The sequence below is a fragment of the Trachurus japonicus genome, chromosome 5 (genome assembly GCF_045865225.1).
Source record: "Trachurus japonicus isolate A0001 chromosome 5, Traja_1.0".
NCBI classification, from domain to species: domain Eukaryota; kingdom Metazoa; phylum Chordata; class Actinopteri; order Carangiformes; family Carangidae; genus Trachurus; species Trachurus japonicus.
In genome coordinates, this window is record NC_140911.1 from 2,562,252 (window position 1) to 2,806,044 (window position 243,793).

The 243,793-nt window shown below is 42.3% G+C and overlaps 6 protein-coding genes, 2 long non-coding RNA genes and 1 pseudogene across 23 annotated transcripts in view; 2 read left to right on the forward strand and 7 right to left on the reverse strand.

The window, feature by feature from the left end:
• LOC146986769 (fidgetin-like protein 2) overlaps positions 1-998 on the reverse strand; it is a 19,460-nt pseudogene extending 18,462 nt beyond the window's left edge. The window contains exon 1 of the transcript XR_015035809.1: positions 876-998. The product of XR_015035809.1 is annotated as a fidgetin-like protein 2 (transcript). The remainder of the gene's footprint in view (positions 1-875) is intronic.
• An 8,851-nt stretch (positions 999-9,849) lies between these two features.
• Positions 9,850-11,195, reverse strand: LOC146986770 (uncharacterized). Its single transcript, XR_015035810.1, has 2 exons — positions 10,764-11,195; positions 9,850-10,715 (listed from the first exon to the last, which is right to left on the reverse strand). It is a non-coding gene; the product is annotated as an uncharacterized LOC146986770 (long non-coding RNA).
• A 2,442-nt stretch (positions 11,196-13,637) lies between these two features.
• Positions 13,638-64,773, reverse strand: slc4a8 (solute carrier family 4 member 8). Of its 5 annotated transcripts, XM_085775573.1 has the most exons (27): positions 64,640-64,773; positions 64,443-64,534; positions 58,992-59,225; positions 44,370-44,451; positions 38,619-38,774; positions 36,299-36,434; positions 35,243-35,403; positions 31,551-31,727; positions 29,489-29,571; positions 27,852-28,009; positions 27,672-27,759; positions 26,920-27,066; positions 26,703-26,803; positions 24,704-24,878; positions 24,493-24,626; positions 23,614-23,859; positions 23,314-23,419; positions 21,181-21,342; positions 19,367-19,480; positions 18,469-18,630; positions 17,786-18,037; positions 17,408-17,476; positions 16,259-16,432; positions 16,018-16,149; positions 15,301-15,404; positions 14,875-14,980; positions 13,638-13,994 (listed from the first exon to the last, which is right to left on the reverse strand). In XM_085775573.1, the coding sequence occupies exons 3-27, from the start codon at positions 59,028-59,030 to the stop codon at positions 13,989-13,991; spliced, it is 3,270 nt and encodes a 1,089-aa protein (XP_085631699.1). In that variant the 5' UTR covers positions 59,031-59,225; positions 64,443-64,534; positions 64,640-64,773; the 3' UTR covers positions 13,638-13,988. The 5 variants fall into 5 exon arrangements, with proteins under 5 accessions (XP_085631699.1, XP_085631701.1, XP_085631702.1 ...); XM_085775575.1 differs by lacking the exon at positions 58,992-59,225; XM_085775576.1 differs by lacking the exon at positions 14,875-14,980.
• ttll3 (tubulin tyrosine ligase-like family, member 3) lies at positions 63,209-73,656 on the forward strand. Of its 2 annotated transcripts, XM_085775579.1 has the most exons (13): positions 63,209-63,459; positions 63,930-63,998; positions 64,437-64,555; positions 64,668-64,836; positions 65,663-65,718; positions 65,837-65,965; positions 66,077-66,191; positions 66,392-66,508; positions 66,609-66,789; positions 69,661-69,809; positions 70,005-70,248; positions 71,204-71,639; positions 72,913-73,656. In XM_085775579.1, exons 2-13 carry the CDS (start codon positions 63,983-63,985, stop codon positions 73,651-73,653), a joined length of 2,472 nt encoding a protein of 823 aa, XP_085631705.1. In that variant the 5' UTR covers positions 63,209-63,459; positions 63,930-63,982; the 3' UTR covers positions 73,654-73,656. The 2 variants fall into 2 exon arrangements, with proteins under 2 accessions (XP_085631705.1, XP_085631704.1); XM_085775578.1 differs by lacking the exons at positions 63,209-63,459; positions 63,930-63,998 and having other exon boundaries at positions 64,085-64,555.
• A 3,581-nt stretch (positions 73,657-77,237) lies between these two features.
• On the reverse strand, positions 77,238-80,110 carry LOC146986773 (class E basic helix-loop-helix protein 40-like). The gene is made up of 5 exons (XM_085775581.1): positions 79,847-80,110; positions 79,654-79,717; positions 79,241-79,348; positions 78,628-78,751; positions 77,238-78,432 (listed from the first exon to the last, which is right to left on the reverse strand). Exons 1-5 carry the CDS (start codon positions 79,918-79,920, stop codon positions 77,351-77,353), a joined length of 1,452 nt encoding a protein of 483 aa, XP_085631707.1. The 5' UTR covers positions 79,921-80,110; the 3' UTR covers positions 77,238-77,350.
• Positions 80,111-84,090: 3,980 nt separating this feature from the next.
• Positions 84,091-202,054, reverse strand: LOC146986774 (inositol 1,4,5-trisphosphate-gated calcium channel ITPR1). Of its 10 annotated transcripts, none has more exons than XM_085775583.1 (61): positions 201,700-202,018; positions 200,608-200,727; positions 194,799-194,869; positions 176,694-176,803; positions 175,306-175,392; positions 174,318-174,476; positions 169,830-169,928; positions 168,926-169,009; positions 168,539-168,685; positions 168,333-168,428; positions 168,137-168,181; positions 165,945-166,099; positions 164,159-164,258; positions 163,774-163,934; positions 162,925-163,066; positions 162,671-162,829; positions 161,478-161,650; positions 161,062-161,181; positions 160,784-160,978; positions 160,432-160,683; positions 159,787-159,928; positions 159,537-159,690; positions 159,248-159,438; positions 158,989-159,121; positions 158,842-158,896; positions 158,176-158,341; positions 156,654-156,827; positions 155,632-155,706; positions 155,387-155,524; positions 155,175-155,300; positions 153,854-154,054; positions 153,508-153,759; positions 152,416-152,541; positions 152,172-152,300; positions 150,609-150,635; positions 149,617-149,737; positions 148,535-148,719; positions 145,524-145,672; positions 145,334-145,445; positions 144,110-144,145; positions 135,337-135,381; positions 132,387-132,519; positions 127,310-127,497; positions 118,076-118,259; positions 117,708-117,961; positions 113,235-113,435; positions 113,033-113,143; positions 112,108-112,203; positions 111,859-112,002; positions 111,605-111,712; positions 111,312-111,504; positions 108,323-108,445; positions 103,788-103,963; positions 100,188-100,352; positions 98,840-99,029; positions 98,642-98,734; positions 95,121-95,260; positions 93,468-93,633; positions 89,910-90,070; positions 87,367-87,528; positions 84,091-85,602 (listed from the first exon to the last, which is right to left on the reverse strand). In XM_085775583.1, the coding sequence occupies exons 2-61, from the start codon at positions 200,697-200,699 to the stop codon at positions 85,516-85,518; spliced, it is 8,259 nt and encodes a 2,752-aa protein (XP_085631709.1). In that variant the 5' UTR covers positions 200,700-200,727; positions 201,700-202,018; the 3' UTR covers positions 84,091-85,515. The 10 variants fall into 10 exon arrangements, with proteins under 10 accessions (XP_085631709.1, XP_085631708.1, XP_085631711.1 ...); XM_085775582.1 differs by having other exon boundaries at positions 135,337-135,384; XM_085775585.1 differs by lacking the exon at positions 150,609-150,635.
• A 1,879-nt stretch (positions 202,055-203,933) lies between these two features.
• On the forward strand, positions 203,934-211,369 carry sumf1 (sulfatase modifying factor 1). Its single transcript, XM_085777961.1, has 8 exons — positions 203,934-204,107; positions 204,411-204,485; positions 205,859-205,941; positions 207,173-207,295; positions 207,386-207,500; positions 208,535-208,648; positions 208,742-208,801; positions 211,091-211,369. The coding sequence occupies exons 1-8, from the start codon at positions 203,934-203,936 to the stop codon at positions 211,193-211,195; spliced, it is 849 nt and encodes a 282-aa protein (XP_085634087.1). The 3' UTR covers positions 211,196-211,369.
• Positions 211,370-216,099: 4,730 nt separating this feature from the next.
• On the reverse strand, positions 216,100-219,630 carry LOC146986776 (leucine-rich repeat neuronal protein 1-like). The gene is made up of 2 exons (XM_085775596.1): positions 217,839-219,630; positions 216,100-216,766 (listed from the first exon to the last, which is right to left on the reverse strand). Exons 1-2 carry the CDS (start codon positions 219,408-219,410, stop codon positions 216,164-216,166), a joined length of 2,175 nt encoding a protein of 724 aa, XP_085631722.1. The 5' UTR covers positions 219,411-219,630; the 3' UTR covers positions 216,100-216,163.
• An 11,151-nt stretch (positions 219,631-230,781) lies between these two features.
• On the reverse strand, positions 230,782-233,356 carry LOC146986777 (uncharacterized). The gene is made up of 3 exons (XR_015035811.1): positions 233,157-233,356; positions 232,332-232,489; positions 230,782-230,964 (listed from the first exon to the last, which is right to left on the reverse strand). It is a non-coding gene; the product is annotated as an uncharacterized LOC146986777 (long non-coding RNA).
• Positions 233,357-243,793: the final 10,437 nt, after the last annotated feature.

Consider the following 243,793-nt stretch of genomic DNA (forward strand, 5'->3'; position numbering starts at 1 on the left):
ACCGTTGCTATTTCTACTCAATCAATTGCTATTTCTTGGCTATATTTCTCCACATTACTATGAAATCGACCGTTATTTCTGGGCTATTTCTAGACATTATGACATAATTAATTGTTATTTCTTGACATTGTCACCTAATTAGCGGCCTGTACATTAAAGGGTGAACAAATAAACTTGCAGAAAGCAGCTGATGGTGAGTTTCCTCCTGTACTTTGAATGATTTTATGAGTGTTTTTATGTGTGTTATGTGTGTGCACAATGCACATGCACAATGCTTGTGTGATCCACAGAGTTTGAATGTTGAATGCCCTGACAGAACGAGGGGGGGTTGTGGTGTGGGTTTTTCACCCTCTAGTCTAAAACCACGAAACCACACGGCCGGTCGGTCGGCCACCAGAGAGAGACCAAGTTTGTAACCAACTCTCTGCAGCCTCCCACGTTTCCACACACACACCGACACCACGGATCAACCAACCACAACAGCGAACTTTGTACTTTTCTGCAGAGCAAAAAAAAAAAGAAGAAGCTGCTGCTCCTCTGTCTAACAACATGAGGGTGGAGGGGGAGAAACATGAGGGGTGGAGGGGGGGATGAAGGAGTGGAGGTATAGGAATGATTGTAAAGGGAAAAAATAATAATAATGAACTAATGAACTAATGTGCTGCACATGTGTAAGAGAACGGAAAGTGGAGCATGTACAGAGGTCACATCATATCCCAGAATAATAAAAGCACAGGGAGCAGAGGAGAGGACAGGAATGTGCAGGAAGCAGCAGAATCACTGAGAGCAACAAAACATAAAATAAAATAAAATAAAAAAATAAATAAACCATGTGTTTCTCATCATGAACCAATGAGTGAATGAGTGTTACTGACCTGATCAGCCTGGACCTCCGACTCACACAGGAATAAATCCACTAGTCCACAAAGTCACAGAGCGAGCCCACGGAAAAAATGTGTGTGACTGGGTGAGTGAGCGTGTGTGTGTGTGTGTGTGTGTGTCTGTTTGCACTCTCTTCTGGGACTCTATCCTTCTCTCCTACACTCCCTCGCTCACTCCAGCTCCCTTCTCTCTCTCTCTCCCTCCCCCCTCCATCTCTCTCTCTCTCTCTCTCTCTCTCTAGTGACAACAGAGCAGCACACACACACACACACACATCCCCTCCCCCACCCACCACCACGCCACCGCCCCTCCCCCCTCCTCTCCTCCCCCCTCTCCCTCTCCTCTCCTCTCCCTCTCTTTTGTTAAAACTAATTCAGCAGGAAAAGAGAGAGAGAGAGAGAGAGAGAGAGAGAGAGAGAGAGAGAGAGAGAGGAGGGAAAAAGTGAGCGATCATGCCGGTGTGTGTCAGAGAAGAAGAGTCTGTTTCTACGGTGGCCCTGAGGTGCCAAACATGACGACAAATCAGAAAACACAACGACAAAAAGAGAAAACACAACGGCAAAAGAAAAAACACAACAAATTTGTCGTTGTGTTTTCTTTTTTTGTGTTGTGTTTTCTCTTTTTGTTGTTGTGTTGTTTCTTTTGCCGTTGTGATTTGCACCTCTGGGCCACCGTATATTTCCCCCTGCTGTGTGTGTGTGTGTGTGTGTGCATGATCTTACATGCAGGTGTGTGTGTTGCATGTGCACATACACACACACACACACACACACACACACACACACACACACACACACACACTTGTATAAAACAGTGAATTTTCTCCTCCACTGATCACATGAGAAGATCAGTTATTGTCAATGACTTCTATTGATCTAGTAAAATTGATCTGAGTAGGTTTTTTTTTGGGAGGGTGGGGTAGGAACAACCATGGTCAATATAACCTAACCCCCCCCTCACACACACACACACACACATGCAGCATGCAGCGTGCAGTACTGAATGACCTCCACATTGGCCTCAAACCTCTGATTCATTCCTCCACCTGTATCATTTGTATCAATATCCTGATCAGTTTTCATTTCATTTTTATTCTTGAGGTTTATTATTATTATTGAACTGAACTTCCTCCTGTTTTTTCTCTCTGAGTGCAGCAGCAGCTCCTCACACACAGAAACACAGCTGTGCTTCTGCATTTAGAGTTATGGTGTAGGCGGGGAAAGCTGCTCCGCTCCTCATGTTACTCTGCTGTAAACACTCACACACACATACACACACACACACACACACACACACACAGACCTACACACACACACATAGCCATGGCACATGTCTGACATGTGTGAGCAAAGTGGGTTGTTTTTTTTCACAGTTCAAATCTAACTTCTCTCTGTAATTTAACATTATTAGAGCATCAATAATTCCCTATGATTACACAAAGAGGAGCTTCAACAAAGAGTGATCACCTCCCTCCTCCTCCTCTTTCTCCTCCTCCTCCTCCTCCTCCTCCTGCTCCTCTCGGCCGTCGGACTGGGCGATTATCTGAGAGGACGAGGAGCTAAATTGCAGCCAATAATAGCAGCGGAGGTGAAGGTTTGGTACAAGAGCTTTCATCAGGTGACTCAGAGGAGTAATGGCTAGTGCAGCGCTCAGCTCTTTCTCCTTTACCTGCTGCTGCTTTGCTGACGGACACTGAAAAAAAAAGAAAAAAAGGAAAGAAAGTGGTGGATAGAAAGAAAGAAAGAAAGACAGAAAGACAGAAAGGCCGTGCTGTTATTTCCCAGGCTGAGAGAAACAATGCATTACAACACAAACAGCCAAATGTGCTGCGGTGGGCGCTTCTTTTCTTTTCAGCCTAGAGAAAGTAGAGGTATAGAGGCTGTTTGATAATATATATACAACGTCATGGAGTGGAAGCACCCAGATGTGGTCGGACTGCGTGTTTGTGCGTGTGCATGTGCTTATGTCAGAAACACCTCTGCATGCGGCGGTCGTGTGGCCTAAAGCAGGTCAGTGGGACAAGCAGAGGGACAAAGGGCAGAGAGAGAGTGTGTTGTGTGTTCATGACGATCGGACAGAAAGGTGCAGCCACGAGCAGGTCGGACAGCGAGGAAGAGGAGGAGATGTGGCGCTGGAGACATCTTACACATATAGATATACATATCTAATGGCCATGCTGGAAATTGGACATGGTAACTCAACCCTGCGTCCCTGTGGCCCTGTGGGTGGGATAGGTCACATGATAGCACCCCAGAGAAGCTCAGCTGTTTGTCACTCTAATTCTGTCTCAAGCAGCTGAGCACGGGTTCGCTGCTCCACTGAACTGCCCCAGTAAATGATAGTGTGTGTGTGTGTGTGTGTGTGTGTGTGTGTGTGTGTGTGTGTGTGTGTGTGTGTGTGAATGTGTGTGATGGAACAGGGAAACGGGGTTAATGACAAAAATAAGTCCAGATCTTTAAAAAAAAAGAAATGAACCGACCTGCTGCGTTAAAGCCACAGAGGCTGAAATACCAAAATTTCATTCCCACAAGACCGAGCGTGTTCACGATGAGCGAGCGAGGGAGAGATGAATTATGAGACAGAGAGAGAGAGAGAGAGAGTGCAAAACAGGAACAGGAAATCTTTTGAGAGAAGGGTCAGGAAACGTGTGCATTGTGGGTATATTGTCTCCCATGGGTGATGTCACTCAAAAAAACAAAACAAAACACCAGAAATGAACAATTACATTTGTCCCTTTACACACATTTACAGTGAACATGGTTGATAATGGTGATTTGCTGTGGTTAAGAAACCACTGACACTTTATAAAAGACACTGTATATGTGTGTGAAGTGTTTTTACCTCTTCAGTCGGGAGTCAGAGAAACACACTGGAGTTTTTCCACATCAGCTGTTAAAACTGTACAAGAACAGAGGAGATTCAACTCATTAAATCATTAATATCACAGATTGTTAAAGGGATAGTTCAACATTTTGGCAAATTGGCCCATTGCCATAATCCCTATAGTCATAGCAGTAGGTTTGTTACCTTTAATTGTCGGTGCAAGCTATTTTTAGAACGGCAGAGCAGAGCCGTGAGCTGCTCAGAGCTACGCTACGGAGGCTCATGGGATTTCTTGGTTTCCCTCATCAAACTCATCAAATACACGATCCAACAACTCCACAACGCTTGGTTGGACAAGTTGTGACCTGCACATTCACCACGCTATGAGATAATAACACAACGTTACCAGACAGAGTTGTTTTAGAGGTAAATTCAGAGACTGCTTGATGAAAAACTGTCCCTGAAGGCAACACACATCAGCGGTTTTGCATGAATTTCCCTCTAAAACAACTCTGTCTGGTAACGTTCTGTTATTTTTCTGTTATTGTTATTATTAGCGTTTTGGAGTTGTTGGATTGTGTATTTGATGAGTTTGATGAGGGAAACCAAGAAATCCCATGAGCCTCCGTAGCGTAGCTCTGAGCAGCTCACGGCTCTGCTCCGCCATTCTAAAAATAGCTTGCACCAACAATTAAAGGTAACGAACCTACTGCTATGACTATAGGGATTATGGCAATGGGCCAATTTACCAAGATGTTGAACTATCCCTTTAATGTTTCAGTTTGAACATGATATGAACTCTAACACACAAGGCAATCAATCATTAGAAAGGCACACACATACACACAAATGCACGGTGAACTCCTGGCGTGTCCTTTCATCTCATCAAGTGCAGAACGTCAATTATCTCGTGCGTCTTCAAGGTTAAACGGCAGCAGCAGCACGACGGTGATCCAGACTGTGAACGTTCACAAGAGGCTGGAAGAGAGATTTCATATGGAAACACCACACAAGGAAGCTCACTGCACACACACACACACACACACACACACACAGATGCCCCAACTCCCCCTTGTAGCAAACACATGATTGCACACCACACACACACACACACACACGTAGCGGACGGTGCTCCATGTTATAGTGGCTCATTGTTCTCTGGTATATAGAGGACACAATATCCAAGTCTGGTAATAGAGGTTAGATTAATTGCTGACAAATCTGTATTCAGCAGTTCCCTTTCTCTCTGCTTGACAGATTTATGACAGAGATTGATGGAGGGGAGGGGACGAGTGGAGGGCCGTCTCTGTTTCCCCCAATAACGAGGACAACGGCTCAGGCAGTCAAAGAGAAACACAAAACAAAACAAAACAAAACCAAAAAAAAGAGAAAGAAAAAGACAAACAGGATTGTTTTGCTCGTATGGAACACATGAAGACACACACACACACACACACACACACACACACACACACACACACTATAATAACATTTGCTACATGAAAATAGAAAGTATGGTTTTAGCTTTAGATCTGTTTAAGATTAAATCTAGATCTGTTTAAGATTAAATTAAAGGGATAGTTTGACATTTTGGCAAATTCGCCTATTGCCATAATCCCTAGGGCTTTAGGGGTAGGTTAATTACCTTTAATTGTCAGTGCAAGCTGTTTTTAGATCGGCGGGGCAGAGACGCAAGCTCTACTTTCGCCTTTCCCTCATCAAAATTATCAAATACACAATCCAACAACTCCAAAGCGCTCCTGTGGACAAGTTGTAACCTGCACATTCACCACGCTATGAGATAATAATGCTACATTACAAGACGGAGTTGTTTCCTTGGCAAATGCAGCCGGAACTACATAACGGACACGGCTGCTGGGCGGAGGGATTTCGCAAGTAGTCCCCAGTGTTTGCTTCATGTGTCATAATGTTATATAATATGTTATTATCTCATAGCGTGGTGAATGTGCAGATCACAACTTGTTCACGAGAGCGTTTTGGATTTGTTGGATTGTGTATTTGATAAGTTCGATGAGAGAAACCCAAAAGTACCGTGCGCCTCCGTTGCGTTAGCTGAGCAGCTTGCATCTCTGCTCTGCCGATCTAAAAACAGCTTGCATCGGCAATTAAAGGTAATGAACCTACTGCTAAGACTAGATAGGGATTATGACAATAGGCACATTTGCCAAACTGTTGAACTATCCCTTTAACTCTTTGAAACCACCTGCACTGATGTGCTGCTTTTAGGGGTTAGGGTTTCCTTCTTTGACAAACACAGCTTGTGTTCAATAGTATTTTAGAAAAAAAAAAGAAAGAAAAAAAGGGCAGACCTGAAAGTAACGAGTACTTTTCAGCCTTCCTAGAAATTAACTCGAGTAAAAGTAAAAATATTTGTCTTGGAAATGTATTCAAGTAAGAGTAATAAGTACCAAAGAAATCTAATACTCAAGTAAAGTACACATCCTCTGGATATGTACTTAAAGCAGAAGTAAGTGGTCCGGTCGTTTTCGCTAATGCTGCGTTCCAGTCAGGCTTTTGAAATCGTAAATTACAGCTTCAAGTCACAACTTACGACTTTGTAGCGTTTCAGGCAACCCACTCGTGTTTTTCCGACCTGTTTTACCGGTGAAAGTCACTATAACGGCCACTCGTAACTTCCGACCGGTGAACTCGTACCAGATCGAACTGGTACCACTTCACGGTCGGAAAAATACGAGTTTCCTTGAACGCACCATAACAGTCCTCGTCCCTACGTCACCACATTCACGGCGTCCCTTGGCTGCACACACAGCCCTGCATGCCGTTCTCTCTCCTCATTGGATAAAAACTGTAGGATACGATAAATGTTTTCTCCTCGGCTCAGAGCAGAGCAGAGTGACTGACAGACCCGTGTTTCGGTCCAAACACTCTATGTAAGTGATTGCTGTCGGAAGATATAACTATTTAAGACTTATATTAACACAAATATATCACTTACTTCTGCTTTAAGTATAGTAGGCTACTCTAGTAAATTTACTCCGTTACTGTCCACCACTGCTGATCATCAATAATGGCTGCATTCCATTCAGCTCTGTCACCTCCAGGTGTTGTGCACATGACGCTCCTGCAAGTTGCAAAACCATGAAAAAACAAGAGAATAATGTTAATGTTATTAGTCACACACTCTCATGTCATGTGATCCTGGCCTGAGCTCAGATGGAACGAGAATGCCAACTATTGAACACAGCACATCATCAATATCCCCAATGAATGAACACTGATCAGTTTTATGGAGGACCTTTATTACTTCTACATAATCACAGGAGCTTCACATGAGCACAAAGGATTTCTTTTAACCGGTCCAGACCTGAGTTCCTGCTCAGCTGATTGGTCTTAATGACACTGACTGGACCCACATGATAATAATCAATAATCCAGTATTGGAAACACTGAGCGCTATGAAATCCAACACACAGCTGCTTTAACGCATCGGCCGGATTACTGATGCTCATCTACGATTCAACTTCTTCTTCTACAGCGTCCCGTCCATCCATCCAAGGCCGTAATTACCATATACATTGGGGGGGACAAATCCCCCCCAATATTCAGATATGCTCAAAATGCCCCCCCCCCACCCCCCCAATATATAGCTAGCTGATTAAAAAATAAAAAAGTATCCCATGTGTCAGCGAATTTACCGTACTTTCCGATTATACAACACACCTGAGTATAAGTCGCACCAGCTAAATTTTAAAAGAAAATACATATACGTATAGGCCACACTTGAATATAAGCCGCAGGTTTTCATGTTGTAACATGAGATATTATATATTATGAGATGTTTTGGTTACGCTCCTCTTGCCCATGTGCATTTGTTTACAACGAAGCCGGCGGAAAATCAATAAAAGGAGCAACCGGATAACGTTACATATGACATATACGATATTACAGCGTTTGTGTTTGTGTAGTCTTAAAGCAGAAGTAAGCGATCCGGTGGTTTTGGCTAACTTCCTGTCAGCAGATGGAGTTAGCAGTCTCCGCCCTCGTCCCTACGTCACCACATTCACGCACATCCCTTGGCTGCACACACAGAGAGGACCGCCCCTTTATGCCGTTCTCTCTCCTCATTGGATAAAGGTTGTAGGATACAAGGAAAGTTTTCTCCTCGGCTCAGAGCAGAGCAGAGTGACTGACAGACCCGTGTTTCAGACCAAACACTCTATATAAGTGATTGCTGTCAGAAAGATATAAAAAATAAAGACTTATATTAACACAAACATTCCGCTTACTTCTGCTTTAACCGTCATGAACGAAAGATTACGGGTTACGGAGCGCGTTTGTGTTGCGGTGTGCAGAGACGAGAGCTGGGACACCGGGGCGGGGGAAAAAGTAGCGGCTTATAGTCCGGAAAGTACGGTATATATATATATATATATATATATGAGAGAGATTTGGTCCCCCTCAGTGTTGACTTGACATGGTTACGGCCTTGCATCCATCCATCCATCCATCCACCTCCCACCTGATGTCATGACCACCACCGGCTCATCTGATTGGTCGACTCCCCCCCCCGGCCCCTGCCAGCTGTTTGTAATCAGCAGCATTTTTTTTTTTTGGAGTGAGGATCACATGACACCCTGAAGGCACACACACACATGCACACATGGATGTATACATGCAGCAGAGTGCAGTGCATCTTTAACCTCGTGCCCCTTCCCACAGGCTACTCCTTTGCAGGCAGGATCACCTCCAGATGTGCACACTGTGTTCTCACCTCAGGATAAAAAAAACGGGGGAGGGGTGCGGCACAGGCAGGGAGGGAGGGAGGGAGGGGTTGGACAGTCTAATAAAAATGGAAACATATACAAAAGATTAGGAGGACAGTAAAAAAAAGAAAAGAAAAAGAAAAAAGAGAGCACAGTTTATTTAAGACGTCATGTGTGTGTGTGAAGTGACTGTTAATCTGAAACTCTGGAGTTTAAATAAACAGTCAGAGGAGGAACAAGTTGAGATGATTGTGACTCTGCTGCCTCCTGCTGACACAACACACACACACACACACACACACACACACACACACACACACACACACACACACACACACACTGTACAACCCCCCCCCCCCCCTACAAGTAAAGGAACAGTGAGGGCACTTTGTTTTATTTCTGCTGTTCACTGAAAACATCTGGATTTGGCATCACAACATGAAGATGAGACAATTATTTTACAGGTATTTACATCCAGATGTGTTCAACAACTTAGAAGAACCTTGTCAGTAACGGGACACCAAATATTTAGTGTTGAAACAGATGGACTTGAACTAGATTTCACATTTGGTGAGAAAATTAGTGTTGAGCTAATTTGCATATTTAAAATAAATTTTCTAAGAAACTTGAAATACAAAAATATTACTTTTCATGTATACTTTCATTGTGTGAAGTTTGATTGTGATAGGAGTAAAGGGGAAAAAAAGCCCATTGGGCTGTATTTTGGGCATATTCAATTATTTGCGTATTCAAATTCATTTTCAAAGAAACTTGTAATACAAAAAATGTTGCTTTTCATGGAAACTTTCATTGTGTAAAGTTTCATTGTGATAAGAAAAATAGCCCCATTGGGGTGTATTATTGTCTGGCCTTATTGGCACCATAGACTGTATAGAAATCAATCTTCTATTGAGAATTAAACAAATTTCCCCAACTAGGATTTTTTAGGACTTTTAGTATGTTGTTCTGGACACCTCACAGAAATGATGTATGATGAAAAAAATTCTATTACAATTACTTCTATTTTTGGGTCCAAAATGAGCTTGCCTGAACTAAGAGGAAAACTGAGGAGAAGAGGAAAATGAAGGGAAAAACAAACAAACAACTGAAAGAGACTGCAAAAGCATCTTAAAAGTTAAAATGTAAAGGTTTGGTGATGTCACAGACTTAATGCAGATATTGTAAACAAACAATATGCAACTATAATTAACTTTAATCCAATTCAAAGCCATCATATTTGGTGTCCAGGTTCTTCTAAGTTGTTTAACACAAATGGATGTAAGAACTTGTAAAAAATAAAAGCTATAAATATTGATCTCAATGTCTCATGTCAAACAGTGGAAATAAAATAGACTGTACGTACATGAACTCTGTCCAATCAAACAGTAAAACACAACTATTCATTTCATCTGTAATTATTTATTCTTCATTTTTTTTCCAATAATCAAAATTAAATTACACATTACATATAAAACATGTAGGATTCTTGTTGCTCAGGACTTAAATCATTCAGCAGTTGAAGAGACAAGGCATCGCTCCGTCTATGGCTCTGACACAGTTTAGATTAAAGTTTCTGCTCTTCCCCCTGAAAGCTTCACGTTTATCCAACATCATCATCTCTCTTTCTCTCTCGTTTTTCCTTTTATTCCCTCAAGACACAGACACAGGTTTCATATCTTATATTCCTAAGAAGGACGTGGCCTCACAGTGGACGTTTCACTTTTAATCTACATGTTAAAATGAAGAAGGGGCATTGAAGGGAAGGAACGTGTCCTAACCAGAGATTTTCTTTATCAGCTCTGCTTTTGGTCAGATAATGAGGTCATAATAAATTATTATAATAATATAATGATAGCACGACAGGAAATGGTTATGTAACCTGTGACAGGCACACACACGTACATGTACATGTACAGCACATATTTATACACACATACGACCTGTCTGGGTCACATGTATATGCAGTGGAACCTACAGTATACAAGAAGGCATCTTACTTTATGTTAAATCACACATTCACGTTTTTTACATTAATGAGTATTTTAAAAAAGAATCAACTTTAAGACACATGATGTTCATTAAAATCACTGACAATTATGAAATTGAATTGTTTTCTTTTTGTTACAGCACATCTATGCTCATTGACACTGCATTGTTTTTTTGTTTGTTTTTGTTTTTTGTACCATTTGGTCGAGTCCGTTATGGAAGCATTTCTCTTTTCTCCTATTACATTATTTAGTCTAATCTTTGCACTCACTCTTGTGTCTTTGAATCTATATATATATATACATATACATATACATATATATGTACACAATGAATAATATTTAGTCATGCCATTCATCAGGTAAGTCATTGGTCCTCAGACACATGAAGACATGTTCACATTCATAAGAGTCAAAGCAGACGAACATGGCAGCAAACGCACGGTAGAAAACTTTCATTCGCGTCTCGTCGGAGAAGGAGGAGGAAGAGGAGGAGGAAGAGGAGGTATCATCACTGCATATGTGAAGTCACAGTAATAACAGATTACTGCACTTGTGCACATTGCTTTAAAGTCACTTGAATAGAAATGATGGGGACTGTCGGGTGGGGGGAAAAGCCTCGAGTATGCAATATATAAAACGTATATTCACTAGTTGATATCTAATTGGACGGTAAAACAAGGAGATTATACGTATATACTATAGATTTTAAAAAATGATCAGTGATATTTGAGTCGTTCGGGTGAATTCTGACAGAAGAAGAGTTAAATTAAAAATTGAATCTGTTTTAAAATCAGTAATAAAATGCACCTTTAGTATTTTCAGTACTTTTTTTGCAGCTCTTGGTGGCGAGTGTTCAGAAATTTTATCAACATCACAGAGTTTATTGACCTGGTATCACTTCACTTCTTCAGCCATTAATACTCTGTTTTTATTTTTTCCAATTAAACATCAGTAATCGTTTCTGTTCCTTTGGTTCCATCACTGATACGAGTTTATAAGACAAAGTCTGATGTCTTTTCTCCCTATGTATTAATAATAATAATAACCTGTGGTGGTTTTTATTGAGCTCATTCATCATGTGCTGTTTCCTTCGTCCTCTCTCGTTTTCATTATTTATTACACTATATACAGAAAGTAAAGAGAACGTGTTGTCATTTTTTAATATATATAAATCTAAAAATAAATAACTGTGAATAATAAATTATTGTAAAATCATTTCATTGCTTGATAGATCTCTTGAAAATAAAATATATCACAAAGTCTTTATCTACAGAAAGTGCAACTACAAATGAAGTTATTGGTAATTATTGAAGATCGATCTTTTTATACCATCGTCATCATCATCATCAATCATCATCGTTATCTCTGCTCCCTTCAGCTCACTGAATGTTAAAGTGTTAAAGAGTCCTGTCCTGATTTAATTAATGTGAAATAATTAACGCGAGGGAATAAAAACCTTGTTTGTCTGAACTGAACTGTCAGAAATCAGCGTAAATAATGAAAAAACTTGTCAAAATAAAAGTCTTGTACTAATGTTTCAGGACTGTGTAACCGTTAACATTTTTTTGGCACATGCAATTAAAGTATTTTCAAGCTTCAAATGTCGTATTTTCCTGAAATTTGTCAAACAACAAGGTAGAAAAGGACTCAGAGAGTTGTAGCAGGACTCATTTGGGTTCGATTTTAGGGGAAATTATTGCTTAAAAGAAAAAAACAAACAATATAGCTATTATTTTCCTGATACTCAAAGGCACACACACACACACACACACACACACACACACACACACACACACACACACATACACACCAGTTACCTGCAGTTTTCCCTTTGCCCTGACGTCATCACCACCACACCAAAGTGCCTTCGTCAGCATTCACACCTTTAGTCTGAGGTAAAGAAATAAGACACTGAACTAACACGAGACGAAACAACCTCCAGCCGACACACGATCAACGATTTACACCTCAGGAACCAGATTAGTGATGACGATGCTGCTGCTTCATCATCTGAAGTCTTCTGACATTTACACTGTTCAGTTTTACATCATCACACAAAACCCACACAGAGTTTTTTTTTGAAATCTCCTCCCGAAAGAGGATTCGTCTAAGTTTCACTAAACCTTCAGTGTATTTTAACATCTACTAAATAATTTGACCTTATCACTATTTAAAAAAACAAAAACAAAACAAAAACAATTTAAAAACAGTTAAAGTAATTTAAAAAAAAGAGTGATGACTTTGCAAACTTACTTAGATTATTGAAAACAACCTGGTCTGTTGTTAAAACGCTCTGAATTTACAGTGGAGAGGTGGAACCTGTCGGATCTGATGAGAAACTGGAGAGGTTGTTGTTGTTTATTGTTGGTTGTTGGATTGTTTGTGTGTCCGTGTGTTTGTGTGTGTGTGCATGTTCTTCTATCTTTGTGAGGAAAACAACAAGCAGCTCAACAGCACCATGAGCTACAGGGACGTGAGAAACTTCATGAAGTGGCAAGGTTGTTGTCTTACTGACTGACAGACTGGGATACAGCGCTGCTTGAAAGTTTGTGAACCCCTGGAGTAGTTTTGATTTTCTCTGCATTTCCCTCTAAAACAACTCTGTCTGGTAATGTTCTGTTATTATCTCATAGCGTGGTGAATGTGCAGGTCACAACTTGTCCACCAGAGCGTTGTGGAGTTGTTGGATTGTGTATTTGATGAGTTTGATGAGGGACAGGGGACCTGTACCGTTCACCTCCATTGTGTTCACTGAGCAGCTCACGTCTCTGCCCCGCCGATCTCAAAACAACATGCCATGAGCCTCCGTAGCGTAGCTCTGAGCAGCTCGCAGCTCTGCTCCGCTGTTCTAAAAATAGCTTGCACCGACAATTAAAGGTCACGAACCTACTGCTATGACTATAGGGGTTATGGCAATGGGCCAATTTGACAAAATGTTGAACTATCCCTTTATACTTGGACAAACCAGAGGAAACCTAGTGGACGTCCACTCTCTGGACAGATGAGTCCAAAACTGAATTATTTGGCCATGTTTGGAGGGTTCACAAACTTTCAAGCAGCTCTGTATAAGTTTTATATGTTGTTATGTCCAGCTGTCAGGTTTCCACTAATTATTTAAAAGTGAGCGGTTTCCATCATCCTTCAACCTCACAGCCATGATGTAAAGTCAAAGGCAGGCGACTGGTCAGCTGGTCAACCAATGATTGGTCATGTCTGAGGTCAGGGGAAAGGTTCTGGTCATGTAGTTTACACTGGTTTTAATTTCAATTCTTTAAACTGATCCAGTTCCTCACAAAGATAAAAGAAGGTGTGTGTACTTGTGTGTGTACAGTATAATGCACCTTTGTCTCTGTCTAAGTGTGTGTGTGTGTGTGTGTGGACTCTGTGTGGTGGGCAGCTGGTAGAAATCATGGAGACTTGTTTCTTTAAGCACTGAAGTGGCCGATCGGTCGAGGCAGCGTCCTGTGGTCCAGAGCTACACAACATGGTCACATGACGACACAGTCGACCTGAAGCGTCCGTCCGTCACTCGTCTATGAACGTGATCCCTTCAATCCTGAGGAGGAAAAAACAAACAAACAGAAACACACAGGCAGAGTTGAGACGACTCAGTACGTTTACATGATGACACTTGAGAAAACCAAATTATTGCCTTAATCCGACTATAACTGGACATCAGAGTGCATGTAAACGCGTCAGTCCGACTAATATCGGAGTTCTCCAGCTCCGATTAAGACACCCAGATAATGTGATTGGAATTGGACTTTCTCCGGCATGTATACGCCTTAATCAGAGTTTAACTAGACAACACATGTGCGCATGCTCCACACCCCCCGCGCTGGCGTAAGACCCCCGAACAAAAACATCCAAGAAAGCCGGTCGCAGAAGCTGTTGTTGTAGCGTTACGGCGTTCTTGTTTTGTCTGCCTCTCGAAATCACCATGACCACGAGGGATGGCGTGCACCTTATCAGCACAATAAGTAACGCACACATTACATACGAGATGAACGAAGCTGTACGATTAACCATGTCGCTGATGTTCGAAAATGCCGGTCTGCCGTCTGGCTAATAGGTCAACCAGAAAAAGGGCCGTATTACGTAATCCACTGAAACGATGCATCATCGCCACCTGGTGTTGAGGAGGAGGACACGTTCCCGTCAGTTATTTGATTTTCTCAGTTGCATGTAAACTGGGACAAGGACAGAAGTCCGATTAGACGCCAAAATCAAATTTTGAGCATAGCTCAATAAGTTCTGCATGTAAACGTCCTGACTGATGATGCAGTGATCGGCTGCAACATGAGGAGCTGGAGCTCAACAGAAAAGTGTGACACACAGTGTAGCAGGAATATTTACACATTGCACAAGCGTGAGGAGAAAGAGACACAGAGAGACATAGAGAGACTCATAGAGAGAGAGAGAGGGTGTGGCCTTGCCTTCTTAGCAGCCACAGGACGAGAGTCTTTCTGATTGGAGTTGAGGGATTTCCACATGGTGGTTTTAGACATTTCATCAGATATATTAATGTCAGAGGGGTCACACCTGAGGAGCGGGGAGAGGAGAAGGAAGGAGAGATCAGAGAGCAGAACAGGAGGAGGAGGAGGAGGAGGAGGAAGAGGAGGAGCTAGGGTCAGGATGTTAGTACTCACAGGGTGAACTCAGAAACAGACCACCACACACCCAACAAGGAGAGCACACACACACACACATAAAGACACATCACTCATCTTACCACTCTTTCTCATCATCCAGTATCTGCTCTGTCCATCTCACTGTGTGTAGGTGTGTTACACTGCATGTGTGTGTGTGTGTGTGTGTGTGTGTGTGTGTGTGTGTGTGTGTGTGTGTGTGTGTGAACTCACTTGGGGTCGTGTGCTTTCAGGGTCTGAGCAGGTTTGCTGCTCTCCATGGGAATCTCAACAGCCGTCGTGTCGTCCTGCTTTGAACTAAGCATAACCTGCGATTCCTAAAACACACACACACACACACACACACACACACACACACACACACACACACACACACACACACAGAGAATAAAACATGTGTCGTCAATAGGTGTTTGGTGTTTATCCTGTTTTCACATGGACATTTTAAGGGTTAGTGTTTTTTATTTTATTCCATTTTAAATTGAAAATTGAAATATTCAACCTACCAATATCATTCTTTTTCATTTTTATTTAATTTATTTATTATATTTTTTACTCAATTCTTCTATATTATATACTTTTCTTTTCTTGGATAGTTAGTTTATTATAGACTAACCTACTACTAGAGTCCTGCACAATAATTCATATGTGCCTGGACTGTTTGGTTTATGCAAATTGCAAACAAAATCTCTTGACTTGACTTATTTATGTATTATGTTGTATTGTATGATATGATATGATATGATATCTATCTGTATTATATTATTGTTATTGTTATTTATAACACTGCAGAGTCTGTTGTTAGTTGGGACTTCTTTCATGTTGTTAAATCTATAATTTGTGAAGTCTATCAAAAAGTTTTTTTTAATATAAATTCTGTTTATTTTCTTGTTATATTTGAAAATCAATAAAAACCCAAAATCAAACTACCTCTTCTGTCTTTTTGGAGGCATCATCAAGATTTTTTTTCTTCCACTCTGGCATCAAGTCGTCCAGGTAACTCAACTCTCGTTTGGAGAAACAAAAGTCCAGCAGTTTGCGCACAAACACCAGAGCCAGAACCTGCAGGAATAAAAAAACAAACAAATAAACAAACAAACCTGTAATTTACAGTAAATGGACAACAACAGACAACAGACATTGAATCAAGATGGCGGTTGGACTGACTGACCATCATGGGGAAGACGATGGCGGCCGGTGAAGTCTTGATGACCCAGAGCAGCACCAGACAGGTGAGCTGCGTCAGCGTGAACAGGTGAACCTTCCTCAGCGGGACGTGACGCAGGTAGATGAAGTCGGGCTGGTGTTTGGCCGGCATGCCGAACAACTTCAGACGGTCGAAGAACTGAGAGACAGAGACAGAGAGACAGAGAGAGAGAGAGAGAGAGAGAATAATGATGATGAACAGGGCAATCAGAGAGGAAGTGAATAAATGAGAAATTTAGTTGGATGGAACAATTGTTCAAGTTCAACAGAGTTAATGAGATCAGGACACAGAGAAATGAGACGGAGAAGGACACGAGGACAATGAGGGACATCAATTTCTATTTGAATCATTCCTAACTGAAGTAATAAAAACTACCAATATAATCTGTTGTCACATGCCAACGACATCATAGATCGTCTACAATATACAGGTGCATCTCAATCAAGTAGACTATAATGGAGGATATGATGATAATTAGATTATTTGATTAGAGTGTGACATCACCAGGTTACAATCGTGAACCTTTTCATTTTATTCAAATTTTTGGAGATACTGAATGTTTAGGTTTTCATTAAATGTAAGCCATAATCATCATTACAATTAAAAGAAATAAAGACATGAAGCATTTCAGTCTTTGTCTAATGAATCTGTTTTTTTCTTTTCAATTTTTTTTTTCTTTTTTTCTTTTTCCTTGGATGCATTCCAACAACGAATGTCAGGGCACAAAGGATTCAATCCAACACTTCAAAATAAAAAAATAAAAAAATACATCTGTAAATATCAAAGTAAAAACAATGCCAAGATCGTACAGAATCAAATCCTAAGTTTCTCAATTTGAATTGAACGACTTTATATTTCTAATTTATTACTGAGACGCGCCTGTAACTGATGGTCAAAATAGCTTCAGCTGACATCTTGCATGATACTGTTCCTATGTCAAATTTATATTTAAATAGATATTTTACACTTAATCGCACTTTACACTACTTTGATTATTTGCTGTTTGCAATTTTTTTCTTTTTAATTTTTAAACAAATCTTGTTCCTTCATGTTTTTTAACATTTTGAATGACAATAAACTAAAGACTGATGCATGTGGCTGACTGCATGTTACCTGGATGCCTTTCAGTGAGGAGACTCCCATGTAAAGGAAAACGCCGTACAACACCGGCATAGGGATGAACTGGAAAGAAAGAAAGAAAGAAAGAAAGAAAGAAAGAAAGAAAGAAAGAAAGAAAGAAAGAAAGAAAGAAAGAAAGAAAGAAAGAAAGAAAGAAAGAAAGAAAGAAAGAAACACACAACAGTGAACTTTATTGAAGTCACTGAACACTATTTCCTGCTGTTGCTCCTCTGATTAGCGCCTGCAGGGGGCGGCATTGTGCAGCATCGTGCAGCATTGTGCAGCATCGTGCAGCATTGTGCAGCATCGTGCAGCATCGTGCAGCAGCATTGTGCAGCAGCATTGTGCCGCTCCTCTGCTCCTCTGACTGACCTGCAGCGCTCCGGTCATGAACACGGAGCAGCCCATGAGCAGGAAGATGAGCAGGCCGGTGAGTCTCTGCTCTCTGATGCCCAGGAAGCGAGGCTGCTCTCCTGGAGCCGAGCTCTCCGACTCCAGCTTCAGGCTGTTGACGTGCGAGATGGACAGGACGGTGGCCGCCACGAACCACGGCAAGCCCATGATGGAGCACACGGCCAGCATCACGCCCACCATGAGCAGGTCCAGGTGGTAGCCACAGCCCTTCTGTAAAAAAACAACAACAAAAAAAACACAGTCAGAGCTTCTCAGAGGGACTTTGCGCAAACCTGGAAATAATAATAATCTGTACTGTAGGAGCCATAATTTATAGAGGTAAAAAAGAGATTGAGATTTAGATTGAATTTCATTATTTTATCATTTGTATTTTTGATCTATGTGTTTTATATCTGTAGTGCAGAGTTTGAGAGAGATTACGGCACCGACTGCCTCAGTTTGGATGTGAGAGCGGTGATAGGGAGCACATAGTTTTTCTACGGAGTGATGGATGTAAATTGTTTTTTCTTTAAGTAAACCTTTGCTTTGAAACAGATACCTCGTCATTCATTCTTGTAAGAAACCCTGCCTTTCATCCTCTCACGTGGCTTTGACACCACGACAGGAAAGCCACAACATGTACGATCTAAAATCTTGCTCACCAGAAGTTTGTGCTCCTTGCGGTTGATGATGACGGCCGTGATCTGCTGGTCCATGAAGATGAGGATGGTGCAGAGGAGAGCAGGGATGGAGGCAGCCAGGACCGTCCACCACGGGTTGCGTCCTATGGGATTTATGAGCCAACCTCGATCGTCTCTGGTCGGCTGCAGGGAACGAGTTTCAGAGGAATCAGACCGTGATCCAACCGTTTATTGTTAAGTTTGTTTGTCCAGACAACAATATGTTTTTGTATTAAGCTGCAGACATTTACAGTAACATGAAAATAAACGGAATATAAACCTCTGGACTTTCTGACCTGAAATCATTCCTTGGTTATATTTATATAAACATTTCTGCTATAATGACAATAGCATTTGTGTAAAATACATTTTATTTTTATTTATTTATTTATTTGATTAGGACATTGCACATTAATCAACATGTCAGCCAGAGCATCAATGTAAATATGCCGGAGTTAGCACAGTTGCTAATTCACATCCGTTGTCCTAAGGCAAGTCACAACACACAAGAAACATACCAGTATACAAATAGATTGTATTCTTTTTTATTATTATTATTATTTAGCTCCCATTGTATTTGACCCAATACTGTTTAATGTACCTGTCACGTTTACTTGGAACTGATCTTTCTGTTTGTGTTTTTGGTTTTTGTGTTGTTATTCCCAGCTTGTTTTTGTTTTGTCCTGTCTTATGTATGTTTGCTTACTGATTTAAAAGAAAAAAGAATGAATAATGTATGGTGCAGTAAAGAAGTGAGGTCATAAATAAATATGAAGCTACAGTCCTGAAAATAAATAAAGGCAGAGAAGACACAGAAGTGCTGCTTACATACACACAAGGTACCAAAAATACTAAAAAACACTGTATTTTGTCTGGTTACCTGGAACTTGCTCGGCACCTTCAGCTTCTGGGAGGGAACTCCGATGGCGTAGTCGAGCAGTACCATGATGACGATGGTGAGGAAAACTGCAAAGTCGCTGATCATGGACCGAACCTGGGAATTATGGGAAATAAGAACAACACTCAGAGATCAGCGCTCACTTCGTCAGCTTTCATTCATTTCATTTTTTCATCCAAAAAATAACAACAACATGAACATATCATAATTAAAAACAGTTGCATTGGATATTTTTGATTATCTTTTTAAACTGATACAAGTTTAAGAGTCTGTTGTGAATTGTTCCAGGTGTGTGCGGTGGAGAAACTAAAAGCAGATTTAACAAATGTGGAATTTGTGCAGGGAACATGGAGTAGTTAGATAATCAATTGAATGAAGCTGGGTAGTTTCACAGTGGCCAGTTTAATAAATCACTGAGGTATGGTCGCAATGTTTCCTGTTCAAACTTTATAGATATAAAAAAAACTTTATAGATAAAAAAGGTCACAGTCTCTTCGCTGCAGGTCGGAGAGATGCAGTAGACGCTTTGTACCGACGGCCATCAGGCTTTTTAAATCTTCTGCAAAAGGGAGATGAGCTGCCTGACAAATGAATTTCCCTTTGGGGATGAATAAAGTCTTATCTTCTTATCTTAATGGATCAAAGGTGCCCATCCCACCTTTTTTCACACAGTGTGCAGTGATGGGTTAGGTCAGAGGTGTCCAAACTTTTTGCAAAGAGGGCCAGATTTGGTGAGCTGAAAATGTGTGGGGGCCGACCATTCAGCGTGACATCATTTGTGAACCATTAAAGCAGAAGTAAGCGATCCGGTCGTTTTGGCTAATGCTGCGTTCCAGGCAGGCTTTTGAAACCGTAAGTTACAGCTTCAAGTCACAACTTACGACTTTGTAGCGTTCCAGGCAACCCACTGTGTTTTTCCGACCTGTTTTACCTGTGAAAGTCACTATAACGGCCACTCGTAACTTCCGACCTGTGAAGTCGTACCAGATCAAACTGGTACGACTTCACAGGTCGGAAATACACAAGTTACGGGCTACCTTGAACGCACCATAACAGTCCTCGTCCCTACATCACCACATTCAGACGCATCCCTTGGCTGCACACACAGCCCTGCATACCGTTCTCTCTCCTCATTGGATAAAACTTGTAAGATACGAGAAAAGTTTTCTCCTCGGCTCAGAGCAGAGCAGAGTGACTGACAGACCCGTGTTTCGGTCCAAACACTCTATGTAAGTGATTGCTGTCGGAAGATATAACTATTTAAGACTTATATTAACAGGAAAATATCGCTTACTTCTGCTTTAACATTAAATGCAAATGAACTATTTAATACTTTTTTTTTAAAAATTGCAAATGGCATTCTTTTCATTTATTCACAAATCTAAACAAGTTTTTACCAAAATCACTCTGCTTTTCATATTTGAAGACCGCATAAAATGAAGAAAAACTCTGTCTGGAAAAAAAAAAAACTTTCAGGAAGCTTAAACATATCTAGGTTAATTTGAAACATTGCATATTATATGTTATATTATATGATATTATATTTTAAAAATGGGCTGGAAAGGGTCAAGAGTCATGTAGCTAGAGTGCAGCCACAGGTCTGCTGCCATCTTCTGGTGAAATATAAAATAGCTTTTTTTGTACGCATTTTTTTTTTTTTGTACGTGCTGGCGGCCGCATATTATTGATTTTATGACAGAGGCTGCAGGGCTGGTGGGAATTTGAATACAGGCCGCAACTGGCCAGACTTTGGACATGCCCGGGTTAGGTGGAGTAACTGTCCCCTGTTCGATTACCTTGGTGGGGAAATAACGACTTGTCTTGAACTGTTTGAGGAAAGCAGACAAGAGGAAGGTGGAGAAGAAGAGGATGGTGGACCAGAAGAGAACGTCTGGGGTGTAGGGGCCGTGGTGACCGCACGCCGTCCCCACGAAGTGTCCCTGCAGACCGATGCACTCCTGCACAGAGTCACACAGGAAGTCACGTCAGCACAGAAGGAGGGAGAGACAGAAGGAAACATCAAGTGTGTGTGTGTTTTTTTTTAATAAAAGGTTTATAAGTCCCGTGCACAGCAAGCGCTTCTTCTCCTATAGGTGCCAGCTGCTGCAGGAAGAATAGAAGTAAAAAAATCAAAAAACTCCCAGCACACACTAGAGTGGATAGAAAAATATATTATTTATTAACAAAGGTTAAAAACAGCGAACAACGCGTTTTGCCCGTTGCTTCGTCACGTTCACTGTTGATTGTCATCACGTGCTTAATTAGACCAGGTGAGTAACATCCTAATCTTAACAGCCTGACAATCATTCCATGAGATACACATACAAATTTATTCAAGGGCATTTAAGTAAAAAATAGTAGTGTAAACAGGAATCCATCTGATAAATGTCAATATACATAAAAAAAATGGAAGAAAAGCGAATATATAATAAAAATCAAAAGGAAGTATATCAAGTGTATATCAAAAATAGTATATATATCACAAAACGAGTAAGCTAATATATATCCAGGAGGAGACTCGTTTTGTGATGTACACTATTTTTGATATACACTTATAATTCTTTGTGTATTTCTATTTTTGTTATTACTTTTTCTATTACTCATACTGTATACATACTCTCTTCTTTTATACATAATGAGTTGGTACAGTTGAATTATATTGTGTATTTATATCTCATTGTTGTAATGGGTCCTAATTAGACTTCCTATATACTGTATATATTTGCTTTTCTTAAATTTTTTCTGTATATTGACATTTATCAGATGGATTCCTGTTTACACTATTATTTTTTACTTTTATGCCCTTGAATAAATGTGTATGTGTATCTCATGGAATGATTATCAGGCTGTTAGGATTAGGATGTTACTCACTTAAGCACATGATGACAAACAACAGTGAACCTGACGAAGCAACAGGTGAAACGCGTTGTTTGCTGTTTTTAACCTTTGTTAATAAATGATATATTTGTCTATCCATTCTAGTGTGCGCTGAGTGTTTGGGTTTTTTTTAAATCTAAATGGTCTCAGGTCACAGGAACTAGAAAAACACACAGGAGAAAGTTAATCTCTGGTGTCCTCAGTTCAACAAACAGCAGTAAAGGTTAATTGATTGAACGTCCTCGTTGGTGTTTGTAGAAGTCCTTGAGCGCGGTCGGCGGTCGGCAGCGGCTGGAGGGAAGGTCGTTGGGTCGGGTTGATTGTTAACAAGAGGAAACACAGGAGGAAACGCAGCGTGTGATGTCATGTGAAAGTTACATGGACACGAGGCGTCAAAAGGAGTTAGTGTGTGTGTGTGTGTGTGTTGGAGGAGGAGGAGAGAGAGGGAGAGAGGAGGAGGAGGAGAGAGAAGAGTGGAGGAGAGAGAGGGAGAGAGGAGAAAGAGAGAAGGAGAGAGGAGAGAAGGAGGAGGAGGTGAGAAGGAGGAGGAGAGATAAGGAGAGAAAGAGGTGGAGGAGGAGGAGGTATGAAGGAGGAGAGGGGGAGAAGGAGGAGAGAGAAGGAGAGAGGAGAAGGAATGAGATGAGAAGGAGGAGGTGAGAAGGGAGAGGAGAGAGGAAGAGGAGGAGGAGAGAAGGAGAAGGAGAGAGGAGGAGAGAAGGAGGAGAAGAGAGAGGAGAAGGAGAGAGAATGAGAGAGGAGAAGGAGGAGGAGAGAAGAGAAGGAAGGAGGTGGGAAGGAGGAGGAGAGAGGAGGAAGAGAAGAGAGGAGACCAGGAGGAGAGAGGAGGAGGAGAGAGAAGGAGGAGGAGAGGAGGAGAGAGGAGGAGGGAAGGAGAAGGAGAAGGAGGAGGATGAGAGAAGGAGAGAGGAGGAGAGAAGGAGGAGAAGAGAGAGGAGGAGAGAAGGAGAGAGGAGGAGAGAAGGAGGAGAGGAGGAGAAGGAGGAGAGAGAAGGGAGAGGAGAGAAGAGGAGGAGACATAATTGAGTTACCTTGACAGTGAGGTTGCTCCACGCTACGTCAGAAGCTGTGATGTTTCTCTGGCTCCACAGCTCCATGGTTTTATTACTGGGATTATCAGGCTGAGCACATTTACAGCTGCAGAGACGGAGACACGGAGACAGAGCAGGAAGAGAGAGTCAACAGAGACAATGGACAACGGAAAAACATGAGGCAGGTGCAGGTGTGTGTGTGTGTCTGTGTGTGTGTGTGCGTGTGTGTGCATGTGTGTGCATGTGTGTGTGTGTGTGTGTGTGTGTGTGTGTGTGTGTGTGTGTGTGCGTGAGACTCACTAGGCCAGAGTGAGTTTGTCCAGTTCGCTGTGTGTGTTAAAGGGGTAGATCTCCCCCAGGTGGCAAAGCTTCTCCAGAGCCTCGTAGATGAAGATGAGGCAGATGAGCGCGGCGAAGGCTTCCTCCGTGAAGCGAGTGATGTAGCACACCAGAGAGCTCGCATCCGTGGCAACCAACACCAAACACAGAAAGGCCGTCCACAGGCCGATGCACGTCCTCAGAGACAGGTAGGACAGGCCGTAGTCCCTGAGGAAGAGGAGGAAGAGGAGGAAGAGGAGGAAGAGGAGAGAGTTTAGCACAACAGATACTACTACTAATAATAATAATAAACTTTATTTATAAAGCACTTATCAAACAAGTACAAAGTGCTTAACAGACGAAATGAGGTTAACAGTTAAAACAAGAAAATTAAATCTAAGTAAGTAGTAGGAAATTGAGGCAAGTCCAGTCACCTTTCAAATTCAATATAGGACTATTTAGGCTGTAAAAATGTCCTAAATGACGTTGTTTCCAGTAAACTCTGGACTATCTCCCTTCAGGACACTTGGATTGCAGTGGACGAGCAGTGTGGAGGAATATTAAATGGTTTTTGTGTAGTTTTATGGACGTTTTTGTGTCAGGCCCTATTACTCTCATATAAAGTTTTCGTTGGACTACGAACCGGCCTCCCGGGTCTCCAGATGCACTTTGAGGAATAAAAAACTACTCCGGAGTATTCATCAGCATGAGAGTGAGTCACTAATGAATTAATGAATTTCATATTTTGGTGAACTATTCCTTTAAAATCAATCCAAAATAGGAAAAATAGGAACAAACTAGATCTCAGGGTGGTGTTTTATTAAAGTGTCACAGTCGGGTCGGTTTCAGTGATGAACTCACTTGCAGAACTTGAAGAGGATTTTCTCAAACACCAGCACGGGGCCGGTGCTGCCCAGGATGGTGAGCGGCTGACCAGCGAACAGCGAGTAGGCCACTCCCGTCATAGACGCACCGAATAACGACTCTATGGCACTCTGAGGAAAAAAAACAGGGGATGTTTTAGTAACGTTATACGATGTAAATGCTGCATCAGAGTGAGCGTGACACTTACTATGCGTCCCTCCGTGGCCTCCCCCAGCAGACCTCCGAAGGTGATGACAGGAGACATGCAGGCACAGTAGAGGAAGAGGAAGGAGGCCACGCACTGGAGGCTCAGACCGTCCTTAAAGTCGCCCAGGTAGAAAGGAGCTTTCCTCTTGATGTCCAGAATCAGACCTCCAAACAACCTGAGCACAACACAGAAGACATTATTTCACATTTTGGTTTCTTAAAAGTATTAATTAGTGAGTTTTTAAACTGATGGTGGACAGATGTTTCTTTTTTTTTTTACTTTGGCTGCTTGTTTGACTCCAGACTTTATGCTAAGATCAGATAACTGCATAAAGACTTCACTATACTGTACAGAGTAGAAGAAAGTCACTGTCTCATGGAGCTCTCAGCAAAGTTTAAAGGAGAACTATACAAGTCGGGTCGCTTTTACGCTGTGTCTCTAACCCTCCTCTCCTCCATGTGCATTTGTTTACAACAAAGCCGGCGAGAAATCAATCCATAGAGCGGTGGATAACGTTATTTAAACAATGTTACGATGTGTATATTTGTGTAGTTTAATATGTCATAAATAATCTGTGTAATCTTGCATGGTTGGTTTTTAGCCAAGAGACGCTAGGTGGAAGGTAGAGAGCCTCTATTCTCCCTCGTAAAAAGTTAAGCCATTTATTAAACCATTACTCCAAAGCTGTTTAATTAGGGTAAAAAATGAAGCATAGTTAAGCTACAAATCCTGCATAGTTCCTCTTTAAAAGACAACATGACCTCTTTCGTAACCGTGTGTACTTCCTGTCACAGTTCAACCTGAGCTTGGCTGAGATCAGCCAGAATCACATGAAGCTCATGTGGAGGGTGAGCAGAGTGAGACTTTCAGCAGATTTCCAGTGTTTTGGTGCAGGATCGCCTTCAGGCTGTTACAGTTGCTGTCACATGTTTGTCTCACACTCAGCTCCTGATAAATATAATTTTAGATTTTGAGACCTCTGCACCAGCAAATACAGTGAAGACTAAACTCCCAAAAAAGTCCAAAGCTGTGACACAGTAGTTACTAAGGAACTAATGACAAACTATTGAGTAGTTAGTGAGGAATTAAAGGGATAGTTCACCCAAAATTCAAATTTCACTCATTATCTACTCACCCTCATGTCAACTAAGGGCTGGGAGAATTTTCAGAGTCCTCCGTTCCTTCTCTGAGTTACAGCGGGGCTCGGCGTAGCATGTCCATATGACGGTTGTGAAAGGTGCTCACTTTTCTTCGTCCAAAAAGACACACCAAAAAACATCCAAATACCTCCATACTGCTCGTCTGTAATGTCCCTCTTGTGTTGAAGCCCCAACATGAGAAATTGTTCCGAAAAAAATTAAATAAGTCTATATTTTAAGCTTGTTTGTAGCAGAAGCTCCCAGTGTCTCAGTTCACTGCTCTTCCTGGCGGAACAATTTCTCATGTTAGGGCTTCAATACAAGAGGGACATTACAGACGAGCACTATGGAGGTATTTGGATGTTTTTTGGTGTGTCTTTTTGGAGGAAGAAAAGTGAGCACCATTTACAACCATTATATGGACAAATACTGCTGCGCGGACCCCCCCGTAACTCAGAGAAGATACGGAGGACTCTGAAAATTCTCCCAGCCCTTAGTCGACATGAGGGTGAGTAGATAATGAGTGCAATTTGAATTTTGGGTGAACTATCCCTTTAAGGTAACCAAAATTAGGGTAAATAATTAATGAGGAACTGATGATGAACTAACTATTAGTTAATGTTCAGTTCTTCAGTAACTCCTAATCAAATTACAGAGGAACTAATGAGGAACTAACTATTACTAGTCATTAGTTACTCTTTTTGTGTACCCTAAAGTAGAGTGAGACATCAACTTCTCTAACTTTGTGTGCCTTAGTTCCTCCGTATCTACTCATTAGTTCCTCATTAGTTCTTCATTTATTCCTCAGTAACTACTCTAGTTTTGTGTACCTTATTGTGAAGTGTTAGCCCACAGCTCACCTTCCAGTTCTCTGCAGCTCCGGCCCGTGGTGCTCAGCGTGCAGCTCTTCCTCCACCTGGCATGCTGCACCATTAGGGACTCCAGGCTGCTTCCTCTTCTCCTGCACACACACACACACACACACACACACAGTCAGACAGTAGTAAGTAGCTATACACTTTACCTGCACTGCACCAAACCACATCTGTGAAGAGCAACAGGGTCGGCTCTATCAACCTGAGACGGGACGTTCTTGGGCGGCTCGATGCGGATGGACGGGTCCCACTCCCCCGGCGGCAGCACGGTCACCTGGTCCAGGAACTCGTCTATTCCCGCCAGGAGGTCGCCTCTGTCTTTAGCCTTGTACGCTACGTCATGGAAGATCTGGAGCAGAGAGAAGAAGAAGAAGAAGTGAAGCTCAGAGGTGAGATTTCATCAGTGGTGGACAGTAACGGAGTAAATTTACTTGAGTACTGTACTTAACCACAGTACAGAGGATTTGTACTTTACTTGAGTATTAGATTTCTTTGGTACTTATTACTCTTACTTGAATACATTTCCAAGACAAATATTTTTACTTTTACTCGAGTTAATTTCTAGGAAGGCTGAAAAGTACTCGTTACTTTCAGGTCTGTTCTTTTTTTTTTTGTAAAATCCTATTGGACACAAGCTGTGTTTGTCAAAGAAGGAAACCCTGACCCCTAAAAGCAGCACATCAGTGCAGCTGCTTTCAAAGAGTTAATTCTCAGAAACAAGAGTTAAAAGGTCTTTAAATTCATTTAGAAAAAATTATAGTAATTCATTGATGTGAAAAATAAGAAATGTACTCTTACTCTTATTTTTACTTGAGCTACTTTTACTTGTAACGGAGTAAATTTTGACCAGTAGTATTTGTACTCTTACTCAAGTACTGGGGTTGAGTACTCTGTCCATCTCTGGATTTCATTTGCATGTGGAAAACCTGTGAAACTAGAGCCTCCTCCTCGTACCTCATCTGTCATGATGGTTGCCATGGAGCGTCCAATCTCATGGTACTGCTGAGCCTTTCCATCTGGGCCCAGCAGGATGAACAGGAACCTGAGATTTATCAGCAGAGAGTTTTGATTATGTAAATGCTTCCTGGGTTATTGTAAAATGTGATTTCCTGACTGCGGATGGCATTCGTCTACCTGGTGGGGATGGGCACCTCGGTGAGGCCGCTGAGCAGCACGGCCGGGGAGAGGCGCACGAAGGCCACGATCGGCTGCTCCAGGAAATCCAGCTCTCCCACCAATACGTTGGAGGCCTCGGCTCCTTCTGGGATCTTCTTCATGAAGTGCATGTCCACCTGGGGAGACAGGACAGAAGACTCCTTATTCCATACGCACCAGCTAGAAACCTGAGGTCTCGAAACAACTGAACACCTATTCTTCTCTTGTTCGGTCACAATGCTTTTTGGAAAGATGTTTATCAATGGTTAAATATTGGGATCTCAAGTGATGATTTATTTTACTTTTATTTTGTAATAAAATGAGTTTTTGTAAATTGAATATGTACAATTGTAATGGGAAATAAAGTTTGACAAAAAAGAAAAGAAAAGAGAAACCTGAGGTCTGCAGACAAGGACCTCTTGGATGGTCCAGGGTCTCGGCTGGTAACTGGGGGAGAAGGGCTTTAGCCATCAATGCCCCCAATCAATCAATTTAATATTTTATCTTTTCTTTTTTATACTGTAGTTTTTGGTTTTAAGCACCACGAGCCAAAGGATTTTACTTTTGATTGGTTGTGTCGTTTGGTTGTCACTATTTTTGTTTTTGTTTTAAAGGGGAACTATGTAGTGTTGCTAACCCTCCTCTCCTCCATGTGCATTCATTTGTTTCCAACGAAGCCAGTGAGAAATCAATCCACGAAGCGGTGGATAACGTTATTTATATACGTTTTATGATGTGTAAATCTGTGTCGTTTTATCTGTCATAAACAAGAGATCGAGGATTACAGGGGCGTGTTTGTGTTTGCAGAGACGAGAGCTGGGACACCGGGTCGGAGGCTCTGATCTTACAAGGTTGGTTTTCAGCCAAGAGACGCTAGGTGGAAGGCAGAGAGCCTCCATTCTCCCTGGAACTAGTTACAAGTCATTGGTTTAACCAGAACTAGGACTCTGGAGCCGGGAGGTAAAGTAAAACTGCATCATTGTTAAGGTAAAAATCTTGCATAGTTCTCCTTTAATGTATCTTATATCATTTATATCTGTAAAAGCACCTTGTAAAGATTTATCTAAAGCAGCAAATGTGCAGTATTTGCATATTATTGACACATACATACATGAAAATTGAAATACAGTACATACATAATTTATCATTTCAGTGCCAGTGCAGGTAACTCTTGATCGATGTGACAAAAACTATTGATTCTTGAATTCCTACAGTAGAAATGTCTTCAGTCTAATCTCAGTGTAGCTGCAGCCTCATGCCACAGAAACCAGTTAACGCGTCGGAGCAGAGACATTAAAGTGTGCACACATGCAGGAATTCAAAGTGGTGGTCGTTAATGGTTAAATCTATTGGTATTGATCAGCTGCTGTGTGATGCAGCTCCCCTGTTGTTTCCTAGGGGGCGCTGTGTGACTGGAGTTGATTTAGTCGAGGGGCAAAGCAAACATTCATCACAGATCTTAGCAGAGTGCGACAGCTGCAGGCACAGAGGTGACGGAGCTGTGCAACCACAACACATCTAATAAGACTACAGTTGTCAGATGTGTTACTCTTATTATGTATTCTTGTTTCCTGTTTGCATGTGCACAGAGGAACTGCTGCTGACGTCTGCTCTACCTTGCTGAGGTCCACCTGAGCACCGTCATGTCCGCCACCGTTCTTCGACGGCTCTGCTGCAGGAGGAGGCTGAGGAGACGTGGCTGTGGCAACAAGAGAGAGAGGGGGGGAGGAGGAGGAGGAGGAGGAGGAGAGATGGAGAGTTAGTGCATATATTTATTGGCCTGCCAACTGCAAAGTGAATTAGGAAGGCAGAAATGCTTAGCTGCTCATACATCGCCCCAATTGCTCAGGGACAGTCGAACGGTTTCTGGCACTCGGCCTCTGAACGAGCGTCACAATCCAGACACTTTGTTTTGTTGCTTTTAGTTTCCTCCTGTCTTCGTTTTTTTTTCTCCCTCCATGAGATTTTTATTATAAGAAAAAAAAACTGTCTGACTAAAGAAAGCCAGACGTGATATTTATGAGATTATACACCGATGAGCCACAACAGTAAAAAACCACCTGTCTGATGTTGTGCAGGTGCTGAACAGCTGTGACCTGTGGAGGCAGCGACTCCACCAGAGCTCAGACAGAGTCAGAGTCAGACCCATCAGATGCTCGACTGTACAGAACACCAGGGAAATCTGTCTCCATGAAGCAGGTGTGCTTGGTCCAGGTGGGTCGTATGTATCCTAATAAGATCCACATGAAAACCAGGACCCAGAGTTTCCCAACAGAACATAAACCAGAGCCTCACAGCAGCTCAACAGCTTGGCTTCTTCACATCGTGCATCCTGCTGTCAGTCCATCCACGTGATGTATTTTGGTTTGGTTTGGTTTGGTTTAGTCTTAAGTTTATTTCAAACTCTTTTATGTATTTTAATGTTTTTTAATGTAAGTTTAAAGCAGAAGTAAGCAGAATGTTTGTGTTAATATAAGTCTTAAATAGTTCTATCTTCCAACAGCAATCACTTGTATAGAGTGTTTGGTCTGAAACACGGGTCTGTCAGTCACTCTGCTCTGCTGTAAGCCGAGGAGAAAACTTTCCTTGTATCCTACAACCTTTATCCAATGAGGAGAGAGAACGGCATAAAGGGGCGGTCCTCTCTGTGTGTGCAGCCAAGGGATGCATGTGAATGTGGTGACGTAGGGACGAGGGCGGGGACTGCTAACTCCATCTGCTGACAGGAAGTTAGCCAAAACGACCAGATCGCTTACTTCTGTTTTAACTGTAACATTTTGAATTTTTTCCACTGGGTCTTCTTGGCACCAGCACAAATTAACAAATCAAATCAAGAAAAAAAAAAGTTTATAGAAAGAGGAAGATGTGGTTTAGACCTTACTGTATTTTAAATTCCTTCATGTTTGGCCAGTGTTTCAGCTCCACATCAATCGATCGATTGATGTGAAAGAAGAAACAGGATTCATCAGACCAGGACACGTTCACCTCCTCCTGGTCCAGATCTGACAGTTTCCTGCTACACACAGTTTCCAATGTGTGCAACAAAACTGCAACTGCACTGTGAGTTCAATCAGCTTTGTGATCACAGCCAGTGCTGCTTTTCTGTGAAAACATCCCATAAAAAAAAAACTAACATTTTTGGACATGCTCTGCTAAATTTTCCTGCTTCAAGATCAGATACCGTCGTTCCGACCATAAACGGCGATCCGGCGGCGTTATTCCCATAACTTTTTGCATAATTCAGTTATGTAGATCAAGAAAGATTAGTCTTTATTCAAACTGCTCATTTGTTTTTGTACATATAAAAATCTGAGTAATATGAACCTAATTTTGTTGTTTAGATTCAACAAAGTTGGTCTTCATAGGAATTACTTGATTTTTTCTGTTATAAATAAATGAGAAATGATAATTCACTGCCAATAACTGCTGATGGGTACTGTTGTTGTTGAATGGAAAAGAGTAAAGATAACATTTTTTCTGTAGTTGAGATCTTGAAGATAAGATTTTTTTTATGAAATGGCCCTTTGTTTACTTTTCTTCTTTCATAAATGAATTAAAAACTAGACTTATATGTGTAAACAAACTTGAAAATTCATTATTAATATCACAAATTCAAATTACGTTAAATTTACTTCACTTCAGATTCTTCTTTTTTTTTTACAGTGTACCCGTCCTGACCTGTCAGATGGGGCTCGGACTGCTTGCGTGTTCCCTCGGTGATGGAGCGTACGATGGGCATCAGGTTCTTCTTCTTCTCGTTCTGGTGGTGGTGTCTCTTCAGCAGAGCCTCGCGCACCTTCACCCGCACGCTGTCGTCCAGCTCGTGGGACGCCTCCTGGTGGTCCAACACCATGTCTGCAACACAAAACCCCAAACAAATACAATCAACTCATTCATATTAAACTGGCATAAACAACCTTGTTAGTAAAAAAAAAGGAATCCTAATGGCTCAACATCAAGAACTATTTGTTTTTCCTTTAATTGCTGCGTTGGGGATGAATATGCAGTAATCTGCTCAGACTGGGGTCGATGTAATGTAAACGCTCAGCGCAGAGCCAGAGCTGCGTGTTGGACGGGTTGGGTCAATATGCGTCTAACACATCTGGTCATGTGGGACTGTGGTGAATAATCAGCATCTCTACATCTCTCTCTCTCTCTCTCTCCACTGCTGCACTCTCCTTTTTTTGCTGAGTCAGCACTGGATCTTTCCTTCCTTCATTCCTTCCTTTCCTTCTGCAAAGTCAATCAGCCTCACACACACACACACACACACACACACACACACACACACACACATACACTGCGGTGCCTTCATTTATTCAGAGCACACTTCAAGGCCAGTGCTAATGTGTTGGCTCATAATCAGCCATGTTAATAAGGACAGTGACACAAAGGAGCCTCGGCTTCAATGAAAGAAAAAAAAAAAAACTCAGCCTGTCGATCTAATGGAGTCTCCATTTCCTCTTCACAGACTGAGAGATGGATCCAGTTATTTTTAATGTGAGACGATAACAAGTGATCAACCTCCTCCAGTCTGTCAGGATTCATGCTCTAATATCACAGTGTGCTCAGAGAGCTGGTGCACACACACTTCTGTTGTTGCTTTTAATCAAGTAAGTTACTTTATATTCTGATTACAATGTTATTTGTCAAATGTCAGATTTTGGTGGGACAATGAGGACATTCTGATAAGGTATCAATAGACAGATTGATTGATTGGAGGAGCAGGGAGGAGGAACTGCAGCTGCACCAACTGTGAAATTTATTTTCTAGTTAATCTCCTTATGTTTTTTTTATTTAAGAGTAAGTAGCTCTGAGAATATGAAGTGTGATGCCTCCAGGCTGCAGAGGCTCGTTCCTTTGACTCAGTGTTGGCTGCTGGGCAGAGAGCTGCAGGAGCTCTAATGAAGGTGTGTACTGTATATGTGGCTGGGTTTAAAAAACAATTTTCCTATTTATATTGAATGAATGAATGAATGAATGAATGAATGAATGAATTAATTAATTTTGAATGTGTGTAAAATGAAAAAGAAATATATAAAAAAATATGAATATAAGCATCATCAAATCATAATATAAACAAGTTCAAAAAAAGGAGTGCGAGTATGCACTTAAAAAAAAAATTCCCACCCCTTTCTACTCATCATGGTTTATAAACTGTATCTATCTACTACTTGTGATTTTCATTAGAAAGATCCAATATTGATTCATATAATCCTGAGATTGATCTTTTAATGTATGCAGTTTCCTGTTTGTTAGTCTCGCGTGAGACTATCAGGACGAGATCACAGAGCAGCGCTGTTTAGTTGTTGTGTCCATTCACAACTATCACCCATGACTATACTGATGGAGTTGCACTGTTAAACTTCTGGAGTGCGTCATGTTAAATAAACATGCAATAATGTAACTGCTTTTGGGTCCATTTTCAATGTAAACTAATAAAATATTTTCAATAATGCACCAAGTTAGAAGAGTTTCATCTTTGTACAGTTTGCAGCACTGGTTCTGTGAAAATCTCCTTTGTAACGAAGCAACACTGGTATTAAAACCAAAATATCTCTGAATGAATCAATATCGAATCAAATCATATCAGAAATCAAAACAAATCGGGACCTTGTGAATCGGAATTGAATCTATTCGGTAAATCAGTAGCGATACCCAGCTCTAAATATACGGTATATACTTCTTCTTTTTTTTAATTCTTCAGTTAGTTATTGGTAATTAATTTTACAGCTCCCTATTTAATAGTTAAATCTGAATGTTTTATTCTATTCAGAACAATCAGGTGTGAAGGAGCCGCAAATACGTTTCTTTGGTCTATTACCATTTACATAGGGTGTTGATTAAGATGACGTTTTGATTGATTGATGGATTTTTGTGTGTGTCCGTAACAGTGACAGTGGTTGGCAGGTAAGCGGCAGCAACACTGTCATTGAACGCAGCATCTCTGGATTGAACGGACTCACCATAAAGCATCATGTTGCTTTTTTATTTGTTCTATTTCATGCTTGACAATCAACAATAATCATCAGCTGAGGGTCAGAGGAGCATTTTGTTGCTCCACTCTCTTGGTCTCAGTTTGGTTTTCCTCCAATAATACACAATTAAATAAATGACAAAACTTCCTCTTCTTCTTCTAACCGTGCTGGCTCAGACTCAGAGAGTCCAGGTGCTGCTGGCAGGAGTCACATGGAGAAGAGAGGGAGGAGAGAAGAAGAGGTGGAAGAGAGATGGAGGAGAAGAGGAGGAAGAAACGACCGACGGCAACAACAACAACAAGGCTGTTTCTATTATAAACCTGTCACAGTGTGACCATGAGGAAGACGGAGAGATGGAGCGTGACCAGGCTGGTGTTATCCCTGTGTGTCTATGTCTGTGTGTGTAAATGATGTCATGTACATAAATAAATTAATGCATTTGCACATCAGAGACTAACCTGTGTCGGTGTCAGTGTGTGTGTGGAGTCAGTGTTTTGGTCATATTTACACTCATGGACTTACCCAGTCACTTGTGTATAGTTAATTGCACACTTGCATGCAAATGAGTGTGTTCTGTGTGTAGAATTTATGTAAATCAGGTTCAACAGAAGTTCAGAGAGCTTCTTGGATCAGCTGCGTTACTCCGGTTAAACACTGTGTAGAGATAAAGACACTCACACACGGCGCAGTGTAGTGTAGTGTAGTGTGACCCTGCACAATCAAACGTTTGTGCTACAGTACAGAGTTGTTTTAGAGGTAAATACAGAGACTACTTGATGAAAAACTGTCCCTGAAGGCAACGTGCATCAGAAGTTTTGCATGAATTTCCCTCTAAAACAACTCTGTCTGGTAACGTTCTGCTAGTATCTCATAGCGTGGTGAATGTGCAAGTCACAACTTGTCCACCAGAGCGTTTTGGAGTTGTTGGATTGTGTATTTGATTAGTTTGATGAGGGAAACCAAGAAATCCCATTAGCCTCCGTAGCGTAGCTCTGAGCAGCTCACGGCTCTGCTCCGCCGTTCTAAAAATAGCTTGCACCGACAATTAAAGGTAACAAACCTACTGCTAAAACTATAGGGATTATGGCAATGGGCCAATTTGCCAAAATGTTGAACTATCCCTTTAACCTGAATATTGACTGCATGTAAACGTCGTCTGTGTTTCTGCATCCTCCAGTACATTGACGGTTCTCCCCTCAGGCGTGTACGGTACATGTGTCTCCTCTCTGAGGAGGATAAATGGATTCATAATCCACATCAAAGGGACGTTTTAGTTTGAGATATGGAGCCTGTTTTACATCAGAGACCGAGTCAGACAGACAGACGGACAGATGGACAGACAGAGGGTCCTATGAGCTCGTTTGTGATTGGACATAAAGCTCCGGTTCTCACCGGCGATCTCTTCGATGCAGTCGGCGTGCATGTCGAGCAGCACGCTGCCGTTGATGATGCAGCTGCGGAGCTCGAACAGGCTGTGCAGGGACAGCGTGGCCACGTAAGGCTTGCTCCACCGCTCACCGCCGTCCTCCACGTCCTCCTCAAACTTCAGCCACCTGGAAGAGACACAAGTAGTTAGTCTGAAGTATTAGTACACTTATATCCACTTTTAGTCACTCAGAGCATAAAAATTATTGGTCGAATTACAATTTAAAACTTTGAAACTGGTGGGCAAGCTGCAGAGGAGGGTTGGGAGGTTAGAGGGTTGGCAGCAAACAGCCCTCTGCATAAATGTACAAAGAATCATTGCAAATGATGAATAATAAATGATATTAAGCGTCATCTTTAATTCAGAAGAAGCCAGGAATTTACATTTCATTTGAACATTTAATAAGACGTTCTTTTTTTTTTTATTGCATTGTTAGCGGCGCTTCTAACAAGAATAAAGCCGGTATTAAATCTGTTTGCAGTTTTCTCTTTTTCTATCTTCTATTAATCACATGATGGCTCTGTCTGTCGTTGCCTGAGGTTCACTGTCTCTGTAAAGAGCTGTTGTACTTTCTACGTCCGCTCTTTTAAGATTCACTGCAGGCAGATCCGACCTGAGGACTTTGCAGAAGAACTGTTTCCTCCCTGCACAAACATAAATCAGCTTCACATTATTTACATTGATTTTAAAACTGTTTCCTCTGGAAAAAATCCCTTCGACATAAATGTCAACCACAGAAGACGGACGGACGAGGGAGACGTCTGACATCAGGCTGTGATTCTGAGATTTGACATTTGATCAGCAATGAACGAACAAAACAAATGAACATTGTCACATTGTCACCTCGTGTTCATTTCTCCCCTTGGAGCGCTGCGCCTGCAGTAAACCGACCGGGAAACGATCCTCTAAGCTTTTACATGTAACTACTCGCAACTACTCGCACACTTTTTCCCAGAAGCGGTGCCGACGTGGAGCTGACAGAGACTTTATTGTTGCCAACGGCTCCCGGAGGAGATCCTGACCTGGCTGTTTCCTTCCACTCAGCATCCTTGCCTTCCTTCACACAGATCTCGTCCAGCTCGGTGAACAGCTCGTGGGCCACATGTTCAGCATCCTCCTCTGTGCCCAGGATGAACTGGACCCTCTGGGACGGTGTGTCTGACGAGGTGAGAGGATGAGAGGATGAGAGCTGAACTGAAATACGCTTCAACAAACACACACAATCCTGTTTACTTTGTCTTTACATCCCATTTAAATGACTCTTCTCTACAGGAGAATATCTCTTCTTCCAAAGCACAATCACAAACAGTGAACACATGTCTAAAGTTTTGCAGTACAACTGGTTAATGCGTTCTTATACGAACATAATGAATTCAACAGTGCCATACCAGATGTTAGCATAATATGTGACAAGGAAAAGGGCACGATTTCCCACTGTTTGTGTCAGTGTGCTCAAATAAAGACTTTCTTGGGAAGAAGTTTAACAGCGTATTGAGGAAATGTTAGAGATAAAATCACATTTAGAACCAAAATGAGATATCAGATTATGTTTAGATATGGGCCTGTTGTTGGCCAAAAGAGTTATTGCAACTGCCTGGAAGGAGGTGGATAGAAAAGATCATGTATGCGATCAGGGGTAAGCAACCAATTTTTGATAAACTTTAAAGAGAAACTATGCAGAATTTGTAGCTTAAAGGAATAGTTCGCCAAAAAATGAAATTCAGTCATTAGTGACTCATCCTCATGCTGATGAATACTCCGGAGTAGTTTTTTATTCCTCAAAGTGCATCTGGAGACCCGGGAGGCCGGTTCCTAGTCCAACCAAAACTTTATATGAGAGTCAATAGCGCCCGACACAAAAACGTCCATAAAACTACACAAAAACCATTTAATATTCCTCCACACTGCTCGTCCACTGCAATCCAAGTGTCCTGAAGGGAGATAGTCCAGAGTTTACTGGAAACAAAGTCATTTAGGCAAGTCCGGTCACGTCCGTGTGCATGGCGTGAACGCGAGAGCGCGCCCGAGGCAAATTCAATACAGGACTGTTTAGGCTGCAAAAATGTCCTAAATTACATAGTTTCCAGTAAACTCTGGACTATATCCCTTCAGGACACTTGGATTGCAGTGGACGAGCAGTGTGGAGGAATATTAAATGGTTTTTGTGTAGTTTTATGGACGTTTTTGTGTCGGTCGCTATTACTCATATAAAGTTTTCATTTTTTGGTGAACTATTCATTTAACTATGTAAAATCTTTACCTTAATAAACAGTTTCGGAGTAATTGTGATGGTTTAATAAACTTAACACAAGGGAGAATGGAGGCTCTGCCTTCCACGTGCGTGTCGTAACATCATATACTGTATATCTACCTACCGCTCTAGTGATTGTTTTCTCGCTAGCTTCGTTGTAAACAAATGCACCGAGAGGAGGGTTAGCATCACAGAGGAAAAGAGACCGGACTTACGTAGTTCCTCTTTAAATGAAATTTTCTTACACATAAAGATTTATCCCACATAATAGAAGCACCTGCGGATGACCTACAGTATAAGTAGCCCTCTGCAGTTAAGATGCTTACTGTTTGGTGTTGAATGCCCACTAACTAACATGTAGTGTATAACTTGTGAGTATGTGCAGGGTACAATTAGTTATGTGTATTCTTATACCCCTTTTTATTTTATTGTGTTTGTTGTTGTTTTTTTCTTTCTCTATTATTTACTTATGTGGCTGTTTTGTTGTTAGGTGGGTGGAGGTTTGTTCTAAATGGTTTGTGGCAGGAGCATTTATGTCCCAGTGGTTATATACAGAATGTGTGTTAATATGTTTGGAAATAAATAAAGATATTGTTGGAATAATAATACAAAAACAGACTCTTCTGCTTTTAGATAATAAACACAGACAAACATATATGCAGCACACTCTCATGTACACAAATGCCTCTGACAACACACTAGTTCCTGTACTTTGGTGGTTAATTAGTGGCCATGTCAATTTCACCCTGGAGTGCTTTGTGTGTGTGTGTGTGTGTGTGTGTGTGTGTGTGTGTGTGTGTGTGTGTGTGTGTGTGTGTGTGTGTGTGTGTGTGTGTGTGTGTGCGTGCCTGCCTTAATGCCTACAGTATTGACAGGCTTTGTGTAGCATCCACTAACTATCCTGTAGGTTTCACACGGAGCTGCTCTCAACTCACAAACAGAAGACGTGTGAGATTTAAAGCAAGCTGCAATGTGAGGAAAAGGTTATCCTAACAAGAGTGTGTGTGTGTGTGTGTGTGTGTGTGTGTGTGTGTGTGTGTGTGTGTGTGTCTGTGTCTGTGTCTGTATCAGTGTCTGTGTGCGTGTGTTACCATGAGAGGAGGTGGTTGTGTCCGTTCCCTCGCTCTGTTGTGTTGCGCTGCTGCTTCCTGCTCGTTTCTCTCTCTTGCGGTGCCGGGAGCCGTGGGGCTTGTGGTGACGGTGGCTCTGCCTCGGCATCCGGACGCCCACGAACAGCGTCCTGTGGCCTGGACACGAGACAGAGAGGTTGTGTTAATGTTTCTACACACTCTCACTCTTATTCTTCCTTTACTGTTGTTTCTTGTCACTTTTTTACGATAATATAATTGTTATCATCTCCTTTGCCCCTCAGATTTACATTTACATTGTTCTTTATTGTTAAAGGGATAGTTCAACATTTTGGCAAATTGGCCTATCGCCATAATCCCTATAGTCATAGCAGTAGGTTCATTACCTTTAATTGTTGGTGCAAGCTATTTTCAGAACGGTGGAGCAGAGCCGTGAGCTGCTCAGTTTGATGTTTGATGTTTTGAGTTTGATGAGGGAAACCAAGAAATCCCATGAGCCTCCATAGCGTAGCTTTGAGCAGCTCACGGCTCTGCTCCGCCGTTCTAAAAATAGCTTGCACCGACAATTAAAGGTAACGAACCTACTGCCATGACTATAGCGATTATGGCAATGGATCAATTTGCCATAATGTTGAACTATCCCTTTAATGTTTCACTCCGGCCTTGTAGTTGAGCCAACAGAGCATTATCTATTTTACTTTACCTTACCAGTATTTTATCGTTTTATTAATTTAGCAGTAATGGTTTAGAGCACAGAATATTTTAGTTGAAATGTTTTTCTTCTTTTTTTTTACCAACTAGATAGATCTGTTTTTCTGCTTTTGTTTTCTGCTGTTGCTGTGTGTGTGTGTGATGATTGTTGCTCCTGTTTTAACTACTGGTATATAATTTCCTGCAAAAGATCATTTAAAGTTTCTATCCATCCATTAAAAAAACAGAAAACAGCCATAAAGTTTCTGCACAGTTCAGTTACTGCGTGTTCTTCTTGATTATTTATCTCTTCTATATCTGTCTGATGAGCTTCTCTCTGAACTCTGTAGATTTAAATATCGATACATAAATAAGGACAAGGTCCATTTAGACAAAGAAACTCACATAATAAACCACATTTTTCTGTTTTGGTCTCTTAGTCAATGGAGATCCCAAACCAAAACATCCTGCCTGTTCTGTCCTGAATACAGTTTTCTCTTTGGCCTTCAGAGATTTGTGAGTCACTTCATCTATTTAATAGAAGAGTTCTTTGGAGTTTCAACTTTACAAAAGGCTTTTTAGAATTTTTGACAACTTCCATAGAAACAAAACCTAGTCCAAACATTTTATCCCATCTAAATTCAGTCTAGGGTCCATATCCTGCACTATAATTTCATTCTAATTCACTGGATTGTTGTGTTTGTGTGCTTTTCGTCCACACAAATAAATAGTTATTTCATCCTCCTCGGGCTAAATCTGTCCTCTTCCTGCTGTCGAGATGGAAAAACTGAGAAAGTAAGGCAGAGTAAAAGAGAAGAGGATGAGGTGAAGGATCAAATCTGAGCTGAACAAGGCCCAGACGGTTGAAGAGAGTGAAAGTGAAAGTGTTAAAATGAGACAGAGAGAGAGAGACAGAGAGAGACAGAGAGCGAGAGACAGAGAGAGACAGAGAGGTGCTGGTCTGAATCTCCACAGGGAGATATCTGGGAACAACAGTTTCTGCTTCCTGCCCCACATTAGTCTGGAAACCGCTGCCATCTGTAATTATCATCAGTGCATTCAGTGTGAGAGTGTTCAACATGCTGCGATAACGAGAGGCTCAACGTGTGTGTGTGTGTGTGTGTGTGTGTGTGTGTGTGTGTGTGTCTCTGTCTGTCTGTCTGTGTGTGTGTGACACCGACAGTAACAGAGTTTAACTCTCTGATATCAAAGCTACGACAGAAAATACAACTTTGACTTGTGTGTGTCTGTTTACATAAGTGTTAGTTTCTACTTCACAAAAATACCTTGAGGTGCAGTGAGGATACAAGACGAAGTTCTCCATCACTAAACATGTTATTATCCCCGCAGGGCAGTGATAATGGGCCAAGTGACACACACAAACACACACACACACACACACACACACATGCATTTATACACACTTATACACACCTGTTCCCCTACTGTGATGACAGATAACCCCCAAACCTCCCTCCCCCAACACTCATCTGAATAGACGCAGGATTCATTATTAATGTTTTAGTTGCATCCATCTCCACTGATGATGAAGGAGGCAATATCACACACACGCGCACACACACACACACACACACACACACATGCACGTGCACACCAATAAGGAATGACTTAATTATGGAGAAAACTTCACATCATCTGACTGTTTGGCCTCATAAAGCATTGATGAGCCGTTGGAGGCTGAGCGAGGTCGACACCTGTGGTGCAAGATAATTAGATTCACTGAGTCTTCAAGCAACAACTTCAACCACAGAGATTCTTTATGAGTGTTTCCATCAGTCAGACGTCATCGCACTCCGGCTCCTAAATACTCATGGATGTCGTCCTGCAGCAACTTAAAGTGTCTGCATGTAGAATATCTGTTGAGCTCAGGATGTATGAGTCATGTTGTTGTTGTGCAGAATAACATTTTCTCGTAATGAAATGCAAACTGCAGCTGCAAAGGTCACTGGTAGTGACAGTATACTCATCATGCACATGTTGTTGTGTCAGCCACAGTTTGGAATAAAAAAAAGTAAAACAGAGTCAATTTTATCAAAGCTGAAAATCAACAAATAAAAGAGTTCTGCAAATGAAAGTGTAAAAACAGAAAAGTCTCTGTTTGCTGAGGCTTCACAGCATCAAGAGCTTCAGAAAGGCACCAAAGGAAAAACACATTTTCTGCTTTTCACTTTGTTTTCAATTCTGTAACACACACTAAAAACATCACACACTTGTTTTTTTTTATGTCAGACACTTCACTGAAGACTAAAATCTTGGAAACATTCAGAAAACACACCAGAATTTGGCACCAAAACTTCTGCAGAAACTGAAAAGCTGCAATGAAAACTGTGAAAACAAACATGGAGGCAGAGAGAGAGGAGGAGGAGGAGGAGGAGGAGGAGGAGGAGGAGGAGGAGGTTGAGTTAGAGGGCGACAGAGAGGAGGTGGAGGACGAAGGCAAGAACCGAGGACACAACATGACCGTGTCATCCTGTAAATCATTACCTGACAACGACCTTCACTGTGAGTATGTGCAGGTATCACTGCACCGTGTGGCTAACGGCAGTTCCTGCCTGTCTAACAATCATTTGCACAGTTTTTTTTCCTTTGCACAGTTTTATAGTTTTATACATTATGCATATTTAATTAGGTACAGTTTTTTCTTTTTTCTGTATTTTATTCACGACATATGTGTTGACATAGTTTCATAAGGATGTGTACAGTCAGTGTATATTTTTTTCTTACTTCTTTGTGTCATACAGTATATATATATTTCTCTACTGGATACTTGAATTTCCTTTGGGATCAATAAAGTATCTCTAAGCCTAGGTCTAAGACCTGAGCCCTGCAGCTTCATCTTTATGTGAGAATGCGGACATATTTATTGCTTTTTTTCCCCTTTTTTTTAAACTGCATTCACAGTGCAGTGGATGTTCCACCTGTAAATCCTGCTGTTCTGGGCCTGTATTTATATTTTCTATGTTTGTACTGGGGACACCCAGATTGATCGGCTACCAATCATTATCTTATTATTTGCCAGCACAACACTCCCTTTCAGTCATCAATGGCAACACAGCTGCAGTTACAGCACAGACTCAGGTGTGATGTCACATGCAGCAAAACGCAGCATCATATTTAAAGTTAAAGCAGAACTATGCAGGATTTGGGCTGTAATTATTGTGGCTCAGAGTCACTGTGATGGTTGAGTGACCTGTTATGAAGTGAATGGGGTCTAGGCCAATGCGCTCACCCCCCCCACTGGCTGAAAACCGCACTTGCAAGATCAGTCGTCCGTCTCGGTGTTACAAATCTCGTCAATGGATAGAAGTATCGCGAGAAACTGCCTTACGGCAGTACGAGATAAGAACGCATATGACGTCATGCATGTCACGAATCGTGATTGGTTTGAGTTCGGAAAGTTGGAGGAAACCATGGAAACATGAAATGTTTACTGATGAAGTTCAGCTTGTGGCTAACGGGGAGCTAATGCTAACACAGATACACACACCATGGGTCTTTTATAAGATAATGTAATACATCATGACACACACACACACCTTCGCGTTTTGGAACCTTTATTCCTGTGTGTGTATGTCTGTGTCTTTGTGCCTGTGTGTGGCTGTATTAGCGTTAGCTCCGTGTTAGCATAGCGTTAGCTCGGTGTTAGCGTTAGCTCCGTGTTAGCGTTAGCTCGGTGTTAGCAGGGCTTAGCAAACAGCAGTAAACACAAGCACGTCTAGGGGGACAGTGACATGTGCCTCCCAGAACTGTGGGGGAGCTCCGGAGAGGGAAAAAAAGAGAAACCAACGAAGGAGCGAGCTATTTCCGGCCGACTTGCATAGTTCTGCTTTAAAACCGTCAGCAATTCAAAAAAAATGTTTTAATACGTGGGCGCTTTAAAGGAGAATTCTGGCCATTTTTGACCCCTAAATCATTTTCCTGACAGGAACAAACAAACACTTTTTCCATGTTGTGAAGATTTCTTTACAAAAATAAACGGTCGAGCAGTGCAGTGCAGTAATGTCCAAAATGTCTCAGGTCATCACAACAAGGAAAAAGTGTTAGTTTCTGTGTCGGGGAGAGCAGGCACTCTGCGATCGGATAGTAATGTCTTTCCAGGATGTTTCAGAGTTCGGCTGTCTGAGGTGAGTGACTACATGCAAAAACACAAAGTTTATACTGTTTATACTGTACACTATATGAGTTCAGTGGTGTGTCTAAGGATTCCAGTCATGTACCATAGATATTTGATATATTTGTTTTGTTGTGGTTGAAAGAACTGTCCCCATAGTTTAGCGCTGTTGCTATCCCTAGCGCCGGGTAACCATGGTGTAACTCTGGTTTGCCTGCATCAATTTAAGTCGCGTTTGTTGCTCCCCCCAACACTGACCATCAGGACAACGATTTAGGGGTCAAAAATGACCGGAATTCTCTTTTAAAAGAATAGTTCACCCAAAATTCAAATTGCACTCATTATCTACTCACCCTCATGTCGACTAAGGGCTGGGAGAAGTTTCAGAGTCCTCCGTGACTTCTCTGAGTTACAGGGGGTCTCGGCGTAGCAGTGCATGTCCATATAACGGTTGCAAATGGATACCAACTGTCTTCGTAACAAAAAGACACACCAAAAAACATCCAAATACCTCCATGCTGCTCGTATGTAATGTCCGTCTTGTATTGAAATCTCGCGAGATTTGAACGGACCAGGAAGAGGAGCTTCCACTACAATGAGACTTGTTTAATTTTATTCAGAACAGTTTCGCATTTTGGGGCTTCAATACAAGAGGGACATTACATACGAGCAGCATGGAGGTATTTGGATGTTTTTTGGTGTGTCTTTTTGTTACGAAGAAAAGTGGTATCCATTTGCAACTGTCAAATGGACATGCAGTGTTGCACGGAGCCCCGGTGTAACGCAGAGAAGCCACGGAGGACTCTGAAACTTCTCCCAGCCCTTAGTCGACATGAGGGTGAGTAGATAATGAGTGAAATTTCAATTTTGAGTGAACTATCCCTTTAAGTCCAGAGGTTTGATGACTTTCTCCACCCGTGCAGACCACTCACCTTCTAGTTCCTCCTTCTCATAGTGGATGTTCAGCACCGAGCTGGTGCCTCCCTGGTCCACCACCACCTCCTCATCTGGCCTCTAATGGACACAGAGACAACAAGAGACACGTGTGAGGACGGAGGGTCTTGTCCTCTCAGCGCACACAGCACAGTTTATTTTATAATGCCCTCTGTCACCAGCAGCCGTGGTGTTCTCAGAGAAAAGTTCAACATCTCAACAACAGTGGCGTTCAGGACACGTCCAGCAGCCTTTCGGGATCAAGATCAGTGTGTGAGTGCGTGCGTGAAAGAGAAGCTGAAAGGTCGTTATTACATCCAGAGGTGTCCTGGTGAGGACGAACCACTGCCACTGTAACAGAGCTGTTAATTGGTCAAGCTTTTCAACAACGAGTCAAATTCCAGACAGGCTATTCTCAGACTGTCTGGCACAGACACGCGGAGGACAGGCGCACACACATGCACACGTACAAACACACACACACACAGCCAGGGGTAAGTAAACAGAGCAGGAATCAGTTGGAGAATTTGCTGGGCTCTGCTATCCAGGGGAAATCAAATCAAATCCAATTAGCAGAGTAGCTACCACATCCGTCAGTGGTGGTGGAGCCGCTGCTGCAGGATGCCACCGGGTGTTACTATGCAGCGGCGAGGATTTCTCAGAAAACAATGAACTGTTTGCTCGTGTGCAGCGGAGTGTGTGTTATTATCCACGCTCATGTATCAACTCCTGTGACACCGAGGACAGAGGACGTTACCATCTCCTGTCCACAGGATCTGACTTCAGACAGTCGGTCCTCTGCACAGGAAATCTTTCAGTTCTGATTTATGTTTTAACACTCAGTAGAGAGTCAGTGTGCAGCTCTGCAGCAAAAGGGAAATCTGACAATAAACTTTATTTACAAAGGACTTAAATACTTCAAATGCAACTCAAAGTTCTTCACAAGTGACTGATAAAAACGCTTAAAGGGATAGTTCAACATTGTGGAAAATTGGCCCATTGCCATAATCCCTATAGTCATAGCAGTAGGTTCGTTACCTTTAATTGTCGGTGCTACGGAGGCTAATGGGATTTCTTGGTTTCCCCCATCAAAGCGGCGAGCTGCACAATCCAACAACTCCAAAACGCTCTGGTGGACAAGTTGTGACCTGCACATTCACCACGCTATGAGATAATAACACAACGTTACCAGACAGAGTTGTTTTAGAGGAAAATACAGAGATTGAAAAACTGCCCGCAACGGGAACGCGCATCAGTGGTTTTGCATGAATTTCCCTCTAAAACAACTCTGTCTGGTAACGTTCTGTTATTATCTCATAGCGTGGTGAATGTGCAGGTCACAACTTGTCCACCAGAGCGTTTTGGAGTTGTTGGATTGTGTATTTGATGAGTTTGATGGGGGAAACCAAGAAATCCCATTAGCCTCCGTAGCACCGACAATTAAAGGTAACGAACCTACTGCTATGACTATAGGGATTATGGCAATGGGCCAATTTGCCAAAATGTTGAACTATCCCTTTAACATCGAAATAACCAAATCAAATTAGCAACACTAACCAAAGTAAACTGCAACAGTAAAACGTCAACAAAGTAAACTATAATACAGTAAATATTAATGATCAACTGTAACATGCGGTAACAATGATCAGTATATTCAGCCTTGGCCCTGCAGAACAACTGACAGCAGCATCACCTCCTATATGTAAAATGGCAGCAGAGCTCTGGTGCATATGAGATCAATAGCTTAAATCTATAAATAAATGTAAATGGTTGAGGGTGGTAAAAGTTCCACGCTGCCTGCCGACAGCTGCACACGTACACACACGCACACACACAGCTCTCTGCAGACTAATAGATGCCCACTCAGTGTGAACACATGATCTGTATGTACTGAATGTGACTGACTGTGTGTACGGGGTTGGTGGATGCATAACTGGCTGCCGTGGTAAATCTCTACACCCACACTTCAAAAAGGAAAAAAAAAAAGAGGATTAAAGTGCAGAATGTTAAATAAATAAATAAATAAAGTGGAAATGAATTATCCGTGATGATGAAACTGACGGATACAGAGTAAGAGCATGCGTGTGCTTCCCTGAAAGGATCAATTGTGTTTTTGCATATCATTATGATGACACAGTGAGGTTGTTGCATAACCTGCAGCAAAGATGCACGTTTTTTAATCATGGCTGTTAAATAATCTGATGAGTTAAGATCTGTTGGCCACTCTTGTGCATTTCATGTGTTTATCAATACAGTCTATTCAATATGTCTCCCTCTTGTTAACACTGAGGAGCAGTTTACAGTTTTAGCTCATGCAGTCCTGCAGCAATGTAATTGGTCACAGACTGAGCCAAAAAAAGAGAGAAAAAACTGCAATTCTTCTTCTTTTTCCAGGGAGACAGAGAAATAGAGAGATTCTGTAGGAAAGAGCTGCAAGTTTATATTTAGTGGAGTGGAAATGAAAATGTCTTGGTCTGTTGGAGCTGCATGTACGAGTCTGATCTTAATTTGTTCTGGTTCAAAACCTTAGGAGAGACAAAGCGATATATCCCGTTAATGAAAAAAAATCCTTTTTATTAAAGCTTTGCAGGATAGAAAAGGACATTTTGCACTGAAGTACCCCCTCTGTGTGCGTGAAGTGTGTGTATGTGTGTGTGTTATTGTAAAGTGTGTGATTTTCCATTGTTCTCCTGGGGTTTAGCTGACAAAACACCACATACAGTTTATTGACTTTAAAAAATCCCACTTTTGCATCATGCTGCTTTCTCCCTGCAGTTATGAAATGTGATAAATGGGGATAGCACACACGCACACACACACACACACACACACTGCATGCGTGTATGTGTGTGTGTGTGCACTGCATTATCTCTGAAATCCTTAAGCCGTCTCTTATCTCCTGTCTCATTCCTTTAGCCTCTCAGCACTGTTAAAACCTGAACAGCTAAGCATATTAGCAACAAGACTGAGATAAGAAAGAAAAACTAATTAACATGCAGCAACGAACGGATAAATGTCTCAACTTATTACAAGTAAAAAACTCTAAATTCAAATCTGTCTTTTATGTTTTCTGGCCCATCCCTCTGATATCAGCACACACAGCCATTTATGATTCACACTTGAAGTCGGAGGCAAATTTGGGATCCCCAGACACCCGGTTAATTCTCAGGTGTGGGTGGCCGAGCTCTGCCTCTGTCACACTCTCTCCAGCAGCAGATCGGAGCTGTGGGACCTCTCTCTCTCTCTCTCTCTCTCTCTCTCTCCCTCTTTGTTTCCATGGCTGAGCACTTTCTTTATCCCCAAGACAATTCTGTCCTTTCACAAAAGAGGGCCACTTAATTAGGAAGTCGTGCTCGGGCCAAACACTGGATGTGACTCATGGTTTTATAATTGTGTTTATACAGGGAGGTGTATGGTGGCTCCGGACTACGTTATGTTTTTACAAGCAGCAGTCAGTGTAGATGCAACTAACGGCTAATTAATGTCATAGTAACATGGCTCTGGAAGTGGAAATATAAATAATGCTGTATAACACACATAACACAACTTCTCATTAGTATATAATTATTAGTAAATAGTGAACACCCATTCCTTCTGGCTGATTTGGTGATTATTTCTTTCTCTCTCTTTTTAATCATCATTAAAGGGTAAATATAGTGATAGTATAGATTTTCGTAATTGTCAACAAATCTCAGAAAAAAGACTAAAAACCAAACACGAACCTGACCAATGATGAAATATAAATTATCTTATGGTGGGTTTCATTTATGTTGGATGTTGGAGTGTCGAGTGCTTTCTAGTTGAAAAACAAACGCGCAAGTTGGAAAAATGTACGATTAATATAAACTAAACAAAAATTTTATGATTTCATACTGCAAACAATTTATAAAACCTTACAACAAAAACATAAACCCGTAACGTGCACCCAAAATAATCAGGCCATAAGCCGTAAGACACCGCTAGTCCTCATTAGCAACACTATGTTGATATCTAACAACTCTCTGAGCTGTTTTTAAGAAGTTACCAGAGAAATAAAATAAACAGTAAGTGTTCACTACTATTGACACGAGTAGCCATTCTGGATTCTTAACTAGAGCTGGTGGTTGGATTCGTCCGACTTTAGGGGACGTTCAAAATTATAATTCCAACTTTGAATTTGGAAATTCCGACTTGCAACTTACAACTGAACGCACCATGAGTATCGAGCTGTAACCGTCGGTATTAGCAACAAGTGAACGGAGAGAGGCGTCAAAAAGCAAAAACTCTAGTATCCTCACAGAGTCCTTGATCCAAATATGAGACAGAAACATTTATGTTTTCTCACTTTCCTCCTCGTGAATCCAACACGAACGCTAGAGATATTAAAACATTGTGTTACTTTAATTTTAATCCCATCCTCCCTCCCTGCTCCCTAAGGCCTTGTTCACACTGCCACTACAAATCATATCCAGATTGTATCTAATTTGATTTTTGAGAGTCTGAACAGTCAAAAATGAGATCCGATTTTTCCAAAACGGATTCAAAACGCATACGGAGGTGCGGTGGTTTCAAATGTGGATTTGTAGAGATCTGATTCAATGCAAACGGTTTTGTGGCTCAAATAGGATTTGGAAGCGTCTTTTGTGTCACTCGCAGTGTGACACAAGATGGACAACGTAATTCTGGAGAGACAAAGGCATCGCTGGTCTGTCTGCACCAAATTGCCCGTTCCCATGTCATTCCAGCGGTGATGCAGCATGGAAGGAGGCACAGCTCAGCAGTCGCCTCCGTTTCTGTCGTTTTCATGCAATTAGCAGTTTATTTACGCAGTTTATTGCCTCTTATCCATTTTGTTTGATTGTTTGTTTGTGGGCGTAGCTTGTTACGCCAACAAAAACCAATGTGGATGAGACTCGCAATATGGACACATGCAGATCGGATCCTGATTACATTTGCATCAGTGCTGCAGTCTGAACAAGGCCTAACAGACACACAAAGCTGGACGCTCTAGGATCTTCTCTACTCTTAATAATAACAACAGTACAGAAAAAGCTAAATAATAATGTTCGACTTCAACACCATGACAAAATGTTCTTACACCAGCTCCACAACCACACCTGAGCCAACAAAGGTCTGATACGGTGCGACAGTGTGAATTTCTCAATTTCTGTGGAGTTCAGCGCATGTAACAACCTTGATTTTCTCACACTCACACACACACACACACACACACACACACACACACACACACACACACACACACACACACACACACACACACACACACACACACACACTGTTATCAGTCAGTGCAGCTGTGGTTTGGTGAATTGGAGTTTCTTGTGTGTGGGTTTGGACTCAGGCTGGAGGCAGTCGGCTCCATTAGAGCTGCAGCTTCACAAAACATATAGAGAGAGAGGAAGAGAGAGACTCTAAAAGCTCTTTGTCCCAGAAACGACAGTAGACCATCATCAATTAGTTTGCATCCATTTGGTGGACACACACACACAAATACACACAGATCCTCCTGAACTACAGATCGAATTGTCTTTCAAACAAAACAAAACAAAACAAAAGTTCTAGGTCATCTTTTGTAGAAGCAATCAGTTTAATCAGATTATAGTGAAATGCATCCAAAACCTTTTCCTTCTCCTGAGAGACAGAACATGACTCACAGCCTGTCGTCATCCTGGTCACAGTTCACTAACAGCGCCTTCTTAATGGCGACTTCATGCAGGTATGTGTTTTTCCAACAGGTTAATGGTTGGCTGTCATTCACAGCTCATGTCTCTGGTGTCACATTAAGAGCTTCAGCTAATAAAAAAAAAAAAATTAAAGCTCCCACGGCACTTAAAGTTTTGTTTGCTCTCTCTGTGGGTGAGCACATCTGTGACCCTCCAAGCTCGCTCACTCGCTCGCTGCTGCACATGTGCGTGATTTTCCACTGACAGGGTGGATAATTTGTGTTTTCCTGCCTGACGATATCTCCTGGCAACTGTCACTCGTTCTCCGCTCTTGTCCTCCAGCTTTGAAATCGGTCACACACACACACACCGACCACTCAGGAGGGTTTTATGACTCAAACATAATTTTCCACACAGATTATTGCTGCTGCTGCTGCTGTAATGTGGAAGCCACCCGTGTTACTAGCAGCTAGCACCAACATGGCTGCCACGTCCTTGAGTTTCTGTCCTTTTACTAGCATACCAATGCTAACCTAACCAGCCGTGGGGAAACCAACCAACTGTGAAGCTGTTCTCTGATAAATGCCACTTAAACTAAAGCAAATGACGTTAAGCTTTTACCTCCTGCTGTCCTCCTGGGTCAAGGAAGGAAGGACGAAAGGAAGGAAGGAAGGAAGGAAGGACGAAAGGAAGGAAGGAAGGAAGGAAGGAAGGAAGGAAGGAAGGAAGGAAGGAAGGAAGGAAGGAAGGAAGGAAGGAAGGAAGGAAGGACAAAGGGAAAGAAAGAAGAAAGGAAGGAAGGACAAAGGGAAAGAAAGAAGAAAGGAAGGAAGGACAAAGGGAAAGAAGGAAGGAAGGAAGGATAAAGGGATAGAAGGAAGGAAGGAAGGAAGGAAGGCTAAAAGGATAGACGGAAGGAGGGCAGGAAGGACGAGGGGAAAGAAGGAAGGAAGGACAAAGGGAACGATGGGAGGAAAGAAGGAAGGGGAAAAGGAAGGAAAAATAGATGGAGGGAGGGAACAGATTGGGTCAAAAAAGAAGGAAGGACGAAGGGAAGGAAGAGGGGAGGCAAAAAGGATTGTGGAAAGAAGGAAGGGAAAAGGGAAGGAAAGAAAGATGAGGGAGGGAGGGAACAGAGGGGTGGGAGAAAAAATCGATTCACATAAATATCGCAATACCTTTTTTGACGATTTTTAAATCGATTTTTTGTTTCAAAAATCAAATTTTTTGGTTGATTTTTTTTTTTTTGAGAATTTTTTTTAAATATTGTGCAATGTGCATTTGTTAGTTAGTTAGTTATTTTTTTTACATACAGAGAGTACAGGTTTTGAGGGTTTAAGTTCACTTTATAATGGAGTATGTTAATTTATAGGCTCCTACAGTATTTGTGTGCAGATAAATGTTAAAAATGGAGACTAAAAATCGAGAGAATCGGCAATATCGTAGAATTTAAATCGAATCCAAAAAATTGTAGAAGAATCGAATCGGGAGAAAAGCATGTCGTCCCAGCCCTAATCAAAAGAGGAAGGAAGAAGAAGTAAGGACGAAGGGAAGGAAGGAAGGAAAGAAGCAAGGGAAAAAGGATTGTGGAAAGAAGGAAGGGAGAAAGGAAGGAAAGAAGGAAGGATGGAGGAAGTGGACAGAGGACAACAGGAGGGTTAACAGCACATGATGAACATCCGCAGCCCCAACAGATTCAACCTCCTGATGGACGATGACACGTTCTCATTTCCTCTAATTATCGATAATCTCACAATCAATCTATCTAATCTCCATCGTTTTACATAAACTAACTCCTTCGCTCGGAGCATTTGCGGTGTGTGTTTATTTAGACAGACTCACATGATGAAAGACTTGAGGCACCCTGGTCTCACATCTCAGAATGTAAGAGCCAAAAATAGAGCGACGCTATCACTCGCCTACGTTTGACAAACTAAACAAATACAAGATGCGTTCGCAGGCAGCGGGCAGATTGTCCCAGAAAAGAAGTTTGATTCCCAGAGCAGCACCGAGTAGTACAGTCACACACAGTGTCCTACTTATGATGCAGATAAACCTCCCTTTGATGCAGAAAATTGAGGAGAAGAAATAATCATAGGCTTCATCAGGCTGTTGCTTTATGACTTCAAAAATGTTTTTCTTTTTTTCCTGTATTTGAAGCTTAATTTGCCTTTTCCCTTCCTGAGACGAGTTCACGGCTTTGACGCCCAGGAAAGGCAGAGACTGTTCTTGCACTTTCAAAATTTCTTGGAGATAAAATGAAATTAGTTTTTTCTCTCTCTCTCTCTCTCTCTCTCTCTCTCTTCTTGGCAACAACTTCAAGCAAAACCAGAAAATATGATATTTAAAGTGCATTACAGTGAAAACCATCGAACTGCTGAACAAATAGAGCAGCAATAACGATTTGCATCCCAGGCTCCTGACTGAGTGGGGCAATCAATGAGCTGTGCCAGAAAAGCTGCTCCCTCCATCAGGACCGTGAGAGGAGCCGGCTCCGGAGCGCCGAGGCCTGATGGTCACTGTGAAGGAGAGGGACAACCCGGACAACTGACAGGACGCAGCACAGACGCTGCTGTGTGGGCACATACACTGTACTGTTGTTGTTACGAGAGCAGGTTTCACCTTGTATGACTCCAACAACTACTCCAACTCAGTCAATGGTGGATTCATAGAAGTGCCGCCATGATTCAGCAGCAGCACATCGTGGGAAAAATCCATCATTACTGACTCTGTCTAACAAAACTACACTTGCACTGACTGCACCATTATTTAATTTATTCATCTGTTTTGTTTTAATTTTATTTTCTATATGTAATTTTAATATGTAAGTGATGCATTAATGTGGTTGTATGCAAGATCAATCAATAGTAGGTTGTTGAATGGTACAGTAATATTGTTGTAGAGACAGGACTGTTGGAGTGCGGGGGAGGGGGGTGTTTATGTTTTTATTATTTCTATTCACTTATGTTTGTGAACTTATGCCCTCTCTCTCTCTATATATGTACAGTATACGTATACAAGCAATAAGTGGGAGCCATACAGTAATACGGCAGGGAAAATAAGTATTGAACACAAAGTAAATATATGTGTTTCTAATCAGGCTATTGACTTGAAACTTTCACCAGATGTCTGTACCAACCCAAGTAATCCACACATACAAAGAGATCAGAACATATCTGTCCATAAATGAAGTGACGTGTAATAAAGTGAATAAGCATTGAACACATGAGGGAGAAAAGGAGGAGGTGCAGAAAGGAATGAAAGACAAGAAAGCAGCTGGAATCTGTCAAAGTTCAGAAAGTGATCCTGTCTCCTATCAGTGCTCATTAATATCAGCTGCTTTAGTCCTAATTGATGCCTATAAAAAGGTTTCTCATCACATCTCATCAAGGTGTCACAAGAAGCATCATCATCGTCATCATGGCTCAAAGCAAAGAGCTCTCTCCAGACCTTCACAACCTTACGTTGATAAAAACACACTGACCGATGGCGTTATAGGTTACAGATGTGTTTCTAAACCCCTGAATGCACCGTTGGGTGCTGGAAGTGGAAAATAAAAGAACACCACTTGACCATAAAGCGTCCAGAACCAGGCGCTGCTACAAGATTTCTGACAGAGTCCAAACAGAACTCAGAGTCGTCGTCCTCACAGAGCTCAGAGCTTCAGACTGACCTGGAATCAGCAGGTAAAGAGGAATGACTCAACCACCACGGTCTCTATGCAGCAGCTCACCATCAGAGACTGGTGACGCTCAAATACTCATTCTCCCCGCAATTTTTATAGAATATATTATTCTTATTAAAGGGACTACGAGGAGTTTCGGAAAGCAAAGTGTTTTCATACTACATTTACCATGAGCCTCCGCGCGCACGGCAAAATTCTTGGACCGGCGAAAGACGGACGTCTTGCCAAGAATGTTTTCATTCATCAAGAATTAAAGTCAGAGGTTCGAAGACGATCAGTTACCGTCGTAGTTCCGACCATAAACGGTGATTCGGCGGCGTTATTCCCATGACCCGCCGGGCAGCGTCCGCGAAACCGAAAGTAAGGAAACGCTGGTCGGCCTGCCCAGCATTTCCACCGTTAATTTTTTTTTTTTAAGTATATTTTTTGGCATTTTTGCCTTTATTTGATAGACAGTGAGATAGACAGGAAAGGGGGAAGCAGAGAGACGGGGAATGACATGCAGGAAAGGTCTGCCCGACGTGGGATTCGAACCGGGGACGCCTGCGCTGAGGACTGTAGCCTCTACATGGGGTGGCCGCCTTAACCACTGCGTCACGCACCGCCCCTTCCACCATTAATGAAAATAACGATAGTGACAAAACGATATATTTATCGAAAATGGAGCCATTAACAAGTGTGGGTAACGTAGATTCATCCACATTAATGTGAGACTTTTTTATAACCAAATACAAACTCCTCATTGCACCTTTAATAATTTGTACAAATGAGCTGCTGTAACTGTACATTTCCCATAAGTGGGATCAATAAAGAGTCTCATCTTATCTTGGCACTTGTTGAACATTTGTCTCAAGACCACGTCCACTGCTCCTCTTGTTTCCCTGCAGTTTCCTGTTTTACCTGCCCACTCCGTGTCCACCATCATCACCTCTCCTTTGTCTGACATGACCCTTCTCTCCTCCCATCCCACCCCACCCACCTCCCCTCCTCCAAGAAGCACCCTCCACCGACAGCAGGGACACAGATCCTGACTCAGACATCAGGGGCTGTCACTTCCAGACCGGTGGCTTTGTGTCTGAGGCTAACGCAACGCTGCCCCTTCCTAGTGTAGCACCGCACTGTCGCTAAGCTGCCACAAAAAAACAAAACAGAAAACACATGTGAAAGTGCTTCACTTAGAGAGAGAGAGAGAGAGGAAGGGGTGGACATGAATGGTTGAAAGGAAGCGTTAATGGTGAAAAATTGAGACAGGAAAGAGAGAGAGCTGAGGGATATATGATGAGAGCGGCGACGGCGGCTGTTTTGACTGCCTCAGCCCACGGGCAGCATGAGTCATACACACCTTATTCAATATCACAGAGAAGCTGCCTCTCCACAGCCTCCCTCTCTAATTGTTTTCTTTCTAGAAGGAGCACTGCAGCTGGTTTTCGGGGTAAAACATGGAAACAGTGTAATTAAAACTACAGAAAACTCAGACAATGAGCAGTTAGACAACACTGTGATTATAAAACAAACACCAAAAGCTCTGCACTCTTAAATGTTTGTTGTTATATGATTCCAATCGCGTCGATTGATCTGGATCTGCTGTGTTGTAATGTGAACTTGTCTTGAACATATTAAATTGGGATTGGATTAAAATTTTCTTGTGGAGATTTGTGCAAAACTCCAGTGTTTCTCTTTAAAATACCTCATGTGATGGGTGATTTTTTTGGACTCTGTGCCACCAAACTGATTAAAGTGAAAGCTTGGGAGGGGAGGCCAAATAGCTGCTGTAAAGAAGGAGCTGTGACTAATCTGTGATGGGGAGACAAATTTATGACGGCACAGTGCCATAAATTCTTACTCATCTGGGAACAGAGAGAGACTGACCTGTCATGTCTCTGATGTTCAGCAAAGTACTGCATTTATATATGGTTTTTCTAACTTACAGTCATATCCTTGTAGTGACCAACCGTAGCTCTTCACATTGTTTTATTTTGTTGCAGTTACAGGAGGAAAGTATTGGTTGTATGTGACTGTGAGTCTGTGCTTGATTTTGCTGGGCTTATTGATTTCCATGCATCTCTGGATGCTCATAAATATGAAACTAATCTGTGGTTTAAAAGCGAACTATTCAAGTCCTCCCTGGCCATGTGCATTTGTTTTCAATGAACCCGACGAGAAGGCTATCCATGGAGCGGTGGATAACGTTATTTATCATATACGTTTTATCTGTCATAAACAAGAGATTGAGGAGTACAGGGACGTGATTGCAGAGACGAGAGCTGGGACACCGGGTTGGAGGCTCTGATCTTACAAGGTTGGTTTTCAGCCAAGAGACGCTATAGGTGGAAGGCAGAGAGCCTCCATTCTCCCTGGAACTAGTTACAAGTCATTGGTTTAACCAGAACTAGGACTCTGGAGCTGGTTAATTAAGGTAAACATCTTTCACAATTCCTCTTTAAGTGAGTCTTGTATCTACACAGTATTTCTCTGAGGTCAGATCATCAATCCAAAGTATTGTGACAGTGAATAATCACAGTTCAAGTTTGCAGTGTTGCCAGTTAAGCACATCTGTCACTTATATACTAGATACTAGAGACTTTTTCTTTTCTTTTTTTAACAAGACTACAGTAGATATAAACCTAGTATATGGCCAGACAGTGTTTGGGGTTTGAGATCCACCTCATGTTACAGTCTACTTGCTGCAGGGAATCAGAGCAGTTCCTCTGGTACGCAGAGCCTCACCCCCAACAAGGAAAATAAACCATTTTCATTAATTTATACTATATCTTTATTACTTAAGGTACAGAGAGGAATGACTAATCATGAGACAGACAGACTGAGCAGAGAGAGAAGAAATGTGGGAGGAAAGAAGAAACTGGCAGATCTGAGAAGAAACTGGACAACAGGAACAGCAGCAGCCGGATATAATGGGCTTTCTGTCCACTCAAACTCTGGTGCTTTTAATTTTGAAACTTCGCCCTAAATGTTTAACCATTACTTTACTTTACCACAGTTAACGGGAGCTACTAACCAGGCGTCATATTATTCCCAGTATTACCAAGGAGTTAGAAAGAAAGATTAAACAGTCTGAGAGACAAAATGAGATAGAAAAGATTTGAGTTGTCATTTACTTATTATAGACAAAATCACAGAGCAGTTTCAGTGTTACACTGTTTGGTGATTTTCTCAGGATTTTACCAGTGCAGGGCAGCAACTTGTAAAAAATAAATGTTTTGAAGTGACAGCTGGTTAACGTGCAGTCTTTGTTTCATACTTGTTCTGTTGTTTGACAACAGGAACAGAAAAAAAAACATTCACAAGTCTCCCTGAAAATGAGAAACAGCTATATTGGGAATTAAACTGTATCAAAATACTGTATAGAGAGAAACATAAACACTAGGGGGAATGCAAACAGAAGGACAATGATGATGTCATCAGTTACATGCTCCAATCACATTACAATTAGATCATTCACCCTCTGACTGCACTGGTATCATCATTTACCTGTGGATGTCTACTGTGTTTCCTTCCACCTGCACCCTGTGTTCACACACCTTCACCTTGAAATGCTTGTGTAACCCCAATTTGTGTTCTTCTGTCCACTAAGCAGCTCTACTTCTAACTGCAGGGGACAGCCAGAGGTGAAAACTAATTACAAATAGACTATCGACTTAACAAGTGAAGTTCAGTTTGAGGTATTAGTATTCTGTGAGTAGGCTATGGTTTTTTTTAAATGGTAAAAATGGAAATATTGCACACTTTAAAAAACAAACAAACACAATGTTGAGTCACACAAATACATGTGTGAAATTATGTGTTTTATTCTAACATTCAAAGAGCAAATGCAATATATACATAATGTAAAAATATAGGTTGTGTAGTTAAGCTTCTATCACCGACAACATTAACGCTGAAACATACAAAACAACACATTAATAATTTAGCACTGTACAACAGCACCCTGGTGCATCAACTACTACATTGCACTATCTATACTTTGCAGACTTTTGAACTGAACTGCAGAACCATCTCTTATTGGTTATTGGGCTATTTCACATCGTCACATTGTCGCTTGTACCTGAAAACTTGTCTGACTGCAACTGCACAACTTCAGCTCCGGTGCTCTGGCGAACAGTCAGCAGATTTCAGGTGACGGGCAGAGATACCGTCAGAGGCTGATTGAGCAGAGATGAACTCACAGGTTGTCTTCAGTGACAGTGAGCAGGTGTAGCCTAATATAATTGAAGAGCGGAGGCTTCTTGGCAATTTTCCCTCCCCTTCGTCTAATCATATCTGAGACTTCCCAGCTCCACCTCTGGCCTTTCTTCTATTTGTTCCCTGCGCCCTCAGACAGGATGTTATTATAACTCATCATCATGATGACATGGCTTGTGTAAAGGTTGACATTACATTAACTCCTTTTTCAGCTATGATACTGATACTGCATGCTGGCTTCAATAAACATCCCTGAACAAGTGAATCCGCTTCAACGCACCAGTTAACCCACTGGTTCCTTTCCTGGTTCCCTCTCTAACCAATCTCATTATAGATCACACATCATCTACAGGACATTAAAGATACAAAGGTTTCCTAATTCAACCCCTCTCCCCCCCTTCGTCTTCCTCTCTCTGAAGCCAGTATTGGCCAATAAACAGCATGTATTGACTCCGTTCACTGTATGGTGCACAGTGTAAGGATGGCGTCAAGGTCATTTGAGGGTAACTGAGAAAATAACACCCCAGTTAGCTTAAAAAAAAACACAAACACACCGCACCGTCCAAGTATAAGAAGAGCGCCGTGTGTCGGAATCTGATCAATAACATGCCGCACTGCTTCTATAGCGATAATACAGTAATAGTGATCCATGTGTGTTTGAGGAGCAGCGGAAAACAGGACCTCTCACTTCACCGCGATCACTGCACGTGTTTGCACCTCGGAATAACAATATCAACAACATCCTCCGTCCGCGCACACATACAGTACGCACACGCACACGCTTGCACAGCAGCAGCAGCATCCTGCAGAGACGCATGCAGCCACTCAGTCTAATTAGCCTGTATACACATTAATAAATGTGCGGAAACAAAGCCTGATCAATGTAAAGCACCGCATAAGGAGCAGAAACAGGTGATTAGATCATGACACACTCATGATCCCAGCGACACATTATGAGTTTGTTGTCTGGGAACAGTTGTGCAGCTCCGTGCCGTGCGTGCTGCTCCGTGCCAAAGCAACGCGCCTGCCATGAACAGTACCAGCTATGATGAGACATTTGAGGGACACTTCACCTGGTAGCTCAGGATGCTCTCGGAGTCGTTGACGGGCATTGCTCGTGGCCTTCAGGTGCACCTGCTCGGGCTTCACGGAGTGGAAAGGTGAGACTTGCACGCGGGTCTGATTTGCACTGTGTTGAGCTGAGCTGAGGACGTGGGTTTGTCCTCCCCCTCTTCTTCTTTTTTTTGGGTCGGGGGGAGAAAGAAGAAGCGGTCACGAGCGACAAGCGACAGCTGCTGCCTCTGTTTCTGCAGAGAAATAGAAGCGACACATCTCTCCCAGATGAGGAAAAACGGTGGTTGGGATAATTCAGCCCCTCTGTGTTATGATGATTTCCCGGCCGCGCGTCCTGCTCCCCTCCCTCCCTCCCTCCTGTCCTGGCAGTGGGAGCAGGATGCAGAGAGCATCACTGCGGCGGCAGCCAATCAGAGCGCAGCAGAGGCTCACAACGGGCTGCGACGCACTGCTGCTATATCCAACACAATAAAGCCCGAGACCGTTATAAGCTCATTATCCATATAGATTATTCTTCGCTCTTTGCAATTTGGCTGCAGGATGCAGAACTGCGAACACTGTGCACAGATACATATTCAATACTGAGTTTCCCCCAGTTTCCCCTGTGTAACACAGCCCAGTTACACTCTGCATCATCCAGATATTAAAATCAATAATAGGCAATAAACAATTAAATATGTTGACAAATGTCAGAGGCCATGGAGATCTGTACGTTTACTCATCACTTATTTTTGTTTAAAAAGGTCCACATAGTCTGTGGTGTTGGGAAATAATGAGTTAAAGGTCGAGTCTGTAGGTTTGTTTATTGCAGTTTGTTTATTGCAGTTTGTTAACACAACATTGAAACAGGGCCCCGGCCCCTTCTCTCAGGTTTAACAGCTCGAGAAAAGGAAATACAGCCTGCTTCGGCCCAGATTTGGTCTGAAATAAATCAGAAGTGAAGGAAAGCAAAGTGGTTGGGCTGGTTGTGCCTTCATAACCACCAGGATTAAACAGAGCAAGAGTGAACTGTCCTTTACATTAATGGATTCATAATTTTGTAGTTTCAGTAGCTGACTGCACAAATTAGAGGAAACCAACAGTCTACTGCACCATGTTTGTTCAAAAGTAGAGTCTGTCTGATTTTCGTAAAAAAAAACTTCATATAGACTTCTAGAAATCCTGTTTCATCATCAGCTATGGGTTTCTACTCATGTGTGGTGGTGACTGTCTGCTTGCATTTTGATGTTTTGGTGTAGTCGGTATGTTTCTGGTTGGAGTTGTTGTGTTTTCTCAAGCCAATGACAGAGTGCAGGTGAAGTTGGGCGTGTGGCGCTGTGGGCTTATATAAAAACTACCACGAAGACAGAGACCAGACACCGTCAAGTCGGATAAATGGTGGATACACACTTAGCAGAGCCCTCATGGCTCTTGTTGCCAGTGACAGTCCGGTATGGGCCCGATGCTCCAGCGCTTCACTCAAGAGTGAATTTCCTTTTCTTTGCTGCTAAGTGTGTATCCTCCATTTCCCCCGGCTTGACGGCATTCATGGTGCGTTCCAGGCAACCCGTAACTTGTGTTTTTACGACCCGTGAACTCGTACCAGTTTGACCTGGTAGCCTACAAGTTCACGGGTTTGACTGACATTATAGTGTATTTTCACAGGTAACAGGTCGTAAGTTGTGATTTGAAGTCATGATTTACGGGTTCAAAAGCCTGCCTGGAACACAGCATCAGTCTCTATCTTGGTAGTGCCACACGCCCAACACCACCTGCACTCTGTCACTGGCTGCACACAACAACTCCGCTCGGAAACGTCCCGACTACACCAAAGCATCAAAACGCAAGCAGACACAGTCACCACCGCACACATGAGTAGAAACCCATAGCTGATGATCAAACAGGATTTCTAGAAGTCTATATTTAGCTTTTTAGTAAAATCCTACAGACTCTACTTTTGAACTAACATGGTGCAGTGGACTGTTGGTTTCCTCTAATTTGTGCAGTCAGCTACTGAAACAAGAAAGAATTTTAATCCATGAATGTAAAAGGACATTTCACTCCTGCTCTGTTTCATCCTGGTCTTTGTGAAGCCACAACCACTGGGAAGTGCATTTGGCAGTTCGTCCACACTTCAAACACTTGACCTTGGTGAATGGAAAAGTCAAGGCTGCTGCTCAGCGCTCACAACTGCAGTATCATGGACAAAGCTCCCATGTGTCAGTCTGTGGAAGAGTCAGCTCAGCTATAGCACATACAGTATTTTATTTCTTTAGTTTATATTTGAATTTGCGAACAAGTACACACTATTTGGAATAAACTCAGCTCAGTGGCATATTTGGCTTGTACAGTACATGACTTTTTTTGTATAATATCACGACTAGCTAGATTTGTCTATGTGCTGCATTTCAACTTCCTTTATTGTGAGGAAAGCAGAAGCTCGAAAGTTATGCTTTCAGAGTAATTTGCAAAATATACGCAAATGGCTTAAGTTTATATAATTGCATTACTTTAACCGAGGCTCTAATATGTCAGAAACACAAGAGGGAATTTTCCGAATTTAAACTACTCTTTGTAGCTATTTGCATTTTGACCTAATGTTAAAATCTAATGTTCTCTATGTTAATTAGCTACAGCAAAAAAAAAAAGGCCTGCAATATATTTCCCTTTGAAATTTAGTGGAGCAGGAAACAATACATACTGGAAATATAATTAACCCTATTAATTACCAGACAAAATATTCTGTGGTGAAACATAAATAGAAAGGTGAGCAAAGTGCACATGAGATGAAAGGGAAAACAAGAACAGGGACATAATGGATCTGATTTATCCTGATGCACAATAATAATAATAAAAAACATGAAAGCCTTGGCTGCCCCCTTGTGGCGGAAGTGTAATATAAAGTTTAAGTTATAATCCAAACACAAGGCAGGCCATGCTGCTCATGTGCACATGTCTGAGACACAGTGACAATGTGTTGAGCAGCTTTTCTTTAACCACTGCAGATGGTCGCCTATGAATAGAGAAGCAAGATGAATATAAAAGATTACACCTGGCGACAGGGGTGCAGATCTGATGTCAGGATTGGGGGGGGGGGGGGGGGCACAAATGTGATTTTTTTTGGGGGGGGGGGGGGGGTGCCGTATGCAACTCATACCATGCCACCCTAAATCACAACTTGGTAGAGGCTCACCATATCATTCAAAAAGTAATGCACAGGGAATCATTTATTGTGCTTACCTTTCTTGTTTATTTGTCCTAAACAGCCAACCACGTGTATCACTGCTTACTCAACTGTTATATTAGTCAATCATAAGTTTAAGGGTCTCAGGCATGTAATGTCTACTCATTATTACTACTCATATTATCAATACTGATGATTATGGTTTTATGCCTTTAACCTGACTGTTTTATCTCACTCTGCAAAGCAGATCAGGTTTTTGTGGTTTTATGTTTTTCTAAATGTTTGTGATGACAGTGTTATTTTTACTTGATCTGTAAAGCACTTTGTAACTGTGTTTTGAAAGGTGCTATACAAATAAAGTTTATCATTATTATTATTATTACTCAAGTTCTTATTTTTCGCCTTCCTCCGACCCTCCCAGATCCCCAATTCTTCTCCACATTTTCCTTTTCTCCCAGTGTATGGGACTACTTCATACATGATTAATTGATATGGATGAATATCAATCAATGAAGCCAGAAGATTGGGGAGGTCAGCCATCGGCATCTGTGTAAGAAACTACCCATTCATTTGCATTGCAGTGGAGGAGACCAGAGATGGAATATGGAGTCAGAAATATAATTGTCAAACATTCTTTGTTCCACCATTTCAATCATTTCTTTTTACTGTAGATGTGATTTGTGAATCTAAAATGTGAAATCTGAGAATACATTTTTTCAATTTTTAATAATTTAGGGTAGTATTTTTATTGGGGGGTACGTGTCCCCCCCGTCCCCCCGGGATCTGCACCCATGCCTGGCGAGACAAATCACATACAGGCTCCGATGGGGCTGCACAGCATGCACGAGACTGTGCACCTGCTTCCCCCAGTGTCAAACACAAGTGGGTGAGTTAGTGGGGTTTTCCTGCAGCAGATTGACCACCCCCACTCCTCCTCTGCCCACCCCCACCCACCTCACCTCACCGAGCACCTGTCTTGGGTTGCCGGCGCTCAGGTGTGTCGTCGTGGCGCGCGGCGGGTTTAATTGTTCTCGTGCATGTACACCTTACACGTGTAAGCGACACTGTCTGCAACTGATAGCGTCAGATTAAGTGATCCACTTTCTTCAACCCCCATGGTGGTGGTGGTGGTAATAGCAGCTAGATTTTTCATCGAGCTGCATGTGGCGTCCTGTTTCTCCGGGGTACGGTTGTTATGGCAACTTTAAACACAATGTAGGAGCACGCGTGGTTGTTACGGGAACTGATGACTGCGGGAGCATGAAGGCAGAGGGAGTCGAGGGAGTTCGCGGACAGGAGTGGTGGTAGGGTCACCGGGATTAAGTTTTTTGTATTCATATTCATAATGCCAACTGTTGTGGGCTGTTTGTGCTGCAGGATGAAATGTTATTTATGACAATTTACTGTTGTAGATCAGATAACAGAGTGAATACACCACGGTCCGGGCGTTGATACAGAGAGAGAGAGAGAGATAATCCAAGAGGCGATATGCATTTCAGTTTTACGCATGCAGATACCGTGCACTGTCTCTGCGTGCGTGCGTGCGTGCGTGCATGTGCTACGGCTGCCTCAGCTCAGTCAGCTCTGTCCAGATTTAGACGACTGCTTGACCCGATTTAGATCCTTCTCCAGCAGCAGCTACTACTGTACCTATTTATACAAATGGGTCTCTGTCGATTTGCTCAACTGCACCACCACCACCACCATCAAGGAATAGCCTAAGAATTATGGAAATGTGTGAAAATAATTGTTATAAATAACATGCTTTTCACAGAAATCAAGACATTATTACACTAATCATCTGAGAGAAGATCTTTACCAAGTCAAATGCAGCAAATGTCAGGTAAGAGGAGATGAATCCCTCACACACATATACAGGTGCATCTCAATAAATTAGAATATCATGGAAAAGTTTATTTGTCGGTAATTCAATTCAAGTGAAACTAATACATTAGATCCATTACACAGAGAATGAAAGATTTCATGACTATATTTCTTTTCTTTTGATTGTAATGATTATGGCTTACATTTAATGAAGTCCTAAAATTCAGTATCTCAACAAAAAAAAAGAAGAGAATATGACAAAATACCACATTTCTTTTTTAAAAGAAGCATTTTTATTAAGGAAATGTTGGCCTTCTGGAAAGTATGTCCATCTTTATGCACTCAATACTTGGTTGGGGGGCTATTTGACTTGAACTACTGAAAATAGACTTTTCCATGATATTCTATTTTATTGAATTGCACTTGTATACTCTAACAAACATTCAATTTTCCTCAGTCTTACAATCCACATCGGCTCCAGTGGAGGGGAGGTCACGTCGCAGCGTGCCCGGCCTGCCAGCGATCAAGCCAGACCGGCTGAAAGCAGCCAAAGCGCTGGTAGAGAAAGCAGTAAAGGTGAAACATTAATACAAACCATACAGTCACTTTACCACCTCTGTATACTCAATTCATCCCAGATCTGTATGTGGCGATTCTCACATGTTCCTTTCTTCCAACTCGACCTCAGTTGAGGAGAGTGTTTTCAGTGCAGGGGCCCTATCCTGTGATCCGTGCTGCCTTGTGGGCCCGAGGGTGGGTGGAGTGTCGTCTGCCCCATCCGGTCCAGAGAGCACATCATTGCCATGGCGATGAGGAGGAGGATGGAGATGAGGGTGATGTCAGTGCTGATGTTGCTGGTGAGACAAGGAGTTTTACAAGACAGGCAAACTTTTTATTTTTCTTCATGTGATACCAACAAATACTGGAACGTTGATGTTTGGGTTTGTTTTACAGTCACAAGTCACAATCATCTATATTTGTATTTGTCTGTCCATCCATTGACTTATATTCAGGGCGTGTACACATGAAGCTGAGTAGCTGAAAAAAACTGATATCCTTTAATGCACTTTTACCTTTCATCCACACAAAAAGTAAATTTTGGGTCACCAAAGATTTTGAAGAGATTTTGGAAAACTCATGATTTCATGTTTGCGTATATAAAGACAGAAACAATTTCTGAATCCTGAACATCACTGCATTTAACAGAATATGCATTGACACAAGGCGTGCAACCTTTGTTTATCAAGATCAATCAATGGTGTAATAATAATAATACATTTTATTTATAATACAGTTTACAGTGCTACAGGAAAAAAGAGCATAAAAAAAGGAATAAACACACTTGTTAAAGGTTAAACACTGCTATATATACAGGTACAGATAGATGCAGATCTGCTGTGTACCATGTAATTATTGAAAACTGAGAAGGAAAAATAATGTTTTTATAAATACCCGGTTATGTGTGTAGTACCTTCATCTAAAAGAAAGATAATTAATAGTCTTGTGTGGCTGTCAAAGCTAAACGTGCAGGAGTTGATGTATATGTAACTGGAGCAGTGGACCCCCTCACCTGATGAATGATAGATTGTGTACCACATTACAGGCCTATAACACACAGACCCCTGCCCTTCGTACACACCTACACACAAAACCACACACCCCTCTTTACTTACCTGTTTTCAGACAGAGTGGATGAAGGCAAGAAAGAGGAGAACCATGATGACACGTATGACCTCATGGTAAGACAACGTTCAAGTGAACCAAAACAACTCGACACTGACATCTTGCACAGGCTTAAAGCGATTGAATCTGTGTGTGTGCTCAGTTGACTCATGAACTCATGAAACTTTATTCTAGTCTCGTCTGGCTCGAAACGAAACTGTATATTTCTACTGGACGACTAGACGGGACTGCATCGACTGTCGCTCCTTAAGGAACGACCAAACGACCAATCACTATGCAAATGCTGGAACTTTCACCACCAAGGTCTCATCTCTAAAGACTTTCCAATCATTCATTAGTAAAATTGCAAGATGCTCAACTTTGACAATAAGTGAACATGTTCTTCCTGCCCTCCTATAATTCGATTTCTTTCAGGTGGGACTCTGCGTGAACCTGCGTAACCTTCAGTGGTTCGATACAGCAGACCCTGATACCTTCTTCCCAAGATGCTACAGGCTTGGGGCAGAAGACGAAAAGCATGCATTCATAGGTCTGCTAAATGGATCCATTAACACACATTATAGCCAAAAAACATTTCTATAAAACATGCAATACTGTGTACTGTATATGTAAAAATGGAACATGAAAAAAATTGTTTTAAATGTACCATTTTGTAAATGGTTGTTTTAAGTTTACCAAACCTGCAGCATGTCCTCTCCGTCTCTGTTTCTGTGTGGTGTGAAACCTCAGATGACTTCAGGAGGACAGCTTGCACCAGCCTGCTGCAGTATGTGGTGGAGACGAGTAGGTGGAGGAAAGAGGCAGCAGAGGTCGTGGAACAAAAAGTCAAAATCAGCATCTCTGAAAGTAAAAGAAATAAAAAAAAAACTGCATGATACGTCAGAGTAAGAAGTGAAGGACACAGACAAGTAGATACAAAAAAACAAACTCTTCCTTCTTTCTGCAGAATTGGATTATGTGACGCATCGATTTGTTGGTCCAGAAATGATCAACACAGCTTTACAGGTGTGTCAGGAGTTTCTCAGCGGGTTAGAGCATGGTGACATTGATGTAACAGCGGAAACACCTGCTGCAGTGGAGGAACAGCAATGGGCAGAGTTTCTGCACGACTACTACATGGCTGTACAGTGAGTATGTTTTGTGAGAGCTTCTAGAACGATCACACGTAATTTATCTGTAGCAGTAAGAGTACAACTTGGCACAAACTGTATATAGGTCATCAAAACATTGTTAAAACTCATGTTCAGATGCATCAAAAGCATTATATAGTCAAGTGCATAGTGTATATTGAGTAACTACGTGCTTATCTCTAGTCTCTAGATTCAAATATTCAGTTCAGTCTGCACAAACCATAAGCACATAAATATGATTTATCAATATCTGTTGATTCCTACCATGTAGACGGTCCTGAAGCCATATTCTCCCCATGGTCATCCATTATTTGTACCTCTTCGTTCTGTCGGGGTCCACAGATCGCAAATTTAAAGTTTACTTTTCCTAAAAGTACTCTGAAGTTACCATGATGACAATTCACAGCAGGCTACTGAGCCATTGTTTACCTGAACCAGCTCTCCCTCACTTTCACATTCAGTTTTCTGTATCCTGGTACGTCTACGTTAGAGGGTATCATTGTTTTTCAATTGTTTTCTTGAGTGTTTATTAATTTGTCTGCAGTATCGCGCAAAAAGTACAGAACCGATTTAGTGGAGAGAAGGGACATAAGGCAGGGAATAAACTGTTATAGGCCTATATTATGGCAGATGCACATCATTTACTATATTACTGTATGTAAGACTGTGGCCAAAACTGTTGCTGCAGTCAAATTCAAAACACAGCAGCTGTTGTTTCTCCTCCCCTTGCCCCCAGACTCGAGGTTGCCAGTAGGCCTGTCCGACCCCGACTCATCCCATGAACCGCTCCAGAAGTTCACCATCACTTTATTTACCATTGGCTCCATTTCACCACATCCCTCCCTCTTTTCCCTTTAGCTCAGCTGCAGCTCAAACCAACTGTATCTGCTCAGGACAGGAGGCGGTTTATCAGACGGCAGAGTGACAAGTTGCTTATTCCACCCTTGTAACATAAAGGAAATACGACCGTAGCCGATATTCGAAATCGATCAAATTTTTTTTATGGCCGACCCAGAGTCAATGCAGACCAGATTCCCATAATTAACACATAATCAAACAGGTGCGTGTGTGACAAAGTCAAATCAGAACAGCAACTTCTCATGACCAGGTTTCCACCAGCTCATCTTAAAAACAGAGTGAAAGAGTAGCTAGCCGCATCACAGTAAAAATCTATTTTCGAGCGTCATTAGCCTAGCTTGAAACGCTAACTTAACTAGCAGCTACAAACACAACGACGGTACATGACAAAACTGCGCAACCACAATTACAGAACCAACACAACAACATAGAACAGCATTTTTGTGACCCATACACCGTGAACTTCAAGTCCGTTTTTAACTCTTTTACCACATTTCCACACAATATTAACAGGAGCACTCAGGTGCTTAGCTTAGCTTACCTCTTCCTGTAGCCTGTAGGGGTGGGCGGATCGATTTAAAATATCGATAGTATCGATACTAACGTTGGTATTGGGTATTGATCGATACTTGTGTGATGAGATCGATTCTTAAGTTTCACTTTCTCTTCTGTACAACTCCAGGCATTTACAAAGTGACCGACGGGCCGTACAACACCGCTCTTCTCTCACTTCACTCATGCTCAATTAGCCCCTCCCCTTTCCTCCGCTCCCCCCCTCCACTTTCACTCACTCACTGCGAGGCGAGCAGTGCACTGCTGTGGCTTCATGATTGTGCAGAGCAGAAGAGGAGTGACGTTTGGAGGTTTTTTTTTACAGCTAATGTTATTTTTCAGTGTAATTGGTCATCACAGTAATTTAGCAGACTGATTAATAGAATAAGACAACTTTGTCCTGTGTTTTATTATCATCATAGACATGATTAATTAAAGGAAAACTTACAAAATAATTAAATAATCATGAAAATTGAAGTTTTTATTCAAATTTGCATATAGATGATGCATGTAGATGGTAGTAGTAAAAAGTATTGGTATTGGTATCGGAATCGGCAATACTGGCCCTGTATTTACTTGGTATTGGATCGATACCAAATTTTGCAGTATCGCACAGCTCTAGTAGCCTGACGGCGCCGCAACAAACCGGAAGTGAAAGTTCCCATGAAAAAAAAAAAGGTATTTATTTACCGGTAAATCCTGTATCCACATGATAATTGCGATTTATCTGTTGATGTTTGCCAAATTCGTGTCAGAAAATTATTATCTGAGTTTTTGTTTGTTTGTTTTACATCGAATTATATGCATTTTCTCTTTCTGTCAAATGATAGACGTTTGATGACTCATCCTGCCTGAAGTTCTAGTCACCATGACAATCTCCGAGCTGTAACCATGGCTGTAACGAGCTAGCAGCAAACATCAGACATTTCCAGTTCATGGGAAAATCCCCAAAATTAAATAAATAAGTAAATAAATTAACAAACAAACAAGAAAGAAATATGTAAAGTGGCAGACAATCTCAATTAGGAGGATAATGACTACTATTATGACGGCAGAACCAGAAATAATATTTTTCTCTCCAAAATGAAACTGTAGATTTGTCAAACACAGATGCTTTTACAAGTCTTTCCAAAAAGTAAGACAAATTGGGCACTTTTGAAATAATAAATTAATTTCCGTTTCAGTCTTTCTTTTTTCTTTTTTTTTTTTTTTTTAAAGTGCATCACCTTCTGACCTGCCCAGCTTTGTATTTTTACCGGAAATATGAGTAACTGCATATCACTTTTTTAAAATGTCAAAGGTCACACAACAGGAAAACCACTGACAAAATAAAAGTAGGTCAAAAGAAATAAACAGAAAGAAAATATATATATAAGGAAAATAATAACTGAAATACAAACGTTTATTCGAATAGATGAATATGAGAAAATAAAAAATTACTGTGTTGTTTGTGTATAGTGAAGGTGCATTGATCAGAGGTAGCTGTGTGTTTGTGGAGCGCTGCCAGGCCATGTTGACCAGACTGCAGGAGGTTTGTCCTCAGCTGGACACAGATGGACTAAACAACATCTGGATCATAAAACCAGGAGCCAAGTCAAGAGGACGAGGTGAGGCTTTCTTACTCAGCTACCTGATAATGTTAGAAATGAATCATCTGCTTTGGCTCCATTAAGGCAGCACAGTACAGAAATATTGAAGAAGTCATTTTTGTTCTGACCAGTTTGTTGCTGTCAATGACACATTTAGTGTTTATATGTTGTGTTTCAGTCAGTGTTTTGTTGATTTTCCTCTTTTCCATGCAGGCATTATGTGTATGAACCGCCTGGACAAGATCCTAGCACTTGTGGACACCGACAGAGCCATGAGTAAGGAGAGCAAGTGGGTGGTTCAGAAATATCTGGAGCGTCCCCTGTTGATCCACGGCACCAAGTTTGACCTCCGGCAGTGGTTCCTCGTCACCGACTGGAACCCGCTGACCGTGTGGTTCTACAGAGAGTGCTACCTGCGGTTCTCCACTCAGCCCTACTCAACAAAAACTCTGGACAGGTCAGAGAGACAAAATTAAACAATTTGTATTGTGGCTCTTGAGTTAAAGGGACAACGAGGAGTTTCTATTTGGTTATAAAAAAGTCTCACGTTAATGTGGATGAATCTCCGTTACCACTTGTTAATGGGCCCATTTTCGATAAATATATCGTTTTGTCTCTATCGTTATTTTGTTATTATTAGTGGTGGTGGAAATGCTGGTCGAGCCAACCAGCGTTTCTTTACTTTCGGTTTTGTGGCGAGTCATGAGAATAACGCAGCCGAATCGCCATTTATGGTCGGGACTACGATGGTATGTGATCGTCTTCGAACCTCTGACTTTAATTCTTGATGAATGAAAACATGAGTCTGTCTTGCGCCGGTCAAAGAATTTCACGGTGCACGGGCTCATAAATGTAGTGTGAAAACGCTTTGCTTTTCCAAAACTCCTTGTTGTCCTTTTAAATGTAGCCTACCTGTTTTCTTCAAACCACTCTTCACTTTAAAGGGGAACTATGCAAGTCCAGTCTCTTCTCCTCTGTTCTGCTAACCCTCCTCCCGGCCATGTGCATTTGTTTTCAACAAAGCTGGCAAGAAATCAATCCATGGAGTGGTGGATAATGTTGTTTATCATATACGCCTATATTTGTGTAGTCTTATCTGTCATAAACAAGAGATTACGGGTTATGGGGCGCGTTACGTTTGTGTGGCGGTGCCGCAGAGACGAGAGCTGGGACACCGGGTCGGAGGCTCTGATCTTACAAGGTTGGTTTTCAGCCAAGAGACGCTAGGTGGAAGGCAGAGAGCCTCCATTCTCCCTGGAACTAGTTACAAGGCATTGATTTAACCATCACAATTACTCCAAAGCTTTTTAGTTAAGGTACAAATCCTGCATAGTTCCTCTTTAAATGTAGGCCTATCTGTTTTCTCCACATTAATCTTCATGGTCTTACCTCGTTTTTTATTTTTTACTCAGCTCTGTCCACCTGTGCAACAACTCCATCCAGAAGCACTTCCAGCCATCTCACGACCGTCATCCAGGCGTGCCTCAGGACAATATGTGGTCCTGCTCTCAGTTCAGGGCGTTTCTGCAGCAGCAGGGCTGTGGGGCAAAGTGGGAGTCGGTGGTAGTTCCCGGCATGCAGCAGGCGGTGGTCCGAGCCCTGCAGACAGCTCAGGACCTGGTCACGCCCCGCAAAGCCAGCTTCGAGCTCTACGGAGCAGACTTCATGTTGGGCAGAGACCTGAGGCCTTGGCTGATTGAGATCAACGCCAGTCCGACGATGGCCTGTTCCACCGCTGTGACGGCACGCCTCTGCCCGGCGGTGCAGCTGGACACGCTGAGGGTGGTGCTGGACTGGAGGACTGACTCCAGTGCTTACACAGGGGGGTTCCAGTTAATCTACAAACAGGTGAGAATACTCTATAGTCTCTAGCTTCTGTGTCCAGTTGTTCAAAAGGTTTAATCTGGATCAAAATTATCTGGGATTTTGAAATCCCTTGTTTTGCCATCCAGGATCACGTAATCCGTATTTACTTTTATCCCAGTTGTTCAAAGCAAAGTTGGTTTGGATCGCCAAATCCGGATAATAAGTACTCTAAATGGGACTGTGTCACACACTGAAGGATATTAGGTCTGTAAACAACAGGTAGAACAGCAGCATGGGGTCACTCAGTGTGGATTTATTTTAAAATGGGGTGTACGTTTTGTTTTCTGTGCTGTTTTTTTGTTTCCTCAGTGTATTTTTAACAGCCAGACCTGATCTGGTCTGGCTGTTTGAATGAAAAACAAAGCAAATATACAGTGCATTAGTCAAATTAATTGTGATATTTTTACATGTGTTTCAAATTCAAACTTCAAATGACATTCAAAGTTGAAAAGACATTGAAGAAACAAAAAACAGCACAGAAAACAATACATACATCCCCATTTTAAATTTAAATTTTCATTTAAATATCCAGTCGTTCAGGAAAGGTTCTTAATTTGTGGAATAATCAAAAGTTAACTTTAACTTTACTTTATCACTGTAATGGTTTAAAGGTGTACAGAAATGGCCGTTTGTCCTGTTTGTCGCGCCGAGTTGTCACGAGCTGCAACACGAGTTTACCCGAGTAAGGAAAACGAATTTGATTGGTCGTTATCGAGCGGGCGGGATATGTGTGTGTGCGTGTCTCAGACGTTTGAATGACGGATTACGGATCCAATATCAGTGGCTGGTGAATCGTGTACAGGCTGACGTATAATCCGTGTGCCTGCATTATCCAATGCGAAAAAAAAAATACACACTTTCATCCCGGATTTACTCAAAAATAGAATTTTGCACAAAGTTTGGCCTGCATCGTCTGATAGATGAGTTATTACACTCATTTTATGACCCAGAGTGGGTTTAAATTCTATTTTCTTTTCTGTACACCTTTAAAAATCAGGTGCAAAATATAAACTGAGGGTTTGTTGCAGATTAAAACCAAAATTGGATAGCGTAATATACTCCGGTCTCAGAACCCATTTTTAGTTTTGAACAACCCATTTTCAAGATTTGATCCAGTCCATTATCCCAAATCAAATCAGGTTACTTTTAAACAACTGGGCCCAGGTTTATTTCAAGCAGGAGTCCAGTGGAATAAAAACTGCTGTTGTAAATGCATCTATTTGTTTTGTTTTATTTTGCTTTGTCATGTTCCCAGGCTGCAGTTGAGATTCCTCAGTACGTGGGCGTGAACCTGCTGGTGGAAGGAGCCCCCGTGAGGCGACCCAGACCTCTCCTGCACAGGCAAACCGCTATTTCTAACGCACCTCTCACCATCCAGTTCCGCTCTGAGCAGAAACCTTCTTCAGAGGAAGGCGAAGCATCGTCGCTTTCAGGCAAAGAGAACCGAGTGGTTGGCGAGAAAAAGACACAACCGACGACGACGTCATCAACATCTTCAAAGAGGGCGCGTGAGGGGAGAACAACGGACATTCAGAATAAACAGAAGGAACGCAGATCCTGCCGCAGTCTTCTGTCTGAACGGCCTCTGGTGGTGCACGTTGAACCTCAGAGGAAAGCACGACGTTTGGGTTTGAGTCTCGGCGCCAACAGGGCGACAACGCTAGTCCCACGGAGTCTTTCTTTCTCCCTCAGCCCCCCTCACAGCTTGCCACAGTGCAAAGCTCACATCCCCAGATCCTTCTTTCCCCAGGCGGCTTTTGAGCCACAGCATAAGACCTCCGGCTCCGTCCGGGTGCTTCCTTCACTCCACGGTCCACTCCCGACTCTGCAGGTGTTGAGCTTGCGACCAAACATCGTGGCTGGGACGGTCGTCTGTCACAATCCAGGTTTGTCCTCTCACCCCGGCCTCCACAGGCATCACTTACTGCTCCGTTCCCACAGGCAGAGTGTGGCCAAATGCAAAGGGGAACACAAACATAAGATTGCTCTGAATTGACTGACAAGTACCTAGGGATGTCACGATTACAGATTTTCTAGGTACGATTATTGTCAGAGAAATAATTACGATTATCATGATTATTATACATCAATTAAAGCAGAAGTAAGCGATCTGGACGTTTGGGCTAATGCTGCATTCCAGGCAGGCTTTTGAAACCGTAAATTACGGCTTGAAGTCACGACTTACGACTTTGTAGCGTTCCAGGCAACCCGTAACTCGTGTTTTTCCGACCTGTTTTACCTGTGAAAGTGCACTATAACGGCCACTCGTAACTTCCGACCCGTGAACTCGTACCAGATCGAACTGGTACCACTTCACGGTCGGAAAAATACGAGTTACGGGTTGCCCTGAACGCACCATAACTTCTTGTCAGCAGGATGGAATTAGCAGCCCCCGCCCTCGTCATGGATCTATTGGTCCTCGTCCCTATGTCACCACATTCACGCGCATCCCGCATCGCACACACAGAGAGGACCGCCCCTTTATGCCGTTCTCTCTCCTCATTGGATAGAACTTGTACATAGGATACAAGAAAGGTTTTCTCCTCGGCTTACAGCAGAGCAGAGTGACTGACAGACCCGTGTTTCAGACCAAACACTCTATGTAAGTGATTGCTGTCATAAGATATAACTATTTAAGACTTATATTAACACAAAAATATTGCTTACTTCTGCTTTAATTTCAAACACTACTAATGTGTAAAATCAAATATAGTCAAAATATAATTACATTACTAATTATTTACACAAAGTATCTATTAAAATATGACTAATTATTAAAGTGTTTGAAATATGTCATTACCGTAATTGTCATCTATACCAAATGTTTAAGTTAATTTTAATCTTTTTTTTACAATGACACCGTCTCTAGCATTTAAATTCCTACCAATTCAATGTTACGTATGGACCAGTATCTCTGCCTCTACCTTTACTTTGGCACACATCTGCCGATATAGCTCCAACATACGGTAATCTTTTTCGGAAAGTGACGGTATTTAGGAATCTTTGCGATCACTTAATTGTGGCGTTTAATACCTCGATTACAGTAATTGTGAAAACAAGTAATGGTGACATCCCCACTGACAAGTCACTGACAGGGTGCAGGTACTGCGAGTCTCCAGCAGGCGGCAGTGAAGGTTCGCTGATCGAATATTATGTTCAAAGCCTTGACAGGGTTAGAGGGAGCAGAACTGGCAGCTCTTATGTAGAAGTTAGTTCAACAACATCTGTAAAATTTCACATTTTAGCCTTTTTTTTCATGAAACTGTTGAAAAATTATTACGTAAACTTACAAATGGGTGCTACTGTAGAGCTAATAAATGAAGCCAGTGCTCATGAATAACTTTCCTGAATGATGAAGACATGGAGTTCCCATATATTAAAAAAGAAAAAGAAGAAAAAAAAGGTTTAACGTGTTGCTAAAAATTCTCAAACAACTGAATTAGTCTGAGTGTTCATCTGAAGTATGAGGCTAAAATAATAAACCACAGAAAGTGACACAGTGGAAGATTTTTTTTTGAGGAATTTTTGCCCTTAATTGGAGAGATTGTCAGAAATAGCAACAGACAGGAAACAATGTGGGAGGGTGAGACGGGAGTTTGGTTATATATATATATGATGCATCTTAACCGCTTGGCCTCCGAGGGACCTTAACTACTCAGAAATGCTCAAGGCATTGTTTAACTAAAAGACCGTTGGCTGGCTGAGATCATGGATAAGCAACACTTCTAAAATCAGTTTGCAGATGGGATCTCATGACCACAGCAGCAGCAACAGCAACAGCAACAACCAGAGACTCTGTTTAGATGGGCCCCGTGCCATTTAGGTTGCAGGTCACGGCCTGAGTTTGTATTAAAAGTAAAACCCAAATATGGAACAATGCAACAACACTCCTGCAGCACGGAAATGATGAGAAACATTAATAATGAAATGTGTGTTTTTAAGAGTTTATGTGCAGCGTGAGATGAAGCTATGATTGTATGAGAGCAATGACAAAGCTGAATATGCTGATTGCTGAACACAGGTTGTGATGATGATGAGTGGTAATTATTATGATTTATGCTTGTGTTGTTAATGTTCACACATCTGCAGAATGCAAAGTATAGTGCCAAGAGTGTAAAGTATAAAGTCTAGGAGGTATTTATGTTACATTGATTGATAAAGCCACCAGTAATAAACACAGGAATGATCATGCAGATGGATGATGATTATTTCCTCAGGATATTAACAGAAGCAGTTTTTTTTTTTTTTTTTACGTTCATGTGTGTTTACTTGTTTGGTGGGCACAGACGGTGGCCCAGCAGGGGAGCTGGGCCGCAGCAGCGCCGTCATTACATAAGTGTTCCCTGTGACATGACTGTTTTGGTGCCGTGAAAGGAACCGAACGTGGACAAGATGAAATTCATGACTAGATGTTTTCACACATAACACACGCACACACTCTCTCCTTTCACACACATACAGTCAAAGCAAATTTCCACGGGAAAAAAAATACTTTATTAATACACTTATATAATGTATATCAACATTTATAGACAAAAATATGTACATCAAACATCTTTCGTGTAGGTCCCAAAATATAAAATCTCAAGTACCTCTTTCTATAGAAAACTAGTCTTCTGGTAAAACGTTTACATTCACTTCTCTCCTCCTCTCCTCCATTGACTCCAGTATTCATACAAACGCAGTACAGAGAATGAACATCTGCGATTTATCAGCTTTTCACAAGTAAAAAGGCAACAGCAAGAACAAACACCAGGTTTGACTTGAGCGGAAACAGATGTCGAGTATGCAGACCAGGTCCAGCACAGTGCTACAGTATGTACACAGTTTCTGAGTACACAACGTACAATAAGTCCACACTGACTCTGCCCCTCTCTCTCTCTCCGTCGTAGAGCTCTCTCCACATTGGGACAGTGCGAATGCGAGAACAAGGTATCAAAAATAGAAATGTACAAGAAGTCTATGAACAATAATTACAGAAACTCCATCTCAACTGTCGTGTTTGTCAATGAAAAACAAGACGTCTCATTCAGTGTGGTCGTGTGGTGGTGGTGGCCCGATCCTTCATCTGGGGAGGCCCCCTAATGTTACGTTATGTTCTGTTATGTTACGATGTCATACTGGCATCATAGTGTCTGCTTTCCAAAAAAAGTGGGGGGCGCTTGTTTTCAGTGATGTTAACGGTGACCTACGAGGACACAGGTGACAAAAACTCGGGGTGAAACATTTACCACTAAAAACATTTTTGGTGCAATGACTTCTAGAGTACGAAGATGTTGTTTTTATTTTTATTTATCTCTCTATGGCGACAGCTACAGGTGAGATGCATCAGTGTCATCGGCGTTTATATAGTATATTTTTTGTTTTTTTTCTTTAAACAGCAGCATCTTTCTTTCTTTACATTCAACCAAGTGTGTGTGTGTGTGTGTAGGGTGTGTAGGTCCAGTTTATATGATACATTTGCGCTGAGTAATATGACTGAGCATTTAACATTCAACCAGAACTCTGCACCTCCCCCATTGAGTGTGGATGGATGCTCCATCTCTCCTTGATCATTTCTAAAAGTCCTCTGCTTTGCTGTGGGACAGAGGAGAGGGGACGAGGATGGATTATGGAACGGCTCAGTTTTCTTCGTCTACTGTCTCTCTCTCTCGTCTCTCCGTCCGTCCTCTCATCTTATCTCATCGCATCTTTCAGTCTTTGGTTTCCAGGTTGAGCGGTGGTACCTGCTTTAGTGCCTGTAGAAGGGCCGGGGAGTCCATGGGGGTCTGAGATATGGCGGTTGGCGCTGGCGAGGAGGAGCCTCCCCCGCGGGGAGACAACACCAGCTGAGGTGGAGTCGGTCGTTCCCGTTCGCTGGACATGGCGGAGGAGCCGGGGTAGAGCATGGGCACGGCGCCGGCGGGGTACCAGCACTTCTCCAGCATGGGCAGATAGGCGGCGGCGGCGGAGGGGGGGATGAGGTAGAACGGCATGCAGAGCGGGTGAGGAGGAGGAGGAGGAGGAGCGTGGTTGTGGTTGTGGTTGGGGGAGACGCTCATGTAGCTGCCGTAGCCGCTAGAGGACGACGAAGCGGACGACGACTCTCCGCCCGACAACAGCTCATCTTCGGACGACTCCATCACCACGCGGGGTCGTTTGTGGTGCGGCTCGTCGTCTTCCTGCTTGACGCCGCCACCGGAGCGCTTCAGCTGGCTCTCATGGCCGCCGCCGTAGTAGTCTGGACGCCCCCCGCCCCTCTGCTGCTGCTGCTGCTGCTGCTGCTGCTGCTGCTGCACCTCGCTCTTCTCCAGCAGCTCGCCTCCGTAGCCGCTGTCCGTGTCCGTGTCGCTGCCGCTCTGCTCGCTGCTCGCCGGAGCGTAGGCCCTCTGGATCACCGGCACGCAGTTCCTCCCGTAGCCCTCGCTGCTGCTGCTGCTGCTGGGTTTCGGGGGCGAGCTGCTGCTGCTGCTGCTGTTGCTGCTGCTGGTGTGCATCTCCTTGATGTTGTTGTTGTTATTGTTGTGAGGCTGGTGGTGGTGGTGGTGGTGGTGGTGGTGGTGGTAGGTGGGGGTTTTCTCCTCGTGCTGCTGCTGGGGGCTGTGAGGCGTGCGAGGGCGACCCGGGCTCTGCAGAACCTCTGCAGCCAGCTTGTGGAGGTGGTTGATGACGTGGGACGGAGCGAAGTCTCCCTCGGTCTCGTGACTGGCCAGGTACTGGAGGATCTCCTTGGCACACATGTGGAAGCCGGAGCGGAACATCTCCTCTGACTTCTCCTGGCTGACGGGAGGCTGCTCTGTAAACACAGAGAGAAAAAACACAGTCAGAAACTCTGCTACTAACAGGGAGGAGAGAATTTCCTGGGTTTTTTGCATCTCAATCTCTTCTCCAGCAGCTACAGTGACGTTTTAAGTCAGTTTTTTTGCCTGTAATTCCTGTCACTGGGTATTTAAATGATGTTGTGTGGGTGTATGGGTGTGTGTGAACTCACCAATTTCAATGCCATTCTGCAGAGCGAGGATCTTCTGCTGCTGTTGCTCCAGAAGTGAGGTGAGGGCTTTCACATGTTTGAGCGTCAGCTCTAAAACCACAGCCTTCTCCAGATGTCCCAGAGTCTGTAGGAGACACACACACACACACACACACACACCGTCAGCACATCCTCACCTCTTACATAACACATAGGAAATCAGCTTTCCTACCCACTAACACATGGTTTCTCACATCATCATGATCACTAACACAAGAACCAATAGAAATAAAGATGAAGAAATGTTAATTATGGTCTAGAATAATATTATTAATTTCATAAATAATTTAGTTTCTTGTTTATTACTTTGTTATAATTGAATTTAATTTCAAATTGTGTTGATTCAGGATGTAAAATCCCCACTTTGAGCGATGACATAACATGACAGGCAGGAACGAGAACGAGCTGTCAATCAACTCGGCTGCTGACGCACTCAGCTCGAGGCTGCAGTGGCAGCGCGCGGCCACACGGTGGTGCGTGCGCGCGTGCACCGCCATCAGACCCGGAGAATCCCCATTCCTCCCTCCTCCTCCTCCTCCTCCTCCTCCTCCTCAGCTCCACAGTGTGAACTCACCGTGAGTTTCAGGTGCTCCGGTAATAAATCTTTCAGCTGCGCGATGCACTCGTTTATCCGGTCACGCCTTTTCTTCTCAATCAGTCTGTGAGGCAGTTTGTAGGTTTCCTGCAGGAGGAGAAATGAAAAAGAACAAAAACACATGAGCGTTGATCCTGAGAGAAGCTCAGTGTGTTCACATTCACATTCACATCGCCAGGCAGAGAGAGAGGCGGTGGTAGGGAGCTCTCCTCCTCTCCACGAGTTATGTCACAGCAGAAATTAGGTCAGCCATTTATGGGACTACAGGAGCAGCAGCCTAATTCCTTCCCCTTCACCATTGTAAGAAAAGCTTTTAGGATTTAGGCTGTAATTTAATTTGGAAAAGTTAAAAAAAATAAAAAAAATAATAATATATAAAAATAAATACACACCTTGCTGTCTTCTCCTCTCTTCATCCCGCGCCGGGGTTTATAAACATACATGGGGAAATCCATCCTGCAGCGACAGAAGAGACACTTTAGTGAGACATGAGCTTCTGTGACTGACTGAATAAATAAGTAAATAAATAAATACAAATCAGAGCCAGCTAGTCGACATCATGGAGGAGTTGAGAGTGAAACTTACCCCTGCACGTCTGACAGCTCAGCCTGGTGTTTGGACAGAGGAGGAGGAGGCTGCGCGCTCGGAATCCGCTCCATTCTTCTGCTTCTTCTTTATTTATTATCCAGTTACGCAGTAAAAGAGTCGAGCGACTTTTTTTTTTTCCCCAACGCAATCACAAATAAACTTGTGATTTAAAATAAAATAAAATAAAGCAAAGCAAAAACCAATGCACCAGAGGAAAAAAAAAAAGAGCAAGAGAGAATAAAACAAGTCAAAATGTTGGCTTGGCTGACTTGTCAGAGCTCAGATTCTGCTCTCTATATTTTTTTTTTGAAGTTAGTCCTCGAGGTTTCCTTTCCACGCCGCGAGCAGGAAGGGAGTTGAACCCTGTTGGTGGCGTGTTGTGGGGGAAAGTGGGGGAGGACGGAGCGACGAGTTAAATAAACCCTCTGACTCTCCGCTCAGCCTCGGCTCTGCTCTGACCGACCTACCTCTCCGTCACATGAGGCTCACGTGTCGAGCGGCGCTGTCTCCTCGGCGGCAGGCCCCGCCCACTCCACGCCCACTCCGCGCCGATAAGGAGCCTCAGTGGGCGGACGGCCGCGCGCGTCACGGCGCGAGGGCGGAGCGTGGCGGATCCCGTGTACCACCACGCTGAAGTGTATGGAAACAAGGCTGCGCGCGCCGCCGCTGTGAGCGCGAGGAAAGGGGAGGGGAGGGAGAGACGCATGCAAACTGGCAGAAAACCAAGCTCAGGCCCCGGGCACGAGAGGCGAGTGGGTCTGTTAATAAAACAGTAACAACACAATAAAATAAAGATTTGTTTTTTTTAGTGGCTTAAAGGCAGAAATGACGCCCTGCAGGATTTTTTTTTTTTTTTTTTAAGAAATATATTTATTGACTTGCAATAGAGAAAAATGAAAATATATATATATAAAATGAAGAGAAAAAATAAGTAGGAAAAGAGAAGATAAGAAAAAAGTAAAGCATACAGCACATCAAGCATTACAACGATATTTCATGGTCATAAAATGAATATATACTATAGACAGAATATAAATATACATATACAAGATCATACTCTTGTTTGCACTGAGGTTTTGTAGGCTACTATAGCCAGTGTCTATGGGCTCACTCACATTTTTAAGGTAATTCAGTACTGGGTCCCATGTTTTATCAAACGTATCCCCTCTTATCTTCATTGTAGAATCTCAGTCTCTCCAGATGTAAAGTGTTTGACAATTCTCCAAACCATAAGTTATTATAAGTAGGCACAGAGTCCGTTTTCCACACTCGTAAAATCAGCTTTTTAGCAAACACCATCCCAAATTGAACTGCTCTTCTTTCAAATGTATTAACAGAAGATTAAGAAAGGCCCTGCAGGGTTTCATAAAACTACTTCACCAGGTGTGTGTTTGTGTGTTTTTATTATGTGAAGGCAGGAAGCTTTAAAAAGGCTGAAGAAACCAAACACCATCAACCACTTGTATATTTATTTATACTTTTATATCCAACGTGCCATGACACGTGCAGCATGGCACGCCTATTCCTGTTGAATCACATCACTGTCTATTAATCAGTTCATTATGTTTGATTTTATTCCCACATGACAAAAAACTAAACAAAAAACATCATCAATAATAATTATAAGAGCCAGTAACAACGTGTTGTACCTGGGTATAGGCTGTGTGTATGTGTATGTGTGTGTGTTTATGTGTGTGTGTTTTGGGCTCTGGTGGTGTAAACAGCGCGCTGGCGGGAGAAACCACGTGCACCTGAGCATGGCTGGCTGCGTGGAGTCCGTGCGTGTTGTCATGAGGCGGGACCGACTGTCACGTTGAGCTCCTCATGGCCCCGGGAGCCTGCTGAGCTGAGCTGAGCTGAGCGAGCACAGGGCAGAGCCAGCACATCCAGCACATCCAGCCGGCACACGGTGGCTGCACCTGTTCACTGCTGCAGCTCCCAGCACACAGCACCGTGCACGATAGCCTATACTATACATATGTATCTCTTTTAAAATGCTGGTTTTCCTGAAATGCATCAGAGTGCTAACCATGTTTGCTGCTAAATAAATAATAATAATAATAAAATATATATATATAATTTTTTTTTTTACTTTTTTATTCTACATGGTGATTCCTTGAAGTTTTTCCTCAGCTTGTTGAAGTCAGTCTGGATTAATGAGCCCATTATGATTAGAAGCTCTGGTTTGTTAAGATGTGAGCAATTATCTATTATCACAGTTAAATTTCCCGTCATGTTGTCTGTCAGTGTATTAATTGTCTAGTATTGTTGCTTTTTGTGCATGGCTTCTAATGTGTCCAATGTGTATAATGTTATTGTGTCTTGTGTACTTTTTTGCTGCTTCAGGTTGCTTCTGTTTTGTCTGTAGCGGCTGCTGTTTGAGTTGAGTTTTATGTTAGTTTGTGTGTGTATGCATTGACCTTCGCTGAGCTCTCTGTCTTTTGTCCACTATTCAGCTTTTTAATCATTGAATGTATTATTTGTATATTGATAATCCAAATTTTTTTATTTTCTTTTAGGGTGACTTTTAACATCAGTCCAGGGACTACAGATGCAAAATAGCCTTTCAGCTAATTCTGGCATGTTTACATTTGTTTAAATGTTTTTATTAATGTGCAATGTCCCTGATCCTTAAACCTTTAAATAAAATAAAAAAGTTATTGGACTTACAGTATGATGTGATTGGAGGAAAGTTGTAGGCTAATATTCTAAATTTAATCTCTCATCTAAATTTATGTATTTTTATGGAGGAACACAGAAGTCAGAGGTCGGAAGTCACAGAGTTTGAGAGGAATTTGGAACAAATATATAATTTGTACTGATGCATTCTTGATTATAAGGTGAATAAATAGTATATAAGGTCTGACCTTGATGCTTTCTGCCAGGAGTCTATTATACTTCTCAGATTCTCAGGTGACATTATAACTTTGAAACTAACACACACACAACTTGATGTAGCTAGTTTCAGAGAAGGCGTGTATTTCTCAGGAACGAGAGAAGCTCCTGACTCTTACTGAGAGTTTCAGAAGTCTCACCATCCTCTCGGCACCACGTGAGCCACTTTAACTGAAAACTTAAAATTAAATTTGTGATACTCTGAAATTCCTAGTGAGTCCATAGAAAGGAGATGGAGACAGGCTCAGTAATTAGTCTGATGCCAGATGACCATCAGTGATTTAGCTGTAATTAAATAACCACAACAACTTTGGAAAGCCCCTTAGAACATTATCTAGGAAATGTAATGCAATGAAGAGCTGCATTTTTCATTTTTTTGTTTTGGCATTGGTGGGGGGGATCTGGACAGATGAATCTTTGTTTGAGCTCATTTGTGGAGTTTGTAACATTCTTGGGGAAGATCTGGGAAAAACACCTCTTTGCTGTTTCTTGTTTTGGGCGCAGCACAAAGAAACGTGTGTTTTCTTATTGGACCAAATGCTTTGGTAACTGGATAATGTTGTAATGTATACTGGTCAAAAACAATTAGCTCTTAAATATATCCTGTTTATGGTGCACTGACAAATGGGAAGTTGCTGTCAGGAGTGTTACAATAGGCTGTTTCAATGCAGTTGAGTTTTTTTTCCCCTGAGCGCAAAATGTGTGTTTATTGGATTGAGATACACAATCTTTATATTATACTTTTCATTTGCACATCTGTGCAACGTGCACATATGCAACATGTTTAACATATTTCCTCATCCAACATGATTATAGTATAAGATTAGCACACTTCCTCCTGTTGATGAGATTTCAGATTTCAGTCGCCAGAAAATTAAGAAATGTTGGTCTTTCTGTGCAGCTCCTCAGTGAAGCACCTACTGTACCAGACCTAAACAGACCTAAACCCCAAAAATAAATCAAGAATAGCTCCACAATTATTAGGTCAATATGCATTGTCTTGGTCTCAATGGAAAGTCAAGACCTCAGAGAGAGAATATAACTCATTGTGACTGTTTCTGTGTCTTCTCTCCTCTGGTTTACACAGTGGGAAACACCATGATGGCAACGAATCTATGTACTATAAAGATGCCATGAATGAATTCAGCAACTCCTTGACTACAACTGCACCAGAGTAGATGAGAATATCACAAAGCATATGGATTTTTATAAAGGTTTTAGTGACTGACGGCCACTCTAAGTGTTGTTTTAGTGGCGTAGTTGTTGTTTAAGAAACAGTAGAAAGAAAATACCTTCACAGCATTATAGGAACTTTTACAGATATTGTTCGACACTCATCATCTTCATTGTTTTACACACTTGTTTATTTAAATAGCCTCCAAGAATGGACAGTTGCACAGTTCAGACACAAACCATCTGTTGGTAGAAAAGTTTAGTTTGGTTGAGCAGAGCTTTAACTGTTAGTTCATCTTTTTGTTTTGTTTTTTACCTCACACACACACACTCTCATACACTCAAACACACACACACTCCAACAGTCATTCTGTGGTGGATCTTTTACAAAGTGACCAAACAAACCATAACAATCATTTGTGTGCTACGAAAGAAAAAAATAAAATAAAAAAACAAAAAAAAACATCAGTGCTTCAGGACTAAATGTATTAATTAAAGGAAGATTAAATAATGAAGTGCACAGAAGAAGAAAAATAATAATAAATATGATTTTACTTTTACCGTTGCTTCCAAAATGCTTTAAAACGTTTGGTTTCCCTGCTTCTAATGTGACTCCATGTAATTCCGATCATTAACATTAACATGGTGTTGGAGTGAAGCAGTCACATGATTGGCTCTTTTCCTCCAGTATTGGTTCACTCAAGGCTTTTATATTAGTTCTCCTGACAACAAGTGTTTAGTGTGTGTGTCCTCATAAGGCTTTGTTGTGTTTTGTTTTGTTTTTGTCTCAAGTGTCCTGGAACAAATGGAAACTTCACGTGAGATTATACAGGATTATGGGAAAAAAACAACAAACGTATAGGATTTAAATCAGCATTTTTAGAACGAGTGGAAAATATGGTGAATTCTTCATGAGTCGTTTGTCTTCATATCTTTAAATATACGATTTTATAATTTCAAATATAAAAGCAAATACCAGTTCCCAAAAATAGTTCACTCTTATTTAGACATTTGCATATTATTATAAACTATTCCTATTGCTGTCAGACCAAAAAAAAAAATTAAAAGAAAAGGAAAAAAAAAAAAAGAAAATTAAATAATGTGTTGTAGAGTTCAAAATCCACATGTGACCTGAGTTTGCTGGTGCAGCACTGAGGATTTTAAACCTCAATACAAGGCCACTTGAGAGGAGTACTCACTCAGGAACAATGGCTGAACTTTGGCATGCTTGTCAGTGTGGTACAATGCAGAAAGGCATTCAGGGTAGTAAAGCTGTAGTCAGTGTTTCTTTTTTTTTTCTTCATCTCCTGAGCCGACAGGACTGGTTTCATCCCGTGCGGCATTTGGTGCAACACTGCACCCACACAGACACACACAGACCATGAGTAACATACTCAGATAACTTTCCCTCCACAGACACAGTTCTGTTGCTGGTGTCTCTGTGCCCAAAGTATTCAGTCAGATATCGACCTTAAAAAAACGTACAGGAGGAAGAGGAGGACGCGCTTTTTCTATTTTTTTTTTTGGCGTTCCTCCGTGTCTAACGCGTGGTAGACCGTCAGGAGTGCAGGCACTAGTGGAACGGGGCCCCGGGTCCCTCAGGCAGGCTGCTGGGGGTTGATGTTCATGTGAGGGGGATGCCCAAGGAGACCGATCCGCTGCTTCTGCTTCCTCTGCTCCGTCATCTGTGAGGAAACAAAGACGAGTAGGATGTGGATTCGTTAGTTCATGAGTCTGCTGCTTTGTTTGAAGCTTCTCTGCTGCAATAATGTAGAAATGAAGAAAGAAGACCTGGATGTCAACAGTGCAACACTTGTTGCACTGCAGTGCACTGCAAAAGACAGTAGTGTTTTTTACAGTGCCTGTACACTGTATCAAAAAACAGTACAGCACGCCATCAACACTTCGTGCATAAACAATCTCATCCAAAAATGGTTCAATAACAACAAATACTGAAAAACTGACATTTTAAAGGTATTAACTTGGGTTGCCTGTCTGTGCCACCTGCTCTAATGTAAAGCTGCAACTAGGGCTGGGTATCACTACTGATTTACTGAATCGATTCAACTCTGATTTACAGAGTCCTGATCTGTTTCGATTTCTGATTCAATTTTGATTCATTTAGAGATATTTCAGTTTTAACACCAATTTTGCTTGATTATAAAAGAGATTTTCACAGAACTAATGCTGCACATTGTACAAAGAGAGAACTTTCTAACCTGGTGCGTTACTGAAAATATTAATATTTACATTAAAAATGGACCCAAAAGCAGTTACATTAATGCACATTTATTTAACATGACGAGATCCCGTGAGGCTAACGTGGAGGCACGTCGGGCATATGGATGACACGGACTCAGACTCCCCTCGGTAAGACAGTTAGCTTGTTAGCTCGCTAGTTACCGACGTATAGATGGAGTTGTATTGGCTTTTTACATTAACATTAGCATTTTTCAAAACCAAATTTTATGCAGTCTAAAGAAGACCAAAATTACCTTGGAATAAATAATAGCCATTGAGAAATTGTTTGGTTCATAATCCAATTTGTTGATTAATCGGATTCAATAAATGATAGATTAGTTGACAATCAAAATAGTTGCAGTCCTAGTTAGCAACTAGCGCAATAATAAAGATCATCATCATCAGGCAATTTGACCGGAACGTCTTTATAGGTGTCCTATAACCCTTTAAGCCAATCAGGATTAAATATTCACCCAGACCATGGTTGACTCAAAACATGGTGCTCTTGGGTTTAAAGGGATAGTTCACCCAAAATTCAAATTTCACTCATTATCTACTCACCCTCATGTCGACTAAGAGCTGGGAGAAGTTTCAGAGTCCTCCGTGCCTTCTCTGAGTTACAGCGGGGCTCCGTGCAGCACTGCATGTCCATATGACGGTTGCGAACGGAGCTCACTTTTCTTCGTAACAAAAAGACACACCAAGAAACATCCAAATACCTCCATAGTGTTCGTCTGTAATGTCCCTCTTGTATTGAAGCCCCAACATGAGAAATTGTTCCGAAAAAAATTAAATAAGTCTATGTTTTAAGCTTGTTTGTAGCTGAAGCTCCCAGCACTGCTCTTCCTGTGTCCGTCCAAATCTCGCGAGATAGACTTATTAAATTTATTTAGGAACAATTTCTCATGTTCAATACAAGAGGGACATTACAGACGAGCACTATGGAGGTATTTGGATGTTTTTTGGTGTGTCTTTTTGTTACGAAGACACTTGGTATCCATTTGCAACCGTTATATGGACATGCACTGCTACGCCGAGCCCCGCTGTAACTCAGAGAATGCACGGAGGACTCTGAAACTTCTCCCAGCTCTTAGTCGACATGAGGGTGAGTATAGATAATGAGTGAAATTTGAATTTTGGGTGAACTATCCCTTTAATAGCGGTGTGTGAAAAAGAGATGGAGGATGCTGAGGGGTCCCATGACCTACCTGCTCCTTGAGCTCGGTCAGCTGGCCCGACAGGTTGGCCACCAGCCTCATGGTGGACTCCAGCTTCTCCTGCAGGTTCCGGATCTCGTTCTGCTCCCCCTCCGCGTCACTGCTCACCAGCGACATGGCTCGCATCCGTGGAAACCAGTCCAGGTTGTGCTCCTGGGGGGGGGTCACGCAAGAATATCCGTTAAAATTTTTGTGAAGTTATGAATTTTAGATTTTAAAGGGACTGCTGTTTCAGGGACGTCTGTCTGACAGCCTGTCGTCATGGCTGAGGCTCCATTTCCTCGAGTTCAAACCTATAATTTAGTCGGGATGTTCTCGTTGGAAGCTGCAACTGTATTCTGTCATTTTGTTGCCAAGATCGTCTACTATCTATTTATATATTTTATATTATATTTATATTTGTTTTGTTTTTTTCACACTTTCCCTCAGTCCAAGCCTTCTCTTATGATTTCTAACTGCTGAGTTACAGCGGCTGGTTTCAGTCTTGCACCAAGTTTCTTGTTTTTGGTTAAATACTTCTATTCTTCTATTCTTCCTCTTCTAATATCTTTGTCCAGGACATGATCAGTCACAACTACATACCTCTACATCCATTTGGTGTAACGGTGGTACATATCCCAGAATGTCTTTTAATTTTGTTATGTACCTTTTCCCAGAATGAGTCAAGTTCATGACTTTCCCAGAAGATTCTTGAATGGTTTCCTTCCTTCTTTCCACAGAACTGCCAGCGCGTACGTTGGGATCCAGTTTGTTTATTCTTCAGTTTTACGTGTACATGAACCAACAGGTTCAGTTTTTCCACCCAAATCCCTCCATGTTATTGAATTTGTACTTAAGAGTAAAGCTGCTATCTGATCCTTGGACTGGTTTTCTTCTGATCTTTCACGCATAGAATAAAAAAAAAAGCTCATCTACCTTAATCTATTTTATAAATCTGTTGCCACTTTCTTAATTTTCACAAGTTTCATTAATCAAAATGGCGGTGTGTTTCCGTCCCTAATATCAGGTTTCAGTTTGTTTGAAAAGATATTTAGATTAAAAAACCCTTCTGAAGCTTGTAAGTAGGTTGTGAAACAGAAACTTTTCTTTTCTTTTCCCCTTGTTTTTACCCAGCGTTTCCTTACTTTCAGTTTCGTGGCGAGTCATGAAAATAACGCCGCCGAATCGCCGTTTATGGTCGGAACTACGACGGTATGTGATCGTCTTTGAACCTCTGACTTTAATTCTTGATGAATGAAAACATGAGTCTGTCTTGCGCCGGTCAAAGAATTTCACGGTGCGCGCGGAGGCTCATAAATGTAGTGTGAAAACGCTTCGCTTTTCCAAAACTCCTTGTTGTCCCACAGTCCCTTTAATATAGAAAAGGCAGAGAGGTGATGTAACATGAATGCTTCAGTGTGAACTCCGGATGACACCAGCGTCTGAATTCAGAGGAAGATCTTGCGTAGAGTTATTGCTGCAGACTGAGCACATACGATCAGCGACTTCCTGTTTATCTACACCCATCTGTTGGTGTCATTAAATGTGCATGAGTGCTGCCGTGTCTGTCAGTTGAGATTAGAAAAAAAGAAGAAAGAGGAACAGATTACTGTACTGAGGTGTACGTGGAGCGAGCGCTCAGCAGGCCAGGACACGTTTACAACCAGGGGCTGAGTCAGCTGCACAACCTGATGATCTCTCCACCACCATCATAGATAATGGATTAAAACGTGACATAAACAGGAGACGCCCGGCGCACTCATCTGTCAGCGAGGGTTGTGTAAATGTCACAGAGATGCACTCGTTCCACAGAAAAACGGGGCTCGAATAAGGCTGAGAAATGTGTCAGTCATCAAACAGGGAAACTCACCCCCCCCCCTCCAGGAAACTGTGGTCTGATGGGACATTTATTATTATTATTATTTATAAGGTGGTGTTTTTTTTTTGTTCTTTTAACTTTATTTTTATCAGGGAGAAACATACAAAGTCATTTCAGTACCATTACACTCATACAGAGCAAAACAAAAACATGTATTTGGACAATTGTGTTAACATATTCTCCAAGCTATTACTCTCCCTTTCATTTTACAATGTTTTAAATAAGAACATTTGAACAAAAGAAGTCACATTTACTCATTTTTCCATCAAGATTAATAGACTGGTACTTCAAGCCATGTAATAGAGGTACTTAAAGCAGTTCAGGTCTCTGTGATCTTATATATCTGATCCACTTGGACCACCAACTCTTAAATTTCTCCGAATGCAATTTTAGAGCGAATGTCAGTCTCTCCATGATGTAGATTTCGTGAATCGTGAACAGTCCCTTGCCAGTCTTCCAGTGTCGGTGCGTTGGGTTGTAGCCATTTCCTTGTTATAGTTTTCCAATCAATAATAATAATAATAATATCTTCATTAAATATTTGTCCGCTAATGATTGGATATGTAATGCGCCATGGTACAAAAATACATTGAGCTGACATCAAATTGTATAGTCATTTGAAACATATACTCCAGACAATCAAGAATGTCATGCCAGAAGGCGGTGTTTGTTTTACCTTGATCATCTCGGCCACGTAGCTCTCAGGGCCGGTGTACTCGGTCGAATCTTTGACTTTCACCAGCACGATGAAGAACAGGTAGTGCCACATGTTGTGCTCCTCTTTGATGTGCTCCTCGAAAGTCACCGTCTTGTTGTCAAACTTGTCCCGCTCCAGCCCTGTATACACACACATGCACGCACACACACACACACACACACACACACACACACAGACACGTTATTAATATTGTTATAATTCATGCTTATGACGGTTCACTATGTTTAAACAGGGGGAAAAGAAAAGAAAAGTTTCTGTTTCACAACCTACTTACAAGCTTCAGAAGGGTTTTTTAATCTTTATATCTTTTCAAACAAAATGAAACCTGATATTAGGGAAGGAAACACACCGCCATTTTGATTAATGAAACTTGTGAATATTAAGAAAGTGGCAACAGATTTATGAAATAGATTAAGGTAGATGAGCTTTTTTTTTTTATTCCATGCGTCTCTGTGAGGTAAAAGATCAGAAGAAAACCAGTCCAAAGATCAGATAGCAGCTTTACTCTTAAGTACAAGTTCAATAAAATGGAGGGATTTGGGTGGAAAAACTGAACCCGTTGATTTATTACTGTACACGTAAAACTGAAGAATAAACAAACTGGATCCCAACGTACGCGCTGGCAGTTCTGTGGAAAGAAGGAAGGAAACCATTCAAGAATCTTCTGGGAAAGTCATGAACTTGACTCATTCTGGGAAAATGTACATAACAAAATTAAAAGACATTCTGGGATATATACTGTGTGGGATGTAGAGGTATGTAGTTGTGACTGATCATGTCCTGGACAAAGATATTAGAAGAGGAAGAATAGAAGAATATAAGTATTTAAGCAAAAATATGACCAAAAACAAGAAACTTGGTGCAAGACTGAAACCAGCCGCTGTAACTCAGCAGCTAGAAATCATAAGAGAAGTCTTCGACTGAGGGAAAGTGTGAAAAAAACAAAACAAAAAAATATATAAATAGATAGTAGACGATCTTGGCAACAAAATGACAGAATACAGTTGCAGCTTCCAACGAGAACATCCCGACTAAATTATAGGTTTGAACTCGAGGAAATGGAGCCTCAGCCATGACGACAGGCTGTCAGACAGACGTCCCTGAAACAGCAGGGTATTTTTCTGTTTGGTTTTGTTTTGTCTGCACTGAAGACAGAAACGAGAGGATGACAACGTTTTTTTTTGTTTGTTTTTGTCTTGTTTTTTTGGTTGGATTGATCGGTAAAACGCGTACTACTGAGTGTCGCCTGTAGCTCCAAAACCAGACCAGAGATCGCTTTAAAGCTTCAACTTTATTATTCAACCGAAGAATTATTATACAACCTGACCGATGGTGATTCACTAAAGATGAGTATGGTTTATAAAAACAGACATCAGTGGTTTTTATTCACTATGTCAGTGTTCGAGGCTCCAGAGTCCCTGAAAATGAAACTGACATTTAAAAGAGAACATTTGTTTTTGTTTCGCTGTGGCCATTAAGAACAAACACACAGGCCAAGTCTCTCCCTTAAAGTGAGTGAATAACTGTTTGGATGTGAGTGGTGACAGGAGCTTCAGATGAGAGAAAGGACTCAAGGATGAAACCTTGTGCAGCTGAATCTCCATTCAGACCCATGTTACAGGATGAGGTTTAGTATCGCCCTACAGACACTACAGGCGTTTTCTCAAAATGAGTTTTTCCTCAGACTCTGGGCCCGAAATCTCTACTTCAGCAGCATTTACAGACACCAAACCTTCCAGTTTGATCCCTTTCTATATTCTGAAGGTTTTTACAGATGGGTTTGTTGATATATCATTAACAGCCTGATTTATACAACATTTTATTCCTAAAAACATGGCGAAATCTGATTTTTTTTTTTAGGGCTGGTGACAGTATTTTCTCATTTACAGAGTGATAAAAAGAGATATCCAAAATCCTCCTCTGTAAAAACTTCTGACTCTAATATGTCAACAAAATAAAACAAGAATTTTGAAAGGGGCTTCATCCATTGATCAGATTTCAGTTCTGGAAATGTATGCAAATTAGTGCAGATTTCATTAGATATTGCCTCATTTACATATTTAAACATAACATTTGACAAAACTTGTAATACAAAAAATATTTGTCTTGATGTAAGTGATAAACTTGGGAAGTTTCATGGTGATATCTTTTTACCCTATTCAGCTGTATGTGATCGCTGCAGAACCTCTTGACAAGCTCTTATTTCACCGTGCGACTGAGTCTGACTCACCGAACACAGAACAAATCCATCTACAGGTAAAAACTCTCCTGCAAGAAGACGAAGAAGCTCCTGACGTAAATCAAATCGCTAAAAAACACTAACACAGGACTCTGAGAAAAAAGATCGATGGCTCATAAAACCAAGCTGCAGGATGGAGAGCCACTTAAGCCCGTGGAGATCGGCTCCTAATCTCTGCATCTCCTGTTCCCTCGTGGTCCCCGTGGAAACCATAGAGACGGCAGCTCCCCCTGTGGCCTGGCCTTATTTAATATGAGTGAGTCAGAGCTGCTGATGGCTGGGTGACATAATGCTGCTCTCCTTCCATATGCTTATACCACTCGTCCTCACGGCCTGACCCCACACATCGCGCGCACATCACACTCACACACACAAATACAGTACATATGTATTGCTGGGCTCACATTCATTAACATGCATTTGCATTTGCACCCTCACTGCAGGACTCCTATAATGAACATATAAGGCGATGATGCATTGCAGATGATGCTAGACCGAGGGGGGAGAGAAGTTTTGGTAATCAGCTAAGTTGCACAAAAAAAAAACAAAAAAACATATGGTATGACAATTAAGTTTGTGTGCGTGTGAGGAGCGAGTGGGAGAAAATGTGTGTGCGTGTGAGACAGACATGAATTATGGAGGCAAAGCGGAGCGGTGGCAGGAAGCCCTCATGACTCAGCCTTCTCTGGAACGACAGAGAAGTGAGTGAGGGGGAGGAGGAGGAGGAGGAGGAAGAGGAGGGGGGGAGGAAGAGAGGACTGCTGCAACAAACTTACACACACCTTCAATGAAACTTACCAGAAACCACAAACACACCAAGAAGAGGGGAAATTTGGGAATGAACCAAGCGACGTTCGAAGGACGGAGGAAGAGCACGACGAGTGACGCAGAGTCTCTGCTCGTCAATCAGTCAGTCTGTCTGTCTGTGTCCCAGTTTGTTTTGTTTTTTAAAAAGTCATCATGTCACGCTACCATTTAACAGTTAGCTCAGGAAGCGGCCTGTGTGTGCCACGTAAAAAAAAAAGATCCCATCTGTAATAAACACAGACTTCAGCTCTAACTCTCTCGCTGCTCGTTTTGTCTTAGCAACAGTTGGATGAAAACGTCTCCGCAGCAGCTGGAACTTATAAATGTTCATGTTTGTCCTCTCTTTGATAGATTACTAAGAACAAGAGCTGTTTATTAAGAGTCCCGGCTGACTCTGAATAAAGAAGAAAACTGTCAAAACAGCAGTGAGTTTTACAGCTTCACCAACCGTCGGGAGGCCTCGAACTCACCGCAGATGAAGCAGGTCGTCTTCAGCACTTCTTCTTTCTTCTGTTTTTCGCTCCTCAGGTCGGCGAAGGTGTCGATGATGACGCCAAAGATGAGGTTGAGGACGATGATGATGACCATGAAGAAGAAGAGCAGGTCGTATATAACTCTGGCTGCGAACAGCGGCTCCTGTGAGGAGAGGAACAGAAACCTGCGGTCAACTAAGGTGGAATCATTAACAACAGACGGTTTCAGATCATTGGAGATCGTTCAATATTTTAAAGGGATAGTTCAACATTTTGGCAAATTGGCCCATTGCCATAATCTCTATAGTCGTAGCAGTAGGTTCGTTACCTTTAATTGTCGGTGCAAGACATTTTTAGAACGGCGGAGCAGAGCCGTGAGCTGCTCAGAGCTACGCTACGGAGGCTCATGGGATTTCTTGGTTTCCCTCATCAAACTCATCAAATACACAATCCAACAACTCCAAAACGCTCTGGTGGACAAGTTGTGACCTGCACATTCACCACGCTATGAGATAATAACATAACGTTACCAGACAGAGTTGTTGTAGAGGTAAATACACAGACTGCTTGATGAAAAACTGTCCCTGAAGGCAACACGCATCAGCGGTTTTGCATGAATTTACCTCTAAAACAACTCTGTCTGGTAACGCTCTGTGATTATCTCATAGCATGGTGAATGTGCAGGTCACAACTTGTCCACCAGAGCGTTGTGGAGTTGTTGGATTGTGTATTTGATGAGTTTGATGAGGGAAACCAAGAAATCCCATTAGCCTCCGTAGCGTAGCTCTGAGCAGCTCGCGGCTCTGCTCTGCCATTCTAAAAAACAGCTTGCACCGACAATTATAGGTAACGAACCTACTGCTATGACTATAGGGATTATGGCGATGGGCCAATTTGCCAAAATGTTGAACTATCCCTTTAATAATATTTAACGTTTGACCCAGAGGGCAAGCAACGTCAACGTAAACATGTGCCGGGGATGAAATTAGGTTAACCTTGGTCATCATGGATGTGAATGGAAACACAAGAGCTCAGGTGTAACCCGGCCAGATGCTGCCCTAACAGAAAGCCGGTCAGGCCCGGGCAGCCCGATTTCAAAAGATAGGACTTTATAAAAGATGAAAAAGAAAGAAGAAATGTTTATTTTGCATATTTTCTATCCAAAGGCTCTGTGATGGACTGTGATGCACGATTTAATTGACTTATTTCCCATTCTGAGTTAATCCTCCTCAGCAGTAATGGAGTGAGCCTGAGGGGAAATAACCTTCTACTTTCATGACTTTAAGGAAACAAAGTGAGACTTTTTTCCCTCAACTTGTCTTGCGTTGTGTGTTGCGACGACGTTGAGGCAGACACTCACATCCTCTTTTGACATCATTAGTGGTTCAGCCTGAATTCGGTGGAAATCTATTTTGAGGTTTTAATTCTCAGCCGAGGCGGAGGCGATGCAGCTGTAAGGAAAGATTGTGAAACTTCCATGCTTTGGAAATGAAAACAAGTTGAGAGAGTCTGATGGGCCCAGAGCCAGCTCACATGACCGGGGCTGCAGCTGCTGCTACACCCTGTTAGTTCACACACACTCACACACACACACACACTCACACACTCACACACTCAGTCACAGGCCTCATCACTGCTGCACACACGCACCTCTTTGGACGGTTTACGGAGAACGTCCCCGACGCCCCCTCCGCTCCTCAGGCCGTGACTCAGCACAGTCACAATACACATCAGTAAAGAGTCACACGTCCGCTCCATGTCGCTCTCCTCCTCATCGTCATCGCTGCGGTCTGAGGATGGAAGCACGTAAAGGAAAGGAAAGGAAAAAAAAAAAAAAAAAGCTTTAATCTCATAAAGGTTTTGGCAGGAAAAAAAAGCCTGTAAAAGAAATAAATAGAGTTTATTTAGAGGCTGGCAGGTGGAGCTTTGTTTACAGACCTTCAGAAGTGCAGCACGGTTACATCACTGCAGCACCAGACTTTTTTAAAAATTCTTTATAAACCGGATACAAAGTCCAACACATAGGGAAACAGTCTGTTTTGTATCGTAACATATCGTCATGGAGATTCAGTTTTAATGGATGGAAACACGATATCAGTTCATTACACTAATAGTCCGGTAATTTTAAGCCAAAACGGGGGTCAACTTTGAACAGATTGCAACAGAAGCAAACTCAACTGATTTTGTATCCTCAACATGTCCTGAGTGAGGGAAAAAAAGCCCAGAAGATTCCCATTAGGGGAAAGTTTCGAAAAAGATCAAAATATAGCCCATTCATACGTTTCATACATTTTCTCATGTGAATAGGGTCAAATTTTTAACCTTTAGATATCTCCATGAAAATTACCCAGTTGATTACTTACATTAAGACAAACAAAAAATGTATTACAAGTTTTTTGAAATTGTTTGTTGACATGAGCAAATTTGCATAAACTTGCATAAATTCCACCGTTCTGACTGCATGGGTGTTTATATGAAGGTGCTGTGGTGGTACCAGCATGAAAACTTGACAAGAAACCACTTGAAATTTGAAGATGGCTGCAATTTTTTATAACACATGAACATTTCTGATTATATGTGAATGTGAATGTCACATCTATTTATCATCATAAGTGTTAGTTACACTTTACCCACATAATAAAAGACTAATTCATGGACTGCCACATCATATCGTGTGACAAACAATAATAACCGCAGATGTTAATCTTGTGGTTTGATTGAACTTTCATAAGCCACATGCCGCGTCAGATTCCAGATGCACGAAAGTTTATCATGACACTTGAGATGCAAAATTGAGATGTAAAATTACTGACAACGCAAGATAGACTTTTAGCTTGTATTTAAATATTTTCAGATTGAATCCGAAACAGAATCAGAATGACTTTATTCATCAACCAGAGGGGATTTTTTTTTTGCTAGATAAAAAGAAAAGAAAAAGGTAGGTAGAATATTTCAATAATAAAAGTAGAATAAAATAAAGAACAATAATTTTCCCCGTCCGTCCTATAAGAGCACGATTCGACAGCCTTGTAAAGTCTCATTTATTATTATTATTGGGTCATACATATCCTTGGCGTAGCTGCAGAGCCTGATAATCTGTTGGAGCTTGTTTTCATGTTTAGGTTCACAGTGTGAGCGTCGGCAGTCAAAGTAAAAAATGTTTGTGTTGAGCAGGAATGTGGAAGCAGCTTCGTTTCTTTTTATTCTGATCCACTGAGAGGAAACAGCGACATCTCAAACTGGTTTATCCAGAGAGATAAAAAAAAAAGTTAACAGGTCACAATGTTCAGTCGAACAATCATGAATCATGCACCTCTTGACCTATATATCTTTATTATTATTATTATTGGGCCTGTTGGTTTATGTGTTTAGACTTTATTTTCTCCTCTAAACCCTCAAAGTGAGGCTTTGTTATCATCATCTTCTTTTTTACATCTCTTAATTTTAGATAACCTCGCCCACATACACACACACACACACACACACACACACACACACACACACACACACACACACACACACAGACACACACACACACACACACACACACACACACGGTCTCGCACCATTTAACCCCGTTTTGGACGTTCACATGTTGATGTCACATGTGGGTCAGCGAGGTCACATGAGAGTTATTCTGGTCAAATGACAGAGTCGACTGAGTCACATGAATTCCAGTGTGAAATTAGTGAAAAAAAAAACACCACACAAGGAAAAAAAACAAAAACATCCTTTCAGTTTTTTTTTTCACTCGCTGTGGTTCAACAAAGACCAGAAACATTTCCTAATGTTCCTAAATAACTTCTTCAATGAATGAGCGTGTGATTCCTTACCACTTTTTTTTTTAACAATGTCAATTTTATCTATATAGCACATTTCATATGGCGAGCATAAACTCCTTCAGGATAAAAGCAAGATGCAATACATGTGAGTAGTACAAATTAAAAGAAAAGCCAACGTGTTAGACAAACAAACAAACAATTAATTTAAATTGCTGTATTTTATGATTTTTAAACTGTAAAGTGTCTTTGAGCATTTGAAAAAGCGCTTATAAATAAAATGTATTATTATTATTATAAAAAAACGAATTAAAAAACTAACTAATAATTAATTAATCGTAAAGATTTCTCAATACCGTCGCTTTCCATAAAAGATTATGTTGGAACCATATTGGCAGATCAGCGCAGCTCACACGAAACGAAAACAAATGTAACGTTGAATTGGTAGGTATTTAAATGTTAGTGTGTCATTTGTAAAAGAAAAATGACTTAAATAAACATAAACATTTTGTACTGATGACAAATAATCACTGAAAGAATTCAAACATTTCCCCTGGGGGATTAATAATTGGTCCTATATTATACAATTAGAAATATAATTATATTTATAGTAGCCTATAATTGATTTTTTACACATTCATAGTGCTGGTGTATACTGAGTGAGTGAGCATGTCAGAAACATAGGGAGGGGCAGCACCGTTAAGAGATTTAAAAACAACAAGTAAGATCTTACTGGAGTCATGTGTTCGTACCTATAGTATTTGTTTTTGTTAGAATTCTGGCTGCAGCATTTTGAATGAGTTGAAGTTTGTTGATTGAATGATTTGTTAATCCGGAGAAAAGAGCATTGCAGTCTAATCTAAACGGCAAGAAATGAATGCGTGAACCAATTTTTCAGAGTCTGATACAGAGAAAAGTGATCTAACTTTAGAAATGTTCCGTAAATAATAAAAGGAAGTTTTGGAAATACAAGAAATGTGCTTTTGGAAGTTAAGGTCTTCGTCAAAAGTCACACCTAGGTTTCTGACGTGTTCACTGTCTGGATTTCACAGAAACAAGGCCCACAAACGCATCACCAAACACCTTTTACTACATGAAACAACTTCTCCAGGAAGATGAAGTCAAACCTGAGCCTCAATAAATCCATCCATCATTAAACTTTCACTTTGATCAGATATGATCTGTTTTATTATCTAAAACTTTTTCCATATTCTGCTTTTACTTCTGTTTCTTATGCTTCTCTAAATTTACTTTGCTGTGCGTCGGCTCCACTGAGGAAAATAGTAATAGAGAATAGAGTCTAGTTCTGACTTCTAACTGATATAAACCACAGAATACATCCATTCACATATAAATACAAGAGATTAACTGAGGTGTTGTGGTTTACATTACCTTCCTGTTGGGCCACTGTGGTGCAGTTCTCATCCATCCCTCCTCGACACATTCCTTCGGACAGAAACTCTCCGGCCAGACTGGCTCCGCTTTCTAGAAACACAGAGAGAAAAACGGAGGAGGACGGTTGAGTTCATGATGATGTTTGTGTGCTAAACAAATAAAAAAAACTGAACTTGAAACTCGCTTCCTCCTCACTCGTGGTCGTGTTGGGGATCCGATCCACCTCCAGGATGAAGTCGTCTTTGAAGAAGATGTAGCCGACGATGGAGAACAGGTAGACCAGGATGAGCGCCAGCACGGCCGTCAGCACGATGGAGCGGCCGTTACGCGTCACGCTCTTGATGACGTTCAGCAAAGTCTCTTCTCTGTAGACCAGGTCGAACAGCTGCAGAGCAGAGCGGCAGAAAACACACAAAGATTACAAAGATGCACGATTAAAGGGATAGTTCAACATTTTGGCAAATTGGCCCATTGTCATAGCAGTAGGTTCGTTACCTTTAATTGTCGGTGCAAGCTATTTTTAGAACGGCGGAGCAGAGCTGTGAGCTGCTCAGAGCTACGCTACGGAGGCTCATGGGATTTCTTGGTTTCCCTCATCAAACTCATCAAATACACAATCCAACAACTCCAAAAACGCTCTGGTGGACAAGTTGTGACCTGCACAGAGGTAAATGCAGAGACTGCTTGATGAAAAACTGTCTCCAACGGGAACGTGCATCAGCGGTTTCGCATGAATTTACCTCTAAAACAACTCTGTCTGGTAACGTTGTGTTATTATCTCATAGCGTGGTGAATGTGCAAGTCACAACTTCTCCACCAGTGCATTTTGGAGTTGTTGGATTGTGTATTTGATGAGTTTGATGAGGGAAACCAAGAAATCCCATGAGCCTCCGTAGCGTAGCTCTGAGCAGCTCACGGCTCTGCTCCGCCGTTCTAAAAACAGCTTGCACCGACAAATAAAGGTAACGAACCTACTACTATGACTATAGGGATTATGGCAATGGGCCAATTTGCCAAAATGTTGAACTATCCCTTTAAAGACACTGCAAAATGACATAAGAAATGCAAAAACAAAGAACATTTATTTTGGTTCTACTCTGCCATCCTGTAAAGTATGAGCTGTATTTTTTTCAGTATCTTGTTTTTTACGAGCTAATAAATAAAAAATATGTTCTGCAGAGGAGCTGCTTGTGTCTGTGTGAATGGAAAACATCCCCAAATATTGGCAGCGTGAGTCTGACATGTTATAAAAAAGAAGCAGACCTGAGGCCCCGGCAGACGGCACTAAACACATCAGCAACAACAACAACAACAACAGCAAATAAACACCAAATAAGGCAACTCCTGGCTGGGTAGCACGACATGTCCTTGAATGCACCGCGATGGAAAGCCAAGGCTCCATTCAGAACAAGCCAAAAGTATTTTACATGTGGTTTTACTCAAACCCTGCTGCCTTCATATAGCGCAGCAGCTGCCAGTCTGCCTGTGCAAAGGTGTCGTGTCTATGTGTGTGTGTGTGTGTGTGTGTGTGTGTGTATCTCACCAACAGACTGTAGAAGAAGACGTGGACGAACACCCCCAGAGAGCAGATGATGAGGTAGAGGAGGTGGTAGAGGAACTCAAAGTCCATCACCATGGCTTTGTAGCCGCGCGTGAAGGTTCCTCGGTTTCCCACAAAACTTATCAGGAAGATGATTTTATTACAAACCTGGAATAGATAGAAAGATAGATAGATGGAGTTAATAATAATTAGAGCAGAGCAGGACAGTCAGACATTAATCAGTGTAATGAATGTATGTGTTGACAGAAACCTGGTGGAACTGGATGTGGTGGAGAAGAAATGAGTTCACTGACACTGACACACCTCAGTAACCTGGTTTTCTGCAGAAACTTCACTCCATTAACATCAGGTAGAGGGATTAACAGAAACCTGGTTAGATACCTGACTTCTCTGGCCATGAATACACCAGATGGAGTTTCAGATGGGTGTGCGTGGTGTGTATGTGTGTGTGTTTGTGTGTGTATAATATCTGAAGAACAGACAGGAAAAGCATCAGTGTGAATGATGCTGAATGAAACCAGAGGTCAGCTGCAGTTCATGCTTTGAAGACAAAATATAAAGTCTGACTAAGAATGAGACAGACATAAAAAAACAAAAAAAAACAAAAAACTTTTTAAAAGATCAGTTTTTATACTTTAATTAGAAAAGTTTACACTGTCACGATTACTCTGCACATAATCGCCTGATCGTGATCATTTGAGCTGCGATTATTTTGCATAACGTTTCAAATGGTTTCAGTTGGAAGAAACTAACAGAAAGGTTAGATGTCATCACTGTTTCCTCGTCATGTTCCACTGTTTGAGGTTTGACTGGTCCTCTTTTAATGACATCATAACGCTGCGCCCCCTTCTTCTTCTTCTTCTTCTTCTATGGTGTAATGACACATGGGTGGAGCCACAAACTGTTGATTTCTAATATTGAATGACCGCATTGCGATCATAGATATATACACATAGCTGCCGCCTCTGACGCTGCTGTCCATTGGAACGATACGTCAACGCAGCCGCCATCTTGGGTCGGGGGAAGCCGTGTCTACTTACTGCATTACACTGCAAAAACATAAAATCTTTCCAAGAATATTTGTCTTATTTCTTGACAAAATGTCTAGTTTCTGGTCAAAACTCATCCAAATAAGACTCATACTGTAGATCATTTTCACTTGTTTCAAACTAATTTTCACTTGAAATAAGTAGAAAAATCTGCCAGTGTAAGGAAGTTTTTTGTGCTTGTAATAAGAAAGAAAATTTTTCTACTTATTTCAAGTGAAAATAGGCTTGAAAGTGTCTAAAAACAAGCTGCTTTTTATGTGATGAGTCTTATTTTAGGTATAATGAGATTTGTTTTGACTAGAAATGACTAGAAATAAGACAAATATTATTGGTAAGATATTTGAGTTTTTGCAGTGCAGTCAACAGAGGCAGAGGTCTATCAACTATTAAAATCGTCATAACTCACTGAATATTTAACCGATTTTCAAGCCGTTTGGTTTATTATAAATGTCCGACATATGTTTATGATATAACAAACAAAAAACTTTTTTTTTAATATTAAACATATACTTACATACTCAGACACACACCCACATGCATACATACACTGAAATTTGTTCTACAAGGGTCTGACTTGTCAGACGTTTAAATGTCTATGGTCAGAAACCCCGACCCAAGATGGCGGCCGTGTTGACGTGCCTGACAAGCCTGAATGCGGCATCTATGTGTATATATCTATGATTGCATTCTTCTTCTTCTTCAGGTGTATGCGTATTATTAAACTACATTCAGGCTTATACTATAATAATAGTGAAATAAAATTATCAAAAAAAAAGACAATTAAATCTTTAATCGCAATTTGTTGGTTGTCAATTCATTGAAAAAAATGTCCTGATTGTGTCAGCCTTATGAATATGCACACACACACACACATTGTCTGACCTCTGGCCAGCTGCGTGTAAACTAGATTTTGAGGTATCCCGGTTACTGCGGTCCATGGTAACGTGTTCTCTGATTTCCTGCCTTAACCTGATTTCCCCTCAGTAACCGGGTTCTTGCTCGACATGTGAAGGTGGAAACTGCGCCGAGAGAAAAAGAGAGACGGTGTGTGTGGTGTGCAAGACTTTATCTGGTGCATATGTGTGCGTGTGTGTATATGTGTGTATATGTGTGTGTTTAAGAGCACATCTAGTGTCATACTCTCTAGGGTCCAGTGACGCACTTCACACCCCATAACACAGCCAGGAGCTGGCAGCAGCGGGGAGAGTAGGGAGGGCAGGAGGGAGGGGGGAGGGGTGTGGTGGGTATGAAGGGGGGGGGGGGGGGCACTACAGGCAGACGGTGGCATTGGTTTTGCCAAGTGGGCATGAGTGTGAGTGAGTGAGAGTTGAAAGAAGAACTGGAACCAACATGGTGGAGATTTCTCAGAATGTGAAAGTGCACACAGCGGAGCGTGCGAACCATAAAATAGAAGTGGTGGCGGTTTCAGCCGTTCTCTGGGGAAAATCTCTAATAAACCACACACACACGCAGTTGTAGAAAAGAAAGCTTCGAAGGGGTTTTGGTTCCCTCGCATGACAAATATATAAATAAATAAACTGTGTGGTGTTAATTGGATCCAGCCGGCCTGACCACTTTGAAAAATTCGTCCATGTTTATTTTTGTCTTGGAGATTTCTGGCTTCACCCAAAACATGATGTCGCTGAATACCTCACACACACTCAGCAGGTGTCACAGGGGCTATTTCATCTAATAATAATAATAATAATAATAATCTAATAAGTCTCTGGATTATCCACAATCAAAGGTTTCAGTGGGGAAAAAAAAACACTTTGCTGCTGAGTTTTATCCCTTTCTCTCTGTTCTGGATGCTTTGTGCATGCAAATGTCAAATCCATTTGCAGATCAAATGTTTTACACCATGAAATGTCATGAAAAGCAGAAAAAACAGAGGCAAAATAACTTGAACCAACAAAACAAACAACATAACTGCAATAAAAAATAACTATTTACTCGCATTTGACAAGTTTGCACCAGAGAACAAGAGTTTCTGTTGTTTCATTTCTCTGGATCGATCAAACGTCGGCTAAAAACCCATCTCTTTAATCTTGCTTTTATGTTATAGTCTTGTAGTTATTTTATTACATTTTACAGTTTTTACAGTCTTCTATCTTATTACTTTCTTCTCTCTTAGTGTTATCTTTCTTTTGAGTGTTTTTACATTTTGTCCTATATTTCTATCTTGCATTTTATTCTATTTTATTAAATGTTATTGTTTTTTTGTTGTTGTTTTTAAATATTTTATCATATTTTATTGTGTTTTTATTTTATTTTATTTTTTACTGCTATATATTATTGTTGTTTTTAATCTTCGTGCATTAGTTTCCATGTTATTCTTCTTGTTTCACTTCTTATACTGTATATATATACTTTTTCAATCAAAATGTAAAGCACTTTGAACGGCATTGATTTGCTTTGAAAGGTGCTATATAAATACAATTTGATTGATTGATTGATTGATTGATTGATTGAATCATGGGTCATTTAGAAAAACAAAACAAAGCTAACTAACTAACTAACTCAGTCCACTCACGTTGAAGGCGCCGAGCAGGAAGAGCGTTGGCTCCAGGCCGACGGAGAAGATGAGACGGAGGATGGTGACGATGACGAGGGCGCGGATGCCCATTGGCTGAGGCATGATGACCACGATGGCCAGTGTCGCCAGGACGCCCATCCACAGCAGCGCAGACAGGTGGGGGTCCAGCATACCTGCAGGAGACGGACGCACAACAACACACACACACACACAGAAAGAGGGAGAACAGTTAATACTCTGCATTAACAGCATTAATGCAGAGCCAAAGCTTCACAGTGTCATGCAAAAGTTTGGGCAATTAATGTGAACAGTTCGTCCAGTGGAAGATGAAATGATCTGCAAAAGACATAAAGTTAAACATGAAACAGTCTTTTTCAATATTTTAATCAAAATCAGTGTATTATTTGAGTTTTCTACATTTTCAGAGTGAAAAAGGGAAACAAAGCAGCAGCCTGCAAAAGAATGGGAAACCCAGGAGACTTGAGCTCTCAGAGAACTTTGACCAAGGTATCAGACAAGATATTTACTATTTACACACTGGGATAGTTTCCAGTTTTCCTTTTCTGACAGTTTGTCAAATGTGAACATGAAATTAAATATATATAGTTTAAAATGTAAAGTGAATGTGTCATCTGCAACTTTATGTCTTCTGGAGATCATTTCATCTTCCACTTGATGAACTGTTCACATTAACAGACATTTGGACCGGGGGGGGGGGGTAAACTTTTGCATGATGCCTCTGTACATGAAACCTCCTAAACCACATGTGTCATATTTATTGGGGTATTAAGACGTTGTGCTGAGAGCGTGACGCTGCAGTTTGCAGCTTTAAGCAGCTCCTCGTCTGGATCAACAGCCTCTCACTGACTTGTGGCCTCCAGCCTTCATTACTGAGACTTTGAACTCAAAGAGAGGCGGTTACATAACACTCAGAAGTATATGACATACTTTTTTTTTTGAGTGTGTGAGTGTGTGTGTGTGCATGCACTCAGCTTAAGTGAGAGCCTACCTGATGCTTCTCTTGATCCTGGGGCAAATCCAGGATTAGCATCCTAGTCATGGGTTTCATGTGGCAATGTGTCACTCAGGCTAAAACCCTTGACCGGGCTAAAAAACAAGGCCACACCCAAAACCTGCTGCTGATTGTGTAACTCACTCCTGTTTGTTTAAAAAAAAGAAAAAAGAAAGAAAAAAAATACCAAGACCACTGTTGTTGTTGTTTGTGTGTGTGCGTGTGTGTGTGTGTGTGTGCATGCTCTGAACAATGTCAGAGAACATTCAGAAAAGCTGATGAAGGTGTCGATCACGAGAAAAACCGATCGGGTGAAAGAGAAAGAAAAAGGAAAATGGGGCATAACTGTGAGGATTAAGGAAGCTTCCTTCTCTCACTCCCTTTCCTGCCTCCTACTTCCTTTCCTTCCCACCTTTGCCTCTATCTCTGTCTCCTTTCCTTCCTCTAGTTTTCCCTCCCTCCCTCTCCTCCCTCCCCTCCCAGTCCCTGTGGAGATCACATGACAGGTGCCACTTACATAACAGCCGTCTCTAAAAATACCTCGGCTGAAAGATTCATGAGGAACGAGCAGCACACGCACACACATGCACGCACACACACACACACACACACACACAGCTCCGGTGATGTGGCAGACTCAAAGAGAGAGAGACAGCGAACTGTGCTTACGTCCTCCCCCCCTAAAAAAAAAAAAAAAACTCAGTGCCTCCCTGAGACTGCAGTCTGATATTCGGGCAGATGATTGTGTGCAAACACAATATAACATCAACAGTGTGTGTGTGTGTGTGTGTGTGCAGCGTGTGCGTGGAAGCATGTGGTATGAATGTGTGGTGTTTAAGCAGAGTTATTCATCACAAGCCAGTCAGTCATGCATGCAGACAGAACACACTGACCTAGATCTCCTGCTCTTATAACCCTCATTCAAAAGCCCCAAGCAAAGAAGGGAGGACAGCGGCGGCAAGAGAGCAGCAGCAGCAGTGTGTAAGTGTGTGTGTAAGTGTGTGTGTAAGTCTGTGTAAGTGTGTGAGTGTGAGTAACAGAGTGAAGGCAGGGGCCCAAAGCCATAAAAGTGCCTGTTTAAGCAGGACAGAGGTATGTTACTGCTGCTGCTGCTGCTGCTGCACACTCACGTGATGATGAAGTCTCACACACCGACCGGCCTCCAGAGGAAACTGGAACATTCAGTCCCTTCACTAACTCTCTGCTCTCAGGATTTATTCTCACTATGTTCGATAAACAGCGACAGATGAGAAGGGGAAGTTCAGTTTTTATCACTAAAGTTCAGAAAAGTGATCACAGAAACACCAAAGCCGATCCGAAGCTCTGACGTTTGAAGGACAATTCCGGGCAAATTCAACTCGGGCTGTATTTTCCTAACATTTTAGGTTTTAAAAGAAGGAATCTGAAGATTTTCAGTTTAATTGCTCCTGTTTTGCGGTAATTGTGTCTGTCTCCGCATCGCCACGGCAGCAATGAATGGGAGCGGAAGGAAGTTCTGCTGCTTAGGCTGTTTCCATCCCTCAAAGCCACAGACAGCGTCAGATGGCGACTCAAACATGCACCGAGAAGTTTATTTACTTCAAGCAAGCCGACATGTTTGTAAAACTAGATCTAATTCAAAGTCTCCCGGAGTCTCGCACGAGACCCAAGTTGACGCTCGGTGTGTTCACGTGCAGTCGGAAGCTCCCGTTTTGTGTCATAAACACAGGAATATCAACTCTTGACTTACTTGAAGTAAATAAACTTCTCGGTGCATGTTTGAGTCGCCATCTGACGCTGTCTGTGGAAAAAAATTGAGGTTTTGAGGGATGTAAACAGCCTAAGCAGCGGAACTTCCATCCGCTCCCATTCATCGCTGCCGTGGCGATGCGGGGACAGACACAACTACCGCAAAACAGGAGCAAATAAACTGAAAATCTTTAGATTCCTTCTTTTAGACCTAAAATGTTAGAAAAATACAGCCCCGAGTTGAATTTGATCGGAATTGTCCTTTAAATTCCGACAGGCTGCTCTCCTGTTGGTGCTGTTGTTGTTGTGTCATCACGGTCTCCATGGTGCTCACAGGCAAATCAGAGGTTAAGTATGTGTGTGTCTGTGCATGTAAGGGTGTGTCTGAAACAAAACAAAAACAAAACAAAAAACAACAGGTTTCTCAGGTCCTGCATCTAAATCCTGATCCTGATCCTGGTCAGGTGATCAGAGCTGCTGCTGCTGCGATAAAAAGATCAGTGGGTCAGCGTCAAAGCCCACAGATCTTCAAAGTGTGTCTCTGTGGGTGGCTGCACCTTGTGACTGACTCACACACACACCTCTCCAGATTAGTGCTTATGTCACAGTGTGAAAGAAAACAAAGAGTTAAATGAGCTGATTATAACATGGCACTGAGAAGAGGTTGGGAATGTTTTGGTACCAGCGCAGGAGATCCCCCCCCCCCACAACCACACCCTCAGATGTTTTCCCTGTTCAACACACACACACACAGACACACACATCATGTCAGTGCAGGTTGTAAAATGCAGTTTGCTGCAGAGAAACTTGTCAACAACAAGGCCTCACTCTTCCTGTTTTCTAGAGCCAGGGTCTGAACACACACGCGCGCACACACACACACACACACACACACACACACACACACACACACACACACACACACACACACACACACACACACACACACACACACACACACACACACACACACACACACACACACACACACACACACACACACACACACACAGCAGTACATTCATACCATTTTTTTTTGTTTTATACGTATATTTTTCAACTCTTTATTTAACCCTAACCCTATATTTTATATTTATTTTTTTCCTTGTATGCTACTAACAACTAAATTCACCATGTGGGATGAATAATAGTAATAAACAGTCTTATGTCTCATGTAAAGATTAGATAAGATAAGATAAGATGTACTTTATTGTCCCATTCAGGGAAATCTGTCCTGGGCGTGTACATACTGTACATAGCCTACATTATGGTAAATGGGACATTTCCTGGTTAAATAAAGATAAATAATAATAATAATAATAAAAATATACTTTTCTAGTCTCTAGGACTAGAAACTCAAAGCGTTTTACACTGTCTGTCACACTCACACAGATATCCACACACACATTCACATTGATTGGGGGCAAGTGTGGGTTCAGCAGCAAAGACGATGGACATACAGTAGTACTTGAGGATATGGTGCTTTATCAAGTGCATATTAATAGTTTGTATGATAATTAAAATTGAGTAATAATTAAAATAGTTACTAATAAAAGAAGAGGTCTTGACTTCCTCAGGTAGAAGTAGGGATAAAGGAACATTCAACACAGCTGCCATTACAACTAATGGCTCTAAAACTCTCTCCTGAAGGCAACGACTCATGTTCAGAAAATAAAAACGTGAGTGGAGGAGGAGGAGGAGGAGGAGGAGGAGAAGGGTCGTCTAGGAGTCGCTGCAGAGGTCGATTTAGAAACATTCACGTGAGTAAAGGAGGAGGTGACCGGTGACTGACCTCCGTGGACGCCCTCCAGGGGGTAGAAGAAGCAGACCAGCAGGTTCATGAGGACGGCCAGGTAGAAGGACACGTTGCTCCACACTGACATGTTTCTGGAGCACCAGTACAGAACAGGCTGAGCTGCAGGAGGGAAGAGGCACAGGGACACCGCTTTCAGATTACATCCCAAATATTATATGATATAAAGACTGAGACTGTGGAAATAAAGTAAAAAACAAAAACAAAAAATGTGTTGGTTAAAAGGGATAGTTCAACATTTTGGTAAATTGGCCCATTGCCATAATCCCTATAGTCATAGCAGTAGGTTCGTTACCTTTAATTGTCGGTGCAAGCTATTTTTAGAATGGTGGAGCAGAGCGTCGAGCTGCTCAGAGCTACGCTACGGAGGCTCATGGGATTTCTTGGTTTCCCTCATCAAACTCATCAAATACACAATCCAACAACTCCACAATGCTCTGGTGGACAAGTTGTGACCTGCACATTCACCACGCTATGAGATAAAAACACAACGTTACCAGACAGAGTTGTTTTAGAGGGAAATTCAGAGACTGCTTGATGAAAACCTGTCCCTGAAGGGAACGCACATCAGCTGTTTTGCATGAATTTACCTCTAAAACAACTCTGTCTGGTAACGTTGTGTTATTATCTCATAGCGTGGTGAATGTGCAGGTCACAACTTGTCCACCAGAGCGTTTTGGAGTTGTTGGATTGTGTATGTGATGAGTTTGATGAGGGAAACCAAGAAATCCCATTAGCCTCCGTAGCGTAGCTCTGAGCAGCTCACGGCTCTGCTCCGCCGTTCTAAAAATAGCTTGCACCGACAATTAAAGGTAACGAACCTACTGCTATGACTATAGGGATTATGGCAATGGACCAATTAGCCAAAATGTTGAACTATCCCTTTAAGATCTAAAATCCTTCAGTGTCTAAAAGCTGAAAGATTTGAAATTAAAAATCATACAAGAAACAGAAAAGGAAACAAATCTTCAGATCTGGCAGAGCTGGGACGCTTTTTATTTTTTTGAGAAATGATATTAACTTGAAACCATGACCTGGTACAAGCACTTGCAATAATTTCTCTATAAAATAAACTATTTTAACACCTACTTCTTGTTTCGGCTCTTATATGATTAAAACACACACCAAATGTGTGAACTGAAAATAAAGAGAGGGAAGTAATCAGCTTTCTCTCGTCATAAAGAGAATAACTTTATTTTTTAAAATAATATGAGCTTAATAGAAACAAAAATAAAAAGTCAAATAACACTGCATGTTGATAGTGAAACTGAACTTTAAAAAGATCCAAATGAAGCAAAAAAAAAGAAAAAAAAAGAGAAAATACTTCTTTGACCTTTGATTTTGAAACCTCACTTTTTTCTAATAGATTACTTTCTGTCCTCTGCTTTTAGAGGAAAAGAAAAACAGATGCAGGGACTTTTCTCCGTCCATCCCCTCGTCTGACTGAGACACAGAATATGACTTTGTGTGGGTATGAAGCCCTGAATGTGCGTGAGCAAAGTGCGCTCTCAGTTGTGATTCATATGGTTACTGTACAAATGTTTCACGGCTCAAAGGATGTGGAAAGCCCCTGTCTGCTTTTAGACAGTGGAAACATGCACACACAAACACACACACACACAGGATGACACCGTTGATGTCAGGTTGGGGATACGCATGATTCCATTTATTTTGCATAGCCGCTCATCCTGTTCAGGCTCCCGGGGACGGACGGAGGGCTAGATCTATCCCAGCATGCAACAGAGTGAGAGATGAGGAACAACCCCGGGCATGTCGCCAGACACACACACACACAACACACACAGTTGGAGTTTCCAATTTACCTTAGTGTGTGTGTGTGTGTGTGTGTGTGTGTGTGTTTGGAAAGTGGGAATGAACACAGAAACATGACGGACACATGGAGGAGTGAATCCAAACACAACGATCTGTGAAACTCCCTCAGCTGCTGCACAGATTCATTCACTCATATTCAAGTGCATAAACCAGGCTGATATTCAGACAGCAGCCTGGGGGCCATACAGGGACCACATGGGGCTACATGGGGGCTACATGGGGGCTACATGGGGGCCACATGGGGCCATATGGGGCTACGTGGGGGTTACAAGGGGCTACATGGAGGCCACATGGGGCTATGTGGGGCTACATGGGGCCACACGGGGCTACATGGGGCTACATAGGGGCTACATAGGGGCTACATGGGGGCCATACAGACAGGGGCCACACGGGGCTACACGGGGCCACATGGGGCTACATGGGGCTACATGGGGGCTACATGGGCTTACATGGGGCTACATGGGGCTACATGGGGGCTACATGGGGCTACATGGGGGCTACATGGGGCTACATGGGGGCCACACGGGGGCCACATGGGGCTACATGGGGGCCATACGGGGGCTACACGGGGGCTACATGGGGGCCACATGGGGCTACATGGGGGCTACATGGGGGCCACATGGGGCTACATGGGGCTTCACATGAACAACTTCTTCTATATGATCTGATAATTATTTTTTTCACTTTAACCTACTTTATTAACACATTGGGCCCAAAAATACACAGAAATCATCAAATCCGAATTTTAAAAAATGTACTCCCCCAATCTGGTATATTCATCATGTATCAGCTGATTTGACAACTTTTTCCCGCATATATGGAAAGAAATGAATAAACAAATTAAAACTATCATATCTCCAGTTTTACGTGGCCTATCAAAAGTCAAATAGAAAACTGTGAGTGAATTTCAGAAACTGCACTTGAGGGCAGCGCTCCAGCTGACCTAGTTTTGTTTTTATGCCGCGTTGAAGATGTCATGTGATCTAATCACGCCTGTGTGATCACAGACCCCAGAGTAACAAAGAATAAACACTCGTTTTTCAATACATTCATTTGTGTTAGTCTAAAATGCCCTAAACATTTAGATCTGTATCTGTTCTGTATCATTTCTACATCTCGAGTCTCGAGCCCCGACCTCTGAGCTTCTTCTGCCAGTTCATCTCGTTGAACAGATCCTCGGCTCGCAGGAAGAAGTCGTTGATCTTGCTGCCCTGCTCGTCTCGCTCCGTCGTGTAGTACACTCGCAGTTTGGACTCCGAGGTCAGAAACTCGCAGATGTTGGGCACCGGGAACACGATTTCCTCCATCGTACGGTCCTGACGCACAATCTGAACACACAGACACACATTTTTCTCCGGTGACTCTATCTGTGCAAAATGTACAGGTAATAATCAAACTTTTCCAGTTGTGCATGTATTAAATATCGACCTCTATCTGTGCCGTGTGTTTGGCGTAAAACTCCAAGGCCTCGTCTCCTTCTCCGCCGACTACGCCGGGCTTCAGCATCATGGATAGCTCCTTGTTGTGTCGCGCCAGCTGCAGCAGCGAGGAACACGTGGAGAACATGCATGTGTCATCTCACTCTTGCTTGACTGGAATGATTCACTGATTATTTTTCAATGCTTATATAAACCCATGTGTGTGTATGTGTGTGTGTGTGTGTCATGTTGTGCAGCTGAGACCTGGTGAGCTAAAATGTAGATGTTGTGTCCAACGTTTCTGGGCGAAGCGGCATCATGTTCCTCCTCTTCCCCGTTGTCCTCCTCCTCCTTTGTGTCTTCAAACTCCACCTCTCCCTGCAGATAGGCCTTCTTTATCACCTCCACCTACACACACACACACACACACACACACAGAGAGACACACACGCTCAGCAGCTGTCGTATTGTTGAAAAAAGAAAAGAAGATGCACATCATGACGGTTTCCTCACCAGCTCTTTCGGCCTCATGTTGTACAGAATCCTCTCTGCGTTCTCGCTGTCATGGCGACTCTCCATGATGGCGAGCAGCAGCTTGGACGCATTGTTCTGAGAGTTTAGGAAGAAAAAAAGAGACAGAAAAAAAGAAAGAGAGAGAGGAAATAAAACTCCAAGATAAGAACTTCGGCTTTGTCAAGTTTCTTCGCCCAATGAAAACAGACAGAAACCCTGGTGCTCGAGGAAAACGCTGTTTGTCTTGGCAGCGACGCACAAAAGCAAAAAAGCTCAGCTCGGATGTTTCAATGTGCCGCTCTCATAACAACGTGTAGCCTGTCGGTGAATGTTCATCCTGCTGCGAAAGGAAACTACTGTCGTTTTTGGATTGAAAACCAAAAGAAAACCAGTCCTTTAAAGGGATATTTCAACATTTTGGCAAATTGGCCCATTGCCATAATCCCTATAGTCATAGCAGTAGGTTCGTGACCTTTAATTGTCGGTGCAAGCTGCTTTTCGATCGGCGGGGCAGAGACGCGAGCTGCTCAGAGCTATGCTATGGAGGCTCATGGGATTTCTTGGTTTCCCTCATCAAACTCATCAAATACACAATCCAACAGCTCCACAACGCTCTGGTGGACAAGTTGTAACCTGCACATTCACCACGCTATGAGATAATAACAGAACGTTACCAGACAGAGTTGTTTTAGAGGCAAATGCAGCCTGAACTACATTCAGACACGGCTGAATATATTTATCGAAAATTGACCCATTAACAAATGTGGGTAATGTAGATCCACATTAATATGAGACTCTTTATAACCAAATACAAACTCCTCGTTGTCCCTTTAAAGGTAATGAACCTACTCCTAAAACTATAGGGATTATGGCGATTTGACAAATTTGCCAAAATGTTGAAATATCCCTTTAACCGACAACTCACCTTCAGCTCCAGCACCAGGTCCATCCGCTTCTTCCCCAGCGGGTTGATGTCATTCAGGATCAGAGCGATGATGATGTCGATGCCGTTGGACTCGTGGGTGGCGATGCAGTTCTGCAGGAGACAACGGGAGAGAACGGAGAGAGTGAAGAAGCGTCTGGATCCCACCTGGGGAGGAGGAGGTTTTTTTTTTTACTTCCTGTACCTGGTTTTCGTGGCAGGGGCCCTGGCAGTACTCTGTGAGGCTCTCCAGAGTCTGGTTGATGAGGGCCACGTTCTTCTCGTTGATGTAGAGCCCCAGCAGGCCCAGACCGCCCGTGGTGCTGCCGCAGATACAGTCCAGGAACTGCAGCGTCTCACACACCAGGTTGTAGTTGTTCTTGTTGTTTTGCCAACGCAGGAAGTTCTGAGAAGACACACACACACACACACACACACACACACACACACACACACACACACACACACACAGATATCAACAACATCTCTGATTAAACCTGAGTCACAACTAGGGATGTCACAATTACCTGTTTTCACAATTAATCGTGGTATTAAACGCCACAATTAATTAATCGTAAAGATTCCTAAATACCGTTACTTTCCCAAAAAGATGATGTTGGAACCATATCAGCAGTTGTGCGCAAAAATAAAGGTAAATGCACAGATACTGGTCCATTTAACTAACGTAACATTGAATTGGTAGGAATTTAAATGTTAGCTTGTCATCTTTAATTAAAAAAAAAAGCAAAACAAAACAAAAAACGATTAAAATTATAGCTGCTGCGCAGCGATGGGTCGGGTCCGGGCTACTTTTGGGCAAATTTAGGCAATTCTGAGCAACAAACAGGAGAATAGGAAGACAAGACAGTTGACCTCATAATGTCCAATTTGCATCAGTTGAGGATTGAACCCACAACCTCGGGAACCAAAGACCGTTGTCTATCGCACTGAGCTAATTGACAAATTGCATTCAACAGTGGCTTCACAAATTGAGTAAGCCATTCACTGTCGTGTAGGCAGAAAAAGAAAAATCCGTTTTTGAGGTAAAATAATGATATGTATTTGTCAAACATCTACATCATCATCATCTTCACCCTCGCTGGGTCTCGAACTCACAATCTCTGACACCAAGAACCAGCTCCTAACTCGCTGAGCTAATTAGCTGGTAGTGTGACCTGCTGTGTAGCTTCATTTATCCACTCAGGTGAGCCAGTGCCCGGGCAGCTGTTGTGATGAAATGGTCAAAATGTCAATAATTCAGTCATCTAAACAAAAATCTGATAATACATAAATTGCATCTTGACAGCATGGAAATGTTGGTGATTTGTTTTTAATGATAAGTGTTTTGCTTCATAAGAGAAAATATGATGTTTATAAATTCCAGTCTCACATTGACTGCAGTTGTTCCCATGAGAGCAGAATTCAAAATGTTGTAGAAAATTCAGTTTTTGAATTAAAATTCTGATATTTGCCAAACTTCATCAACCATGACTCCAGAATATTCTCATTTTTTTTCAGGAAGTTTGAAAATGTATTTAGCAAGAATTTGATGGTATATGTTTACAGTAGTGTTTACAGTCAAACGTTTTCATGCACTGTAGGCTCAATTTTTGCTTAATCAAAAATCCGAGAAACAAGTTTTGTGGAGGACGGTCTGGAGATGCTCTGTAGCAAGTTTGGTGTCAATTGAGCAAAAATTGTGGGAGGAGATACATTTTAAAAGTTTTACAGTTATTGAAAAAAACAGAGTGATGGACTTCATAATTTGTAATAAGTTTAAGTTGACAAAAGTTTCAGCAGTATTGAGGCGACATTGTGGTGAAGTTTCAACACTGTAGCATCTACCGTTGGTTTGGTAGGAATTTTTAAAGTTTTTAAATTTAAACGCTTATTGTGCCCCCCCTGGGAGGGGGGGGCACATGTCCTTGGAGTTGAGTGAATCTGGCATGGGACTGAACCTTTGTGCAAAGTTTGGTGAGTTTTCGCCCATGGGAAGTATGACTTCCTTGGAAGAAGAAAGAAAGAATTATAGCTGCTGCGCAGCGATGGGTCGGGTCCGGGCTACTTTTGGGCAAATTTAGGCAATTCTGAGCAACAAACAGGAGAATAGGAAGACAAGACAGTTGACCTTATAATGTTCAATTTGCATTAGTTGAGGGTTGAACCCACAACCTCGGGAACCAAAGACCGTTGTCTATCACACTGAGCTACTTGACAAGTGGCATTCAACAGTGGCTTCACAAATTGAGTAAGCCATTCACTGTCGTGTAGGCAGATTTGAAACCACAGTAAAAAGAAAAATCAGTTTTTGAGGTAAAATAATGATATGTATTTGTCAAACATCTACTATGGGTCTAAGATGTTAAGAGCTTTCGCACATGGTCCAGTCCAAGCTATTTGGATCATCATCGTCATCATCTCCCTTGCTGGGTCTCGAACTCACAATCTCTGACACCAAGAACCAGCTCTTAACTCGCTGAGCTAATTGGCTGTTAGTGAGACCTGCTGTGTAGCTTCATTTATCCACTCAGGTGAGTCAGTGCCCGGGCAGCTGTTGTCAAGGCAGATTTCAAAAAGTATCTAAACAAAAATCTGTTAATACATAAATTGCATTTAGACAGCAAAACAGCTTCAGGACATGTGACATCTTGATCTGTCATCATCACCCTTGCTGGGTCTCGAACTCACAATCTCTGACACCAAGAACCAGCTCCTAACTCGCTGAGCTAATTGGCTGGTAGTGAGACCTGCTGTGTAGCTTCATTTATCCACTCAGGTGAGCCAGTGCCCGGGCAGCTGTTGTGATGAAATGGTCAAAATGTCAATAATTCAGTCATCTAAACAAAAATCTGATAATACATAAATTGCATCTTGACAGCATGGAAATGTTGGTGATTTGTTTTTAATGATACGTGTTTTGCTTCATAAGAGAAAATATGATGTTTATAAATTCCACTCTCACATTGACTGCAGTTGTTCCCATGAGAGCAGAATTCAAAATGTTCTCAAAAATTCAGTTTTTGAATTAAAATTCTGATATTTGCTAAACTTCATCAACCATGACTCCAGAATATTCTCATTTTTTTCAGGAAGTTTGAAAATGTATTTAGCAAGAATTTGATGGTATATGTTTACAGTACTGTTTACAGTCAAACGTTTTCATGCACTGTAGGCTCAATTTTTGCTTAATCAAAAATCCGAGAAACAAGTTTTGTGGAGGACGGTCTGGAGATGCTCTGTAGCAAGTTTGGTGTCAATTGAGCAAAAATTGTGGGAGGAGATACATTTTAAAAGTTTTACAGTTATTGAAAAAAACAGAGTGATGGACTTCATAATTTGTAATAAGTTTAAGTGGACAAAAGTTTCAGCAGTATTGAGGCTACATTGTGGTGAAGTTTCAACACTGTAGCATCTACCGCTGGTTTGGTAGGAATTTTTAAAGTTTTTAAATTTAAACGCTTATTGTGCCCCCCCTAGGAGGGGGGGGCACATGTCCTTGGAGTTGAGTGCATCTGGCATGGGACTGAACCTTTGTGCAAAGTTTGGTGAGTTTTCGCCCATGGGAAGTATGACTTCCTTGGAAGAAGAAGAAAGAAAGAAAGAAGAAGAAGAAGAAGAAGAAGAAGAAGAAGAAGAAGAAGAAGAATTCCTAGGAATACAATAGTGTCCTGGCAGCTGCGCTGCCCGGACCCTAATAAACGCAAACATTTGGTATAGATGACAATTTATGACCTGAATATTTCAAACATTTCCCCTGGGGATTAAGAATTGGTCATATATTAATAGATACTTGAAATATTTTGTGTAAACAATGAGTAATGTAATTATATTTTGACTATATTTGATTTTACACATTCATAGTGTTGTGAAATTAATTAATGCAGAATAATCGTGATAATCGTAATACCGTGATTATTTCTCTGACAATAATCGTACCAAGAAAATGTATAATCGTGACATCCCTAGTCACAACTGTTCTGCTCGTTCCTCTGAGGGAAACACCGACCGACCGACCGACCGGGAAAACAGAACCGGTGAGTTTTTGGCTGCAGAACTGAAAGATGGCAACATCAGCGCTGAACTTCTGAACCAACAGTTGAACTATTTCTGCAGAACTAACTGGAAGTAATTGAGTGAAATTATTATTACATTATTATTATTACATCGTTTAAGAGTATTGATTAATTAGAACTGGCTTTGGCCACTCAAGATATTCATCTTGTTGTTGAAATGAACCCAAGACACCAAAAGAGATGAACCACACACACACAAACCAGCAGCTGAGTCAGTATAAACTCTATGATTCATGATGAAATAATATTTTAAGAAACCGTAGGATGAAAATTGCACAATTATGTTAATTATCAAGATCAACATGGCCAGATATCACTCTTTGGTTTCCATGATGCTCTAAATGTAATAAAAATCCTCCAGCTGCGTTTTTTTTTTAAATTCTGGGGTTGAACTTAAGTAACAGAAAGTCAAACTCTCCCTGCAGAGACGTGAACATGAGGCTGTGAACACAAGAGAGGTGTAGGAGGCAGTTTTCAAAACCAGACATGATAATAAAACCATGAGAACGTGTCCACATCTCACCACAAAGAAAGAAAAAACAAAACCAAACAAACTCATTCTTGCAGAAAATTAGAGTCGGTGTGAGACGCCGGCTGTGTCTCACCTGCAGGTCCCGGTTGTGGTTCTCACAGAGAAGCTGCAGGAAGCGGAGAATGGGCTGCATGATGACGATGACGAAGCTCATCTCGCCCTCGTCCTGGTTCTTGTCCCCGGCGCTGGGCTGGCCGTCCGCCGCCGTGAAGTGGTCCTCGGGGTCGGCCTCGCGCCGGTACGAGTTGAAGGCCTTCTTGGTGGCGGACGAGGCCTCCAACAGCTGCTCCCTCACATCCTCCGTCATCACCACGGCTGAGTCTCTGGCTGCAACACACACAGCATCAGCCACAAAGTCTCTTTATTATTATTAATATTCTGGATTTGCACCAACATTTTCTAGCAGCAGTTTCAGCACAAAATGCATGACCTCTGACTGACCTTTCTTGCGGACAGGGGCGTCTTTGTCCTGGCTCTCGTCGTCCCTCTTCCTGTTCCCCAGGTCGCTGGTGTTCACCGTCACCGTGGCTTTGATCTCCAGCTGAGCCACTTTCATGCGGTCGTAGAAAACGCGGAAGAACTTCTCCGATTTCTTGTCGTCCGTCAGACGACAGAAGAAGGAACGCTGCGTACCAGAGGCGAGAGGAGAGATCGTTATTATCATTATAAACTGCCAATGTGTGACCAGTAAATTTTCTGTTGGGTACGCGAACCATCAATGCATACTTCCTCCCTGTTAAAGGGATAGTTCAACATTTTAGCAAATTCACCCATTGCCATAATCCCTATAGTCATAGCAGTAGGTTCATTACCTTTAATTGCCGGTGCAAGCTATTTTGAGATCGGCGGGGCAGAGATGTGAGCTCTGCGCGGTGCGTGGTATTTCCGGGCTTTCCCTCATCAAACTCTTCAAATACACAATCCAACAACTCCAAAACTCTCTGGTGGACAAGTTGTGACCTGCACATTCACCACGCTATGAAATAATCATGGTGTGTTACGAGATGGAGTTGTTTTAGAGATAAATACGTAACCCGAAATACATTCCAGACACGGCTGCTGGGAAGAGTGATTTCAAAAGCGCAAAGTAGTTCAGAGTATTTGCTTCATGTGTCATAATGTTATATAATTATACGTTATTATCTCATAGCGTGGTGAATGTGCAGGTCACAACTTGTCCACCAGAGCGTTTTGGAGTTGTTGGATTGTGTATTTGATGAGTTTGATGAGGGAAACCAAGAAATCCCATTAGCCTCCATAGCGTAGCTCTGAGCAGCTCACGGCTCTGCTCCGCCATTCTAAAAATAGCTTGCACTGACAAATAAAGGTAACGAACCTACTGCTATTACTATAGGGATTATGGCAATGGGCCAAATTGCCAAAAATGTTGAACTATCCCTTTAACCTGAATGTACCAGAGACAAATCCTGGTTTAGAGGAACATGAGGATCTTCATCAAAGTATTTATCGGTGATACAGTGTCAATGAGAGGAAATGTGAACATTTGTTTTGCAAGTCAAATTACGGTGTTCACCCCTAAATCTTTTGCTTGTGCTCCTACAAGTTCAAGTTAAAGGGCCACCTGTTAAAAAGAGCTGGTCTGGAGCTCTGTTTTTGATCTTGAATCATGTCAAGCAGGATAAACAGCTGGTGTCACACTGAGCCTGTCAGATGTACTGTGGAGAAACTGCTGCTGTGATTCCTTAAGTTTGACAAAGCGAGAGATAAAAGCACGAGTCTGCAGCTGCTTTGATCCTCTGATTCCAGCTGAGGATTTTCATCTGAACTCAACATTGTGGAGTTCTTCAGTTTGATTGATGATGAAAATGGTTTAATGGTAAATTGACTTTTATAGCACTTTTCTAGTCTCTGGGAAAACTCAAAGCGCTTTTACACTGTTGGACACATTCACATTCATACTGCACTTAGATAGATAGATAGCTAGATAGATAGCTAGATAGATAGATAGATAGATAGCTAGATAGATAGATAGATAGATAGATAGATAGATAGATAGCTAGATAGATAGATAGATAGATAGATAGATAGATAGATAGATAGATAGATAGATAGATAGATAGATAGATAGATAGATAGATAGATAGATAGATAGATAGATAGATAGATAGATAGATAGATAGATAGATAGATAGTCGAGCCACCGACTAGTGGACGACCTGCTCCACCCGCTGAGCCACAGCCCAAAACAAAACCATCCCACCTCATATATGTAACACTGAGACACAGAGCTTCAAAGGGATAGTTCAACATTTTGGCAAATTGGCCCATGGCCATAATCCCTATAGTCATAGCAGTAGGTTCATCACCTTTATTTGTTGCTACGGAGGCTAATGGGATTTCTTGGTTTCCTTCATCAAACTCATCAATTCAACAACTCCAAAACGCTGTTGTGGACAAGTTGTGACCTGCACATTCACCACGCTATGAGATCATAACAGAACGTTACCAGACAGAGTTGTTTTAGAGGTAAATTCATGCAAAACCGCTTATGCGCGTTGCGTTCAGGGACAGTTTTTCAGCAAGCAGTCTCTGCATTTACCTCTAAAACAACTCTGTCTGGTAACGTTCTGGTATTATCTCATAGCGTGGTGAATGTGCAGGTCACAACTTGTCCACCAGAGCGTTTTTGAGTTGTTGGATTGTGTATTTGATGAGTTTGATGAGGAAAACCAAGAAATTCCTTTAGCCTCCATAGCGTAGCTCTGAGCAGCCTGCTGCTTCGCTCCGCCGTTCTAAAAAATAGCTTACACCGACAATTAAAGGTAACGAACCTACTGCTATGACTATAGGGATTATGGCAATGGGCCAATTTGCCAAAATGTTGAACTATCCCTTTAAACACACCCTAAAATCAGGGTGGCTAGAGAATCATCTCTGTGACCGCGACCAGAGTCATTTCTACTTCCAACGCCAGTAGATCTACTTACAGTAGTTCTGTAAGTAGATCTACTTACACTAGAAAGTAGATCTGCTTACCATAGATCTACTTTCTCTTGTCATCTTTATTTTGTCTGCTGCTTCCTGTGTGCGCACAGTCCTGTATTGATTACATGCCAACGTCTTTCTGCATGCCTTGATGTTTGCTTTGCTTTGTGTTCACCCAGTTAATCGCTGGCTTTACTGTTAATGTTACGTGTGCTTTGCCGGAACGCTTCGCTTAGATGTTTGTTCAATTGTTGCATGAGTACTCTGATAATTGTCATTACATTCCTTTTGGAAACATGTGACTATGTACGTGCCTTTAAGCGCGTACAGTACAGTACAGTACAGTATGTAACGCATATAATGCTGTTTTGTTACAGCTGGGAAAGTAGCTGTTTAGCAAATACTGGTGCATGATGAATGTGCACCGTCTCACTGTGAAAAAAATACACAAATAAAAGTAAAGTATCATTACAAAGTTGAGGGGTTTTATTACTTTCCTGTTTGTCCATGTTTACATAATGAAACTGAAGATCAAAGCAGAGAACATGGATCCAGTTTATTCTTCTCCAGGAGAAAAACTGATCGTCATGTCACTCAACATGAGCAACACCGGTCTCGACCGGAGCCACTCACACACATTATATAACCGTAGTGAAGCTGGATTTATTACCACAGGAGAGAGGGAGGGGAGAGGAGGGAAGGGGAGGGGTGAGGAGGGGAGGGGAGGGGGGTTTAAACGCTGCAGTTACTGCTGTGGAATGGGGTCACGCAGAATTAGGACACTTTCGGGCCTGTGAGCGAAATGCAAACAGCGAGTCCCAACCCACAGGGCTGTTGTTTTGATTATGTAAGAGCTGCTATCTGCTGCCGGAGCCGACGGAGCCGCAGCACAGCTAGCGACAGGCAGGAGAGGGAGAAGCCTGGCCTCGTTACACAGATACACACACCGAGATGGTGGTGGTGGTGGCGGACAAAAAAAAAAGAAGGAGGACGCTTGAGGCGAAAAAACAGACACTAAAGAGGGAAAAGGAGAAGAAATGCAGATGGGTGAGACAGAGAGAGCGAGAGCAACAGATAGGGAAGAGGGAGAGAAGGGGAGCGTGTTATCAGACGGTATCTAGGCCGGTTCTCAAAGTTTGTTACATAACCATCTGTCTTTCCAGGTTAGATGTAGAACTGGGCTACTGGAGGAAACAAATAGATGATAGTCACAAGGAAACGGTTAGGAACAAAACAAGCTTTGTTTTCCTCCTCCTCCTCCTCCTCCTCCTCCTCCTCCTCCTCCTCCTCGCCGTCTGCAGCTGGACGCACCCGGAGGTTTCTGGGATGTTTAACACATGGTATGGGCGGTCGATGTGAAATCTTTCTCATTGAGGAATAAAAAACCGGTGACGACACAGTGAAGCAAACAAACACACAAACAAACGAGGCGTGTGCAGGTTTATTACCACAACACAAACCAGAAGTTGACACATTTTTGAAGCCGTGTCATCATCATCATCATCATCATCACTGTTATTTTCTTCTTCCAGTAAAGCGGCGGCGGTGACATAACCGTGCGGCTGGCTGTGCCCCGGAGCAGATTCCTCTCGTGCCCCACCCGGCCTTCCTCCCCCCTCCCCTCTCCTCCTCCTCCTCCTCCACTGAGCAGCCTTCCTCCTGCACGTACGCACTCTGCCAACACTCAGGGACAGAGGACGGACGGACCGAGAGGAGGAGGGGGGGGGGAGTAGTGACGAGGACGAGGACGACGGCGAGGGGAGGGGAGGGGCTGCTGCCGAGCAAGGCCATCAAACAATAAAGGACTTGATGACAGAGCGGAGAGCGGCGGTGGAGGAGAAGGAATACCTGAGGTGGGAAGGGGCAGCGTGCCGTGCTCACTGCAAAAACTCAAAATCTTTCCAAGAATTTGTCTTATTTCTTGTCAAAATGTCTCATTTCTAGTCAAAACTAATCTCTTTCCACTAAGACTCATCACCTAAACATTTACTTGTTTTTAGATCATTTTCACTTGTTTCAAACAAATTTTCACTTGACATAAGTAGAAAAATCTGCCAGTGAAAGGAAGTTTTTTGTGCTTGTAATAAGAATGAAAAACTTGCTCCACTATCAGATTTTTTCTACTTATTTCAAGTGAAAATAGGCTTGAAAGAAGTAAAAAGTTTCTTAAAAACAAGCTACTTTTTAATGTGATGGGTCGTATTTTAAGTAGAATGAGATTTGTTTTGACCAGAAATGAGACATTGTGACTAGAAATAAGACAAATATTCTTGTTAAGATTCTGAGTTTCTGCAGTGCTGTCTCTGCTCACATAACTCTGTCCTCTATCAGGAGGGTGAAGCTCGAGGGGTGAGGGGGGGGGGGGGTAGAGGGGGAGCATCGGGGGCCCAGAGCCAGGACAGCACACATCAATTAGACTGGAGCAAACAGAGGAGAGGAGCTCTCCCCCTCCCTCCCTCCCTGTTCAACCATTACATAACTCACAAAGACACACACACGCACACTTGTACAGTACAAGCACACACACGAATACACCCACTGACTTTTACACTCGGCACAAAACTAGGTCAGCTGTCTCCGGCTTAGGCACATGCCAATTCTCTCAGAGAGAGGGAGAGAGACACACCCACATATCACACACACACGCTCTGTGATACAGTCTCTCTTCTCTCTCTCTCCTAAACTCCACGTCGTCTGCCAACTTTTATTCTTCTTATGCAACGACACATTCATTTTCCACCGCCGCCGCCGCCCCGTCCTCTCATTAACGACGCAGCCGCTCGCTCAGCTCCAGGATTTCCCGGCTCTCAGATAGCTACTAAAGTCTGAGTCTGAGTGAGTGTGTGAATGTGTAAGTGTGTAAGTGCAAGGCTGAGCAGCAGCAGCAGCAGCAGCAGCAGCAGCAGCAGCAGCAGCAGCAGGTGTATTTCATCTCATGGTTCAGGGTTAGATGAGTTATTAGATTTCACTGCGGTGGATGTAAAGCAGCTTGACTGATGGTGGTGTAGTGGTCATGTAGGAGTTATTAATGATTCTGTCCCTCAGTGAAAGTTTTTCACTTGCAGCAGCAGCAGCAGCAGCAGCAGCAGCAAACTAGAAGCGTCATTTTTTTTTCTGCAGCCAGTTTCTAAGAACTGATCTGAGCTGAATGGGTCAAGTGAGTCACTGAAACAAGACGCACACATAAAGAAAAGAAGGAGTCTGTGCATAAAGAAGCCGAGCAACGCCGCAGACAAAACAACACAACACAATACAGCAAAAAAAAAAAAAAAAAAAAAAAACTTTCACTCTCTGGTTTCTTTAGAAATGCACGCATGGTTGTTTGGTGTCTTTACTGACAATGAACCAGAAGGGAAAACCTACAAACTTTCATGTGTAACCACGATGCAGCCTCGGAGCCGGTTTCGATGCTGCTGGTCCTTTTACACACACACACACACACACACACACACACACACACACACACACACACACACACACACACACACACACACACACACACACACACACACACACACACACACACACACACACACACACACACACACACACACACACACACACACACTCTGCCACCAAATCTGCGCCGCCATATCAACACACCATCTGTGTTTTGATCGCACTTGAAAAGCAAGTACAAGGGGTTGGTGTGGTATGATGGCGGCGGCGTTGGGTTGGGGGGTTGACGTGATGGGACGAAGCAGCACATGGTGGTCAAGGAGAGAAGGGAGTGATAGTAACAGAGAGCCAGGAGGAGGAGGAGGAGGAGGAGGAGGAGGATGGAGGAAGGAGAGGCGGACGGATAGAGCGATTCAGGGGCTCCCTGTAGTATTGGGTAAACACAGAGCCTGTCTGTATCCATGGAGACAAACCCAGGGTGGAATGAGACGGGGAGAGAGAGAGAGAGAGAGAGAGCGGGACGAGGTGGGGGCGGACAACGCTGAAAAACAAGGTCATAGCGCTTTCCCTTCTCTCCTTCCGTTCCGCCACTTGGCATCAACAAAGGGAAGTTATGTAACAGCTATTTATACCAGAGCTCCCTTCTTTTTCCCTCTCACCCTCCCTCTCTTTCATGTCGGGCAGCAGCGCCACATGCAAACCAAATGCTGCTGCTGCTGCTGCTGCTGCTCGTCCTCCTTCTTCTCCTTCTTCATTCTCAGATCACTCACTTTCTTTTGTCACGTTTCCTGCAGAACAACATGTGTCGTTTTGTTTGTTTTTTTTCTGCACCTGCAATGCTGCAAAAAAAAAAAAGTAGTTGTTTTGGAGGGAAACTGATACGTAACAGTTCTGTTATGTGGTGGTCACATGCCAGATGGCTGACGGAGACGGAGAGGGTGAAATGTCACAAGTCGCCGCCACGTCACAGATTTACAGCTGTCTGAGCTCTGGCACGGTTTGGACTGGAGGGAAAAATAATAATCAGAGGGGAAGGAGGAAGGGGGGGGGGGGCAGTTAGAGTCAAACCTCCTGGTAAATCTAAGCATTCGCTTTGCTATGATGGTAAAAGCAGAGGAATGAACCAGAGTGTGAGTGTTTAAAGGGATAGTTCAACATTTTGGCAAATTGGCAGCATTGCTATTATACCTATAGTCATAGCAGTAGGTTTGTTATCTTTAATTGTCGGTGCAATCTATTTTTAGAACAGCGGAGCAGAGCCATGAGCTGCTCAGAGCTACGCTACGGAGGCTCATGGGATTTCTTGGTTTCCCTCATCAAACTCATAAATTGTGAAAATATACGCACATCCCTTGCTTGGGGTGCTGGGCCAAAGAGACAGTAGAAAAGAGAAGAAATAGCCCGCACAACCTCGTTTTGCTCCAGAATATTTTACTGACCCCTGATCAGTAAAATATTCTGGAGCAAAACGAGGTTGTGCGGGCTATTTCTTCTCTTTCCTCATCAAATACACAATCCAACAACTCCAAAACGCTCTGGTGGACAAGTTGTGACCTGCACATTCACCACGCTATGAGATAATAACAGAACGTTACCAGACGGAGTTGTTTTAGAGGTAAATTCATGCAAAACCACTGATGCGCGTTCCCGTCTGGGGCAGTTTTCCAGCAAGCAGTCTCTGTATTTACCTCTAAAACAACTCTGTCTGGTAACGTTCTGTTATTATCTCATAGCGTGGTGAATGTGCAGGTCACAACTTGTCCACCAGAGCGTTTTGGAGTTGTTGGATTGTGTATTTGATGAGTTTGATGAGCAGCTCACGGCTCTGCTCCGCCGTTCTAAAAATAGCTTGCACCGACAATTAAAGGTAACGAACCTACTGCTATGACTGTAGCGATTATGGCAATGGGCCAATTTGCCCAAAATGTTGAACTATCCCTTTAAGGGTGTGTGTGAGTGCAATCCTAAGTTATTCTGTGTGGTTTATTTCCGTGTGCTATGTAGGTCATGAGTAAATAGTTAACTGTGTTGCGTGAGAGAGACACAGAGAGAGAGAGAGATATCTAAGACCCAACAGGTGCTTGGCTGCATGGGCACCACAAATAAAGACACTGACAAAAGCCAAACTGATCTCATCTCAGGCTCGGTGCAGTTTGTTTTGTTTTGTTTTTTTCCTCAAGAGAGAAGTGAGCATAAAAAGAAAAGAAAACTATTTTGCTTGTTTTTTATGGATCAAAACTAGGAGCGGTCGGTGACTGAGTCAGTGATTTGCCGGCACTCGTTACCTAAAGAGCACAAATATTTGGACTATGTGCCGCACGGAAAGAAAAATCTCCCTTTACAGAGTAAACTTAAGAACCGCCGGGCTGAGAGAGGAGAGGAGAGAAGAGGAGCTCCAGTTTCTCCTCAATCCCCTCTGTGTCTCCCCCCTTCCCCTTCCCCCTCCCCCTCCCCCCTTTCTCCCCACTGCCCCAGTTCCGGAGGCCCAGCATGACCCAGTTTGGGCCGGCGAAGGGAGCGGGAGGAGGAGGAGGAGAGAAGCAGGAATGTTTTGAAGGCTGAGACATTCCTCATTGTTCACACAGGCCTTATGTAACAGGGGCCGATCACGTGACGCAGCTCTGCAGCAGCAGCAGCAGCAGCAGCAGCAGCAGCAGCAGCAGCAGCAGCCGTGGGAAGCCGAGGCATTATTATCTCCGCCACAGTGGCTTCCTCGCTCTAATCTGATTATGCAAGCACGGTGCTTACACAACAACACAACGGCCGACCGACCGGCCCGGACAGACACACACACAGACAGATAGATAGACAGACGGATGGAAAGACAAGAGAGCAACAGACATGTAAAAGACAAAGACAGGTGGAGACACAGACAGTTAAAGCAAAACAGGGAAGTAAGGTTCGTTTATGGAGCCTGATGCAAATTTTAAAACAGACAAAAGTCATAAAAACAGAAAAGAGTTCATAACCCTGTGATGCACAGACTGCTGACATCATTAGCAGCTGGCACGGCCTCTGAGCCAAATGATATACGGCCTGATATGAGGAGGAAGAGGAGGAGGAGGAGGAGAGCCGCCCCAGTAACGTACATGTGGCACACTGACCCACATACTGCAGATCCTCGAGTAATGAAAACTTGCATCCATGACACCGCGTGTTGTTTTTCACCTGCAGATCGACCGCAGGATAAGATGAGGACGATGAGCAGCCGCCCAGATAACAGCAGCCGTCCAATCACAGAGCCCCCAGATCAGTTACAGCTGATAACATGTATAATAGTTTGTTTGTTTGTTTTTTTGCAGATCGGTGTCTGATGATGCGTTCACTGACCTGGATGGTGGTGTTTCCTCCCTCCAGCAGCGCGATGGCCAGCAGGATGCTCTCCTGGAAGACGCGGTCGCTGGTGGTGTTCATGATGAGGTCGATGACCAGGTCAGACGCTCCTTCTTTGTCCAGGTGACACTGCACCTCGGCCAGGCTCATCTCCCCCCGGCTCAGGCCCCCGGGGCCCCCCAGGGCTGCAGCACAGGGACGGGACAACACGCTGATGTCAGACGCCTCTTATTCATTTGCACATATTTATTCTCATTTGTAAATACTTTTTCTTAAATTATATATATATATATATATATTTACTCAAATTGTTTCTGTTTTATTCTCCTCTTGCTGTGACACAATCATTTCCCGGCCTGGGATTAATAAAGTCTAACACATCTTAATCTAAATATAATGTATAAGAAGGTGATCAAGTGGTTAAAGAGCATGTTGCATCAAATAAAGACAAAAAAACACCCGCCAAAATTATATTATATAAATATATTTATATATGAATAAGATAAATTCCTTTCAGTGCCAAAATAATGCAATGAAAAAACTCCCTGCAAAAGTCAAAAACCAGCATCACAGTCCTGAGTCGACTACTGAAGAAAAAGGTAACACTTTATAATACATACACACTATTAAGCATACTGTTAAGTTAAGCATTAAATACTGAATTAATCATTTATAACGCATGAATACTCATTAGTATGTAGTTTATAAACATAGTTAAAATGTAGCACTAACTATTTATAAACTACATACTAATGAGAATTCATGTGTTATAAATGAAGAATTCAGTATTTATTATGCTTAACTAATATTTAATAGTGTGTACTTATGCGCCGTGTGGAGCTGTGGGTTGAGCAGCTGCACCATATATGCAGAGGCTACAGCTCCGAGCTGCAGTCGGCCCCGGTTTGAATCCCGCATTGGGCGGCCGTTTACTGCATGTCATTCTCCTTCTGGGGCGCATGACGTCTGTCCGACTACCCATTTCTCCGACCACCCATTTCTCCGACTCCGACCATACATTTCTTTATTTTTGCGTCATCAGTCCGACCTCCCACTTCTCCGACTTAAGTAGCCCTAACCCTTAACCTTACCCTAAACCTAACCTTAACACTGTAGAATGGGTAGTCGGAGAAATGAGCCGTCGGACTTGTGGGCAGTCGGACTGACGTATGCTCCCCCTCCTTCTGTCTCCCCATTTCCTGTCTCTCTCAACTGCACTATCAAATAAAAATAAAAACAAAACATTTTTTGGTTTACACTGAGAACAAACTGAGAATATGTTTTTGTGTTTTGTTTTTTACAATATATGTATGTATAAGTATATTCTTTATTGTTATATTTTTGTTGTAGTTACTTGAACAACTATTACATGTATGAAGGAAAAAAAGTTTTTGGTTGCAAACAACACTATGGTGCATGATGCAATATACTGTATGTTGTTTAAATGTTATTCTAATCACACAGCAAAACATCGACTGACCTGAGGTGAACATAAAAGACACATAAGCAAGTAATTAAATATAAAACTTCAATCTGTTTCTTGCACTTTGAATTATTTAAAGTGTAGTAAGTAGGCAACAGGATCAAGTGAACTGAAATAAAATACGACCACTACATTTTAAACAGGACTCCAGCTTGTTGAGATTTCACACGACTGTGATGTTAACCTGTAACTGTAACTGTACAGTTATGCAATTCATTGTACACAACTTTGCCTCCCCCCTCTACCTCCCCTCCCCTCCCCCCTCCCTCCCTCCCTTCCCCCTTCCCGAGGCCACAGCTTAAAGGACACGTATGGATTTCTCCGCCTGCATGGCTCTTGTTTCTGCTGCAACAGGTGCAAAGGCTGTTTTCACAGGAAGTAGCAGCCTGTCACCTAGCAACAGTGAAAAGTGGATCACAGTGGGTGGTGGGAAGGTGAAGTGGTGGAGGTGGTGGTGGTAGAGGGGGGGGGGGGGGGGGGGGCTATACTTCCTGTGGTCTGGAAGTTTACCAGTGTCTTGGGAAAAAGACATTCTTCAGGTAAATATTTATCCCAAACATCTCAACATCTGGACGATATAGCACTACACTACACGATGATGTCACAGCGACATATGAAAGCCTTCGTTCGTTCTGGTGGTTACTGGGTCAAAATGGTGGCACCAAAAAAAAAACAACAGTAAAAAAAAAAGACAGAGAGAGAAAGAGACACATCATGGCTGGCACCAGTGTGTCCTGCAGAATCTCCACCGTGCTGATTAAACGTTACATCACACTGTGCACACTACAACCGGTATCAGGAGCAGAGACACAGACACCGGACGGGGCTTCAGTGTTGTGGCTGCAGAATGATAGAGGCCCAATGACACGTTATCACACAGCGATAAGACTGATGTGTGCCGAGCCGAGCCGAGCCGAGCTGAGCGTGCTCAAAGGGCAACTCCAAGCACAACCACCGCAGCTGATAGACCGACCGACTCAGGGCCACACAGACAGAAACACAGACACAGAGAAGGAGTGGGTTATATAACACCGATGTTGACAAATCATTTCCCAGGACATTTTTCAGCTGCTACAGTCTGACAGACGAGTTATCACACTAAACTTTACACTAACACTCCCACCGCCCCATTCATGCTGTGGAGAAGTTTTCTTTTCCACAGTTGTACCTTATTCTAATCTATACATGATTGTTTCTATGCTTCTGCTTCCTCTCTCCGCTCCAGAAGCCTGATTTCAAGATCTGCAGTCTGTGGCTCTGACTCAGTGTTTTTCAACCTTGGGGGTCGGGACCCCATGTAGGGTCGCCTGGAATTCAAATGGGGTCGCTTAAAATTTTGTAAGTAATCAAAAATTACTGATAAAAATATTTTTTAAACTAATTATTCTTTTTTAAATTATGATTAAAAACACCCCACACAATCCTAAACAACTGTATTTATACTTTCACTTTCTCAAATTTAAAGGTGCGTGTTTGTCGCGCCTCTCTCAAAAACGAATTTGATTGGTCGTTATCGAGCAGGCGGGATATTCAATGTTTGGGGCGGGACCGAGCTCTGTGTGTGTAGGCCTATTTGTGTATGTGTGTTTAGCTAATGTAGCTAACTGTTAGCTAGTAGGCTTGCTACATTACAGCAAAGACGGTTTATAAACCAAGACCTTTCATGACGAGTTAGCTTCCTGTATGCATGTCACGTGGGCTTCTGCACGGCCACGCCCCTTTAGAGAGACCAGAGGCAGCTTGGAGTGTATTGATTCCTATGGGACAATTTAATGTGAACACCGATTATGGTCGGGCCTTTCTCCCCACGGTCACTGAAGCAAATTTTGGACTCATTTTTCACAAGCCACATCTCTTCTGAACAGTTTGACACCAAAATGGTAATTTTCAGACGGAGAGATCCGGAGAAAATCCACTTTGTTCAAGACCTGTCTCTGTCTCTACGACACACTCTCGCGAGATTTGGCACAGATCTCCTAGGCAACGTCAAACAAACGCCCGCGAACTCCCGTGAAAATTATTTAAATTATTTTTGTCATGCTAAATATTACTGTTAGTAGTGTAAATATTTAATGTTATCATAAGAAAATATAAATATCTCACTTTCATCTACCTACAAATTGTATAAATCCACACACACACGATCACAGACGAGGTGGTGACGGTTGGCCACGCCCACTTAGAGAGACAGGAAGTGTATACCATTTCATATCATTGGAGCAGCCGCTCATGGAGTATCTTTCCATTTATTGAATATCTTTGATTACAGCTTGCTAACTTAGCTAGCGAGGCTAAGTGATGGAGCGCAGGGATCTGGAGGAGGAGAGTGGAGTAGAGACGGAGGAGAGTTTGTGTCAGTGGTGGTGGACGAGTCTCCTCGCTTTTCTCAGACGTTTGATTGACGGATGACGGATCCAATATCACTGGCTGATGAATCGTGAGCAACATGACGCAAAATTTGTGCTTCTGCATTATCCAATGCGAAAAAAAACTACCTCACTTTCATCCTGGATTTACTCGAAAATAGAATTTTGCACAAAGTTTGGGCTGCATCATCTGATAGATTTTTTTTTTTCTGAATACCTTTAAATCTAGTTCAAATAAAATGCAGCATATCTGAGCTGGTGCATCTTGATTGACGGGGTCGCCAGAAATTTGTGATGTCAAAATGGGAACCACTGCTCTAACTTATCTATGAAATAATCTCTTACATGCTTAGAAATGATGACAAATTGGGGCGGTGTTTAGCTCAGTTGGTAGAGCACCCGCCCTATGTGTTGAGGCTATAGTCCTCGCTGCAGGCGGCCCCGGTTCGAGTCCCGCGTCGGACGGCCCTATCCTGCATGTCATTCCCCCCATCTCTGCCTCCCATTTCCTGTCATACTCTCAACTGTCCTATCGAATAAAGGCATGAAAAGCCAAAAAAATATACTTTAAAAAAAAAAAAAAAAAAAAAAAAAAAAAAAATGATGACAAATTTATCATAGAACAACACAAACATGTTGTTTTTGTTTTTAAACCACGCCCACTCCAGTGCACTCTGTGCTGCTCCTCTATCTGTCACTCAGCAGAGGAGACGACAGGTCCAACACCAGAAACACTCAACAAGTCAAAGTCCATGAGTCTCAAAGTTTTCTCCCTAGGCACAGGAGAAATCCTTATCAGGGTCTGAAAAAGTCAAATCGAGCTCTGGTAGCTGATGTTACATTATCATTTTTCAGGAAATCTCAAGCTTTTTCAGGACATTCGAAATTGGTCAACCATTTTCCAGGTTTTCCAGGATGCGTGGGAACCCTGTCAGGGGGCAGAAAACATTTTGGCGGTTTCATCCGGACTCATCACTGGCAGCAGAGTCGTGTCTCTCTTTGGCAGAGGCCTGTGGGTTCTTGCTTCCCAGAGAAACCAGCTCAATTAGAGACGTTGTGTTTTCATGGCTGTGTGTGTGTGTGTACATGTGTGTGTGTGCAAATATTCGCTAAACTAAAAAGAGTCCAAGCTCGCAAGAATTCACAGCTACTCAACTGTGTGTGTGTGTGTGTGTGTGTGTTGGAGATGCGCAATAACATCATTATTATGATCACGCCGTCCCACCTGATTGGTTTTTCCCGGGTCCGACCGGACTGAGGGGACCGTTCGTAAATGACGTCAGGCTGTCCCTCCGCCCGCTGCTCCGGTGGAAGTTTCCATAGTAACGGTTCACCAGAATCTGTCTCAGTGCCTCGCCCTACCAGAGGAGAGGAGAGGAGAGAGAGAGAGAAAGAAAAAGGAAGGATGTAATGACGTTATGTCAGCATAGCGGGGAGCGAGGAGATGTTGTATAACAGAGGGGAAACATGCATCATCAGTGAAGAGATCGTGTGTTTGGAGACACTCAGAAAAACCTCTGAAAACAAACACCTATCCGCCGTTACAACCTCCTAACTCCTAACTATATAGCAACTTTTTCCCAATTTAAATATTTAATCTAAAGAAATCCTAAATGTCTGTTGTTGCAGACGTAAAACCTACAGTTTCAGGCCGTTTAAACCGCCCACACGTCCAGCAGCCCTGTTGTTGTGTTGTGTTCATCATTCATCATCTGCAGCAGTGATGATGTGAGGTCCTAGGTTTGGTTTTGTTTTGTTTTGTTTTGTTTTGTCACTTTTAGACAGACCTGGGGCCAGCCCTCCCACACTGTGACTCATCCACTTTGCAGCAGCAGCAGCAGAAGCAGCAGCAGCAGCAGCAGCACGACTTTGCTGTTGTTATGGCAACCGCAGCCCCATCGCTACCTGACAGACCTCCCCATGGGATGAAGCAAAAGGAAATGAAAGAGAGAGATTTTTTTTTTTTTTTTTGGCGTGATTATGTGCAAATCATTGTCTACTGTGGGTGGTCGCTGACAGACAAACAGCAGCGTTATGTAAAGCTGCTGCTGCTGCTGCTGCTGCTGCTGCTGCTGCTGCTGCTGCTGCTGCTGCTGCTGCTGCTGCTGCTGCTGCTGCTGCTGCTGGGAGGTCAGGATTAGTTTATGTAGGTGGTGTGATGAGGAACATTAGTCTCATCTTTTTATATACAGGAGGTTAATCAACTGTATGGCGTAACAGCCCAGCACGATCAGCTGTAGTCAGAGGATGACTCCCCTCTGCCCTATTTCTGTACTAAGCCATGACTCATAAGTCAAATCTTTATGGTGGTCCTGTCTGTCTGGTGGACGTTACATAAAAAATGCAACTGTTAAAGTACAAACTTGGGCCTGAAACTATGAGGGGTTTTAAAATAAAAATAGCTACGACGATGACGACATCGACGACCGCTGACGTCTTGTTAGAGAAGAAGAGCGTTTAATCAGCAGCTGAACAGTTGCTGCACATACACACCTGCCTGCAGAATAATGTTCTTCTCTGAGCGACGATAATTATATATCGATCAACTCCGATCAATACTGTTACTCTGGCGTGTTGATATCAGAGCCGGGCTCTTTAATAGAATCACCTGAGGCTCTGATACGTCGCTGCACGGGCCGTACAAAATAAACATAATGGAGAAAGGAGGCAGAGAAAAATGTTGCATTAAAAGTTCATCCATCCATTTTTTTTACACCGCAGCATCGTGATGAGGAGGCCGGAGCCAAACCCAGCTGACACAGGCCGACGTATAGAGATGAACGCGCCTTTTGCTGTTAGAGCTCCTAAACTATGGAACAGCCTATTGAAATAAGACAGGTTAATTCATAAACATCTTTTAAAACTTCTTCTTTAATCTTTCTTTTGAAAAGCCTCTGCAAATGTTTGATATATGATGTGTTTCATGGTTCCTGTTGTCTTTGTTGCTTTTCTTTTCTTGTTAAGCACTTTGTAACATTGTGAAGAAAAGTGCTATTTAAATAAAGATTATTATTATAATTATTATTATATACTGTATTATTATTATTATATTATAATAAGAAGAGCTTCACAGTCATATTCAGACATATGGGCAATTTAGAGACTCTAATTAACTGAGTGTTCATTGGGCTGTAGGTATATTACAGGAAGCTGGAGAACAGGCAAACTCCACTCAGGCCCAAAATGTGATTTCTTTTCTACAAACACACAGGTCCTTAGTATTTTATTTAACCTGGTGAAACTCATCGAGATCAAAATCTCTGACCGGGCCAAGAGAGCAGCAACATTTAAAGGGATAGTTCAACATTTTGGCAAATTGGCACATTGCCATAATCCCTATAGTCATAGCAGTAGGTTCGTTACCTTTAATTGTTGGTGCAAGCTATTTTTAGAACGGCGGAGCAGAGCCATGAGCTGCTCAGAGCTACGCTACGGAGGCTCATGGGATTTCTTGGTTTCCCTCATCAAACTCATCAGATACACAATCCAACAACTCCACAATGCTCTGGTGGACAAGTTGTGACCTGCACATTCACCACACTATGAGATAATAACACAACGTTACCAGACAGAGTTGTTTTAGAGGGAAATTCATGCAAAACCGCTGATGTGCGTTCCCGTTGGGGGCAGTTTTCATCTCTCTCTGTATTCACCTCTAAAACAACTCTGTCTGGTAACATTCTGTTATTATCTCATAGCGTGGTGAATGTGCAGGTCACAACTTGTCCACCAGAGCATTGTGGAGTTGTTGGATTGTGTATCTGATGAGTTTGATGAGGGAAACCAAGAAATCCCATGAGCCTCCGTAGCGTAGCTCTGAGCAGCTCACGGCTCTGCTCCACCGTTCTAAAAATAGCTTGCACCGACAATTAAAGATAACAAACCTACTGCTAAAACTATAGGGATTATGGCAATGGGCCAATTTGCCAAAATGTTGAACTATCCTCTTTAATGAAACAGCTTCAAAGCTGATTCTGATTCTAATAATGATGATAATGACTTTCGGCTGAAGGTTTAGCAGATATGTCAGAAGGGATGGTCAGGTCCTGTTTGTTATCTCAGCATGAAGGTCTGGGGTGGTATTAGTGTTATTAGTGAGCTGCCATGCTGCTGCTGCTGTTGTTGTTATTATTGTTGTTGTTGTTGTTGTTGTTGTTGTTGTGGTCAGTACCTACCCTCTTCTGGTCCTCCAACAGCTTCTCAGGCTGGTTCTGATCCAGCTGCTGGGTGCAGTGAGGAGCGCAGTGAGCACAGTGGCGTCCAACAGATACAAACACAGGGTTAGTATTCATGCAGCACAGAAAAAAGAAGAAAAAAAAAGAAAAGAGGGGCAATTGTTCAGGTTAATTATCACATCATGGAGCTATTGAGCTGTTTAAAGTGGCCATGCAAAGGTTGTGCTGTGGGTGAGCTGCCATGCATTCACTGCCATGATGGAAACACTGTGTGCACTGTGTCTGAGGTTCAGAGAGCAGAGACAGAAGACAGGAGACAGGGGACAGGTACAGTACAGTGTTGTCTATTCATACTGACAATATCTTAAAGGACAAGTCCACTATGATTTCAGCTTCCTGTTTATTGTTTATTTGCTGTTGATTTCTGCTTTTTGTCCTTTGTTTCGATTCCAAAGTTTCTCTTTTAAATAAGTCGTTACACATTTTGGGAAATGAGCTCATTTGTTTTCTTGCTGCTGTTTAAAGATTTTTTTTTTTACAGCTTTGATATATTTCAATATTCCAAATATTGGGCCTAGCACAAACAGAAACAGAGGGGGAACCACTAGCCTGACTCTGTCCAAAGGTAAAATTACCTCCAACTACCAAGATCTGTGAAAGCTCACCAGCTAACGAGTGGGCGGTTGTGCAACACACAAAGGCTACAGTATAAGGGGTTGTTGTGCAATATGTCATTCTATACGATATATGAATGGTGTGGGTTGTGCAATACCTACGTAGATATGTGTCAGCAACTCTCTCTGTGTGTGTGTGTGTGTATGAGAGCATGTGTTGTTTTCATGTTGTTTTCTGTGGAAATGCAGACGGAGAGAGTCCGACACAAATTTCCCCGCCACAGGGACGATAAAGTTTGTTAAAAAGTGTTATAAGACTCAGACAATGAGTTGTGTGGGTGTTTCTACATGTCATTTATATTCATTTGCAAAGACAACAAAGGAGAACTGCAGCGTCAGTGCAACAGGAGACACCGGTGTTAAGTACTAACTAACTACATCTACTCAGTTAAGTGCAGAGAGATCAGGTAGTCGTGTATCTGTTGGTCGACTGTGAGGAGACAGAGAGACAGAGAGACAGAGAGACAGAGAGACAGAGAGACAGAGAGACAGAGAGACAGAGAGACAGAGAGACAGAGACAGAGAACAAGACGACTTCCCAGAATGTCTGAAACTTTTCTTTCAACCTTCGAGGAAAAACAAAAAAAAACTGAAAACAACCTGAAATCACACTGGAACCGTTGTCAGTCTGAGACATGAACACGATTAAAAACACATAACAATCATCATCGTGTCGGTTTTAAATGACCTTCGTAGCTTGATGGAAAAACAGTGTTGTGTTTTGTTTACGCTCATTTAACCTGGTGCTGTTATGTGAGAAGCAGAGCGGCCTTGGAGATAGCAGAGAGAGAGAGACGGAGAGCACAGACGGCTCCGACCGAGAGGCAGCGGCTTTCGAAAACATCTTCCTTGTTGCAACATAAGAAGCAGATAACGCGGCCGGCCGTTGCTAGGCGATAGGACGCATCTCATGATGAGTACTCTGCATTGTGATTAAATAACTGATGAATAGTTTCTCTGTCGGTGGAGGGGAGCTCCGCTTCACTGCACATTGACTCTTTCTTCACCCATAATAGTTCTACTTAAGTTATACCCTATACTCTACTAGTCTTTTTCTACATCTTGTTTATTCACTACATCTACCTACCGTGTGTCTGTGTGTGTGTGTGTGTGTGTGTGTGTGCACTGCAAAAACTCAAAATCTTTACAAGAATATTTGTCTTATTTCTTGTCAAAATGTCTCATTTCTAGTCAAAACTAATCTCTTTCCACTTAAAATAAGACTCATCACCTAAAGATTAACTTGTTTTTAGATCATTTTCACTTGTTTCAAACAAATTTTCACTTGAAATAAGTAGGAAAATCTGCCAGTGAAAGCAAGTTTTTTGTGCTTGTAATAAGAAAGAAAAACTTGCTCCACCATCAGATTTTACTCATTTCAAGTGAAAATATGCTTGAAAGAAGTAAAAAGTGTCTAAAAACAAGCTACTTTTAATGTGATGAGTCTTATTTTAAGTATAATGAGATTTGTTTTGACTAGAAATAAGACAAATATTCTTGGTAAGATTTTGAGTTTTTGCAGTGTGTGTCCACCAAGGGAAGAGGAAACTGGTAAAAAAAAAATTTAAAAAGGCAGCGCTCCACTTAAAGCATTATGTAAAAAGACACACTAGGAGGGGCAGAGGATGGGGGAGGGAGGGGGGAGGAGAGGGGCGATGGGGTTAGAGTTACATAATCACCCCCAAAAGGAACCAGGCCACTAAACCAGTGACACAGAGCAGCAGCTTACAGCCGCCATCTGTCACCCAACACACACACACACACACACACACAGAGAGAGAGAGAGAGACAGAGAGAGAGAGAGAGAGAGAGAGAGAGAGAGAGAGAGAGAGAGAATAACAAACAGTGACACACTTTTACAGTTGGACATGATGTACAGTATCTATAGTGTCCATATATAGTCTGTGTCTGTGTCTGTCCCCCCAGGAGGCCGTTGTTTATAATGTAAAACGACGTGTGTGTGTGTGTGTGTTTACAGTTACATCGGTCACACGTCGGCCGTCGTGTTGAACCTGATTAAACTAGATCAGAGGTCTTCAACAGGGGGTCCGCGGAGGTGCTGCAGGGAGGTCGTGGAATTTTTGCTTGATTAGACAATGTTTTATATATTTTAGTTTCCACATTTATGTTTCAAATACGCTACTCACAAAAAGTTAGGGATATTTGACAAGAATCTCCCTATAAAAAGTTCCTGCTACAGTGATATTCTATCATGAAGCCTTTTAAGTAGAAGGATGCAATGGTAATTTCTTTATGTCCAACAAAAGCTAACAACAGTGGTGGCTATAGCACAACAAACATCTCAATGTCTCAATAAGTTGATCAGTTTGATCAAAGTGTTGTCTTGGTCTCATGATGTCACCATGGTAACATGGTGGAGAGGAGAGGGAGAGAGAAGAGGACTGTCTACAAACTGTCACTGAACCACAACATTTAGTGGTTCAATGACGACTGAACCACTAAATCAGACGGTTAATCACCTTGTTAGAGAACAGCATGTTATTCAATAAGGACTGAAACATTGAACAACTGGACATGTGCATTCAAAAGTTTAGAGAAGGTTAAATGAAGTTCACCTGTAAAGGTTATAGTGCTTTTATGGTGCATTCTGAAATTTTATCCAAAAGCCAAACATCCCTAACTTTTTGTGAGTCGTGTAAAAACGTCATTTTGAATAGCTTGTCTGCATGGTTACCATGCAGTTGACAGACATTGTTGATATTGGCATTGGTATCAGTGAAAAAGGTCTGTTTATAATTGACAGAGGGACGGCTACTCTACTGACTGTACATTGTACACGTTGAGAAAAAACATGAATAACACTAAAGGAGCCGTGACGACGTAGTAACAGAAGGAAATGAAGCAGATAAGCACTGGGAAAACTGATTATGGTGCAAAAAGCTCAAGAAAGAAAATAAACCACTCTGAAATCGGTCCTCAAGTTCTTCTCCATCTTTCAAACTCATCTCCTCCTGTGCAGATCCTGGTTTTGTTTCTGCTTTTGTCTGAGAGTCATACAGTAGCGAGGTCTTTTAATGTTACTAACGTCAGATATAATCCACAGTGTCTGTGTAGCTGCAGCTCAGTGGGAACTGGCATCCTGGATGATGCTGAAATGCTCCTGACTTGGTGATTGGACGATTGTGGTGACTGGAGCAACAGGCCAAAACACTAAATCTAAACATAAACATGGTTTCCGTGCTGCAAAAATACATTTTTTGAATGTGGATATTCTCGCTGAACTGTTGTTGTCAGTGAGATCAGTATTTCAAATTAATCTGATGACATAATGGGTGATTTTATGATAATTTGCTGTACATTTTTTTACATATACGTAGCCTAGCTCCTTTAAGACTAGTTCATGTTTTTCAGATGCAAAAAGAATTTTAAAAAATACTGATTCGTGTTTTTTCTCTCTCTCTGCTGCTGAAGGGAATATGAGAATTTCATGTGGGGGCAAAAGAGAGTGACAGAGACCGAGAAAAGAGAAAGTGTCAGACAGACGTGTGAGAGACGAAAGGGAAAGAACAGAACACATAATTTATGTATCGTTACTAGAACTCAGGATTTCTTATGTTTCTTTAAAAAAAATATGTCAGCGTCGCTTTTTGTCTCTGCGAGTGTGACTGAGCTGTTTCCACCTGAAGACGGCGACGACGATGATGATGGCGCAGTGGGGCAGAGTTCAGCAGCAGGTCAGGAGGGAGAGGGGGGAAGAAGTGGAGCAGCAGCAGCAGCAGCAGCAGCAGCATCTTCCTCCACATCGAACCACAAAGCCTGATGCTGATCAGATAGAGATGTGCAGCTAATCGCCCCCGGTCTGACCACAGACACCGCAGAGCAAACCCCTTGCTGCTGCCACATCCGCCCCGACTACAGTGCAACTCCACCAAACTGGAAACTCCCCGGGGCAAAACCAAAAAAAAAAAAAAAGAAAAGAAAAAAAAGAAAAGAAAAACCCCTGATCAGTCAAGTCTCACTCCTCTCACTTCCACAATAGAGAAATTGAAATGTGCACACACATGCACATAGAGAAATCATTCCTCTTTATGTTTAGGTGGGTTTCTTTTTTTTTTTTGAAGTGTGTAAATAAACATGTGTCTGCAGACACTGACACTGAGTCATGTTTAAAACCACCGCTGGATGACATGACATGACATGAAGACTGGGGTTTACCACTCGCCGGCCTCTGGTGTGCACACAGACAGACAGACGAGCAGCAGGAATTAAACCAAAAAGACTCTCTGCTCCGTCATCTTCACTGCAACTGACCTACTTCTTCTAATCTATACCACAGCTATAACATGAACGTCTGTCCTGAGCAGAGAGGGCAACGCACACCACTGCTGCTGCGCAGGTGGGAGGAAACTGTTGAGTAACATTAAAAAAAACACATAAATAAATAAATAAATATATATATAAATAAACACCAGATGCTGTCCTGAAAATCTAAAAAAAAATCCAGAAAGAAGAAGATTTTTTCCTCTTAATCCGTCCACTGAGAAGCTGCCAAGCGAAAAAAACAAAAAAACAAAAAAAAAAACAGGGAGGTGAAAGGGATGAAACATGACTTTTTCTTTTTTTTTTTTTTCCAACATGGACGACTTGCATAACTGCTTTGACTAGACCACACACACACACACGAGAGAGAGAGAGAGAGAGAGGGAGGGAGAGCAGGTAAAGAGGAGAGCCCTGACACTGTGTATCCTGAACTGCTCTTACATAACTGACAGGCAAAGAGCAATGAATTCTACTGATAATCACCCTGACATTTAGCAACCGGCTGCTTTGTGCACGCACTGGAGAGGAGAGGAGGTCAAAACTACACCTCCTGCTTTCCTGATTTACTATCAAAAAATTAAATAAAATAATAATAATAATAATGCCGTGCTAATTTCTGCTGCTGCTGTTTGAAACGACCGACTTCATTTGACCCACATAGGTCACGACCGACCGGCGTTTCCTGCAGAACGAGCTCCGATTCACCTGAGGCGGCGGCTTCTTCTGCTGCTGCTTCTGCTTCAGTCAAACAGAAACAGAACAAGAAGAAGAAGAAGAAGAAGAGAGTCACAGGAGCCAACCACGCACTTTCATATCACACCTACGCAAACAGTCACAGCCAACTTCATTAACTTTACACAGAGTGGGTGTGTGTTTGCATCCATATGAGAGAGGGTGTGAACTGAACTGAAGAGGGAGGAGGAGAGGGGCTATTTGCTATTTGGAGCAGCTGAGGAATTGTGTCATAGTGATTTAATGAAGCAAAGAGGAAGAGAGAGAAGATTGGTGCAGGGTGGAGGTGAGGGGGGGTAATGGGGGGAGGAGGGGGGGGTGAGAGAAACAGGTTTCAACCCAACTGACTCTTTTAGCTGCTTTTCATGAGCAGACACAGATACAACACTCAACAGGTGTGTGTAAGGCTCCTCTCTCTCTCTCTCTCATGCAAATACACTGCAAAAACTGAAAATCTTACCAAGAATATTTGTCTTATTTTTAGTCAAAATGTCATTTCTAGTCAAAACAAATCTCATTATACTTAAAATAAGACTCATCACATTAACACTTTTTAGACACTTTTTACTTCTCTCAAGCATATTTTCACTTGAAATAAGTAGAAAAATCTGATAGTGGAGCCAGTTTTTCTTCCTTATTACAAGCACAAAAAACTTCCTTTCACTGGCAGAATTTTCTACTTATTTCAAGTGAAAGTTTGATTGAAACAAGTGAAAATGATCTAAAAACAAGTTCATTTTTAGGTGATGAGTCTTATTTAAAGTGGAAAGAGTTTAGTTTTGACTAGAAATGAGACATTTTGACAAGAAATAAGACAAATATTCTTGGAAAGATTTTGAGTTTTTGCAGTGTAAATCTGCACCAACCCCCCACTCCCCCCTTTTTTTTTTAATTTTACCCTCATGCACACAACTTGCATTTACACACACATACAGTACACACAGGTAGGCACACACACAAACAGCGGCAGTGTGGGTAAACAGCTCCTCCACACACTTTTATTGGCAATTACTGCTGAAGGTCACACATCAGCAGAGCGGCTGAGTTCCAGGAAAGGAAAAGAAAAAAAAGAAAAAAGGAAAAAAAAAAGCCTGGTTCTTATGTAACGTCGGCCCGGCGCTGGCAGCGGCCCAGGAATCGTGCAGCTCGCTCACAGGGAAAAGGAGGAAAACTAGGACACAGCCTCAGTGACTGCCACAGCCCCTCACAGCCCCACACCTTCACTTCAGACCCACATGTACAACAACTACACAACACTAACACACGGCCACAGCGCCCCCCGATGGCGCCGGAGGAGGACGCAGGGGAAACACCCTAGATTAGAAGAAGACGGAAGATGAAGATGAAGAAGAAGAAGAGGAAGAAGAAGGGCGGTGGAAGTGAAACTGCCGCTTTCATAGCTTTATTAGCTTGATTTTTTATTTCTTTAATAAAACTTGCACCAACCTTTCTTATCTTATCTTCCTTTGTTAATGAGTCGGGGATTTTTTTTTTGTCATTTATATAAGTTTGGACTTGATGACCTATCTTCTCACATCTGTTACCAGTTTCCATGCTGCATGTGCACGTGCAGAAAAAACAACTGCAAAAAGTTACACTACTGTATGTCACAAGTAGACTTTTTTTCTGCATATGGTGAAATCAAACTGCTTTTATAACTTTATTATCTTGATTTTAATTTTTATATATAAAACTTGCACCAGCCTATATCGATGCTACTTGTGGCAGAACCAAGCTGTTAACTGGAACTACAGCACTTTGGTTTTCATTTTTTAATATTATTTTTTCAATCAGATTTAAATTATTACTCCTTCCGTGCATGTGCAATTCTATATAACTTTTATTTTAGCCTGTTATTATTATAATGATTCCTAAGTTAAGCAACTTGCACCAACTGAGCGATGATCATGTCTCAGATGCCAGCGCTCTACTCTGTCCCCCTCTTAACATTATTTGTCCACCTTGTCTAATATTGTTTGTCTACAGTGTTTTTCATATGTTTTTTATATATTTTTTTATTATTCTATATCTGCAGCACTTTGTGCCCAAGACAAATTTCCCCGTCGGGACATTAAGTTTATTTGATTTGATTGATTTAAAATCTTATTAGACAGTTCTTTCGTCCTTGGTATAATAAGTCTGTGCTTGATGAACGTTCAGTTTTCATGCTGCATGTGTACGTGTTGAAAAAACAACTTGATAAGAGAGATGTGAAAATAAGGACAGGAGTGAAAAAGTGTTTCTTTTATTTCTTCAGATTTACTCTACGGTAACTTTCTTTGAGAATGTATGTTTATATATGTCTCTGCTCCCTGGTGGAGAAGTTGTTGTATACTGTTTGAAAATTGTATATGTGAAATGTTAAATATTGATATGTGGAATCAATAAAAAATGTTAATTTAAAAAAAAAAAGAGAGAAAACAACTTGAAAATCTTAAATTAAAAGTTATAAAATGACTCTCTCTGGATGCGGTGGACACTTCAGGGGCCTGTACAGTACAGTTAAAGTCCAGAGCAGAGACACACATACACACACAGACACACACTGGCAGCTCGCCCAGCCACCGAGTGACTCACTCACCTTGGACGTTAAAATAAACAACTGTGTTGAGCAACATGCAGCCACAGCACACACACACACACACACACACACACACACACACACACACACACACACACACACACACACACACACACACACACACACACACACACACACACACACACACACACACACACACACACACACACACACACACACACACACACACACACACACACACACACACTATCTCTCTCTCTTTCTCACCATTTTTCAGTCGGTGGACTCTACACACTGTTTCATGGTGGATAGATAGTGCAGCAGGTGTGACAGAGACAGAACCGGCCTTTCCCTCTACTTGTTACCAGCTGCGCCTGGAGCCCCCGCTAACAACAACTACACAGCACTACACACAGCAGCTGCTATTACAGCTACACAGCAACTACTGTACTACTGTTTACGCAGACGACACAACAGACGAGATGAACGAGAGAGAGAGAGAGAGGCATGATGGAGAGAGACAAGGAGAAAAAGAGGAAACAACCTTAGGCAAATCCATCTCATCATCAAAGGCCCTGAGCTGAAAGAGAGCAGAGGTTGGAGGAGGTTTAGTTAGGAGGAGAAGCTGAAGCTGAGGTCACTGATACAGCATGACATGTTAGTTCAGTGTCTCACTCACAGCTCAGGTGAATGTGACAAGCTGAGCGCCTTCAAAATAAGAGTTCTCATGGCAGTTAAGGTGTGTGTGTGTGTGTGTGTGTGTGTGTGTGTGTGTGTGTGTGTGTGTGTGTGTATGTGTGCATGCATCTGTCTTATGTTGTTAAAAGGATAGTTCAGCATTTTGGCAAATTGGCCCATTGCCATAATCCCTATAGTCATAGCAGTACTGTAGGTTCGTTACCTTTCATTGTCGGTGCAAGCTGTTTTTAGAACGGTGGAGCAGAGCCGTGAGCTGCTCAGAGCTACGCTACGGAGGCTCATGGGATTTCTTGGTTTTCCTCATCAAACTCATCAAATACACAATCCAACAACTCCAAAACGCTCTGGTGGACAAGTTGTGACCTGCACATTCACCACGCTATGAGATAATAACACAACGTTACCACACAGAGTTGTTTTAGAGGGAAATTTAGAGACTGCTTGATGAAAAACTGTCCCTGAAGGCAACGCGCATCAGCGGTTTTGCATGAATTTCCCTCTAAAACAACTCTGTCTGGTAACGTTCTGTTATTATCTCATAGCGTGGTGAATGTGCAGGTCACAACTTGTCCACCAGAGCGTTGTGGAGTTGTTGGATTGTGTATTTGATGAGTTTGATGAGTTTGATGAGGGAAACCAAGAAATCCCATTAGCCTCCGTAGTGTAGCTCTGAGCAGCTCGCGGCTCTGCTCCGCCGTTCTAAAAACAGCTTGCACCGACAATTAAAGGTAACAAACCTCCTGCTATGACTATAGGGATTATGGCAATGGGCCAATTTGCCAAAATGTTGAATTATCCCTTTAAATGATATAAAACTACATGAAAACATCAATTTCATCAACATATAGTATATGTGGTTTTTGTGTTAAGAGTTTGCAACTTTGCTCCTTTTCTGTTCAATTCAAGCTCTTCTTCAAAATATGTGCAGAAAAAAGATTTCATTCCTACTACATCAATGCAAAAAACTTTTAAATGATCATTTCCAGCAGCTCTACTGTACTTAGAGTACACAATGCACATTATATATTCAGTGGCACCATGTTTGTGACAGTCGAGCTGCTTCTCCTACCTTCTCTCCATAGCCTCGGTCTTTTGTCATCATCTCTCGCAGCGTCTGCAGAACCTTGATGCACAGTCGCTCCTCGTTCTCCTCCAGCAGCTGCTTGGTGTGTTTGATCAGCCTGCGCACATGGACATCAGTTCAGAGGCCGACACTACACTACAGAGTTAGCAGAGATACTATATTCCCCGTTGCTTACTTGCATATGAAACCTCCGCTCTCACACTTCTTGCGGGAGTCTGTGTTTTCGGGGAAGAGCAGCTCGGGACGATGGAGCACGTCCACCAGTACGGAGAGTTCAGCCTGGACCAGGGGACGGAGACGGTCCTCCAGGGCCGACACTATGTCCTACAGCCGGGACAGAGACATGAACACTGTTAAAGGGATAGTTCAACATTTTGGCAAATTGGGCTATTGCCATAATCCCTATAGTCATAGCAGTAGGTCCGTTACCTTTAATTGTCGGTGCAAGCTATTTTTAGAACGGCAGAGCAGAGCCGCGAGCTGCTCAGAGCTACGCTACGGAGGCTCATGGGATTTCTTGGTTTCCCTCATCAAACTCATCAAATACACAATCCAACAACTCCACAACGCTCTGGTGGACAAGTTGTGACCTGCACATTCACCACGCTATGAGATAATAACAGAACGTTACCAGACAGAGTTGTTTTAGAGGGAAATTCATGCAAAACCGCTGATGCGCGTTGCCTTCAGGGACAGTTTTTCATCAAGCAGTCTCTGTATTTCCCTCTAAAACAACTCTGTCTGGTAACGTTGTGTTATTATCTCATAGAGAGCCTAAGCGGAAGCAGGAAGTAACGGCGCCATGGGACCTCAACTCTGAAAAACTCGCCATTCAAATGAATGAGACTGAAAATTTTATTTCGTGATCCGATTGAATTGCGCCATGAGAAAAAAATATGTCCTCTACCTGTTTAAAACGTCACGTTTCATGCCGAGAAATCAGCCGTTTATCATAAAACGGCAACAGAAGAATGTATTTTGTGTGAAGACCGCTCTACGGACTACAAATCTGTGTCCCACAAAAAATACGTCACCAACTGACACGGGAAAGGGCGGCAATTGGTGTGTGACGTCACCTACGCGACTTGTAGTCTTTCTGCTTACAGATTCTTCTGAATTTTATTCTACAATAGCTTTACAACAAACGGCTGATTTCTCGGGATGAAACGTGATGTTTTAAACAGGTAGAGGACATATTTTTTTCTCATGGCACAATTCAAACGGATCACGAAATAAAATTTTCCGTCCCGTTCATTTGAATGGCGAGTTTTTCAGAGTTGAGGTCCCATGGTGACCGTTACTTCCTGCTTCCGCTTAGGCTCTCTATAGCGTGGTGAATGTGCAGGTCACAACTTGTCCACCAGAGTGTTGTGGAGTTTTTGTATTGTGTATTTGATGAGTTTGATGAGGGAAACCAAGAAATCCCATGAGCCTCCGTAGCGTAGCTCTGAGCAGCCTGCTGCTCCGCTCCGCCGTTCTAAAAATAGCTTGCACCGACAATTAAAGGTAACGAACCTACTGCTATGACTATAGGGATTATGGCAATAGGCCAATTTGCCAAAATGTTGAACTATCCCTTTAAAGCTGGTGGGAATTTAAATTAGGGTACAAAAGGAAAAGAGTTCAGATGAATAAAAACATCTAGACTCAAACACCAAATTATGACAGATATGGAACTGAATTTTTTTAAAAGTAAACACTGAAATGTCATATTGATGCTTTGCTGTTGTTTCAGAGCCAAATTTCAAGCGTCAAAGTTGTTGAAACATCTCTAAGACGTTTCCACATCTTGACTTGAGACCACCTGTGGTAAATTCAGCCGATTGGACATGATTCGTAAACCTCAGGTCTCCTCACGGTTCAGAGTCCTGAGGAGGAAGTAGCTGCCTGCGTGAGCTCAGACACATGCACGCTTGTGTCATCGCTGGTTTCCTCCGGCCGTGACACGAATTGAGACCAGAGATCAGCTCGATCTTGATTTCATCAGAGCAGAGAATCGTGTTTCCCCACAGTCTGAGAGTCCTGTAGCTGCTTTTATTCAAACTTCAGCTCAGGCAGAGGTTTCCATCGAGCCATTTGATCCAGATCTGTAGCGATGATTTTCCTAAACTGTCTCCTATCTCCACACAGGATCTCTGCAGCTCCAGAGAGACCGGCTGCTTCTTGGCAGCTCCTCGGTTTAACCACATTGAAGCCTAGTTGTTCCAAACCAAACGTCTTACATTCAAGAATTATGGAGGCCTCATGTCTTGTAGCCTTCTCCAGACCAGACCAGTGCCTCAACACAGTCCTGTCTCTCCTGGCTGTAGGAGCTCATATAAACTCCTATATAAGTGTGTGCCTTTAAAAATCATGTGCAATCAGCTGAATTTACCACAAACTTCAATGGATATTTATGTAGAAAATAGATATTTTTTATAAATTTTTTTATGTTTGTAGTATATACACATGTATATTGATATGGATATTTATGTAGTATATATATATTTTATATTCATATGGATGTTTATGTAATGTACGTATATTATTATTATATTGTTCTTTCTCTTCAATGTTGTAGTCTATGTGCCTTAGTGTCTCTCTCCTATGTTTTTAGTCCATGTGTTGTCTGTTTGTCTTCCTTGTTTTAAATCCATGTGTACTGTCTACCATCAAATAGGACCACAATGGAAATAAGCCTTTGGGCTTTATTGTGTTTTTAATCCTTTTGAACACATTTCTAATATTGTTCAATAAAGTAAAAAAAAAAAAAAAATTATATATATGTATGTATATATATATATATATATATATATGTAAATGGGTGTTTGTGCATACATATTTTTAGCAATAATATGAAAATATATAAACCACTGTGTGTTAACAAGGGGTGGGGAATTTTTTACAAAAAGTGTATACTTCTTCTTACTCCTTTTTCCAACTTGTGTGTATACTATGATTTGATGATACTTTTTTTATTTTTTTTATTTTAGACACATACAAAATAAAATTCATTAATTCATTAATTCATTCAAGGTGTAGAAACATCTCAAAGATGTTCAACTGGAAAAGGCTGAGCTAAACTGAGCTAAGGTCAAAGAGTCATAGTGAAGGGTCTGAATACTTGTTGTGTAAAAGAGAGAGAGAATTAAAAAGAAAAGCATGCAGGGGTCTGAAAACTTTCTGAACGCGCTGCTCTCTCTGCACCTGCAGCCTCTCGATGATGTTCCTGTAGTCACGCGACGCCGTCACCACCGAGTCTCTGCGCGCGGCGTTACGCGCCGACAGCCTCCAGCTCATGGCTGTCTTCTGGACAATGTTGTTGGACTTCACAAACAGGTTGTTCACCTGGTTGTCCAGGTCCACTGGGATGGCTATGGCTCGGCCTTTAGCTGCCAGGAACACACACACACACACACACACACAGAAAAACTCAATTAGAGACAGGGTTTTTGAAGAAGTTGGTGTGAGTGTTAAGACTAGAGATGTCATGATAATGGATTTTTATAGAAATAATCACGGTATTACAATTATCATGATTATTATGCATTAATTAATCTCACAACATTATTAATGTGTAAAATCAAATATAGTTAAAATATACATAACTAAATATTTTAAATATATATTAAAATATGACCAATTATTAATCCTCAAGGGGAAGTGTTTGAAATATTCAAGTCATTAATTGTCATCGATACCAAATGTTTTAAGTTAATTTTAATCTTTTTTTTTTAAATTACAAATGACACGCTATCATTTAAAGCAGAAGTAAGCGATCCGGTGGTTTTGGCTAACTTCCTGTCAGCCGATGGAGTTAGCAGTCCCCGCCCTCGTCCCTACGTCACCACATTCACGCGCATCCCTTGGCTGCACACACAGAGAGGACCGCCCCTTCATGCCGTTCTCTCTCCTCATTGGATAAAGGTTGTAGGATACAAGGAAAGTTTTCTCCTCGGCTTACAGCAGAGCAGAGTGACTGACAGACCCGTGTTTCAGACCAAACACTCTATATAAGTGATTGCTGTCGGAAGATAGAACTATTTAAGACTTAAATTAACACAAACATTCCGCTTACTTCTGCTTTAAATTCCTACCAATTCCATGCTACGTTAGGTAAATGGACCGGTATTTGTGCATTTACCTTTACTTTGGCGCACATCTGCCGACACGTTCATACATACCGGTAATATTTTTTAGGAAAGTGACGGTATTTAGGAATCTTTGCGATCAACTAATTGTGAAAATAATTGTGACATCCCTAGTTAAGTTATGGACGCTGCTCTTACCGACGTCAGAGAGCACCTTTATGCAGCTTTCCACGAAGCCCTTCTGCACCGGGACGAGCCAGTTGCAGTGGTAGACTCTGAAGACGGCCTGCAGCAGCTGCACGAAGACGGGCTGCCGGGTCTGAGAGGACGAGACGAGAAGACAACATAACAGAGCGGCGTCAAGCTGGGAGCAACGTCTGGAGGCATGAATGAAAGAAAAATCTCCCGTGACTAAATGAATGAGACCCATCTGTCCTCGACAGCACCACCAGTCTGGATGCTTTACACACACACACACACACACACACACACACACACACACACACACACCTCTGGATGTCTGTGATACACCTGACAGCACCTGTTGTGAGACCAACATGCCGACTCAGTGGGGGATTTTCTACTTTTCAAAAGAGACCTATCAATCACAATTTACCCAAACCTTCCCCAGTGAAAATCTGTTTTTTTTTTACATTTATACGCTCGTCTTCGTTGGTCTGATTCATTCACAAGAAAACTAACTAAATCATTGGTATTTTCTAATATATAATAATGTTTCCAGAGTACTTATCTTGGAAAAACTCAAATACGTATAATCTCTGATCTCAAGACTTCTTGACTTTATCTTTTGTTGGATCACTGTAGATTACGCTTTTGGTGCTTTTAATCACTGGTGGTGGTGTTTAGTTTTGTGTTTCTTCTTGCTTTCATTGTGCTTCACTGTGCTTTATGTTTTTAGTGTGAATGTAAAAGGCTGCAATCTTTTTCATTTACTGTGTTTCTGCTGGCTTGGCCACAGGACACTCTTTTGTGGCAGATATTTCTCAATAAGTCAATTTCCTGGTTAAATAAAGGTAAAAAAACAAAAAAAACAAAACAAAGACAGACCCACAAGCACACACACACATCCAGCATATCAATGTGAAAAAATGTACCCAAAAAAAAGGCCCAACAAAGAATCTGCAACACCCAGCTCTGTTTTCCCTTCTGAATCAAATTGCAACAAATACCTGAAATATTTTCCCCAAGAGAGACGCCTGCAGCAAAGGATACAAGCAGTGAGGAAAATCAACATGCACAGAGCAAAAATCAAGATGCATCATGCACATACTCCTAAAAGCATTGCTATTATCATTATTATTATTACAGTCAACCCTGGAGGCAAGTGAAACGCTCTACTGTACAATGATGGAAAGCAAAGTGCTGTCGTTAGAGAGCAGTGTGAGGTAATAGTTCAGAAACGAGTCGATTGAGGAGATTATTACTGTCTGAGACTAAACGATGGGTTATAAAAGATGTTAAAGGGATAGTTCAACATTTTGGAAAATTGGCCCATTGCCATCATTACCTTTAATTGTTGGTGCAAGCTGTTTTTAGAACGGCGGAGCAGAGCCGTGAGCTGCTCAGAGCTACACTACGGAGGCTAATGGGATTTCTTGGTTTCCCTCATCAAACTCATCAAATACACAATCCAACAACTCCATAACGCTCTGGTGGACAAGTTGTGACCTGCACATTCACCACGCTATGAGATAATAACAGAACGTTAGGCAAGGCAAGGCAATTTTATTTGTATAGCCCGTTTTTACAAACAGTTTGTCTCAAAGGGCTTTACATGTCATCACAACAACATCCTCTGCCCTTAGACCCTCACATCGACTGAGGAAAAACTCCATGGAAAACCCTTTTAACGTTACCAGACAGAGTTGTTTTAGAGGTAAATACAGAGACTGCTTGCTGAAAAACTGCCCCTTAACTTAACCTTAACTTCCCTCTAAAACAACTCTGTCTGGTAACGTTCTGTTATTATCTCATAGCGTGGTGAATGTGCAGGTCACAACTTGTCCACCAGAGCGTTGTGGAGTTGTTGGATTGTGTATTTGATGAGTTTGATGAGGGAAACCAAGAAATCCCATGAGCCTCCGTAGCGTAGCTCTGAGCAGCTCACGGCTCTGCTCCGCCGTTCTAAAAATAGCTTGCACCGACAATTAAAGGTAATGTACCTACTGCTAAAACTATAGGGATTATGGCAATGGGCCAATTTGCCAAAATGTTGAACTATCCCTTTAACGGAGCATAAAAAAAACTAAAAAAAAAAGCGTTGATTTTATATTTAAAAGAAAAAAGGAACCTGTGTGTTTTCTTAGAAAGGAAGTGATACACCAGCACAACAGGATGGCAACAATCACAACTAAATCTGAACTTAGAGACGTGTGATTAGCTCAACAGCAAATACAACTCTCATTAATACACACACACACGTACACAATAGGAGGAGAGAGGGAAACAGCAACACTGATTCTATCACTGTACACGATGGTTTGACTGTGGAGTCTGGTTTTTCTATCTGGGAAAATGACACAGGCTAAAACCAGATCAGTCTGTACTTACATATTTTCTGACGGCCACCTACACGGCATGACAAGATTAACAAGATGGAAGTGACATGGAGACATCAGGGGGAGGTGAAACCCTGCTGCTGCTGCTCTTTCTCTGTCTTTCAGCTCATGCTCACAGAAAAAAAAGTCCTCTGCAGACCTCAGGCCGTGGTTGAGGCTGTGTTGTTGCCGTACCTGCAGACTCGTGCTCTGGTCGGAGAAGGGCGAGCTGAAGAAAGTCGTCACGATGCTCATGACCGTCTCTGTCACGTAGCGCTCCAGGATGGTGTCTGCATGTTTACGATCGCTCGTGTTGTTGCACACCTGGAATAAACAAACACAAAAGCATAATAAAAATTTGCTTTGCACATATTTTTTATTCTAATTTCCTGAGTGAAAGTGAAGTTATTTAAGTGATGTGATTTGTTTTCATCCTTACTCTGCAGATATCAACCAGGAAGTTCTCAAAGAGCTTCCACATGTGGTTGGAGGTGTAGATCTCCTTCATCTCCACCTCAGTGTCCACGTAGCAGTGGTTCAGGAAGTTGATGTAGGCGATCTTCACCTGCAAGGTTACAGTTAGAGTATGGTTGATGCAAAACAAAACATGGCTGCAAGGTGGGAAAAATCATCAGCTACTGTATTAAACAATGCTCAGTGAATAAAACCTTTTAACTGCACAGTAGACAGAGTGCAAAAGTAATGACGTTAAATACAGTGTCATGCCAAAGTTTGTCCCCCCCCGGTCCAAGTGTCTGTTAATGTGAACAGTTCATCAAGTGGAAGATGAAATGATCTCCAAAAGACATGAAGTTAAACATGAAACACTCTTTTTTCAATATTTTCATCAATCTCAGTGTATTATTTTAGTTTTCTACAGTTTCAGAGTGAAAAAGGGAAACAAAGCAGCAGCCTGCAAAATAATGGGAAACCCAGGAGACTTGAGCTCTCAGATAGCTTTCACCAAGGTATCAGAACTACTGTATGCAGGGGGCCCAAACTTTCCAGTTTTTTTTTGGAAATAACCCCCTTTTAATGCGCTTTTTTCACCACTTTTTTCCCCAGGGACTCTATTTTCTGGCATTGAAGGGGTTAAAAGCCTGAAATTAATTAAATCGATGGTTTAGATCAATAGAGGAGAAGTGGATAAGAATATTCATGCAAAAAAAACTGGGGAAAAAATGTAAAATATGCCTGTTTTATGCCATCAAACACGTTGGACACTTTTGTCCAATGTGGTATATGTGCCGGAAAAAAACATACAAGGCACAAAGGAAATACATATATAAGTATATAGTTTAAAATGTAAAGTGAATGTGTCATCTGTAACTTTATGTCTTTTGGAGATCATTTCATCTTCCACTTGATGAACTCTTCACATTAACAGACATTTGGACCGGGGAAGGACAAACTTTTGTATGACACTGTATAAGAGAATAAAAAGTGCAACGAGCAACGATCAGGTTTTGTTTGAAGTTGCACATCCCCAGCAGGTCTTTCTCTTTCTCTTTCTCTGTCTCTCTCCTCTCACCTCGGGGATGCAGTCCTCGTGTGTGACCACCCGCACTATGTCATCCAGAGGCAGCAGCGAGTTGCACTTGATCTCCGTGTAGACGTTCTTGCCCTCGGTGCAGACTGCCAGGAGCTCCACCAGGTGGATGTGGTACATCAGAGGACTGTTCTCGTCCATGCGGTCGCGCTCCGATCGCATCATCTGCACCAGCGTCTGGAAGGAGGCGCGGTCGTTGTAGAAGACCAAAACGTCTTCGCCGGCGTTCACAAGCTGTGAAGAAGAAAGAAACAAAAAAAATACATGATTACACCGGGACAGAATGAGCCTGAGAAGACGAGCAGAGCTGAGAGACGAGGGAGACGACCTCTGCCATGACGATGTCCTGACACTTCTTGATGAACTTGTTCTCCGCTTTGACGATGGTCTGCAGAAACTTGAGGTATTGGACGTTGCGGCCGTGCGTCTCGATGCAGTGGACAAAATGCTGCACCACGCGCTCGTTGATCTCGCTGCACAGCTGGAAGTTGTTCATGAAGATGTGCTGCATGGTGATGGCTTCCAGGATCTATAGGAGAAGCATCAGAGCAGATTGTTTGTGATTATTGGTACACTCATCTTTGGTGCACAGGCTCAGAGACAGAAAATCGCAGCATCTCAACTCTTTCTCTCTCGACAGCAAAACTGAAGCAAGGAATCTGGGTGTAATTATCGATAGCAATCTAAATTTCAAAGGTCATATCAACCTCATCATCTTTCTATCATCTCAAAAATATTTCCAAATTAAAGGGCTTTCTGTCAAAAACACGCATTATAACAAGTAGACTACAGTAGATTACTGTAATCAGGGTCTCTGCAGGTTTCACCAGCTCAAATTTAAGACTTTTAAAGACCTTTTTAAGACCATTATGGATGAAATTTAAGACCTATCATGACAAATAAAAAACGGACAAAAGAAATGCAGAGTCACAAAATTAAAAATTGATTGCAATATATAAGTTGCGTGTTAGGCTTGTTTGTAGTTTGTAGTACACTTCGGTCAACAGGCAGTGGCAACTTACTCATCCCTCACACCAGATCCAAAGAAAGGGAGGCAGCTTTTAGTGTATATGCCCCACGAAAATGGAACACTTTGTTTTGCATGAATTTCCCTCTAAAACAACTCTGTCTGGTAACGTTCTGTTATTATCTCATAGCGTGGTGAATGTGCAGGTCACAACTTGTCCACCAGAGCGTTGTGGAGTTGTTGGATTGTGTATTTAATGAGTTTGATGAGGGAAACCAAGAAATCCCATGAGCCTCCGTAGCGTAGCTCTGAGCAGCTCGCGGCTCTGCTCCGCCGTTCTAAAAATAGCTTGCACCGACAATTAAAGGTAACAAACCTACTGCTATGACTATAGAGATTATGGCAATGGGCCAATTTGCCAAAATGTTGAACTATCCCATTAAGTGTGTATGTGGTGAAGATGGCATACATATGATTGTTTACTTGCACTTGCACTCTTCAGTTGATTTCTAATTGATTTTTATATCACTGTTTTTACTGTAACTATGTATACCTGTTGTGATGAAGCATATTGAGTCTGCCTTGTGCATGAAATGCGCTTTATAAATGAAGTTGAATTGAATTGAATATTGAGTGGTGTAATCTATATCGTGACTGACAGACTGACTGACTGACTGCTCACCCCCGGGTTGAGGAACAGATTGATGTGTTTGTGCAGCAGAGCCTGGTTCTGCTGGTTTCCTGCACAGAAGTTCTGGAGGAACTGATGGGCCAGTTTCATGATGTCCTGCATCCGCAAATCTTCTCCCTGGAGGTAAAAAAAAAAAGAAGCTCATGTTGTGAAGTTTTGTCCACTTTGTGCACTGAAACCATCTCACTGGAAAGCACATATACCTTCTCATAGGGGATCTGCAGCAGCTCCAGCACCACAGCATGAGCCCCCATGTTCCTCAGAAGCCTCTGCTGCTGCTTTCTGCTTTTCCTGCCTGATAAACCTTCCTGGACACACAACCTGCTCAACCGCAGCAGGATCTGACAGCAGAAAAAAGTGTGAGAAAGCAAACAGGATGTGATCTGATCTACAATCTGCATGCATAATATGAATATGAAAGATGCAAGAAAGAGAGAGGGAGAGTTACCTCCTTCACCACTCTGTAGTTGTAACTGCTTGTACTTTCTGCTTTCTTTGGTTTGTCCGCACCCCCGGACTCTCCCTACAGAAAAAAAATCCCACACTGCATCAGAGAACAAAGTAGCTAAAATAGTTTGATTCTTTTAAAGGGATACGTCAACATTTTTTTTTTCATGTCTTGCCTCACTCCCGAGTCTATGACCAGCAGATATAGACACCATCCTTTCGACTGTGCGTGCAGTAACAAGGGAGATAGAGCCGTATCGCCCGTAATTAGCTTAGCTCAAACACTGGAAGTGTATACTGTAGGTAGTGTTAGCCTGCCTCCTACCCGAGCCGAAATCAGCAGTCAGAAGCTGATTTCATTTTATCTCTAAACTCTGTAAATATATCACTTTATCCACATTTCAAACACTTTTAGGTGAGAAAGTAGCCGTTTAGGTCAGCAGTGTGTTGCTAATTTGTCTAAATACCAGCTGTTTACAATTTTGTTCGGACGAATTCGGTGCTACTCAAGCTAGCCATTGTGACCAACACACTTCCGGTTACTTTCACAAAATAAAACACCCGTTTCCCTTTACATACAGAAAACCATGATGATGGAATTTGTGCTTTTACTTTGAAATAGGAAGCTAACCTACCCTCGATGTAGCTAGCTTGAACCAAAATAAACCGTCTTTGCTTGAACCCTCCGTTTTGACCGATCTCGTCCCGTTACCGGCATTTGACCGCTCAAGATGCCTTACCGGAGAGATTTGTCAGCTCTGAGACGAAGATCGGCCCGCCAGTTTCCGTTTAGAGTTGCTGAAGAGTTTCTCTGATGACTTTAGGTGGAGGCAGGCTAACACTACCTATACACTTCCAGCGTTTGAGCTAAGCTAATTACGGGCGATACGGCTCTATCTCCCTTGTTACTGCACGCACAGTCAAAAGGATGGTGTCTATCTGCTGGTCATGGACTTGGGAGTGAGGCAAGACATGGAAAAAAAAATGTTGGCATATCCCTTTAATGTGAAAATCTTACTGCACCTTTTTATGATCCGTCTCGATGGACAGTCCGTCCCCTGCGTCCAGGCCTTCGTCCGGTCCCTGCCTCTTGTAAACCCAGAGCTCAGACTTCTCCACGATCGAGCGCAGCTGGTCCAAGTCTGACTTTATTTGTTTGTAATTTTCCACATCTTGGCTGGTGACCAACAACTGGACCTAATAACACAACACATGCACATGTACACAGCCAGCTACTGTTTTACTATACACACACACACCTGATGAAAACTAATGCATCCTCTCCCTGTGGAGGGTTGTAATGTTCAGGTTTTTTGGCAGAAACTCTGTTTAAAAAGTAGGTGTTGATGGTGGTTTGTGGGGCTGTTGAGTTGTTTTGGCCTCATACAGACAGACATCTCAATTATTTTGTTCACACCATTGAAAGTGTCGGTATCACACGTCTCTGTGTGGCGCAATAAAATTCAACAGCATTAAAAACCTACATCCTCTCAGAATGACCACAAAGTTGAATCAACACTTCTCTATAACCGTCTGAACACACACTCAGTGTCTCAATGGGTTTTTTTTTCTCAGGGAAGTAGCTGCTGCACTCACTTTGTGCACATGATACACTGGTGGTGTGTGTGTATGTTGCAATAGCAGACAAACTGTAGTGATACCACAGTGAATGCACTTTTACCGTGCGTGTGTGAGAGAATCCAAATGTATTTTTATTGATTTAATGATTATTAATATTTAAAAGTTTGTTTTTTTTATCTCTTCGAGTGCAGTGTGTTAAAAACTACGGTGGCCCAAACGTCTCGGACAAACGCAAAAGCCACAGCACAACAAAAGTGAATGAAAATTGATTGTTTACATCAAACGAATTAAGTAAAGTAAAAGTAAAAGTAAATAGCGCAAAGTGAAATTTGCGCTAGCTAACGTTAATTGCTATGGGACCACCAGGAAGCAATGTTGTTTATTCTTTATAATTACACAATTAATACACATAGTGAGACACATAACGTTAGTTGCGTGCAAATTTCACTTCATGTTAACATTTTGTTGTACATCACCATCCCTTTTTCATTGATTACCGTTGCGCTGTGATTACGGTTGTTTCTTTCGCTCCGTAGTCACCGAAACCAAATATTGGAGTCATTTTTCATAAGTCACATCTCTTCTGAACTTTTTTGACATGGAAATGGACAAATTCCAGACAAATCAGGAGAAAATGAACTTTGTTCCAGACCTTCCTCTGTCTCAACAACACACTCTTGCGAGATTTGGTACAGATTGCCAAATAACGTTTGCGAATGTCCACGCTAAATAATTTTCATAATGCTAAATATGACTGTTAGCTGTGTACTAAATGTTATTATAAGAAAATATCTCACTTTCCTCTACCAACAACTTTTATGAATGCACACACACGTTCACAACATGAGGTTGGGCACCCTTAGGAGACAGGAAGTGCATACCATGATGTCATATCCTTTGCGCAGCTTGTATTGAGCCATCTTGTCATAGTAGAGGATCTTTGCTTATATCCTTGTACACATACCTGTTTGAACGCCTGCAGGACCTCCTGTCTCTGGCTGAAGTGCCTGAAGAGCAGGTGCAGCGCTCTTGACACCAGAGGAGGGTAGTCGTGCATGGTGAGGTGGAGCAGGACCCTGAGGAAGGTGCGACCGCCGTGATCGTCCAGGTCCAGAGGGGTATTCTCCTCACTGGGGTCACAGCGGGAAAACACACACTTAAAGGGATAGTTCAACATTTTGACAGTGGCGCATTGCCATAATCCCTATAGTCATAGCAGTAGGTTTGTTACCTTAAATTGTCGGTGCAAGCTGTTTTTAGAACGGCGGAGCAGAGCCGCAAGCTACTCAGAGCTACGCTACGGAGGCTCATGGGATTTCTTGGATTCCCTCATCAAACTCATCAAATACGAGGTAATTCGAGGTAAATTCATGCAAAACCGCTGATGCGCGTTTCCGTTGGGAGTTTTTTAGCAAGCAGTCTCCGCATTTCCCTTTAAAACAACTCTGTCTCATAACGTTCTGTTATTATCTCATAGCGTGGTGAATGTGCAGGTCACAACTTGTGGAGTTGTTGGATTGTGTATTTGATGAGTTTGCCAAAATGTCGAACTATCCCTTTAACATGAAAACTCTCTTGTATTTGTGTTTATGTTCTTTTGTGAATCAGTCTGTGTTGATATTATCATCACCTTCCACCAAATATCCCCTCCGCCTGCTCCTCGATGTGCTCGAAATCCAAAGCCCCTGGAATCAGGAAAACATTTTGTTTCATTTATTGCATCGGTCACATCATTTGTGTAAAAAAAAAAAAAAGGGGGCCACACACTAAATCTGACCTGGCATGTTGTTTGGTCCCTCCACTGCTCCAGTTACAGATAATTCACTCTGGGAGTTACTCTCATCAAACTCCCTCTTAAATATAGACAGCAGGCAGGAGATCCTGTAGTCTAGACGGACGTTCAGGATGAACTGCAGAACAAGGCAGAGACAAAAAACAAAGAAAAAACAGATTTGGAGAATATATGTAAATACAAGGTAGATGAGGAAGTGCTGCTACATGCATATACGTTGGTTCTTCTTCTTCTCGTGCTTCACCTGCAGGATCTCGATGATCTTCAGCTTGGTGTCCATCACCAGTATGTCCTGCTTCTCCGGTTCAGTCTGGGTCTTGACCGGACTTCCATTGGGACTGTTGTTGGAGGTCGTGGGAAGGAAACCTCCTCCTCTCAAGACGACCTGGGACATCAGCTCCCCGACACCGTGAATAGACCTCATCACATTACTTCCTGGAATCAGACACACGCACACACACACACACACACATGCAGATTAATGTCCATGCTGATATTTGGACCTCCACTGACCATCCTGAACGTTCTCATACCTTTACTCTCGTCTCCTTTGTCCAGTTTGTTGAAAGGGAAAATTGTGCTCACATGGACACAGTCTAGAATAGCCAGCAGGATCTTTGTTAGTCTCAACAGGTCACTGAAGTTGTAGAAACCAAAATAAATCAGGTTCCTGGCGAGATTTACCACCTGAAGGAGGAAGATCAACACATTATAATAAGTTGGTTTATTCCAAGGTCGGCCCTTTGATGTGAGTATCCGACTACAGAGAGGTCAGTATCTGACCTCGAACGTCAGTTTGTTCTTCTCTTTGTCTGCGAAGGGGAAGCTCTGACACACCACATCTCTCAGGTAGTTCTCCACAAACTCCATCGTCTGCGAGAATCGCTCCTTAATTTCATCTTTGGATGTCCCGTCGTTGTCATAGCTACAACAAAAAACAAACACAAACAATGAGAACAAAATACATAAGGGAAATATCCTACAGCAGGGGTCTCCAACCTTTTTCTCCTCTGAGAGCTACTTTTACAAAATGAAAATGATCCAAAAAAATCTGGATTATTCTGATCCCAGCAGTCAGGTGGATTCAAGGTGGATTTTAGGAACAAAATGTGATTGAGATTAAATTCAAATTGGTCAAATATCAAATGTAGTATATATTGATTTATATTTTGCATCAGATTTTTAAACCATAACAGTGATAAGAAAATAAAGTTAACTTTAGATTATTCCGCAATTGAAGAATATTTCCCCAACTACTGGATAATTTAATGAATTTTGAAATTTGAAGATTGACTTTGAAACACTGAGATAAAAGTAAAGACGGTTTACATGATCCTGATTCATCAATCCTTTGGCGATCTACTGGGGAAGCACAGCGTGTTGGAGACTTACTGTCCTACAGTGACATTTGCCCGTGTGCTCACTCACTCGTCGATAGCGATCTCCGACGGGATCTCGGACCACAGCCGGGCGTATTTGACGGGCGTGACCTGCTCCTGGGGGTCGCGGTCCACGTGCATGTGCAGCATCATGCGACAGAAGGAGGCTCGCAGGTCGTAGGGCAGGTCCTCGTCCGACATGCAGCGCAGGATCAGATCCACGTCCAGCTGGCCCGAGATCTTGTTGATGGCCAGATACTGACGGTCCAGACACATTCTGGCAAACAGGTTCAGCTGGTACCTGCAGCACACACACACACACACACACACACGGACTCAGGTGAGCTTGTTTTTTACATTCACAGCTCAGTGTTCAGTCAGATTGAGGATCTTGTTTGTACCTGTAGTAGCTGATCACCTCCTGGTCCTCCTTCTGGCCCTCCTTGGCGTCCTGGGCCAGCTCCCTGATGCTTTTACTGCGGATTTCTTTGTTGCTGTCCTTCCAGAACAACCACACTTCCTCCTCGTCCTCCTCTGACTCAATAGAGTTCTCCCCCAGCGGCGCACCCTCGATCTCAAACCGAGACAGCACCAGTCTGTGGAAAGAGTGGGAAACATTTGCAACCATTTGCAAGAAACGCTTCGTTCAGGATCCAAATGTCTTAGAAGATGAACTCACTTTGTTTCTATGAGGATATCTGCATTCGCTGGATCCAGAACGGCGTTACAGATGAGCTCCTGTGTCACAGGGATGGACTTATTCATCGACACACACAAGTCTGACAGGTAGTCCAAGAACCTGAAGACACACACACACAAAAAGAAAAGGCCAGAAAAAAAGATTTATGTTAAAACCAAATGCCTATGTGTTACTGGTTTTGCTTTTTCACACTAGTGTGTGCGCGTTCATGTACATGTGCTGAACTGTGGGATCGCTGCATTTTAATCATGCATTTTAATCAGGGTATGAAGATGCATTAACACATTATCTTGGATTAACATCACAAATGTCATTATTCCATATTCAATTCTGTCTGTTAGCCAGGACATTGTGTGCTGTACGTGGGACGGACACAGACGGACAGACGGACAGACCTGGGCTCACGGTTCTTGCGGACCAGGCTGACAAACGTGTCGATCTCTGCAGCAGTGATGTGTTTCTCCAGCAGCTTGCGGTTGTTGTGCAGCAGAGCTGTGATGGTGTCTTCTGCCAGGACGTCATAGCCGATCTGTTTCTGCATGAAGCGAAACTGCTTGGCGATGTATTCCTGCAGGACGGAGACGGAGACAGAGAGGTGAGACAGCCTCTGCACCCTCACACTGTTTTTTTATTTTATTATGGCATCATTACAGTCATCCCCAGGCCCAACGACACACTACCGCACAGTGGTGTAGTCTAATTTTTAATTTAATTTAATTTTTGTAGTGGGTATAATGCTTTTGAGGTGGGTAAACTGTTCACACTTGTATCACAGACTGGTGGTTCTCAAACTTTTTTACATCAAGGACCCAAAATTGACAAAAATTAGACCACAGACCCCCATTGGACAAAATTTTGAAGCAAACACCAGAAATACACAAACAATCAATGTACATTTAAATTAGGCGTAGATTATAGAGAAATTTCTGGAAAAAAGTGGTACAAATTGTCACAAAAGAAAAAACAAAAAAGTTTTAAAAAAGTGGTAAAAATTTTGCAATTTTTTGCAACTTTTTTTTTCTGGTAAAATGTCTAAAAATAAAAAATAAAAAAAAAGGTTTGAAATTTTCAGAAGAAACTGGTAGAATTTCTGAAAAATTCTAGGAAAAAAAAAGTCAAACAATAATAAAAAGAAAAGCGGTAAAAGTAAAAATAGTATACTAAATAGTAAAAAGTTTTTTTAAGAAAATTGAGAAAAAACTGGTAAAATTACTCATTGAAAAAGTGGTAAAAATTTTCAAAAAAGTATAGAAAAATGTGGTTACATTTTTTTCAAAAAAAAGGGGGGGCAAACAATAATACAAAAAGGGGTCAAATTTCTTTAAAAAATAGAAAAAAGTAGAACAGAAATAATTGAGAAGAAACTGGTAAAAAATTCTCCAAAAATTCTAGGAAAAGTGGTCAAATTTCAAGAAAAAGTTGGGGACCCCCTTGAACCCGGTCAACCCTCCCACTTTAAGAACCGTTGACATTTACTTTAGTTAGATAGATTTGTTGTGCTGGGTATACTGAAGTATTTATGCATTTTCAGTGGGTATTCTGAGTACACCTGAGTATCACATAGTAGAGTACACCACTGCTACCGTACCTGGTTCTTGCGGTAGTCCTGCTGAGAGTGGCGTAGGACCCGGTAACACAGACGGCAGATGTGTCTGAAGGGGGCGTGGCGCTGGTCGGCCAGCTCCTCCAGACGCAGCATGGGGCCGTCGCCGCTGTCGGTGAAGGGAGCCTGCAGCAGCTTGAAGATCTGAACCAGAAGGTCGTTGAGACGAGAAGTTCATGAACGTCGGATGGGAAACGTAAAGTACAGAGCGAAACAGAACCAGAAGAACAGCTGTTCACCTGTTTGAGAATATTCTGCTCTCTCATGAGTTTCTGTCGCTCCCTGTTGGGTTTGTTGACCATGATCTCCAGAACGTCCTGCCCGTTGTTGGGGATGTCCACCACGAAGAAGACCAGATCCTCCAGGAGCTTCGTCACCGCCCTGGTTGTAGATTTTTTTTTAAAAAGATATAGATATGACACCCATCATTGTATACTATATGAAAAAGTTTTCTGGGCCTCCCTCTCTGACAGACACATGAAGCACTGGTATATGTTTATTTTCAAAGCCCTTACTGGTAAACAGCCCCCAAACATTTCATCCCTATTAGAACGGCACTCTGGATCTTATTCAACTCGTTCCAGTGGTTTGATGTTTCTTAAGGTTCCTTTTGTACATTCAGAGCCTTTTCTTTTGATGCTCCAAACTCGTGGAATATTCTCTAACACGCTTTGGGGCTGGAGAATATTCCCACTCTTCATGATTTTAAATGTTTGGTGTTTATACTTTTGTAAATCACCCTGCGATTGTTTTTCAGTGTAATTGTGTTTATGCTCTGTTGCTGCTTGTAAACTCGTTGTCCCTTTAAATGAGGGAAACCTCAGTGACCAACGAGTTAACATAAAGGTAAAAAATTAGACACAGAGCAGTGATTTGATGATGACTACACTGTTTTCAGTTTACAAATTCACAGTCTTGACATACATTTACAGTGTCATGCAAAAGTTTGTCCCACCCCGGTCCCAAATGTCTGTTAATGTGTTTAACAGTTCATCAAGTGGAAGATGAAATGATCTCCAAAAGACATAAAGTTAAACATGAAACACTCTTTTTTTTCAATATTTTCATCAATATCAGACATATAATACCTCCTCTCGTTCTGTGTGATTGTGCCTTTCTCCAGCTTCCCAGCGATGGACGCCAACACTTTACTGGCGTCGTTGGCAAAGTCCAGGTCTCTGACTTCCGCCGGGGAGACGGGCACGATGGCAAACGCCTCCTTGTCTTCTTTGAGCGCAGACGTGCCGATCTTGAATCAGAAGGAGAAACAAAAACTATGACATCTAGCAGAGAAATGTGTGATATTATTGATTAATATTGATAAATCGTCTTTAGGCACTTCATGTTCAATTCTGCACAGAAGCTTCTTCACATGTGCACACTTGTACAGTACATGTACGTGGTTGTGACACGTACAGACATCAGTACTCTGGTGATATACACACACATTGATGCAAATGAGCTGTCACTCACACGCAGCATGACAGGTTTCTCCTCCTCCTTGTCGATTGGCTGGTTGGTGCTGTGAACCCATGTGTTGGTGCACAGGTGTCTGAGGCGCACGTACGAGTTCCTGCAAACACATTTTATTCACGGTATCATTTTGGGGGGGTTTTTGCATATTTTTGTTTTCGATACATAAATACTCATCAGAACAGTTTCTAGCGCTGCTCTTTTTTCTCAAGCATCAGTGCATGAACATGAACCCAAACTGTCGGCACTGGTAACCACGCTGCTAGAATAACAACTCAACATACTTAAATTAAACTAGAAATATTCAATTACTCAAGAACGTGCTCTGCATTAAAAAGCAAAATGCATTTTCAAATCGTCACACTCACACACACACACTGCAGACCTGCTCATGTAGACACAGCAGGTCTTTGTGACATTACAGCAGATTTCTTCTTACTTGAGGTATTATGTCTACTCTGTACGTGTCACTGCTCTGTATATGGTACTGAACACAACATAAAATATAATGCCAGTAAGAGTTATGTTCTGATCTGCTGCGCTAGAGAGGAACCAAAAAAATGGCTTTTCCTGCTTTTAATCTGTCAAATCATAATATTGCTCCCTGTGGAAAGGTCAAATACCTCGGCCATCTCCTTACAGAGGACATGACAGATGATGATGATATTACTGTAGAAGGCAGTGCTGCAAAATGTATGTACAGGCAAATACTCTTGCTCGCAGGTTTCATCAGATAATCAATCTCTGTTCTGGAGACACTGGTACAGTTGTCTCTATTTAACTTTATAGTCATTTCTATTTTTGATATCAACAATGTAAATCCCCATTTCTATGTTTTAGCTTCATTCTCTTTTATTGTCTGTGTTGTGTGTCTGTTGTTGTGTTTGTCTTGCTATGGACCCTATGGTCTGACATACAGTCAGACATGTATACATATATATATATATATATATATATATACATACACACACCGTACACTGTATATAGTCATCATGTACACTGTCTAACTCTTTAACTGTGCAACATTTCAGCTGGAAAATGGTTTTCCAGCAGAAAGCAGCAGCTGAGACGGCAAACGACCTCATCCCAACAGGAAGTGGAGGTTAAATAAATAAATACATACATAAATAAATACATAAACAAATAAACATCCTTTATAAAAATCTGTACCACAGTGTGAGAGTCATTCATTCCAGTGAAGCCGCACTAACGTCTGTTAACATATCATGACAGTGTGCGGGACAAATTCAGAGGAAACCCACATTCACTAGAAACAAGCACCAACACATCTGCTGACGCATGCACACACACGCACACACGCAAACACGCAAACACGCAAACACGCACACACACACACACACAGGCCTTTTTTAATAACTTTAGTTCCTGCAGTGTGTGTTGTTAGTGTCTGCGTCAGGATGCATGAGCTAATAAACGGCTCCATCCGTGTGAGCGATATGATATGATACCGTAACACGAGTAACAGTGAGTGACACACACTCTCTTAAACTAACCGGCGTCATCACACACACACACACGCACACACACACACACACACACACTGTAGCCGTGGTTTATTGTGTTGTAACCGTGTGAGGATGATGACTTGATGAACGGTGGAAGTCCCCTACGTGAGACGAGCTGTTTGGTTTTCAGTGGAAACAGTGACGGACCAGGGATCATTAGACCATGTCCTGTTCCACACTCATATCTGCAGTTAACACATCACCAGCTTGTTGTCATGGCGACGGCGGCGGCGGCGGCGTCATGTCATCTCTTCTCTAACCTGGGCACCAGCGAGTCTCCGCCTCTCAGCGTGGTCGGGTCCAGCTCGAATATGGAGGAGATGTCGTTGCCGTCGGGAACAGACACCAGCGTGTACATCACTTTGTCCTGGACGTTCCTCAGACGAGCTCGTAGCGCTTCCTGCTCCGAGTCCAGCTGAGGGGACGAGTCGCAGAAAACACCAAAGTCAGATTAGAAATGACCTCCATGAAAAACATTGCAATCAAATTCTTTATTCATCTTTAGTTTTTAAGAAATTAATTCTCCAACATTGGAAAGATACCGAAGCCCCTACTGTACCGTTTCACATTGGAGAAAAACTTGAACATGGAAAGGACGATAATGGAGGACGACAAGAAAGAGAAAATCTTAATGCAGGTATCGCGTTTAATCTATGACTCCCTGTAAATGAGAGCTGCAGAAACCTACAACATAAATATACGTTCAAAGGAACTAGGTACACTCTTTTTGTGTCAGTGTGTGTTTTTCTTTTCCTTTTTTTCACTTTTAATCATTTTTGAATTGATATTATTTATTTATTTTTTCGTTTTATTACTCTTGATATTTGTGTCATGTCATTATAACTGTTATTATTAATTTTATCATTATTAACATCATCATTACTACTATTATTATTCTTTTTTGCAGTATTAATCAGTATATGTACGCATGAGAGGGTATGTTTTGTCTATTTGCACGCATTATATAATAAAAAATTATCATAATTTTTTTTTTAAATGTTAAAAAAAGAAAGACATCTCAATCACTGAGAGTATCTATCTGTGTGTGTGTGTGTGTGTGTGTGTGTTTGAGACGTGGGGATCACTAGGGGTCAGACAGCTCCAGCTCCGTGGAAACATTTCCAGGAGAACATGACTCAAGATAAGGAAAATGAAAAGCAGCGGATGAGGAGGAGGAGGAGGAAGAGGGGGTTGGGGGGTGATGATGATGATGATGACGACTGCAGCAGCGGAGCAACAACAACGACTCTTTTATGTGTCAGTTGAGTTTTTCCAAGTAAAACTGTCACAGTCTTTAACTCAATAAGCCAATAACAGTCACCTGAGAGGACCTGTGACGAAACGGCTTCATCTGATTAGTCGGAGCTTCAGATGGCTTCATGCACTTGATGAACTGGAAAAAATGTCCTGGTGAAATTATTTGAAGTGGGATTTTAATTTTCCTAAATTTTGAGGCCTTTTTTTTTTTTTACACTTGTTTAGACTCAAATATAATGAAAACAGTCTTTTAAAACAATGGCGGCTGTTTTCCATTTTTTTCTTTTTCTCCTTTTTTATTCTTTTTTACAGGACCTTGATCATTCTCAGACTATTTCTTCATTATTTTACTAAGACTTTAGTTATTTTACTGTAGAAACAACAGATAAAGTTCAAGACTGAGTCAGTTCAATAATGAGCAACAGCAACGACCTGCAGCTCCGTCTCTGAGACTCATTCACAGCACGACGTCGCCATCTGCTGCTCAGACACATCTACTGCAACACACTGTGAATATTACTGAAGTATAATCTATCAACCTGTGGATTATTCTAACAAGCAAACCCAAGACCTACCTGTTTAGTTTGGCTTTTGAATTAAATGAATTTATTTGAGTATTTTTAGATTATTAGCACTATTAGATAGGATTAATATAAGAGATACTTTACTGATCCTAGACAGAGAAATCACTGTTACAGCTGCAGGTATTAACATACATTAAAGTGTAAATAGATCAATAAGAAAGAATGAAATAGAAAACATTTCAATTGGCTTTTATTGTTTTTAATTGTTCTATATATATATATTGCATTTTTAATTTAGACAGTATTACCACCGTTCCCTCTTTTTTTATTTATATATTTATTAACTCTTTATTACTTTATGCCATTTGATCTTTCTATCCTTGTATGACCTGAAAGTTATTACACTATTTCTTTTTACTTTTCATTTATTTATGCATATTTTTCTTTCTTATATTTCTTATTCTCTAGTGGTTCCTCAATTCAAATTGTTGAGTGTATGATAGCGTTTGTGACTATGCTGCTGTTATTTAACTTTTTATTTTGTTTATTCTGTTCCATCTTATCTTCTTAAGATAGGATGGAACACCTTAACCTCGACAGGAAGCCACATTGAATTTTATTGATCAGTTTGTATAATGATAATAAAGTTCATTCATTCATGTTTTACTCACTGAAGAGCGAGACTCCAGACACTCCTCCTCATACTCTGGATTCACCTGCAAAACCGCAAAGTGGTTCAATGAGTAGCTGGTGCAGTAATCCTTCAGTTTAAATCATGTGCAGTGGATATTCTATTGTCTGTTCTATCCATGTGAATGTACAGAACAATAATATAAATGTATTTATTGTGTTTTCCAGCGCACTAACCTCTGCAGCCAGGTAGTGTCCCGTAGCCAGGTGTTTGAACCTGAACAGGCTGTTCCAGTACCCGGCCCCCCCTCGACACGGATCATGCTGCACAACCTGATACCGGGGAAACACAGCGGTGAAACCTCACACCGGTGTTGATATTTAAAAAAAAAAAAAAAAAAGGAAAGAAAAGAGCGATTCACTGCTGCTGCTGCTGCACACACCTCGATCTCCCACAGTGCTTTGCTGCTGGTGGCCGAGGTCGCCGACTGCCGTCCAGTAGTGCGAAGGAAGACGTATTGTTTTCTCCTGTGATCGTCACACGTGAGGAATTTCTCCTGCTCGGCGTGAAACAGTCGCACCACGTCGCCCTGGAAACAACAACAACACCTGTTACTGTCAGAAATATTCAGCTTCACCTAAAAAACAACTTCAAATATTTACTTCGACAGCTTGTTTCATGTCACACTGAACACATTCCCAACATTTTCACTGAGACAAAAAGCAAGACAGACACAGGTATTTGCAGTTTTAGCTATAAATGCAATAATAATAAAAAGTGCATGATGTGTGTGTGTGTGTGTGTGTGTGTGTGTGTGTTTGAGACGAACCCCTTTCAGGATGATTTCCTGATTGTCGCTCCATTTCATGAACAACACGATCTTCCAGCTGGTGTTACAGTTGACCGAGTTCACCTGAGAAAACAAAACTAAACAATCAGAGTTTGACGTCCTGGCAGCAGCTTTAAGGTCAAGGTTAAAGGGATAGTTCAGTGTCTGTGGGATTTTGTTTGCTTTTTCCTCATTCCAGAGAATATTTTTCCAACTGTTCAACAGATCAATATCTTGTCTAACTGAACTAAATGTGACTGTAGTTACATATTCACAGCATTTATTGTTCATATTTTCATTTCTTAGTCATATGCATGTTGGATTTCTGCAGCCGAAGCAGAAGAAACTTGTATTTTAATGACTTCATTCTCCACTGCATGTCAATCCAGAGCAGGAAAACCATTAATCACTTCTTGGTGACATGCATCATGTCGGTTTACATACATACATTCTTCTCACCGTCACTATCACCATGTAAACTGCAGCCAGAAACATAAATAAGGAAGAAAATGAGTTTGTCCCAGCCTCAGTAAACAGGAACAATGGTACAACTGGCCTAAAACTGACTGAGGTAATGTTGTTAAGTAACACAGAGCAGCTCAGTGTTGTGTGTCTGTGTGTGTGTGTGTGTGTGTGTGTGTGTGTGTGTGTGTGTGTGTGTGTGTGAGAGAAAGAGAAGCAACACAATCCTCCACATGCAGCGTTGGCATTATTCTGTTCTGCTGAACTAAACTGTGCTGAATCAGGAGGACAAAGGGAACAACAACTGCAACTGTTTCACATCAGGCAGCAGTTAGAAGAAATACAAAAAAAAAGCTATAATTAGATTGTTGAGCAGCAGCAGCAGAAGAAGAAACTCCCACAGAAACATGTGAGGAGTGAAGAAGACGACGTTCAGTCGAACCTCGTTGCATCCTGGGTTGTCGACCAGCTGGTGCGTGCTGGCGTGCAGCGGCTGACCGGCGTTGACGGGGTTCAGCACCACTTTGTCCCCGATCACCACCTGCAGTCAAACACAGAGACACAGAAATACAAAAACATTAAAACACATCGGAGTAGGCAATGTGGACGGACGATGGCCGACCACCTTCATATATTCTGGGTTTTGCTCCTTATTCAACCATATTGGCAAGAATTTGCTGGAGAACTTCGGTCAATCTTTGGTTTGAAAGTTTTTCATTTATTACACTGTATTTGGGTAAAATTCCAGTTGGACTTATGGCCCACGACAACTATCTTTATAAAGTGCTCTTTTTATTTATTTATTTAAATGTTTATTTAACAGGGACGATACATACAACATTATTGCCACAAAAAAAATGGGAAATGTGATGCATATAAGACGTCTAGCTTCATCAAATTTGCAGTCTTTGTCCCTGGTCAGGCTTTAGAATAGGATAAAATATACTGAATACAATAAATGCAATGATACAGGCCTTCTTGCTGCAGACAATTTTGCCTTAAAGGAACGACTGGATCAACATTGTTAACCAAATACATGCATGGAAAAACTGACCTTCACCCTAAGACCACGGCTGAACAGTTTACAAAGTATTAGGAAAGATGGACTTCATATTCTTTAACGTGTAACTGTGTCAGCCTTGTCAACCTGTCTGTTCACTTTTATTCTCTGTCTATTTTTCTTTATTTGATTTTTATTGTTGGGGGAAAAAAAGAACTGAAAACTTCAATAAAAAGAAAGTTTCAAAAACACATCAGTAATAATATCCAGGCTGCAGGGGGCAGGATTAAGAGGAATGGAGCAACTTTTACTTTAATGTTTTCAGTTATTTATCTCAAAAATGTTCTTTTATTGAACACATTTGGCACAAAATGGAAGCCAAGTGTGAACATCAGCTACAGCAGCTACACACTCATCATCTCCTCAACTTTGACTCTCTGATACACACAGAGACAAGAATAAGAAATCCTCAGTCTTGCACGTCATTGTCTTCGTACTATTTTCAGCAGGTGAGGACCGAGTCCAGTTTTATTTTTGCACACGGGTCCTGCTGCTCCGGCCTCATGCCGTACTGTACCGACTCTGAGAGGAGCTTAGCAGAAAAAAAAAGAAAAAAAAAAAAGGCTGGGCTTCTGCCGTGGTTCATTTTGTCCTTGGGCAGGTGCCCACTACTTCCTGCTGCAGGGAAGAGGAGCCGGTTGCCAACAAGAGCTTTGTGACCAGGTGAAGGCCAGCTGGGTGTTGGCACGGCTCCATCCTAGGAGAGATGTGAGAGGATCAGGGCGGTAAAGACGACCTGTGCTGCTCCACGGCCGCACCTTGACCTCAGGGGACTTATTCACTAGGGTGATGCAAATATTTTAAATAAAAAATACAGTAAAGCTTTTCCCACAATGCACCAAACTCCACTCATGTGTCATTAAAGGGACAACGAGGAGTTTCTATTTGGTTATAAAAAAGTCTCACGTTAATGTGGATGAATCTACGCTACCCACACTTGTTAATGGGTCCATTTTCAATAAATATATAGTTTTGTCTCTATCGTTATTTTGATATTATTAGTGGTGGCGGAAATGCTGGGCGAGCCGACCAGCGTTTCCTTACTTTCGGTTTCGTGGAGAGTCATGAGAATAACGCCACCGAATCGCCGTTTATGGTTGGAACTACGACGGTATGTGATCGTCTTCGAACCTCTGACTTTAATTCTTGATGAATGAAAACATGAGTCTGTCTTGCGCTGATCAAAGAATTTCACGGTGCGCGGAGGCTCATAAATGTAGAAATGTATGTGTGGAAACGCTTCGCTTTTCCAAAACTCCTCGTTGTCCCTTTAAATCAAAGCAGAAGAAGAAGAAGGGGGCACAGCCTGAAGAGGACCAGTCAAACCTCAAATGGTGGAAAACAACAAGGAAACAGTGGCCCAGTTCCAATCCGTCCCCTGAAGACTCGAGCCCTGAACCCTCACTGACTGAAGTGACGTCAGCTCTGAGTGACAGAGTGTGAGAGTCTGTGAGGGTCCAGATGCTGTAAACATGAATGGAACAGCACTTACCCACTCTCACGACACGTTACCTTGACAACAGAATGTTTTTGACTCCGCTCTTGGACCGATAATTTACCGTACTTTCAACACGACTCAAAACAAAATACTCCTGGATCAGATCTGATCAAATCATCATCAATAATCACAAACTGCACGTTAATACTGACAGTGACTTCTTTTCTTTTCATTTCTTTCTTTTTTTTGGCTCCTGTCTATTAACAAGACTGGCCTCTCTGTCTACGTGTGTTAATTTACTTTTCTTTTTTTTTTAACACTCGCATTCAGACAGCATCCCATGTGTTTGACTTCACAGCGCTATGAACTGTGGGTAATTTGCTTACCCAAAGTCAGCATCGGTGCTGACTTACGGTAAGGGGGCAGTAAGGGCTCATTCACTGACTTACTGACTTGATGATCTGACAATGGAACAGCCCTCACACACTCATGGACTTCCCGTGAACGCGCCTCTAAGTCAGTGAGTCCGTGAGGGGTCGGATTGGAATTGGGCCATTGATGGAAATGTGACATTTCTGTTAGTTTCATCCAGCTGTTTTCATACTGAGCAATGGATCATTATGCAAAATCAGTCTTCACTCTTTTCTATTTTCAGCTGCTACAGCCTGACAGACATGTTATCACACCATTAACTAACACAGTGGTTCTCAACTGGTGGGTCGGGACCCAAAATTGGGTCACGGACAGCTGGTCAAAAAAGTAAATAATATTTAATGCTCATCTGATGTTGGACATGTCTTTTATTTTGAAAAATAACTTATTTTGAAAGGCACGCGAGACATGTGAACACATGCAGTTGTAATGGTCCTCCTCAGTTTCTTATTATTTGCTCCATTTGCTCTGAATGCAAAGATATCAGTTTCTTATTAATGTGGCCTGAATGCAGTGAAAATACCATTTGATATTTATTCACTTTTGTGAATATGCTCTGAATGCAGAGATGTAATATATCATTTTGTTGGTCTCCATTTTGTGCAGTTTGATATTTTTCTATTCACTTCCGTAAATGCAGTTGTCATGGTCCTCCTCAGTTTCATTCATGTGCCCTGAAATGCACTTTCAATAAAACGCTCAATAAAGAGCAAAATGAGTTTTTAAAGGCTTTAAAAAAAAATTCTTGGTTTGAATTCTATAAAAGTGGGTCGCGACTTAATGACCATGGGAAAATGTGGGTCCCAGAGTGAGACTAGTTGAGAACCCCTGAACTAACACATCCCCCGTCCCATTGGTGCTTTTGTGTCGCTCACCCCCAGAAGTCTGATTTAAAGATGTGCAGTCATGCTGAGAAATAATGAAAAATGTGTCATAGAACAACTCAAACATGTTGTTTTTGTTTTTAAACGACGCCCACTACAGTTCTCTGCTGCTCTTCTATCTGTCACTCAGCAGAGAAAACCCTCATCATGCTCGTGGTCCAACACTAGAAACACCATCAACTCCAAGTCTCTAGTTTTCTCAATAGACACTTCTTTAGAAGAGAAGTCAAATCGAGCTCTGGTAGCTGATGATGCCATGATGTGATAAACAATTTTCCAGGACAACTCAAGCTTTTCCAGGACATTTGACTATTTGGTAACACTTTACTTGAATAGGTATTCATAAGATTGACATAACACTGTCATAACCATGACATAACAGCTCATACACATAAACATCAATGAATACTTCTGACAGCTGTCGTTAAGTGTCATTCGGTAAGTTATGTCACTTTTAATGCAAAGTTGACATTATTTGAGATGTTTTTGTTCTGACAACTTGACATAAAGACAATGTAAACTGTCATAGCAGACCTAATTGCCAAACTTTAAAAATTATGTCAAGTTCTCATAACAAGGACATCTCAAATAATGTCAACTTTGCATCAAAAGTGACATAACTTACCGAATGACACTTAACGACAGCTGTCATAAGTATTCATTGATGTTTATGACAGCTGGTTATGACAGTGTTACTGTATGTCAATCTTATGAATACCTATTCAAGTAAAGTGTTACCGACTTTTTTTTTTCTCATTTTCCATTGGTCAACCATTTTCCAGCTTCTCCAGGTTTTCCAGGACGCGTGGGAACCCTGAAAATGATTGCGATCAGGCGATGATGTCATAATTGTGACAGCCAGGCCTCACTGAACACTGAAATAAATCCACATCAGACCACGATGGAGTCTAAACCTTAACCACCAGCTGGGTGTTGGCACAGCTCCATCCTGGGAGAGATGTGAGAGGATCAGGGCGGTAAAGGCGACCTGTGCTGCTCCACGGCCGCACCTTGACCTCAGGGGACTTATTCGCTGTGGTGAGTGCAAATATTTTAAATGAAAAATACAGTAAAGCTTTCCCCACAATGCACCAAACTCTTAAAACCCCGACTCACGCTGTCCCCAATGGAGCGTAGTTTGTAGAAGGGCTGGATGTAAAACCAGGAGCCCTCGTTTCCAGCCGTGTCGAGCATCACCCTCATGGCGTTCTTCTCCAGCAGCGCCGGCAGCCGCTTGTTCACCGTCAGGTATTTGTTGCTCTTCAGGTGGAGGAGCTGCAGGAGACACATGAATGCATCAGACAGAGAGAAATCTAAAGTAAGAAAACCGCCTGCAGTGCATTCAAGGTTCCTGCTGGAAACGATCACATTAAACTTGTATCTGGTAGGGCTGGGCCGATATGCTTTTGTGCCGATTCGATTCTCTAACGATTTTTGGGTCCCGATTCGATTTAAATTGTGATTCTGATTAAACAAGTATTGCGATTCGATTTTACCAAGTATTGCGATTTTATATTTCAATTATTGTGATTTTCTTTCTTTAAACAAGAGCAGGTTAAACCAAACACTTAACAATACATCATAAGTCATATTTACAAAAAACAATACACACATCAGTTTGTCTGTGTTTGTTTGTTCACATAGATATCTGTGAACAAACGAACACAACAGGCCGGTTTGACTTTGTCGAGTGTAATGGCACAGAATACATGATCGTACAATAAAGATTGGTTGTCCCAAAAAAAATAAAAAAAATAAAAATGTTTTAATTTTTTTAAAAATCGATTCTCATATGAGAATCGAGAATCGATTTTTAAAAATCGCCAGAAAAAAATTGCGATTAATATAAAAATCGATCTTTTGGCCCAGCCCTAGTATCTGGACTCTAACATGGGTTTGTTTTTTATTTTATTTAAACTGGGTCAATATGAAACTCACGCTGAGCTGCATTTCAAATGTAAGATATGAAGAGGAGGAGGAGGAGGAGTCTCTGGCCTGTTTCATTTCCCGGGAATCTCAGTTTAATCAAACCTCAGCAAAGTTTATCTGAGTAAACACCGAGCAGATGATTTCCATTTGTGTGTGAGAACAAAATAAAACAAACCTGAATGACATTCCCATACTGAATCACTGTTCCCAGCAGCTTTTTGTTTTCAGAGTCGTTCTGCTTTTTCTCCAGGTCGGCTGCATGCTGCGAAGCAACAGAGACATAAAAGAGTGTGTGTGTTTATTAAAGAATTAAGATCGACAATGTTGCACAATCATTTCCACTGATAACAGTCAAACACAGTTGTTTGGTATGAAGTCATGTGATCTGCTTTGCTTTTCTGTGCAGCAGCAGCAGAGTAGTAATGTTCTCCAAAAGAATTACACTTGAGCAGAGGAGCTCCGACTGAAAACTGTGGCTCACATCTCCATAGAAACCAGCAGGAGATTGTAATCGTTCACTTTATGAGTGTGTGTGTCAGATAGCAGATTGCTTTAAATGGTATTGCACCACCACCACGGGCGGCAGTGCACGGGGCAGAAAGGTAGGACAGTCGGAGTGAAAGACTTCAGAAATGTCTATAAAAGGACTTTAAAATTCAACCTCAGCAAATATTCATGATTCCTTTAAAAGCTGCTGATAAACCGTTCACAGCCTCAACGTCACTGCACAGCTCTGATTCCAGTTTCATCTGAATCCAAACTGCAGAATAAGAAACTAAACTTTTATTTAAAGGGATAGTTCAACATGTTAGCAAATTGGCCCATTGCCATAATCCCTATAATCAAAGCAGTAGGTTCGTTACCTTTAATTGTCGGTGCAAGCTATTTTTAGAACGGCAGACCAGAGCGGCGAGCTGCTCAGAGCTACACTATGGAGGCTCATGGGATTTCTTGGTTTCCCTCATCAAACTCATCAAATACACAATCCAACAACTCCAAAACGCTCTGGTGGACAAGTTGTGACCTGCACATTCACCACGCTATGAGATAATAACACAACGTTACCAGACAGAGTTGTTTTAGAGGTAAACACAGAGACTGCTTGATGGAAAACTGTCCCTGAAGGCAACGCACATCAGCGGTTTTGCATGAATTTACCTCTAAAACAACTCTGTCTGGTAACGTTCTGTTATTATCTCATAGCATGGTGAATGTGCAGGTCACAACTTGTCCACCAGAGCGTTTTGGAATTGTTGGATTGTGTATTTGATGAGTTTGATGAGGGAAACCAAGAAATCCCATTAGCCTCCGTAGCGTAGCTCTGAGCAGCTCGCGGCTCTGCTCCGCCGTTCTAAAAATAGCTTGCACCGACAGTTAAAGGTAACGAACCTACTGCTATGTCTATAGGGATTATGGCAATGGGCCAATTTGCCAAAATGTTGAACTATCCCTTTAACTGGATCTGTAGCGTGGTGCAGTTTAGTGCACCGGTGTGTTGGTGTGTTGGTGTGTTGTGTGTTGGTGGTGACTGCTGGGAGGCGATGATGTCGTCACTTCACTCACATGGAGCTTGTTGAGCAGCACGGTGTCGGTGTTCCCTCCGGGCTTCGCTGCTTTCCAGAACTGCTTCTGGGCCGAGTACCGGTTCATCGGGCACAGCCTGAACAGACAGTCTGCACAGAACAGACACAGACAGGAATAAATGCAGACAAAGATTTCAAAGAAGATCTATTATATAGAAGTGGAGGAAAGCAGAACAGTGCATTTATATATAAACTTGTCCTAAAATATAGTCGGATGTTCGTCCAAGTCACAGTTATAAACAAACACAATATGACTGTATTGTTCTTGTTCTTGTTATATTGAAAGCTTCAGAATGATCCATAATAGTCGATGAAAACACACCTGACGACTGTGAGTGAAACACTCGACTCGACTTGGGGTCAAGATCATCACTGATTTTCAAGAAGGTTGAAAAGGTGAACACAATCATGTCAAAGAGTTTTTTTTTTTTAAATATTCATCAGTGCACAGAGAGATGAACTGTCTATAAATGGAGATGATTCAGTTCTGTGGGCGTCCAGCGGAGTGGACTCCAAAGGCAAGAAAAAAAAAGAAAAAGAAAGGCAGAATGATAAGAAATGTGAAAGAGTATCGGCTGAAGGGCTTAAAGGAATCACTTCAAGAGAGGAAGGCTTCCCGTCATGGCCGACACAGATGAAGCTGAAAAATGTTGAACCGACCGAGGAAAGTAAGGGACGAACATGCAGCACTATGTATGGTATAAAAAGGGACAGTGTGTGTGTGTGAACTTTTGCAGCTCAACATCATCAACATCATCATCATCAGGGGGGAAATAGACGGATCAGGGTTATGAAGGTTCATGTCAAAGTGACTGTGGACACTGACACTGAACTCAGCGCTGTGGTTAACAATCTAATTGTCTTTTTCTGATCATTTTATGCCACGATTATAGTTTAAACCTGAACATGGTTAAAAAATACACTGCACGTCCAAAAAAAAAAAAAATCATCACTTGGATTTAACTAAGCTAATAGGTCAGAGCCTCCCATTGGATAATTACTGCATGGATGATTATGTTTCAGCTGGCAACAACTTATTTAACCCTGCAGTCCATTTTATAAACAACAATTGCGGAAGACACATCCTGTTGTCATGGAGAAGATGTTAATCTGTTTCAGAAGGGTAAAATTATTGGCATCAAGCAAATAAAAACAATCTCTACAATCAATCTCTAAGGAGATTACTGAGACTAAAACTGGGTTAAGAACCGTCCAACACATTTTTAAAGACTGAAAGGACGGGGGGGAAAGTTGAACCATCATCTTCAAGGAGGAAACGTGGTCCAATGTGACCACAGAGTCCAGACCTGAACAAGAAGCAGAAGCTTATTGAAACGATAACACTGCAAATGTGAATGATGATGTCATTAAAAGAGGACCAGTCAAACCTCAAATGATCGGAAATGACGAGGAAATAGATTAAATCTGACATTTCAGTTAGTTTCATCCAGATGAAGGCTCTACATCTACATCAGACAGTGATGGAGCTGTTCAGTCAGAGTCTAAACATTAAACCAGTGAAGATGCTGCAGAACGAACGACCTGAGGAGAAATAGTTGAAATTCCTCGTGAACATTTGAGCAGCTGCTGAAGAGCTTGTTTCACATCAAAGGTTCATTTACTTTGACTTTTTCCTGAACGAGTTAGAAACATGTCTGTGTGTTATTAGAGAAACTGTGTTTGTCCACCACACCTGAAACTTAGATGAAGATCATCCCATCATAGTTTTTATAAATAAGTGTGTTTTCTTTTTCTGTAAAACAACCCAACAAAAACAACCTACTCAAAAAGACTAAAAATGAGAAATAAGTGGGAATATGTGTGACTGACTACGCTCTGAGTGCACGACAACACTACAGTGTGGGAAACATGTCACAGCTGCAGCTAAAAATAAACACACACACACACACACACACTGAAAAAAACAAGTTGAAACTACAGTAAACACAGGAGAAGAATCCAGTTTCACAGCAGATTAAAGAAAACAGGCGAATGACAGGTGTGTGCGTGTCTGTGCGTGTCTGTGCATGTGTGTGTCTGTGTGTGTGTTTGCACTTTAATTACTATTCATCATTGTTCTGAATGGAGATCAAAGGACTGTTTCAAGTACGAGTGATTAATGTGTGCATGTGCGTGTGTGTGTGTGCGTATGCATGCGTGCCGTGCATGTGTGTGTGTATTATGATGTGACTGAGCAATAAGTTGCAGTCAGTCAGAGTCAGAGTTTGTAACCACAGCAACAACAAAATGATGGGATGCTGTTGCTGTCGTCAGAGCTCCACTCTGATTGTTGCAGCTCATTTGCATAGATAAGGGTGAGACTCAGGAGGGGTGAGGGTGGGGGGAGGAGGGGGGTGTGGTGGTTGTGGACAGAAACGGCTCCTAGATTTGCTTGTGGACACAGTTTTAGCTCCGACAACGAGTTCCTCTTTAGTTCCCGCGGAGGAGAAGTTCCTCTTCTGTGACGACGACGACGACGACGACGTTTCCAGTCCAAACCCACAGACACATTTCCCTACAGAGTTAATCTGCTCTCCTCTCCTCCCCTCCTCCCTCTCTCCCTCTCTCCCTCTGTGTCCTGGCTTTCCTCTGACTTCACCTCTCATCAAGACCAAAGCTCTCTCTCTTTTTTTTCTGAGAAGGCGAAAAGAGGAGAAAAAAAGAAAAATCTGTCCATCCTTCCCTCCTTTCCCTCTCGCTCCTTCTCCCTCTCAGCTGCTGCAGCCACAGTAACATGACCAAATAAGGCCAGAGAGAGAAGGGGAGTGGGATAACAGAGGGAGAGGGAGAGAGAGAGAAGAAGAGGGTGGGGACTCCCTATCTCTCCCCCTCCCTCTATATCCTCCTTCTCATCCCTCCTTCTCTTTCTGAATTCCTCCAAACATTTCATGCACTCCTCATGCTCTCTATCTGTCAGACCCCCCCCGCCCCCCATTAGAGATGGTTTACTTCAGGCCTTGACCCAAAATACGACGAGAAACACAGAGAGAGAAAGAGAGAGGAGGAAGTGAAAGAAAAGTGTGGAAGACAGGAAGTAGAGAGAGTAAAAGAATGTGAGAGAGGAAGGAGTAAATGTGTATTTATGTTCACACAGACAGAGTGAAGCTGATGGAGTTTGGAGCTCAGTCAGCGCTGTGACGACGACGGCGACGAGGCCTCGGCCATTTTATCGTATAATCTCCACTCCCGATCACGACGACATGTAAATGAGCGTGTGACAGACGAGCGGCTCAGTTCTGCCTTTAAACAGTCGTCTGGGAAACGTGTCAGTAGTAATAGACAGAGAGGTGGAAGTAGACAAGTCAGTGATTCATTAACATCCTGCAGTGATAACGTTGTTGTTGCCGCTCTCATTCACATTTTCCCCCCCATTATACTTTATGATTGACTTTATAATGAATTTCCCTTTAAGTCATTCTTATTGTTATTATTTATTTATAAGTTGCTATTAGATAGTTGGTAGTTTTCATTTTGAACATATAAAAGAAAAAGAAGAAATGAGGAGAAACATATGATCAAACAGTACAAGGAAACATGAAAGAGTGAAAAACAAAAGACAACTTTAAAGGTAGTGTCTGATTATCCTAAAAAACTAAAAGACTTATACAACAGAAACTAAAGATAGACTTATACAACAGAAACCTGGCTTCATCAACGACTATGAGCTTCTACTCATGTGGTGGTGACTGTGTTTGGTGTAGTTGTGACAGTAGTACATAGACACATGCATTCCTACACACAATCCACATATGGGCCTACATAAATGTACTGCATGTACACATACACATACACATACACAAACACATACACATACACAAACACAAACACAAACACACACACACACACACCTGCAGAAGCAAACATGAAAAATCCATAACAAATAAAGTCGATAAAAAAAGAAACACAAACTAACTATACAACTCTGACCACAATGTGAACACCTGCGTGTACTTCGTTCTAAAGCTGAAGATGTATATGAATATGCAAATATGTTTATATGTCTGTGTATATATACCCACGCATTTTTTGCTGTTGGGTATATGTATGTATAATCTAAGAAGTGGGTATGGTATATTTTATCTTTATTCTATTTTATTTCATTTATTTGGGATTTTTACCTCTATCTTCTAACTCTTATTCATGCTACATTTAATTTTTCCATTGAGAGTTTTTTTGTTGCCAAAGAATTTCCCTCCGAGGATCAATTAAGATTAAGATTCTGATTCTGAAATTAATTTTGCATGAAGCTTCAATAAAGTCTGAGCGAGTCCGTCGTCCATGTTAAGTAGTGAAAGGTGAAGAGACTGATGTGTGCACTTTTACTTTTTCGTAATTCTAAAATCAACCAATTACCTAAGTTTATCTTTTTTGCACATGGACGTTAAATGTGCATTTAAAAGTTTTCAGCTCTGGTAAATTAAATGTTGCCGATTTGCAACTGAAAACGATCTTTTACAACCGGTGCACACATGTGACTTTATTCAGCGCTCAAAACAAAGTCGTCTGTGTTACTGGACAGCTCCATGTGCACTTACAAGTCTTTTAACCTACTATAATGTAGCATGCTGCTGGTTTAAAAAAAAAAAAAGGTAAACAAAGTTAAAGTCACTCGGTTTGTGTTTATAGTGTTTCTACGGAGCTGAGGTCACAGAGAGTCGAGCTTTTTCCTGGTATAAGATTAAAAACAAAGTCTTGAAAGTAAATGTCGGACACTTGACTCTCGTGTCTGTTTGTTAAACATGAGGCTGCAGCCAATAGCCACTTAGCTTATCTTAGCACACGGATCAGAAACAAGTAGGGAAACGGTTCAGCCTGCTGTTCTCTGTAAAAATAACAGAATCCACATCCCAGCACCTCAGTAATTACACTAATTGAAGCCCATTAATATTATTGGCTGTTATATTATTGGCTGTTTAAATTGCCCAAAAATGCATCTGAAGCATTTTCTAGTCAACCAATGAGCTTAAAGCTGCAGGAAGACGATGTTGTGAGTCCTGTGTCCGTGCATGAATACAGATCCACATCAGAGAAAGTGATGTGCAGCAGTTTCTGCTTGAGCGGACAGGACGTTGACCCCTTCAGCCGTCAGGATACGGAAACAAACGACCCTTAAAAAAATGCGACATGTGTGCAACAACATGTGCCGACGTCTATTCAGAAAAAAAAAACAACAGCTTTTAAGGCCCGAAGAGCTTCATAATGTCAGCATGTTAAATGATGCATGTTAAAAAGGTATCACGCCTCAACAAAAATGAGCTTCTTCATCAAACTCAACAAGACTGCTCTGTCTCTCTGTAACACACACACACACAAACACACACACACACACACTGTAGAGAGAACAGCTGACTCAGAGCTGTGGAAAATGGTGTTAAAAATTCTGCCACCACCTTTAAGCAAATCGACCATATCTCAGCGCTAATCACATGGAAGGAGTCGCCGGGGGGGGGGCTTTGACTGTGGTCTGTGTTTATGTGATTAACAGCAGTTTGTCTGAGTGTTTGGGGGTAGGGGGTAGGAAGGTCCTGGAAGGTCCTGTGGTGGTGTGGTGGTGCTGGCTGTGGATTGGCAATAACAAATACATATTATTCAAACCAAATGTTTTCATAAATCTAACTAGTACCAGAGCAGCTCGAGGCTAAAATCAATGATAAACAAGTCAGAAGGGGCGTTTCCACAGCAGGAACCTCAGGGTATAGTTTTATGGGTCTGGGGGCCGTTGGAAGCAGGAACTACCCCACGGAGGAGGCTCTCCTGGGCTGAAGGAGTCCCAGCCTCAGGGTAGGTTCTCCGATCGGCCCCCAAAAAACCCCCCGGTGGGGCTTGAGGTTTTACTCGGTGCTGATTGTGCACACTTAGAGCCAGATGTGACGCCAAGAGAAAGCACAAAAATAAGCAGCATTTTAAAAACCGATGTAGCATTATTAGAGAAGCATCTACACTGCCGGAAATACAACAACAACCAACAACAACAAGAGCAGTAAAAGACAAACTGCTGCACAACGATTGCACTATAAACAAAACGATTAAGTTCGACGATTGAAACTGTTGCATTTGTTCTACATTTGTGACCCTGTGCTTCACAGCGTGAAAATCCTTGGACAGGGATTTATTTGCCAAGTTGATCTCTTCAAGTTTAGTATTCACCATCAGTCTTGATGGCTTAGGAAAGTGCTAGTCAGACTTTCTGCCCATGCGGGAGCCTCCTCGTCAGTCGTTGCTCTTCAAAATCTTTGCTCTGCTTCTCATTATTGTTGCATGACCTTGAGACATCCGTCTGGATTATCGCTTTCCAATCCGTTCTTTTCAATTCGCAGCTTTATTTTGGTCTGTTCTGAAATAGAAATTCCCCGATCTGGTGAGCAAACCACACTAAAACGCCATGTTCACCTGTCCGTCATCACGTGACGTCCAGCGTCCTATCGTGATGTGCAACAGTTTCAATCGTCAAACTTAATCAAAACTGTTGCACATTGATTACATCTCCTCAAGAGTCCAGGACGAGACACAGCGGCCGAGTGAGAGGACACTTCCTGTAAAGTTCCTGCCTCCTAATTATTTTTTTTTTACCAGGAACTCCCTGAGAGGAAACAGCTTCTTCGGAGACAGAGACACGTGTTAGACCTGACTGGTCCAGGCGTCTCCTGCAGCTGGGAACAGCAACCAAAGCCATCTACCAAAATGAGACATGTCCAAGCAGAAGAAGGTCATGGTGCAATGTTGGCCTCTGTGAGAATATAGCTCTGGTCCTCCTGCAGGAGAGCACTGCTTCAACTCTGTTCCCCAATCCTCACTCCCTGTTTCCTGTCAAACCTCCACTGTCCTCTCTCATAATAAAAAGGAGTGTGTTTGGTTTGGGAGCCTCAGAATTTGCTCCCTGCTATTTGCAAATGATGTGGTTCTGTTGGAATCAGACAGAGACCAAATTAGTATTTTTTTTCTGACAGTCATTAACTATTCTACTCGGAAGTCGGAAGGTTGTTTCCCGTTGCCCCCATGTAAAACAAATGCAAAACAAAAAACTGTTTATTACAGAGCGATGGTTGCATGGAATTCCCTGCAGAGGTTATTGATGCTAGAAGGTAGCGCAGCCTCTTTTAAACAAGGATTAAAGATGTATTTGTACAAGGAGTATCTTCAGAGATGGTTGCATATGTCACAAACAACAACACACAATTTCTGTTTCTTCGTACCTTAAAGGGACAACGAGGAGTTTCTATTTGGTTATAAAAAAGTCTCACATTAATGTGGATGAATCTACGTTACCCACACTTGTTAATGGGCCCATTTTCGATAAATATATCGTTTTGTCTCTATCGTTATTTTGTTATTATTAGTGGTGGTGGAAACGCTGGTCAAGCCGACCAGCGTTTCCTTACTTTCGGTTTTGTGGCGAGTCATGAGAATAACGTTGCCGAATCACCATTTATGGTTGGAACTACAACAGTATGTGATCGTCTTTGAACCTCTGACTTTAATTCTTGATGAATGAAAACATGAGTCCGTCTTGCGCCGGTCAAAGAATTATACGGTGCGCGCGGAGGCTCATAAATGTAGTGTGAAAACGCTTCGCTTTTCCAAAACTCCTCGTTGTCCCTTTAAGTACAGTTTGTAAATGAGATGAGCTTTTTATGTTTTGTGTTGCTGTTGTCCATTGTATGAATGGTGATGATCTGTGTTGAATGTTCTGTAGGCTATTAATTTTTGAAAAAGAAACGTTTGTAACATGTTTTGACCCCAGGAAGAATAGCTGCTGTCTTGTACAGCAGCTAATGGAGATCTAATAAACAAACAAGATCTTGAGCGTGGACTGATGTTTTGCAGCTGAGTGTAAAATGTAAAATGTCACTGGACGGGATCTCTACAGTTTAGTTTAGTTTAGTTTAGTTTAGTTTAGTCTATTCACAGGTCAGTGTGCAATGACGTTAATAATTTACATGAAGTGAAAAGTTGGTTGCACCAGATTTAGCAAAATGCTAATCAAGTCTCTGACCCATGTGAAGGGCTCGTTCACAGCTGGTGGTCGGGATGAAGCTGGACATCAACAGGTGGAGCGACGCAGCGTCAGGACTCAAGTGTGTGTTTCAGAGGAACCTGAGCTGAATAAAGAAAGACTGAGAGAGAGATGATATCTCATCTGGACCGGGAACGCCTCGTGATCCCCCAGGAGGAGCTGAAAAACACTGAGGGGGTGGAGGGTGGAGGGGGGTCTGGACTGTTGCACTTGATCTGTTTCCCATAACAACTCCACCTTGGATTATCATAAATGGATGGATTTATTAAAACACACCTGGACAGGAGCGTTAAATGATGTTTATGGACACATCTTTATTAATATTACCTTTAATTTAAAACAAGCTGCGGCTCTTCAGTGACAAACCTCCTCAGATCTCAGAGGATCAGGAGGAAGACGCATATAGCCTTCACAAACCAACATAAAGAGTCTGAAAGGCTGTAGACCAACAGAGAGTAGAGAGAATAAAGTTTTTCTCAGAGAGCAGGATGCCACGGCGCTTTTACTTTAAAGGGATAGTTCAACATTTTGGCAAATTGGCGTCAGGATGAACTTTAGCTGCAGAAACTTTGAGTTTGAGTCTTTCTGCGCTGTTGCACTCTGACTGTTGTTGTTGTTGCCATAATCCCTACAGTCTTAGCAGTAGGTTCGTTACCTTTAATTGTCGGTGCAAGCTATTTTTAGAACGGCGGAGCAGAGTCGTGAGCTGCTCAGAGCTACGCTACAGAGGCTAATGGGATTTCTTGGTTTCCCTCATCAAACTCATCAAATACACAATCCAACAACTCCACAACGCTCTGGTGGACAAGTTGTGACCTGCACATTCACCACGCTATGAGATAATAACAGAACGTTACCAGACAGTAGAGTTGTTTTAGAGGGAAATGCAGAGACTGTTTGCTGAAAAACTGTCCCTGAAGGCAACGCGCATCAGCGGTTTTGCATGAATTTCCCTCTAAAACAACTCTGTCTGGTAACATTCTGTTATTATCTCATAGCGTGGTGAATGTGCAGGTCACAACTTTTCCACCAGAGCGTTTTGGAGTTGTTGGATTGTGTATTTGATGAGTTTGATGAGGGAAACAAGAAATCCCATGAGCCTCCGTAGCGTAGCTCTGAGCAGCTCACAGCTCTGCTCCGCCGTTCTAAAAACAGCTTGCACCGACAATTAAAGGTAACGAACCTACTGCTATGACTATAGGGATTATGGCAACAACAACAACAGTCAGAGTGCAACAGTGCAGAAAGACTCAAACTCAAAGTTTCTGCAGCTAAAGTTCATCCCGACGTGTCCACATCACAAAGAGGCCGTTGGTGTTTGAACACAAACAGAGAAGGCGACCGTCTAGACGAGGAGCTCAGAAACAAACATCAGCTCTTAGAGTTAAATCACAAAATATCCACAAAGATCTGGCTTCTGTAAACTGCTGCCATTCGCTCCCAGCTTTCTTATCCTGTCGGAGACATTATAGAGGAAGCAACTAATCCCTCGTAGTGCATCTAAGACAATAAATGGGTCGAGCAACAACTGTTTCCTGCAAGACTCACCCCCTCCTCTCTCTCCCAAAAAAGACAGGAAAGCAATATATGTGGTTATTGGGAGAGGAAGGGACTCAAGACAGAAATGGTCTCTGGTGTTTATCTCAGAAGAACCACCCAGTTCGTCTGCAGTGTGTCTCTGACAACACACACACACACACACTCGAGGAGGAGGGAAGGAGTTAAAGCTCTAACGTGGAGGTATGAATGTGAAACCACAACTTCTGAGGGAATTAAGAGAAGAGACGAGATGACAAAGAAGTTTTTTATAAAAAAAGTTAAAAACACACACACAAAACAAGTTAGAGATGTGTGTGGAGCCAGGGGACGCTGAGGGTTTTCACATGCTTCTGATTTAGCAACGATAATGTTGTTGTTCACATTTCTTTATGTGCAAACAGGAGATAATAATCCTCTTTGTTTCCCCCCATTATACCAAGATTTACTTTGAACTGATTTTGCATGTGGATTCAATAACATCTGGGCACGCGGGTCGTCGATACACAGAAACTGACATATGCATGTGTGACTGCCAGAGCCTTTTTACTGGGCCACAAGCCCCAGTATGAACGACCTGAGCCCCAGTATAAATGTCACATAACAGGCTTCAAGAATAAGCATAACAAGTCAGTTCAGACCATAGGCGCAGATCGAGGCTTAATTTGACTGGCTGATTGGAACCAGTACCTGTTTGATTGGATCCTCTATCAATCAAAATCTGCAAATAAACTGAGTAATATCATATAAAATCTCTTTGTGTTCTGTCTCTGTTTTATTTCTCTTTGAAGTCACCTGTTATGGATGCATTTTAAAGGGATAGTAGCATTTTTTTTCAGTGGGGTTGTATGATCTACAAATAGCCCCTAAGTACTTTAATTGCAGTAGAAGATTCTCTGCATTCCTCCCGTTAGCAACGCCAGCCCATAGCCCTGCCCAGAGATTTACAACATACATTGTTGTGAGGGGCTATTTGTAGATCATACAACCCCACTTTCAAAAAATGCTACTATCCCTTTAATCTCTGTCAATCATCAGGTTACACAATGACACAACCAGTGAGTTTTGGGCACAAATAAGAAGGAGAGCAAGAAAAGACACAACATTACTGTACAACTAAAGGAGATAAAAACACAGAGTAAAGTAAGAGTTTGTGGGCGGTTTTCAAAGGTACAAAGCACAGGTTTTTATTTTGTATTGCTGCAGTGTTATTGATCAGGAGTGTGGGCACGATGTGTTGCAGCAGAACTCGTGTAGCTGGGTCAGGGGTCGAGTGGCAAATGTGTAGAACAACAACGTTCCTGGTGACCGCTCTACGTCCTCACATGCTTCTCGTTCTAACAAATGTGGGACGCATCTTCAGTCATTCAACAACCAACCAGGAGAGAGCATAACAACTTGTGGTGTTTTTACTGGGTCATGTCTTATGGTTCTTAAACTTGTTTTTGAGTGTGTCTAACTGCTGCTGATGAGTATTTGTTCATTCCAACAAATTTCCCCGATATCGAATATAAAGTATTCTATTCTATTTGCCCACTTCCATTTATTCTGTACATGGTTTTTATTGTTTTAATAGATCTAGACTTTAACATTATGCAGCATAACCATTTTCATTCCTTTGTATTATTTATCTATTTTATTAAATGCCATTTTACTTCCTTTATCTTATTTTTTATCCACTCTCTCTAGTGTTTTTTTTTTCCTCCACTGCAAATTGCAAATTGTTATGTATGTGTTTTTAATTCCTCAGTGTTTTTTAATTTTTGTGCGTGTGTCTGTGTGTGTAATTGTCTATTTTGTTATCATGTAAAGCACTTCTGCTTTTCTGTATGAAGTGTTCTTCAAATAAAGTTTGATTGATTGATTGAGTTTCCTGCTCTGGGAAATAAAATTTAGCCCGTTCCAACATTTTTGCAACAACAAAACACTCAGATAAAGTTTTTTTGTTATTATTGTTATTATTAATACATGATGGTGATTGATGATTCAGGAGTTTGACATGCGAACAATGCACCATTCAATTTACACTGCTCAACAAAAAGCTCTGACAGCAGCAGAGAAACGTCCTGTCAGTCAAATGATGGAGCGACGAATCAGATGAAAAGAGGAATTTTCTTTAAACTGACAGAGTTGTTGTGATTCCTCTGACTGCAGCTCAGTGTGTGTGTGTGTGTGTGTGTGTGTGTGTGTGTTTACATTGGGAGGAAATGTTGAGCATACCTCAGCAGTGACAGTGTCAGGCTCGGTGGGCACGACTATGGTCTGGCTCTGTGCCCTCGTAGTGTCCACTTAGTGGGATTATTTCTGCACAACTGTGGCTGAGGGAGGAGGAGGAGGAGGAGGAGGAGGAGGAGGAGGAGGAGGCGGGACGGAGCCGAAAAATAATAATCCAGATCTGTGAGCACGCGCTGCCGGACTGTTTGTGGAAGTTAGATGGAGGGAAAACCGTGTCTCTTTGTTTGGTTTATAAATGTTTGTTTCACACTTGTCAGGGCGTTTACTGTGGAAACTTAAAGTGTGTCACGCAAAGCTTCCCCAGCTGACAGAGGAGAGGATCATAACGTTAAATTATTTAGTTTATCTGTTTATCTGAAGCTTTTTGTTGATTTAATAATGTCAGACAAACAGTGTGATACCAAAATTAGGCCAGTTTACAGCACTGTCCCATATCGACTCCCAGCAGGTCTCTAGACTGTGGATTAATGTGTAAATGATGAAATTAAAAATCCTTCATTTTTAAGTGTGTTGATGATGGATACATGACTGTTTTAAAAATGGAGAGAAATTAGATCTTTAAAAAAAAAAAGCGAACGTAAAAAGTAAAACCTTTAAAAGGACAACGAGGAGTTTCTCCATCGGCAGAACGAAAAATTCCGCGACAATAAAAAAGTCTCACGTTAATGTGGATGAATCTACGTTACCCACACTTGTTAACGGGCCCAGTTTCGATAAATATATTGTTTTGTCTCTATCGTTATTTTGTTATTATTAGTGGCGGCGGAAATGCTGGGCGAGCCGACCAGCGTTTCCTTACTTTCGGTTTCGCGGCCGGCGAGTCATGAGAATAACGCAGCCGAATCACCGTTTATGGTCGGAACTACGACGGTATGTGATCGTCTTTGAACCTCTGACTTAAATTCTTGATGAATGAAAACATGAGTCTGTCTTGCGCCGGTCAAAGAATTTCACGGTGCGCTCGGAGGCTCATAAACACTTCGCTTTTCCAAAACTCCTTGTTGTCCCTTTAAAGAAAAATATTGAGTCTCCTCTTTGGGAAGTTTTGAAGACTTAATCCAAACTAAGTTTGATTCCAAAGATTTCAGAATAAAAGGTCAAAAATGTCCTAAAACAACAACAACTATTAATAATAATAATCATTAAATAAATATATATAAATAGCTGAAGTCCCTGTTTGATTGACGTCACCTCCTGTTGGTATGAAACACACTTTGACTTCTAGAAGAAGCTCTGCTATAATATTATTAACCACTTTGCTGCTGGTTGCTGGTTTTCTGTGTCTCAGTCGTCACCTGTCGCTGCTGCTGTAACAACATTAGTGACGGTTCTGTTCTGTTTGTGGACGCAGGAGCTGAAACAGCTGGATGGAGCCATCAGTCACTGCATCACTTACACATAATGACCACTCTGGAGAATAAAGAGCTATGTATAGACTCTGCAGGTGTCCTGAGCTGTCACTTTAAAACAAAAAAAAAAAGAGAGACGTTGCACCGACATGAAGCCGAGGAAACAGATTCAACACGAGGGTCAGATGAGAAGCAGCAGGACCTGAGACGTCCTCACTGCTCCTCTATTGTTCTGCTGCATCTTCACGTCTTTCTGCCTCTTCAGGTCACGACCAGCTGACACTGAAGCCACTTCAACCACTGCACTGACAGCGCATGTTAAAAGGATAGTTCACCCAAAACTGAAATTTCACTCATTATCTACTCACCTTCATGTCGACTAAGGGCTGGGAGAAGTTTCAGAGTCCTCCGTGGCTTCTCTGAGTTACAGCGGGGCTCCGTGCAGCAGTGCATGTCCATATGACGGTTGCAAATGGATGCCACTTTTCTTCGTAACAAAAAGACACACCAAAAAACATCCAAATACCTCCATGCTGCTCGTATGTAATGTCCGTCTGGTATTGAAGACCCGAAATGCGAAATTGTCCCCAAAAAAATTAAATAAGTCGATATTTCAAGCTTGTTTGTATAGCGGAAGCTTCTCGAAGCTCCTCTTCCCGGGTCGTCCAATTCTGACGAAATGCGACAATTTCGCATTTCAGGGCTTCAATACAAGACGGACATTACATACGAGCAGCATGGAGGTATTTGGATGTTTCTTGGTGTGTCTTTTTGTTACGAAGACAGTTGGTATCCATTTGCAACCGTTATATGGACATGCACTGCTACGCCGAGACCCCCTGTAACTCAGAGAAGCCACGGAGGACTCTGACACTTCTCCCAGCCCTTAGTCCACATGAGGGTGAGTAGATAGAATTTTGGGTGAACTATCCCTTTAAAGTGAGTCTGTTGAGCCACAATGTTGTGTTTTCACGTTTTGTTGGACAACCATTTAAAAAGAAAAAGTGTCTGCAACATTACTACAGTAAATCTTAGGTGTAGGTGAGAAGATCCAGGACAGGACAGAGTGGACTGGACTGGACTCTGGAGCTTGTGTGTTGGGTTGAGGGAAAACCAGCGTGTGGGAGGATGTGGAAGATTAAATAAGGCCAAGTGATTAGTGAAAGCCTTCCTGTCTGAGTGAGCCAACACTACTATTACATGTTTCCTGCCAAAAATAACCATCTAAACAATGATAATTGAATTTACAAAACATGCCTCATCATCTTGAATGGTTTAAACTTTGCCAAAGCCTCACTGAGCTATAGGGCCCAGTCCCATTTCTCCTCCCTTAAAGAGGAACTATACAGGATCTTTACCTTAACTCTGCTACATTTTTACCTTAATTAACCCACTCCAGAGTCCTAGTGCTGATTAAATCAATAACGTTATCCACCGCTCCATGGATTGATTTCTCACCGGCTTCGTTGAAAACAAATGCACATGGAGGAGAGGAGGGTTAGAGACACAGAGGAGGAGACACCAGACCCTGGAGAGTTCCTCTTTAAAACTAGCTAGATAGTTCAACATTTTAGCAAATCCTCCTATCCCCATAATCCTTATAGTCATAGCAGTAGGTTCATCACATCTTAATTATCGGTGCATGTTGTTGATTTCAAAAACTACGTTTTTGAAATCAACCGAGTCTGGAATGTAGTTCCAGCTGCATTTGCCTCAAAATATATAAATAACATAACATGATTATTTCAGAGCGTTGTGGAGTTGTTGGATTGTGTATTTGATGAGTTTGATGAGGGACAGGGGACCTGTACCGTTCACTGAGCAGCTCACATCTCTGCCCCGCCGATCTCAAAACAACATGCACCGATAATTAAAGGTGTTGAACCTACTGCTACGACTATAGGGATTATGGTGAGAGGAGGGTTTGCCAAAACGTTGAACTATCCCTTTAATGATGAAGCGAGAGTTGCGCTTTGAGCTTTGATGATCTTTCTTTGTTTGATGAACCGACGAAGAAGAAAAGCAGAAAACAGAAGATGCCTTCGCTGCTTTTCGTTTAACACAACATTCAAACTCTGCACCCGGCCTCCCTCTGGTTTAAAGGGATAGTTCACCCAAAATTGAAATTTCCTCCGTGGCTTCTCTGAGTTACAGGGGGTCTCGGCGTAGCAGTGCATGTCCATATAAATTGTTGCAAATGGATACCACTTTTCTTCGAGCAGCATGGAGGTATTTGGATGTTTTTTGGTGTGTCTTTTTGGTATCCATTTGCAACCGTTATATGGACATGCATTGCTATGCCCTGTAACTCAGAGAAGCCACGGAGGACTCTGAAACTTCTCCCAGCCCTTAGTCCACATGAGGGTGAGTAGATAATGAGTGAAATTTCAATTTTGGGTGAACTATTCTTTTAAGGACCATGATGCTATACAGTAGGTAAACTGTAAAGTAGATGTTTACATTAGTACTGGGTGGGGGTGATCATGGTTTGGGTGGGAACCAACTGTTGTATCGTGGTGCTGCCAAGTTTTTGTTGCTCTCTTTGTGTAGGTGAAACACACACACTCAGACACACACACACACACACACACACACACACACAGAGCAGCAGCAGCAGAGATAGAGACAAAGAGGTTCGTCTTTCATGTTGCTGCAGGCGTGGACGGATCAGTCTGCGCTCTGTGTTCTGTATCCTGCTGACAGCGATTGTCTCTGGGGGACGGAGGGGACGGGCAGGAGGAGATAACCTGTCCTAGGACACCAGAGACCCAGTGAGGAGCTGAGGCCGCTCACATCAAAGCTCCCTGCTGCTCTTTAAACGCAGCACAATCTTCTCTGTGCTCTTGAGACAGATAGCAGATACAGCATCATAAAGTGGGAGTGTGTGTGTGAACGGTATGCATGATGTCTGACATGCGGTTCAAAGCCCCAAAGTGAAGCTGACTAACATTGAAAACATGTAGAAGATGCAGCAACAGTAGAAGAGCATTCTTTGAAAAACAAATCTGCAACTGATAATTATCAAACTGCCAAAGCTCCAGTTGGAAAAACATATAAAAAATACAGTTTCAGCTCTTTATTCTATCATCCTCATCAATCATCTGCTGGTTTCCTTTAACCAACAGTCCAAAAATCCAAAAGATACTCAGTTTAAAATCATTGTTGATGGAAAGAAGAAGGAAAAGCTGCAACTTGATGAGTTAAATGTCCAATCAATAACAATCAGAGCTGCTGCCATCTCTCTATTGATCAGTCAACGCTCTACATCTCTTAAACAACATATCCATCACTTATTCCTGAGCTGTGAAACTTAAAAATCCAACAATGCATTAAAGGAATAGTTTTAAAAAAATGACTGACTCTCACCCTCATGCTGATGAATACTCTGGAGTAGTTTTTTATTCCTCAAAGTGCATCTGGAGACCCGGAAGGCCGGTTCGTAGTCCAACCAAAAGTTTATATGAGAGTAATAAAAAAACGTCCATAAAACTACACAAAAACCATTTAATCTTCCTCCACACTGCTCGTCCACTGCAATCCAAGTGTCCTGAAGGGAGATAGTCCAGAGTTGACCCGAAATGATGTCATTGAGGACATTTTTACAGCCTAAACATGGCGTTGTTTCCAGTAAACTCTGGACTATCTCCCTTCAGGACACTTGAATTGCAGTGGACGAGCAGTGTGGAGGAATATTAAATGGTTTTTGTGTAGTTTTATGGACGTTTTTGTGTCGGGCCCTATTACTCTCATATAAAGTTTTCGTTGGACTACAAACCGGCCTCCTGGGTCTCCAGGTGCACTTTGAGAAATAAAAAACTCCTCCGGAGTATTCATCAGCATGAGAGTGAATTAAATTTTTTGGTGAACTTTGAGTAAGAAGACTGTAGTGACTTAGAGGCAGAGATTGAGCCTGGATGTCCAATGTTACGTGCTAAACAAAAACTCACTGAGATTTCTGATATAAATTTACACTGTTGACTAACAAAACAAAAATAATCAACTCATAATGAAAGTGAACGAAACTGTAACCAAAGTCACATCACAGTGATCAAGAGCAGTCAACAAAAAAATACTGTGACCAATGCTCACCCTCTCAAAGAAAACCAACATATTACCCAGCCCATAATCATGTGACCTGCTACTGAATACGATTACACAAATCAAATGATAATCAAAACAAACAAGACCAAAATAACCGTTAACCTTAACCAACAGAAACCCAGTTCATGGCTCCTACGAGGACGCTCCTCTTACATAACTGTCTCCAGCCATAAAACATATTTTATCCAAGTTGCATTTTGCAGCATCAAGAAAAGAAACACAGCTTTTCTGTAACATGTCGGCTCCTCAGAAACAGTCGAAACACCCAGAGTCTGTGTGTTTCAACGACAACGTCGGGCGAGGGGTCGTCCCCCTGAGATCCAGACCTCCAGTCTGAGAACTGAGGGTCATGAGTTCTACTTCCTGTAGCAGAGCTAAAAATAGCAGCTGCACCCAAAGAGGCATCTCAAGGCTTTTTGTTTGGAAAGCAGCTTTTCATCAAGTGTGTCCTTTTCCCCGACAGAGCAGAGCTGCAGCCGAGGTGCACACACACACACACAGCTATAAATACATGCATGGATGCAGGAGCACATCCGTGTGCTTGCATGTGCACACACACACGCACACACATACACACAGGCACTCACAGGCTATTAACATTGTAAAGGCAGCCCTGTTTGAAGTCCAGTGGGCAGAGATATTGTGGCTGTCACCAAAGAAACACAGCATAACACATTCAGCAGAGGCCACAGTGTAAACACAGAGAGAGAGAGAGATGATGTCAGGACGAGGGAGAACACACACACTATCTCTCTCTCTCTCTCTCTCTCTCTCTGTAGTGTGTGTTATGTGTGTGTGTGTGTGTGTGTGTGTGTGTGTGTGTGTGTGTGTGTGTGTGTGTGTTTCTTACCTCTGAACTTCTTTGGAGGGTTGTTGAGGTCGCCAGCATCAGGCTGGACCACGCAGCGGTCGTCCACCAGGCTGTGAACACAAACACATCAAAACACTGTTAACCACACACACACACACACACACACACACAGTACAGTAGTGCAGCCGGTCTGTGGTCTGTGTGTGTTTTTGTACGTTTTTTAAAAAGAAATCTGATACAATGATATCAATCTGCAAACACTTTGGTGATTAATTGATCATTTGGATCATTACATCAAAAATAAATCAGTGTTTCCAGCATCAGACGTGTGAATATTTGGTGGTTTCCTTCTGTGACCTGAACATCTGGAGACAAAACCAGACCTCTCATATTTTATAGACTAAATGATTAATTGATTGAATCGAGAAAAGAATGAGATGATTCGCATCCCCGTCTGATTTCTGTCTGAATTATGAGGTTGTTAATCTAAAAATCTGATAATAGCAGAAACTGAAAAACATCCAAATTCAACAAGGATTAAAAGTAAAACTGAAACAAAATAAAGCGTCAATCATCATTTATACATGATTTAAAGGGATAGTTCAACATTTTGGCAAATTGGCCCATTGCCATAATCGTTTACGTCACGTTGCCCTCGGCAACACCCAGTTCGTTCGGGCTGAGTGGCAAAACAAACCTCCCTCAACGTGCTGGCGGATAGCGGTGGACTCATAAACTGGATAAAATGTTATATCAAAACAAACTGATGTCAAAAGGAATCGACAGCCAGCTCCCCAAAACCGTCTGCTCCACTGACACGTCACTGACAATCCTGTAACCATAGTAACACGCAGTGTGACCGCGGTACCTGCAGAGTGACAGACAGGCTGATGTTATTGTGCAGAGGGACGAGATTACAGCTGTTACTGTCGTCCTGACAGTGACTTCCGACACTTAAACTTGAGTAGCTTTTATTCTGAAAAACTCTAACAAGTCAAACTGTAGGATGTGTTAGAGACTAATTTATCTGTCTAAACATCATAACTATGACACTTGAAACTGTAAACACAGCTGATCGATCGGAAAAAATGACCGCTCCAGTGAATTTACTTTCCGTCATTGAGAACAGGTTCTTGAACTGGTCAAAGTGAGACGTAACCTCAAGATTTCTAGCAGCTCTGTTAGGTCATGCTGCTGTACATGCTGGCAAAGCTAGACATGTCAGACTTGTGTGGGCTCGGAGGAAATCGCTTCGTTACTTGTGTCGTTTTTAAACTTCGGCGGCTCTGCCACTCGTCTTTTTGCCACTCAGTGGATGTTCCACAGCGACTTCCGAGTACCGTGACGTCATGTGCATACCCTCTATTGTCATAGCAGTAGGTTCGTTACCTTTAATTGTCAGGGCAAGTTATTTTTAGAACGGCGGAGCAGAGCCGTGAGCTGCTCAGAGCTACGCTACAGAGGCTCATGGGATTTCTTGGTTTCCCTCATCAAACTCATCAAATACACAATCCAACAACTCCACAACGCTCTGGTGGACAAGTTGTGACCTGCACATTCACCACGCTATGAGATAATAACACAACGTTACCAGACAGAGTTGTTGTAGAGGTAAATTCATGCAAAACCGCTGATGCACATTGCCTTCAGGGACAGTTTTTCATCAAGCAGTCTCTGTATTTCCCTCTAAAACAACTCTGTCTGGTAACGTTGTGTTATTATCTCATAGCGTGGTGAATGTGCAGGTCACAACTTGTCCACCAGAGCGTTGTGGAGTTGTTGGATTGTGTATTTGATGAATTTGATGAGGGAAACCAAGAAATCCCACGAGCCTCCGTAGCGTAGCTCTGAGCAGCTCACGGCTCTGCTCCGCCGTTCTAAAAATAGCTTGCACCAACAATTAAAGGTAACAAACCTACTGCTATGACTATAGGGATTATGGCAATGGGCCAACTTGCCAAAATGTTGAACTATCCCTTTAACAGAGACAGAAACCTCTGCTCTCCTGCTCTTCACTATAAAGAAATAACTCTGGATTAGATGAGCTGCAGGGGAAGCTCGAATTTCTGGTGACAAATTTAGCTTTTTACTGTCTTAGAATAACATGGGTCTGGACCAGAGCCAGATCCCACATCCATTTCAGACCCTTTTTCCCGGGGAATGTCTCCAGTCGGTTGTCCAAACACAGACCTGTCTGCTCCTCCTCCTCCTCTTCCTCCTCCCTGTGCACCTCAAGGAACAAGGCTTTACACACTTTGATAAAAAAAATAAAAAGTCAGGAAGTATCTAGGAAGAAGAGATCTGATGCTCATAACTGAACTAATCCCTCTGTGAGCGGTCGGTGATTAACATGAGTGAACCAGTTATACATCTGAACAAACAGGACGAGTGGCAGCTGCAGCTTCACAGCACCCGCCGGCATTTTTTACATTTTTTTGGGGACCTTTAATTCGCTCAAAGTCGCCGTCGCTCCCCCTGCGAGCAAAAAACACAGGAGCTGAGGTCGAACCAGAAACACTCAGAGAGTTTTTTCTCTCTCGTCTCTTCCTCTTCTAAAGTACAGAAGATCTGGAGGAACGCCGCTGTGCTGCAGCTTTACAGCCAAAACTGTCATCACAGCTTTTTTTTTAATAAAGAAATATGTGCACTTGTAAATGTGTGTGCAACAGTGTGTGTGTGTGTGTGTGTGTGTGTGTGAACGTGGGATGCACTGGAACTGGAGAAAGGCCACAGTGTCTCTGTAGTGACTCAGTCTTTGCTGTAGGTCAGTACATTTTTCATGAGCAGTGGGTGCAGAGGGAGGGTGGGGGGGGGAATCCTGATAAACAACACCTCTGGTAACAGATGCAGGTTTCAGAGGAGGAAGTCTTCACTGTGGATCATTACTTCATGTGTGATGCTTAAAGCCCCAGTGTGTAACTTATTTGGTTTTTTATTAGCAAAAATCAAATATTGCTTTCATAAATACTATATAAATACTAATCACAGCCGCATACAAATGAAAGCTTTCTCGTACCTTAGAAAGAGTTGTTACAAGTCGTTACAAATACATAAGTGGTCGACGCACCGAACCGAGGCGGCCATGTTGCAACGCCATTTTTTACGTTGAGTGGCAGCGTGACCGTAGGTAACCACGGAAACTCAGCGGAGCTGTCGGCTCGGTCTGTTAAAACTGTCACCACTGTGTAGTGTGAGGAAGGACGGAGGTACTCGTGTTGCATTCAGGTGCAGTCAGGCAGACGGCCATTGGCAAACCAACCGGATATTTTACTGGACAAATATGACATCACCATGGCAACACATTGTCAGCCTGTATTGTTTTGCCTCGTGCTGGCGGACCACTTGTTTACATAGACGCTTGTTTATCCTGTTACATGCAGCGTCTGTTGTCTGTCTGACGTCTGCCCGATTTCACGTGAATGCAACATCAAGAATATGTTCATATATGCAACCGCACCGCTAGATGGGGGGAATTCCTACACATTATACCTTTAAATCAAAAAGCAGCTCTTCATATAAACATGACGGAGCTGGAGGACAACAACACGACAACAACACGACAACAACACAACGGCTGCTGCCTCTGTGTGGGTGAATGAGAGCGAGTAAACACAGTTTTCACCATTAGCCCCCGTGCACAACAATGACAACAACAACAACAACAACAACAACAACAGCAGCAGCAGCATGTCAGTGTTTCTTCCTCTGACTCTGCCCTTCACACCCACTCCACCAACACACTCCCACAAACACACACACAAACACACGCACGCACACAGTGAAAAATTCGGTCCATTTACTCGTCTCCTCCAGCTGCCTATAGTTCATTCTGAGGCTGTGATTCATGCAAACCAACATCCATCAGGTGCATGAGAGGGAATCTACAGGAACAATGTAAAGACAAGTACACATGCACACACACACACACACACATCCCAGTCAAACACTGACAGCTGAGGTTTTGTTATCACAACTTGTCTGATGTTGGAGGCGCCGCAGCAGACTGATACTGGACGACAGCTGATGGTTCTGTGATATGGATGTGACATCCAAGGTGTGTTAAGAGTGAAAAAAAAACATCTAATGTGTTTTTTTCATTTATCTGGGAAGTAAATTGGTGCATCAGCATCAATGTTGTCTATTTGTAAAGAAAACAATGTGTGCACAGCTGCATGAAGCCTCTGTTTCTGCACCACTGTCAGTCACATGACCTGTCAGGTGACCCCAGAGTCTGAGTTTATACAAACGTTATTAATTTCACTAAAACCAGTTGGTGTTGAACTTCATATTCTTGGAGAAATCCTGATGAGTCGCCTTTACAATGAGGTCCAACTTGTAAGGATGGTGCATTAATATTATGAAAGTTCATTATGTCCGAATGTAACAATTAGTTTCTCATACCTTTGTTAACAGTTTCGGCGTGTTCTTCCTCCCTCTTCAAAACTGTCATTGTGATGTCAGACGGTGTCACGCCTCCGTAACGTCACCATCTGACATCACAGTGACAGTTCTGATGAAGAAGGAGGAAGAACACGCCGAAACTGTTAACAAAGGTATGAGAAGCTTCTTGTCTTGAAAAAGAAAAAAGGAAACTAAGGATGGTGCATCGGTGAAATGAGCAACACATCTAAACGTGTGGGAAACGCCCCCTCAATAAATGTGTCAAAATCCTCAAAACAGATAGCCTGACCATCCAGACTATATCATTAAAATGTCTAGTCTGGCAACGACCGGTAGACCTCGGCTCAATCCAGGGGGCGGGATGAAGGCTGTCTTTCAAACTGCCTCTGCACCAATAGGGTAGCGCTACGACCAATCAGAGCAAAGAGCAGGATGATGTAGATTAAACTTTTCCCATATCCCGTCGGCAAAACACCAAATACATCCTTCTTCGAAATGAATGACTTCAGTGCAGTTTCTTGCTCAACTTTTAAAGAAAATGACCAGTTTAATTCTTTCAAAGTATGTCGTCATGGCATTAAGCCCGCCCAACGACTCTCTAAACAGATAGAGCGCTGTGATTGGTGAACACAAACGGTGTTCGAGACTCAAAAAGTTCCTATGGCTCGTTTCTAGACCCACCTACGGAGCAAATAGATTTGCTGCCGCTAGGGTGCAGCTAGATTTCTAGGCTACAAAACAGACCTTGTCATCACTGAAGCAGAGAGAGATCTGGGTGAGATTCTCCTGGATCCCGTATCTCCAGGATCTGGGGCCTACCTCCATCCTCCAGAGACAGGATCATGACAGAGTGGACAGGATGGAGTGACCTGCCGTGAGTCAACACCTCAACCCAACTCAACCCTTTTCGGATCAGCTTGGACTTTGACCAACACAACCAAACCAGCGCTGGTTGACCTTCAACAACTCCTGGATGAGGGATGGGATGTCATCCAACAGCAAAATGTGACCAAGCTGATGACCAGCAAGTGTAAAACGGCCAGTAACACTGTGAGAGAGTTCAATCATCTAATCCACCAAGCAGCTCAGACCAGGAGTGGACACCAACAGGAGAATATTACAGGGGATTTGGGCACATTTCTTTTGGAGAGGTGATACCCACACGTTTAGCTGTGCTGCTTATTCCACGGATGCACAATATTTACAAATTATACCTCATTGTGAAGGAGACTAATCAGGCTTTCCAACGATATACAATACAACATCAGCTTGTTTTATTAAAGGAGATAAATGATTGACTGGAAAAAACGTTTCCAAACTTTTGGAGGTGGTGATTAACCATTAAATGCAGCCTTAAAGGAGCAGTTCCTATAGTGTGCAGACTTTCTTTTTTTGCTCTAGATCCACAGGTGTAACTCTGCTTCCTCTCTCTTCAGCATGGACCTACCCCAGGGTGCTGATGAATCCGTTGGTGGAGCCTTCTGCATACAGGGAGCAGATGTCCCCGATGTGCAGGAAGCTGGACATCTTGTCCGACATGTTGGACACACACACAGGGGAGGAACACCTGCAGGCAGCGAAACAACAGACAAACAAACAAAAGAGACTAGATTCAGATCCAAAAAGAAACCAAAAAAGTTATAAATCTGTCACACAACTCCAACAGGAAGCAGAAACAGCCACCTCTCTTACTCTCTTGACAGTGATCTCCAATTACATGCACTCAGCTGCTGCAGATCTGTTACACAGTGTGCACTTGCAGATATGATAATGGCAGCACTCAGAAAGGTTCGTGCAGCTACAGAGCTCCCAGTTAGGTGGCAGCACAATGTTCAGCAGAAGGAGGAGGAGGAGGAGGAGGAGGTCTGACAACACTGAAACCACTGTCCGCCTGCATGGATTTGCATAGCAGCAGGAAACGTGTGTGTTTTAATGTGACTGTAGCTGCTTGTATTTGGATGTTGTGGTTCATGGCGAGCAACAGTTAATGATTAGGAGGCGATGCTGCTGCTGCTGCAGGAAGGCAACAGTCAGGTTCACCCTGCAGAAACACCTGTAACATCTGGAGTCACATGTCCAAGCAGAAATCAAATAATAAACTCTATCATGATGAATCTGGACTTTACTGTTGAAACCACATCCGCAATCACAATGTTTCACAGCAGAAATATGATTATTATTATTATTATTATTAGAGACCAGACTCTGATCTTGTTTCTTGTTTCTTGTTCCTTTTTTTTTTTTTTTTTTTTCTTTGGTCACTTTGTTCTGTATCAATGAGCACATCACAAACACCGGGGTCAGGAGCTGGGAGCGTTTCTGTTGTTAACCATTTAAGGAGAGCGAACTAAAAAAAAATCTTCGTCCTCCTTACAGTACGCTGCGAGAAAGAGAAAAAGAAGAAGGAGGAGGAGAAGAAGAAAAATTAGAAAGAGGAGGAGGAGGAATAGAAAAGCAAATAGAGGAAGAAGAGAGTGATAGTGATAGCGATAGGAAGGGAGAGGAAGACACAGTGAACAAGTTGTGCGCTCAACTTTACCTCGGCCGTGAGAAACGCTCGGATGTTCAGCAGCAGCTACGACAACATGACTGTAGCTTTCTTCTCCTCCTCCTCCTCCTCCTCTTCTACTCCTTCTCCTTCTTCTTCTTCCTCTCCTCCACTCTTGCGGGGTGATTTCCAGCCGTCAGCGACTCCAATAATCCCGCCTGTGTCACCTCTTCCTCCCTCCACCGCTCCTCTCCTCTCCTCTCCTCTCCTCTCGGCGCCTGTGGAGCCGCGGGGCTGAGCAGCAGCAGCAGCAGCAGCAGCAGCAGCAGCAGCAGCAGCAGCAGCGGCTCTGTGGCTCCGGAGCTGAGCTGCTTTATTGGCTCTCTGCCACTTCTTCTTCTTCTTCTTCCTTGCTTCTTCTGCTTCTGAAGCGCTCGCAGTGTTGATAGCTGGGAAATGATGTCCACTCACTGTGCTGTGCCCCCCCCCACCCTCCGTCACCCCCCCTCCAGTCCCGCAGCAGCAGCAGCAGCACCAAGGAAACATGAGCTGTTATCACTCCCACACTGCAGCGCCTTGATTTATACTATGTGCTGCAAAACTGTTTATAATAGTTGTTAGTTGGAAAGGTAGGCCTATTGATTGTTTTATTTTTTTTGTTGTTGTTGTTTTTTAAATAAATATGTGTAATAAACTCATATATTTACATGTTTTATCCATCATATTAAAGAAAATGTAAGTTTATTAACAGATTAAAATACAAAACACAATCTTCGCTTCGGGCAGGAAGGAGTTACACCGGTGACGTCACGGCCAGCTGACCGACCACGTGTTTTTTGCGGAAGTAAAAGTAACAACTGACTTGAGGAGGTCTTCTTCTTTTTCTTGGAAACAATGCTGCGCTGTTTTGATTTGTTTATCATCTTAAACTTCATCATCATCAGCAGCATCAGTGCGGACAGAGCTCCGGGGCTCCAGAGCTCCTCATCATGCGGGGCAGAGCAGGACAGCGACGCCGGGCAGAGAGCACCGAGCTGCGGCTGTGGGAACCCGCAGAGAGCCGCTGCTGCTGCTGCTGCTGTGGAGGAGCCAGCAGCAGATCCAGGATCAGATCCAGGATCAGGATCAGTGGACTCTGCTGTGAAATACTCCAAAAGCGCCAATGAGAGGCCACCTGAGGCTGAGGGAGGGGGGAGGAGGGGGCTGCACAGCCAGGTGAGCTGAAGAAGCACCTGTCATGACGTCACTATGACAAACAACCCCCGTTTGAATATTATGTTTTTGTTTTATTTAGATGCACCAACCAACCAAAGTGAGGTTTTGCATCATGTCCATACTAGTTCACTTCCCCCTACCATGTTGTAGCTATAGGCCTACGTGATGCACAGTTAGTGGAGGTGGGAACAGTGTGCAGGAAATCCCCACAACAGTCACTTAACACCCACTTTCGTTTCAAACTAGTTTTAGGCAACACATGCTGTGGTTGAGTGTTGTATTAGTTTCACTTCCCTGTTTATTGTTATTAATAGATCAGCTTCCGTTTCTTCTCTAAAAGGAAGGAGCGTGTGCTTCATGGCTCTGTTTGTCACTTCACCAATGACTGATAATGTTGTTGGCACTTGATCAGTTTTGGTCAAGAGCAAAACTTCTTCCTATAGATCCTTAGAATTCATTTTTCTATATAATAATAATAATAATAAAAATCTTAGATGTTTCACTTAAGCTGTTGCAGTCATGTCCTATAGTGCCATGCAAAAGTATTGGACTTTTCCACATTTTGTCACGTTACTTCAAAGTCAAAGTCCCAGACCTAAATCCTACTGAGAATCTGTGGCAAGACTTGAAAAACTGAAGGGAACTGGAGTTATTTTGCAAAGAAGAATGGGCAAAAACTGCAGTAAGTAGATGTGCAAAGCCAGTAGAGACAAACCCCAAAAGACTTGCAGCTGTAACTGCAGCAAAAGGTGGTTCAACAAAGTATTGACTCAGTACAGGGCCGGGGGCTGAATATGTATTTCCACTTGAACGCCATGTATCATTTTCCTTCCGCTTCACAATTATGCGCTACGTTGTGTTGATCTTTCACATAAAATCTTAATAAAACACATTTAAGATTGTGATTGTAATGTGACAAAATGTGGAAAAGTTCAAGGGGTATGAATACTAATGCAAAGCGCTGTACATTACAAGTCCAGTAGTTGTACAGTTGTTAAAGTTTAAAGCTGTTCCCTTCTTCTTCAGACCTGTGTTGACATGTTGTCTGTCTTTTGCCTCCTTGGACACAGATGGTGCTGATCTCTGGAGGAGACTTCCTGATGGGGACGGACGACCCGGGCATCCCGGCGGACGGAGAAGGTCCTCAGAGGCCGGTGCACGTGGACTCCTTCTACATGGACGTCCACGAAGTCACCAACAGCCAGTTCCAGAGCTTTGTCACCGCCACAGGATACGTGACCGAGGTATGAGACCAGATGAGTTATCAGTTTAGTTTTATTATCACTTATTATTATTATTATATATGCACTGCAAAAACTCAATTATTATCTAAAAACAAGTTAATTTTTAGGTGATGAGTCTTATGTAAGTGGAAAGAGATTAGTTTTGACTAGAAATGAGACATTTTGACAAGAAATAAGACAAATATTCATGGAAAGATTTTGAGTTTTTGCAGTGTGTGGCTGTGGTTGTGTGGTTATTGAGATGTTTAAATCTGAATGGATGTCATATTTTTCATATTTTCACTCCTTTTCTGTCTTTTTCAGGCAGAGAAATTTGGAGACTCGTTTGTATTTGAGGGAATTTTGAGCGAGGAAGTGAAAAACCACATCACACAGGCTGTAAGTAGCACTACACCACCTCACCTGTAGGGTTTGTTCTCTCTATCTAATCACAATATTTAACATTTCAAATCATGTCAAGATTGCATTTTATTTAATTCCACTCCATATTTTTATCTCTCCTACCACATCTCTATCATAACTACTAATTACATACATTTCAAAGGCAGTATGTATTAATACGACACACCCTCTGTAAGAATTGTTGGTAATGTTTTGAATTGTTTAACTGCACATTTGATTTTCTGATCAATAATGTTGTAATAATGAGGGCAGAGGAACACAGGGAAGGTCTAGAGGTCTGAGACTATTTTCTCCTTCAGCTGAATGGAAAAAACTGTCTCATCTAATAAAGATAACGCTCCTAAAGCAGTAGCCTAAATTATATTTAATTTTTCATCTTCATGGAGCAAATGACCAAACAAAGAGCACGTCTTGATAAGTATCATGTGAATCTTTTGCATCCGTGTCATTTTGTTTATATGATGATATTTTAATCTTCCCCGGATCGTGATTCATTTCAGTGTTTTTTAGACTTCTATATTTGCACCTTGAGATCATCAGCCTCAGTTCGCACATACAGGCATGCAAAAGTTTGTCCCCCCCTGGTCAAAGTGTCTGTTAATGTGAACAGTTCATCAAGTGGAAGATGAAATGATCTCCAAAAGACATAAAGTTACACATGACACATTTACATATAAACCATAAACCATATAAACTATCCCAGTGTGTAAATAGTAAACATCTTGTCTGATACCTTGGTCATAGTTCTCTGAGAGCTCAAGTCTCCTGGGTTTCCCATTCTTTTGCTGCTGCTGCTTTGTTTCCCTTTTTCACTCTGAAACTGTAGAAAACTAAAATAATACACTGATATTGATGAAAATATTGAAAAAAAAGAGTGTTTCATGTTTAACTTTATGTCTTTTGGAGATCATTTCATCTTCCACTTGATGAACTGTTCACATTAACAGAAGATTTGGACCAGGGGGAGGACAGACTTTTGCATGATGCCTCTGTATTCTCGGCTTCAGCTCGACACTCTGCCGTTCTGTCAGAGTTGTGAGGACGTTCACAGGTTCGTTCTGCAGCTCGGTAGCTTTTTCGGCCTCTCGCTCTCTCCCTCTCTATCCCCCTGGCAGACGAAAGCCAGACAGCGGGGAATTTACTGTTTCATCTCAGCTGTCATGTGCAGCCGGATCATGTGGTCCTGGAAGGTGGCGCGTGCCCGTTATTATGGCAACACTGGAAACCATTAGTACCACTCATCAGTTCACCACCGACACCTTCACATGAACCCAGAGTACCACGGCTGAGAGGGAAACTTCAACACGTACTACTACACCGTACTAACGCCTCTGTTGTTGTGTTGTTAGGTGGCTGCTGCCCCCTGGTGGCTGCCAGTCCAAGGGGCCGACTGGAAACACCCCGAGGGGCCAGACTCCCACATCACAGACAGGTACAAACACCTTCTTTCTTTTTTTCTAAACAATATATTTATTAACATTTTCTTACATACACATACACTTTTACATTTGTATACACATAGTAATATCAAATATGTAGACCTGTGTCTCATAAACAAAGGCAAAACAAACAATACACATACACATCACAAACATCCACTTCTCAGCCATAAAACATTTTGAGCATCATTTAATGACTTGGGTGTTTGAACTCATTAATCCTGTTTTACGTAACTAACAACTTATTCCTATTAATTGTCATTTGCTAGATCGACACCATTAACAAACACATTAAACGTTTCACTTCTCATATCTGTTCAAACATATCCTACCTTCCTCTTCGTATGGACGTCACTCTCTCCAAAGGAAAAGTTGCCAGCATTTGTCTCACCCAATACGTAACACTTGGTCCCATTACGAAACATTGCAATGGATCTTTTGGCGTGTAAGAGACACATATTTATTATTATTCGTTCACTTTTTTGTATTTGTGACCTTTTGGGTAAAGTCCTAAGTAGAGCTGCAACAATTAATCGATTAATCGAACAATAATCTTTCTTTCTTTCTTTTGATTTATTCCAACCAAGGCAATTTCACAATTTGACAATATCATCACAACATTTCTTCCATTGGTTGGAAGGGAGCAGGGAGAAGATACATCTTATATTGCCTGCCCCTCACTCAATATCTAATTTTCCAAGTAATCTGTCGCTGTAATTGATTATTAAATAAATCGTCAACTATTTTGATAATCAAATAATCAGTTTGAGAAGTTTTTTTAAGAAAAAAAGTCCAAATTCTCTGATTTCAGCTTCTTAAATGTGAATATTTCTGGTTTCTTTGTTCCTTTACGACAATAAACTGAGTCTCTCTTTGGTTTGTGGACAAAACGAGACATTTGAGGCATTTGATTAATCGTTTGAATAACCAACAGATTAATTGATAATGAAAATAATCGTTTACCAAACAAAATAGATGAAATGGTGAATATTCCTCTGATGTTGTAGGACATTAAAGGTACAGCCCGGCTTTAAAACAACATTGTGACAACGTGGCCAAACTCTTTTAAAGGTGCATTCACACCGGACCAGCCCTAGTCCTAAGATACAAACACCTTTTTCATTTTGTTAGGTAAACAACAGGAGAAGAAATAGCTGCTTGATAATTACGAAAATTAAGTCATTAAGTGATTCATTCTTCTTTTTTTGTTTTTTTGTTCTGCAGGCTGGATCATCCTGTTCTCCACGTGTCCTGGGCTGACGCCGTGGCCTTCTGCTCCTGGGCCGACAAACGACTTCCTACAGAGGCAGAGTGGGAGTTCGCCTGCAGGGGCGGCCGGAAAGACAGGTGTGTTATTATCACTTCATTAGGTGACGACTTGTGCACGTGCGGTCGGTCTGTCTTCACATGTGCTGCTCATCCCCCTCCTCTCTGCAGACTTTACCCCTGGGGAAACAAGCTGAACCCGAATGGACGGCACTACGCCAACCTGTGGCAGGGCGAGTTCCCCCACCACAACTCTGGAGAGGACGGATACGAGACAACCTCACCGGTAAGTCGAGTGAAGGAAGGAAGGAAAGAAGGAGAGGGAGATGCCACAGTCTGGGTGTGTTAAAGGGATAGTTCACCCAAAATTGAAATTGTCGACTAAGGGCTGGGAGAAGTTTCAGAGTCCTCCGTCCCTTCTCTGAGTTACAGGGGGTCTTGGTGTAGCAGTGCATGTCCATATAACGGTTGCAAATGGATACCAACTGTCTTCGTAACAAAAAGTCACACCAAAAAACATCCAAATACCTCCATGCTGCTCGTATGTAATGTCCGTCTTGTATTGAAGCCCCGAAATGTGAAATTGTCCCGAAAAAAATTAAATAAGTCTATTTTTCAAGCCTGTTTGTAGCGGAGGCTTCTCGAAGCTCCTCGGGAAGAGGACGGACCCAAGAGGAGCTTGTGAGTGAAATTTCAATTTTGGGTGAACTATCCCTTTAAAGACATGTCATTCAGGTTGTGGTGGTGGAGGAGGAGGAGGAGGAGGAAGAAGAGTGACGTTACGTTGCTCCTCCTGAGCCATTGTCACAGAACTGGAAACAGATTCATAATAATTATGTCTCTGCCCTGTTGAATCTACAGGGAAATGAAAAGGCGCCGGAGATAAGAGCTCATTTCAGAGGTCGATAAAGTCGCGTCAGGTGCTCACAGCTGCAGAGATCAAATGAATAACCATCAGATAATATTAATCCAATCTCATTCTCTACAGGATGGGCCTTTAAAACCTCAATTTTAGAAGTATCAATCATGATCGTATATGCACTCAGGTTCTTTTAAAGTAATGAGCTGCTGAGGGGAGATTGTCTTTTATTTATTTGCATCAATCTTTTCCTATTCTATTCTCTGATTGAAGCCTCTGCAAACAGGAAAATAGTTTCTATAGTGGCACGTAAAGCAATAAGAAAACCCAGATCAGCCACTAAACGATCTGTATAAGAGTCAGTTCCCTCAGTCACATGCTCATTCTGCCAGAGAGAACAACATGAACACACATCTGCTAACATCTGCTTTCTCATAGTTTGTTGTCCTTGTGTGCTGCAGGTGATGACGTTTCCTGCCAACGGCTTCGGTCTGTACGACATGGTGGGGAACGCCTGGGAATGGACGTCAGACTGGTGGACGGTGCATCACACCTCAGACCAGCAGAGGAACCCGGTGAGGACAGATTTTCCTCTAAAGAGACTTTTTAAAGTTTGTCAGGTTTATTTCAGCTGCTCATCCCTCTCTTTCTCTCTCTGTCTCTTTCAGAAGGGTCCTCCTTCAGGTAAAGACAAGGTGAAGAAGGGAGGATCGTACATGTGCCACAAGGTAAAGAAGACGAGCACTTTAACACTTTTAAAATTTTATTTTAGACACCAAAGACCTGATCGGATAATCGAACGATTTGTGTTTCACAGAGTTGCAAAATGCATAAAGAGTGTATATTAATCAGCTGTGTTGCACAATATGTGAATAGAACGACATAAAATAAAAAGCCAAGACCAATAAATAGTGATTTAAAGCATCTAGAAACAACAAACAGTAAATAAAAAAAAATGTAAATCAGCATAAAAACTAAAGCTAAGGTGACGCCGACAGTTCAAGCTATTACTGAGGCTCCAACAACTCCAAAACACTCTGGTGGACAAGTTGTGACCTGCACATTCACCACGCTGTTAGATAATAACAGAACGTTACCAGACAGAGTTGTTGTAGAGGGAAATACAGAGACTGCTTGCTAAAAAACTGTCCCTGAAGGCAACACGCATCAGCTGTTTTGCATGAATTTCCCTCTAAAACAACTCTGTCTGGTAACGTTCTGTTATTATCTAACAGCGTGGTGAATGTGCAGGTCACAACTTGTCCACCAGAGCGTTGTGGAGTTGTTGGATTGTGTATTTGATGAGTTTGATGAGGGAAATCAAGAAATCCCATTATCCTCCGTAGCGTAGCTCGGAGCAGCTCACGGCTCTGCTCCGTCATACTAAAAACAGCTTGCACTGACAATTAAAGTCCCCCTCCCGCGACCCTTTTTGGTCATTTTAAAACCAGCTCATTAGCAATGCACCTCTGGAGGGTGGGCGGAGACTGCGCTGCTCTGCACCCGCCCAGCCACCTCCTCGCACCCCACCCCCCGCTTGCTGACAGCTGGACATTGTACAATTACAGATTCAGCGCGTTTAGCGTAAAACTACACACTGGGATTCGATCCCAGACTGGAACATAGTCCTTGCTCACAGTGCAAGCTGCTCTACCAGGTGAGCTACACCTGTTATACCTTGACAGCTACACCGAGCTGTGAAGGCTTTCACCTCTGAGCCAGATGCAGAGCGGGGCGGGAGCTTGTAGCACTAGTGCCCTCCCCTGGAGCTGTGACATGTCAGCTCCAGTCTCCCTGAAACTGCCAGTTTGCGTCTGCCATTGGTTCACAGCAATTTGAAGGCAGAAAAACTCAGAAATGCAATTTTGCACTTCCTTTTCTGCTGATATGTGCTCTAACACAAGAAAAATGCCACAGGAACATGTGAAAAGCACGAAAAACACGATTTTCATGGGAGGGGGTCTTTAAAGGTAACAAACCTACTGCTATGACTATAGGGATTATGGCAATGTGCCAATTTGCCAAAATGTTGAACTATCCCTTTAAGTCTTGATTGGGTAAAATAATAAAATAATATAATAGATATGAATTATCTTTTTTATACTGAACAAATTTGCCTTTGCCCTCTAAATAGAGTTTTCTCCAGATTGTAATCTTAAAACGTGTTATTATTATTAATAATAATAAAGTGTTAATCTCATGATGTTAAAAGAAAACTCACCAGAAGAACTCATACCAACACATGACGGCTGATACAGTTTATCTGCAGCACCAGTGTTCGAGCCGCCCACCGGCCATTTCCATTTTGTTTGCCACCAGCATCGGTTGCCATGGGAATGTAACTAATTGCATGCAAAATAAGTCTGAAGCACAAAGGTCTGTTTGTTTCATATAAATAAACCATGTGAGGGAGGGAGGAGGGGGAAGAGAGGGGGGGGGGGGGGTAACAGACCGACGCGCTTCCTCATCATGTACAACATGTACAACATGACGAAATTAGAAAGTGAGACAAACTGGTCAAACTGGTGGGATTGTGTTTTATTTATTTTACACTGCAAAAACTCAAAATCTTTTCAAGAATATTTGTCTTATTTCTTGTCAAAATGTCTAATTTCTAGTCAAAACTAATCTATTTCCACTTAAAATAAGACTCGTCACCTAAAAATTAACTTGTTTTTAGATCATTTTCACTTGTTTCAAACTAATTTTCTCTTGAAATAAGTAGAAAAATCTGCCAGTGAAAGCAGGTTTTTGTGCTTGTAATAAGAAAGAAAAACTTGCTCCACTATCAGATTATTTTAAAGTGAAAATATGCTTGAAAGAAGGAAAAAGTGTCTAAAAACAAGCATAATGAGTGATGAGTCTTATTTTAAATAAAATGAGATTTGTTTTGACTAGAAATAAGACAAATATTCTTGGTAAGATATTTGAGTTTTTGCAGTGTAAAGACTTTGACAAACCAGTTTTTCCACTGAGAATTTTCTTCTTTTTTCATTTTTTTTTTTCCGCTCCTTCAGTCTTATTGCTACAGATATCGCTGTGCAGCCCGGAGCCAGAACACTCCAGACAGCTCGGCCTCTAATCTTGGTTTCCGCTGCGTCTCTCAGGAGGAGCGACAGTGACCTCACCTCTGACCCCCGGAGTCGGAGTCGGTGTGAAACCCATGAAAGCAGCGCTGATACCGAGGTTATTTACCTGCCATCACACATTAGTGCACAGCTGAAAAAGAAGAAAAAGAAGAGGCAAGGATGTCTGATACGACTGGAGATACTGTCAGGACTCCTGAATATCATGATTTTATCTCTTCAGACTTTTTCATAAACACGGCGGCTGCGGGTCAGGAGGTCGATAGTTTGATCCCCGGCTTTGAAGTGTCCTTGAACCCCACGTTGCTCCTGCTGGCCGATCCATCACTGTATAAGTGAGTGTGTGTGGTGTATGAATGTGTGGATGTATTATAAAAGGGACGACTACAAATGAAAGACATGAGTAGCTTCAGTCATCGTCTCTGCTTGTGAATGTGAAAATAAATTAAAGTTAAAAAAAAAAAAAAGTACAGTATTAACCACACAGATTCTTGTAAGAATACATTTTGTGATAAATCTGTGACAAATGAAATGGACTTTGAATTGTAAAATTTAGTTTTTTATTATATTCTCTAGTTTATTTTGGATTATTGAATGATCTACATTTTTCTATAACAAAAGGAATTAAAGCCGCAAGCGGCGATGGCGGGCCCTCGCTCGCCCATGCCACCGCGGGGCCTGAGGCACGCCGGGGCCATGGCGCGAAGGTGAAAGGGAGAAAAAACCTGGAAGGAGGCCAAAAATGCAATGTTTCGTTCATCCACTAGGGGGCAGTCACCGCATGTGGTGTGGAGCGTTCAGGGGCGGCCCCTCATCACTCATGTGAAGTTTGGAGTGAATCGGACAAAGCATGAGGGAGTTATGAGCAGTTAAAAGTTTGTCCACTAGGGGGCAGTAATGGGATGCGTGCAGGTGTGTTCAGGGTCAGTCCCTCATCACACATGTGAAGTTTCATGGAAATCGGACAATGTTGATGCAAAAAATGGCACTTCCTGTTTCCACTAGGGGGCGAATGAGTGAGATCGCCTATGAGTACATAGAAACGTTGAGGTCGTGACCCTGGACCTGTGTACCAATTTTCATGTTGATACGAGTTCAATAAAGCCATCCAAAGGGCAAACGTATTGTCATGGCGAGGAATGTTAGCCACGCCCCCACAGGGACGCCATTACTCGTAGCTTCACAGCGTTCATAATGTAACTTCACCAACTGGTTCTGCATGTTTTAGAAGTGGAATGAAGTTTATGGGGCAAAGTATGTACATTTTCAAATTTTAGTACACTTCCTGTTACCACTGGGGGGCGCTATGAGTTACGTGGGAAGTTAATATATCGGGACGTTCAGGGCGGAGCCATCATCATGTCCAGCAAGTTTGAAGTTGATTGGATGAAGTATGTGGGCGTGAGAGCCACACGTATGGACATGGCGAGAACGCCAAAGTCTGATGAGCGCTGGCAGCCACGCCCTTTGACCTACGGACTCACGGAGCACAAGATAAGCTCAGCGAGGTCTGGAGATGTGGTATACCTAATTTGAACTTGATCGGGCGAACGCTCTGGGAGGAGTTAATTTTAGGCGGGAAAAATCAAAACCAAAATGGCCGACTTCCTGTTGGGTTGAGGTCATGAGGTCAAGAGGCTTTTTTGTATATCTGGGTATAATACATATGTGTACCGAATTTTGTGAGCATAGGACAAAGTTAGATAGCAAAATTCTCTATGGGCATTTTTGACTTTGTAGGGGGCGCTATTTCGCCATTTCGCGTCGACCATGTGCGACCACCCAAAAATATCGAATTTCGGATCAGGCCGGACGTCCGTGCAAAAGTATACGCATTTTCGCATTTGGGAAAGGGGCGAAATTGGGGCACGAAATGTCGGAAGAATAATAATAATTAAAGCCGCAAGCGGCGATGGCGGGCCCTCGCTCGCCCATGCCACCGCGGGGCCTGAGGCACGCCGGGGCCGTGGCGCGAAGGTGAAAGGGAGAAAAAACCTGGAAGGAGGCCAAAAATGCAATGTTTCGTTCATCCACTAGGGGGCAGTCACCGCATGTGGTGTGGAGCGTTCAGGGGCGGCCCCTCATCACTCATGTGAAGTTTGGAGTGAATAGGACAAAGCATGAGGGAGTTATGAGCAGTTAAAAGTTTGTCCACTAGGGGGCAGTAATGGGATGCGTGCAGGTGTGTTCAGGGTCAGTCCCTCATCACACATGTGAAGTTTCATGGAAATCGGACAATGTTGATGCAAAAAATGGCACTTCCTGTTTCCACTAGGGGGCGAATGAGTGAGATCATCTATGAGCACATAGAAACGTTGAGGTCGTGACCCTGGACCTGTGTACCAATTTTCATGTTGATACGAGTTCAATAAAGCCATCCAAAGGGCAAACGTATTGTCATGGCGAGGAATGTTAGCCACGCCCCCACAGGGACGCCATTACTCGTAGCTTCACAGCGTTCATGATGGAGCTTCACCAACTGGTTCTGCATGTTGTAGAAGTGGAATGAAGTTGATGGGGCAAAGTATGTACATTTTCAAATTTTAGTACACTTCCTGTTACCACCGGGGGGCGCTATGAGTTACGTGGGAAGTTAATATATCGGGACGTTCAGGGCGGAGCCATCATCATGTCCAGCAAGTTTGAAGTTGATTGGATGAAGTATGTGGGCGTGAGAGCCACACGTATGGACATGGCGAGAACGCCAAAGTCTGATGAGCGCTGGCAGCCACGCCCTTTGACCTACGGACTCACGGAGCACAAGATAAGCTCAGCGAGGTCTGGAGATGTGGTATACCTAATTTGAACTTGATCGGGCGAACGCTCTGGGAGGAGTTAATTTTAGGCGGGAAAAATCAAAACCAAAATGGTCGACTTCCTGTTGGGTTGAGGTCATGAGGTCAAGAGGCTTTTTTGTATATCTGGGTATAATACATATGTGTACCGAATTTTGTGAGCATAGGACAAAGTTAGATAGCAAAATTCTCTATGGGCATTTTTGACTTTGTAGGGGGCGCTATTTCGCCATTTCGTGTCGACCATGTGCGACCACCCAAAAATATCGAATTTCGGATCAGGCCGGACGTCCGTGCAAAAGTATACGCATTTTCGCATTTGGGAAAGGGGCGAAATTGGGGCACGAAATGTCGGAAGAATAATAATAATAATAATAATAATAATAAACATTACAATTTCAATATAGCATTTTTCCCCGGGGGTCTTCCATACCACATGATTACTTCACTACTTGATTACTTTGGGGTCACTTGCACTTTGGGGTCACTTGCACGTTGGGGCATGAACGAATTTCAATAGGGCTTTCGCCAGGCGACTTGCAGTCGCCGCTCGGGCCCTAATAATAATAATAATAATAATAATAAACATTACAATTTCAATATAGCATTTTTCCCCGGGGGTCTTCCATACCACATGATTACTTCACTACTTGATTACTTTGGGGTCACTTGCACTTTGGGGTCACTTGCACGTTGGGGCATGAACGAATTTCAATAGGGCTTTCGCCAGGCGACTTGCAGTCGCCGCTCGGGCCCTAATAAACTAAGGATAAAAACTTTATTACTGTAATACTGTCATTACTTCTCCTACATGACTGGTGTGTTAAATACAGCCTCCACCAGGGGGCAGTAAATGATCTATGTATCTATGCTTCACAATCTCCATAACAACTTGAAACAAAAAGGACCATGTGTTTGCAAAAGAACCAAAAATTATTTATTTAGACTTCTTCAGTATACATGTTGCATGTAAAAATAATAAACTAAGCAATTGGCAAGAAGAAGAAAAAATAATCTAGTAAATTAAGCAAGTAAATGAGGGAAAGGGTCAAAAAGTTTCTAGTGCACCTTAGTGAAGAAAAACAAAAAAAACATTTGTATTTCTAGCATTAACATCACATTTATCAGCAAACTAAAATCCTATTCTCTTGCAGTTTAAACCAGAAAATTCAAAAAGGTATAGTTGATACAACATTACTGCACAATTGCTAACATTCAGTAGACAGTTTAACAAGTCTAAACCCCACTGTCAGCTTTTAATCGGAGTTCATACAAACTCCATTTTCTATCAGTGCACAACAGATTACCTGTTTTACAAAACAGAGAAAGAAACACTGATCTCTACTAGATAATGCTGCAAGAGGACTGTTATCATCGTCGTCGTCCTCCTCCCCTCCCTAAAAGAAAGAGAGTCCAAAAAAGAAAATGCACCGAGGAAAACAGCGTAGCAACTAAGACAACCTGGAGGCTAAATACAGCTGCCATCTTGAGGAGTCGGAAACAATGAAAGAGAGATAGAAAGAATCAAACGAAGGCGATACGCTATACTAATAAAAATCCTGTCCTTGATCACTCTGCCTCTTATTAGCAAAGCTGAGAATACAAAAAAACATTTGCAACTTTATTCGACTTTTGCACCAAAATGGCAAAAGTGTGTCTCTTTGTGCTGCTGCTGCTGCTGCTGCTGCTGGAGAGGCAGCCGCACTGCAAAAACTCAAAATCTTTCCAAGAATATTTGTCTTATTTCTTGTCAAAATGTCTCATTTCTAGTCAAAACTAATCTCTTTCCACTTAAAATAAGACTCATCACTAAAAATTCACTTGTTTTTAGATCATTTTCACTTGTTTCAAACTAATTTTCACTTAGTATATACATAAAAAGTAGCTAGTTTTTAGACACTTTTTTACTTATTTCAAAGATATTTTCACTTGAAATAAGTAGAAAAATCTGCCAGTAAAAGGAAGTTTTTTGTGCTTGTAATAAGAAAGAAAAACTTGCTCCACTATCAGATTTTTCTACTTATTTCAAGTGAAAATATCATTGAAATAAGTAAAAAGTGTTTAAAATCAAGCTACTTTTTATGTATAACTATGTATGTATATGTATAAATATACTTATTTTAGGTAGAATGAGAATAGTTTTGACTAGAAAAAAGACAAATATTCTTGGTAAGATTCAGAGTTTTTGCAGTGCAGGCCTCAATCCTCCTCACCACATATAGTAGCTCCGTGTGGTGTCAACAGGAGACGGTTTCCCCTCCGCGCTGCTGCCGCCGCCACCGCCGCCGCCGCCATCTTTGTCCTTCTCGCCGTCGGCCTCCCACAGGTTGATGAGCGGCGGGTAGAGCTCGTTGAGGGGGATGGACGACGTCTTCAGCATGTACTTCTTCAGAGAGTGGTGGTAGTTTTTCCTCTTCCACCTGCGAGCCGTGTAGACGCCCACGGTGGCCAGGCTGAGGAAGGCCAGCATCGTTGCCATGACGGCGAGCACGGCCGCGCTGGGGTGCTGGTCCGACAGGTCCAGGGCGAAGGTGGCGGCGCCGCGCGTCGTCACGTTGACGCAGGACTTGTGCGTCTGCAGGTGGACGTTGGAGACGGTGAGACACACCTCGTACTCGGTGGCGGGCTGCAGGTGCGTCAGGTTGTACTCGTGCACGTCCACGGGGACGCGCGCCGTGTACGTGATGTGCGGGTTGTCGATCTTCATGGTGGCCGACGCCCACTTCAGGTTGGAGGACATGACGTTGGAGTTGACCTTCCAGGACACCAGGATGGAGTGGGACTCGGTCTGCTTGACGAAGATCTTCATCACCTGTTTGAAGCACACAGTAGAATACAGATCAGTGAAAGTAATAACTAAACTCACACACAAACTAACATTCAAAAAGCAAATAAAAAAATATCTTGGAATTTTATATCTGTAAAATAACATACGCACACATGCACATGCACACACACATGCACACAAACATACACACAAAGGGTTTTATGTAGGGTAGTAGGGTTTCTTGTTGTCATTTTCATTCTTACATACATTCTTTGATGTAGATGACAATCCAATTGTGCAGATTTAATGTAAGTTTTGTTGACTTGTCTTGTCTTTTTCGTGTTGTGATTGTAGATGTATGTTTAAATTAGGGCTGATCCAAAAAAATCGAAGCTTCAAAGCTTCGTTCGTTGCCATGGTAATCGATCATGAAGTCTGTGATCGATTTTTTTTTTTTTTTTCCTTTTTGACACCGGTTCTCATCGGCAATTGTTACATTCCTGGAATCCTGCCTGATTTTGGAGATATGCAGTGTTTGTTTGCCATTACTTTCATTATGTCCGCTACGATTGCGCACCCCCTGGCCGTCGAAGCTTCGATTTTGATCGATTTTATGTCCGCGAATAATCGATTATCTAAATATGATAATCGGGACAGCCCTAGTTTAAATGTATTGGTTTTAAAGGGACAACGAGGAGTTCCTCCATCGGCAGAATGAAAAATTCCGCGACAATAAAAAAGTCTCATATTAACGTGGATGAATCTACGTTATCTACGTGAATGCTGGTCGAGCCGACCAGCGTTTCCCTACTTTCGGTTTTGTGGCGAGTCATGAGAGTAACGCCGCCGAATCGCCGTTTATGGTCGGAACTACGACGGTATCTGATCGTCTTCGAACCTCTGACTTTAATTCTTGATGAATGAAAACATGAGTCTGTCTTGCGCCGGTCAAAGAATTTCACGGTGCGCGCGGAGGCTCATAAATGTAGTGTGAAAACGCTTCGCTTTTCCAAAACTCCTCGTTGGCCCTTTAAATGTGGACCCCAGGAAGACTAGCGGTGCTCTAGAGCGCAGCTAACGGGGATCCGAACAAATAAAACAACAATAAAACAGTCACCTGGGCGCTGTCGAGGAGCGTGCCGTTGACCCGGACGGTGGCGACTCGCGTGTCCGCCCCCTCCGTGTTCTGGGCCACGCAGGTGTAGCGACCTGAGTCCTCCACCTGCACGTGAGACAGACGCAGCGTCCCCTCGCCACTCAGGTGGAACCGCTCCGACACGGTGTCCACGGTGATCTTCGTCCCGAGCGGAGTCACCCAGTAGATCTCCGGCTCCGGCTCGGACATGGCTCTGCAGTCCAGGCTGACGCTCGCTCCCAGATCCAGGTTGAGGTGGCTGGGGAAGGTGTCGTGGGAGATGAGGGGGAGGCATTGCTCCGGAGACTCCAGCGGCCGCAGCTCTCGGACCCGGCGGTCCCGGAGCTCCGGCGGCGAGCTGCACAGCATGGCCAGCGGCTCCATGAAGCGGATGGTGGTCCTGTTGGAGCTCATCCACTGGATGACGCAGTCGCAGCGCAGCGGGTTGCTGTGCAGGCTGATCTCCCGCAGGTTGGGCAGCGCCTCCACCGTGTGCTGGTAGAGCGCCGTGAGGCCGTTGTTGTTGAGCATCAGGCTCTCCAGCGACGGCATGTCCCGGAACGCCAGCCGGTGCACGTAGGACAGCTTGGGGTTGTTGGTCGCCTCCAGCTTCGTCAGCTCCGGCAGGTTGTCGAGGGCGAAGCGGTCGATGGACGCCAACTCCATCATGTTGTTGATGCCCAGTTCCTTCAGACGCAGCATGTTCCTGAAGTCTCCTTCCTGCATTTTACGAACCGGGTTTTTGTTTAAGTCCAGGAATTTCAGATTGGGAACTTTCTGAAGAGCCAGCTGAGGGATTCTGACCAGCTTGTTGTCGTAGAAAGAAATGCTCTCCAGGTTGTCCAAACCTACAAACGCGTCTGCCGGCACGTCGGTGAGGTCCATGCCGGCCAGAACCAGACTCCTCAGGCTCTTCAGAGGCTTGAAGTTCATGTCTAGGAGGCCGATGACCGGGTTCTCCCCGATCATGAGGATCTCCAGGTTCGGTGTTTCCTCAAACCAGCGGCTGTCGATGACGTGGAGCCTGTTGGAGTTGAGATGAAGGCGCAGTAAGTTGTGCAGGCCCGCGAACGCCCGTGGAGAGATGGCGTTGATCTGATTGTGGTTGATGTAGAGCTCCTGCAGGTTGGAGAGGTTCCCCAGGCAGTGGTCGGGCAGCTGCGTGATCTGGTTCTCCTCCAGATGCAGCGTGGTCAGGTGGTTCATGTTGGTCAGACCCACCGCCTCCACCGTGCTGAAGTTGTTCTGCGATAGGTCCAGCTCCGTCAGATTGAACAGCGCCTCCAGCTCGCCACCGGTGTGCGAGATGGCGTTGCTCTGAAGCAGCAGCACCTGCGTGTCCGCCGACAGGTTGGCGGGGATGTGCGAGAGCCTCAGGTCGTTGCAGTCCACCGTCGTCGCCTCCTTGTAGGTCGACTGCGGGGTGAACCAAGGGCGGATCTCGCACACGCACAAACAAGGACACTCTTTGCCACGTGTGGGCGTCAGAAAGGAAAGAAGCAATCCCACGCACAGCCAGATTAACGGAGGCCAAGGCTGAGAGCTGAGCACCATTTTGCCTGCTCTCTCTGTCTCTCTCTGCTCAGACAAAGCTTAGACGAGACGAGAGGCAGTGTTCAGGCGGAGGGGACGAGGGGAAGGTTCATGGGCATTAGTCTCCTTTTCGCTGCTGTAGATGAAGCTGCTGTCTGCGATTTCTAATCCACAGGAAAGTATTTTGCAGGAGGCAGGCTCCCCAAGAACATCTGCTCCAAACGTCGAGGGGGATTCAAACCTACAAAAAAAAAAAGACAGAAAAAGGCGATTTTAGATATATTACAGATTTAGTGAAAACTGAAAGCAGCTTAAAAGAAAAGAGAGAGAGTCGCTGTTAAAATGAGGCAACTGGCAGTTTTTTTTTCCACGCTGCCACCCCACAGACGTTCAGGCGACTAAGTTGACGTGTCTAACGGGGCAGAATGAATCTGTCAAATCCGTCTTGTTGCCCTGCTGTTGTGTGTAGACATTCATTTCTACTTTTTTTTAATGAGCACATACACAGTCTGATACCGTCTCAATACAGACGATGTTTCCTCTGGATGTTGGAATAAAGTGGAAATGAGACAATAGATGTCAAAAAAACTACTTGACCACTGCTCTCGTGTAAATATACATGTTTACCTCTTGTTAAAGGGATAGTTCAACATTTTGGCAACTTGGCCCGTTGCCATAATCCCTATAGTCTTAGCAGTAGGTTTGTTACCTTTAATTGTCGGTGCAAGCTATTTTTAGAACGGCGGAGCAGAGCCGTGAGCTGCTAAGAGCTATGCTACGGAGGCTCATGGGATTTCTTGGTTTCCCTCATCAAACTCATCAAATACACAATCCAACAACTCCACAACGCTCTGATGGACAAGTTGTGACCTGTACATTCACCACGTTATGAGATAATAACACCGCTCACCGCCTGTGTTTTTCACACAGAGGGTGGAGGGGTAATTGTAAGATTCATAATCTGATTAGCCGATTGATCGTTTCAATAATTGATAGATTAATCAATTTTGAAGGCTGAAGTGGAGAAGGGTTGAATGTGAACAGCAGTTGAACATGGGTCAAGTCCTGACAACTAGTGTGAAATGATGATTCAGTAAAAACATGCTCTGTCAAAAAGTTTCTTTCCTACAGTAAAACTGATAAATACATGCAGCACGTTCACATGGAAAATGACAGAAATGTAATTCTTAGTGACGGGACTATAGAGATAGAGAGGCGCAAAATTTGGTACAGTACGAACTCCATTTGTCAGGAGCTAAGAAGAAGAAGATAGGGTTTCATCATATTAGCCCTGCTTCCCTGATGTGCTGCGTATCTGTCTCCTCAGAGATTACCAACATGTTTTCCCTCTCTCTCTGGGCCGGGTAGATTATCTGCATCCCAGCTTGGTATCAGCGATCCTCTTGAGCGAGTGTGTGTGTGTGTGTGTGTGGGGTGGGTGGGCACAGCCGGCAACTCTGGCTGTGAGCCCATTACACAACAGGCTTAATATACAGGCAGTGTGTGCTCTTCACTGTTAATCACTCACTACTTATGATACAGGCCCATGGGAGGCAGGCGTACTGTACCGTACACATGGAAAAGTGAATTTAGTGTTATTTTTATTTAGGTGGAGGAGGCTGCGGCTGCAGACGGAGCTGCCGCCAGAGGAGTTAGGAATGTTTTATGTCTCTTTGCTTTAATCTGTCACTTTATATAGAGACTGTGAGTGTATATAGAGACTGTGTACACACTCCATTTTCACCACAAGCAGACATGGATGAGGATGAGGTCATCGGTTTTATTTCAACAAACCCTAATTGTGTCATTCATCATATCATCATAAATTAAGACAACTTAACAGCTATAACTTCAACAACTTAACAGCTATAACTTCAACAACAATCAACAATCCAGTTGCCATGAAGCTGCTGTTCTAATGTATTTTTATTCACTTTTACTTATGTACTGTAGGCTGTTATCTGTTAGTAGTATGCTACGATGATGTTATGGCAGTGCTGCATCTCGTTTCTCATGTTTCTTTCTTTCTATCTATCTATCTATCTATCTATCTATCTATCTATCTATCTATCTATCTATCTATCTATCTATCTATCTATCTATCTATCTATCTATCTATCTATCTATCTATCTATCTATCTGTTCATCCATCTATTGGTCCATCCATCCGCCGGTCTATCTATCTATCTATTTGTCTATCTATCCATCCATCCATCCATTTATCTGTTCATCCGTCCATTCAGCATCTATCTATCTATCTATCTATCTATCTATCTATCTATCTATCTATCTATCTATCTATCTATCTATCTATCTATCTATCTATCTATCTATCTATCTATCTATCTATCTATCTATCTATCTATCTATCTATCTATCTATCTATCTATCTATCTACTGTATCCATCCATCCATCCATCTATCTATGTGAGGGGGAGTTGTCAGAAGTAATCCATTATCTAAGCAACAAAAAGAAATAATTAGCTTCTATAATAGTTGACAATGGAGAGAGAGAGAAAAATAGAAACTCTTCTCGCCTCTAGTCTGACTCACACTCATAGAAAATCACTATTATTCTCATAAATAAACCGAGGATCAGCCTCCAGTGTGTGTGTGTGTGTGTGTGTGTGTGTGTGTGTGTGTGTGTGTGTGTGTGTGTGTGTGTGTGTGTGTTACTGCGGGTGTATTTTGTTTCACATCAGAACTGACAAGTTCTTCCAGTATTAACATAAAACAGACACAGATTGTTTTCTCTTTCCTTTCATGTGCTGTCTTGTTCACGCCCTGTGATGATGTGTTGACACCTTCTCACAGTCTCTTTCCCACATTTGCATGTCGAGAAAGTATTTCTAACTAATACAAAGTGGATATAGAAGATAGCACTATCGTCTGCAACACAAGAGAACAACAACAACAACAACGTTCGGAGGGTTGTTTCTGGAAATGTAAACATGTCAGAGGAGCGAGGCTGATGGCGAAAGCAGCGTTTTCCTTCAAATTCAACAAATCAAATAAATAAAAGAAAAGAAAAGAAAATATTGTCTGGAGGAGTTTTAAGCCTCGGTGTCTGGTATCAGGTGGCCCGGTCTCTGCAAAATAAAACCCGTCACACTCAAACTGATTCCCTGAGCGTGACTGAAGTGTGGCAGCAGAGACCTGCACCTTTTCCTGCACGGGTCCTATTCATAGATCCTGGAATTAAGTGCTGAACGTGCATCATTCAACGACTGGCTTGTAAATATTTAAAGAAATATTTGGTTTGGTGATACATTTGTCTTTCCACTCTCTTCCTCCTCTATGTGTTGCGCTGCTCGAGTATTAAATTGGAGGCGACAGGCGGAGTAATCACTGCTTTCACGCTGAGGCCATAAAACTCAGACACCTGGCACCAGGTTTCTGGCAGCCTGGCAGCACGATGGGGGTCTCCATCCGTTCCCACCTATGTCACACTGTGTGTACGCGTTGACCTTATTGACCCGAGGAAGCTCTGGTGCGCACATATGCTCTGTTCTTCGCTGATAATGGTGGCTGCTTCATAATCACGGCAGTGCACAAACCAAAACTCAGACCTATACACAAGCTTCCCAGTTTACCCATCGTTACCTACTGCTGGCCCCACTGACCTGCTCTGACTTCACCGCTGTTACCTCCCCTGTCTTTAAGAATACACTTTTACATTTCACTGCCAAGTCCCATCCAGAGCCAAAACACGTGATTCCTCTCTGGCTTCCTGCCTGTCATCGACTGGTCCAGGGATTCAAACCAGTGAACGTCCTGCTAAGTGCTATACTCTATTTTCTACAGAGGAGTCTGCAGCATCTGTGCATTTTTTTTTTTCATACGGCACATCCACGTGGTCTTTAAAGCACACTATCATCCATCTTGTCATTTTCTGCATAGTATCTGCTTTTGTCATGGGACACAAACGCAGACACAAACACAGGAGAGCAAGTTTAAAGTGATTTCTAAGGGAAGAAGGGACAAAATAAAAAAAAATCTAAAATGTCTCCAATAGTCTGCAATGGTAAAAATCCTGACAAAAGGTCAACGGGTATAAAATCCCAGTCGTCACAAAAAGAGAAAGACAAAAAGACCGAAAGTGCAAAACAACTAAAGATGAGACTGAAATACGCAAGAAACACGAAAGGAAACCAAGGACACATGACATGACAGGGAAACACGCAGACTAAAGCCACGTTTACACTGCTCACACATATTTCCACCTCTACTTTTTCAAAAAATAGAGTCGTTCACACCAGATCGTTTAAAAAAAAAACTAATCAGAATCCAAAAGGCAATCAGAATCCCAACAAAAACTCAATACCAACAACAACAGCAACAGATGACACAAGTTACTTCCTGTTCCTTCTTGGGGCCTGTACTATGAAGCAGGATTAGGGCTTAATGTGGTAACTACAGGGTTAACTCTGGGTTTTCCGTACTACAGCGGTGGTTCACTTCTTACTGAGATACATCTCCATGGTAACTTATGCTGAACGGCTAACCTGGTCCAGAGCTGGTTATGTTTCAGATTGAGATCGCCAGGTATAAAAGCTCCAACTCCTGACCAATCAGTTCTCTTGGAAAATGCCATCCCCTTCCCTAGAGTCAATAACCACGGTTGTGTGATTGTTCGATTAAAGAGGAACTATGCAGGATTTGTAGCTCAACTCTGCTACATTTTTACCTTAATTAAACAGCTCCAGAGTCCTAGTGCTGGTTAAATCAATGACTTGTAACTAGTTCCAGGGAGAATGGAGGCTCTCTGTCTTCCACCTAGCGTCTCTTGTCTGAAAACCAACCTTGTAAGATCAGAGCCTCCGACCCGGTGTCCCAGCTCTCGTCTCTGCGGCATCGCCACACAAACATAACGCGCCCCGTAACCATAGACTGTAAAAAGAATGGATGTAGCACCCGTGACGTCACCGATTGGTTTGGGGGAGTCTGTTTTGTGCTGCTACTACGGGGGTTTGAACTGCGCCATGTTGGATTCTACTTGCCATATTTGGAGCGGTGCGGCGGTTAGCCGGCTGAGAGCCCGCCCACTGGCCTCGAAGCAGCGGTCTCCGGACCTGTCACTCAACGTTTCCGCGCCCTAATTGGTGAGAATTTTAAACCTAATAATAGTAAAACTGTAGAGTTTTAAAAAATTCACCCCCCTCAGAGTGTGTGCGGGGGTAGAAACTATTGGTTGAGACCAAAAAAATAAAATGTACCAGGCTGTAAATATGTTTTTTTAAGCTGTAAAGTCGGCTATTTTAACATGGGGCTCAATTGGAGTTGCTCCCTTCTGACACCAGCCCCCAGAGGAAGCCGAGGGGATTGCAGTTTTTTGAACACGGAAGTGAGTTTCACTTCTCAGACCGACAACTGCCCCCTTGCCCGTAACCCGTAATCTCTTGTTGATGACAGATAAGACTACACAGATAGACACATGGTAACATGGTAGATGATAAATAACATTATCCACCGCTCCATGGATTGATTTCTCACCGTCTTCGTTGGAAACAAATGCACATGGCCAGGACGAGGGTTAGTAAAACAGCAGTAGAGCGACCAGACTCACATAGTTCCTCTTTAAGTGAAGCCGGGTCACTGGAAGAGACCCTATGTTGAACCTACTTTGTAGGCACGAGCTTTGTTGGTTTGTACGCATGCATGCTGTGATGTTATCAAGCCTAAAACTCAGTTTCCTTATATCTACATGCAAATGTGAAAACAGAGTTTTTCCCAGTCTCCACTTTTTGACTCAGATTTAATCGTTTTCGGTGACTTGAAGCTCAGCTTTCGTGTAAACAAAAGGCCAAAACGGGAATGCACGGGAATATCACTGTTTTTGCTATGTGTAAACTGGGGGTCAAGAGCAGGGCAGGAGGAAGACACAAGGGGATTTTCAAAATAAAACAAACTAACCTTGAGAACACACGGCACAGAGCTGTGTGTTGTGTTGATCAAGTTAAACAAAGGATGATCATTTTGTATTTCAACCTACTAAGCTAAACATGACTCCTCATAACTGCAACACACACAAACACACTGTCATTATACAGTACAATCATAAAATAGCTGAAATAGCTTTTCATTCTGCCTCAGTTTCCTGGTTTTGCGTGTTGCCTCTAATTCCAACACAGGAGAACAGGATCCCACAGGTTCGTCGACCGCTCCAGCACCGTGCTGCTCAGAGTCACTTTGGTTGGGACAACACACCTTTGTGAACTCTTGTTCTCTGGGATGAGACAGAGATTAGGTCTGAGATTTATTCACTCTCGCTGTGAAAACAGAGCTTTGACCGGTCGTGTAGCAGCAGCAGCACCTGTATCCTGGAAATCTTTCTGCTTAATCTCTTCGGCTGAGGCAGCAGACGGCAAAGACACTGTAGGGAATGTAATTAAAAATTCATGCATACAGATGTATCCACGCTACACACACACACACTCATGCACACTTCTCTCCACAAAATTCACATTCAGCTTTCCCTCTCTTCTTTGACTCACACACTGTGACATGCATGCGTACACAGACCACTAGAAGGAGACAGAAAAATCCCTCAACAGCTTAGCATTATCCAGCTGACTGGCTGAACTGAAGCCTCCAGCAGGAGGGATTTACTCTCTTTACTCACCCAATCCTTATGAGGTTTTAATTTAAGTACACACACAGAGAAAACACACACACACACACAGAAAACACACACACACACACACACACACACACACACGCGTCGCCAAAATATACATCTATCTGTACCTGATATCTCCACAGGATTTATCGTAAAGCTTCTGATACTTCCTGGCACTGAGGTTTAAATAAAAAGTGAGACATCAAGATGCAATTGTGGGACATAATGAGCGTTGTCTGCTTCATGCAAAGGCTTAATAAATGCATTTAGAGGACAGGACAGCTCCACAAAACAGGGAGCAATGACAATAATCAGAGCCACTGAAGGAACACAGATGGAGCGTGGGTCATTTTTCCTTCAGACCAATAGCAGAAGTCGTGTAAAAACAAACAACAACACACGCTTTGAAGAGCGTGTCACAATTCTGTCTTGGTTTGTCGCGGAAGTAATTTCGTCTAATTTGATTTTTTCCACCTTGTACCTTGAGTTGAGGTGCCGACGTCTTCCTAATACTACACTCTGTCATGTGCCACCGGTGCAGCCAGGAGGAACCTCATTTGATAGCACACTGCATCATTTTTCATAGGGGGGAGAGAGATAGAGGGAGAGATGGGGGATGGAGGGGGGGAGAAAGAGGAAATGCTTTGCACCCCTCCGATTTGTTTCTGAGGCCCCCCCCCTTTTTTTTTTTACCACCGGGTGCAAAATGTAAGCACTGACTAGTGTTTCTGAATCAGCAGCAGTAGCAGCCAGCCGCACACCACAGGGCTCACAGACATGCCGTCGCCATAGCAACGGCTATGCCACCGGCACGTCTGTGTTTCATAATCAAATGAAGACATTATTAGAGAGAGAGACACATGCTATTAGCGGCGTCAGGTCTGCTGCTGCTGAAGGAGCATGTGGAGGAAGTGACTGCAAGATAAAAAAACCATCTGAGAAATTAAAAGCAGGTCGTTAACAGGAGATAAAAACCTGCGTAAATGTTGTGACTCCTTCTCCACACCACTCTGCAATAGTAACACGTGTCCAGATAGATTTTTACACTCCATAGGGGCAGGCTAAGGGTCTTTGGGCATGAAGGTTTTTGTATTTCTGAGTATGAAGGTTTTGATGTGTTTATGTGGCTTTAAAGGGATAGTTTATTGTCCCATTGCCATAATCCCTATAGTCATAGCAGTAGGTTCGTTACCTTTAATTTTCGGTGCAAGCTATTTTTTAGAACGGCGGAGCAGAGCCGCTAGCTGCTCAGAGCTCCGCTACGGAGGCTCATGGGATTTCTTGGTTTCCCTCATCAAACTCATCAAATACACAATCCAACAACTCCACAACGCTCTGGTGGACAAGTTGTGACCTGCACATTCACCACGCTATGAGATAATAACAGAACGTTACCAGACAGAGTTGTTTTCGAGGTAAATGCAGAGACTGCTTGCTGAAAAACTGTCCCTGAAGGCTCACGCCGACAAATAAAGGTAACAAACCTACTGCTATGACTATAGCGATTATGGCAATGGGCCAATTTGCCAAAATGTTGAACTATCCCTTTAAGGCTTTGTGTGTTTTGATGTGAACATGCTGGCGTGAAGGCGAATGTTTCCATGTAAACTTAAAATACTGTATTCTAAGTTATTATATTCATTGGTGAACCTAAATTATTAATAATTTCTCGCTTTTGTTTATGAAATTGCTTTAATAAGCTATAGTAAGCTATTCCTCATTTCTCATGAACTGTGATGTATGAATTCTGCAAGAGCATCCTATTTTACTGTCTGTTTTGCTTAATTATGTTTGACTACTTAATTATGTTTCAAATTTCTCTCTGTATTATATGCAAAGTAGCCTAATGATCTTGTCTCTACACCATGATTGATTGTAAATGTATCAGTTGCAAGGGGGTAGGTTGGGTTCCTCATAAGCCTTAGTTGGCTTCTTACCTACAGTATCCTTTTCGTATGTATGTCTGTCATTCATACGAAATAAAACAATCAATCAATCAATCAATCAATCAATCAATCAATCAAACACTAAAGCTTCTAGTTTTTTCCAGGACTGTCGTTTTTAAAAAAAAACCCAACAGAGCTCGTGTCGATGCTGCAAAGTAAAGTTAAGTAGCTGCTGCCTGATGTTTTCTCCATGTCCTCACTGCGCTGGCCTGCCTGAGAGACATCCTGTTCCTACTCCATTAGTATGCAAGTGTCTCACTTCACATCACACAGGGCTTTGATGCAGCTGCTGATGGCAGAGGTGTAGAGCAGAGGAGGAGGAGGAGGAGGAGGAGAAGGAGAAGGATGCATGTCCACTCAGTCAGGGAGAAGATAGGGAGCAAAATAAAGGAGCCGCGCTGCTTCATTTAAAAAGGAGAAAATTACTGAAGTGAAACCACTGCAGGGTCTCTAGGCTGTAACAAGCAGATCCAACGTTACATATTGAAATTAGAGAAAAGTGCATGTGCTGCATGCTTTAAAAAACGTGGCTACAGACTCAATTAAGGTCCAAAAAGCCACAGCAGAGAAAACTGTCTGTCTGTGTTTCTACTGCAAATCCATACGATCGCTTTATTTCCCCGCGGAGCTGAGATGGATCTTGACACAATTTTTCTTCTCAAGCTTTCATTTTTTCTCTCTTTCTCTCTCCCCTCTTCTTGCCCTTACCCTCTCCTCCTCTCCTCCTCTTCCTTCTTCTCTCCTTCTCCCCTTGTAGTTGCAGTATCGGTGAAAAGTCAATATGTTGTCACTGGAGCATCGATCAATCACACTGATGGTGCCAAAGTGTCTAATCTCACAGGAATCCCTATTTGAAGCAATGCAAAAGGTCAAGGTAGATGAAGTTGTGCACTTCTAAACAACAAAAAACTGATTGTTACAATAATAATGCATGTAAAAAAAATTGTGTTTTCCACTGTGTATTTAAATCTGAATTGATATTCAGTCCAGCACAATAGTAGGATTATATCCAAAATTCAAATTAATGTCTCATGTGTTCATAGTTTATTCTTGTCGGTATAAAACAGCTGACTCAGCCGTGACATGTTGACGAACCCTCTCTTCTCTGTGGCCCTTTCCTGTGTTTTTTTTTTTCCATGCCCCCCCCCCCTTCAGCTCGGACTCACAAAGGGAGGAGGTCAAGCTGTTGCACCCCGTCTCCCCACCACAGCTGTGGGAACATGCTGCAGAGTTAGGCCCTATATAGTATATATGTATGTATGGCTCCTCCCCAAACACACACACACACACACACACACACACACACACACACACACACCAAGACTCTGTCTTTGTGTTGGCATGTTCTCACACTCCACTCCACACTGTGCATTGTGCAGATTGGAGGGGGTGGGGGGGTATCACAGACTTCCATACTCTCATATGATTGGTTCATTAGGTGACATCTGGATCAATTGTCTCCAACTACACATGATGCAAGTGGCCGAGGTGCAGACAACACACAGCGTCATGTTCCTCCTGTTTTAATAAAAAATAACGCGGCTCTAGTTAAAAACCAGTGTCCTGATCAAAGTGCGTCCCCTCTCTTTGTCCCTGTCCTCTCAGTAACAGGTGTGCACTGCAGCAGCTGAAACAACGGAGCCCACTTGACAAAGGTGACCCCCCCCCCCCAACAATGCAGACTTCTCTCTGCTCCCACAAACTTCTGAGGAGAAACAGCATCATTGTCCACAATCCTCCTCCTCCTCCTCCTCTTCAGTGTTTTCCTCTCAGACATCTGCTGCTGCTGCTGCTTCTCTGACCCCTTCAACATGCTAAATATGTTGTTGGATGGAGCCTGAGCCCAGAGCTGCTGCTGCTGCTGCTGCTGCTCAGTTTATTCCGCTGCGCTCTGCTCTGCGCTGGCCGGTCGGTCGGTGATGCTGCAGTTTGTGTAAAATGTTGTTGGTTGAACCCACTGTCATGGTGTGCAGAGAAATGTCAGAGCTGCTGCTGTTGGCAAAGACATGCAGCTTTGCTTTAATTATGAGACTCACAACTCATATGAATATTCAGCTTGTTTTGGCAAAGATGAACATTCCTACCTGGCTGCTGCTTCTTCTAGTGGCACAGATTTGACTCCTGTTTTCTTTGTCTACCTCTCTCCCCCCCCATGCATGGTCTCTGATCACTAGATCTTTATCAAAAGTCTAGACTTGGGTCTTAATATAATAATTCTATACCATGCAGCCTATAGACTGGCTGCACAGCAGTGTCCTTGCAAAACACTGCTAATATAATACGTTTTGATCAGATTAACCCAGCGCATTCACTGCAGATTAACGCCAACAGACATCGATAAACCTGCACGTTTATTATTTTATTTTTTTATTCAGTCTAAATTTAATTTTCTTTTCCTCAAGCTGTTAATTTATATATTTTTTTCTTTGTAACACGCGCTACACGAGGACCCCCACCACCCCCCACCACCCCAACCACAGTCCCCCCCAGCACGGAGCAAGAACACGTTATTGTTTCATTTCATAGTTGATCAGTACATTTCTTCAAACACACAAACGATGAGTTGATCTTTACGAGTTCATCACTCCTGACCAGACTTGAACAAATCCTCTCTTTCTATCAAGCACGAGAGCACGCACATGCACACACACATACACACTCTCTCTCACACACACACACACACACCGATATCTCATGGACGCCTGCATCAAAAAATCTCAGCACATGCACAAAATCAACACAATGCTCTCACCTATGAAGCTGTATCCTCCGCACGCAGCGTCCGCAGCTCCGAGATGATGCGCGCCGTGGCAGGGTGCAGGACTGTGTTGTGTGTGTGTGTGTGTGTGTGTGTGTGTGTGTGTGTGTGTGTGTGTGTGTGTGTGAGTGAGTGTGTGTGTTTTCTTATTCTGTAAATATGAATGATCAGCCTTCTAGATGAAGAGTAAATCCTATCAGTGGAGATGAACAGCCCTCGGTTGTGGTTTCTGCTGCTGCTGCTGCTCCTCTGCTCCGGTGCTGGGGGGGGAAAAAAAGCACGCTGATACTTGACAAGTGGAAAACGCTGCAGCGCGTGAAGCTCCCAGTGAGCAGCTGCTGCCTCGCGCAGGTCAGAGGGACTGAAACGAGTCTGAGCACCAAACAGGCACCCCCCCCCCCCCCCGCCCCCCCCCGCCACTACCACCACATCAGCTCCGTCATCAGCACCACGGAACTTAAGTGGCCACGAGGTGAAAGTGATGGAGGAACCTGATCCGGTTTAAATGGTTCCGTGTGATGATGATGATGATGATGATGGCTCCCTGTAGGTCAACAACTAATCTGAACTTTATTGATCATCAGCTTGATGATTTAAAAAAAAAAAAAAAAAATCGGGTTGACGCCCGCATGAGGCAAAGATATCAAAAGAGCTTTGATATAAATTTAATAACGTTCTGATTAATAATTCATGATAATTATGAAAGGGCTTGGGCTTTAAAGTGGATCTTGTTACTCTTTTTCTGTCTCTAGCCTATACTACCTCATTCACTCACTCACCCTCCAATTTCTGAAAAACATGAATTGCCCCCCCACCACCAATAAAAATACCCCAAATTATTCAAAATTGAACAAATGTAGGCTATTTTCAGATTTCACATTCTTCACATTTTAGATTCACATCTAAAAACAAATGTATTTCTGACTCCACATCCCAGCTCGGTCTCCTCCACTAGGCTACGATGCAAATCAATGGGTAGTTTCTTACACAGACATCATCAGGCTTTTAAAAAAACAACCCCCTCAATCTTTAGGGCTTCATATTTTGATATTCATCCATATCAATGAATCATGCATAAAGTAGTTCCATACACTGGGAGAAAAGGAAGATGGTGAGAAGAATTGGGGATCTGGGAGGGTCGGAGGAGGCGAAATATAAGAAGACATTACAAGCCCCAGACCCTTAAAATGATGATTTAAAAACCCCTGCACACACCCTCTCCCTGCCCACCTGAAGCTGCCTTCATCAACTCTTGTTAGCCACCTCCATGTTTTTCCATTATTCTACTGTTTTCTAGTCTGTATACAACATCTATGTCACATCTGCCCGTCATGGGTGAGGGATCCCTCCTCTGTTGCTCACCCTGAGGTTTCTCCAAATGTTTAAAAAAGGGTTTTCCTGGGAGTTTTTCCTCAGTGGATGTGAGGGTTTAAGGGCAGAGGATGTTGTTATGATTCCATGTAAAGCCTTTTCAGACATACTGTTTGTAAAAATGGGCTATACAAATAAAATTGCCTTGCCTTGCCTGAAACTAGGTCCTAACCATCAAACAGTCATTCTGGTCCCCATAAATCCGTCGCACCCCATAAGTACAGTGCGGCTTACACATTTTCTTTCACACCTGTCACATGTTTGATTCTCTCCTCCTCCTCCTCCTCCTCCTCCTCCTCCTCTCTGAGGGGAGCAGTGAAAATGACAATGTTTCATCACTTGCTGTTTGAGCTGCTGCTTTTATCGGAGCCGTCTGGCTGCTGCTGCTGCTTCTTCATCTTCTGCACTGTAGCCAACAACAGAGGAGAAATGTGATCATCACCGTGCTGAGACAACAAAGGACTCCACGCAGGCGGCTGCACCTGGTTATACTGGAATTTACAGATGTGTTTACGTTTTTTAACTAAACATCAACACACATAATTGTCTTCGTCTGTCTCTGTTGGACAAAGAACCTCTGAAGCGCAGTAATTGTATATGTTTATGCTGATTTCTTATTAATGAAATGAAGAGTAAATGCAGCTTTATGTATTTAGCCTAAAGGTCAGAACTGAACACAAACACCCAGACATTAGGGTTTAGTTAAACTGATACCACTGTAAGTACACTAATATATAATTGCATATTATGTATGCATATGTAAAAAAGAAAAATAATTAACTTGGTTCAGTTTTGAGTAAATCATAGTGGCTGATTTAATCACCTTTATTGATTATTTACAACAAAACGATCAATGCACCATATACTTTCTAATCAACATTACCCCATTAAGTAAATGGTTATCTGCCAACGTCAATATTTGCTCGTTCCATGCGGTGCACTGAGACCTGTTAAATTAAATGTCTCATAAACTGTGTTTGTAACATATCTAAGATCAAATTGGATATCATGAACTCATTTTTTTAAATCTAGAAAATAAAGTAACAGGAAACATAGAGTGTTTGTTGCATCACCTTGGTAGACTGTAACCTCTTTGGGGACCTTCACTATACACTGGCAGAATATGAAATGATGGGCCCCCGGGGGATGGGATGCCTTCCAGCAGTCAGGAGAGTCATGCTGTCAACCAGAGCAGTGGCCTGAATGTCCTGGAGAAAGCCCACAGATCCCTCCTCAGCACAGAGAGTACAGAGGTGAGGAGGAACAAGCAGCAGCTCCCTTCAAACTGTGTTTTGAAGGGAGTCAGATCTGCCTTCAGGGAACCTCTACAGCTCACTAATGAACATCTTTGTTTAATCTGCATGATTGGAAAACCAGGAGCGATTGGTTTTACTGTGGGTTTACTGTGTGCCTGTCTATTTATTTTGCAGGAGCAGTGACTTCCTTAAGTGTTTGCTCAGAGTCTTTGTCTTGATCTCTGGACTTTGTGCTAAGCTACAATAACCAGCAATCAAATCAAATGTTTCTCTTAAAGGGATAGTTCAACATTTTGGCAAATTGGCCCATTGCCATAATCCCTATAGTCATAGAAGTAGGTTTGTTACCTTTAATTGTCGGTGCAAACTAGTTTTAGAACGGTGGAGCAGAGCCGTGAGCTGCTCAGAGCTCCGCTACAGAGGCTCATGGGATTTCTTGGTTTCCCTCATCAAACTCATCAAATACACAATCCAACAACTCCACAACGCTCTGGTGGACAAGTTGTGACCTGCACATTCACCACGCTATGAGATAATAACAGAATGTTACCAGACAGAGTTGTTTTAGAGGGAAATGCAGAGACTGCTTGATGAAAAACTGCCCCCGACAGGAACGTGCATCAGCGGTTTTGCATGAATTTACCTCTAAAACAACTCTGTCTGGTAACGTTCTGTTATTATCTCATAGCGTGGTGAATGTGCAGGTCACAACTTCTCCAGAGCGTTTTGGAGTTGGACTGTGAATTTGATGAGTTTGATGAAGGAAACCAAGAAATCCCATGAGCCTGAGAATAAATCAAATCCTCCGTAACGTAGCTCTGAGCAGCTCAAGGCTCTGCTCCGCCGTTCTAAAAATAGCTTGCACCGACAATTAAAGGTAATGAACCTACTGCTAACCCTAACCCTAACCCTATAGGAATTATGGCAATGGGCCAATTTGCCAAAATGTTGAACTATCTCTTTAACATTTCCTTCACACATACTTGCCAATTTCTGACCTTTTGGGTCTATTGGTAATTCAGATGGCACACATCACATGTTATTGTATCACTCTGCACAATGAACATAGCACAGACAGTGTTTCTAAAGCTTTAGTTGTCCTTACTCAAGTTAGGATCAAATGAAACTTTTTCCAAACATAAATTTATTGGTGGTGAAATTTAAAATTCATTTTGCTGCAGGCCAACTGGATCCTGTTCAAAGGCCTCTGTGCTGTTAAAAAAAACAAAAAACACCACCACCTACCAGAGACCTGAAAGTTGATTCAGCAGTCACTCTGTGTGTTAGTTGCATCCGGCAAATCATAATTTCCCACCATTAACCTGCAGTGCTTGTGGTGTGGTTGCCACGGCAACGGCTCCCTCCCAGGAAAGGGCGATGCAGCATATCCACCGGTTTATTAGATCTCTGATCACACAGCTCCCTCCACATGGCCATCTGGGAAAACCAGTCACACAGAAACATATGCCCCCCATTTTACCTTCCACAAATCTTCTCATCATTTTGCCGCATTACTCTGAGCTGAGGGGAAGACAAGGTGTCATTTTTCTTGTCAGCGCGTAGAAGAATATTAAATTAGACGCGATCGTTGAGGAGTGATGAGATAAAAGCTGAGGAAAATAAAGTGGATGCTTGGAAATGGGCAAAGACTCGCAGAGACATATCACGACTTCTCTGCAAGCGAACTGCCCGTGGCTCATGTTTATACCAGAAGCATCGTCAAAGTTCACCCACAGTTTATTCGGAAAACATTAGAGGAATACATTAATACGTTACATCTTTAAGATTAATGTCCTGCTCTCTGATTGGATTTCATGATTAAATCTGATCTTAATTGGTATGAATGTGAACAGCTTGATGTTGTCTTCAAGCTGTAACTGGAACAGATGCCCGTCTATGAACATTTAGCACATCCACCACCTTGTTGTGACATTATGTCACTATCGCACCACCATCCATGGTACCAGTGCCACCTTCTGCCAGGCTACGAACACTGCTGACGTAATGCAGATGATGTTACACATACACACATAACACACACAAACACACACAAACACACACACTAATCTAATACCATGTTTGACATGGTCCAAATCTCTGTCTGAGTCTCTAATGACAGGGGGGGGAAAGGAAGGAGGGAGAAAAGCCGTCGTACAGGAAGAGGACACAGAAATTCATCATAATATATTGTAGTGAAATACAACAGACTGCAACCTAATGTGATCAGCACAATCTCAATACAAACAGAACAGTATTGTAAAAAACCTAACTGAAGTTGAATTTATTATAGGCTACATTGAGTGTGAGGGTAATAGTTTGCCCTTTGGCTTTGGCTTTCATTTGGCTTTGTGTGGTAGGCCTACCACCAAATCCTAATGATTACACATGTTCATGAGTTTTATTTAGAAATACACTTGTTTGCTCTCTGGTGCCAACAGACAGTCATATTTAGCTCAAAAAAGATCTGTCTGGCTCTGGTCTGTACTGTGGTACAAAAAAGCACCTATGAATCTAACTATTTAACATGCATTTAAATTTGTTTGATGATTTAAACATCATGGTGTGGTTTTAGTGGGAGTCATAAAGTTGCCAGGCAACCAGAGTCTCCAGGAAGAAACTGCACCCAGCTAAGAAGTAGGCCTATATTTTTGCACAGATGAGATTTGTGCTGAGTTTTTTTTTTTTTTTTTAAGAAATGCAAGGGTAGATTTTGTTGATTCAAGACACAGCCAGGTTGATTATTTGCCCCATTTATAGTCTTTGTGCCAGCTAAGAGAATAAGCTGCAGACCTGGTTTGCTGAATTTCTAAAAACCTAAACTTTTCAGTGCTATCTGAAAAGATAGATGGGAAGCAGAAGGGAGCCCTCAATGTATTCAGTGAAGGCCTAAGAAAAAATATTGAAAGAAAAATGTTGTACTCCTAATAAATTATTTTATTTATTTATTTATTATTTGTACACCTTGAAAAAATAAATAGTTATGCTTTCTTGGATATTGTTATAAACTTGTCTGGCAAACAATGGGTTAATATAACAGACGGGGAAATGGACCAATCATACATTTTCTTCTGATGGTATCTGGGTGAATCAGCGACATAAATTTGATATTGACAGGTGTCTTAGCCAATCATATTTTGTAAAGTTGTGGGCGAGAATAATTTCGCGGGGCATTCGTGAACACTCAATGGAAGTTGTTGTGGAAGGAGACAAAAGACCAAACGGAAAAAATAGGACTAACAACAAAGAGAAATGGTGGAACAGGGCGGTGTGATTAACTTTAACTCCGTTTGTGAAGATTATCTTCTCAAGAAAAACTTGAAATGATCTAGAATGGTCGAGCATTATCTAACTAACCAGGCTGTAGCCTAGATAGTAGCTATAATAGTATGCTAAGCTACCAACCCGAGGCAATTCAAGATGGCAGCCACAGCCGTTATCCGTGGTGGCTAACGGGCAGCTCGCGCGCCAACAAGCTGTACCGCTGCTGGGATCTTTTACTTTTTTAGGTCCCGATAAAACGACCAGATTGTCCAAAGTGTGTTTGGACTAACTTCAGCCTACCTGTTAACTTTACTCCTCACCTGGCGGCTGCTCCTCCTCCTCCTCCTGGATACCCTCCTCTGGTTCTTCACCGTGGACTCTGCGCTGTATCTCTGGCTCTCAGAAATGTTTCCACCGTGGATTCCGGCAAAGCTTTAACATCGACGACTACAAACCATAGACTGTAAAAACCCCCCCCCAAAAAACAGACCTCATCCCTTCAAGACTCCAGGCGGGAAGTTGACCACAGTGCAATTAGCCAGCCGAGCTAACGTCGGCTAACGTCATAGCTAACGTCTGCCTCAAACACAACAACAAAGTCATCTTGAACTATTCAACAAGGCTCCTCTCCTCCAGGACATCCCGACAGACCGTAAGTCGGATTTTCTTTTTCGTTTGACAGATACATACATGACAAAAACCTAATGCCTTTTCACAGCCACATGAATCCACCCCTCCTCTTGGGTTTGTTTGTTTACACCTGTTAGTTAGCCCGGAAGTGTGTCTCAAATCACATACTCCTCTCAGTGCACTGCTTTACAGTACACTGTAAGGCAGTGCACTGCCTTGTACAGTGCACTAATTTCGACAGGCTATACCGTCTCAAATCAAACACTGCCAAGAGGGTCTGGCTGCAGACCTCCACTGTCAGGACGCTTCCAAAGATATTCAATATATGGAAAGATACTCCATGAACGGCTGCTCCAATGATATGAAATGGTATACACTTCCTGTCTCTCTAAATGGGCGTGGCCAACCGTCACCCCACCTCGTCTGTGAACGTGTTTGTGGATTTATACAATTTTTAGGTAGATGAAAGTGAGATATTTATATTTTCTTATGATAACATTAAATATTTACACTACTAACAGTAATATTTAGCATGCCAAAAATAATTCAAATTATTTTCACGGGAGTTTGCAGCCGTTTGTTTGACGTTGCCTAGGAGATCGGTGCCAAATCTCGCGAGAGTGTGTCGTAGAGACAGAGACAGGTCTGGAACAAAGTGGATTTTCTCCGGATCTCTCCGTCTGAAAATTACCATTTTGGTGTCAAACTGTTCAGAAGAGATGTGGCTTGTGAAAAATGAGTCCAAAATTTGCTTCAGTGACCGTGGGGAGAAAGGCCCGACCATAATCGGTGTTCACATTAAATTGTCCCATAGGAATCAATAGAGAGCCTAAGCGGAAGCAGGAAGTAACGGTCACCATGGGACCTCAACTCTGAAAAACTCGCCATTCAAATGAACGGGACTGAAAATTTTATTTCGTGATCCGTTTGAATTGTGCCATGAGAAAAAAATATGTCCTCTACCTGTTTAAAACATCACGTTTCATCTCGAGAAATCAGCCGTTTGTTGTAAAGCTATTGTAGAATAAGATTCAGAAGAATCTGTAAGCAGAAAGACTACAAGTCGCGTAGGTGACGTCACACACCAATTGCCGCCCTTTCCTGTGTCAGTTGGTGACGTATTTTCTGTGGGACACAGATTTGTAGTCCGTAGAGCGGTCTTTACACAAAATACATTCTTCTGTTGCCGTTTTATGATAAACGACTGATTTCTCGGCATGAAACGTGATGTTTTAAACAGGTAGAGGACAGAGTTTTTTTCTCATGGCACAATTCAAACGGATCACGAAATAAAATTTTCAGTCTCATTAATTTGAATGGCGAGTTTTTCAGAGTTGAGGTCCCATGGTGACCGTTACTTCCTGCTTCCGCTTAGGCTCTCTATACACTCCAAGCTGCCTCTGGTCTCTCTAAAGGGGCGTGGCCGTGCAGAAGCCCACGTGACATGCATACAGGAAGCTGACTCGTCATGAAAGGTCTTGGTTTATAAACCGTCTTTGACGCTTCCTTGCAGACCTCCACGGAAATGACTCGACAGCTTCTTCTTCTATTTTTTAAAATTCTGATCGCAACCATAGCAACCGGCCGTTGGAGCCCTATCGCCGACACTTGACAGCGCTTTTTGCCGATCCAAAGGAGCTATTAAGTTGTGTTTTATTGTGTTAGTGTTGTTGTTGTGCTGTTACGAGTGTCTTTTAAAGACATTTACGCCGGTGTCAGCTCCGTCGCTGCTCAAAGCAACCGCCGCCGTTTGAAAAGTAGTGACGTGCTTCCGCTACATCACTAAGATGGCGGCCGTTAAGTGTGGAAAGTATCCATCGATCCACACTCAATTTTCTGGCCGTTTGAGTGCGCCAATTGAGTGCGCATAGCGCACCACATTTTCGCACACTGCTCAGTGTGAACGCAGTTATGCACTCAAAATATTAAGTGTAAGTGCAGAAGTGCGCGATTTGGGACACACCACGTGTCAGTAGGTGCGTTCGAGATGAGCCAGGCGTGCGCAGAATCGATCGCCGGTGACCAGCGCACAATGCATGCCGGTTAGATTTGTGTCCGACTTGATCCCGACTTGCTCTGACGTCATGCACGCGCCTGCAACGATAACCTCACGAGATCAAGGCGGCCGCAGTTTGTAGAGCCAGGCGCCGCAGTTGCTCTCCACCGACTGCAACCGCCTGCAAGCCTCAGGGCATGATGGGAAACGCACCGGATCATGAGCTGATTGGCTCTTAGTTAGGACTGCAAACACTACGTGTTGTTGTATAATGCTAGATTATATGAATCTCATGTTGTAGGCCTATACTGCTTAAAAAAATATTCACACTGAATCAAACTTTTATCCTGAGAAATATATTGGTTATTTATTGGACAATTGCAGTACAGCATAAGAAATATATACTTTGGTGACTTCCTGTTTGTATTGACGGCGGCTGGAAACTGTCCGACTTGACTGCAGCTTTCTGTCACCGCCCCCTGCTGCTGCCGCCTGCTCTCGCCTACCGTCCAGGCGAGGCGCAGTTCATCTCGAACGAGCCTTCTGTAACAGGTGAAGTCTCGCGATAATATACTAGTGTTGCGTTAACGTTACTCCAGACCGGTCTTGAGATCTTCAAGGTCGAGCTGGTCTCTGGATTTTTTCTCCAGACCAGTTAAGACCACAGCTGCAATGACATCTCTTTTTTTTTCTTTTTTTTTTTACACAAATGTCTCGGTCACTCACTCACTTTGGTTTATAGGATGTAATTAAATACCTTTAAGATAATAAAATTGTTCTACGGAAATATTATCTGCTTGTGAACAACTTGGTGTCACCAGTGTCGACAGTGGGAGGAGACTTCAGCAGGTTCTGTGCTGTGTTCTTCTGTTCAATCCAAACTTTGTTTTCATTAAATAGCCTAGATTTTATATCAAATTATATTTTCTTTTTAGTTAAGGAATAACGTAAAGACCAAGCACATGATTAGTATGAGTGCTGGTACTGAATACAGTAATGGCCTTGAAAATAGTCTCACATTGGTTTGGTCTCAGTCTTGGACTTGGTCGGTCTCGCCCCCCTCAAAGTCTTGGTCTTGACTCGGTATCAGGTTAGGTGGTCTTGACTACAACACTATAATTTACAGCGGGCAAAGTTTGGTAAGATCACTGCAGTATATTTGGTTGAAGATGTTTCTGAAAATAGACGCATACAGTGAGACTCTCCATCTCTGCTTCACCTGCCATGAGGAAGCAGAATGTCTTTGTTGACTGCTTCATGCCACAGGCACACAACGTTGCTGATTGTTAACTGCGCTGGTCTCATTGTGATTTCCTATGTCTGAATTTATGTTGGGAGGCAAATGAGTCAGTATGAACTTGTTAATAGTGACTGACAAACCTTTAATAAGATGAACTTCCAGGTGACATTGGTCTCTGACTATTGTATTTGTTTTTATTTTAAGGCCCAGGCAGTTTGCCACTGCTGAAAAGTTTAGGTTTTAAAATGTACTATTTCCTGAGAGTGATGATGTAGTCTGTGTTAAAACTTTATATAGTTTTATATAAAGGACCATTTTGTAAGTTTTGTGTTATAGCCAATGTCAGCATCGCCAACTGTTTAAACTCACCATTACACCTTAATAGAGCTCTTTCCAGAGGTGAATATCAACTCCCTTGTTGAGCTTCTCTCCTGAAGTTCGGATGCCAACCAGCTAGCTCTGGTCTGGTTAGACTGTGTCCTAGGCTTTTATATGGAGTTTTTCCTCAGTGGATGTGAGGGTCTAAGGGCAGAGGATGTTGTTATGATGCCATGTTAAGTCCTTTGAGACAAACTGTTTGTAAAAACGGGCTATACAAATAAAATTGCCTTGCCTTGCCTTGTTTGAATACCAAGTTACTGTAGCGTCCAGCCTGTCATGAAGAAGCAGCGCTGCTCAGAGGAAGTATTATAAGCTCTTGTCTTTAAGCTCTCAGCACCACTGGTGACTAAAACATCTAAACAGCTTTTTATCTGACAGGCATGAAAGTGGTCTCTTAACTCCTGGTGAGTAACTGAATAGGTGTAAGACAGAACAGACGTATTTAGAGCCATTATATCTCTATTCAGCTCTAGAGGAGGGTTGACGCTGAGGTACAAGTAAAAAAAAAAAAAAAAAAAGGCAATAGCTGGGTTTCCATTGCAGGTTTTCACAAAATACTGTAAATGCGATATTTCAAAAATTTTTGTAAAAGCACAATTGCTATTTACAGGTGTTTACATTGAAAGGTATTTTGCGAATGAGCCGTAATTCTCTTAAGTCTAGTCTCGCGACTGTAACAGAAGGAACTATTGTTTGGTTATTCACATGGACATGTTATTGTGTGACACTGCCTGTGTTATCAGACTGAGTTGAATGATTGAATGAGATGATGGACGTTCACAGGGAGCACAGTGGCCCCTAACTTAAAAATTTAGGAGCGCAAACATGAAATTTAGGGATCCACACCGTAAATTGACTTGCAAAGCAAATATTCACATATTATTCACCTTTTCATTCATAATCCTCACACACATTGGTCTGCCAGCTGTAACAACAGAGTCCAGATTCTTTGAGTCGCCCCTTCCATGTTTCACCACTATTAAAAGAAAAATAGCAAATTTACTAGTTGCACATGTACAGGTAGATAGAAATTGAGTTACCGTCTCAGATTTTAGGGGCAAAATGCCCTCATTTAGGGGCAGTCAGGAGGCCTGGTTCAAAACATTTTGTGTTTAGTGATTTAACAATGTGGTGATGTGACGAGACGACTCAAAACCAACTTTAGAGAGGGAGAGCGAAGGGAAACAAAAAAAAAGACCAACGGGATCATATCTGATGAGACCTGGAATGACGTATAAATGCCCCCAAAAAGTTTCCATTACACTTTTGCGATACACTTTGACCATCGACACATCTGAAAAAAAAAAATACCTCATGAGAGGTGTTTTTGATGTTTCGGCGATATTTGAGAGGTTTTTCAAAATGTAGGTGTTTGCATTAACTGTTTTTTTATTAGTTTATCAGTGACAGTTTCAGGAACTGAGCAGTTTCAGAGGGAAAGGGGTTTTTGGAGCACCAGGGGCCGGTACTGTATGAGCCAAACACTGCATGTGTGTTGAGCTTCCAGACTTTTTCTGGACTAGTGTGAAACTGGTGTGTTTTCCACACTGCGCTGTGTACAAAGTGTGTCAATCATTAACCCGTCCTGTATAGAAATGTAGGGCAGCCTCTCCCAGCGGTGGCGGCGATGCTATTGAATGTTTACATCGGGTTTTCTCTGCCAATACTCAAGGTGAGCGTGAGTGTGCAATGTCTCATTAAAATCAGTCTTAATAGCCACAGAGGTGACGAGGTCCTGATTCCTATTACACATGTCACTTTGCATTAGTGTCCACATTAGAGCCTGCCACTCCGCAGCCAATCAGAGACACTTAACAACAAAATCAACAGATCCCTTTATAATTGCTCCTGAGCAAAGCAATTTAGCAGAGGCTCTGGGGGATTGACTTTCATTTGGGTTTGTCAAACACAGGCCGTGCTTGATTTGTTTTGGCCCAATGGAAAATTAAAATAGTTTTTGAAGCACGTGTGTGTGTGTGTGTGTGTGTGTGTGTGTGTGTGTGTGTGTGTGTGTGTGTGTGTGTGTGTGTGTGTGTGTGTGTGTGTGTGTGTGTGTGTGTGTGTGTGTGTGTGTGTGTGTGTGTGTTTGACTTTGCGAGGTAGCTGTTTGTACTCGTTGGCTTTATGCAAAAATAAATTAATAAAGGTAATTGTTCTTGGGTGTGCTGCCTTGAGATAGAATAGAAAAGTAGAACAATAGGCTCTTGTTAATCAATTTTATTTATCATCCTTCTTATGTTCCCTCTCAGAAAAACAAGAGCATTAACCAGCCAAGTCGTTTTCTTCCATTTAGTTCATTCAACAAAGTAAAAAAAAAAGAAAAAAGAAAAGAAGAAGAGCTAATTAATATTTAATGCCCATGTTTCATCAGCATTGTCTCCATCAGTTATGTTTTGCAGAAGGGGAGAAGAAAACTGCTTTTATTGCCGGAGGTCAACTAAAGCTCACATTTTAGAAACGGAGCATGTCATCATGTTAAAGTGCTCTAGTGTAAACTTTGTTTTTAAACTCTTGTCCTTGCAATCCAATGATAAGTAAGTCAGCAAAGAGTTAAAAGATGTATTCACCATCTGTCTCTCATCATTAATTAATAATCAACCAACAATGTGCTGAGATCATGGCATGGTGCAGGCTGTGTTGTGTGTCTCTGGAGGGGAGGATGGAAAGGTTCAGTCAATAATGCAGCAAGTTTACCCTGCAAGTTGAGTTTTGTGTAGGGCACGACAACACAACAACACAGCAGGTCTCTACACGCCACACTGGGACGTAGCACATAGCAAGTGACCTCTGACATTTTTAGATAGATAGATAGATAGATAGATAGATAGATAGATAGATAGATAGATAGATAGATAGATAGATAGATAGATAGATAGTCTTTATTGTCATTGTGTGAATTGTGCGTGCTGCAACTGACAGTGCATTAAGATGAGATATAAAATACAT

Coding starts and splice junctions, on each gene's coding strand:
- slc4a8 (XM_085775573.1), bottom strand. CDS start 59,030: ATGCCCGTCAACGACTCCGAGAGCATCCTGAGCTACCAG. Junction 24,879..26,702: donor GAGCTGCAGAGAACTGGAAG/GTGAGCTGTGGG, acceptor TGTTGTGCTCAG/GTTGTTTGGAGGTCTGATTC. Junction 18,631..19,366: donor AGGTGCCGAGCAAGTTCCAG/GTAACCAGACAA, acceptor CGTTCCCTGCAG/CCGACCAGAGACGATCGAGG.
- sumf1 (XM_085777961.1), top strand. CDS start 203,934: ATGGTGCTGATCTCTGGAGGAGACTTCCTGATGGGGACGGACGACCCG. Junction 207,296..207,385: donor AGGGGCGGCCGGAAAGACAG/GTGTGTTATTAT, acceptor TCCTCTCTGCAG/ACTTTACCCCTGGGGAAACA. Junction 208,802..211,090: donor GATCGTACATGTGCCACAAG/GTAAAGAAGACG, acceptor CCGCTCCTTCAG/TCTTATTGCTACAGATATCG.
- LOC146986774 (XM_085775582.1), bottom strand. CDS start 200,699: ATGTCGGACAAGATGTCCAGCTTCCTGCACATCGGGGACATCTGCTCC. Junction 127,498..132,386: donor ACCCGGGAAAAACCAATCAG/GTGGGACGGCGT, acceptor CCTGTGCTGCAG/CCCTGGGGGGCCCCGGGGGC. Junction 113,436..117,707: donor ACCACAACCGGGACCTGCAG/GTGAGACACAGC, acceptor GTGTCTTCTCAG/AACTTCCTGCGTTGGCAAAA.
- LOC146986776 (XM_085775596.1), bottom strand. CDS start 219,410: ATGGTGCTCAGCTCTCAGCCTTGGCCTCCGTTAATCTGGCTGTGCGTG. Junction 216,767..217,838: donor CGCTCCTCGACAGCGCCCAG/GTGACTGTTTTA, acceptor TGCTTCAAACAG/GTGATGAAGATCTTCGTCAA.
- LOC146986773 (XM_085775581.1), bottom strand. CDS start 79,920: ATGGAGCGGATTCCGAGCGCGCAGCCTCCTCCTCCTCTGTCCAAACAC. Junction 78,752..79,240: donor CGGAGCACCTGAAACTCACG/GTGAGTTCACAC, acceptor TGTCTCCTACAG/ACTCTGGGACATCTGGAGAA. Junction 78,433..78,627: donor GCAGAATGGCATTGAAATTG/GTGAGTTCACAC, acceptor CTGTGTTTACAG/AGCAGCCTCCCGTCAGCCAG.
- ttll3 (XM_085775578.1), top strand. CDS start 64,376: ATGATATTCTATTTTATTGAATTGCACTTGTATACTCTAACAAACATT. Junction 64,556..64,667: donor TGGTAGAGAAAGCAGTAAAG/GTGAAACATTAA, acceptor ACTCGACCTCAG/TTGAGGAGAGTGTTTTCAGT. Junction 70,249..71,203: donor TCAACAAAAACTCTGGACAG/GTCAGAGAGACA, acceptor TTTTTTACTCAG/CTCTGTCCACCTGTGCAACA.